The sequence below is a fragment of the Paroedura picta genome, chromosome 9 (genome assembly GCF_049243985.1).
Source record: "Paroedura picta isolate Pp20150507F chromosome 9, Ppicta_v3.0, whole genome shotgun sequence".
Taxonomy (NCBI): domain Eukaryota; kingdom Metazoa; phylum Chordata; class Lepidosauria; order Squamata; family Gekkonidae; genus Paroedura; species Paroedura picta.
The window spans coordinates 71182887-71392960 of record NC_135377.1 but is presented as its reverse complement, the minus strand read 5'-3'; the positions used below and the strand labels follow the sequence as shown (position 1 = coordinate 71392960).

At 44.6% G+C, this 210074-nt stretch overlaps 3 protein-coding genes across 6 annotated transcripts in view; 2 read left to right on the top strand and 1 right to left on the bottom strand.

Annotated features, from left to right (window-relative positions):
- Positions 1 to 43160, top strand: part of LOC143844165 (uncharacterized) — a 48637-nt gene extending 5477 nt beyond the window's left edge. The window contains exons 6-16 of the mRNA XM_077351162.1: positions 2179 to 2346; positions 3297 to 3549; positions 21494 to 21662; positions 26261 to 26553; positions 27071 to 27093; positions 27463 to 27639; positions 31177 to 31314; positions 31853 to 31970; positions 33072 to 33214; positions 39982 to 40164; positions 41886 to 43160. Coding sequence (XP_077207277.1) covers positions 2179 to 2346; positions 3297 to 3549; positions 21494 to 21662; positions 26261 to 26553; positions 27071 to 27093; positions 27463 to 27639; positions 31177 to 31314; positions 31853 to 31970; positions 33072 to 33214; positions 39982 to 40164; positions 41886 to 42290 — 2070 coding nt within the window. The 3' untranslated portion in view covers positions 42291 to 43160. The remainder of the gene's footprint in view (positions 1 to 2178; positions 2347 to 3296; positions 3550 to 21493; positions 21663 to 26260; positions 26554 to 27070; positions 27094 to 27462; positions 27640 to 31176; positions 31315 to 31852; positions 31971 to 33071; positions 33215 to 39981; positions 40165 to 41885) is intronic.
- Positions 43161 to 53844: 10684 nt separating this feature from the next.
- Positions 53845 to 105780, bottom strand: WRNIP1 (WRN helicase interacting protein 1). Its single transcript, XM_077353310.1, has 7 exons — positions 105189 to 105780; positions 83354 to 83545; positions 81816 to 82060; positions 67231 to 67454; positions 57650 to 57805; positions 57232 to 57311; positions 53845 to 54753 (listed from the first exon to the last, which is right to left on the bottom strand). The coding sequence occupies exons 1-7, from the start codon at positions 105684 to 105686 to the stop codon at positions 54478 to 54480; spliced, it is 1671 nt and encodes a 556-aa protein (XP_077209425.1). The 5' UTR covers positions 105687 to 105780; the 3' UTR covers positions 53845 to 54477.
- Positions 81989 to 187845, top strand: MYLK4 (myosin light chain kinase family member 4). 4 transcript variants are annotated; one of them, XM_077353308.1, is made up of 15 exons: positions 81989 to 82122; positions 107978 to 108194; positions 164297 to 164354; positions 166087 to 166504; positions 168353 to 168615; positions 170055 to 170160; positions 171429 to 171522; positions 172029 to 172138; positions 173266 to 173407; positions 174836 to 174906; positions 175738 to 175866; positions 176256 to 176408; positions 178020 to 178098; positions 179717 to 179783; positions 182766 to 187845. In XM_077353308.1, the coding sequence occupies exons 1-14, from the start codon at positions 82067 to 82069 to the stop codon at positions 179762 to 179764; spliced, it is 1944 nt and encodes a 647-aa protein (XP_077209423.1). In that variant the 5' UTR covers positions 81989 to 82066; the 3' UTR covers positions 179765 to 179783; positions 182766 to 187845. The 4 variants fall into 4 exon arrangements, with proteins under 4 accessions (XP_077209423.1, XP_077209420.1, XP_077209422.1 ...); XM_077353305.1 differs by having other exon boundaries at positions 166084 to 166504; XM_077353307.1 differs by having other exon boundaries at positions 166084 to 166504; positions 181223 to 187845.
- The last annotated feature ends 22229 nt before the right edge of the window (positions 187846 to 210074 follow it).

Sequence of the window (210074 nt, the reverse complement as noted above, 5' to 3'; positions counted from 1 at the left end):
TGGCTAAACAAATCAATGTCCCATATGCCTTAAGAGTTGGGCAGAAAATTAGTCTATTATTTCTTCTGCCTTTTCATTCCAGGTAAAATCTGTGACTTGTTATCTGAAGGCACGATCAGTGAGATTACCACACTCGTTCTGGTGAGTGTCTTCTACTTCAAAGGCAGCTGGGAGGAGCCATTTGAAGTGGGGATGACCAAGGAGATGCCGTTCCGACTCAATAAGGTAACCACAGTGCTTAGTTCCACCTTCCTTCTTTCACCCGTCTGTACAAGATGCATTTAAGGTGACGTCCTCCAACAGGTGCACCAGCTTGCGATTGCATTCCAGGTCAGGTTTAGGGCTCTGGTTTTAAACTTTAAGGCCATATGTAGTCTGGGCCCAGTGTACCTATGGGACCACCTCTCCGAATATGTCCCGGAAAGAGCCTTGCCCTCAGCCGGTACAAACAGACTAGTAGTCCCTGACCACAAAGAAATCTGGCTGGCCTTGACCACACCTTCTTGGCCTTCGCTGGTGCTTGGTGGAATGAGCTCCCAGAAGAAGAAGACGAAGAAGACGAAGACAAAGACAAAGAAGTTGGTTCTTATATGCCGCTTTTCCCTATCCGAAGGAGGCTCAAAGCGGCTTACAGTCGCCTTCCCATTCCTCTCGCCACAACAGACACCCTGTGGGGTGGGTGAGGCTGAGAGAGCCCTGATATCACTGCTCGGTCAGAACAGTTTTATCAGTGCCGTGGCGAGCCCAAGGTCACCTAGCTGGCTGCATGTGGGGGAGCGCAGAATCGAACCTGGCATGCCAGATTAGAAGTCCGCACTCCTAACTACTACACCAAACTGGCATCAGGGCCCAGTCAGATAACAATACATTTTGCAGAGCCTGCAAAACAGAGCTCTTCCAGCAGGCCTGTGGTCAGGGCAAGTAAAACCACCACTAACAACATCTTACTGGCCTTCCTCCTGTACCTATACGCCCAACCTTAGTTCGGGGGTTACATCTCTGGGTGGACTTTGTGCTTTAGAAATTATTTAATAATGCTGAATGGTGATTTCAAGAATACTGTTTTTCTGCATTTTGTTCACTGCTCCGAGTCCACTTCAGCAGAAAGGGCGGTCTAGAAAGTCAAAGAAATAAATAGAAAAATACATTTGTGAATGGAAACCTCCTTTTCTACACAGGTCTCTTGGGCTGGACTGAGGCCACGATTTCGGTATTTTATGCTACTCACCAAATAAGTACCCCTGCTGCTATTTTCAGTCTGGTTATATTTTAACCAAAATGCACAGTATAATACTTTATATGGCTATAAAAACCATCTAAATGTAACACTGAATATTCCTGCATTAGGTTCTTTGGAGCCAGAGTTCAATTTAAATGCTTTTTGACCCAAAGGATGGATGGATTTTGATGAAGCCAATGAATGTATTCATGCCTTGTCAACCTCCTCTCCAAATGGCCAGTGATGGCGTGGAAGGGGTGTCCACAGCTCTGCTTCCCAACCATATTCTGTCCCACTTCTGGGGTTTCTCAAAGCCTGAAGAATGTCTCAGGGTGAAAAAGTTGAGACAGGTTACTAATCTACTTTCATCCACTGGCCCCCCAGGCTGAAAGAGAAAAATCAGGACTCAAAAGCAGCGCTCCAGGCTTGATGTGAGATTTATACATGATTGTCAGGTTTTAAGTTTAGCTTCATTTGACTCTAGCAGGATCTCTGAAAGAGCTTAAGAATTGGTTCAACGAGACGCTGTGTCTTCAGGCAGTCACCCCAACCCTTGGTGTTACGGTTGATTCCTGCGTGCTTTTAAAGGCCTGGATCTGGGATTTTTATACTCAGAGTGGTGTGAGAAGGACAAAACTTTGCTTGATGGCTGAAGGCAAGTGGGAACGCGGAACTGGTTAAAATTCTAGATACCCCTATTTGCTCCCTAAGGTTTGGAGGTGGCCTACTAGGGGGCTGGACAGGAACCCTGAGTATCCTTGGGCTGTGTCTCGTCTTAGGCTGAAGGAACCTTCTGTAACTTCAGTGGTTCTGCCTCTAGAGGAGTACTTAATGGCCACTGGAAGCTACAACACATAACTTGCTTTAATATATTTTGGGCAATATTTTTCCTGTCTATGTCCACTTATCAATTGTGCACCTACAATCTCTCTGCCCCATTTTTTCATTCCTCCCTCCAGAAAGAAAAGAAGACCGTGAAGATGATGTACATGTCCAAGAAGCTTCCTTTTCGGTACATCCCTGAATGCAAATTGAGCGTCCTGGAAGTGCTGTACAAGGGGAAAGAGCTTAGTATGATTGCCCTGCTGCCCGACGACATTGAAGATAACTCCACTGGCATGGAAAAGGTGATCTCCCCCCCCCCCAAAAAAAAAGACATATAAAATATTTTGCCTAAATAGTGATATATCAGATGTATGGAAAAATGCAGAAACAGAGAAGCCGGCAATACAGTATTTTGCTTTTAATTCAGAAATGTAGACAGGAACAAGGGGAGTCTTCACTGGTTCGGAACATTGCTTCATCTGGTCCAGTAATTCATTCCATTCTTCTCATCTTATCAATCAATTCCATTCCATTCCTTCATTCCTTTATTCCTTCATCATTCACTGCTCCTCTATGTATCCTGGCTGAGGGTGGTGTATAACATGTTTGCAACAAAGTTGAAATCAGAATACAAAACTTTACAACAAATAATTAAAACTCAGTCCCAATGCTCTGCCTCCATATATCTGGGTGGTGTGGGTATTTTTTGGGGGGTGGGATTTGTCTCTGCAACCTACTCTCAGCCAAATGCCTGCTGAGAAGAGCTCAGGCCTGCAGGCCCTGCTGAACTTTGACACAGGGCGCGTGTCTCTGCAGACAACATATTCCACCAGGTTGGGCCCAGGGCCAAAAAGGACCTGGTTGAGTCCAGTTGTACTTTGAGAGGGCAGGGACCACCAGCACATTCGCATCTGGAGATCTTAGAGTTGGCCTGGGGATATTTTGGGATAGGAGGTTTCTTAGATATGCGGAGTATTCTAATGGCTTCTGGAGGACTCAGAGAGGACTGTCCAAATTCTTCTGCTCAAGACCCCTTTTCACTAACCTGCCCTGTCTGAAGGAATATGGTCAGCCACTGAGCTGTAGCATCTGTGACAGCCACCCCAGTAGGACCCCACAAGCTCTCCTCCATAAGCATTTTTCAGTTGCACATTAGGGTTTATACTTTTTGCTAACTGAGTGTAAATTTTTGTCTCATGACAATATTTTGAAATGATGTCCTGGTTCTCTCTGTGTCTGTCTCTAATTGTAGCTGGAGAAGGAGCTCACCGTAGAAGAGCTCCAGGAGTGGATAGACCCAAGAAAGATGTCCGTCAGTGATGTTCATGTGTACTTCCCGATACTTAAGCTCCAAGAGACTTACGATCTGAAGCCATATTTATCAGCATTGGGACTGCTGGATGTCTTTGACAGCTCCAAGGCCGATTTGTCAGGGATGTCGAGATGCCGTAAGCTCAACTTGTCCAAAATTACTCACAAGTCATTTATAGAAGTGAACGAAGGAGGTACAGAAGCTGCAGCATCAACTACTAGAATATCAATGGTTTGCAGTCAGCCTAGGGAAATAGTTATCCAATTTGACCGTCCCTTTCTGATTTTAATCATTGTAAAAGAGGAAAAAAATATACTTTTCCTCGGAAAAGTTGCTTCTCCATGAAACAGGAAACAAAAGGCAGAACCATGGAGGAGAAATCACCAAATTAGGTATCCTTACCTTGATTGCAAGAGAATTAAGATCTTTTACTCACTGTACAATCCTGTGCAGTTAGGCCAACTTTAAGCCCTACTGCTTTCGGTGGCTTAGGTGGAAGGAAGCCTGCCTTGGCTTGATTTCAATGCAGCTTGGCTTCCCTTGTGCTTGTTTTGCTGATTATGCTTGCATGTTTTAACACTGTGTCCCACCACTTCTGTGCTGAATGTTGCCTGTAAAATGGAGTGAGGCATTAGTTGCTTGAATTGAAGGGATGTTGCCCCAAAGGTGGACATGAACAAATTTTGGAGCAGTTGTTCCAATTGTGGTCTTTCCTTAAAGCTGATTGTGATTATTTCTTAGGATCAGCTGCTTTTGCTCCCAAAATTCAGTACCGTTGAACCTGAAAACTGGATTTTTTTTGCTCTTCAGAGAGCCAGCGGTCCTTAATCTGGAGAACTGGTTTTGATTCACAGCTCATATACATGAAGCCTGCTGGTTGACCATGAGACAGTCACATTTCTCTCAGAGCCCTCTAAGCCTCACCTATCTCACAAGATGCTTGTTGTGGGGAGAGGAAGGGAAAGACGATTGGTAGCTGCTATGATAACTCCGTAAGGTAGAGAAACATGAAGTATAGAACTCTTCGGAGTCATTTTGAAAGGCAAGAATGAATAATATAACAATTAGGGCCTAAGAAAATGCCTATGAATGGTAGAAGCACATTTGGAAACAGTTCACCATTCAGTGCTGGGAAGGTGGGAGGTGACCCCCTTTGGATAGGGCAACAGTATTTTCTTTGCTATCAACATGAATATGGTATCTAACTCCTTATTTTCACAATGAACTAATCTAATAAAGCTTTTCCATTTGTCACAGTCACTCTGGTCCAGTCTGATTCAGGTACAAACAGGCATTGGAGAAGCCTTGGGGGTCTATTTATTTATTTAATTATTCAATTTATTTCCCGCCACTCCCTAAGCGGCTCATGGCGGGTCGCAATGTCTTAAAAACCTCATTAAAACTCCCATTAAAAGACTTAAAATCCATCACAACATGGCAGCAGCAAAAAAGATCCCCTTCCTACCCCCATTGCTAAGTGGAGGCGGCGAAGAAGGAGGTCAGTGATGTACAAGAAGCCCAGGGGGGGAGCCATCAGTGTACCTCGCCGACCCCAGCCTCAACCATGGACCTGGCGGAAGAGCTCCTTTTTGCAGGCCCTGCGGAACACCGAAAGATCCCACAGGGCCCGCAGCTCACCAGGGAGCTCATTCCACCAGCTGTGGGCCAGGACCGAAAAGGCCCTGGCCCTGGTAGAGGCTAGGCGTGCTTCCCTAGGGCCAGGAACGACCATCAAGTTTGCGCCTGCAGAGCGCAAGGCCCTGCGGGGTGCATAGGGCGATAGGCGGTCCCTCAGGTATGTGGGTCCCAGCCCACGTGAAGCCTTAAAGGTTAAGACCAAAACCTTGAACCGGATCCGGGCAGCAATAGGCAGCCAATGCAGCTGCCTCAGTACAGGCTGGATATGGGCCCTCCAAGGTCCCTAGCAGCTGCATTTTGCACTAGCTGAAGTTTCCGGATCAAGGGCAAGGGTAGGCCCGCATAGAGCGAGTTACAGAAATCTAGTCTGGAGGTGACCGTCGCATGGATCACACTGGCCAAGTGTTCAGGGGACAGGTAGGGTACTGGTAGTCGGGCTTGGCGAAGATGGAAAAACACCTGGCCAGCTACTTTCTTGACCTGTGCCTCCATAGTCAGGGAGGCATCAATAGTCACACCCAAATTCCTGGCCTGGGACGCGATGGTGAGTTGCACCCCTGCCAGGGTGGGTAAGTGTGTTTCCTGGTCCTGCCCCCTACTACCCAGCCACAGGACCTCCGTCTTGGAGGGGTTGAGTTTCAGACGACTCTGCTTGAACCATTCTGTCACCGCTTCCAAACATCTGGCGAATGGTTCTGGAGGAACCAGCTGGGCCAGAGGACGCGTGAAGATATTGAATAATATATTGAATAAGATATTTTGGGCTGTATCAACAGAGGCATCACATCAAAATCACAAGATGTCATAGTCCCATTGTATACGGCACTGGTCAGACCACACCTGGAGTACTGTGTGCAGTTCTGGAGGCCTCACTTCAAGAAGGACGTCGATAAAATTGAAAGGGTACAGAGGAGAGCGATGAAGATGATCTGGGGCCAAGGGACCAAGCCCTATGAAGATAGGTTGAGGGACTTGGGAATGTTCAGCCTGGAGAAAAGGAGGTTGAGAGGGGACATGATAGCCCTCTTTAAGTATTTGAAAGGTTGTCACTTGGAGGAGGGCAGGATGCTGTTTCTGCTGGCTGCAGAGGAGAGGACACGCAGTAATGGGTTTAAACTTCAAGTACAACGATATAGGCTAGATATCAGGAAAAAGTTTTTCACAGTCAGAGTAGTTCAGCAGTGGAATAGGCTGCCTAAGGAGGTGGTGAGCTCCCCCTCACTAGAAGTCTTCAAGCAAAGGTTGGATACACACTTTTCTTGGATGTTTTAGGATGCTTAGGGCTAATCCTGCGTTGAGCAGGGGGTTGGACTAGATGGCCTGTATGGCCCCTTCCAACTCTATGATTCTATGATTCTATGATTCTAATGTGGGGGAAAGAACCGTGCCCTGTGAGACCCCACAAGGGCACGAGAACTCATCCCCCACTGCAACCCTCTGGGTCCGGTTCTGGAGGAAGGAGCATATCCAGCGCAAGGCTATGCCCTGTATCCCGGTGCCGGCGAGGCGGTGGACCAGTAACTCATGGTCCACGATGTCAAAGGCAGCCAACAGATCCAAAAGGACCAGCAGGGCTGACCCGTCTCTATCCAGCTGGCGACTGAGGTTGTCCAGCAGTGTGACCAACACCGTCTCAACCCCATGGCCAAGACAGAAGCCAGACTGATATGGGTTGAGTGCCGAAGTTTTTTCCAAGAATGCTAGGAGCTGGTCTGCCACGGCCCTTTCCACCACCTTGCCCAGGAATGCTAAGTGCGACACCGGGCGGTAGTTGGCAGGGTCTCATGGGTCCAGCGCTGTTTTTTTCAGGAGAGAGCGAACCACCGCCTCCTTCAGCCGCTCAGGGAACTCCCCAGAACTCAGGAAGATGTTGATAATGTCACTAAATTGGCCTCCTATTCCTTCTCCGCCCACCTTGAGGAGCCACGAGGGACAGGGATCGAGGGGGCAGGTGGTTGCCCTGACCGAACCCAGCAACTTGTCCACTTCGGAAGAAGAGAGCCGTCTGAAGCCATTGAACCTCGCTACCAAAGGTGGCCAACAGGCCTCCAGTTCATTTACTGTATTAATTGTGGCGGGAAGGTCACGACGGAGCAACAAGACTTTGTCCGCAAAATAGCTCACTAATGCCTCACAGCCGAGTTCCAATTGGCTAATATTTTGGCATCCCTGAAGGGCGGTGAGGGATCGAACTACCCTAAATAATTGGGCTGGGCGAGAGCTTGCAGACGCGATTTCCATGGTGAAGAACTCCCTCTTTGCCACTTTCACCGCCATCTCATACGCCTTCATAAGCGTGCGATAAGATGTTCTTGCAGCTTCGTCACGAGTCTTCCGCCACACTTGCTCCAGTCGTCTCACCTCCCTTTTCTTCTCCCGGAGCACCCCCGTGTACCAGGGGGCCCGTTTGAGTTGAGGTCAGAGAGGACGCTTAAGAGCGATCTCATTTATAACGGCTGTCAGACTCTAGTTAGTGTTCCTGTATCATTAAGTTCCTGGGAAATGGCAAAACTATTCCTGGTTCTTTTTAGATATGGCCCACAAAGAAAAATTAGACCTCCAATTCATCTTTTTATCAAAATATTTGTTTTCCTCTTTAACCTCAACTGACTTCAATGAATATAGACGATCCTAGTCTCCATAGATAAAATAGAGCAACTACATGAATCCACTTAAATATATGATCCCCAAAGTTAGCAGTTCACATTTGGGAAGCCCCTTGGAAGAAGAAACAGCTCACGGTCAATTCAGACTCTCATATTTAGAGGTCTTCCAAACCTCTTTTCAGCAGCAGCCAGCTGTCCCTCTTGGCAGGGCTCATGATTGGTTTACAGAGTTCAAACCCCAGGCAGAAGTCTCTGTGCACCTGTACCTTCTCATCTGTTCCTCTTCATAATTTGCTAAGGGGTGAGTGGGCAGAGAGTGGGCAAGGCCAGTCCACCACAAGCCAGGGCTCAGGGCCAGCAGCTGGACCGACCACCAAGAGTAGGTGGTAAGCCCGGCTGCTGGCCTTGCCATTGGGGAGGGGGCTGGGGATGGCTTTCCCGGGGCCCTTCAAGCAGGTGCGGTGGGCCTGCTTGGAGGCCCTCCGGGAAGCCGGGGCCTTGGTGGGGATGGGGGCAGGCAGGGGTGGCTTCCTGCTCGGAGGCCTGTGGGGAAGCTCGGGCCTCAGTGGAGAGGGGGGTGGGCGGGGGGAAGCTGGGGCCTTGGCTGGGATGGGGGTGGGGGGTGGCTTTCATTAGGTGGCAGGGGAGCCACCAGGGGTCCCCGTGTCGCCGGCCACAGGGTGTGGGTGGCTCTTTGAAGCTTGTCCTTATGGACAGGCATTGATCTAGTCTTATATAAACTCTCTGTCAATGCATTGTGTGGCACCCCTGGAAATCCCACGGAAGGCTCTCCCTATTTCACAGGGCATGAGGCACACCTGGAGGACCGCATCAAGGGGAGTGAATGGCCACATTGGGGCAATCCTTGCCTTTGACCAGGGGAGGGGGGAGAACTAGGAGAGAACTGTATGCCCCAGGGTGGGGTGGGGGGCCCTGAAGCAAATGGGGTCCTGTTCCATTCTTGGGTGCGGTCAGAGGATGCAAATGTAGCAAGGGTGTGTCCAAAGGAGATCTGGGAGGAGTTTAGCCCCTCAAAAAAGATTAAATAAAAGAACAAACACAAAAGGCTACAATTTGAACCAACCTATTAACAATTATATAAGAGATTCAAGATTCAAGGAAGATTCAAGAGATTCAAATTCAAGGAAAAGTGAAAGACAAAGAATGATGAACTTGCATGAAGGTTCTGGAATGAAAAGTAAACCTCCTTTAAAAACCTGTGCAGGCGCCTGAAATCTCTGGTGTGCATCTTGATTTTTATTTCATTTATTCGATTTGTTACCCGCCACTCTCTGCACACTGGCTCATGGTGTGCTACATGACAATTCACATACAATAAAACCCACCATTAAAACCCCATTAAAAAGCCCAACAACCTTCCAGAAAAATACAGTTCAACTTGGTGGTAAAATAGATATAAGGCCTCCCTACAACAGAAAAAATGGAGCAGTGAGAGCATACGACAGCCACGCCAGTGTGGCATCTTATCTTCCTGGGGGGAGCCCCATCTGACCTTCCTCCAGCACTGGCCTCATCTGTTGACTGGCCTCATCCCGCATAAAGCAAATTCCTGCAGCAGACCAGGAAGGCTGAATGAGACCAGGGTGTAAACTGCACGGAGCTTTTATTCCAACCCCAGATTGATTCAGTCCCTGCCCTCTACACAGAATGCGATTTCCGTTTGGATTTGGGGCAATTTAAATTTTCCTTCTGCAGCAAGAAGGATTGATCCAGAGTGACCCTACCTTTATTATGGGATATCTCAGACTGCTGCTAATCCTGAATATATTCAGAAAATCGCATTGTTTTGAATCTGGGCTCTCCTCCTTGGTAGAGGACCCGTGATTGGCTACAGGTGGTCATGTGACAAGCCTGCCTCAAAGGAGAAGCCCCTAAGTTCTCTCAACTTCTGTCGGCCTTGGATTTTTTTTTTGTGCCTTCTTCGTCCCCCCCCCCTTCAAGAAAAGAAAGGATTTTTTCCTCCCTCCTCTGACTTCTTGGATCCTCTCCCCCCCCCTTCAAGAAAACAAAGAAAGAGTCTCCATTTGCCCCCCCCCCTTCTGAGCCTCCCTAACCACGTGCAGAAGACTTTCCTTTTTCAATGGGGAGGGGGGAGGGAGAGGAAGACCCGAGTTCAAAGCGATCTGAATTCAACAGGATTGACAATGGAATAAAGAAAGTAAGTGCAGACTCTGCCCAGGACTCCCTGTGCCAGAGAGCTATATATAATCCATCCATACACTTTCAGCAACTTTTTTACAGCAATCTTCAATTTTAAAAGGATTTTTAGTCACCAGGCACGTAAAAGTTGTCACAAATATCTTAAATGTCACCCTGTGATGCACATGAAGATCTGGTACACTTCTGCTTCTTCACTGGATTCAAGAAACCAAATAAAAACAAGGTCTGAATGGTGCCCAAAGAAAGGACCTCATAATTTAATTGTCCTTGAAGAATCCTTCATATTTTTTAACTGAATATTTGTTTTATTTTTATAAGGAAAAAAGTAGAAGACACAGAAATAGAATGTCCGTTATGGAAAGGGAAGGTAGATTCATGATTTTTTCCATTTCCTCATCCTTAAGTTACAACACGTTGTTCTTTATTAATGTTAGCACTTTAGTAGACATTCCCAGCATTGCTGAAACTCTTCTGATGACTCTTCATTTAACATGTTCATCGGTTTTGCTGTTGATACCAATGTATTCAGTTTGTCTGTCCATTCTCCTGGTCCCGGTAGGGATGGTTGCCTCCATCTGGTCGTAACTATTAGTCTTGCAGCAGCTGATGCATAAAATAATAATAATAATAATAAGAGTTGGTTCTTATATGCCGCTTTTCCCTACCCGAAGGAGGCTCAGAGCGGCTTACAGTCGCCTTCCCATTCCTCTCCCCACAACAGACACCCTGTGGGGTGGGTGAGGCTGAGAGAGCACTGATATCACTGCCCGGTCAGAACAGCTTTATCAGAGCCGTGGCGAGCCCAAGGTCACCCAGCTGGTTGCATGTGGGGGAGCGCAGAATCGAACCTGGCATGCCGCACTCCTAACCACTACACCAAACTGGCTCTCTAATGCAGTCCTCTGGAGGCCGCACTTCAAGAAGGACGTAGATAAAATTGAAAGGGTACAGAGGAGAGTGACGAGGATGACCTGGGGCCAAGGGACCAAGCCCTATGAAGATAGGTTGAGGGACTTGGGGATGTTCAGCCTGGAGAAAAGGAGGTTGAGAGGGGAAACGATAGCCCTCTTTAAGTATTTGAAAGGTTGTCACTTGGAGGAGGGCAGGATGCTGTTCCCATTGGCTGCAGAGGAAAGGACGTGCAGTAATGAATTTAAACTAGGGTTGTGCAGGAAGGCCCCGATTCGGACCAATTCAGACCTGTCCGAATCGATTCAGGGCCAATACAAGTCAGTGGAGGCCATTAACTTGCATTGGAAAGCCTCCCAAATCGTTTCGGATGATTTGGGGCCAATGCAAGTCAAGGGCTCCATTGACTTGCATTGGAAATCCTTCCCCCGCCTTCCCTGGGGGCTGGGGGGGGAGGGGGTGTAAGTTGCACAAGGAAATTGCCAATTTACCTGCTGAAATCATTGTTTTCTCATGATTTTGGGAGCCCCTAGGATGGGACCCCTTGGTCCAATCTTCTTGAAACTTGCAGGGGAGCTCGGGGGGGGGGGGGGTCTTCCCTGAGTCCCCTGCAAGTTTCAGGAAGATTTCACCAGGGGATCCCATCCTGGGGGCTCCCAAGGAACATTCCCCATAGAAGTCTATGGAGAAACATGTTCAGACTAAAGAACCTGACACTCCATTGTATCCAATGGAGCAGATAGGGGCACCCTCTTTGGGAGCCCCTAGGATTGGACTCCTTGGTCCAATCTTCTTGAAACTTCCAGGGGACTCAGGGAAGACCCTCTCTGAGCTCCCCAAGAAGTTTCATGGGTGCCACTTACACCCCCTCCCCCCAGCCCCCGGGGAAGGTGGGGGAAGGATTTCCAATGCAAGTCAGTGGAGCCATTGACTTGCATTGGCTCCAAACAGAGCAGGCCAGGAGGGGACTTTCTCTCCCAGGTGCAGGGGAACCTGTGGCTGGCAGCCTAAGCAGCCTCCAGGTGAGAACTGCAGAACCAATAAGGTCCACTGAGTTCTCACCTGGGTTCCCCTGCAGAGGAGAGGGCGGCCCTGCACTGGCCTGTGGGGGGGATATCCCTGCACCACTGGGAACACTAGTGGCTCATGGATGTCAACCTCCAGGGGAGACCTGGAGATCCCCCCAGAAACCCCCAGTGAAGCTGTAGAGCTTCACGGCGCCTACACACTAATCCGGGAGAGCCTCAGAAAGCAAATGGAGGAGCTCAGAGGCGAATCTGGATGCTCCATCCATGCTGTGGACTCATCACTGGCTCTCCCATCCAGCCTCCCCCCTCTAACAAATACAGAGCAAGAGGAAGACTTGCTTTTCACAACCCAAATGGGTATCAAAGCAGCTTCCAGTCACCTTTCCCTTCCTACGCTTGGGCCACTGTCCTCAAACACCACAAATCCAACTGAAATCCAACTGCTCTACTCAGGCCACATTATAGGAGAACAGCCCTGGCAGCAGCAAAAAGGCACATTCCCTTCCCCAGATGTCCATACTCGGCGCAGTGGACACTGGTGGGGAATCCAACAACCTAACAGCAATAGGCCACCGCCTCAAACCACCTCTAATCCAACCGCTCTACTCAGGCCACATCCTGAGAGAGCCCTGACAGAGCTGTTCTGGGAGAACAGCCCTGGCAGCAGCAAAAAGACAAATCAGCGCACACACAACAACAAACTCCTCCTGGGCACCCACTGAGAAATGCTCAGTTACTTCTTGGGTTTAACATGAGCTCTAAGGCTCACTTTGGGGCTGGGAAAAGTTTTCCAAATGGGTGGCATGACTGAGGGACCCAGATTTAATCTCTGGCCCTCTGGTGATTGCAGAATTTCTGTGTGTGGGGTGGGGGGGCAATTTAGATTGGCCAGGGCACTGGTCCTGTCTGAATTTTTACCTTGGGCGAGCGTTTTTCATCCCCGCCACCCAGAACAGACTCAGAGAAGATGCAGTCACAGCAATTCTGTGCTCACCTCAGTCCTCCTCCAAGAATAGTTCTGGATGGCCAAGAGCCGGCAAGTTGACCTTGAGGAAGACCAATTGCTGGACTCTTTCGGGTGCCAGGCGGGAGCGATACTCGCAGACGGTGCTGCTCGCATGAGAAAATGCCCGCTCGCTCTGGACGCTCGTTGGCGGGCGCGAAAGGTAGACACGGGCCAGGCGGGAGAGGGCCAGCCAGACCGCCTCCATCCTGGCCCAGTATCTCAAGGGACAGGCGTTCTCGGACTCCTGGGGCTCACCGAGGTAAGCCCTCACCATCCCAGACGCACTGTCCTCCCTCGGGCACCCGCTGCCCTCAAGAGAAGGAGTGGGCTGGAGGAACCCCAGCAAGAAGTTGCCCTGCTCAGCCTTCTCGCTAGGGTGGCCCGCAGTGGCTGATGTGCCAGCAGAGGCTGGGGGCGGGGGAGGAGCAGCGGACGTGCTGGCTCCTTCCTCCCCTGCCTGACCTGACACCTCAGCCTCCCTGGACTTCCACCAGACAAGCCTCTGAATGAGCAGCTCGCACCATTCAGGAAGGCTCCTCTCCCTCTCTGCTAAGCTGCCCTTGATGTGCGGATCACACATGGCGGCAAGCCTGTATGTCACTGACTTGCAGAGGGGCTCAAAGCGGCTGTCAAGCCCTCTCAGAAGCCTCCTTGCAAGCGCGCGCACGGCTGGAACAGTGTCTGCATGTCCTCGAGCCGGGGCCAGGAAGGGGGCCAGCATCACACAGGCCCTGTGGACCATGGGCACGACCAGACCCAAACTTGCCATGTCAGACGAGAGCATCTCCGTGAAAGTCTTGAAGGGCCCAAGAACTTCCACGGTCTGAGAAATGATCTCCCACTCTCGGTGGGTGAGCCACTCCCCAGGCATGAACATCCTCGTCTCCTGGACAAGGGCATCTAAGGCTCTCCTCTGCTCCACCAAGCGCTCAAGCATGGCATGGGTGGAGTTCCAGTGTGTGCTGACGTCTCTGATAAGGCAGTGCTGCGGCACGCCCATCAGGACCTGCTTTCTCTCCAGCCCCGAGACGTCATACGAGCTGTGAGATAAATGCATCATGATCTTCCGGCACTTCTCAATGAGATGCTGGAAGTCAATGGCTTCGGCGGATGAACCGGTTCCCTTGGAGCCGATCCCAAGGGCATCCTTAACCACGAGGTGGAGAAGGTGGGCCGCACAGGAGATGTGCTTCAGACCCATGCCCTTGACCGCCTTGGTCATGTTGAGGGCACCATCTGTCACCAAGAAGCCCTTGGTGACCCCTGTCCCACTACCTACCCACCCATCTACCATTCTACGAATGGTGCCCTCGATGTTGTCTGCCGTGTGCCGCACATCGAAGGGCTCGATGTGCAGCAAGGCATGGTGATAGCCTGCTGGGCAGCCCTCACCCTGCCTAACAAGCTCGACCCCACCCAGCATCTCCCGAACGTCCCACCAATGCGCAGTCAGTGAGATGTACTCATCCTGCGCATGACATGACGTCCATATGTCCGACGTGAAGTGTACGGTGATGCCTGGGGACATGAAGGACAAGCCACTCATGTCCCCAAGGCTCACCCCGAGGGTGAGATCAGGCAACTCCTCCTGACGCCCCAATGCCTCACTAGCAAAAGGAGCGACACAAGGGGCTGCCTGATCAGCAGCCCCCGCAGAAGTGCCAGCAAAGACCCCTGCCTGACGCACCTTAGAAGGGGGCGCCCCGGCAGCCGCCTCAATAAAGAGACCCTTGCGGACACTCTTTATTGCACCACTCCGGCCACAGGTCGGAGTGGTGGAAGGTTGACCCAAGACAGGCCTCTTCTCAGGTGGGGGGAAGGACGCTTCCTTCCCCCTCTCACTCCCCTCCACCCCTCTAGTTTTCTGTTGGGCCTTTCCCCCAGGGCCCCTAGCCTGATCTTCCTTCTTGCCACTCATGTCTGCGTTCCCTTGGACAAACTGTTTCTAATCTAAGAGACAGGGAAATTTGTGGCCCTACCACTAACTGCCCTAACACCTGTTTCTAAAGAAAACTTGAAACTTATAAAACCCTCCCACCAGCTACCCGTTTAGTTTTTCTAGACCCTAAGCTGACCTAACTTCTATGGAATTTTCCTGTTCTCTCTCTCTCTTGTTTTTTTTTTTTTTAATTAAAGGAACCTGTTTGGGCCTAGCTAAGTTTAACTGGCCCTACCTAACCAACAGCAGGGGAAAATTAGGAACAAAAACCCTTTTTACACTTTTAAAGTGTTTTAAGCTACCTGAGTGTTACTAGCTAGAAGGAAGGCTGGAGCAGATTTGTGCACCAAGCCCCCACCTGATCTGCTAAGAAGAACCCCCTAAACCTGTTGGCCTCTTAATCAATTCCTGTCTCTACCAGGAAAGCTGGCCTTCAATAAGGCACAGCCCCTGCTGGTTTAAAGTTTTTTAAACCACTAAGAAAGTCCTTTTAAACAGTCTGGAAGAGATATAAAAACAGGATAGAACCTCATACCCCATTATGGCTCTCTCCAGAAGGAATGTCAAGATTTGGGGATTAAAGCAAACCCCTAATTGGTATACCTATAGGGAATTGATTTATAATGATGGAAACACTGTTAAACTGGAATCAAGAGAAGACCTTTCAGATCATAGGATAGATTGGTTTGTATATTATCAAATGGCAGAATTGTTTAAAATACATAAAGAAAAGGGTTTCAATATACAAAAATCTAGATTTCAGAAAGAAATATTAGAACAGGAGGATAAAGAAATTTCAAAAATCTACAAGCAGCTGTTAGAATGGAATATGGAAGACGAAAAAGTCTTCCATATAATGATTTCTTGGGCTAGGGATTTTGGCAACACGGTGAGTTTGGACACTTGGGGAAGGTTATGGAAGTTTGATATGCGATTCACCCCATGTTACTCTATTATAGAGAATATTTATTAAATGATTTACCGTTGGCATCTTACTCCAGTTAAGTTAGCTAAATGGAATTACAAAATAGGCAACAAATATTGGAAATGTAAACAGGAGAGGGGTGACTTTTTTCACATGTGGTAGGAATGTAAGAAAGCAAGACAGTATTGGGAGAATATAATTGTGGAATTTTAAAAAATGTTAAAATTTAATTTTGAAAAAAAACAGAGTTATTTCTATTGAACCTTTTGGATGGCAGGGTCCACAAAGATCATAGAGTTTTATTTATGTATGCTACTTCTGCAGCCAGAATTGTTTTTGCTTCTAAATGGAAGAGCCCTGATATTCCCTCAACTGAAGAGTGGTTAAGAAAACTGGTGGACTATGCTGAAGTTGCCAAATTGTCTGCCATCTACAAAGATCCCGATCTTGGAAAATATGCAAAGCAATGGACATTGTTTTGGAATTATATGAAAAAAAATTATCCAGACTTTGTGAAGATTTGTAAAATTTAACATAGCAACAGCAGGTTCTAAGCATAGTTATGTCACAGATTTAGGTTTACTATTGCATTTGTTAGGACTAGGAGAGAAGTCTTGAATGTATATTTGTATTTATTTGTGATTGAATGTTAGATTGATGAATTTATGGATTAGTGATGGGTATGGATATTTTGTTTGATATCACAATAAAATATTTGAATTGGGGGGAAAAAGTTCTTTTTAGCCTAGATCCCAAATCACTTTTTTCTTATAAAAATGCAACCCTATCTAGCTACTTAGGAAAGAAACTATCTATTCTAAAAAATTAGTAGCACTTTAAAAATTTTCCTGAAACTATGGATTTTACTGCCTATTTAAAGGGTCACTAATTGGGCACCCCAAGAAGAACGCAGCAATTCCCCCCAGGAAACAATCTCTAAAACACCGACCAGCTGCCAGCCACCCAGGGCACTCCCCCAAAGGTGGCAACTGAGGAAAAGTGGCCCTGCAAGGCCCAAACTGCCAAACAAAGCAAGCCAACTCTACCTAGGCCAACCAAAGAAACAGCTTCTACAAACAAACAACCAGCAGCCATCCAGGGCACTCCCCCAAAGGTGGCTAGCAAGAAAAACTTGCCCTGCAAGACCCTAACAACTAACCAACCAAGCTAACTCTACCTAGGCTAACCAAAGAAACAGCTTCAACAAACAAACAACCTTACCAGCAGCCACCCAGGGCACTCCCCAAAAGGTGGCTGGCAATCAAGATAAACTGGCCCTGCAAGGCCCTAACAGCTAAACCAATCTAAGAACAAACACAACCCCCCCCCCAACTGAAACTAGCCCCCCACCAAAAAACGCCTACAACTGCCAAGCAACCAGCTGCCACCCAGGGCACGAAGCCCAAAGGTGGCAACTGAGAAAACCTGGGGAAAAAAACCCAAAACAATCAAACAACCCCCCAAAAAACAACCAGAAAAAGTACAACTTCAAAATACAAGCCCCAACCCCCACCCCCAAAATTGGTTTTAAAGAAAACCAAACAGCAAACAGTTTAAACACAATAAAAACATCAAATACAATTCCCCAACCCCCCAGGCCCCCACCCACAGAAACCCAAAGGCAAAAAACTTTGGAAAAGAGGAGGGAGAGAGAGGGAGAAGAGGGAGGGAAAAAGAGAAAAATAGGAATGAAGAGAGGAAAAAAACCCTAAAACAAACTATTGGATGTCTTCTCCAGCGATGTCCAGTTGTCCACAGGCGAGGTCCAGGAGTCCAGGAGGCAGGCAGGCAGGCCACTCTACCAAGCAGGGAGCTTGGGAGCAGCACAGCAAGCCAGCCAGCCAGAGAGCTCAAGTGAGCTCCAGCAAGCAGACCCTTGATTTAAGAAGCCTCCTCCTGGGCAGGCTACAAGGGGATTTTAAAAATAAAAAGTCTTCTGTGAGTGGCCAGAATGCCTGAGCTGAAAAGCATTCTGGTTGGCCACTCACTCCCCCCTCCCTCCCGCCACCATTTTCAGCGGGAATAAAAAAAAAGGGGGGGGGCAGCCAGAGGCTACAGGCAATGGCTGCCTGAAGCCTCCGACTCAGCTGAATGGATTTGGGCCCGTTTTTGGCTTGGAAACATCCGAATCGGGTCAAATTTGGGCGATTCGGGCATTTCTGAACCCGAATTGCACATCCCTAGTTTAAACTACAATGATATAGGCTAGATATCAGGAAAAAAAATTCACAGTCAGAGTAGTTCAGCAGTGGAATAGGCTGACTAAGGAGGTGGTGAGCTCCCCCTCACTTGCAGTCTTCAAGCAAAGGTTGGATACACACTTTTCTTGGATGCTTTGGGCTGATCCTGCATTGAGCAGGGGGTTGGACTAGATGGCCTGTATGGCCCCTTCCAACTCTATGATTCTATGATTCTATGATTCTATGATATTTCTTGTAGCTGCTTCGGTAGGTTGGTAGGGAAGAAACATAGCCACATATATTTAGCATTCAATGGAAACATGTATTTCATAATTTTTTTGCATCGTCTGGTGCACCTTCACCAAAATCTTTGAACAACTTCACATCTCCACCACATATGATAGTATGATCCTACTGTCTTTTTGCACCTCCAGCATCCGCTATCTAAATTTGGCTTCATTTTACCCAGCACTTTAGGGGTAATATACCATCTATAAAACAATTTGAACCATCCCTCCCTTAACAATTGACTCTTTGTTATCTTAATGTTTCTCCTCCAGAGTTGTTCCCATTCCTCTAAAGTTATATTTTGTTCTGTATCCGAATTCTTCATATTTTTTGAAAAACGTTGTAGCCCAAAAGATCATCTCTACTCCTAGATGCTTAGGAATGATCCGTTTCTTAAGAAATTTGCGTGTAATATTTTTAAAAGATATTTTTCTGAGTGTTCCTGGATTGATTAGGCAGGGCTAGGTCTCTAGCACAGGGACTTCTGGTCTATTGTCAAAGGTTCCTGCCTTCTCAGCAGCACAGGTGGCCCTTCCTTGCAGTCCTGGGAGTGCTCTTCTGGCAAGTTCTCCTTTGTTTCCCACTTGTAGGTTGGCGACATGGAGCCCCTGTCAAGTGCAAATGGGTCTTTCACTCTCGGTCTCTACCAAAACTTCATGGAAGCCCACCCGACAGGAAACTGCTTTTACTCCCCAGTCAGCATCTCTACCGCCTGGCCATGGTCTTCATAGGGGCCAAAGGGAACACAACCATACAACTCACAAAAGTTAAGCAACCCTCCCCCCCCTCCCACTCCTGTAGTTTTGGTGGTAACTTCTTCTGCTGGTATCGGCCGATTTTGTTACTGGGCACCTGCTGTCAGCTCTAAATAAAATCTTCCATAGCCTGTGAGGATGGAGTAACACCAAGAAGAGAGTCCAGTAGCATCTTTAAGAAACTGGCTGACAATTTCATTTATCAAATGGTAGATGAACCCACAAGACGTTCAGCCATACTGGACTTAATACTGACCAACAGGCAAGAGTTGCTGGATGAGATGAAGGAGGTGGGGGCCCTAGGGGGAAATGACTATGTCCTCATAGAATTCCTTTTGAGATGGGGAGCCGAGGAAGCTTGTAGCCAGATGCGGATGTTGGATTTTTGTAGGACAAACTTTAATAAACTCAGAGACATGATGAGTGTCATACCATGGACGAGAATACTGGAAGGGAAGGGAGCATGTGAAGGGTGGGGCGCTACTCAAACAAGAGCTATTGCATGCTCAATCAATGACTATCCCAGAAAGACGAAAACACTGCAGGAGCTCTAAGAAGCCTATTTGGATGAACAGAGAACTTCAAGAGGAACTAAGAAAGAAAAGGAAAATGTTTAGGAAATGGAGGGAAGGACAGAGCTCTTAAGAAGAGTACCTACAGGTTACTAGGCACTGTAGATCAATCATCAGAGAGGCCAAAGCTGAGAGTGAGCTAAGATTGGCCAGGGAAGCCCATTGTAACAAGAAAAGATTTTTCAGTTATGTGAGGAGCAAATGTAAAGTAAAGGAGGCAATAGGCCCACTGTTGGATGCGGATAGACAAACTCTAATGGAAGATGCAAAGAAAGCAGAAAGGCTTAGTGCCTATTTTACATCTGTTTTTTCCCTTTTCAAAGGGTTTAGGCACATCTAGAGATGGCTGTAGCCAAAGGATAGTGTCTGGGTGGCAGGTTAACATGGATAGAGAGGTTGTCGAGAGGCATTTAGCTGCACTGGATGAGTTCAAATCCCCTCGGCTGGATGAAATGCACCCGAGGGTGCTCAAAGAATTTTCCAAAGAACTTGCAGAACCCTTGTCCATCATCTTCGGGACCTCTTTAAGGACTGCAGATGTCCCAGAGGACTGGAAGAGAGCAAATGTTATTCCTATCTTCAAAAAAGGGAGGAAGGATGACCCGGGAAACTACAGACCAGTGAGTCTGACCTCTGTTATGGGGAAGATAATGGAGCAGATATTAAAGGGAGCAATCTGCAAACATCTGGAGGACAATTTGGTGATCCAAGGAAGTCAGCATGGATTTGTCTCCAACAGGTCCTGTCAGACCAACCTGGTTTCCTTTTTTGACCAAGTAATAGGTTTGCTGGATCATGGAAATTTGGTTGATGTCGTTTACTTGGATTTTAGTAAAGCTTTTGATAAGATCCCCCATGATGTTCTGATAGATAAGTTGAAGGACTGCAATCTGGATTTTCAGATAGTTTAGTGGATAGGGAATTGGTTAGAGAACCGCACTCAAAGAGTTGTTGTCAATGGTGTTTCATCATACTGGAGAGAGTTGAGTAGCAGGGTATCTCAGGGCTCGGTGTTTGGTCCAGTACTTTTTAACATATTTATTAATGATCTAGATGAGGGGGTGGAAGGACTACTCATCAAGTTTGTGGATGACACCAAATTGGGAGGACTGGCAAATACTCCGGAAGATAGAGACAGAGTTCAACGAGATCTGAACACAATGGAAAAATGGGCAAATGAGAACAAGATGCAATTTAATAAAGATAAGTGTAAAGTTCTGCATCTGGGTCAGAAAAATGAAAAGCATACCTACTGGATGGGGGATACGCTTCTAGGTAGCACTGTGTGTGAACGGGACCTTGGGGGTACTTGTGGATAAACTAAACATGAGCAGGCAGTGTGATGCAGCGGTTAAAAAGGCGAATGCCATTTTCGGCTGTATCAACAGAGGCATCACATCAAAATCACAAGATGTCATAGTCCCATTGTATATGGCACTGATCAGACCACACCTGGAGTACTGTGTGCAGTTCTGGAGGCCGCACTTCAAGGACGTAGATAAAATTGAAAGGGTACAGAGGAGAGCGACGAAGATGATCTGGGGCCAAGGGACCAAGCCCTATGAAGATAGGTTGAGGGACTTGGGAATGTTCAGCCTGGAAAAAAGGTGGTTGAGAGGGGACATGATAGCCCTCATTAAGTATTTGAAAGGTTGTCACTTGGAGGAGGGCAGGGTGCTGTTTCTGTTGGCTGCAGAGGAAAGGACATGCAGTAATGGGTTTAAACTACAAGTACAACGATATAGGCTAGATATCAGGAAAAAAATTTCACAGTCAGAGTAGTTCAGCAGTGGAATAGGCTGCCTAAGGAGGTGGTGAACTCCCCCTCACTGGCAGTCTTCAAGCAAAGGTTGGATACACACTGTTCTTGGATGCTTTAGGATGCTTAGGGCTGATCCTGCGTTAAGCAGGGGGTTGAACTAGATGGCCTGTATGGCCCCTTCCAACTCTATGATTCTATGATTCTATGATTCTAAGACCAATAAAGATTTATTCAGGGCGTTAGGCTTCAAGTCCAAGCACTCTTCCTCAGGCAACAAGAGTGGCTTTCTTTGGGTTTAGCTGGGAACCTGGATTTTCATGGGAATTCCTTTTCGTACTCTCATTTTAGTATTAACAGACAAGGGCAGTGGAGTTGTTTCTCCCTCAAAAGGCTTAGACGTTACACAGAAATGGTCTATGTGCCAGAAGGTATTCATAGTGCTGAAGTTCTGGACCTGGCTTCGGAGGGAGCACCTTGTGTATTCTTGCATCAAAATGGCAATACTCCAGCTAACAGAGTGAGTTCTCCTTGTGTCTGGGTTGAAAGGGCATCTGCCCTTTAAATTAAATTAAATTAAATTAAAAGCAAACCTAGAAGAAACTTCAACCCCGGATCCATTCGAGTCCAGCTTCTGACCTGGCCATGGGGCGCAGATGACACCCAGCTCTATCTGTCAATGAGTGACCGGCTGAATACCCCACGTGAACCCTTGAGCTTCAGGAGCCGTGACGGAATGGCTCCAGCAGTGTTGTCTGGAACTGAATCCCACTGAGAGGGAGGTCCCCTGGAAGAATGTATGACTAGCCACCCTGGACGGGGTACAGATGATAGTTGCACCTGCTGTCAGGAATTTGGGGATGATCCTCAGCTCCTCCGTTACGATGGAGACTCAGCTCACTAGAGTAGCACAGCAGGCAATTTCCCACCTACACCAAGCAAGGCTACTAGCACCCTATGGGGCCCTGGAGCACCTGTCCCCAGTGATCCGCATGACAGTCACCTCCAGGCTGGATGGCTGTACGTGGGTCTTCCCCTGATGCTGCTCTGGAAATTACAGCTGGAGCAGGATGTGGCTCCTCAGGTCCTTACGAGGACCACGTGGAGGGCCCATAATCAACCTGCCCTCCAGGAGCTGCAATGGCTCCAGTTTAGTTCTGGGTCAGGTTCTAAAATTTGATAAACAATTCATGAATGATATAACCATATATGTTTATGTCAACCTCCTCCCCCTCCCCAAATGACCAGTCATTGTCCTGGAGGGGGTGGGAAGGGGAGAGGCCCCCTGTAGGCATGTCCACATCTATGTTTCCCAACCATATTCTGCATGGTGGCACTACTTCTGGGGTTTCTCAGCTGAGGTAGGTTGATAACCCATTTTCATCAACTGTCCTCCCAAGGAGCAAGTAAAAAATGGACTCCAAACTTGATGTCGGATGTATTCATGATAGTCAGGTTTTAAGTTTAGCTTCATTTGAATCTAGTGGCACCCTCTGAAAGAGCTAAGAATTGCTTCAACAAGACGCTGTGTCATATGGCTGTCACCCCAACCCTTGGTCTTCTGGTTGATACCCATGTGCTTTTTAGTGGCCTGGATCTGGGATTTTTATACTGTACGAGGATAAAACTTAGGTTGCTGACCAAAGGCCTCTGCAAATGAGAAGGCGGAACTGGTTAAGATTCCAGATATGCCCATTTGTCCCCCAAATTATGAATGTTCCATGAGATTTGGAGGTGGCCCAATAGGGGTCTATACAGGAACCCTGAGTATCCCTGGCTGTGTCTCATCTTAGGCTGGAGGAACCTTCTCTCATTTAAGTGGCTCTGCCTCTAGAGCAGGAGTTAATGGCCACTGGAAGCTACAAAACATAACTTGTGTTAACGTAATTCAAACAATATAGTTCCTGTCTGTGGGCACTCATCAATGTTCAGCCAATGGTGGACATACAATCCCCATCCCCCATTTTTTGTTCCTCCATCCAGAAGGAAAAGAAGACCATGAAGATGATGTGCATGTCCAAGAAGCTTCTTTTTCTGTACATCCCTGAACACAAATGACACATCCTGGAACTGCCATACGAAGGGATAAAGCTCAGTATGATCGTCCTGTTTCTTGATTACATTGAAGATAATTCCACTGGCCTGGAACAGGTGATCTCCCAACCCCCAAATATAAGATATTCTGCCTAAATAGTGATATATCATAGATACGGGGAATTGCAGAAACAGAAAAGTAGTCAATAGTTTTGTTTTGTTTTTAATTCAGAAATGTAGGCAGAAAGTAGAGACTCTTCCATGAATCAGAAGAATGCTTCATCTGGCCCTATACTCTGTCATTGATTGATTGATTCATTGATTCATTGATTCATTGATTCATTCATTGATTCATTCATTCAGTTTATTGCCCCTCTATGTATCCAAGCTCGGAACAGTTTACAGCACATTCCACAACAAATTTAAAATCAGAATATGAAAACTATACAATAAACAATTAAAACTCAGTCCCGATGCTCTGCCTCAATATATCGGAGTGTTATAGGCATTCTTGGGGGGGGGGGATGATTTGCCTCTGTGACCTAGTGTCAGCCAAATGCTTGTTCAGAAGATCACTGGTTTGCAGGCCCTCCTAGACTCTGACAGCTGCGTCAGGGTGTGTGTCTCTGCGGGCAACGTAATCCATCATGCTGGGGCCAGGGCCAAAATGGACCTTGTTGAGGCCATTTGCACTTTGAGAGGGCAGGGACCACCAGCATATGCCCATCTGGAGATCTTAGAGTTGGTCTGGGGATATATCGGGACAGGAGGTTTCTTAGATGTGCAGTGTACTCTGATGGCTTGTGGAGGACTCAGAGATGGCTCTCCAAATTCTGCTGCTCGAGGCCCCTATTCACTAAGCTATCCTGTCTGAAGGAATATGGTCAGCCACTGAGCTGTAGTCCCTGTGACAACAACCCCTTTCTGTAGTAGGAACCCAAAAGCTAACTGAATTTGATGGTTTCCCTCATGACAGTACTGTTACGTACCAGGGTTCTTGCACAAGTGAGACCCTCTCTCAGATGAAAATCCAACACAACTCCATAGAGCAGAAAATGCCAACAGTCTTTATTGATAAGATCCACTAAGCACAACAAAATATAGAATGATAAGAATAGGAATCATCGGCAGACACAGAATGATGATCTCCCTGACATTTTATAGGTTAGGGGTTTAAGCGGGAATATCAGTTCACATAGAGAGGCCTTTGATCTTTAGGCGCGAAACACAGGAGACATCCCACTTCCTAAGCGCTGAATAGACCACAGCTGGCCTCTAGCCACTCTCTTGTGAACCAAGGACACTAGGAGATAAGGCAGAGTTCTCAGTGGGGGGGGGGGGAATGAAACAACCGGATGGCTGGTTGTAACCGCGGGATGAAAGAGAAACCAGGAATTCCAGAGGAAGGACGGCAAGTTAGGCTATTGGCCTAAAAAACAAAACAGATAGGGGGGGGGGCAAGTACTTGGTAATGATTTCCTGGTTCTCTCTCTGTCCCTAATTTTAGCTGGAGAACAGGCTCACTTTAGCAGGGCTCCAAGAATAGACAGAGCCAAAAAAGATTTCTTACTTCATTGATGTTCATGAGCACTTCCCAAAATTGAAGCTGGAAGAGATCTATACTCTACAGTCCAGTTTTTCAGCTTTGGATCTACTGGAAGCCTTTGACAGCTACAAAACCAACTTGTCTGAGAAGTCGGGATCCCATATCATTTCATGCCCAAAATTCCTGGAATAATATCTTGCTGATGGAAGTAGATTTCCATGCTGATCTTCACTTTCTGTTTTTCACCCATCACAAACCGACAAAAATATATTTTCTTCATAAGAGTTGTTTCTCCATGAAACACAAATCAAAGGTCAGAACCATAGAGCAGACCTCCCCAAACCAGATTTCCTTACCTGGACTGATCATCTCACTGAGTGAGCCTTCAGGTAACAAGTCAAGGAATTTACCTTCAATGAAAAGGTAGAAGAAACACTCGACTAATTTCTACCCAATTCTAGGCACAGGGAACATTTATTTGTTTGGCCATTTATAATCCACTCTTCCTGCAAAGGAGCAATGATGCCCCAAAGGATTACATCAAAGAAGTTTGGAGCAGTTCTTCCAGTGCTGGTCTTTCCTTAGACCTGATTATTATTATTGCTCAGGATCAGCTGGTTCTGCCCCTGACATTCAGTAACATCAAACTTGAAAATTCATGCTGGGAGGGCAGGGATTCCCAACCAGGGGTCTGTGGGAGCTGGGATCTGTGACATTTCCCTCCTGCCCTAATGGACTTGGCCACGAACTAGGGAGCTGACCATTTTGCTGGCCAGTTTTCTTGTGGTTTCTGTGCCAGGCAGGGGGCGGAGCCTGTACACCTATTCCCACCTTAAACCTGTCCTATGCCCTCCCTGCTCAGACCTCCTTGAGACTGTCTGTTAACACAGGCCATGATGTCAGTTCCAGTGACATGCAATTTGTGGGTTCTTGGCACGGAGATGTGTCCAGCTGACATCCATTCCGAAGTTCCTTGAAACCTCCTGGGTCAAAAGGCTGAAAAAGGCTGGTCTGGGATCTGCAGAGAGCCAGCAGGCTTTTCTCTGGAGTTCCAGGTTTGATTCCCAACTGCTCCACAGGAAGCATGCTGGATGACCTTTGGATGTTCACAGTTCTCTCAGGGCTCTCTCGGCCTCACCTACCTGACAAGATGCCTGTTGTGGGGAGAGGAAGGGAGAGGGGATAGTAAGCCGCTTGGACGCTGCTCATGGTAGAGAAATATGAAGTATAGAAACCTTCTCTTCAGAGACATTTTGAAAGACAGAAAAGAATCACATGCAGGAGGGAATACCTGTAAAAGAGTTAGAAGCACCTTTGGACACAACAAAGCAAAATCAGAGTCCGGTGGCACTTTTAAGACCAACAAAGATTTATTCCAGGCATGAGATTTCGCGTGCAAGCACTCTTCCTCAGACTAAGTAGTTCTTAGTCTTGAATCTAACCTTTGGACACACTTCCCCATTCCGTGCTGGGAAGGTGGGAGGCGACCCTCTTTGACAGGGCAGAAGTTCTCTTTTTTTGTTTATTTGTTTCAACAGAACTTTGGTGTTTAACTCCCAGGTCTTTCCCAACCCAGAGTTGGCACCTCGACTAGGAGAGGGGATTCTTCCTGGAGCCAAGCCCCGGAGGCGCCTCCTAGGCACGGCCCCCCCTGGCCGACCCCGAGCGAGGAGGGGACGAGCTTTCCCTGGAGCTTTGCCCGCTCTAATCCCTCCCTCCTTCCCGCCCGCGGCTGCCCGGCCCCCGAGACGCGCTGTGCGGGGAGGCGCCTCCGCCTTGACCTCGCTGCACCTGCTCGGAGACCCGCACACCGGCGCCGCCGTCCGGACAGGTAAGTCCGTCGCCTGCTGCTGCGCCCTGCAGTCCCGCCGAGGGGCTCCCTGCTTCGCGCCCACGTGGGCTGGCCTGGCCTGGCCTGGAGTGGGGCTCACCTGGGTGGCTGCAGCGAGGGGGGCGCAGGGCCACGTCGGGGGCGCTCTCGACTTGGAGGGGGGATGGAGGACCCGGGAACCAGAGGGCTTTGTGGGGGTGGGGGTGGGGGTGGGGGGTGCAGTCAGTCGTTGGAGAAAACGCAGGAAATCGATTCACAATGGTGGGAGATAGAGAAAAAATAATGCAAAAAGTGTTTGACCATTCAAGGAAAAGTGAGAAAGAAGGAATCATCTTCCTTCCTTCCTTTGGAGGAAGGGTTGTTTTTCCATCTCTTTCATCTGCATCCCATCAAACTTGCTAGCTTTTCCGAGGTGACGGCGTTGCTCTGAGGACAGCCTCACCGGTCCCACCGTCTTCCTTTCTTTCCAGTGTGTCATCCGCAAAATCACCCCCAAAGCAAGAGACGCCATAAGAAGAGCCAGCTGTGCTTGTGGATCCGGTAACTCTGTCCTCCTCCTCCTCCTCCTCCTTCTCCTTTTGCCATTTTCCATTTCCTTTTCTTGGCAGGGTAGGGACTCCACCACAGGTGCGGGGGGAGGGGGGTGCCTGCTTTTTGCCAAGAACCACAAAGGGAGAGGTATCCTCCAACAGGGTCCATTCTTCTTCCAGTGAAAACTGGCCACCCAAGCCAGGCCCTCACTTGGCGGAAGAGAACCTTTGCAATGCTGTGTAGCTAAAGTTGTAACCCATCTCAGCCAAGTCCTTCCCCTCTGACTTCCTCCTACGTGATCCCTTAGAATGGGCAGGGGCATTTCGGATTGTGTGTTGGAGACCCACAGATGGAGCATTCTCTGTTTCCCGCTTGCAGGTTGGCAACATGGAAGAGCTGGCAAAGGAAATTGAGCGTTTTGCCATCGATCTGTTCCGCAGGTTTGTGGAAGCCAACCCAATAGGCAACTTCATTTATTGCTCGCTCAGCATCTCCATCGCCTTGGCCATACTCCTCTTAGGGGCCAGAGGGAACACAGCCGCAGAACTCGCCAAGGTAAGCAACCCCTCCCCTGCTCTCCCTTCCGTATTTCTGGTGACATCTTCTTCTGCTGCTATCTGGCTGTTTTGTTACTGGGCACCGGCTGCTCGCCCTAAGCAAAACCTTCCATGGCCTGTGGGGATGCTTTGAACTGTCACATCCACAAGAGAGGCTTCCCTTGCACTGGGTCCAGGTGTAGGTAGCTCTCAGCTAGGGATGCCAGCCCCGGAATGCCACTTATCAGGAAAGCAGATGCTGACCTTACTATCCTGTCTAGCCCGCATTCTTGCTGCCCCCTAGTGGGGAAGTTACATTTTCACAGGGTTCAGCCAAAGAGGTCCAGCTAAGCAAGCAACTCACCAGTAGAAGCAAGTTCTTCAGTCATTAAGTGCTCATGATCAAGGGATGTCACTATCTCTGCAAAAGTTCCGGATGCAAACGCTGTGGCTTTGTTCTTCCTGGCTCCTTATAGCAAAGGTTGCATCAAAAGACTGCAGTCAACACATAGCCAGTCCAGGCAGGCCTCCTCAAAACTGCACCAGACGGAGCAAATGGAAAAGCAGCCTTAACAGGCTTTTAACATTACTGCTACCTTTTTTATCTCGGTCTACAAGCATCAGGCTGTGATGTTGAAGGAGGGATATGGGTTAACAGTTACTTTTGTTATGATGCAAAAATGCAGACTTCTGGAGACTCCGCTAAAAGTACAAATGGAATGGGCTTTTCAGAGTTTGTTTGTTTTTTGCAGCTGGAGTGTCCTGTGTGAAATAGGGAAATCAGCTTCTAAAGTGCTTTAAAAGTGTGGAATGGGCCTCGGTCCAACATTTCCTTCAGTTCTCTATTTGGCCTTCACAGACATGGCTGCCCTGTAATTTATTCACCTTTCCCCTCTTCACCCCTAAAGAGTTGGCTTCTCTTCTTTTTATTTTCATTTATTTATTGATATATTTATATCCCCCAACACTCCAACTAATGTGTCTCATGGCAGAACAGTTATTGACTGACATTAAAATCCCTCTAAAATAATAATAAAATCTCTGTAAGCCACCCCTTGGTGGCTGAAATTCCCACCTCCCCCTGGTACCACAGACCCTGTGATAACAGTACCTCAGGGGGTAAATCTAGGGGCGTCTGATGACAAGGCTAGCCAGCAAGAGGCTCAGATTTAGCCCACACTGGCCTCAACCAAAGAACTGGCCGAAGTACTATGTCTTGCAGCCCCTGTGGAACTGAGGAAGTACAATCAGGGCCCTCAGCTCTCTTGGGAGTTCATTCCAGTCGGGGGCAGGACCAAGAGGCCCTGGCCCTGGTCGAGGCCAAGCAAACCTCCCTTGGACCGGGGACCTCCAACAGATTCATACCCGCAGAGCTTAATGCCCTGCGGCAGGCATAAGGAGACACGCGGTCCTGGAGTTATGAGGGACCAGACCAAGGATGGTCTTAAAGGTGAAAATAAAATCATGATCCAGGTCACGACTGGCAACCCCTGCAGCAGCCTCTTCTTCGGCTGGAATGGGCCTTCCAAATGTACCTGTGAAGACCCTAGCGGCTGCATTTTGTATCAGCTACAAATTCCGGGTTGGCCAGCATAGAACAAGTTACAAAAGTCTATTCTGGAGGTGACCGTATACCAGACCTTGCATTCTCTGACACAGGATCACACAGCTGGCTACTGACCTTGCATTCTCTGACACAGGTTCACACAGCTGGCTACTTCCTACTTGAGATTATTCCCATGAGGAAAAGGAAAGGAAGTAGGATGTAAACTGGACACAGTGGCTCTTGCATAATGGCTATTTCTGTGAGGGTTGAAAGTCAAATGTGGAACTGATGGCCTAGCGTTTAATTCATGAACAGTGTGATGCAATCCTAAGAACACTGGAGCAAACCCCATGGAGTAGAACTTCGTAGGGTTGCTCTGTAAAGTATCTTAATAAAATAATACGAATCATATCAAGGTCTAAAATTACCCTATATACTCGCATATAAGCCTGAAAAAGCCCTCCTTGGCTTATACCCGAGTATATACGGTAACTTGAAATAAAAGCCTGCTCCTAGCCAGTCAGTCATAGCATCGCCTTCTGCAGACGTTTTGAAAGCTGAGCTTGCTCTGGCAGCTTGTAGGACACCAGCGGTTTGACTGAGGGACTCTGATCTTTTTTCCCCTTTTGCCTTCACTTCTTCCTCTTCTTAATCACTTCTTCCAAACTATTCTTTTGGTTCCTGTGGGTGAAAAGTGGGGTACAAAAACCAGCTGCTATTCATCCTTTTGACTTTTCTGTATTTGTTGGGGGGGGGAGGCTGGATGGGAGAGCCTGTGATGATGGAGCATTTCCCACCCTCGGCTTATATGCAAGTCAATAAATTTGCCCAGATTTTGTGGTAATATTAGATGCCTCGGCTTATATGTATATATGGTAAATGCCCTTTATTTCAGAGTCCTATCAGCCCCCGTTCAACTTATTGGCCAGAATGGCGAAATCTAGAGGGAAAACTTCTTACAGAGCAGTTTATAAGGCAATGTATCTTGCACATTTTTGACATTTGGGCACACAGATTCCTCTATCCCCCAGATTGGTGGAAGTAACAGTATGCTGCTTTCTTAATATTCCTGATTCCGGAAAGTGAGACTGAAAAAGTAAAGGTCTTGTGCTACTGCAGAAGACTTCTGGCCTGTTCAGGAATCTCCGTCTTGCCCTTGGTGTGTTTGCAAAGAAAAGGATTAGAGCCTCAATTTTGAAAAAGGAGAATTGACCATTTGGCACTGGGCCAAAACTGCAAACCAATTGTGCCACATGTCTGTACATCTGGAGACCAGAACTTGCCCGAATTGTTGTGCAATGGCCTACTGGCGGATTCTGATCTGGAGAACCAGGTTTTATTCCTCACTCCTCCATAGGCAGCCAGCTGGGTGACCTTGGGCCAACCACAGTCCAGTCAGAGCTGTTCTCACAGAACCAGATCTCTCAGCCCCACCTACCTCACAAGGTGTCTGTTGTGGGAAGAGAAAGGGAAGGCGATGATAAAAACCAACTCCTTTTTTCATATGTGGTGGAAAAGTTTATGTTCTGGGCAAAAAATACACACCATTGTGCAGAAAATGAGGGGTCTTAGATTTCCTATGAAAGCTGAATCTATGTTATTAAGTATACCTCTGCAATGCCTCCCAGCCCAAACTCAAAGTCTATTATTCTATGTGACGACGGCAGCAAGACTAGTTCTGGCCAAGAAATGGAAAACACAAGAACTACCTTCGATAGAAGACTGGTTGAACAAACTAGCAAACTTTGCAAAGATGGCCAAACTGACACTGATAGTTAATGGAAAAACAGAAGAGGCGTTCCAGGAACAATGGGGCCTTTATCTGAATTATTTAAGAAAATAAACTAAAAGGGGACACGAAAAGAGTACTTAAGTGTAACAAATGAAGAGCATAATCTATCTTTCTTTGTATTAACAACTTATATTATCTTTTCTGTTTCTATATTTTTATCTTTATGAAAATAAAAATATATATTTAAAAAAACAACTCTTCTTCCTCCCCCCTTGCAGATGCTTCATTTTGATGGAGTCAAGGACCTTCATTCACATCTCCAAAAGCTCAATGCTGAGTTGAACAAGAGTGACGCCCCCAATACATTGAAGGTTGCCAATCGGCTCTACGGGGAGAAGAGCTGCAGCTTTCTGCAGGTAAGTTGATGCTGAGGGCATAAAACAACTTTGGCTTTTGACTGGCCCGCAAGCAGCATCTGGGATAGTTTTTTGCAGTGAGAATCTGGGATTGAAAATTGTTTGATCCTCAACCAAGCTTTGCTGTTCGGCCAAAGAAGAATGAACAGAAAATGCAGATTGTTAAGAAAGCTTCAGAGGACGTTGGGTTTTTGGTGTTAAGGAGGCAGTGTCTTTTAGGATGTTGGGATTTTGGTGCCAGTTGCCAATCAGAGGATGCCCAAAGGTTTGCAGTAACACAGATCGCAGTGAAAGGAGAGGAATTGTCCTTTACGGGGAGACTTGGGGGGGGTCACATCCTGTGAAATGCTGATATTGTTTCAGTGCTTATTATCCCTGATGAGAACTTCCCTGCAATGTGAGTTATTTTGGCCATTGAGGATGAATGCAAAGGAATGCAATTCCTGCTGGCATCCAGAAATGTGATTAATTCAGTCTGCAGTTCCTAGGGGCGAGGGTCACTGACACTGTTGAAACAGATCCTTCATGATTTCTCCAGGACTTTTTGATGAACATTCAGAATCTATATGGCACTGAGTTATCTGCCGTGGATTTTCAAAATGCTGCATCTGAAACCCGCAAGCACATTAACCAGTGGGTTGAAGAGCAAACTGAAGGTGAGACGGTCATAGACTTCCTGTCCTAACCTCTTGTCTTTCTGAGGGATCTCAGGTGAGTCTGTTCCTGGTTAGCATCATGTGCCATTCTGTCCACTGTCCTTCATCATTCTTAGGGAGAGGCAGAACCCAACCTCTCCCATGACAATTACTTACTATGGCAGAACCATTAGATAAGAACCAAGTTCCCCTTCCCATGGACATGGCGTAATTCTTCAGAGGATTTGTCACTCCGCTAGGCTAGTAGTTGTTGGCCCTTTACCATGCTTCAGGCAAGCTGTCTGCCTTGTTGTTATTGTTATTCAATTTATTCCCTACCACTCCTGTAGACCGGCTTATAGTGGGTGACAATGGTCCTGTGATAAAAACCCCAAATAAAAAACCCATTAAAACAGGACACAGAGAGAGAGAGCAGACTGCATGAATATTTGTGGGGCTACTGTTTAGTTTAGTTTATTCTTTTAAAACTTGTTTAGTTTATTGTTTTAAAAGTTTACTTAAAGAATCGCAGAGCAGTTCTTGGGGGAGGAACGAGGTTTCCTGGTGACAACCTGGGAGTTAGCAGCAGTAAGACAAATAACTACGTACCTAGCTGTCTACGTAGCTGTCGTCTGTAGTCATTCTTCTGCTGTCCAACAGTCATTCTGAACGCAACCAGGAGGGGGCAGTGTACTCAAGAAGCAGGAAGCCTCCTGTTCAGCCAAACAGGGCACTGGAGGAGATAATCTGAAAACCATCAGGAAGTTCCCATCTGATCAATGGTAAATCTGCAATCCTCCAGTGCCCACTGCAGGACACTGGTTTCTGCCTTATCATGCTCACTGCAGATCTTTTATATGGTGACCGATTAGGCTGAACACTGTAAGCCAAGTGGACGGCACAGTGACAATAGCCAGCCCTGCCATTAAGCCACCAGCCCACACTCAATTCTTATGCACTAATTTTCGTTTTACTTGTTTCGTCATTGGTTTCCTTGTAAGCTAACTTGGGCCTCCTTTGCAGGAAACGTGGATTATAAATGGCCAAACAAATCAATGTTCCAGATGCCTTATGTGTTGGGTAGAAAATTACTCCATTATTTCTTCTGCCTTTTCATTCCAGGTAAAATCCTTGACTTGTTATCTGAAGTCATGGTCAGCGAGATGACCAGACTCGTTCTGGTGAATGCCGTCTACTTCAAAGGCAGCTGGGAGGAACCATTTGAAGTGGGGATGACCAAGGAGATGCCGTTCCGACTCAATGAGGTAACCACAGTGCTTAGTTCCATCTTCCTTCTTTCACCCGTCTGTACAAGATGCATTTAAGGTGACGTCCTCCAGCAGGTGCACCAGCTTGCGATTGCATTCCAGGTCAGGTTAAGGGTTCTGGTTTTAGCCTTTAAGGCCATATGTAGTATGTGCCCAGTGTACCTATGGGACCACCTCTCAAAATATGTCCCCGGAAGATCCTTTTGCTCAGTGCGTACAAACAGGCTAGTAGTCTCTCACCACAAAGAAATCTGGCTGACCTTGACCAGACCTTCTTGGCCTTGGCTGGTGCTTGGTGGAATGGGCTCCCAGAAGGCATCAGGGCCCAGTCAGAGCACAGTACATTTTGCAGGGCCTGCAAAACAGAGTACTTCCACCAGGCCTGTGGTTGGGGCAAGTAAAACCACCACTAACAGCATCGTACTGGCCTCCCTCATGTATCTGCACGCCCATCCTCAATTTGGGTATTACATCTCTGGGTGGACTTTGTGCTTTAGAAAACCTTATACATCCATTGTTCCTCTTAATATTTGTGAAACAGTCCTGGGGGTGGAGAGTGTCCTGGCTGTCTGAGTTGGAACAGGGCCCTACATCAACAGCTCCCGCCCTCCCTCCCTAGATGCTAGCTATTTTGCTCTCAGACGCTGCAGGAGCCAGTGAGCAAGAAAGAGAGACAGACAAAGAGAGCCCTGCCAAACTGCAAACCAGCCCTGATTACCTGCTATGGCTCTTGCTGTGTGAGAGAGAGAGAGAGAGAGAGAGAGAGACAGACAGACAGAGCCGCCCAAAGGAGCCCTCATTCCCTGCTACAAACAGCCCTGATTATCTCCTATGGCTCCTGTTGTGACAGAGAGAGAGAGAGAGAGAGAGAGAGAGAGAGAGAGAGATCTGCGTCTGCCGTGTCCCTTGGGTCCTAGTGCCCATTGCATTCCTGGTTGCAATGGGCTTTCTTGCTAGTCTTTTTTTTTTTAATTATCAATTTTTTATTATTATTTGTTCTTATAAAAAGCATTTAGAGAAAAAAAAACAAAAAAGCGACCAGCTGATAAGTATCGTCAATACACGTATATCATACTTAATGTAGTCTGATATTATCTCAAGAGATATATAGTCAGTTCCCATTACATATTGGTCCTAATCTAACAGTTACTGCTGTCTTTCTTAAGAACGTCCAAATAATCACTCCACTGTTCATCATATTCTTCCGGAGATCTCTTCTTAACCATGTTAGTGAGTCTTGCCATTTTTGCTAAGTCCGCTAATTTATCAAGCCATGTAGAAATAGTTGGAGTCTCAGTCGCCTTCCAGTGCTTCGCCCACACCAACCGTGCCGCCGTAGTTGCATGGAAGAAGAGGATTCTAGAGGAAGTTGGTAAAGCACTTGGGTGGAAGCTTAGCAACATAGATTCAGGCTTCATTGGGTATCGCATTTTAAGTATTTCCTGTAACACCATATGTATTTTAGCCCAATACTTTTTGGCTTTCTCACAATTCCACCACATGTGATAAAAATAACCTACTGCTTTATGACATTTCCAACATTTATTATCAAACCTATCTGAGATTTTTGCAATGACCTTTGGAGTAATATACCATCTATAAAACATCTTATACCAGTTTTCCCTTAAAATTTGGCTGTTGGTTTGTTTAGGAATTTTGGTCCAAACTCGTTCCCATTCCTCCATATCAATTATGGAGCCCAGGTTTTGCATCCATTTAATCATACAATTCTTTACTTGTTCTGACTCAGTCTCGTATTTCAAAAGAAGTTTATAGATCTGGCCCTGTAGGTGTGGTTTTTTGAGCAATAACATGTTTTCAAAATCACTAAGAGGCGAGTTTTTGTCCACTCGAATCTCAAAGTCTGTTTTTAGTCTAACTTTCAGTTGGTTATACTCCATCCATCGTAGCTCATATCCTTCTTTGTTTAATTCTTGTAGACTCTTGAGCTCACCTGTTCTCGCTAGCAAGTCCTTGTACATTGGGCATGTTATTCTTTTTTGCTGCTGTCTGGAAAAATACGCCTCTATTGGCGATTTCAGTAAATATGATGAGGAGCAAAGTCTTGTTTTGTATTTATTCCAGATCTTTAGAAGGGATCTTGTCCAAAAGTTGACCTTAGGTTTTTCCTTTCCTTTTGTTTTCAAAGAGGGCCAGAGCATTTCATGGAGGCTTTGCTTACTATCTACCTTTTCCAGCACCAAATCTCTTGTCATTGGATCAATTATCCAGTCTGCCACTGCTGTCAGTGTTGCCGCATGTAGGTATAATTTTAGATTTGGGACGCCCTGTCCCCCTCTCTTCTTGTCATCTTGTAGAATTTTAAAGGCAATTCTTGGCCTCTTATAGTTCCAGATGAACTTATTTATTTCAGACTGCCATTTATTTACCACAGAGTCGTTAATATCTATTGGCAGGGTTTGAAAGAGGAAGTTAAATTTTGGTAATATTGACATTTTTACTGTGGCCATTCTTGCTGACCACGAAAGGTTCAAGCTGTTCCACTTCTTAATGTCCTGTTGGATTTGTGACCAGAGCTCCCAGTAGTTGTTAGCAAACAAGGTATCAGAGCGGTTTCCAATTTGGACTCCTAGATATTTGACCTTTTTAGGGTTAATCTCACACCTTAGTGCCCTTTTGGTTATCTCTATATTCAAGTCTGACATGCCAAATAGCATAACCTTGGTTTTAGAGAGATTTATCTTGTATCCAGAGTGTTTCCCAAAAGTGTTTATCTCTTCAAACAACAATTCTAAGGTGGTGCTTGGATTAGTTAATACACCGACAACATCATCAGCATAGCTTTTAAGTTTAAATTCTTCTCCAGCAATCGTAAGTCCCGAGAGCTTTGCGTTTGCTCGAATGTTACGAGCTAGTGACTCCAATACCAGGTTAAATAGTAGGGGGGATAGCGGAAATCCTTGTCTGGTTCCCTTCCCAATTTGGATAGGGTCTTTAGTTAACATTCCATTAACCAAGATTCTTGCCTCTTGCTTTGAGTATACATGCTTAATTAGGTTCCAAAAATTGTCCCCACATTTTAGTTGGGTAAGCGTGGCCAATAGGAACTTCCATTGCACCTTGTCAAAAGCCTTTTCAGCGTCCAAAAACACAAAAGCCGCTTGGATTCCTTTAGTGCGGACCACCTCCATTGCATTAAGGACAAATCTGACGTTGTTTTTCATGTACCTTTTGGGCATGAATCCTGTTTGATCTGGATGGATGATTTCATTAAGGCATTTCTTCAGTCTTTCTGCTAAGGCCTTTGCAAAAATTTTATAATCCACGTTAAGTAGTGATATTGGTCTGTAAGCATTTGGCGATAATGAGTCCATGCCTTCTTTGTGTATGAGTGTTATCGACGCTTGCTGCCACGATTTGGGGAGTGATTTTCCAGAATTGTCCACTACCTCATTCACCATCTGTGTCAGGACTGGTAGTAATGTATGATTTAATTTCTTATAATAAGTTGCGGAGAGGCCATCTGGGCCTGGGGCCTTGTTTAATTTCATAGCTGTTACCGCTTCGGCCAATTCCTGAGCTGAGAATCTCTGATTTAATATCTTTCGTTGCTCGTCTGTAAAGGTTAAGGATGGAGTACCTCCAAGATATTCCATGCTATCAGGTACAGTTTCTTCGTCTGTTTGGTATAAATTTTGGAAAAAGTTTGAGAGACATTGTTGTATTTCCGGATCTGTACGGAAGTGGTTGTCTCCATATTTAAGGCTGGATATAACACTTTTGTTATGATTTCCTTTTAATTTATATGCCAGCCATCTTCCAGGTTTGTCGACATGTTCAAAATTCTTTTGTTTTATCCAATCCAGTTTTTTCCTCATATCTTCGGTTTCCAATGCATCTCTTTTTAGTCTTAAGAGTGTTATTTGTTTGGCTGTCTTCTTAGACAGATGGGCTTGGTGCTGAATTTCTAATTGTCGAATTGACCAGACAATTTCATTCAGTTCTTTTTCTTTCTTTTTCTTTTGGCGGTGTTCAGGCTTATCAATCTTCCTCTTATATACGCTTTACTCGCATCCCAGACCGTAGATAATGGAATCTCTTTTGTGCAGTTGAGTTTGAAAAATTCTTTTAAGTCCGCTTTGCACAGATTCAGATTCTCTTTGTCTTCTAGAATATATTCATTCATTCTCCATCTTCGCATACCAGCTCTGCAGAAGGAAAATTCTGCCCATATTGGGTTGTGATCTGCAAAGGTGTTGGGGAGAATTTCCATATTTGCCACTTTTGGTAATAACAATTTTGAGCACCAGCATTGGTCTATTCTGGAGTATGAGGAGTGTCGAGAAGAATAAAAGGTGTACTGTTTGCTTTTGGGATGGAGTTCTCTCCAGAGATCTATTAATGAATTGAGGTGGATGTTGCGCTTGGCCGATTTCGGAAAATATGCTCCCTGTCGGTTATGTGATTTGTCCAGCGATGGGTTCATTACTGCATTGAAGTCTCCGATTATGATCCACTGTTCGGTAATAGTTTCTGTGTGCTTCTAAAAGAATTCTTCGAAAAACTTGTCCTTCGCATTGTTGGGAGCATATATGTTTGTCAATGTATATTTCTGACCATCTGGTAGTTGTATTTCAAGTGTTAAAAATCGGCCATCGTTATCTTGGATTTTCTGCTCAACCTTAATGTTGGGGTTCGCAATGTAAATTGTCACCCCTCTTTTTTTCACTGTGGCAGAAGCTGCAAATTCTCTTCCTAGTTTTCTTGTTGATAATATATTTAGATTTTTTTTTCTCACATGTGTTTCCTGTATACAGTAAATATCTGCTCTCAATTTTTTCAGTTGATTGAAAAATTTGGTGCGTTTGGCCGGTGAATTCAGGCCATTAGCGTTTAAGGATAGCACCTTTAGCTTCTCCATTCTTTCGTGTTGGAGCAGTTGCTCCTTGTTCTGCTTGAGGAGGGGTGGCTTGTGTTCCCGTTGCTTGTGTTAGGTAGGATGATCTATTGTCGCAGAGTTGAACTAATCGACGCGTAGTTTCCGCTCTTGTTGGGGAAGTCTTAGGTGATCCTGCCCCTGAGGTGCCTTGAGATAAGTTGTCGGCAAGCTCTTGAGCCTGTTGGAGCGTTCGGATAGTTTTTCTTCCCGATGGTAATATCACTTCCAGGGCGAATGGGATTCTCCAAAAGTATCTTATCTCTTTGGCAATTAGGATCTGTCACAAAAAATGAAATTGTGCTCTTTTCCGTAGTGTGTCTGCTGGCAAATCTTGAAAGATTTGTATTTCTTGGTCTGCCAATTTCAACGGCGTCTCCCGATGCTTTTGGAGCAAGTTATTTCTTACTACTTTGCTATCAAAACTTACAAGAATATCTCTTGGTTGTTTCGGGCGGGCTCTGTCCGGGATAAAAACTCAGAGGGCCCAATCTGGAACCGTGATGCGTGAAGCGACTCCTGATTGGGCCCTCTGAGTGTCCATCCAGGGCCAAGCCGCCAATGGGGAGCCGCACGGCTTGGCCCGGCCTCACAAGTCCTCCGGCCCTGCCACTCCTCTAAGCCAGACTTCAATTTAAATGCTTTTTGACCCAAAGGATGAATGAATTTTGATGAAGCCAATGAATGTATTCATGCCGATGCAGGCTGGCAGCCGAAATGTCTCTCTTGTTAAACACCGAGAGTTCCGTTTTTTGATTCTTCAAGCAATAAATCCACAACCCAAATTGCTTTTGTATTAATAATGATGAGCTTATTTATACCCAACACATTTTCTGTTGTATTTAGCTTCGAACTCTGTAGACCATGTTCCTTTTATATTTTTAATCGACCAAACCGATATTTTGGTGGCTGAAAAATATTATGCTGCCCTAGATTTCTGATAGTCCGCACAGGATGCATGCAAGAGAATAAAGTGAAAAGGTTAAATCAGAATTGCTTTTGCTACTCAGATAACAAAATGCAGCTTCACATAAGCTATCAATTATGCCTATATGCTCTAAATCAGTGTTATTTACCTTTTATCCCCGGCTTTCCCAGCCAGGGTTTGTGAACAGCCCTAAAAGGGGGTTCCCAAATGGGTGGGAGTTAATTTTTAAAGGCCTGGATCTGGGATTTTTATACTCAGAGTGGTGCGAGAAGGATAAAACTGTGGTTGTTCACCATAGGCCACTGCAAGTGAGAAGGTGGAACAGGTTAAAATTCCCAATGCCCCCATTTGTCTCCCAAATCATGAGTGCCCCCTGAGGTTTGGAGGTGGCCCACTAGGGAGCTGTGCAGGAACCCTGAGTATCCCTGGGCTGTGTCGCATTTTAGGCAGGAGGAACTTTCTCTAATTTAAGGGGCTCTGCCTCTAGAGGAGGAGTTCGTAGCCGCTGAAAGCTACACCAAATAGCTTGTTTTAACATATTTGGGCAATATTGTTCCTGTTTGTGTCCTCTCATGATTGTTCAGCCAATGGTGCACATATGTCCCCCTCATTTTTTCATTTCTCCATCCAGAAGGAAAGGAAGACGGTGAAGATGAAGTATAAAACTTTGCTTGCTGACCAAAGGTCACTGCAAGTGAGAAGGTGGAACTCAGGGACTCTGAATATCCCTGGGCTGTATCTCACCTTACGCTGGTGGAACCTGCTCTAACTTAAGTGGCTCTGCCTCTAGAGCAGGACTTAATGGCCATTGGAAGATCCAAAGCATAACTTGTTTTAGCATAATTCAGACAATATTGTTCCTGTACCTATACAATCATCATTGTTCAGCCAATGATGAACATAATATCCCCCCTCCCATTTTTTCATTCCCTCATCCAGAAGGAAAAGAAGACCGTGAAGATGATGTACATGTTCAAGAAGCTTCCTTTTCGGTACATCCCTGAGCGCAAATTGAGCGTCTTGAAACTGCCATTCAAGAGGAATGAGTTTAGTATGATTGTCCTGCTGCCTGAAGCCTTAGAAGATAGATGCAGTGGCCTGCTCTGCATTGGCCTGCAACAGGTGACCTATCCCCCCACCCCCCAAAAAAAATCTGTAACAGCTTGCGCTGTATAAATAAAAGGGTAAGGGGTAGGGGGGCGGAGAGTGGGCGCACGTCCCGATTGGCCCGAAGTCCAGACAGGCGAAGGGAAAAAAGGTGTTTGTAAACCGCTTTGAGACTCCTTTGTGTAGTAAACAGCAGGGTACAAAAATACCTCTTCTTCTGAGCAACTGTGAAAGAAGCATGTGGGCACATAACATTTTATCAACATCGAAAAAATGGAGACAGAAGGAGCAGGGTGGACACCTGTGTACTGTGACTACCCCATGTGTATTAGGGCAGGGGGACATTTTGGTGTCTGTGCCCTAATTCACACAAGAAGGAAAATGATGTTGAATGCAGAACGGGGAGGATTTGGCTGCCATGTAATCTCCTCCTAAGAAGAGTCTCCAGTCTGATTTTCCCTTCACTTATCTAAAGACATGGCTAGTGAAAGCTCACCTGTAACCACTATGCGACAATTCCCAAAGGTCAGTCCTCTTCCACACTCTACAAACATTCCAAACCAAAGGTTTTTGATACCCATCTCTCTACACCGATGCCCTCATTTATCACCATGCCACCACAACCTGCCGCACAACACACACATTCAACCCCATGCCCTTACAGACTGAACAACTCCTCAGCTTCCTCTTCCCCCCACCAAGCTCTAACGTCCATTGTATTCCTGGATACAACGGGCTTTGCCCCTAGTATAAAATATTCTGCCTACCTAAATAGTGATAGAGATATGGATAAATGTAGAAACAGAGAAGTAGGCAATAAAGTGTTGTGTTTAATTCTGAATTGTAGGCAGGAACAAGGGGAGTCTTCAATGGTTCAGAACATTGCTTCATCTGGCCCAGTATTTCATTCCATTCTATTCATTCATTCATTCATTCATTCATTCATTCATTCATTCATTCATTCATTCATTGCCCCTCTCTGTATCTTAGCTGTATCCAGTATTTCATTCCATTCCATTCTATTCATTCATTCTTTCCATTTCATTCATTCATTCACTGCCCCTCTCTGTATCCTGGCTGAGGGCGGTGTATAACATGTTTACAACAAAGTTAAAATCAGAATACAAAACTATACAATAAATAATTAAGAGACTCTGCCTCACTATGTCTGGGTGGTATGGGTATTCTTGGGGGGGGGGGGGGGTTCATCTCTGTGATCCAGCCTCAGCCAAAAGCTTGCTCAGAAGAGCTCTGGCATGCAGATCCTATTGAACTTAGATAGTTACGTCAGGGCCTGTGTCTCTGCAGGCGAGGAATTCCACCAGGCTGGGGCAGGGCCAAAAAGGACCTGGTTGAGTCCAGTTGTACTTTGAGAGGGCAGGGACCACCAGCACATTCGCATCTGGAGATCTTGTCTGGGGGTATATTGCAAGAGACAGTCCCTTAGATACGCTGTGTACTCTGATAGTTTCTGGAGGACTCAGAGAGGACTCTCCAAATTCTTCTGCTCAAGGCCCCTTTTCACTAACCTGTCCTGTCTGAAGCAATATGGTTGGCCACTGAGCTGTAGCATCTGTGACAGCCACCCCAGTAGGACCCCATGAGCTCTTCTCCATAAGCTCTTTTCAGGTGCACATTAGGACTTAGGTTTTTTGCTAACTGAGTGTAAATGTATGTCTCATGGCAATACTTTGGAATGATTTCCTGGTTCTCTCTGTGTCTGTCTCTAATTGTAGCTGGAGAAGGATCTCACTGTAGAAAACCTCCAAGAGTGGACAGATCCAAGAAAGATGTCCGTCAGTGATGTTCACGTGTACTTCCCGAAACTTAAGCTCCAAGGGACTTACGATCTGAAGCCATATTTATCAGCCTTAGGAGTGCTGGATGTCTTTGACAGCTCCAAGGCCGACTTGTCAGGGATGTCAAGATATCCTAAGCTCCACTTGTCCAAAATTGTTCACACATCACTTATAGAAGTGAACGAAGGAGGTACAGAAGCTGCAGGAACAACTGATACCATACCAATGCTTTCCAGTCTGTCTAGGGAAACGGTTTTGATATTTGACCATCCCTTTCTGCTTTTTCTCTGTAATAACGAGACAGAAAATATACTTTTCATCGCAAGAGTTGCTTCTCCATGAAACATGAAACAAAAGGCAGGACCATAGAGCAGAACTCCCCAATTACCCTGTTTGAGAAAGGATGAAGATCTTTTACTCACTGTACAATCCTATGCAGTTAGCCCAAGTTTAATTCCTACTGCTTTCGGTGGCTTAGGTGGAAGGAAGCTTGCCTTGGCTTCATTTCAATGCCGCTTGGCTTCCCTTGTGCTTGTTTTGCTGATTCTGCACGGATGTTTTAACACTGTGTCCTACCACTTCTGCACTGAATGCTTCCTGGAATATGGAGTGAGGCATTCGTTGCTTGAAATGAAGGGATGTTGCCCCAGAGGTGGACATGAACATATTTAGGAGCAGTTGTTCCATTGGTGTTTTCCCTTAAGGCTGATTGTGAGTATTTCTCAGGATCAGCTGCTTTTGCTCCCATAATTCAGTACCATTAAACTGGAAAACTGGTGCTGCTAAGCTCTTCAGTGGCCTCTAACCCAGAGAACTGGGTTTGATTCACGATTTGTCCACGTGAAGGCTGCTGGGTGACCTTGAGCCAGTCACATTTCTCTCAGAGCTCTCTAAGCCCCACATATCCTACAAGATGCCTGTTGCAGGAAGAGGAAAGGAAAGATGATTGGTAGCTGCCATGATACTGCTTAAAGTAGAAAAATGTAAAGTATAGAATATTCTCCAGAGTCATTTTGAAAGACAAGTATGAATAATGTAACCATTTGTGCCTAAGAAAATACCTAGAGCTTTTGGCATTTTAGGACACATGTCACCATTCAGTGCTGGGTAGGCAGGAGGCTACCATCTTTGAATAGGGCAGCAGTACTTCTTTCTTTGATATCAATAGGACTTTGATATTTAACATCATATTTTCACAATGAACTAATCTAATAAAGCTTTTCCATTTGTCACATTGACTTTGGTCTGGTCCCATTCAGGTACAAGCAGGCGTCGGAGAATCCTTGGGGGTCTATTTAGTTATCCTGTATCATTAAGTTCCTGGGTAGAGGTACACGGCAAAACTACTCCTGGTTCATTTTAGATATATGGCACACAAAGAAAGAGATTAGAAAGTCCTAACCTCCATATTATCTTTTTATTAAAGATACCCATTTTCATCTTTAAGCTCAACTGACTTAAAAGAATATAGGAAATCCCAATCTCCGTAGGTAAAGGACAGCTATTACAGGAATCCACTTAAATATATTATCCATAAGCAAGTAGGGCACAGTCAGGAAGCCCCTTGGAAGAAGCAGCTCAGGCACGGGCGTGGGGTACACCTGGAGGACCACATCAAGGGGAGCAAATGGCCACATCAGGGCCATCCTTGCCTTTGACGGGGGGGGGGGGGGCGGGGGGGACTGGGAGAGAACTGTGGAGTGTATGCCCCAGGGTGGGGTGGAGGACCCTAGCAGCAAATGGGGCCCTATTCCATTCCTGGGTGCGGTCAGTGGATGCAGATGTAGCAAGGGTGTGTCCAAAGAGCATTTGGTTAGAGTTTAACCCCTCAAAAAAGATTAAATAAAAGAAAAAACACAAAAGGCTACAATTTGAATCAACCTATGAACAATGATATGAGAGAGAAAAAGAGTTTGAAAATTCAAGGAAAAGTGAAAGACAACGAAGGACGCGCTTTCATTGGGGCTTAAGTCCGCCCTGTTCCCTCCCTCCCTGCCGCCCGCCCGCGGCTACCCGGCCCCCGAGACGCGCTCTGCGGGGAGGCGCCTCCGCCTTGACCTCGCTGCACCTGCTCGGAGCCCGCACACCGGCGCCGCCGTCCGGACAGGTAAGTCCATCGCCTGCTGCTGCGCCCTGCAGTCCCGCCGAGGGGCTCCCTGCTTCGCGCCCGCGTGAGTTGGCCTGGCCTGGCCTGGCGTGGGGCTCACCTGGGTGGCCGCAGCGAGGGGGGCGTAGGGCCACGTCGGGGGCGCTCTCGACTTGGGGGGGGGGAGGACCCGATAGAGAGGGCTTTGTGGGGCGGGGGTGGGGCGGGGGTGGGGTGCAGTCTGTCGATGGAGACGTAGCAAGGCCGGGCACAAGTTAGGGGCGGTTTGGGGCAGGCTTTAACCCCCCCCCCCACAAAAATAGATTAATAAAAGAAGCAATAAAAAAAAGCTGCTCGTTGAATCGCTGGAAACCGATTCACAATGGTGCGAGATAGAAAAAATAATGCAAAAAGCGTTTAAACATTCAAGGAAAAGCGAGAAAGAACGAATGTTCTTTCTTTCTTTCTTTCTTTCTTTCTTTCTTTCTTTCTTTCTTTCTTTCTTTCTTTCTTTCTTTCCTTGCTCCAGCGCCCTGCCTGTCTCAAGGGACTCCGGAGTTTCACAAAGGCTCTGTAATGTACTGTGCTTGTGGATCTGGTGCTTGTGGATCCTCCTCCTCCTCCTCCTTTTGCCATTTTTCGTTTCCTTTTGTTAGCAGGGCACTTCAGAGGATTCTTCAGAGGATTCATCACTTGGCTAGGCTAGCAGTTGTTGGCCCTTCACCATGCTTCAGGCCAGCTGTCTGATTTGGGATAGAGAGAGCAGACTGCATGAATATTTTTGGGGCCATTGCTTGGATAATTGTTTTAAAAGATTCTCTTGAGGAAAACAAGCTCCTGCAACACGCCGGGCGAGCCCATGTTCTGCATGAGAAATGGCCAGCTGATTCTGCAGAAAGCCACAAGGAGAAGGGTGCCGGGTTGGCATCGAAATCAACAGAAACATTCATTTAATTGTTATCGAAGAGTTTTCTTAACAAATCACACCAGGTTGTGGCCAAAACCGGTTCCAATACTTAGTTGCCCGCTTTCAAGCCCAGAAAGTTTCATTAGAGGCTCAGTCGTGTACTGGTGGCATAAACATCAGTGGTTACCCTGCAGCCCATAGTTCCAATTTCCAATTGAAACCAAATCTCACTTAATAACCTCTTGATGTGTGATGTTCTTTCACCATTTGTTCAGTCAACCTTCCTTGAGCAATTCTGCCGCCTCAGGCATGGGGTGAAGGACACCCCCCCCCTTCAGCATTTAGAGGAGAAAGGACAGAAGCCGACGGAGTTGCGTTTCTTCGGCATTGGACAGATGCACACCCACCGACATCACCATCATAGAATCATAGAATCATAGAGTTGGAAGGGGCCATTCAGGCCATCTAGTCCAACCCCCTGCTCAACGCAGGATCAGCCCAAAGCATCCTAAGGCATCCAAGAAAAGTGTGCATCCAACCTTTGCTTGAACACTGCCAGTGAGGGGGCAGTATACAAGCAGTATAAAGTGCTATACTTTGTGAAGAATTCCAAAGACACAGAATAGAGGCAGAAGTTCCAAACCTCAAGAAAATCTAACTCCAGAGGGAAAGTTTCTGCATTTTCAATCTGGGAACATTGGGTGTGAAGGGCTTCAATTCACCTTAGGGCCTTTCATCTTCCCCTTGAACTGCGCCTTTAATGCACCTGTGATCGCGCCGAAAAGTGCTGATTCAGCGTTTTGAGGATCCTGCACGAAGCGCCCGTGCCTTTTGCCTCCTTCATTTCGAGCCTCTTGAGGTATCACAGTTGGCTGATGAGCAATTTCTCAATGCCTCCGGGCTCGTCTAATTATGTTGTTACGGGTAGCTTGACATTTAAGACTTGAATTCTGGAACTCTTGCTCCTGTGCAGATGAGCGTTAGAAACCACTAGGAAGGCTGGTTGAACGAGTGGTGGAAAGAACATCATACATCAAGAGGTGGAGATCAATTTTGGACTGATCATTGCATTGATACGTTTTGAAATTGGGAATAGGGAATGCAGGAGATTCATAGGGTTGGGCCACTGACGAAAGACTTTTGTGCTTGAAAGCGGGTAACTATCCAGACCCCGTTTTTGCCATGCCAATATTAGTTAGGAATACTCTTAGGCAATGATTAAATGAATATATCTGTTCATTCCAATGCCCACTCAGCAATTCCTCTACTTCTTGTTCTGCATAAAGTCAGATCCTGCAATAAACCAGGTGCGCACATGTGCTGGCATAAAGTCTGTTCCTGCAAGAAGCCTGGCCCTGGCCCGATGACTGCGGCCAATCTGGGGAGCGCTTTGGCCCTTGCCCGACACCATTGGGTGGATTCTCCCCAAATACCCCCGTCCTGCCCGGCCGCTGTCCCCCACCGCACCCCGAACACGAGCAAGAGGGAGCGGAGTTCCCCACTGCGCTTCTCCCGCGCTCGCCACTCTCTCCCTCCCCTCCGGGCTCCCGGGGCTGGATGGCCGGAGACGCGCTCTGCGGGGAGGGTCCCTGAGCCGCACCCAAGTCCGCCGCCCGGAGAGGTAAGACCCCGACGCCCGGGAGCCTCCGCCGCTGCTGCGCCCCTGCGGATCCCGCGCAGGGTCTCCCTCAACAGAAACATTCATTGAATTGTTATGTACAAATATTCTTAACAAATCACACCAGGTCCTGTGTGGTCCGGATTCTGTTACCCGCTTTCAAGCCCAAGATACTCTAAATACACAACATAAGAAGACGAGCCCTAAGCCATTCCGAAATCTGCTATACCTCAAATGCATGGTCGCTTTGGTCGCTTCATTCCCCGATTGTCAAAACGACATCCCAGTAGACAAGTCATGACAAGTAATGTCATCTAGCCAGGGGTAGTCACCCTGTGGTCCTCCAGATGTCCATGGACTACAATTCCCATGGGCCCCTGTATGTGTCAGGGGCTCATGGGAATTATAGTCCATGGACATCTGGAGGACCACAGGTTGACTACCCCTGCACTTCTGCCTCCTCAGCCATGGGATGAAGGACACCCCCCCCCACACACACACAGCATTGAAGCAGAAATGTGAGATGCACCTGCAGTTTAGTGCTGATTCACAGTTTTGAGGATTGTGAATAAATCAACCATGCCTTTTGCCTCCTCTACGTACATTTTGAGACCCTTGAGGTATAACAGTTGACTGATGAGCATTTTCTGAATGTCTTAGGGAATGGGTAGTCAACCTGTGGTCCTCCAGATGTCCATGAACATCTCCAGATGTCCCTGCCAGTGTCAGGGGCTCATGGGAACTGTAGTCCATGGACATCTGGAGAACCACAGGTTGACTACCCCTGCCTTAGGGCTCCTGTAATTATGTTGTATGGTTAACTTGACATTTAAGACATTAATTTTGGAACACTTGCTCCTGTGCAGATGAATGTTACCAACCCCTAGGAAGGCGGAGTGAGCGAATGGTGGAAAGGACATTATACATCAAGAGGTGCTAATCACTTTTGGATTGATGATTGCGTTGATATGTTTTGAAATTGGGAATAGGGAATGCAGGGGATTCAGGGGGTTGGACCACTGACAAAAGTCTTTTCTGCTTGAAAGTGGGTACTAAGTGTCCAGACCCCATTTTCGCCATGCCAAGGTCTTATTTGTTAGGAATACTCTTAGACAATAATTAAATATTTCAGTTTATTTCAGTGCCAACCCAGTAATTCTTCTTTTTCATGTTGAGAATAAAGCAAGTCCATGCAATAAGCCAGGTCTGCACATCTGCTGCACTAAATCACATTCCTGCAATAAGCCAGGTGCGCAAGTTTTGCATATAGCATATTCCTGCAGTAAAGGAGGTGTGCACAGGTTCTGCATAAGGCAAGTTCCTGCAATAAACCAGTGGGTTCCATTAGACCAGGAATCAATGTGCTAGAGAGTCCTGTATAATCACTTCATGGGATGTACTTTAAAAAATGACAAGAATGCTCTTTGGAAACCATGGGAGACATTGGAAGACCCATTGAAAATAAGGGGAGGAAAGAATGACCGTTGACTTGTATGGGCTCCATTGCAATACATTACAGTAGGCAAACAGTGGCCAAGAAAACATGGAATGGATTTTCGATTACACTCGGAAAGACTATCCTGAGCCTTTGGATACTCCCAGAGGCTGTCAATCCACTGTGGGGCCTGCCATTCCAGATCAAGAACCCTTGTGGTACTCCCAGGGGGGTGTCATTCCATCTTGGGACCTGTTATTCCAAGCCCACATCCCTGTGGTTCTCCCAGTGGCTGTCATGCTACTATGTGCCCTGCCATTCCAGGCCCGGAGTAGTTTGAGTGGAATGGATAATTCATTCCATGTTTTCTTTGAAAATGTTTTCCAACTATAATGAATTTCAATGGCACCCATGCAAGTCAATTGGCATTCTTGCATCCCATTATTTCCAATAGGTTTCCAGGTGTCTCCCATAGTTCCCAATGGTTCTGAGGGGTCTGGGGGTAGCCTGGGTGGTTGCGGTTGGGGGGTCCTTGCTCGTACTGGAGGGGTGGGGGCAAAGAGGAGCCTTGCACAAGAGTTGGGGATCTGCACTGAGGACGGCCACTGGCCCTCCTGTGTGCGGGGGAAGCCAGCAACTGGTCCACTCATGGGGGCAGTCTTAGATGTAGCAAGGCCGTGTGCAAGGGGGGATTAGGTGGGGTGCTAACCCCCCCAAATTAAATTAGAGAAATAATACAGAAACCTACTAATTGAATCGATTCATTAACAATGGTATGAGATAGAAAAATCATGGGGGGGGAAAGTTTCAAAATTGAAGGAAAATTGACAGAGAATGAACGAATGAAGAGTTTTCACGAAGGTTCTGGAATGTATTGTAACCCCCCTCCCTTAAAAATCCTGCATAAAACAGCTTCCAGGAGTAAACCAGGTGTACAGATGTTCTGCCTAAAGCAAGTGCCTGCAGTAAGCCAGATGTGCACATGTTCTGCATAAAGCAAGTTCCTGCAATAAGCCAGGGGGTTTCATTAGACCAGGAATCACTGTGCTAGAGGGCTCTGTATAATCAATCCATGGGATGTACACTAAAAGAAATGACAAGAATGCCCCTTGGAAACCATGGGAGATACTGGAAATGATGGGTGGGAAAATCCCAATTGATTTGCATGGACTCCACTGAATTACATTAAAATAGGAAAACAGCTGCAAAGAAAATGTGGAATGGATTTTCCATTACAGTCAGATCGAGTACTCTGGGCCTGGAATAACAGCCCCCACAGTCCAATGATGGTCCCTGGGAATAGGGGAACATATTTGGGGCTGGAATGACAGGCTCCAGAGTAGAATGATGCCCCATGGGAGTGCCACAGGGTTTCTGGGTGTGCAACGGCAGGCTCTACATTGGAATGTGAGGTCCTGAGAGTATCAGGCTGACATACTGGAGCGAAGTCAATGCTCTACATCTTTCATCATAAACCTGGAAGGCATGTAAAAGGTAAAGGTAAAGGTATCCCCTGTGGAAGCACCGAGTCATGTCTGACCCTTGGGGTCATCTAAAGTCTTGACCAGTAAGCCCAAGTGGGAAGCCTTCAAAGGAAGTGCAATCCCACCCAGGAAAGATTGATTCTGCAGTCCATGAATGGGTGCAGCAGAGGTTCTTTCATCAGGAGTCTTCCAGTTGAAGTGGATAAGAGTGGCGGCCTCTAATCGGGAGTGCCGGGTTTGATTCCCCGCTTCTCCTCCACATTCCCCGCTTCTCCTCCAAGCTGGATGACCTTGGACCAGTCATGATTTTCTCAGCACTCCCTCAGCCCCACCTACCTCACAGGGCGTCTGTTGTGGGGAGAGGAAAGGAAGGTGATTGTAAGCTTCTTTGAGACTCCCTCGGATAGCGAAAAGCACAGTATAAAAACCAACTCTTATTCTTCTAAAATCCAAACTGGAGAACAACCGCCATGGGACGGCCATGGAGAGCAGTGGGTAAAAGGTAAAGGTATGGTCTCATGGCCAGAGCCTCAGACAGCATGTCGGCTGCTTTACCACCCTGTGCCACAAGACGCTATTGCCAAATGAACTTTCCTTCATTAATTAGCCTTCCAGATCCTCTTTCTCCTCACAAATCTATGAGGCTGATGTGAGCCACCTCCTCTATTGTGCCCATCATGTGTCACATCAGGCCTGAGTTCCTTGTCAAATTTTACCCCCTCTGTTGAACACTGACCCAGAGCACCCCCTCCATAATGTCTTTGTATACATTCCCATCTCGTAGTTTAGGTTAGGGTTCCCCAGTCTTTTAGAGTTTGTGGCACAGCATGTGGGATGAAGACACAAAATGACCACTGCAGCAGGAAGAGCCAGCCAGGGAAGCATGGCTACAGCATACCTCTAGTCGCATAGTGAAGATCTTTAGAGCATGGGGGCAGCTGCTGCCAGAGGAATGTTTGCAAATGTCTGGACAGCCTATCAGATCTCAAAGGGACAATCGGAAGACCTGCCAAAATGTATGTATGTATGTATGTATGTATGTATGTATGTATGTATGTATGTATGTATGTATGTATGTATGTATGTATGTATGTATGTATGTATGTATGTATGTTTCTACTTATATACCACCACTCACTACTGGTCACCTCGTGGCGGTTTACAGGAAACGTTAAAATTGCAATATAAAACCCCATATAAAAAGATATGCAAGTAACTCTTGGCTTAATTCCATACATTCCTCAGGGGGTGTCATTCTACCACTGGGAATGTCATTCCAGGCCCAGAACCCTCATGTTATCCCCAGAGGGCTTCATTTCACTGGGTGGGGGACCCGTCATTCCAGGCCCAGATCCCCCCATGGTATTTAGTGGCCGTCATTCTACTCTGTGCTCTACCATTCCAGACCAAGAGTATTCTATCTGACTGTATTGGAAACTCCATTCCACGTTTTCTTTGCAACTCTTTTCCTACCGTAATGTATTTCAAGGGAGCCCATTCAAGTCAATTGGCATTCTTACCTCCCGTTATTTCCGGGGGGGGGGGGGGGCTTGCAGTTCCTCCCACAGTTTCCAATGGACATTCTTGTCATTGCTTTCAGTACACCACTCCATCGATATACATTCAGCAAAAATGATTTTACCAAAATATTAGTCCTTTTTTGAAACAATTTTTAGTCTAATACGATACGATAACATTTATTGTATGTAGCCAAAGGCCATTACAAAACACAATTAAAACAATATGGCACAAATATAAATAAATAAAACAATATTTCCTGCATTGTGCCGAGGGTTGGACTAGATGACCCAGGCGATCCCTTCCAGCTCTATGATTCTATTCAACACTTAAGGCATACAGAAGAGTTTTGTTTGGCCATTTATAATCCAGGTTGCCTGCAAAGGAGACCCAAGGCAGCTTACAAGGAAACCACTGTTGAAACAAAATGAAAATCAATGCAAAGGCCTTGAGTGTGGGTTGGTGGTTTAATGAAATGCAGAGCTGGATGTCATCACTGTGCAGTACGGGTGGCTTACTGTGTTCAGCCCAAACTGTTAAAATACACAAGATCTGCAGTGTGCCCGAAAGAAAATTAGTTTATTATTTCTTCTGCCTTTTTATTCCAAGTAAAATCCTTGACTTGTTACCTGAAGGCTCCCTCATGAGATGACCAAACTTGTTCTGGTGAATGTCGCCTACTTCAGGGCCCGCTGGGAAGAACAGTTTCTGGATGAATTTACAAAGGAGATCCCTTTCCAACTCAATAAGGTAACCAGAGCACGGAGTTCTACCTTACCTTTTTCAACCACGTGTACAAGATGCATTTTGAGGTAGTATAAGTGGAACCAGCTTGGTGTAGTGGTGAGGAGTGCCGACTTCTAATCTGGTGAGCCAGGTTTGCATCCCTGCTCCTCCACATGCAGCCAGCTGGGTGACCTTGGGCTGGCCACAGCACTGATCAAGCTGTCCTGACCGAGCAGTAATATCAGGGCTCTCTCAGCCTCACCCACCCCACAGGGGGTCTGTTGTGGGGAGAGGAATGGGAAGGTGAGTGTAAGCTGCTTTGAGCCTCCTTCGGGTAGGGAAAAGCAGCATATAAGAACCAACTCTTCTTCTTCTTCTCCTTCTCCTCCTCCTCCTCCTCCTCCTTCTATATCTTGGTTGGTAAAATATATCATGCTGCCCTCGATTTCTGAGTCTACTCACACAGTGCATGGAAGAGAATACTTAGGTGAAAAGGTTAAATCAAAATTGATTTAATTATTACCTTTCACCACTCATCTCCACATCTTATCCACGGTTCCTCTTAATATTTGTGAAACCAGCCAGGTGGTGCAGCGAGTCCGGGGTGTCCAAGTTGGAATAGGGCTAATCAGGGTGCGACCTGCGATGACCCACCTGCCCAAGCACCGCTTTCCACGTGGCCGTGCCACCGTCAACATGTCTGGACTCGAATCCGGCCTGCTTTGCCTCGGCGCCTGCTTGCCTCTCTGGCAGCCGGGCTGCAGACGAGCCTGGCTGCCAGGGGCAGCACCTCTCCACTGCACCACACGGCTCCTGGTGCCACAGAGCAGGCAGCCATAGCGTCAAATGTGAGCCGCCACGAGGAGCAGGTGACGAACCCAAGGAGGGCAAGGCACCACCGGCCCTGCCCACCAGAAAGCTCACCTGGCCTTGAGGACATGCTGCTGGCCACCAGCAGGCCATGCCGCTGCCTCCAAATTTGTAGCAGCAGCCATGGAATCTAGGCCAGCTCTTTAATCTTCTGCCTGCTCCGCAAAGCTGCTGCCATCCGTATTAGAGGGCCCACCCACACCAAGACGGCTGTGCCCCACTTTGGGAGCCTGCTGCCCACAAAGTGCCTAGCTGCCAACAGACAGCCCTTAGCCCGTGCCAGCTCCTGAGCTGAGACCCAGCCTCCTTGCACCTGCCCCACGGGAGGGCTTCCATGCCCAACAGTGAGTGCTGGGGGGGGGGCAGCTGCTCTCCCCCTGGGCTAACCCCTTCATCTGCATCCGCTGCAGTGGCCTGCATGGAAATCAGTCGATCCTTTTGATGAAATTTGCCCTTTTACTTCCTCATCTACCGACAGGTAAAATTTTCTGAAACTGAGATTACTCAGTCTTTGCAATAACACTTACTAGTGTTCAAAGGAGAAGCAAGCAGAGGCTACTCTGATAAGACACCAGTGGTGATATTTATAGGGATTCTATGTTTCCAGGTGAAACTTGGAATAACACAAGAGATTTTGAAGAGTCTTAATTTCAGGCCACCAGCATACAATGCTGCTATATACCTCCTGGTGGCAGCAGAGAGTAGTTTCTAGTTTATACTAATAGCTTGAATATACTAAAGAGGTTAAATCCTCAGGGCTATGAACCCTGGGGCACCTAAATAAATTCCTAGAGGGTCTATTTAGTTGTAGGTACTACATCCACCTAACCAGAAAAGCAGAAATTATGTCAGTATATGACAGTTTACCCCCCTCCCTCCCATTGTACGTTATTTAGCCAAGATTGAAATTGTCCAAAGCATCCTTTACTTTAAAAAATGTCAATGAAAAATCAAGATAGATTCAAGTGGGTAGCCGTGTTCGTCTGAAGTTGCACAACAAAATCAGAGTCCAGTAGCACCTTTAAGACCAACAAAGATTTATTCAGACTGGGGAAGAGTGCAAGCACTCAAAAGCTCACACCTTGAATAAATCTTTGTTGGTCTTAAAGGTACTGTTGGACTCTGATTTTTGTAATGAAAAATCAAACTATTTTCAAAGTGAGCCATAAATATGTTGGGCGACAGAAAGGGCAAACAGGACAGCCCGTGGCAGCGTCTTAATTCTGTAAGTAAAACTGATCAGACACACTAATAATTTTTAAATCATTTTTATTTATAAATTCATATCAAAAATAATTTGACGTTTAAATTTTAGTTACACTGGCTTTTTTTTTCACCCTTTTTTCTTTCTCAGCCTTTCACAACTTAAAAGTAATTTTTTAAAAAGTGCATGATCCAGAGGAAATAATTACTCTATTTAGGCCCACCTCATTTCAATGAGAGTGCTGTTCACAGTTTTTAATCAGTCTGTTCATACAGATGGAACTTAACAGTGCCTAACTTGAAGCATAAAGGTTTTAACTTTAAATTAAATGACTACTACCTAAACAATATATGCCGGTTTATGATCCCACCATGCCTAGATATTCTTGATTTTAAAATTGCAGGGCAGGTGCAGCCAACACAAATCCATGTAGCCTTCAAAGTTTCCTTTATATTTTTTTCCTGCTAGGACAAAATAGCTCTGCCTCAGCCAAACTGCCTTTTGCCATGTTACCAAATCACCAGTCCTTATATTTTTTAAAGGAGCATGTTATTATGCGCAAACTGATTCAATACAATCAGCTCAGGAGATGCAGGGAGAACTAAAATGGTAAGAAATTGCAGAATTAGTATTGTCTGAGCATGTGAGTGCAGCGCTGGGGGAAGACAATCAGTGGTAACATTACATTCTTCTCTCCTTAAAAAAATCCGCCCCTTTTAGTTCTTTAGGCAGGTATTCCTGATCAACCGGCTCCTTGTACCTGGGGTTATATTTATAACCTTTGCTGTACCCAAGGTCCTTCATAAGCTTGGTTGGCGCGTTCCTTAAATGCAACGGAACGGGTGGAAGCGGTCCTTCGTGGTTCCTTAGGCATGCCTTGACGTTGTTGTATGCGCTGTACACTTCTATAGACTTTGGCGCTCTGGCAAAGTAGACCACGCATTGGGCAAGGAGGACCTGTAAGACACAATCACCAAAGGTCTGGAGTTGGTCAGAAGGCAGGCGGCTGAGACTCCCAGCTCAGCTGAACCCGGGGAACTGAATCTCGGCCTCAGCCTATTTAAGGTTCTTGCAACTCGCAAGCCATCTGATTTATACACCGCCCCTCCCGGCAAGCTGGCTTGGGGTGGTTTCCATCATTTAAAGAATTCCTATAACACAGAGATAATAAATACAATTTATTGCAGATACAAACATTAAAATCAACCATATCGGGTGGTCATGGGGGGGGGCTGTTCACATAGAGGGGGCCCAATCGATATTTTGTCCAATGTCATCATGTCCCCAATCAAATGCCTGGTGGAAGAGCTCAGTCATACCGGCCTTGTGGAGTTGATTCATTTCTTTCTGTTGTTCCAAGAGCTCATCCTACCAGGTGGGGGCCAGGACTGAAAAGGCCCTGCCCCTGGCTGAGGCCAAACATACCTGTTCTGGGCCGGGGACCACCAGTTTATTTGAGTTGGACAATCTTAATTATTCCACAAAGGATGAAGAGTAGTGTGCTACCAAGTGATGGCAGCATACAATCAGTATCTTTCGTTTACTGTTTCACCCTGGGGCTGTCAGTGAGGTTTTGCGAAAACAGATAAAAGATTAGAAACTAACTGTCCACTCAAAATGGCAGTAAGTACAAGCTCAGATCTAAAACATGGCAGCAGAAAGGCCATATGGGGGAGATGGCCTGCTGCCAATGTATATAAAATACAATCCAGCAATCTGAAGTGGTACAGCTGTACTCTGTGCATACTGGGATCACGCGTTTCTCTTTTCCGTTCCTAATACAAACTACACCAGACCTAGAACGTGGCCCTTGGGTTATTAATAAGGAGGCTGAGATGCCTGATACCAACCCAGTCCTTCACTAGTTCTCGGTTGCTTAAGCCCAATTCAAAGGAACAATTTTGACCTTTCAAGCCATAAATGGCCTTACAGAAAGAGGACCTTCAAGATTACCTTCTGTCAATGCAGCTACACACTGAGGTCAGTCAGCAGGCTTCCTACCCCATGATCCCCTGGTGTCAAATTCATGCACCCCAATTACAAGGACTGAGCACTGTTTGATGGCGACACCAAAGCACAACAGCCTCCTACCCCTATCTGAGTTTGACCTATAAAGCCCTAAATGGTCTGGCCCCAGGTGTGGGACTGCCTCTCCCAGTATGCCCCCCTCCCTTGCCTCCTTAGGGCAACCTTGCAAAGCTTTCTACAAGTGTCTGGCCTACAGGTAGCCTGTTTGTTAACCACCAGGGCAAAGGTGCTCCTTCTCTCAGCAATCAGTTCCCAGGGAATGTCTGGGCCCTGCAGGGTCTCCCAGCATTCCATAGGGCATATAAGGCGGCTTTGTTTCTTGCCACCTTTGGGTAGCATTACAAACCAGGGAGCTGGCCAGCTGTTTTAATTTCTCCAAGCAATTTGTTGTTCAGGTGATGTCTAATTGTGGGGGGTTTTTTTGCTCCATTTATTGCGTTTATTTATTTGTATTATATTTGAGTTTATTGTACTTTACAGGTTGTAAATCACCTCTAGTTCTCTGCAGGGAGAGGATGCAGGGTATAAATTAAATAAATAAGTAAAATAAATAATAATAAGACCTTTCCTAACCTTTGGGCACCTCTATCAGGCTATCCTTCTCCAACAGGCTTCTGGTACAAATTCACTTTTGCTTTCTTTCTGTGCAGTCCTGAGGACAGTTAAGCCTTTCCAAATCCATTGATTTCAGCAGGCGTAGAAGTGTGTAATTCTGCTCATAGTTGCCCAATTGTTGTCCTCTGCTTGTTATCTTTTGTACCATATGGGATGCCTTACTCACCTTCTCCACCAGCTCCTGAAACATGCTTGGTGGGTTTAAATTGATGATGATTATAGACTATTACTTTACACCGGGTTTATGCTTTACTGTTGTGAGCTTCTTTGGGGATCAGTAAACAAAAAAAAAATGTGATACCCATTTTTAAAAAATAAAAAAATATAATTACACCAGAAATAAAAGTCTTGCTTGAGGTCAAGAAAAGATGGGAGGATTCAACAGGAAGAACTGACCCTATAAGGCAGCCTTTCTCAACTTTTTAACCATTGAGAGCTCCCTGAAACATTCTTCAGGCTTCGAGAAACCCCAGAAGTGGGGTGATCATGAAGAATATGGTTGGGAGGCATAGCTGTGGACATGCCCACCTGGGGCCCCTCCCCTTCCCACCCCCTCCAAGCCCATTACTGGCCATTTTGGGAGGAGGGGCAGGTTAACATGACCATATAAGGTCATATCACCAAATACATTCAGGAAACCCTTCCAGGGCTTCCAAGAAACCCCAGGGTTTCACGAAACCTTGGTTGAGAATGCCTGCCACAAGGTAAAGTAGAAGGAAGCAAGACCAACAAGGGGAAAGTAAAATGAAGCTGTTAAAATGTAGATAATGACATAAATGGATCTATAGCTACCTCACATTCTGGCATCCCAATGAAGTGGCAGCCTTGATACGCAGCCACTGCTTGTGTCAATGCCAAGGGATCAGCCAGTCCTACAACAGAAGAGTAAAAGGACACACTGAAATGGGGAATGAATACTCCAAGCATACCTGGAAGTGTACCTGTTTGGGATTGCAATCAAAATCTATCACACTATTCAAGCACAAAGTAAACTGCTTGAATTGGTAACTGCTAGTTACCAGTGCTCTACTGAAGTGGGGTGTCCAAAATCTTTCCCAATTACAGAGGTGTGATTAACATACAACCAGGAGAGGAGCAGCATAATTTTGAGGGCAGTGCTTTGTCAAGCGCAAATCAATAGACAGTGTCTAAGACAGAAATATCTGAAGAAACACATGTGTATATAGCACAGATCACTTGAGTTACTCACCTATATCTTCACTAGCAAACCTCACCAATCTTCTTGCCACATACAGAGGATCCTCCCCACCTTCAAGCATTCGGGCAAGCCAGTAAAGAGAAGCGTTTTCATCTGAGCCTCGCATGGATTTATGGAGGGCGGAAATGCAGTTATAATGCTCTTCACCTATTTAGCAACAGAGGGAAAAGAAGCAAAATGTCAGAATTCATTGCTGGAACTTTAAAAGGGGTGTATAGTTCTGAGAGTAATCTCCACATTCAGAGACATTCTCAGAGCTAGGAGGAAACATCAGAGGAAGGCCTCAGCCTCTCTGCCATGTTCATGGCCCTTCAGACGAACTGGCTGGCCTCTGTGCAAGACAGGATGCTGAACTAGATGAACTGTTGGTCTGACCTAGCAGGACTCTTCCAACGTACTTATGAAGGCTTCATCCTGTGCCTTGCTATTGACCCTCTAGAGCAGCGGTTCTCAACATGACCTTTCCGGCAACCCCAACTTTGATAGTGGCTGTGGCGGTGGCACTTGTGGGTGGTACACGCACGTGCACACAAAAATCAAGGCGTGTGGAGGCGGCCATTGCCGTGGCTCCACCGCCTCCGCCACCACCCACCTTTGCATGCCACCGCAAGCTGCTGCCAGGCAGCCAGCAACCTGGCAACCCCAGGGAAGGGGCCAAGCAACCCCAAATGGGGTCGCAACCCCTATGTTGCGGAGACCGGTGCCGGTCCGTGGATCAGTCGGTACCGGGCTACGGCTCCCCCCCAGCTGTTGCCTTGGGGGCTGCCCTGCCACTCCGCCGCCGGCTCACCTTTGGTGCTCTTCAGCAGCCGCCATGGCTGGGGCTCCCCCTCGGCATGGCACTGCGCAGCTGCTGCTGGCAGCGCCCCCCAGCCGGCGGTGGGAAGGCAAGAGCACCGGCGAAAAAGCAAGCGGGGCAGGGGCTCAGGTGGCAGCGGCGACGTCCCTTGGCAAAAGTCTATTCCCTCCCCCCAGGCCTCAGTAAAATTGTCAAGCATTGACCGGTCCTCAGTGATAAAAAGGTCGGAGACCACTGCTCTAGAGGAACTGGTTGGCCATACTGAGACAGTATGCTGGACTAGATGGGCCACTAGTCTGCCAACAGGGATCTTCTTGTGTTCTTGTAAGGCCTCAGCCTCGATGCCCTGTTGTTATCCCCTGAAACATTCTTCAGGCTTGGAGAAACCTCAGAAGTGCTGTCAGCATAACAGGTCAACATCACGATAAATAGTTTGATTAAAATATATATATTATTATAATATATATATATAATATATTAAAAATTATAAACTCCCACTCAGTCAGTGAAACCCTTGTGGGGTGAAATCCTGGTTGAGAAAGCCTGCTCTACAGTGTGGTGGTGGGCACTCTGCATTCAAAGGCAGGACACCTCTAGCACTATACCTATCCATATGTTGTCTCACTACGGGGAAAGGGAGAGTGGGTATGTGCATACTGCCCTGCCACCCATATGACAACCAGGTCATCGGCATATGTAAGAACATGGAGTAACTGCTCATATTTATGTCCCCTCCTTGTGATTAATAATGCTGTTTTCTGAGGGTGGCTCATCATGGGAAGGGTGAGTATGCACAGTACAGCACAACAATGTATCTCAGCAACAGAAGGGCCTATGAGAACATAGCCCTGAATCCCACAAGATAAGCTAGATGATGAATATAACCATCATCATCATAATAACAAGAAGAAGATGAATTGGTTCTTATATGCCACTTTTCTCTACCAGAATAACAACCAGCCAATAAGAAAAGAGTTCAGATTGCACAGGAAAGAGGTTTAGCCAGAGACTGGAATTTGGGAGTGTGAAAGAAATGCTTTATAACAAAAAGTGTGAAATAAAGTTCTGTAGGGGTATCAGGTCCTTGTTTAAGTTACCTTGTTTGGGTAACTGTCTAAAAAAAGCTAATAAATATTTCAGCAGGGTTCTTTCGATGCAAAACTAAGTAGCAAAAGAGTATGTATTTCATATTCATTCATTCGATTTATATACTGCCCCTTACTGTGATGTCTTGGGGCAGTGTACATAGAACCAATGGGGAGCGGAAAGGGACATTGTAACATTTGGAATGTTGAGCAACATAACAATAATAACTGTAGTAATGATTGTGTATGTACAACAGTTAACGACTGAACAACTGGGTGTCAGGAGTTGCCTGGTAAAGGACCAGGTTGAGAGTAGGTCCTCGTTGCTGGCCTTCACCTGAAAGCCCAGCAGAAGAGCTCCATTTTGCAGGCCCTACAGAATTGTTCAAGTTTTTGGTATGTAATATGTTATAAGCTTGGGTAGGGGTTCTTTTCCTGGGCATGTACTACTTGAAAATTAATATCTAAAACTCCTGGACTCCTCTGTTTCTTTCTGAATAAACTTTCCAAAGCAATCTGTCTTTAGACCATCCGTTTTTTTCCTGGTTATCCCTCAGTTATCAACCCAGCTAGTCATGTGAACTTGTTAGATCCTGGGAGCCAAAAAAGGGCTGGCCACGGGTTAGTACGTGGGATGGGAGACTACCAAGAGAGTCCCAAGTTGCTACAGAGAGGAAGGCAACAGCTGACCTCCTCTCCTCTGCTCACCATGAGAAAGTTGCAACTTGATAGCATGTCCTGTTCTTGCCAAGCCAGGCTTGGGCAGGTCTATCCCAAGGTCCAAATTCTATCACCTCAAACCTTCTAAATTGGCTTCTGGTAACCGCAGTGCAGTGTGGTAGGTGGGAAACGATGACAGGAAGAATCCTGTGGGATGGTATGTCTAATAAGCAATAATGAATGGTCACCACTTTATGCCCTGCTTGTGGTTTTTGGAAGGCATCGGGTTGACTATTCTTAGATACAAAATTCGAGACAAGATAGATTTTCAGTCTGATCCTGCAAGCATCTCACGAGCTGAAGAGCCACAATTCCTTAAAAGGGGATCTGTTGTCCCCGTTTGCTTGCTCAGTCCGAAACGGCTTCCTGTTGTAGAACGCCCCAGCGCATGCAAGGACAGCGCGGCCATCTCTACGGGAAGGAGCCACGTGAATTCGGCTCCTAAGATTAAAAGGTAACGTTTGATCTCGACTCTCAAAAGGTGCAAACCTCTTTCGCTCTGATTTCCTACAGCTGTCCCATCCAAATCTCTCCTCCTGGAAACACACCAGGCCTGCAGACAGCTATTTTTAATAGTCTTCCACACAAAGAACACCCTGGTATGCTGTCGTCATCATCAGGCCAATATAAACAGCGTGTCTGTGGCCTGCCACAACAGCTTTCAACTTGAGCCGGCGGCAATAAACCAAGCAGCTGGGAGTCTCGTCGCACTCTTGGGAATGGCGTCGCCTGGTCTCCGGGAACACTCACACAGCCTTTAAATACGTTAAAAGGCAAGGGTGGCCTATATCGTTCATTTAGCATCTTCCTTTTTGCGGCATTTAAAAGCACGAGGATTTATTTTTTTAAGCATTAGGGTAAAACGGGAGGGGGGGGATCGAAGATTTACAGCAGGGGTAGTCAAACTGCGGCCCTACAGATGTCCATGGACTCCAATTCCCATGAGCCCCTGCCAGCGAATGCTGGCAGGGGCTCATGGGAATTGTAGTCCATGGACATCTGGAGGGCCGCAGTTTGACTACCCCGGATCTACAGAAATATCAATAAATGTTTCTCAAACAGCCGAGCAGTAAGAAAACATTCTTCTTTTCCGATTTATCCCCCGGTGAGGGGACTGGAATGCTGAGAGCTCTGGGAGTTAATAACCTCAGAAGCCTTTTAAAAATGCTCACCTGTTAACAGTTCCAAATTGTGTAGCCCAGGGGTAGTCAAACTGCGGCCCTCCAGATGTCCATGGACTACAATTCCCAGGAATTCACTGGCAGGGGGCTCCTGGGAATTGTAGTCCATGGACATCTGGAGGGCTGCAGTTTGACTACCCCTGGTGTAGCCAATCAAATGGAGAAGTGGATAAAAACAAGCGCTCCCAAAGATCCAGAAGTCTTTGCACCAGACTTAAAGAGCCAGCCTAAGCAGAGTTACCTTCTATGCCCATTAACTTCCACGGACTTTGAAGGATGAAATCCATGCTTTGGATTTCACTCTTCAGGGTCTTTTTTTCTCAGCAAAAAGAGGCAAACGTGATTTAAAAAATGTTCCTCATAACGCCCAACAAAACGGCAGAACTTAATTTAGATGAACATCTGAAGAAAGAAATAGTTAAGTTCTCTGGCAGTATGAGAATATAATAAGGTGTGGTGAACTGTTCTTCATCTAGATACTTTAGTATCCAGAGAGGCCTGCAAGTTCTGTCTGTCAGTATGGGATATTACACTAATTTTTGCAAGATTCTTCTTAGAATTCTTATTTTCCATCGATGCTGACCTGGCTGGAACAGTTCTGCCTGGCTGGAGAAAGTCTGCCGCCGCTTGTGTTTTGGCTTCTTTTTTAGCTATTGTATTTTTAAGAGGATTTTATGGGTTTTATGCTGTATTTTATTGGTTTTATGTGGTGAACCTCCCTGAGACTTTTGACCACCACCACTTGTGTCTCCAATATCTTTGGTGTTGGAACTGAAGCTCTTCAACAAATGATTTTCAAGTTAATTTTTAATTAGATATTTCCCATTGAAATGTAACTTATTTGGAACACACCACACCCAACTATTTTATTAATACAGTAGATTGCTTGAGATACGATCGATTGAGATTGCTTGAAATAAGATGGAAGCGCTAAGCTTGACCTTTATTTCTACTGGAGGCATAGTTGATATCAAGCTTAGTTAACAGCAGCCTACAAATTATCACAAACTATCTCTGAACTGTTAAACGATAATCTGACGTATTTTACCTATTAATAACGGGTAGGAAAAAAATCCTGGCAAGAGAATAAAGCTTACTATCATACAAACACAAAAATGCATTTGTTCGGAGGTTATTTGAACACCAGCAGCTAAGAAGTTAAACCCAAGACGACAAATTTAATCCTAAATGTGCAGTCTCCCATTCCAATTGCCACCACAAAGACAGAGACGTCTGGCGTTTGTGACCCAGGAGGGTGCCAAGTCACGAATTGAGCAAGAGCGGGTATCAAATGAAGAAGCTTTATATGCAAGCGGCCCGACATCAGCAAATTTAAGAATTCATTTCCCAAAAAAAGAACACCAAAAATAAAACGATAAACTAAAATACCGGTTCAGACTACAACCCTGGGGGAGGGGTGTGTGGGGTTGGTTGAAAGTAATATCGTTAAATACATCAAAACAAACGAATCCTGAAAATATATATCTTTCAGGATATTCTGTAAGTATTTAATATCTAGCAGAAATCTGAGTAACAATTGGGCACCAAGCCACAAATCACTGCCGTATGGTCCTCCAAGAGCCACGTTAGAGATTTGATAATTGCCCTAAGGACTACATAAATGATGGAGGAATGGAAGGTCCATTTTTAACATCAGATTGCCCTGATCTTGTGTCAAGCTCCTTGCTGGTTCTCAAAGAAATAATGGAGTAGAACAAAGTTTAATTCCAGTGGCACCTTTAAGAGCAATAACGTTTAATAATAATGATGATTATGATGTTTTTAGTTCTTGGCCACCCCTTTCTAACAATAGTCTGGGGGCAGCTTCTGATGACTAGAACAAGCGGGGAAAGTGGGGAAAGTTATAGAATAGAATGCCATCTTTTTATTGTAATAATGGGGTATTTATGGGATTTTATGTGATTTTACTTTGATTTTATATTTTATTGTGAACCGCCGTGAGACCTTTTGGCGAACAGCGGTATATAAATCCAATTATAAATAAATAAATAAATAAATTTCAAATACAGACATAACCACATACAATTTAAACCTATTAATTTTTAAAATGTTAAACAATTCTGAGGATAAGCTTTTGTCTGCAGGAACGCATTGTGTGCAAGTATCTGAAGAAGTGCGCTTATATGTAGAATTAAACTTTGCTGGTCTTAAAGGTGACGCTGGACTCAAACTTTGTCTACTGCTTCTGACCCACCTGAATCTAAATAATGGAACAATAACCGTAATGTGATCTCCAGGTCCTACATCTATGTAGTTACCTTGTCATGTGTCATGTCAATTTTTTCTGCTTTCTCCCAGATTGGAAGTGGTAGCCTCCAATTCATCCCTCCCAGTCCCCTGGTGCTGTTCCAGCGAATCCTGTGAAATGCAAATCACTATCTCTCTGTACTTGCTTTGAGGTGTAAACATCTGAGCTAGCTGCTAGAGGCAGCTGGGGCAATCTGGCTTTGCTCGTCTCCAACCTTTACACATTTGTTGACCTGCCTTCAACAATCCCTGGTTCTGTGAGTTTCATCCTCAGAATGCAGAGTGTGGTTCTGGGTGTCCCGAAAAGCTTCCGTGCCCTTCTCAACCTTTTAACCCTTGAGAACCTCCTGAAACATTCTTCAGGCTTTGAGAAACCGGGGAAGAGATGTCAGCAGGCCACACCTTCCTGCCATACCCCCAGAAGTCACATGTCACTAGAACTGACATCACACCAAATGTGACATCAGAACTGACTTCCACAACAGAACTGATTTCCACCAAATGTGACGTCACCAGGCTACTCTCACAGCAGAGGAATATTTTCAGATGATTTGTGAACAGATTCGTACCTGTACTCTGGGCTGGCTACCAGTTTCCTCTTCTTCACCAAAGAAAGCATGCAGAAACAGGGCCGGGGAAGGACTATGCCTCTCCCTCGTCTCCACCCCCTTCAATGCCAGAAACAGGGCCGGGGCATGCTGTTGCCTCCACCACCCAACTCTAGAAACAGGGTCAGAGCAGGCCTAGGCCACTCTGTCCGCCACTCCCACAACGTTAAATTAAAATGAGAGTACTTACCTCTTATTCTAATTCTAATCACTGCCTCTTGCAATGAGCCTTGGCCAGCAAGGATTTGTATGGCCAGGGCCCCTCCCTTTCCCACCCCCTTCAGGTCATTTTGGGAGAGGAAGGGCGTGTCAACATGACCATATATGGTCACGTCACCCAATAATTGTTTAATTTAAAATATATATATGGTCTTCCCAGTTGCAATGTATGGCTGCGAAAGTTGGACCATAAGGAAGGCCGAGCGTCAAAGAATTGAGGCTTTTGAACTCTGGTGCTGGAGAAGACTCTTGCGAGTCCCTTGGACTGCAAGGCGAACAAACCGGTCAGTCCTAGAGGAGATCAGCCCTGATTGCTCTTTAGAAGGCCAGATCCTGAAGATGAAACTCAAATATTTTGGCCACCTCATGAGAAGGAAGGACTCCCTGGAGAAGAGCCTAATGCTGGGAGCGATCGAGGGCAAAAGAAGAAGGGGACGACAGAGAATGAGGTGGCTGGATGGAGTCACTGAAGCAGTAGGTGCAAACTTAAATGGACTCCGGGGAATGGTAGAGGACAGGAAGGCCTGGAGGATCATTGTCCATGGGGTCGCGATGGGTCGGACACGACTTCGCACATAACAACAACAATATATATATTAAAATTAATTAACTCCCATCCAATTGGAGAAACCCTTCTAGGGCCATTGTGAAGCCACAGGGTTTCATGAAACCCTGATCTGAGAGAGCCTGTTCCATGGCCATACAAGATTTGAATCCAGTTCTCCCAGATCTTAGTCCAAGATCTTAACCACTATACCACAGCAGCTCTATACCAGATTGTTAAGATAAGACACCAACAAATTAAGCTTCATCATGCAAGATGAGTTCCAGTAAGATGGCACCCCAAAAGTCACAGTCGTATTCTGGGGTGTGGGTAGGGAGAAAAGACAACAGGGTTTTCTATATTTGAACGTGCGTCCATATATTCGTCCGTAGAAAAACTAGTGCGTCTGGCAAAAGTGTTTGTACAGCCTTCTGATTCACGCACTGTTGCCTTATGTAGAGGTGAAATTTTTACAGGAAACCGTATAACATGCAACTTGTCCCCCTGCCACTTCCTGATGCGGGTCAGCCCAGGAAAAACCCAGTCACTTGCTACTGTTCATCACCATGCAAGCTGAGAAACCAACATGCTATTTTGCATGGAAAATCTCAACCCAAGAGCAAACAAAGAGCAAAAATAGAGGAAAATCTCAACAAAACGGCAAATGTGCATAAATGCAGGCACTCTTTGGAAGATTACAACAATGATTTTTAAAAATGGGGCACGCTTGCCACAGCGTATCACTGAACACACCCTAGGGAAACACAAAAACCGTCACCAGCTATTATTAGAGAAGAACAAAGCCATTTCATTCAATTGCCATGCTGTCCATGCTACCCTGCCCGTCTTGAGCTAGTAGTACAGAACTCACAGTACATTCTGTCTGCCAATCTCCTCTCATCTGGCAGCCCTGCCTCAGCTCATTCAACACACTCATTGTTGAGACAGGTGCAGAAAGCGGTTCACTGGGCAGCTGGCCCTGGTGGGTTCTCTCTCAAGCAATGGCTATCTAGGGCACCTGTCTGTCTAATGCAGTCTTTCTTAACTTTCTTACCGTTGAGAAACCCCTGAAACAGTGTCCAGGCTTTGAGAAATCCCGGAAGTGGTACGATTGTGCAGAAAATGATTGGGAAGCATAGCTGTGTACATGCCCACCCAAGGCCCCTCCCTTTCCCACCTCCTCCAGACCCATCATTGGCTATTAGGGGGGCAGGTCAATGTAACCATATATGGCCATATCGCCAATATTTCCTCTATATATTTGTGAAACAGCCTTGTGGGAGGAGTGTGTCCCGTGTGTCTGCGAGGGAATACGGGCCACAGCTGGCCACACCCTGATTGGGCCCACCTCCTTCACAGTGTGCCTATTATGGGGAGAGGAAGGGAAAGCAATTGTAAACTGCTGAGAGACACCTGAGGCCTGCTGGGTGCCTATGGGCCATTCCCAGGTCTAACAAAGCTCTCAGCTCCACTTCCCTGACAGGGTGACTGTTATGGGGAGAGAAAGGGAAGATTCTTCACACCCATCTCTCCACACCCACACCCACATTTGTCACTATGCCACCACAACCCCCCCCCCAACACACATATTCAACCTCATTCCCTTACAGACTAGACAACCCCTCCCCTTACTCTTCCCGATGGCAAGCTCTCTCTATCGTAATCACTCTCTTCCTTTTTACCTCCCTCTCTCTTTGCTATTTCCCCCCTCTCCCCTTGCTAGCACCCATTGTGTCTGCTACAACAGGCTTTAATTCTAGTATATATATATAGAGAGAGAATGAATTAACTCCCATCCATTTGGGAAACCTTATCAGGGTTGTCAAGAAACCCCAGTGTTTTATGAGGCCCTGGTTGAGAAAGCCTATCTATCTGAACCATTATTGGAAAGCAATAATCTGGGAGGTCGTCAGAAGCAATGCCGATCAAATCTCCAGTAGCCAACCAGAAATCTTGCTGAGCAAAAGCCCTTCTTGGCCTCACCCACCTCTCTGACACATTTGGTGAACACCAGAAAAGATGTCACCAGGTAACATGGTGCCCATGGAGACCACATTAGGGGCCTCCTGATATAATATTTATACTTGGCCAAAAGTCTAGGTTTATTCAAAGAATTGCCTTTAATGGGCTGCTATTTCTGTTACTCACCTGCTCGGTCATACAGAATGTGAGACCGCTGGAGTCCTTCCTTGACATGATCTTCTGTTATGACAATTCTATTAGCAGAAGAACTGAGCGCGTTACTCTGATGGGGCGGTTGAGTTAGCTGGGCCTGGACAGCCATCTGGAGCCCATTCAGTCCAGTTCTTGCATCACCATCGCAGAGGTAGGCAAGCGTGCTTACAGCTGTCTTCTCAATACACATGCCCGATCTGGAATGAAAATTATGCCAAACTGCTATTCATTGGTACATGAGCTCCAAGTACTTTACGCATTGTTCACAAGGCTACATTGCTTTTGCACTGACTACACGGAGCCAACTAGATCTCAGCTTCATCCTTATGAAACGCTATAGTGGTCAAATGTTACAAGGATTCTGCAGCTGGCATGTAATCTATGCACCATGCCCTAAGCACTGTTAAAATAGCCGGGCCCATTTTATCATCCCAAACCTGGGCATACTTGCGGCTGCACAATGAACAAAGAGACCAAAGTGAACAGTCGTTTATAGACATGATAAAAAAATACAGTCAGAATGGAGAGAGAAATAAGAACCTGGGCCAGCCAAAGCAAAATGTGATTTTGGGGGGACCTGAAGCATACTTGAACTATTATCTGAAAGCTTCCATTGCATCTTGTCAGACTTCAAAAAATACGGTACCTTCTCCTCTTCTGCTTCAAACCCTACGCCCAACCCTAAGATGGTACCAGTAAGAAATGTACATTACTTTCCCCCTTTGTGAAAGTAATGTACTTTAGAGAGAAAGGTTTAGAGAGAAAGTTCCCAGAGGAAATTAGGTCCCTGTTGGAGCTGGCACAGTTCCACAGTTCCTGTAAGATGGAGCTCTTCCACCAAGCTTTTGGTTGGGACCAATGATCTGGCAAAATCCATGGCCCTCCCTGACAAAAACAAACACCCCTTTAATAATATCAGGCTTGGGATAAACCTAATGGCAATGATAAATTTTTCGGCTGGTAATGATATAGTTGTTTTATTGCTATTTTAATTATTAATCGGTTTTAATTGTTAATGTACTATAAATGTTTAATGTTCTATTGCTTTAACTGGATTTATAATAATGCATGTACGTTGCACCGAGCCAGCCTTAGAAGGGCGGTTTAGAAATGTAAATAATAATAATGATAATAATAAGTAAATAATAATAATATGCGCAGAAGCTAACATCTGGGAAATGGCTCTACACGTTCTATATTTCTTTGGGCTTCTGTCCTCTTTGATAACTGCAGCTCAGCTGTCAGGATAAAGGCCTGCTATTTGCAGCACCCTCCTAAGCAAAGTCACACCCTTCTAAGCCTTTTCACTTCAAAGGTCTTCAAAATACCCCTCTGCTCATGATGGCCCTAACCTACTCCATAACCTACTCCAATTAAAGGAAAGCCATAACCTACTACAATTAAACGGTACAGCATTGTGGAGAATCTCATGGGATGATATTCCATCATATATTTTGTTTTATTAGCAAGAAAGGAGAAGCCACAAGCCAGACACCTGTGTAAGAAAAGGGGAGGCATAAAGGTGTGTTTGAAGATACCTGTAGGTCACATATTAAATATCGACATAGTATTTTGTTTGTTTAATAGGCATAAAATACAATAAAATCCCCACCAGTATTCATAACTCCCACAGACAAATAGTCCTACCCTCCCCCAACAGACTCAATGGTGCCTTCAACCCAGTGCCTTAGGGAGGGTATTCGGAGGAGGGACCCAGCAGATCTTCCTCGCTCTGGTCTCAACCAAACGCCTGGTGGAAGAGCTCCGTCTTGCAGGTCCTACAGGACTGTGATTGCTCTGACAGGGCCCTAAGCTCTTCTGGGACCTCATCCCACCAGGTAGGGGCCAGGGCCAAAAAAGGCCCTAGTCCCGGTCAAGGCCAGGCGCACTTCCCCTAGGCCAGGGATCACCAACCTATTCAGATTCGCAAAGCGAAGAGCTCTGTGAAGGGGCATAAGGAGGTAGACAGTCCCTCAGATCGAAGCTGTGTTTGACAAATTCTCTGCAAAAGACCCATTAAAAAGGAATACAAGACAGAATAAAAGAGAAAACTAATAATGAGGTGGGTTTCCAAATCCACAAGACTGTGATGGCCCTGAGATTTAATGTAGTCTATTAGGAAATGCTGCTTTTTGCTTTTGAAATTTGCTTCCACTTTGCAAATACACTGGAAAGCATATGCCGGGGCATCTGTCTTTCCATTTTTAGTTATGATGCACTGACTGTGAAGACGTTAAGGAAGCTCGTCAGACAAATCCCCTCAAATTATTTTTACGGGAAGAAGCAACCATGCTTTGGAACACCAAGTTCCCCAACAGGAGCTCTTGACTCACGGCGTTCCTCTAACAGGGATTAGGCCAAGGAGCCTGGGATAAGTAGCCATTCCTTACCAAGTACATTGGCACTGCAATAAACCCCTGGTGGCCAGAAGCTCTTGAACTCTGTTCAATGGAAGATGTATGAAATTGTCTAGAAACAACGAAGGGGTGGGGGGAGCCTAAGTTGATGCCATCTAAACTTTGACTGATCAAGTTTCAACAAGAGTGCATATGGCCCAAGCCTGAAGAAATGTGCTTTGTAACATAATGAAGAAAGTGTGACTTAAGGCATAAGGAAAAGCATTCAAGCAGCCTTTCTATCTATCCAGAGGTCCTTTGCTTCCTCGCAAGACTGCCATGTTTCTATCCCGCTCTTTCTCCAAGGAATTCAGGGCAAAATCCATTAACTTTCCCTTCCCATTTTAACATCTCAACAATGACACAACTTATGTTAGGATGATAACGAGGCTCACGATCATCCAGTGAGCTTCGTGGCAAACTGGGGATTTGAACTGGGGTCTTCCATATCTAGTCCAGTACCCTAACCACTACAGTTCATTTCCCTCCAAGCTTCTTGATTAAATATGAGCCATCACCTATGACTGGATATTAACTTTTTTTTTTAAAGTGTTGACATTAGGCAAGGATTCCCGATCAGGAGTGCATGAACCCCTGGGGTCTGCAGGAGCTGCAGAGGGGGTCGGTGGTCTTTCCCCTTTTGCCTTAATTGATTTGGGGGGGGGGTCTGGGCTGTCTTCTTAGCTCCTACTACAGAACCACCGTAGTAGTAGTAAAGGGGAGGGAATGAAAAGAGGACGAAGACTACGGGTGATTATGTAACTTCTGGGGGTGTGGCAGGGAGGTGGGACTAGGTGACATCACTTCCAGGAGTCCTCGAAGCCTCAAAATTTATTGCAGGGGGTCCTCTATGGCCAAAAGGTTGAAGAAGGCTGCCATAAGGTAACAATAACAAGGAAAGAAGGCAGCACAGTATAGTGTGATCTCGGATGCTAAGCATGGTTGGTACTTGGAAGGGAAACCTTCAAGGGATACTCTGCAGAGGAGGGCAATGGCCAACTACCTCTGCTTCTCACTTGCCCTGAAAGCCCCTTTCTGATGTTTGTTTATTTATTTATTAATTTTCTTAGCTTTTTATACCACCCTTTGCAGATGGTTGCCATAAGTTGGCGGCAACTTGATGGCATTTCACACTCTTGCATGACAGTAACAATGATGACCAGTTGACAGAGGCTAACATGTTTACATCACCATTGGAAATCCCCTTCAGTGACTATCAGAGGAAAATAGAGAGGTACATATAACGAAATATTGGGCTAGTCACACTCTTCCGTGACCCTGAAGGCGTTCTCTGCCTGCCATGTTGTACAAGCCCATAGATCAGGGAAGGGTGTGACCTTCAGGTGACTTGAGAAACCAGGTAAGTTTTAAGTCACCCATACAAACTATGGATTCTAAGCATTCCCCCTGCAACAGTTAACATTTGGCAACAACTCTTCTCTGTCTATCAGCCCAGCATTCACCCAAACCAAGAGACTATTACATCGTAATCACTTACAATTATCTCCTAAGCTTACTGAAGCAGCTGGACTATTTCCAGTTACCTTCCCCCAAATTTGGGAGGAAGTATAGCAAATCCCATATTGCTAACTTCAGTCACACTTCCCGAGAGTGGATATTTACATTTGTGGTTTTGTGGAAGGCCAGGATGTAATACCTTGGCTGATTCTCAAAGATGCTGCAGAGATTGGTTAGACGAGGCTGACCAAAGGGTTGTTTTCAATACCGAAGAGGGCTGCAAAGGTACCACCAGGCCCCAAATATTTGCATGAAATGAAGACGAACTTCAAAAATAAAGTATGATGGCATGAGCTTGCTGGAGAACCGGTGGACTCTCAACTAGATAAATGAGCAATCTGCTGGCTACTTCCAACAGATTAAGCTGCACTTTGCCCTGTTGATCTTAACTCCCCAAACTACCTAGTCTTTTTCTTAATTCAAATTATACAATTAATTCTTAATTATACAACACTGGCCGTTATCCTACTGGCAGCAAGTTGCATAGCTTAGCTATGAGCCATATAAAAACAGAGCACATTTTTTTTCCTTTTAATATCGTGATGCACATTAATGTTGTGCTCAGGTCCCTCCCGAGTAAAAATTACATAAAAGGGCAATCGACTATTCTCTGCTGTCTTATCTCAGCCCCTTGAAAAACAGCAGCAGGGATATTAAACTGTGACTTGAGAATGCCTTTTGGGTGACAACAATCTGTCATGCCCATAAACTTGCCATGCCATAAAAACGCTGTGGCTTTAAGAGGCTACCTTAGCTATTAATCATACTCATTCCCTTCCTTCATTCCCCCATTAGCTCATCCACTTAGGTCCCCCTGACCACAGCGTTTGGCAAGAATGTTCTCATATATGGATTTATAGCCATCACCACCACCCCGCCCCCGGAATACCAGCTCAGGGCACTTCACAACATAATATATTAAAACACACCATAAAATAATAAAACAATACAATGTAAACCTATGTATTGTTAGCAGGGTAAATAAGTCATAGATATGCACACACAGTATTTTAGGATAAAGGAGATAAAAGGATTTATTTATGGAGCGACCTACTGTGATAGTGCAGAGGAGAGATAGGGACAGGCGTCTGCCTACATGGCTACCTAAGGAGGGAGAGACCGAAGAAGCTTCTGAGAAGAAGGAGGATATTGCCCTAAGAGTAGCAATCTAGGGACAGACAAGAAAGCACACTTAATAGGAGGGAAAGGTCCTGAACTCTCTGACCTATCTAACAGTCTTCTTGATGCCCCCTTCAGGGTCTTCTTCTCTTCTCTTTGTACACCAGACATTGTCTATTCCAACATGCATAAGACAACTAGAATTCCAATTCAGGACACCATACCTACTGATATTAGATCCCTCAGATCTTATTTATTCCAGCAGGAGTTCTTCTGGGGTTTTATGGGAGGAAGCCAGTAAGATGTTATACTGCAGATCATTCATTGGCCCCCAACCAAATGCCTTGTTGGTACAGTGAAAAGTATTTTGTGTAACACCTGCCGCAGTGAGAGACTATTAGATTTCTCCCCATGGGCAACTGTAATTTACAACAATGCCCAGGGAGAACCATGGGCTTCAACTGTCAGAGCCTTCTTTGCCTTCTTCTTCCCACCCCTCCACCCCTCCAGTCCTATGCATGATCCAGCCACTTCACAGTGATCGTGAGTGAGCCAGAAATAATGAACTAAGGAGAGTCATTTTCTACAACTACTTCTAGGAAAAGACAAGATGGGCAGCAGCTGGCTGGAGAAAGCATCTCTATTCCCTACATCAGGGGTAGTCAACCTGTGGTCCTCCAGATGTCCATGGACTACAATTCCCATGAGCCCCTGCCAGCGTTTGCTGGCAGGGGCTCATGGGAATTGTAGTCCATGGACATCTGGAGGACCACAGGTTGACTACCCCTGTCCTACATGGTTCTGATAAAAGACAGGTCTGATCCCAACAGCCCTTCCCCCAAGTTACAGAGTAAAATTACACAGTCTTACCAGCACTGAGTTAACGTTAACAAAATTCCTGTGTCCTGCATACATACAATCAGTGGTTCTCAGTGTCTACCGGGTCTCAACCCTAACCTTGTGCATAGTTTACCTTACAACGAAATAAGATTCTTTGAAAAAAATGCTTGACATGTTCGGTGTCTTGAACCTTGAGCAGTCTTCATGATCACATTCGCAATACAATTTAGAACTATTCTGGGCAATGAAAAATACAAGTGAAACACCCCCTCCCAGTAATCAAAAGTGCTGTTCTCCATTATTTGGCAAAGTGCTATTCGTACTGATGAACTTTCACTTACCATTGCCTACAAATGCCCCGAATTCCGGGCTGTTGTACGTTGAAGGAAAAGGTTAGTAGTGGTGGACCAGCTAAACATCAGTCCCCTTTGCCAGTATAGCCTTCTCTATCCTGACCTGCAGCAGCTCTCAAAGATCTCAGCAGGGGTCCTTCCTGCCCCATGCTGTCGGCCAGCCTTTGAACCAGAGATGCAAGCATTCAAAACCTGGGATGCTCTTCATGCCAAATGTCAACTCTAGCACTGTGCTAGGCCTCCCTCATCTTACTTGACATTACCAAGGAATCCCTGAGAAGCTTCCAAGTGCTTTCCAGAAAACCACTTGCATGCCAAACAAAAACAGAACAAGACTAAGGCAACGGTTTGATCTGAACAGTCTAATATAGGCTTTCTCAACCAGGGTTTTGTGAAACCTCGGAGTTTCTTGACAACCCTGGAAGCGTTCCCTGAATTGGTGGGAGTTAATTCATCTTTATATATTTTTAAAATGTGTTGAACATTTATCAGGTGATATAATCATTTATAGCAGGGGTAGTCACATTGCAGCCCCCCCGATGTCCATGGACTACAATTCCCAGGGGCCCCTGCCAGCGTTGGCTGGCAGGGGCTCATGGGAATTGTAGTCTATGGATATCTGGAGGGCTGCAGTTTGACTACCCCTGATTTATAGCCATGCTGACCTGCCCCCCCCCCATGGCCATGGCTCGAAGGGGTGGGAAGGGGAGGGGCCTCGGGTGGGCGTGTACACAGCTCTGCTTCCCAACCATATTCTGCATAATTAGACCACTTCTGGGGCTTCTTCAAGCCTGAAGACTATTTCGGAGGTTTCCCAGTGGTAAAAAAACAGTTGAGAAAGGCTGGCCTAATAAAATCCTTTGCAGAGTTTGCCAAGTGTCATGCTGTCCGTTTGACACAAAGGATAGGGGGACAAAATGATTCCTAAGCAAATTGCTGGAGGCCAGATGGAAGTCAGCAGAACAACAGGCAATCAGTCTGCAGAGATAAGGCAAAACATAAATTTAGAGAACAACAAGAAAAGAGAATGTTCTTTAGCTGAACAGGAAAAAAAATGTAAATGCTAATTGCATGATAAAGCATTTGAGATCTGGGTACTGAAAACTGAATTACTCAAGAGGACTTTTGTGGACAACAGGATGGCACGGTACAAAATGACTCACAAAGATATTTGGACAAATTTATAGGGATTGGGGCAGCTGGCAGGGGCTCATGGGAATTGTAGTCCATGGACATCTGGAGGACCACAGGTTGACTACCCCTGGTATACAGCAGTCTTTCTCAGCTTCTTTACCATTGAGAAATCTTTGAAATGTTCTTCAGGCTTCGAGAAACCCCAGAAGGGGCATGATCGTGCAGAATATGGTTGGGAAGCAGAGCTGTGTACATGCCCACCTGGGGCTGCTCCCTTCCCACCCCCTCCAGGCCCATCATGTGAGGGCGGCGGAGGCACCTGCGGGCCCGGCCAGCCTGCCTGCCTGCCTGCCTGCCTGGCTGCACGACGGCGATGTGAGTGGCGCCCGGCCCCAGCTGACGATGGCGGTGGGGCCTGCGGTGGTGGCGGTGGCCGGGCGGCTGTGGCAGGTGGAGGCCCCCCTGGGCCACGGCTCGTCGGCCGCCGTCTTCCGGGCACGCTGCCTCGGCCATCCCCCCATTCCCATGAGAGTGGGGGGAGGTCAACATGATCATGGTCATATTACCCAATAGGCTCGAGAAGTGGGCTAAACTGAATAAAATGAAGTTCAATAAAATGAAGCACAAATGTAAAGTTCTGCATTTAGGTAGGAAAAGCCAAATACACCAATATAAGATGGGGGAGACTTGTTTTGGCAGTAGCATGTGCGAAAAGGATCTAGGAGTCTTAGTAGACCATACATTGAGTCAGCAGTGCGATTTGATGGCTAAAAAGGCAAATGGAATTTTGGGCTGGATCAAACGGAGTATTGTGTGCAGATCACAGGAGGAGATGGCACCACTTTACTCTGCTCTGGTTCGGTCTCACTTGGAGTACTGTATTCAGTTTTGGGCACCCCAGTTGAAGAGGGAAGTAGACAAACTGGAGCGTGTCCAGAGGAGGGCAACAAAGATGGTGAGGGGTTTGGAGACCAAGACGTATGAAGAAAGGTTGGGGGAGCTTGGTCTGTTTAGCCTGTAGAGGAGACGACTGAGAGGGGATTTGTTAACCATCTTCAAGTTTTTAAAAGGGTGCCATATGGAGGATGGAGCAGAATTGCTCTCTCTTGCCCCAGAGGGACAGACCAGAACGACTGGGATGAAATTAATTTAAACGAAATTCTATCTAAACATCCGGAAGAAGTTCCTGACAATTAGAGCGGTTTCTCAGTGGAACAGGCTTCCTCGGGAGGTGGTGAGTTCTCCATCTTTGGAAATTTTTAAACAGAGGCTAGATAGCCATCTGACGGTGAGGCTGATTCTGTGAAGGCAAAGGGGTGGCAGGTTACAGTAGATGAGCGATAGGGATGTGAGTGTCCTGCACAGTGCAGGGGGTTGAACTAGATGACCCATGAGGTCCCTTCCAACTCTATAATTCTATGATTCTAAATGTTTAACTAATTTAAAAAATGTATTAAGAATGAATTAACTCCCACCCATTCCGGAAACCCTTCCAGAGCCAATCAAGAAACCTCAGGGTTTTATATACTTTTACAATTGCCCATATCCTAGTGTCACGAGCACCTGACACCTAGAACAGAAGCAGAATATCAACTAAATTGAACTGCGTGTGATTCAGAAGCGTCCATTAAAAAAGGAAAGACAGAAAGCAACTATTCTCCTTTATTCCCTAGTTCTCCACAGGAATTTCCCAATAAGTAAAACATATTTCAGCCTTGTGGATTCACGGGGGAATATTACATTGTTCCCCCTTCCTTTCCTCCTGCTCTGTATTCAAATTCAGCCCTTCCAACCCCGCATCTATGCAGGCAGGCAGCCCTTTATCCCACATGAGGTAACAATTATGAGACAAGACGCAACCTCCTTGTGACCTCTGGAGGGATCTATACTCTCATCTTACACTTGCAGTATTTAGTATTTTTGCCAGTCTCCAAAATTAAACGCAGGACATATCAGACACCGGGCCTTCATGTTCGCATTTTGTAACCAGTGATACTAAGAGACAAAAATATAAACAAACAGGCCAGGAGGACACCCCAGGACTCAGCACTGGCTGACCTCAAGATTGGGTATCATCTCAAAAGGTGAAGGAAAACTACAGCTCGTGTATGACCCATGGTGGTCCACGGGGCCAGCAGTAGGATTAACCAAATGGCTGAATCTTTCAGTGACTAGAACAGACGCAAACTAAAAGCCTACCATGAAATCGATGGTTGTTTATTCCTGTCTTCGGGCACAGACCTACTGTTGAGAGGTTCAAGTGATGATCTTCAAACATGTGCCAGATATCCTTATGAGGCAATGAACATGCTGGCTTCGAATCGTGGCGACTTCAGGGGGAAAAGTAACTCCCCTCCCCCACACCCCAAAATCGCACCCTTCATTTACTCTGCAGCAATCTTATTACCGCATGGGATTCATATTATGTCTCCTAGGAGCATTATACCTGAGGTTTGCTTTATTCTCAGCTTATCACGTCATTAGTCAGTGGGTCACATGTGCAAAAAGAAAGAAGAAGGTGCAGAATAAGACCACCCTCTGTCATGAACAGCCTCACACCTTTGTAGCTGCACTGCCATTATTGGTCTTCTACACCGCCCTCCCCACATACAGTCTTGGGGCGGTTCACAATGTATTTCCACACATAGCACCATAAAAATCACAATTAAAACCACATAATGCCCTGCTTCTCATCTATTTATCAATCCATCCGCTACTTTCCACATTGCGTCTTCATATTCAGTTTAGCGGTGGGAACAGCCTAGAGGTGAACCGGGAGAAGCCTGTTGTTTTTATTGGCTGTGTAGTGAAATACAACTAAAGTTTCTTTTAATCATTCAAACAACCGCATGGAAAATGTTTCATTCGTGGCGCTCTTTCACCATTTACGGACCTGGTGTGAACATGTGCAGCTGGTCTTAACAATCCTTTCCATGCAATCATGGCTCAGGAACAATCAAATTGGTAAGGAGGGTTCAGATTGGTAAGGAACAGGCTGGCAATCGCTGACCCTCAAGGTGTACATTTGACCTTGACAAGGCCCAGGACTGTTTCAGTCCTGGCCCCTACCTGGTGGAACAAGCTCCCAGAAGAGCTGCGGATCCTTCAAGAATTAACTCAATTTCAAACGGCCTGCAAGATGGAGCTCTTCCACCAGGCATTTGTTTGGGACCAATAATTAATAACAATTTGAGTTGGCCCCCTCCTGTGACGGACCCCCCCCCCCCCCCGGTAATGAAGGTAATCACTGGTAAATGTTTGATACTGCTGTGCAATGGAATTTTAAGGAATATATAACTGGTTTTAGCTGATTTTAATTAATATTAATGGCAGTAGTGTTGATGACTGGGGAAGGCACTGGCAAACCACCCCGTATTGAGTCTGCCATGAAAACGCTAGAGGGCATCACCCCAAGGGTCAGACATGACCCGGTGCTTGCACAGGGGATACCTTTACCTTTAGTGTTGATTTTATGTAACTATTACTTTGTGGTAATCCACCCCGAGCCGGCTTGCCAGGAGGGGCAGCGTATAAATCGAAAAATAGGCAAACATACAAACAAACATGCTGTGCCACCCCTTGAAATGCCAGAAGCTACAGAAAGGTGAATCCTTTTTTCTAAAGGATCCCCGCAAGCAGCCCTGTTATTTTGTGGCTCACTCATTCCTTGCTTAGTAAGTGACCTTGAGCAATCCCTGTTAAGGATTCTGTGCTGCTGTTTATAACATGTTTACCCAGCTCACAGAGCTGAGAGGATAAAATAGAAATGGAAGCAAAGCATGTTGATTTCCTCAAGACAGGTGACATTACGCAACTAGCAATTTAACTCATGCTTCACAAGAAATACTAGGGCTGCCTCACGTCTTGTGAAAAGCCATTGCAGAAATTCTCATCTGTCGTGTTTCATGTTTGGCATGCACAACTGGGCATGGGCTACCGGCATAGGTACTTACAAAGAAGCAACTGTATTTGTGTTATTATATACAGTCATGCATAGAGACGTTTCCTGTATTGTCTGAACTGCCCCCAAATGGTTTGTGATAGTCAGTATCACAAACTATGTTCTGAGGCAGGCATACCAAACCATGGTTAGCGATAAATATGGTTTGCTGTTATAGCTGAACCGCGTTAGGGCTCATTGCTCTACTTCCTCAGCTGAGCAGCAGGCACAAGAACCATTTTATCAGCTTATGAAGCCGAACCCTGAAGACAGAAAACAAAAGCAGAGAAGCAACTCCAAACCACGGTTTGTTTGCCATTTGGAAGCTCAAACCAATTTTCAGTGACTTAGGAAAGCCCGTGCCCTGCCACAAATTTTCACTAGTCTTTCAGGTGCTCCTGGACTCTTTTCTATGACTTTGGATCAGTTATTGTTTTGTCCACCAACCTCCAAGCAGAAACTGAGACAAACAAGGCTTGGGTTTGAGGAAGGAGCTCATCTCTTGCATCTGTCATTTGATGATGTTTACGAGGTAATAATATTTCCAGCGTGCACTTATGATGAAACATAAAACCCTGCACAAGTGCAGCTGCAAGGGCAATTTCCCTTTGCCTACATTCTCTCTGGAAACGTGAGCCTCCAAACCACAGCCAGGGAGTCACTGCTGCCCCAGCTGCGCCATTCTTCTAAGCCTGACATGCAGCATCCTTCTGCTCTGCTTCTCCTGCGCACAGCTTTTATCCTGGGGCAATAAAAACCACAAATGGCCACACAATGATAGACAAGACAGTCCCTAAATAAAGATAGCCTTCCTTTGTTCATTTACCCATGCAATTGAGTTAGGAACTGAAATGTCTCTACTTTATTACACCTGAAAGAATAAAACCATATGCTTCCTTTAAAAAATAACAAGGAAAAATCTACACCAGCATTTCTCAACTTTTTTACCATTGAGAAACTCCTGAAACATTCTTCAGGCTTCAAGAAACCGCAGAAGTGGTGTGGTTGTACAGAGTATGTATAAGCTGTATATACACCCTTCTCTAAACTGTACATTATCCCTGGAGAAGAGCCTAATGCTGGGAGCGATCGAGGGCAAAAGAAGAAGGGGGCGACAGAGAATGAGGTGGCTGGATGGAGCCACTGATGCAGTCGGTGCAAATTTAAATGGACTCTGGGGAATGGTAGAGGACAGGAAGGCCTGGAGGATCATTGTCCATGGGGTCGTGATGGGTCGGACACGACTTCGCACCTAACAACAACAACACCCTTCTCAGGGCACCTCCCCCTCCCTCCAAGCCCATCATTGGCCATTTTGGGAGTGGGAGAGCGATTAACAGATTAAAAATATATATTAAAATTAATTAACTCTCATGCATTCAGAAAACCCTTCCAGGGCCATCAAGAAAATCTTTATTGAGAAAGCCTGATCTATACATTATGCCATTTCAAATATGATTAATTGCACTTTAGAGCTCCCTTCAATCTGTTTTAAAGGCAGCTTTTCCAGGCATTTTACTCTTTTCTGGTCACTGAATGGCAAAATTCATATGGTCTTTAAAATCAGGCTGTCACTATCAAAGAGAAGCTCCAGTCCTGAAAAAGAAAATGCTTTAAAGGCCCATGAAATCCATGGGCATCCAATTAATCCAATGCAGCTTTTTCTGGTCTGGCCAGTTTCTAAATCTGGAAATCTCTCTCAAATCTTTTATTACATACAGTGATGGTACAATGTTGAATTCTGTCTGAAAAATATGAAGGAACCTAACAGAGGCAGATTGCAAGACATAATCGTTACAGTGCTGGACTAGGATCTGGGGAACCAGGTTCGAATCCTTACTCTCCCTCAGAAAGGTAATGCTGGACCAACCACTCAGTATTTGAGGCTGACTCATCTGCCTTATAACCCCCCCCCCCCCCAAGTATTAAGTTCAGGCAATCGAATTCTGCTCAGGGTCCCCGCCCCCAGGGAGATAAACTGGCTTCAAGCAGGGCCAGGGCTTTCTATGTATTTATGTGTTTATGTATTTGTATTTCTTCAATTTGTATCCCGCCACTCCCCAATGGGCTCGTGGCGGATAACATAGTCTTAAAACCCCATTAAAACACCCCCATTAAAAGATTTAAAAATCCATAATATGACGGATAATCTCCCAACCTACTTCCCCCATCCCAACTAGGGGCAGCCGATCTCCTCCACTGGTCCCAGCCTCAACCATAGGTCTTGGCCCCGGCCTGATGGAATGCTCTGCCTGAGGAAATCAGGGCCCTTTGGGGTCTCACACAATTCCAGAGGGCCATCAAAATCAAGCTGTTCTGCCAGGCAATGGCAAGAAATATTGGCCTCCCCACATGAAACATCTGCCAGTGGAGACCCCTTCAAACTCTGAGGGACAATTTGGGAAATTCAAAACCAGGAGGTGGGTTTTGATGGTAAGATTGAATTTTACAGGGTGGAGTGGAATAGAAATAAAATACATATTTATCTACTCTTTTAGGATTGTTGTGCAGCTAAAATGGAAGAGGGAAGAAAAGTGAGTGAGATAAAAATGTACTTTATTAATGAAACATGGCCATGTTTTCCAAAGTCTGTCTTTCCAGACTGAACTAAACTGATCTTTCCTCAGATTTTTAAACTCTCAAACCTTCTGGGTGAGTTTGGAAGCGAACAGGGGAGCCTGGCATCTTAACTGAAAACTCTTTGGGATACTAGTTCTTACTGTCCTGAAATGCTTGGGTCAACATTTAAAAAATGGACCCCCGATCCATTCTCAACTGCCTCTCTATGATGTGGACACGATTGTTCCTTTGCTCGTAGTCGCACAAGGCCCCTAGCACATGCCCCTGTTTTGACTGACAGGATCCAGACAAGTTAACACAACGAAGGCCTGGCTAAAGGTTTGTTGTAATATGAGACGCCTGCCATCCACAACGAGGACTGCAGCATACAGAGAGAGGAACCTGACAATTCTCAACTGCAGAACAAATTGAAAGATCCTACGGGCAGCTCCAAAGTTACCCTCCAGGCAGCCAAGAAATTTTAAAAAGCAAAACAGCCTTTGCATTATTTTTTTTTACCACTTAGATTCAGCACACGCACACGTTTTGGGGAGAAGGGGTCTCTTTACTAAGATTTAAAGAAAAATTCCCTCCGACTCAAGTGCTGCTCTACAACCTCTTGTTCGCTTCTGCTCTGGCAGGATGTCAAAGGATTCTTTGGGTGGTGTGTATTAACAGAGTGCCGCGCATGAAACATACTCAGAGGTCTTGCTGTCGCTGCCATTCACTGAGCCAGCGCCTCGCTCATCTGGGCTTAAAATCCGGATCCCCAAGGACTTGAGAGCTCTCGTCAGAATCGCCTCCATCGCCTCCACTGAGAGCTTCTGCAGGACAATAACGCGGCAACGGCTCAGAAGGGCAGAATTGACCTGGAAAGACGGATTTTCGGTGGTTGCTCCAATCAAAGTCACCGTCCCGCACTCGACGTGAGGAAGGAAAGTGTCCTGGCCATGGGAGGGAAGCAGAAGAAATTGGTCCCCATCAGTGACAGCATGAGGCATCCAATGTAAGTGTGTTCTTTCGTAACGGCAACTGTATTTCTCTTGGTTTTTGCTGGCTCACAAATTTGACAGATGTGCTTTTGACAATTCAGCCTGCTTAGCCGAGTAAGAGCTCCATTCATTCCATTTTACTAGCGTATGTTTCAGGAAACTCCTCGGGTATCCCCATCAAGTACCCAAAAACAGTGCTGATATGAAGCAATCATTTTGAGGAGGCACCATTCATTTCTGTCCTTTGTTGTTTCTTTGTTTGGAACACAATCAATCGCCCTATATGCAAAACTACTGAAATCTTAGATTCAAGTGGGTAGCTGTGTGGGTCTGAAGTAGCACAACAAAGTCCAGAGTCCAGTAGCACCTTTAAGACCAACAAAGATTTATTCAAGGCGTGAGCTTTCTTTGTTGGTCTTAAAGGGGCTACTGGACTCTGATTTTGTTGTACTGAAATGTTAAACAGAGAAAGGGAACATTGATGGCTCATCTTCTGCCTCCAACCCCCCCCCCCAAAAAAAAGGATGACTCTATGTTAGGTACTATATAATTCTAATACTGCGTTTGAAACAACAGTTTTTCTTTAGAATTCATGGTCACAAACTTTGGAATATATCTTGTAGATCAATTTGTCATTCCATATCTATTTTATAGTTTCCCATCCTGGCCGTTGCTTTTAGGTTCACTTGCAGTTACCAAATTTCTTAAGGATCCAACTGCAACATATGTAAAATAGCGCTTCCTTTATGTCCTCAAAGCTTCTCCCCAGAAGATGGGGAAATAAGCTTTTGCTGGGTTGACTGGGGAAGGGGGACACGTTAAAAGATTGCAGTGCTTGCCAGATTTCCAAGCTTGTGATTTGTACTACAATGTTGTTAGGATTGCAAACCAAATGATAAGGTGTCAAACTAGAGGAATGCATTATCAATACCGAGCAAAAAAAAAAAGTTTCTAGCTTTAATATTTTGCATTAGGTCCATGCGGTCTTCTAGATCCAAGAATTGGAATTTGATCCGAGGGACCCAGAATTAGGTCCCACTCTCTCTAAACTTAACCTGCTTCCCCAAGACAGGGATACAATGGAACTGCTGCTGATCACCAATGTATACAATTCTGTCCTTTATCCCAGGGCAGCACGATAGGAGACAAATCTGAATCCAAAGAGCACACCTAAGCACACCTAATAAGCAACACATACACAGAAGGAAGCATTCCAAGCACATCTTACAGAAGTTGAGCAAATACCTGCTGAGCCTTATTGAAACGGTGTATTTCATCTATGAAAAGGATGGTTTTCCTCTTGAAGAGCCTCTTTTCGTTCTGGGCTTGGGAGATGACTTCACGGACCTCGTTGGTTTTGGCACTTGTGGCTGATAACGTCACAAACCTGGTCCCTTTCTTCTTGCTACCTTTTGCTATAATATGGGCCAGGGTGGTCTGAAAGAAAGGAAGGTCAGCAGATTGATTTTACTTGGGGAACAGATAGCCCTGGGCTCAAGGTTGTCTGGAGGTAGAACGCGCACTGAAGAGAACCCAATCTTTATCCAATGTATAACCCAAGTAATCGTGCTAAGGAGTTCTTCCAGTTATTATTCGTTTTATTAATGATTGCACACTTCCAGTAGCTGGTGCCTTAGGAATACATTCGGGAGGCACCGTTTGTTTTAATCTTATTGTGAAACATCAAAGGCCTAACTCAGAGCTTGATATGAAGACTTAAGAACATAAAAGGAGCCATGATGGATCAGACCAGTGGTCTATCCAGTCTAGCCTTCTGTCTCACACAGTGGCCAACCAGTTCCTCTGGAAAGCCAACAACAGGGCAGAGAGGCTGAGGCTTTCCCCTCATAAGAACATCAGAAGAATCTTGCTGGATCAGACCTGTGGTCCATCCAGTCCAGCTTCCTTTCTCACACAGTGGCCAACTAGTTCCACTGTAGTGCCAACAAGTGGTTACATGTCACTTCCTGGTATTGGGATTCAGAAGTTGACTGTTTTTGATTGTGGAAGTTCTCATCAGTCAAGGAGAAAAAATCCTCTTTGTCTACTCTCTTCGACTCAGGCAAAACCCCTTTCATGTTCCCTTGGTAGCCTCTTTTCTAAACTAAAAAATCCCAGATTCTTCAGCCTTCCTCATAGACAAGGTGCTCCAATCCCCTAATCACTTTGGTGACCCTCCTCTCGACTTTTTCCAGCTCTGCAATGTCTTTTTTGCAATTCAGTGACCAGAACTAGATGCAGTATTTCAGATGAGGCTGCACCACAGATCTATACAGGGGTATTATCATATCAGATAATTTATGTTCAACCCGTTTCCTAATAATCCCTAACACAGTTTGCCTTTTTCATTGTTGTATCACACTGGGTTGACCTTTTCATTAAACTGTCCACTATTTCTCTCTCAGCCTCAGCAAGTTCAGACTTCATTCGTGTATACTTGAATGTTTTTGTCCCAATGTACATCATCTTACAGCTACTTAGCTTGTGTATGTTTGCAACATCTAGCCATATAAGCATTACACGTATCAGTAGTATATTGTGTAGACATAATTCTAATAGACATGCATCCTAAATGTATATGTACGTTCTGTTAAATGATTTCCTGGTTGCTTAACGCTTGGCCTACACAAATGAAATCTAATGCCTACACTTTATTGGCTGCCGGACAAACTGTTGATTTATCTTAAAGGGTGGTTATTTTGGTTTCCTCTCTTTGCCCTCTTGATTGGACACCTTATTTATATGTCAGATATTATTTATGGACGGTTTGGGGGTAGGTCTTATTGCAGGTCTCAACAGTCCGGGTTTTGTCAAGCCAAACGTAGCCACCAGCCACCAACTGTGGTCTGCCATTACTTTCCACCACCAAATTTTGTGATTTCACCTTCCCAAAGCGTGATAGAGTCCCAGCAGGCCACTACACAAGGATGGTGAGCTGCATCTTAGACAGCTGGCTATATGTTGTGCATACCCTCCCGTGTTATAGGAAACTCATTTTAGGTAAAATATGGTGCTTACGGGAAAATTTAACCTCAGAGTGCTGAAGAAGAATGGATAATATCAAAGGGGTACCTATCAAAGGGAAGTCCTGCCTTAAGAACCTTTGGAATTTCTCAGAGAAAGCAAACAAATATTTAAATAATGCGAACTGGTAGATATTGGTATACTCGGGACGTTCAAAAGGCTTGTGACAAGGTTCCTCAACAAAGACTCCTGAGTAAGCCTTGTGGACATGGAATAAAAGGAGAGCTCCCAGAAGAGCTACGGATCCTTCAAGAGTTGGAATCCCTGCCCACCTGCCTATCTACCTATGTAAAAGATTCATTGTTCCATACAGTCACCAACCGACCCTCTAAATCAGGGAGAATGGGAGCTCATACTTAAAAGTTTCACATTACCTTTGGGCTATAAAAGTATCACTGTCAACAAGGAGAAATAAAGAAACAGGCCAACAACACAGACCATATGGCAATCTACCCAATTTGTATCCTGCCCTTCATCAAACCAGCTCAGAACAGCATTCAGCATTCATTCAGGAAGAACACTAGTCAGATTCTGTGGAATAAAATGAGTGGGTGACCAAAGTGGAGGAAAAAGGCAGCTAGAGAATCCCCCCAAAGCCCTTCCATTATCCAGCCAAACTCGTCTCTATTTGTTCAAGGAACTACAGCCAGATAAATGTGAGTGAGGCTATGGGGAGGGGGAGCGGGGAGACATTCTTCAGCCAAGTAGGAGAAATTTCCAGAGCAACAGGTGTCGAAGAAACAGCCGTTAGGATAATAAATGCTTCAGCAGTGCTCAAGGAAGTAGCAAGAAGTCTTTTAGAATGTGTGGAGATGGTAGCGAGGGGAGATATGCAATATTTTAGAGTTTGACTCAAACACCATGAGTTGGTCCACCCTGCAGCCTGCAAGACCCAGGTCTACAAACCAGATAATGCTTTCAGGTTTCAGTTTTGTAAAGTACGACTTGGGAGAAATCTGTTCCACTTAATACTTCTGGTAAGGCCTTGGAGGAGGAGCGTGTCTCTTGGCTTAAGTGGCACTTAGCACTTAACACCCATTCAGGTTACTTGTCCCGCCCCTGAGTACCTCCTCCTCCAACTGGCTTGACTATCCAGCAGCCGGCCAATCGCCTTCCGTCCCCCACCCGACCACCCCCTCCTCCTTCCACATCTCTCTGAGGTTTGGAGGCTGCAGATCTCTGCTGCACGAGAGTTGCACCTGCCGGGTGAGTTCCCTAAAAGCTGCCTGCAGCCTTTCCAGGTCCTGGGGGGAGGCAGTCCACAGAGCTCTTCCACTCCAGCCCCCTACTCTAGCGCCCGTTGTATTCCTGAATGCAATTCCTGAGCTTCCAGGGAGGGCGGCATATAAATAAATAAATAAATAAATAAATAAATAAATAAATAAATAAATAAATAAATAAATAAATAAATAAATAAACAAACAAACAAACAAACAAACAAACAAACAAACAAACAAACAAACAAACAAACATGGGGGCTCACACAGACATACTGCAGACCTTTGACTACCAAATCGTATAATCCCTGTATATAGCGAAACCAGCTTGCACACATTAAATAACACAGTACAACTATAGTGTAATCCTAAACAGAGACCACTTTCTAAATCCACTGACTTCAGTGGATTTACAAGGGTATAAATCTGTTTAGGAATGCACTGTTAGTCAAACAAAAAAAGTTTCCTCATAAATCAGGGATGACCAAACTGTGAGTCTTTAGATGCCCTTGCTATATAATTACCACTGGCCCCTGCCAATATACCAGCATGCTAGCATGGAGACCCAAAGTTTGGCCACCCCAACCATAAATAAAAGGAGACAGAAGGTGGAGACAGAAGACAATAAAACTATTGCGTTAAGTTACAAGGTGGCTTTACCTGTCAGTACAACCACAATCAGATATTTGACCGTTATGGGTAAAATGACATTGTCCTACATCTGTAATAATAAAGCAAGGCAACTGTGAGAAAAAACCTGAAATAAAGTTCAAGTTTAATCTGGATTTTGCACAAGGCCAAAGAAATTCTGAACCCATGTAGGTTCAAATCTCACTCACTTTGTACACAATCTAAAATGGACATTACAGAAGCTATGAGGTGAGAGAGAGAACAGGGAAGGCAGAGAGAGAACTGACTTCTAGACCAGGGGTAGTCAACCTGTGGTCCTCCAGATGTTCATGGATTACAATTCCCATGAGCCCCTGCCAGCAAATGCTTTGTAATCCTTGGAATTGTAGTTCATGAACATCTGGAGGACCACAGGTTGACTACTCCTGTTCTAGACTGAAGAATATAAAGTTTTCCATTCTGGCTTCTGGTATAAATTCAGCCACCCACAATCAAATAAGAAGGGGGACGCCAGGATTAAACTGAAGACTGGTAGTGTGTAAACTTTATGCTCCTGCATGGTCTTGTATTGGGAAACCTGCTAGACTAGACTTTCTCAACAAGGGTTTCATGAAACCCTGGAGTTCTTGGCAGCCCTGGAAGGGTTTCCTGAATGGGTAGGAGTTATTTATTAATATATATTTTAAAAATGTTAAACTTTTATTGGGTGATATGACCATGCATTGTCATGTTGACCCGCCCATCCCTTCCAAAATGGCCAATGATGGGCCCGGAGGGGGTGGGAAGGGTAGGGGCCCTGGGTGGACATGTACACAGCTAAGCTTCCCAACCATATTCTGCACAAACATGCCACTTCTGGGATTTCTCAAAGCCTGAAGAATGTTTCAGGGGGTTTTCAATGGTAAAAACTTTAATACAGAATATCCTATAGTCCAGGTTCTTTTTATACAAAAAGAAAGAAAAGAAAGAAAAGAAAGAAATCTTCAAAAAAGAAAAAATTCCCTCCACCCCACCAGCAGTTGGTAGCTTTACAGTACAATATGAACAGAATTGCCCCTTTCCAAGTGCATTAAAGTCAATAGGTTTAGAAGGTAGGATTATACCATTTCTTTATTCAATTAGCAAGAGATTCAAAGAAAAGAAATACCAAGATACAGTTGGGGCAACCAAAACACAACGTGGAGGATTAATAAATTAAAATCCAGATGATTAATCAACTAAATTTTTTCTACTAATAGCTAGAACTAGTAAAACAGGAAAGATGATGGTCCAACTTCTAGGACTAGAAAGTAGAAAAGCAATACTATAAAGTTAGTAATGTACTTTTTGTAGGTAGGCCGACAGGCCAATATGGGGTTACTGCAAAACGACCTCTAAAGGCCCATCACACCTAACATGCAGGAGTGGTTTAAGGACTTGTGGGGCCAGTAGCACCAGAGCCAGTTAAAGGATTTGCGGAGTCCTAGCAGAGAACAACTGCACCGGGAGCAACCAGACTGAGGGTGGAGGGGCCCTCCATAGTGGAAATCGGTGTCACTCCGAGTGTTCTTAAAGAAGGAAAGGGGGAAGGGGAGAGAGGTAACGGCCCTGGTCCATGGGGGGGGGGGGGATATGCACTGCACAGGTCCCTTGGAAGTGCAGGGCCAGTAGCATGTGCTACATGGATAAACCAACCCTGACAACAAGCGAACATCCACTAACACCACCCCAAATGACATCCAGAGAATGGAAAGAAACTCTTCATGTTGTTCTAAACCCATCAGCAGAGAACCAGAAAGCTGCCTCCTCCAACTTCTCCCTCCCTCTGCTGACCCAAAAGCCAGAGATCCTCAGCAGCCAGTGTGGGTAGGTGGTGACAGGCTTAAACACTGCCTGGAAAGATATTCCAAAAGATCAGGATTACCGCAGCAGGTGCTCTGAACATGATCCTCTCCTAGATAGAGATTCTGACTCATTGGGGACTATTCAAAGGAGTAACAGGCTAAATATTTTTTTCCTTTGCTGGCAGCTCTTTCCCTTTCATCGGTCTAGAGGAAAATTTGCTCGAAGTAAGAAAGCAGTGGCTAGCAGGAATCTGGAATAAAAGGCCAATAGAGGTCCCAGGCCAAATTCTTCTCCTCCTAGGGAAGGAAAGCCAAGCCACCCATATAGATTGCTTTGCTTGATGAGCATGGGATAACTCGCCATGTGAATGAGCTACCACACAGAAGACCAAACATCACAGACCGAACTTCGTAGAACACAGGATGCTTTGGAGCACAGTCAGATTACACATTCAGTTGACAATGATCAAAACTCAAAGTGGATGCAATCTGGGGGCGTAACACTTCCAGGAGAAACGGAATTCTCCCAACACATTTATTTATTGGCTTTATTACCCACTGCTAAGAGCCTCTTGTGGCGCAAAGGGGTAAGGCAGCAGACATGCAGTCTGAAAGCTCTGCCCATGAGGCTGGGAGTTCGATCCCAGCAGCCGGCTCAAGGTTGACTCAGCCTTCCATCCTTCCGAGGTTGGTAAAATGAGTACCCAGCTTGCTGCTGGGGGGTAAACGGTAATGACTGGGGAAGGCACTGGCAAACCACCCCGTATTGAGTCTGCCATGAAAACGCTGGAGGCCGTCACCCCAAGAGTCAGACATGACCCGGTGCTTGCACAGGGGATACCTTTACCTTTTACCACTGCTCTCCATAAACGTCCCATGGCGGTTGTTCTCCAGTTTGGATTTTAGATGCAGGCACAGTTCTCCTTGTTGCTCACATTATCAGCTGACTGTTCCTAGAGAGGCAGGATTTTGCCCACAGCCCTTTGTGCACTGATCACATCCACATTCGATCACTCAGTGCTGCCCTTCATTCAACTGGTGAAGAACACAACACAGGTTACTAGCTGGAGCATCCCACAATGCTGAACCAATGGCATGGGCTTCCCATCCCGGTCCCAAGGGCTGGTTACTATTCTTCAAACCCTAAACTACATGGGATCTGGATACCTGAAGGAATAACATGTTGTTAAATGTAGTTGTTGTCAGTGGAGATCTTCTCTAGTGGTCCTGCTCTGTCTACCCTAGTTTTTGGAGACAAGGGTGGTTGGTATCAGTAACAAGCCCTTCTAAGTCATGGCACCGCAAATGAGGAATGTCTTGCCCTCAGACATCCGCCTGGTACTATGTGTTCTGAGCTTTTGCCCCCAGGTATAGTCCAGGGATGGCCAAACTGTGGCGCTCCAATGTCCATGGACTACAATCTCCATAAGCCCCTGTCAGCACATGAGAACTGTAGTCCATGGACATCTGGAGAGCCACAATTTGGCCATCCCTGGTATAGTTATTTGCCTGGGCCTTTGGCTGCATTTTTTTCAAGACTTAGTATTTCTCTCATTTGTAAATTACACGTGGGCTTATATAGCCCACTGGTTTTTAGATCTGTTTTTATTTGGTGCACCATATAGTTAGCTACTAGGCGCTATGTATAGATATAGGCCTGTATGCTGTGTTTTATTTATGATACTGCCTTGCTGTTCATGCTGATCTGAGCTTATGGTGTCTTTGGGGCAGAGGGACGGATGCAGCTGCAGCCTGTCAAATCAGACCTCAAGCCGAATAGTAAGAGACCTCCCTTAACCCGTAGGGTGATGTAATATCTGAACTGAATCTGAACTGAATCTGAACTGAAACTTCTGAATCTTTATCTGTCCAGAATTCAAAGTCAATTTAATTTTAAAACACAAAGTAGAATTATATTATGGAGATAGGCTGACAGCACAAATTAGAAGCTATGACGGATGAGTAGCTACGATGACTAGCTATATTGGGTCAACCTACTTTCTTTTTACATGACGGCCAACTAGATATCTCTCCCATCCAAGAAGACAGGACATGGAAGTATATAATGCTACTAGAACTGACATCTGTCATAAGGTGACCAGATTGTCCCACTTTTGGGGGGACATCTGGGGGTACCTGGCAAATTGTAATTATGTTGAAATTAAAAATATATAGATTACAATACTATTTTTGTGTTCTATGCATTCTATGAAGCTTTTTGTTGCTCCATATAGACCAAATTTTTAATCAAGACCCCCCCTCCCCGGTCAGTGGTGTCCTGCTTTACCAATGTTAAAATCTGTTCACCTTAATCTGTCTGTATTATAAGGAATATTATTTCTTTTAGATTTATTGTTGGCTGAAGTTTTATTTTTTCATGGTTTGCTTCCCATGCTTCAATGTGCAATCCATTCCTAAAGCATATTTGCACACAAGAGCATTCCACGACAAACACAGGTTCTTACTGTAAGGTATCAATGTAAATAGACTGCAGTCTTAATTACATACAACAGGTGTAAGGCACACTTGAGGCTTTATAAACCAAATGCATAAATAGATTGTAAATGGAGAGGATTTTTTTTTTAACCATATGATATACAGCAGTGAGCATTCTCCATTCTGCCACCTTCACTCTTAGAAATAAACTGTTGGACTTTTCCCCCTGGTTATCCAACATGCTTCTCCCTGTCTAGTTTTCTGTCATCTCTAAAGCATTTTATGGAATCCATCTTTCTTCCTTATCCGGCATGTAAGGGTTAAAAGAATCCCAAGTTAAAAAGAAGGCTGTATACTTGGAGTTGTCATCCAGCTGGCTCCTGGGAAGGAACGCTATGGCAAATCTAGACAGCATCCTAAAAAGCAGAGACATCACCCTGCCAACTAAAGTGCATCTAGCTATGGTCTTCCCAGTTGCAATGTATGGCTGCGAAAGTTGGACCATAAAGAAGGCCGAGCATCAAAGAATTGAGGGTTTTGAACTCTGGTGCTGGAGAAGATTCTTGCGAGTCCCTTGGACTTGCGATCCCCAACCTGTGGGGATCTCCCAACCTCATGGACAAACAGCTTCATACAGCATGCCGCTGCCTTACCAGTCTGCGCCACAAGAGGCTCTTAAAAACAATATAACGAACCCCAAATCTCTGCCCCTTCCCCCTTGAAAACAGCAACCTTTCAAACCTCTGAAAAGCCTGGACAAAGGGGCCCACCTTGCAGCATCTCTTGAAGGAGGGGCCCCTCATCTCTTTGGGGAGCCCATTCCACAGTGATAGAGCCACAAGGGGAAAGGCTTGGGTTCTGGTCAATGTCAGAAGGACCACCCCAAGTGGTTGGATAGCCAACAGATGTCTGCCTCATTACTTGGCACCATAGTAATTGGCACACCATCGTGTGCCATAATAATTGGCACACAGGGACATGTGGAACAAGACTCTCCAGAGGTCCGTGGACTACAATTACCATAAGCCACTGCTAGCATGCTTGCCCAGTGCTGGCAGGGACACATGTTAATTGTCAGCCAATGATAGTAATCATGAGACAAATACTCCATGTCCTTTGGGGCTGTAATGGTTCTTTGCCACCCACAGACCTTCAGAGCCCTGAAGGAATAGGCTACCATAGGGATTCCCATCCAAGACTCCCTGAAACACTGGTGCTCTGTGAGAGCTCCCCGGGTCTTTCTCCTATATCTTGCTTGAATGGATTTAGCCACAAGTTATTCCTGGCATTGCCACAATAGCAGGGAACTAGTCACTTCCATTGACCTAGAGCTGGTGTTCTTGTGTGGTTATCATGCCTGAGAAAGGGGGAGAAGGCTGGATTCCTACTTCTGCTTCAAACCACATATTTTCTCTTCTCCCTTCAGTCCTCCTCGCGCATGACAGGGAGGGGTGGACAGCTGACCACTTCTGGCCCAGGTCTGGGGCTTCTCGAAGACTGAAAAATATTTCCGGGGCTCCTACATGATCAAAAGGCTGGAAAAGGGTGGGTTAGGAGAACTGCATTTATTACAGTGGGATTTTGCCAGCTGGGAAGGAGTTGGGGTTGCTAAATCACCAAGAAGCTAGCTGCTGCATGCATTTTGCTACCCCTACTCCCAAGGGCAATGTGCATATTTAAAAATATTTGAGTCGGTATGCCATTAGATCAGGAGTAGTCAAACTGCGGCCCTCCAGATGTCCATGGACTACAATTCCCAGGAGCCCCCTGCCAGCGAATGCTGGCAGGGGGCTCCTGGGAATTGTAGTCCATGGACATCTGGAGGGCTGCAGTTTGACTACCCCTGCATTAGATGAATTTGTACAGTGGGTCAGTATCAATACTCCCATATTCCCGTATTTAAATTGGGAGGTGAGGTTGCACAGACTCGAAACTGGAAGATGCTAGCAATCGATCACAATCAGTCAATTGTTGGCTTATAGACATGACCCCACCCTGCATACCATATAAGATGGGATATGGCAAAATTAAAGATGTCATATGAGTATAGGCCTAAATGCCACAATTCTCTTAATTCAAACAAAATAGCAGAAATGTGGAGCATCACCTTGCTCCATTTCTGCACAGTGGGCAAAGTACATAGCTCGCCTGCCTGCATCTCCTTGTACATTTCCATTTTTGAGATTGTGCGAACTGGCCCCAAGAGTCCCTTTCTGAGATGAGATTTCATCTGGGGATTTGCCGGCACATAGTTCATGTTCCGCTATACCAACTGGTGATTGAGATTGCTGCAAAAAAACAAATCCATTAAAGAGTAACCGACACCTTCACATGCTATCCTATTACCAGCGCTCAAGTTGAACTGGCTCAATAACGATGGTACCGATAGCTATGAAAAAGGGGGCATCATCATTTGATTGACAGATGGGCAGAAATTCCACTAGATTAACTTGGGGATAAGGTCACTTAATTTTAAAGGAACCAGAACCTTCAGAGCAGTGTCTTATCACAAAGAACACTTTCCTGGAAGCAAGTTCCACTGAATAAAATGGGACTTGCTTCTGGACTTAATCTACTAAGGATTGCTCCTAAAGGTCTCTGTCATGTGCTAAGGCCCTGGTCAGCAACTATTTTTTTTACTGAGACATGCACTGGAAGTAGGCTGAAGTTCGTTGTTAACCCTGCCCCCCTCCAAAAACGCATGCTATTATTTACATCACTCTTCATCTTCCAGATCCCCCAGAAAGTTTCTCCTCAAGCACAAATTTGAACCTGGGTATGTCTAGGCCAGGCTTTCTCAACCAGGGTTTCGTAAAACCCTGAGGTTTCTTGACAGCCCTGGAAGGGTCTCTGAATGTGCGGGAATTAATTGGTTAATTGGTTATATATTAATTGGTATATATATTGGTATATATTTAAATTTGTTAAACGTTTATCAGGTGATATGAACATATATGGTCATGTCGACCACCCCCAAAAGGCCAATGATGGGCTTGGAGGGGGTGGGAAGGGGAGGGTCCCTGCGTGGATGTGTACACAAGTATGCTTCCCAACTATATTTTGCACGATCGTGCCACTTCTGGGGTTTCTCAAAGCCTGAAGACAGTTTCAGGGGTTTCTCAATGGGAATAAAAGTTGAGAAAGGCTACACTAAGCCTAGATCAACCCTCTTACCACCGTACCACACAGAACCCCCATAAACAATTTATGACTTCTTGAAATGCTGCTTTCCGGTTTGCGGTTCGACTGAGTGACTAATATCATCCTTGCAGGTATTTCGGGAACAAAGGCATACTCTTGTGGTCATGCTGTCACCAAATGGCATTGCCACGGTGCTGCTGCCCAGAGCTGTACGTGTGTGGCAGGAAGTCCCATGAAATTACAGTTATATAAAAAAAGGAATAGCCAAAGTCTCTAAATTTACCTGTGCTAATCTCCGTGACTGAGTGACCTCACCTTATCATCCTGCTACCCCTCTGAACATGCATACAAAGAACAGCTGGACATATGGTATATGCACTCTTTACAAATGCCCACTAGCAGCATGTCCACCCCAAAACTAGCAAAATAAACAGCTCTGCAGGAGCTCACAAATCCATGGGGGGGGGGGCTTCATAACCCCATGTGATTGACCCAATACACAAGTTAAAGACCACTGGTATAAAGAGTTGGAACCATGTGCTAACACATAAACATTCGTGTGAACTCTACACAAATCATTCTAGTGTGTTTTCCGTGGTGATATATATTCTGGAGTATTGTCATCATAAAGGAAGCACAATTGGGGGGGGGGGCGGTTTCCATTCTAGGATCAATTGAGTTGGTAGCTGGCCTCAGAGAACGGCTCCTTCTTATATTTTAACCAGCTATATTACACAACTCTTATTGTTGACTGGCACCCAGGAATAGAAGCTGTTCCTTCCAGCGACGCACACGTGGAAGATCAAGTTCCATTCAGTCCCATGTCAGTATTCCAGAATTAATTCCTTTGATTATCCTCTTCCATTACTCCATGGAACTTGTACCTGATCACACTCTATCCACTTGCTTCCTGCATTGGAAGCAGTGACATCCTGTTTCATTCATGCAGACCAAGAGAAAGATAAGAATGACACACAGTCTGAACTACCGGTACTAAACTGAAATTCAACCTTCCAGTCAACCTTAGCCTTGGTTCTCGATACATACAGATAGGGCCATCATCATATTCTTTCATCTCTTAAAGATGTCACTGACAACCACAGTGGCAAGCCAGAAGGGTCAATAAATACTACAGTGAAACCGCATCTCCATCTGTGAGAGGCTACGGGCTAGAGCATGCTGGTCCTTTTGTGATGAACAAGCAATCCGAATAAAGCAGGGGTCCCCAATATGGTCCCACCAAGTGGATGGGGCCAGGTGGGGATTTTACCAACTTACTGAAGATGTGATTGGATTTGCAGATTTTTACAATGTTGCCTTCAGAGCACAAGCATGTATACTGAAGTTAAGGCATGGCAACCATTTTGTGGTTGGCTCCGCCCCTTTCAGCAGCCATTTTGTTGCTACATCTGTCATGCCATTCCCGAATTATAAATGGACCTGCAGGTTCAAAAAGGTTTGGGACCCCTGCAATAAGAGATTATTAAGAAAGGACTCCAGACACATTTAAATTGTTTAAAAAGTTCAAAACAATGGCCTGGTATGTCTGCCCAAGGTCTGAACTTCAAATACCTTTCCTTTTGGCATAAGGCGATTTAGTCTAAAACACAAAGAAAACCAAAAGATAAAAATACTCCAAGCGAAACACAATACAAATAACAAGGGGATACATGTTGCTTTGAAATTCACACATTCCCACCAACTCTTATTCATACTAATCTAGCATAAATAAATCTGTGGTTTGCTGTCTTCTAGAGTCTAGACCAGGGGTAGTCAACCTGTGGTCCTCCAGATGTCCATGGACTGCAATTCCCCTAAGCCCCTGCCAGTGGACATCTGGAGGAGCACAGATTGACTACCCCTGTTCTACACCAGACGTTCTAGACCCACCTAACTCTATCTAAGATCTACAGCAGGGTAGTCAAACTGTGGCCCTCCAGATGTCCATGGACTACAATTCCCAATTTCAGTGAGCTCAGTTCCCTAGCATTTTTTTTCAAATGGATAACTATATATAGACAATAATTATCTGTTCCACTTAATATTTCTAGTAAGGCCTTGGAGGAGGAGCCTGTCTCATGGCTTAAGTGCCACTCAGTGCTTAACACCCACTCAAGGCAGCTGTCCCACCCCTGAGTGCCTCCTCCTCCAACCAGCTTTCCTGTCTGTTCAGTGGCCAGCCAACCGCCTTCCATCCCCCACCCCTGGCCACTCCCTCCTCTTTCCACTTCCCTCCGAGGCTGCAGATCCCTGCTGCATGAAAGCTGCCCCTGCTAATGAGTTCCATAACAGCTGCCTGCAGCCTTTCCAGGTCCTGGGGGGAGGGGGAGGCCATCCACAGAGTTCTTCCACCCCACCCCCTAATCTAGCACCCGTTGTATTCCTGAATGCAATGGGCGTGACCCCTAGTATATATATATATAAAACTTATCCATGTGAAAATACCCACCTTGGCTTTAGCAACCCCAAAGTTCAGTCGCAACACTGAAGTTATTCTCTGCTTGGGTTACAGCAGCAGACCTTCCTCGGCTGTCTCGCAACTAAAATTGGGCACCTCGTGGCAGACAAGCAAAAATCTTAATCTCGAACATTAAAGGGTCATAAATCACAGCACCGCTTACTCGGAATGCAAGCTTGTGTTTAAGCAGCTGGGCTATTAGAGACAGCCATGAAAGATTTTTTTTTAATTAAGTTGCAGTCAAAGCCAACAAACAAAACTCACTAGTTTGTAAGGCATGTCCTTGGATACATCCATAGCACTGGGTTCAGGTGTAAACAGCAAATCAGAACTTTTCTCCAACTCCTAGACCAGCCTTTCTCAACTTCTTTACCACTGAGAAATCCCTGAAGCATTTTCCAGGCTTTGAGAAACCCCAGATCTGGTTTCATGCAGAATATGGTTGGGACGTATAGCCGTGTACATGCTCACCTGGGATCCCTCCCCCTTCCCACCCCATCTAGGCCCATCATTGGCCATTTTGGGAGGGTGGGGCAGTCAACATGACCATATGTGGTCATATCACCAGATAAATGTCTAACAAGTTTAAAATAAATTTAAAAAATGGATTAACTCCCACCCATTCAGAAAACCCTTCCAGAGCCAATCAAGAAACCCCAGGGTTTTATGAAACCCTGGTTGAGAAAGCCTGCCCTATACTGTTCTCATGTATCATCATCACTTGTAACCTGCAAGGCTGATGATCAGCCCAGGCATTTTTAGCTAACTTCCCAGGCATCCTAGAAGAAACCCTTCTTGGGTGCTGCTTTAGGAGTCACAGCACCAAAACACAGGGTGCTGCATCCGGATGTGTCCATTTTGCGATATTGCTTTATATCCTAATTTTCTCACCACTAGACTCAAAATAGCTATCCTCATACCTGATGGGCATTGAGTGGCAATGAGCAGACTGATAGTGTGTGCAGCATGGTGTTGGTAGCTACTGAGCACATGTAAGTCAACAAACAACCACAAAGAAAGCACAGACTCTGGCTGTGCTATTAAACTAATATATCAACTATTTATAACAGAACTGCATTCTAGACAGGAGAGGTAAGGAGATAGTCCCTAATCTAATGGAGCTAGTTGGATGGGGAGAAATGCAGGAGGCATCTCTCCACCCACCATACTGCAGGCAGGCAGGAGAACGAGATTTCTGAAGAAGTTCCTGACAGAGTGGGTTCTCAGTGGAACAGGCTTCCTCGGGAGGTGGTGGGTTCTCCCATCTTTGGAAATTTTTAAACAGAGGCTGGATAGCCATCTGACGGAGAGGCTGGTTCTGTGAATGCAAAGGGGTGGCAGGTTACAGTGGATGAGCGATAGGGATATGAGTGTCCTGCAGAGTGCAGGGGGTTGGACTAGATGACCCATGAGGTCCTTTCCAACTCTATTATTCTATGATTCTATGAATAACTGAAATAATTAAAACAATAATAAGATTGTTCTGATGATTTTGAAGAGAGTGGGTGCAAATAGAATGAAGAAAATTAATGCAAAATTTGGGACAGATGGACATTGCAGCAAAAATTCTACATTTAGCTTGGATTTGGGAGAAGCTTGGTGTAGTGGTTAAGAGCAGCAGACTCTAATCCGGAGAACTGGGTTTAATTTCCTGCTCCTTCTCCACATGCAGCCAGCTGGATAACCTTGGGCCAGTCACAGTTCTCCCAGAGCTCACAGGGTATCTGCTGTGGGGTGAAAAGCAGGGTATAAAAAACAGCTCTTCTTTCTTCTTCTCTACTCTGTATCTGTGGGTACTTGTCAATCAAATGTGACAGAAGCATTAGAAATCAGAATCAACCACCTTAATGTCTTCGACCTCAATTCCTCTCTTCATGTCTCCTTAATGTGAACCTGGTCTACCTAACTTCTCCCATACAATGTAAATGTCATAGCACTTGTGGGCCAAGTTACCCAAAAGCTGTGTGTTATTGCAACCCATTTAAGGGAGCTGAGTGGTTAGAGAATGGAAGCTGGCAACGTTGCAACTTGATACCCCAGACAGATTTCTCCTCATCATGCAGAAGGGTCCACTTACTCCAGGGGTAGTCAAACTGCGGCCCTCCAGATGTCCATGGACTACAATTCCCAGGAGCCCCTGCCAGCGAATGCTGGCAGGGGCTCCTGGGAATTGTAGTCCACGGACATCTGGAGGGCCACAGTTTGACTACCCCTGCCTTACTCTAATCCGCCAGGAGGCAGCAGCTGTTGACTTTGCATGCGTCTGAAAATGGAATCAGTGCCAGAGTCAACTTTGGAGCAAGCAGGCCAGCAGTGCAGTTCTTTCCTGGGAGAAAGGCCCACGGAACAGACCTGAGTAGAGTTGGGGGGTAACTTGTTTAGGACGGTACTTCAAGGAACTGGGAGCTCGTGTTTACTCAGAAGTCCCATTCTGAATGGATTTGCCATTCTGTAAAACCCAATGCCAAGTCATCAACAAAAATCTTTGAGTAAAACGCTGATTTTAATCACTAAGTTGACTGGCCTTAGGTCTCAGAGAAGACAGACAAGATCCAAGATTGATTCAGGCAGGTCTGAAGCAGCAGAACAAAGTCTGAGTCCGGGGGTACCTTTTAAGACCAACCAAGTCCAATTCTGGGTGTACGCGTCTATGTGCATGAACACTTCGCCAGATACATGGAAACAAAAGTTACTAACCATCCTAACCCCGCCCGCGGCGCCACGGGTGCCGCAAACTAAATAAAGTCGTAAGTGCTTAGGGGGAGGAGTTAGGGTGGGCTCTGTCCAGGATGAGGAAGGGTGCCGATTGGCCCCTTCCTCCGGACAGACCATCGGCGGGGCCAATCGGCAGGCGCGAAGCTCCTGCCGATTGGCCTCTCCGATTCCCACCCTGCCAAAAAGGGAGCAACTGCGAGCCGAGCTGTGCGCGGCTGCCGGGGGCTCCCTTGCCTAGCGCCTGCTGTATTGTGATTACAGCGGGCTTGATTACTAGTTACATATAGGCAGAGGGTGAATTCAAGCCAAGTAACTGAACAATATAGGTAGCTCAGACTGTATGAAGCCAATTGGTAAAACCTGTGAATAGCAGCAAATTAGCATACAAATAACAGGCTGAACAAACAGATGTGAGAACTAAGTTTCAGTCCTAAGACCAGTGATATAAAAACCCTTTATATGCCATTAAAGTTTTTTTTTAAATTTTTGAATAAGAACCCAATATCTCTGTTAAGTCCTGGGGGTTCCTCAGTATTATAATAACCTTTAATTCAGCACTTTCTTGTTCCAACCTGTTTACATTACATGAACTGTGTACATTACAGCAGAAAATATACATGCACTGACTTAGCCCCCACTGAATTCACTAAGTCTAAAAAATGACTAAACGGGCATATAAGACTGCCAAAAGTAAACACTTCATAAAAAGAACTATAGATGATTTTTCCTTTTGTGCTGAAGAACTTTTTTCTCTATATCCTCATGTCAAAATACCCTCTCTTGCCCATCAGGTATTAGTTAGTCTCTGTCCACCAAAGATATTCATTCCTGATTGTTAGGTACTGTTTTATAGGCTGAGTAATTCTAAATTGGAAATGTTCCGAATGGTAGGCCCCGATCACTCTTCTGCACATTCTACAGAGATCACCTAACAAATTATTCAACGCTTTCTTCACTCCACAAGCTTAGCACCCTTTATTTAGATTTCTTGCTTGCGTCACTTGGAGAGATGACAACTGTCAGCAAACAAGCCAAACAAGAGCAAGAAGAAAGCCTCGCTGAAATGTAATATATTGTATTCTATGCACTGAAAATGTACCCGTTATCAACTTAACCCCAGATATAAAAAGGTGACCCAAAGAAGAAAGATTTACACCACAAGAGAAATATTCAGAGCTGCTTCACACATTCTGGAAGTCAACAGATATACTTGCTAATATTTTCATAGGGTAGCCATGTTGGTCTCCAGTAGAATGGTCAGATTTGAATCCATTAGCACCTCAGAGCAGGGATTCCCAACCAGGGGTCCGTAGACCCCTAGGGGTAGGTAGGGGGTCCATAGCCTTGCCCCTCCTACCTTAATGGACTCAGCCACAAGCTGAGGAATTGGCTAGTTCCATTGTCGTCCCCCCCTCAAGCATGTTTCTCTTGTGGTTTCTGTAGCTGGGAGGGGATGGAGCCTGCATGCCTATTCCAGCCTTAAATCACCTCCTGCTTCTCCCCCCTCAAACCTGCCTGTTAGTGCAGGTGGTGATGTTACTTCCAGGGCTTTAGCAGGGAGTCATAGCTAGCTGATATCACCTCTGGGGCTCCTTGAAGCCTGAAAAATGATCTCAGGGGATCCACCATGACCAAAAAGTTGGAAAAGGCCGCCATAGAGACTAGCAAGAATTTCAGGGTATGTGCTTTTGAGAGTCAAAGCTCCCTTCATCGGACACAGCAGAGTAGAAGTAGAGTCAGTAGGTGGGAGGGGAGGGGAGGTGTTGGAAAGAATGCTTGCAAAGCATACAGAAGTACAGTGCATGTTGTATTCAACTTGAGGGGAAATCTTAGGGACTGCCTCTTTAATTATACCCCCCAAAAAGCGCTTTGCTCCACTAGCGCCAACTTGATCCCCAGCCCCAGAGAAGTACCCTTGCCCTGGCTCCAGCCTGGTGAAATGAGTTGCTAGCCAAGATCTGTAAAATGGGACTCTTCCACCAGGCATATGGTTGAGGCCAAAGATAACACTCACTGACATTTGGATGGGCCTCCCTGCCACCCCGTCTCTTCTCCATCTAGGCGTGGGTTGAAATGTTGATCCATCTATCCCCAGGATTTAGTGATGGAACATGTTTTTGCTTTGTTTTAATTGACTGTTTTAAATGTATATGGTTTTAGCTTCTGTATGAATTTTTAACTGTTGTTAGCTGCCCTGAGACTGTTGCTAAAGAGGGGCAGCCTAGAAATAAAAATATCATAATGCCTGGGGACATCTGTAGTGAGATAAAAATCCCATGCCATGTTCAGATATATGACAGTATACTCTGTGGTCCATTCTGCATGACTTTAATGTAGGAGAAGGCTTGCAAATTGTAAACGCTACTAATTTGCAGTTCCGCAAGACGTCGCACACAATCTGCAACACTCCTGAAACGGTCCCGCGAAAAGTGATTCGTTGTAGCACTTCTAGGGAAATCGGGAAAAGTGGATTCTCTCCAAGAAGCGCTACACTCTTGCGAACAATCTGCAACACTAGCAAAAAAGACCTCTGTGTTTCCATTGTTGTGGTTCCAACAAAGTCCCTCCCCCTGGCTCTCTCCTCCAAACATCCGGCCAAGCGATCGCCATTTTTTTTTTCTCGGAGCGAGCAGAAAGCAACAAACCAGCGAGGCTTCATTCACCCAGCGAGGCTTCTCCGGCTACAGTCCCTCCACAGAAGTGCTTTAAAGCTCCCCTAAGTCCCCTAGCACAACACAGCCCCCTGGTTGCCAGTTGCCTTTATTTTCGGCCGAAAATCGCGCCCGTGCAGTGGGGGGGATTTTTTTTCCACTTGGGGGAGCGTGGTAACGATAAATCGCCAGCTCACATGACAGCTAGATGGGTCTCTACGTTAGGAAGAATCAAGGCATATTCGTTGCAACGTGTGTTTTTCTTTTTTCTTTTTTAACTGCTTAAAGGGAAAGGGGCTTTTCGGGAGCATGATAACAACCGCCCATTGGCTGTCCGTTTGATTGACGGCCAGGGGCGGCACCAAGCACAGAAAAAATCGCTTCCTTTCTAGCGATTTTTGCAAGACCGGAAACCTGTGGGAAATGATTGAAACGCTACTGGATTCCACTACAAAGGCAGGTATGCAGAACGCCGAGATTGCACTTTTAAAAATAGCATTTCCGCTTTGTGGGACCAATTGGCAACATTGGTCCAGTGTGTTCCTAATGTGCTGTTCCACCTGAGAGACAAACAACCACATTTTGGCTACCTGCACACTGTGAGTACAAGCTATAAGAAGCCTTATAGGATCCCTCCAGTCAAAAAAGTGTGACTCCCACACAATAATGCTGAATGCATGATAACATCTTGTCCTCTACACTGATTAGTATTAGTTGCTACTTGGAGGGTTGTTCTTGCCAAATTTAATCTGCTGTTCTATCGTCTCTTTCTTTGATTTATTACTGTTGATTAGAAATGTTCTCGTTTTCATTTGAAAGGTGTCTTGGGCATATTTATTAATGGAAAGGACAGCTTGAACATATCAGCATCTTCTACAAAGAAATAAATAGTGAGGCTGCACCAGAAATGCACACCACGGAAAAGAATAATTCTGTTGTTTTCCCCCCAGGTCTGTGCAGCATATAAGCCTAAATGCACAGAAGATTCTCTTAGCAAGTCTCTTCAAGAAATGTACAGTAACAGGACAGCCTCTCAGATCACTTTATATGCTTCTTAACAGATATTTTTCTACCCTTTAACTGTTTATGTTGAACTTTTGATCCATGCAATGATTCATGTCTAGAACTGTATTTACAAGAACACCCGTGAATAGCTTTACCTACTTCCCCAGGTAAGCTTTATCTACTTTGACAAATAGCCATGCATAATGTTTCTCCCCTCCCTCCCCCCCCCCCCAAAGACATGGAATATCCAAAAATTATTCACAGTCATAAGGTGCAAAGAGTAGGCAAACAAAAACTTTCCCTCCTCCCCCAAAATACAAGAACTTGAGGCCATCCAATGACAAACAAAAGGAAAGGCTATTTTACGTAGAGAGCAATTAAAATGTGGAATTTGCAGCAAGATGTAGTGATGGCCACAGGAATAAACAGCTTTAAAAGCGGATTAGATAAATTCATGGAGGATAAATCTGATCAGTGGCTACTAGCCGTGGAGACTGAGGGGAACCTCCACATTTAGAAGCACTTAAACCCTCGAATCCCAGAGGCAGGAGGCAGCATTAGGAGAAGGCTTCAGCCTCTCTGCTCTGTTGTCTGTCATCCAGAGGAATTGGCTGGCAAATGTGTGAGACAGGATGCTGGACCAGATGGACCACAGCAGGGCTCCTCTTTTGTTATCTGCTCCCTACTTTAGAAATAGTATTGTATAGGATCCCTATTTTTGTGATGTTTGGATGAACCAGGATTACAGTTCAGGGACAGCCTTTGCAAAGCGACAGAAAAAGAACCTTCCCTCGCCTTCCTCCTCTCCAATCACAAATATCTCCCTCAGATACCGTGTCATGGAATGGATCAGTTCATACTTATAGGCAAATTCATGGAGTTGTCTCTGAGGAAGGGTGCATGCACGTGAAAGCTCATCCCTTGAATGAAGCTGATTTTTCACCTTAAAAGTGCCACTGGATTTAAAATCTGTTCTACTACAGAGGTGAGCACAGGCGGAGAGTTCTGGAGATCAAATATTAGATCTTATTGGGCCTTGGGAACAGCTCTCCCGTACAAGGCCTGTGGAAATCTTATTGAGATTTCTTTAAGACCATCCCTTGTTTGGACTTAAAGGTGCCGCAGGACTCTAAATTTGTTCTGCTGCTTCGGACCCACATCGCTACCCACTTGAATCACACCTGTACCAGTTAGCAGACTGGCCTGCTAATCTACACCATGCTCTCGCAAACTAATATTTTAAGAGCAACACTAGTATGAACCGTTAAAAGGTGAACTAGGTTTCAAATTTAATTTATATTGTATGGAATTCTAAATATACTGTGACGCGCCCTGAGTCGCTCAAGACAGGGAAGGACAGAAAGAAATAAAAATAAACTCGAGAACTCACAGTGTGTCTGTTTAGAGGACAGCTTTGCACAAAACCAGGAACCCTTTGCTTATCTGGCTCCGCAGCAGGGCAGCTTGACAACTGGTACAACTAGGAGCCAATTTGGTGTCGTGGTTGAAAGTGGGGGGCTTCTAATCTGGAGAGCTGGATTTGGATCCCTACTCCTCCCCCCACATGAGGCCTGCTGAATGATCTTGGGTCAGTCCCGGTAGAGCTGTTCTCAGAGACCAGTTCCAACAGAGCTCTCTCAGCCTCACCTACCTCACAGGATGTCTGTTGTGGGGAGACGAAGGGTCAGAGACCATAGGCCGCTTTGAGACTCCCTCGGGTAGTGCAAAGTGGGGTATAAAAAACCAACTCTTCATCTTCATCATCCTGTGCTCTGGACTGATCCCCGCCCCTAAATGGGACAAGTGCGTATAAGAAGTGGCTACCTCAACAGCCCTGAGAAGGAACTCTGCATACACTCAGAGGCACTCCCATCCAATTATTATTACACCTGAAAAGGTCCTGGCTTGGCAGGTGAACTGAGACTGTGTCAAGAGGCAAGGCAGCAGGGACGGGGGGCAGCAGACGAGGGGGACACTCACCTTGCCACAGCCGGGTGGTCCCCAGAGAATGAGGGAGGGGATCTCGTGGGCTTCCAGCAGGGACCGCAGGAGGGTCTGTTCTCCCACCACCTGCTCCTGACCCACGTAGTCCCCCAGCGTGTCCGGCCGCAGCTTGTCCGCCAGGGGCTTCCCTTCCAACTTGGGCGCCAGACTCTCCCGGTTCACGTCGGGAGCCGAGGCATCCGGGGGGCCGGCGCCAGGTTCCCCCTCCTCTCCATCCTCCTCTCCCCCCTTGCCCCGCACTGCGGAGCACCTTCCCTTCTGGAAAAGGGCGAAGGGGGTCGGGGGGCTCTTGCCCGGCTCCTCTGCTCGGCGGCTGCCCTCCGGGGACTCGCAGAGGCGCATCTTCTTGCAGGGCTGCTGCCCCTGCAGACACCTGTCCAGGTGGGCGTTGATGCTGGCGGCGGGGAGCTCCCGGGAGCACACGGGGCAGCTCACCAGCAGGGGCGCCTCCTGCCCGCCGTCCGCCCCGTCCATGCTGATCGGCAGAGCGAGAAGCGCAGGCAGGGAGCGCGAGCAAAACCCGCGCGAGGCTACCTGGAGCGAGGCGCGCAAAGGGATTTGCCCGGGCAGGAAGCGCAGAGGAGGAAGGACCGCCTCGGCCCGGGGCGCCTGCGTCCTGCAGCCTGTTGGGAGTTGTAGTTCTTTGGGACGGGAGGGGGAGGGGGAGGGGCTCTGGGTGTTTTTTTTGGGGGGGGGGGACGGGAGAGTGGAATTAAGCGAGGCTGCAGCTGCAAGTCCCCTCGGGTCCCAGCCGCGCTGGCCTTTGAAAGAGGAGTGCGGGAATTCAGGATTCTGCACGATTTGTGAAAGAAACAGGGCTGTGGCTCGGGGTGCCAGCCTCCAGGGTGGCCCTGGGGATCCCCTGGAATTAGGGACCTCCTCCAGGGGACGGAGGCCAGTTCCCCTGGGGGACAGGGATGCTTCGAGGGTGGTTGTGTTGGTGGTTCTGCCGAGGAGGCAGGATCAAAGCGGGCGATGAAATTGACCAATGCACGGCTAGATCTCCACTGCAGGATCCGGTCAGTTCAAACTGAAACTGACCAATAGTGCGCATGGTGGGAAAATCCTATGTTTGCCACTGTATGTAAGTTGGGCTTGTTCCGGGTCTTCTCAGTTCAGTTTTGCCTCTTGTAACATGATGCTGAGATCACGATAAAGAGCTGACCGAAATCTCAGCGTCCCTCATTTCCTTCAAACCCACGGATTTAACCAGGGTGAGCTAGGGATGCCAGCCCCCAGGTGGGACTTGGGGATCCCCTGGAATTATAATTCATCCCCAGACTAAGATCTGTTCCTGTGAAGAAGCTGGCTGCTTTGGAGGGTCTTTCAGGAGTTCTGGGATGCTTGCTCTTTTCTACTGCAACAGAACAATGTTTGAGTCCGGAGACATCTTGAAGACCAACAAAGTTTAAGTCTCATGTAAACGTTACTGTGCTTATACCCAGAATTAAATTTGGTTGATCTTAAAGGTGCCACTGGACTAAAACCTTTGTTCTTTTGCTTCAGAGCAACACAACTACCCACCTGAATCTATTTTTATAGGAGATAATCAGTTTGTGTAGCTAAAGTCATAATCAGTTCCTGTCATAATCAGATATCACAATTTTTTTTTTTTACATTAGAAGTTCAGTTCCCATGCCAGGAACCCCAGTAGGCTGAATTTCTGACAGAGGAGGTGAATAAACTGGCTGTGCAGTATGCAAGTTACTCAGAAGAACCTGAATATGGTTCTATGAGATTCCTGCCCGGACGGTCCGGAGACCGGTACCAGTCCGTTGATCAGTCGGTACCGGGCCACAACTCCTCCTCGTCCTCCTCCCCAGCTGCTGCCTCGGGGGCTGCCCTGCCACCCTGCTGCCAGCTTACCTTTGGTACTCTCCGGCAGCCACCATGGCTGGGGCTCCCCCTCGGCATAGCAGAGCCCCCCAGTGGGTAGTGGGAAGTCAGGGGCGGCTGCGGGAAAGCAAGCAGAGCAGGGGCTCAGGCGTTGGCGGCGATGTCCCTTGGCAAAAGACTATCCCCCCCCGGCCTCAGTAAAATTGTCAAGCGTTTAGTTGTTTCCAGTGATAAAAAAGTTGGGGACCATTGCTTTATACTAGTAGTGAAGCCCATTTTTAAAATGGTGGCCCCCCAGCTCTCCTGATGACTAGGAGGCTGGCAAGAGTGGCACAGCGGATATGGAGAACACCCACTTGGCCTTCCACTTGTTCCCCTGTTAGCCAGGAGGGTGGCGAGAGCAGTGGGGCCAGCACAGATCACACCTGCTCAGCTTTCCCTGTTCTCCCCCAGCAGCAAGGAGGCTGGTGAGAGTGGGGTGTTGCAGGAGGGCCTTTCCTGGCCTCAGGTAGGAAAGCAAGACTACGCCAGGGCAGAGGGCACATGGACCTACAGTCCTGCAGCTTACCTCCTGCTGGTTCTTCATCCTCATGGAAAGTGCCAGGGGGAGGATGAGGGCAAGGAAGAGCCTCTGATTGGCCCTTTGTGGGGGAGAGCTCTCATCCTATTGGGTCCAATGATTGGGGGAATGCTCCCCCCGAGAGGGCCAGTTAGAAGCATACATCAAAAGGACCCAATGCTGTTTATGTAACATGGTATTAATTGTTCTTTGTTTTGTTATATTTTGATTTTGTCAGGTATTTTATACATTATAACCATAATACATTGTGCGTGTGTGTGTGTGTGTGTGCCCCCTTCCATCTATTGTTTTTCTGAGGGCTAAAGTCACATTCATACCAGTGTTTTCTGTTTGTTTCCTTTTGTTGCAGACAACAGAAAGTCGAAATCAGGCCTCATTCCTATTCATTGTTCTATGGAGCCAAGATGGAGAAGTGTCAAGACGGCAATGTGATGGGCTGTGCTACAAAGTTCTATAACATCAACCGCCTGGAAGAAATTAGTACACGGTACTATAATAGCAGACAGGACAGAATGGCCTTCTTCCATGGCTTGGAAACAGTGAAAAGTCACACTGAGGATGAAGAGGTATGAGTTACGAGCTGGCTATGCTAACTGTTGTGTTCCTTTTTGAGGCTGTCTTCGTATCACCTGCTTGTTTTCCAAGGAGTTCTTCCTAGACCGTTGACTTGGTGTGATGTTGTAGAATGTTCACCAACAGCCTGGCCGCTTAAGAAGATGAAAGGTTCCAAAACATGATACTACTGATCTAAAAGTGGCCATTCTCCCTCTTTTTAAAACAACTTCAGAGTGCAGTGTGAAATTGCAAGGTTAATATTGTTTTTCCCTCAGACCATAACAAGGATTTGGTTTCCCACTCACTATAAGGGACAGTATATTGGCATATTCCACCTTTACAGATGTTGATTGATTCAACTCTGCCATTATACTTTTCTAAGTGGATCTTATCATGTTTCATCTTGCACTTCCCTAGATGGAACCTGTTTTTATGTTAATCCTACTGCACCCATCTGTCCACAGTTGGGAGTGGTCATCTGAGTGCAGTGATTACTCTTTTGATGTATATCTCTTTAAACTGGCCTTTCCTTGTCACATCTCTGACCTCAAGGGCTGCTAGATCCGGATTGGAGAATACCTGGAGATGTGGGGGGTGGAGCCTGGGGAGGGCGGGGCTTGGGGAAGGACTTCAGTGGGGAATAATGCCACAGAGTCCACTTTCCAAAGCAGACATGTTCTCCAGATGAATTGACCTCTGTCACCTGGAGATCAGACATAATCCCCAGTGATCTCCAGCTACCCCCTGGAGGTTGGGAACTTTACCCCTCACATTTGTCTGTCTACAGTTTTCAGTGTAAATGGATCTGCCAGACAGATAAACATATTAACTCTGACTCATGGAAGGTTAAACTGGAATCAGTGTGGCCTTTAGGGTGCCACTGGAACTTTGTTTTCACTGCTGAAGCAGAGTTCACGCTACTAGATCTCTGTTGATGGACTGTTATTACGGATTTATTATCTGGTTAGCATCCTGGGGTAATTTATAGCTCCCCATAATGTTGCTGCTGCCAGTGGCAGCCCAGATGCTGAGGCTCTATTGTAAGAATGTTAAAATATTTTAGTATCTTGGCGAGAACGAGAGGCTTAAGCCTCAGAATGCTTAATTTTGAAAAGGATCACGTCGAAAATGCTTAATTTTGAAAAGGATCACGTAGAAAATGCTTAATTTTGAAAAGGATCACGCAGAAGAGCGTTGGGGTTCTTGTTTGCTTATGTCTGTGCCAACCCGTTTCTGCTTAAGAATTTTAGGCTGACGATTAATATGGAACGTGTAATACGGAACACAGAATTGGCATCTAAAGGCTTTCTTTTTTATTATATAGAGCGCCCTGAGCTGGTCTCAGAAGGGCGGTCTAGAAATCTAATAAATAATAATAACTGGAACACACAGAAACGATGAAATAGAACGCATGGGATTGATGGGTTTGGCTTAAGTGGAGGCATAAGTGTAGAACCTAAATTGGTTTTACAAGAAGGGCGCTCTGAGAGGGTGGCTGAAGGTAGGCAGGGGTCTCACCTGCAGCCTATAAAGTGTACTATCATCAACAAGTGCTGTTGCAATATCTAGGGTAATTTGTATTGGAATCGTTATGATATTCTGGTGGGTTGACAGAGAGTACAACTCTGCAGAGTTACAGGGAACTCCATTCTAGAGAGAGAGAGAGAGAGAGTTCAAATCTAATCTAATTTCGACAGATGGAGATGCAGGAAGCCATGTCCTTCTCTCATGATGCATCGTCCCCAGAAGAATGGAGAACAGGCACAGCATGGAGAGAAGGGGTCAGAAGTGGAAGGAAGGCTATTTCCCTGTGAATACCAATCCAAGGGATAACCACAGAGCAGAGACTCAAAGGATATTCTCTGTGTGAGCCTATCTATCTCAGCTCTTATAGTCCCCCTCTGAAATCCAAAGCTAAGAGACAGCATAAAGTCCTTCACTCCCAACACTCTTTCCATAATACTTCTTCATTAAGGTTTACAACTGGAGCCACTACTTTACAGCATCAAGTTTACTAGAGCAGGGGTAGTCAACCTGTGGTCCTCCAGATGTCCATGGACTACAATTCTCATGAGCTCCTGCCAGCATTTGCTGACAGGGGCTCATGGGAAATGTAGTCCATGAACATCTGGAGGACCACAGGTTGACTACCCCTGCACTAGAGGATATATGCTTGGGAGAGGGAACAGCGGGCTGGAGAAGACAGTGAGGTGGCAATGGAGTGGAAGGTGGTTCAAAGCATGGGGTTAATCACGACAGAAAGGACCAAAGTGAGAATAGGGCAAGTGAAGACAGAAGCCAGGGCTCTCCTCAACGTAAGATGCAATTCAGAAGATGAGACAAGAGCTTGGTTGCCAACTCTGGGTTGGGAAATTCCTGGAGATTTGAGGAGCAGAGAGTTTTGGGAGGGGGGGATATCAGCAAGGTTATAATGCCATGGTCTACTCTTCAAAGTTTTCATTTTCTCCAGGAGAACTGACCTCTGTCAGTTCTGGGAGATCACCAAGTTCCACCTGCAGGCTGACAGCCCTACATTGGTATATCATAACGTTTTTTGTACCAAGTTAGCCGTACGATTACAGTCACTTTAGACCAGCAGGACTACTGGCTTGAGAGCCAGTGTGGTGTAGTGTTAAAGAGCGTCGGACTCTAATCTGGAGAACTGGGTTGGATTCCCCACTCCTCCTCCACATGCTGGGTGACCTTGGGCCAATCACAGTTCTCTCAGCCCCACCTACCTCACTGGGTGTCTGTTGTGAGGAGAGGAAGGGAAGGTGATTGTAAGCTGCTTTGGAACTCCTTCCTGTAGATAAAGCAGGGTACAACAAAATCCAGTTCTTCTTTTGTTTGACTGGCTTATACGTAAAGATCTTAAATTAGGAATGGAATCCTACCAAGTTCAGAGTTACAAACTGTAAAGTATCCCTTTCCCTTCCCCAAATATCCCACTTCTCTGCCCCTTCTGTTCCTCCCTTCTGATCACCGCTTAGGTGCTATAATAATGCCTTCCTTGTGTTTGTAGGGTAAAGTTCCCATTCATTTTGGCCCTTATCAGTATAATAGAAACGCAGTAGAGTGGGTGAACAGATATCTGCTCTTGCTGCTAAACTGGCTGCAGGAAAGTTGCACAATCTGGCAGGGTTATTCTGGAGACATTGCTGCATGTGTACCTTTTACATTTTGGGCAAAAGAATGTTTGAAAGCAGATCTAGTTCAGCTGTCAAGAACAGCTGTAAGATTTCAGTGACATCTAGGTGGCGCTGCCCACTGCGTCAGAATCTTTGAACGCAAGGATTTGTTGTAGAAAGTGGGGAACAAATTACACCTAAAACGCCACTACACTATTAAAGTCAGCTACGGAGGGAAAGCGGGCAGTGAATTTCACGTTAAGTTAGTTCATGCCATTAAAATGTACATGGCAATAAAAAGTATCCAAATTGGACTTATATAGAGTCGTCTCTCTTCAGTTTCAGTAATTCTAGTATTCTTATTTCACACAAGTCCCGACGTGTTTCGCCTACAGCTTTTTCAAGGGATGTTTTTTATATTCAAGGACCAACTTCAACTTATTACAAAATGCCACAAGCTACGTTTAGCTATTGTACGACCTTATACTCTGTCAAGAGATTTCTTAATTATTAAAATGTACATGGCTTACTTACGGCTAGTGCCAAGAGTGGCGGTCTAAAAATCAGATAAATAAATGAATGAATAAACAAATAAATAAATGCCGATACTTCAAATGATTGCCAACTTTTAAATAATCATGTATAGATCCTTTTCTTCTCTATGCAGCACCGAGTTCCTAACATATGGTTATTTTTTGAAAAGTATGAGGAGTTTCAGCAGAGATTACATAAAAAGAAGCAATAGAATCATTTGAATACTCAGAGTATTCATCAGCCTACAAAATGGCATTGCTTTTCAAATATTGCCACCCTGTTACTGCTATTGAGGTTGCTGTGTATAACGTGGACTGTGGGCATGTCTTAGATATTGCCAATGACATCCTGAATTTTTAAGATGTACTTTATTCAACTTCTTTATGTATATGCATAGCAGTACTCTGTATTCATAGCATACTGGATTCCCATTAGACAAGTCTCCCATTTGTTCTGCCTAGAGCTAAACGATACACTCCTTACAGAGATACCAAATAAGGCATTCATTAGAAGTTCCCACAGTTTCTTTCTTTCTTTCTTTCTTTCTTTCTTTCTTTCTTTCTTTCTTTCTTTCTTTCTTTCTTTCTTTCTTTCTTTCTTTCTCTCTCTCTCTCTCTCTCTCTCTCTCTCTCTCTCTCTCTCTCTCTCTCTCTCTTTCCTGCCACTCTCAAACGGCTCGTGGTGGGTCACAATAACATAATAAAATCCCCAATAAAACCCGTCATTAAAACCCAATATAACTCAATAATAACCCAACAGTGGTGATAAAAACCTCTTTCTCCACCCTCATCCCAGCCCCAAGATATTAATGTTCCGGACATATAGGGATGGACCAGAAGTTAAAGATCAGCCTGTGGGGGAGGGGGTCTCAAGATCTTCCTGGCCCTGGCCTAAACCGAAGACCTGGTGGAAGAGCTCTGTTTTACAGGCCCTGTGGAACTGCAAAAGCTCCATCAGGGCCTGCAGCTCTCCCAGGAGCTCATTCCACCAGATTGGGGCCAGGACCGAAAAGGCCCTAGCCCTGGTCGAGGCCAGGTGCACTTCACTTGGGCCAGGGATCTCCAACAAATCTGCAACACCATGCAGGGGGCATAAGGATGCAAGCAGTCTCTCAGGTATGTGGGAACCAGGCTGCATATAGCCTTAAAGGTTAATACCAAAACCTTGAATCTGGTCCGGACTGCAACTGGTAACCTGTGTAGCTGCCTCAGCCCCGGTTGGATATGGGTCCTCCAAGATGTATCTGCAAGGACTCTAGCTGCTGCATTTTGCACCAGCTGCAGTCTCCAGGTCAGGGACAAGGGTAGGTTCGCATAGAGTAAGTTACAGAAGTCCAGTCTAGAGGTGACCGTTGCATGGATCACTGTGGCTAGGCAGTCCTGCAGCAGGTAGAGTCCTAGCAGCCAAGCTTGGTGGAGATGGAAAAGCGCCATGCAGGGTGCTCCAGTTCCCTGGGCCTCCAGCAATAATGAGATGCCCAAGGTCATGTCCAGATTCCTGGCCAAGGATGAAAAGTTAAGCTACACCCCGGCCATGGTGGGTGGGTGCATTTCCTGTCCTGCCGCCCCTTTACCCATCCACAGGACCTCCAGCTTAGAGGGGTTGAGTTCCAAAGGGCTCTGTTCTAACCATCCAGCTACACTGGGGGAGCGGTGTCTAGCTGTTCATCCATGAGGAGATAGAGCTGGGTGTAGGAGGAGATAGAGTTGCAAGAGGCGATAGAGCTGCATATTTTTAAAATAATCTTTATAAATGGGATGATGCTACCTATTCAGTAAGAATCATTTGGATTTAGAGGATTCAGTGTTGGTAAAACAGTGTCAAGTACCATCAGGTTGCTTCTAACTTATGACAACTCTATGAATTAATGATTTCCAAAACGTTCTTTCATTAACAGCCTTGCTCAGGTCTTGCAAACTGATGGTCGTGGCTTCTTTGATTGAGTCAGTCCATCTCTGTCCCTTTAATGTATTTGATGCAGTATATTACTGCTTATGAAAGATCCTGCTTGTTCAAGGGTAACCTTGTGCAAGGGGGGGCTAGTGAGGGGAGAATGGGAGAAAATGGGATTTTCCTATCCTCATGAGTCCATATGGGACCCCATAAGCAGGTTATAAAAACAGAGTAACGTATTTTACAAAAGATACCTCATAAATACACTTATTTTACCTATTTTTCATACAAAACTGAAAATGTATGTTATTTCATGCATTGAGAGCCAACTTGCTATAGTCTGTAAGAGCACTGGAGAATCAGGTTTGATTCCTCACTCCTCCACCTGCAGCCAGCTTGGTGACCTTGGACCAGTCCCAGTTTTCTCATAATTTTCTACCTCACAGGGTGTCTGTTTGGGGGAGAGGAAGGGTAGGCTGCCTCCTCTTTTACCAGCAAACTTCTGAAACCAACAGGAAGTTGGAGAAAGAGACTTGAGGCACAGAAAAAATCTCTTCTTCTCTTCATCAGGCCTCCTATCGATTTCCTGAGTTCTTCCCTTTTGTTCTCCCTATTTTTCCTTGCCCTAGCTTCACTCTTGACAGAAAATCCCGTTCAGCAGCACTAATGTTTTAGTCGCAACGGTATTCAGCAGACTTCAACGCTTAAACCTAATACTTGTCCCAGTCCATTTGTTCCAGTCTGAAACTTAAGGTCTGAAAATGTAACCTTCTTTCTTTGCATAACAGCCCCCTCCCTCCCTTATTCCTTTCACCTCTAGCTCTTTGTGACAATTAAAAGGAGCAAGTAGATGAGTTGGCGCAGGAGCTGTTAACGCCCTTAGCTCTGGCCCATTTGAGAAGTGCTAGAGTGTCAAGAGGAATTATCTGCCCGGCAGTGCTCTGCACATCATATCAGGAGTCCACAGCACCTGTTTTGGACTTGTCACTGGCCCATCACATCGCTTCCCTTATAGGTACAAGGGAGAGTGTTGATTGCTGTGACGGGGTCCCTTCAGCCGGCTGCATATCCATGTCTTCTGCAGTTAGGTAGTGCTGGCTGGCCCAGGGGAAAGGCCCAGCAAGGGATTTCTAGTAATGCCAAGATTCCAAAGCTAAAATATCCAAAAATGGATTTCCTTTGGAGTGGAAAAGCTGTCCGGATTGCTGATAGCTTCTGCTTCCTAGCTTTGTTCCTTTGGTACCTGCTGTGGACTGTACTGATACCTGGGAGAAGGAGAAAGCCTGGCTCATCGGAGGATCCCCAGGTAGTAGATATACTATTAAAGCTGCAGGATTCCTTTCCCAAAGTAAGATGGATACAGATCCAAATGTTGATTATGGGGTTAAGACAACATTGTCTTTTTGTATCCTATAGCTTTTCTTACATACTTTCTTTGAATCTAGTGCTAATTTGTTTAAAGTTTTTAAAAAGACAGAGAAAAGGATAAAGGTCAACATGCAACAAGATGTCATTAATGTGTTTGAATAGCCTTTGTACCATTCTAGCCCGACCAGCATCATGTTACTTCACTTTTTTTGATGGTTGCATCCTTTCATTGGTCTGTCCTATAGCCCTGGGGACAATTACTTTTAAACTTAAATTCTATTTGTTTAAATTTTATATACAACTTTGTATGCCACCCTGAGCCGGCTCACCAGGAGAGCGGTCTAAAAATCTAATAAATAAATGAGAAATAAATAAATTCGTATATTCATTTTTTTCTTATAGTGTAGAATTGAAGGTATTCTGGGGATGCAAATATCAGACTGAGATGTATTCATTAAGAATTGTAAGAATTTTTTTTCCTTCTGAGAAATCAAAGTCAGGAAATGGTATGCTGAATAACTGATTTTCCGTAGTGATCCACCACCAGATCAATACTGTTGCAGAAGGTTCGGAAACGAAAGCTAATATTTCAGCACTTACAAGCGGGACCTGAGCATCCTTTGAAACACCACTAACCCTCCCTGTCAAGAAGATGCTTAATGCCAGTAGGATTTCTTAAGGCAAGGGTAGTCAACCTGTAGTCCTCCAGATATCCATGGACTACAATTCCCATGAGCTCCTGCCAGCAAATGCTGAAATCCCTGAACAAGCTGGCTATCCCACAAGAAAGATTTGAGTTCTGCTATGAGCACACGTAGAACATGCTACAGGCCCCACGGTTCCAGAGGTCCCACAATGCTGTATAGTTAGGCAGCCTTCACCCTGTGATTGTTAAGAGGGTTTTCATACTTTTGTGACTTGGGAACTGCAAGAACTAAAAAAGGGCGATGCACACGCTCTGTTAGTAAGTGAGCATGCGCATAGCTCATTGAGCATACATGCGGAGCACAAGCCGCAGAAACATGAAGGTCTCCTTAGCTATTGGGGCATTGCGCCTGCGCATTCTTCCAAGGTTCAAGAAATGTTTTCAGCAAAGTGAAGAAGCTGTCAGTTGCTTCCCAAGTTTCACCCATCCTGGGAGGAGGTCCCTGCAGTGACTTGTGCAGCACAAGGAACAGCACCAGTTGTGCTCTGATAAGGCCCCAAGGCAGGGGTAGTCAAACTGCGGTTCTCCAGATGTCCATGGACTACAATTCCCATGAGCCCCTGCCAGCAAATGCTGGCAGGGGCTCATGGGATTTGTAGTCCATGGACATCTGGAGGACCGCAATTTGACTACCCCTGCGCCACGGATTCTTTAACTAGCTCTGGTGGTACAGGCCCCGCAAATCCTTAAAACAGGCCTGGCTATGAGAACAGTGTTTTCATGTATGCACAGACCTACAATGCTGCCCACAACATATCTTTGACCGATTATGCACTGGAGGTTTCATGCTGGGCTGCAGGCTGGAGTTTTAGTTGTGGCAGGTTGCCCCACCTCTTCCTCCACCCACATGGGGGAGCATTTGGCCTGGTGCACCTCATCCGCCCCCGATTTGGCCTCCTGTGCAAGAGCTGGGGCAGTGAAGTTCCCAGTGCATAAACGGTCTTTGTGAAGAAAGCTAGCAATTTGCAGATCCCTCAAATTATGGTTCTCATATCTGCTTCCTTGCCTCCTAGGCCACATCCCTAATGCCTTCCAAACGCACACGTACAAACACATACCTCTTTCCTGGTGTTAGTTCCACTGCAAATTCAAAACACTACATTGCCTACAGTTTTAAGGAGTTTTATACAGTGGCCATAGAATCATAGAGTTGGAACATACCTCCTGGGTCATCTAGTCCACTCCCTGCACTACACAGGACATTCACAACCCCATATTTTAGTCTGGAAAAAATATATATAAGTTCTTTGCAAAAGTCCTTTGTAAAAGCCACTTTGGATCCTCATTGGGGATACAGAGAGACAGCCAGACAGATGGGGGGGGGGGAGAGAAGAAAGTAATGCAAAATCCCATGGCCAGGAGCAAGTAGAAGGAGGCTTTCCCAGCCTCACAAAGATGAAGACTTTTGGGGAAGGGTTTCTGAGATCTGAGATGGAGATCTGAGATGGAGCCTGGCAAGGGGAAGGAGCTCAGCAGGAATATGATCCCATCCAGCTCACCTTCTGAAGCTGTTGTTTTCTTCAGGAAGCTAAGCAGGGTTGGTCCTGGTCAACACCAGGATGGGAGACCACTAAGGAAGTCCAGAGGCAGGCAATGGCAAGCCACCTGGAAATGTCTCTTGCTAGGAAAAGACAGCTGTATTAGGAAGAGTCAGACTGCTGCCCCTCTACTGCCCTAAAATTCCTCGTCAGCGCCCTACTGCCCCCAGATTTCTCACTACCCCCTGGATCCTTCCAATGCCCCTGGGGGGGGGGAGGTAAGCTGCCCTAGTCTAAAACTTCATCTCTCATCACCTCAATTTGACTCAGTTCCTCAGACTCCCCTCCTGAAAATAATGACTGTGTACATGCTCCACATTTTACATGCCTAACTATTGACTTACATTTCTATTGGCCAGCACCTGTAGTCCTTTCGGGCATAATCTTCTATTTTAAAAACAAGTTTATTTACTTTCTATAACTTCCTTGGCTTGTATCGCTAACCACACGGGTATTCTTTTAGACTTGGCAGTCCCTTTTCCAACCTGTGACATATGGTCTATCTGGACTTCAATTAATGAGGTTTTAAATAGCTTCCAGGCATCCTCTAGGGTAGGACTGGTCAAACTACAATGAGCTGGCAGGGGTTCTTGGGAATTGTAGTCCACAGACATCTGGAGAGCCACAGTTTGACCACCCTACGGATTTGAGTCTTTTGGGTTTCCCTTTCAGTTTCTTCTTCATTCCTCCCATTTTTGTAAAGTTGCCTCTTTTGAAATCCTGTAACAGTCTTGGACTTTTATGGGTAACTTTCCATAGACATGAATACCGAACTTAATAGCATTGTGGTCACAATTGGCTCAATAATCTCTACATCTCTCATCAGGTCTCTCACCAGCCCCACTCAGAACCAAGTCCCTCCTCTTTGCTCTATGACCAGTTGTTCCTGTTCACAATCATTTATGAAGTCTAGGAATCTTATTTCTACAGCATGACTCAAGTGCATCTTGGCATATAGGCATTGCAATGTGTTTCCCTATCCAGCAACCCTCACCTACCATGGCCCTTAGTTGCCATATATGACCCTCTTTTGCCATTGTACCCTCATTCACAAGTCCTATTATGCTCCTGTCAATGTTTCTTTGTGTGTTTCCACAACTGTCCCTTTAGTCTGCCTTGTTCTGAACTGGAGGCTCCTTAGCTGCTGTTGGCTTTTCCCTGGGATCAGGTTAAAACAGCATTTTCCAACTTTTTGACCCTTCAGAGAATTTGGCATGGAGGTAAGATGGAGGAGCCAGCCAGCCAATCAATCAATCAATCAATCAATCAATCAATCAATCAATCAATCAATCAATCAATCAATCAATCATTTACCATTTCCACTGTGGAGAAAGACTAAATCTGTACCGCAACAGGGAAAGTGGGCTCCAGTGATGTCTAGTGATGTCAGGGGCCATCCAAACTTCTGGGAAAGACCATGTAACCTCTGGGGAGCTCTTGAATGACCCCGGGGCTCACTGGAACCCTAGTTTAAAAGCTTGATTCATAGACCTGACTAATATTGAATTCCTAAAGAGCAGCTTTTCCCAACTTTTTTTTACCATTGAGAGATCCCTGAAACATTCTTCAGGCTTTGAGAAACCCCAGAAGTGGTGCGATCATGCAGAATATGGCTGGGAAGCATTGCTGTGTACATGCCCACTCAGGGCCCCTCCCCTTCCCACCCCCTCTATCATTGGCCATTTTAAGAGTTGTGGGCTGACAGAACTATATACAGTGAATATCACCCAATAGAATACATTAAAGATTAATTCCCACCCAATCGGGAAACCCAGGAACATCAAAGAACCTCAGGGTTCCACAAAACCCTGGTTGAGAAATCCTGCTAATGAGGAACCCATTCCTCTTTTGGCAGTCTTGAGGAGAAGAAAATGGGCATGCTTCTCCTTACTCTTCTCAACTGCAGGCAACAGCAGCTGATGTCAGAGAGAACGGGGAAGGAACAGTCGGCAAGAAGAAATGAGGATGACAGCTGTTCAGCAGCTGTACTCCCTTTTCATTCATTCATTCATTCATTCATTCATTCATTCATTCTCATCAAAAATAATTTATTGTCCCTTAGTTCAAGTCGTCCCTGTGAAATGGTCTACAAAATAAAAGGTCACAGTTGGGCCCGAAACGGGGTGCCCAGTCACAGCTACGAATGGTGCGTGATGCTAGTGCTGGGGTCAGTGGAATGTTCGGAGTGGGAGGAAGGGGGTCAGGTGGGATGAGGGATTATTGCTAATGCAAGAGGCTGGTTATTGCTCGGTGCAGGAGGTGGGGAACCACCGGCTGACTCTCCCGCTGCACGTCTGCCGAACCGACTGGTTCGAGAGGTCACTCCTAACCGGCGCTGTCTCGTCCACTTCCTGACTCCCTTGCGGTAGACACAGGAGTACAGACTGTTTCCCAGATCGAAGTGAGAAGGCAGCTGTGGTGCAGTCCGGAGAATTCATAAGTCGCCTCCTGGTGGGTGACGAGGCTGCTCTGGCTTCTCTGGTCTGTGAGGTTTCCCCTGCCTGTTGGACTCAAGAAGGACAGCAGGGGGAGGAGAGAGGGACACAGGAGGTGAAAAGATAAGATATTTATTTATTTAATTTATATACCGCCCTCCCCGGGGGCTCAGGGTGGTTTACATGGAACATATGAACAATACATAAAACAATGTATAAAATATGAATAACCATACAATAATATCAATAACTTAATAATAATAATTTATTAATTATTAATAATTTATTAATAATTAGTAACAATAAAACAGTGTAAACAGTGCTGCAGTGCAACAGTGCAAACAGGTCCATAGCACTCTGGTGGAGTTCTGAGAGGGAGGGGAGCAGGGGCCCTTCATTCGCTGTTGGTTATGCCTGGTCTCAACCAAATGCCTGGCGGAAGAGCTCCCTTTTGCAGACCTTGCGGAACTGTTTAAGCTCCATCAGGGCCCTGATCTCCTCCGGGAGCTCATTCCACCAGGTGAGGGCCAGGACAGAGAATGTTCTGGCCCTGGTCGAGGCCAGGTGGACTTCTTTTGGGCCAGGAACCATTAGCTGGTTGGTGGCGGTGGAACATATGGCTCTTTGGGGGGGGGCATAGGCAGAGAGGCGGTCCCTCAGGTACACTTGGCCCTGATCCCGTATGGCCTTGAAGGTAATTACCAGCATGCAAAGTGAGGACGAGATGGAGCTTCTTCAGCTATGAGTGCCTGTCATGGCTTTCACATTCTGCAAAGGTTCTATATGCTCAAGGCATCATTAAAGCCTTATGCAGAAGAGTGCTAAAGGAGGTGCCTTTCCAATACTACTGGTTATAGACGTCAAAATTTGTTCAGCGGCTGTTGTTGCAAATCAAATTCTTGCCCACTTTGGTCTTTATTGCATTTTTGCATTCCTGTCCCAAATTCCTAGGAAAGGATCTCCTCCATCAACGACTGGTATGGCTTCTATGCTATACAGAAGGACAGGGCAGCATAAAAAACGTTTGCGTTGACCCAACTGAATGTAATTGTGTTTTTAAAAAAATCTCTATACCATAATGAAAAATAGAATAATAGAATATTGGTGCCAATGATACTTTAAAAGGAATGGAACTTGCAGAGAAGAAGGGTAAGAATTTTGTATTAGACACTGTTTTCTCAATAGAGGATTATTAGAGGAGATTCTCCATATGTGCTTGTCAATCAGAAGGAAGGTATATTCCTTGCATTGCTCAGAACGTGGCACCGGTTTCCTGTTACATATCATGCTTGCTGTGAGTTAGGCACTTGTCTGCTGAATAAAAATGAGATGTAAGAATTTGTTAATTAGTCCCACCAGATGTGGGTGTTGGCGTACGGTTGCTTGATCACTTCATTACTTTTCATTCTCTTCTCACACCAAAACATTGGCTACTCTTGAATTACAGACCGTGACCCTGAAGCAGACTTGGCTCCATACAGACGGCAGCAACAAATGTACGTCATTCTGATGTATAGAGAGCAGGCTGTTAAGTCTGTGGGTTTGGGAGAGACAGATTCAGTAGTTCTTCGAAAACAGCTCTCTTTATTAGATGTAATAATCACTCTCAACTCCAACAATACTGAATGAAAAACAAGGGAATGCATCCCAATGTATATGTTTTTAGACAGCTCGCCAAGATCCCCACTGAGGGGTTCATATGTTCTCAGGAATTCCTTTTGTCCATTGGGTGGTTTCTCAAGCCCTGTTTTACATATTTTATTTATTTATTTATTTATTTATTTATTTATTTATTTATTTATTTATTTATTTATTTATTTATTTATTTATTTCCCGCCACTCCCCGAAGGCTCGTGGCGGGTTACAAGTGTGAGATAAAAACCCAAAAGATCCCCATTGAAACCCCTGACATAAAACCGGACAATACACAATATCAGCTATGCAATAAAAACATCTTTCCCATTCCTAACAATCCTCAGAAATACCTCTAAGGGGGCCAGGAGGGTGAGGAGGGCGCAGATGGAACTTGCAAGCCACCACTCCTATGGGGGGCCATGATCTTCCTTGCGTGCCCAACCTCAACCATAGACCTGGCGGAAGAGCTCCATTTTGCAGGCCCTGTAGAACGCTGAAAACAATAAGTATTGCAATAAATATACTACAGCAGTGGTCCCCAGCCTTTTTCAGGCCGGGGACTGGGTGGGGGATATGGAGGCCCAGGGACCAGGGGGGGGGGAGGGAGGTGCAGGCTCCAGCGCACTGGCAGGTGCAAATGCAAACGGGGGAGGTACAGACGCAAACGTGCAGGTGCGGAGCTGCTGCGCCTGCACATTTGTGCCTGTGCTTCCCCACTGCAGTGCGGGCCACACCATGGAGGGGAGGGAGGCCATGCCTCCCTCCCCCCCACTACGGCCTGGTATCGGGCCTTGGACCGGGCCTGGTATCGGGCCTTGGACCGGGCGTTGGAGAACACAGGACTACAGTGTCTACATACATTACACAAACCATTTGTAACTATTATTCACATAGTAAGGAGAGTTATAATTATCATACAGATATGAAAATAAATTGCCTTCACATAAGAATGTCAAATACCACATTGAAAACGTTTCACAGCCAATCGGATCAGTGCATTGACGAGAAACAGTTTAATGAATTTGTAGATTTAGTTCTAAAGTGCATACATTACAATAGAAGAAGAAATGGTTTTATGCTCCATTTTTCACTACCCGAAGGAGTCTCAAAGGAGCTTACAATCGCCTTCCCTTCCTCTCCCCAGTCTCCTGTGAGGTAGGCGGGGCTGAGAGAGGCCTGTCAGGGGCTGAGAGAGGCCTGCTCTGTGAGAGTAGCACTATCTGGATTGTGAGGAGCCCAAGGTCACCCAGCTGACTGCATCAGGAGGAGCAGGGAATCAAACCTGGCTCCCCAGATTAAAAGCCACAACTCTTCACCACCACACCATGCTGGCTCTTGTAAATTTGCTTTTAAAATAGTTTCCATAAAATGCACCATATTAAAGCCGCATTTTGTGTTGCTTGGAGATTCATGGTCTCCAGAACATTTTGGGCCTGAAAAAGGAGCTACGTTGCTGTAACCCAATAAAGCAAATATGGGGTTCCTCCAACACTCAGCAGGGGAGGGTTAACAATTTTTTTCTCCAGTTGGGTAGCTGTTCTGTAGTAGAAGAGCAATAGGCATGTCCAGCAAAGACCATCAGTATTTCTAGAGAGGTTGAAGCATTGAACCACACATTTTTCTGCATAGACAACAGGGAAATTTTAAAATAATGAAGCCACTTTATCACTGAGTGTATAAGCCTTAAATACAATTCTGCAAGAAAGCAGAGACTTTGGGCTTATTGTTATGGAGAAATCAGGTATAAATACCTTAAATGAATGTTTAAAAACTCTGTGGGAGACAGAAATCAGCTTGAGGAGGGAAACGCAAGTTTAAAAGTCTTTCATGTGACCCACTGCTAAGGCAGAGGAATGTTTGTCTGTTTCTGAACATTTTAAATGTAGTAAATCTATACAGGGATAAGGCAATATAGAACACTCATTGTTAAGTTTCCCATCTTGGCAAAGGCTACAAGACAAAGGATTTATGGGCTGCCTGAATCCAAGCAGCCGCAAACACAGCCAGGAACCTGGGAAGGAAAACAGTAAATTTAGATTACAGTGTCCTCTAGTGGTGGAAGAAAATGCAAAGAAAAATTCAGAGGGTAGCTATATTATGCAGTACATTTGATTAATGAAGTGGATTCTAATCTGTGGAAGCTTTTCACCTGCCACAAGGCAAAGTAAAATACAGGAAACCATGTTATTTACCCAGGGAATTAGCACAGAGGGGGGAAAAAGCAAAGGAGTCAGTACCTTCTCTGTACATTTTTCTCAGGTATTCTCAAAATAAAGTAAATGTTAGAAGATGAAGAGTTGGGTTTTATACCCTGATTTTGCTACCCATGGTAGTCTCAAAGCAGCTTACAATCACCTTCCCTTCCTCTCCCTATAACAGACCCCCTGTAAGGTAGGTGGGGCTGAGAGAGTTCTGACAGAGCTGTTCTTACTTACAGGACTGTGACTAGCCCAAGGTCACCCAGCTGGTTGCAAGTGGAGGAGCAGGGAATCAAACCTGGTTCTCCAGATTACAGCCGCCTTTTTTAACCACCACACCAAGCTGGCTCCCTTCATACTTTCTGATGATTCAGCCTATTTTTACAGTTTCTGAAGTGCAAAGTTTTATTATCATCGGTCTTTCTGAAGGGTTAAATATGGGACAGTGAATACTTGTTTAAGTGATTGCTGTTTCTGAACAAGAAAAGATCTCCATCGGAGAGGCTAGAAAGCCCAGTTTCTCTCCCATTCCGTCACTGGGGCCTTCCCACCTTATCTTGGCAAGTCAGGCTGTGAGTGAGAGTCAACATAGCCCCTTCCTTTTCCTGTCTCCTTCCTTTTCTCATATTGTGATGACGCAGTCTCTGAGATTGTGGGACTGCCCACCCAGAAATCAAAGCACGGACAGGCCCTTGAGGTGGACTCTGAGGGCATCCCTCTCTGAGGTCTGGTTTTCAGCCTCCATAGCCTTAAATGGGCAGCTCAGGCCTTTCCCAGATTTGCTGAGCAGGACTCCAACAGACCTGTTATTGGCATTGGTATTGTTATTAACCACTGCCATCACTTCTACGACGTTATTTGTATAGCCTGCTCTTCCCAGCTGCCTCAGGGTCGGTAACAACAAGGCTCAAATGCTCTAAAAACTGCTACCGCTGTTGCTGTATTCTGGAGGCGACCGTCACATGGATCACCGCGGCCAGGTGTTTGGAGGACAGGTAGGGTGCTAGTAGCCATGCCTGGTGAAGGTGGCTAGCTACCCTCTTGACCTGTGCCTCCAAAGTTAGAGAGGCATCAGCGGTCACCCCCAAGTTTCTGGCCTAGGATGCAGTCATAAGTTGCATCCCTACCACGGTGGGTAAGCTCGCTTCTTGGTTCACAAAGTGATTTCATGACGCTTGTGGCCAATTGCACACAGGGTTGCCAAACTGCAGTTGGTAGCTGGAGATGTCCTGGAATGACAACTGACTTCCAAGAGACAGGGATCGGTTCCCTTGGAGAAAATAGCTGATTGGAAGGTGGTCTCTATGGCCCCATTGAAGTCCCTCCCCTTCCCAAACCCAACCTTCTTCAGGCTCCACCCTGCAAATCTCTAGGTGTTTCCCAGCCCGCAGTTAGCAATATGAATTGTACACCGTGTGAACATTGCATGAGTAATACCTAATGGAAATTACAAGGCATTTGAGATGATACTGTTGTGTGTTATTAATGCTATGCATCCAGATTAGAAAACAACCAGAAGAAGTTCTGTGTGGAACCACTGGAATGACTATCTCATTTCTCCCTGGCCCACACCAAATCCTAGAGGGGACTGTAGTAGCCTAAATTACAGGGAGAATCAACCTGTGGTCCTCCAGATGTTCATGGACTACAATTCCCATGAGCCCCTGCCAGCGTTTGCTGGCAGGGGCTCATGGGAATTGAAGTCCATGAACATCTGGAGGACCACAGGTTGACTATCCGTGGCCAAAAACACCAACCTGGATTAAATGAACAGGAATTGTCAAAACACCGCAGATGCTTCCCAGATTGTGGACTGCATTTGGAGCAGCAAACTATCTAAATAGTACAGATGGTTTTCCCCACATGCGGGGCAGCAAAGAGACGCTAATCGCTTCATGCACTGGTATGCTGATAGTACAAAATAACTCAACAGGGGCGACAAAGGGCTTTTTTGCCTGGCGTGAAAAGTATTTCCTCTTGATTGCAGATTTCTGCGGGGTTAGGAGAAACCTGGGATTTGCATTCCCCGGCAAGTTAGGGAGAAAGTGAGATGGAAGAGAGCTAAACTGGAGACAATCCCAGATAATCTAGAGCATTTTGCTCTAAACGGCATCATCTTTACACCTTGGGGATTTGTGGGATTCAAAATTGCTTCTGGCAAGATAAGTGGAGACATCAGTGCTGTTTTGTAAGGTGGTTAAAATACCCCAAGCTTTGATGGGGGGGGGGGGGTTTAACCTATTGAAATCATGCCAATAACTTTCAATGACTGGTCATTGCAAAAGGTATCCCCTGTTCAAGCACGGAGTCATGTCTGACAATTGGGGTGACGCCCTCTAGCGTTTTCCTGGCAGACTCAACACAGACTGGTTTGCCATTCCCTTCCCAGTCATTACCCTTTTACCCTCCAGCAAGCTGGGCACTCATTTTACTGACCTCGGAAGGATAGAAGGCTGAATCAACCTTGAGCCGGCTGCTGGGATCGAACTCCCAGCCTCATAGTCAGAGCTTCAGACAGCATGTCGGCTGCCTTACCACCCTGCAGCACAAAAGGCTTGTTATTTGTAAGGCTACTGGGCCATAAATAAATGATGTTGTTGCCTCAGTGCTGACTAAAAATTTCCTGGCTAGTCATACAGCATTTTCTTCCTTTCTTAGTAACTTAATATCCGGGAGCTCCTAGACCATGTTTTCGTGCAGAATTGAAGGATGAAGCTTTGGTGCCCACTTAACCGGTTCTAGAAATAACCTGTATTTTACCGGAATGTGAAGCAGAGAAAGATATGACTCATCTGAGTACTAGAATGAAAAGGCAGCCAATGAAACCCAGCCTTCGTTCAATCCCAGATGAAAATTCTGTGCTTCTTGCTCTGTGAGGTTCCTACAGCTGTAACGTGGATGTTGGATTCCATGTCCACGTGAGAGATTATGGATCTCTGAAGAGTTGCTGACAGTTTTCGTGCATCATGGAAATTTACAAACCTGGAGCTGTCAACAGGACAGCAGGTGCTGCCGTAGGAAAGGTCCTAACCTGTGACTTAGAGGTGATGTAGCCTTGTAGTTAACTCCCATACTATGGCATTCCAGTGAAGTAGTTTTCAAACAGCAATGGAACAGAATGGTTTGGGGGTGGTTATTTCCATTCTGGCTCTCACTAGGATTTGCATTCCTGAGTATTGCAGGTGAGCATATGTCACTGCATGTTCTGACTATCTCCATCCAATGCTAATACAGATAACTCCCTGATCTTTGATGGGTTGTTAATCACTCATTAAATGTTTTTCTGGCACCTAATGCTGAAAAATGCTCAGTGACTTAGTGATTAAGAGTGGGGGCCTCTAATCTGGAGAGCTTGGTTTGATTTACCACTCTTCCCCCATATGCAGCCAGCTGAGTGAGCTTGGGCTAGTCACTGTCCTGTTAGAGCAGTTCCCACGGAGCAGTTCTGTCAGAGGTCTGTCAGCTCCACTTTCTTCACAGGGTTTCTGTTGTGGGCAGAGGAAGGGAAGGCAATTGTAAGCCACTTTGATCCTACGTAGTAAGCGGGGTATAAAACTTACTCTAATAACAAAGATGCATTCACTGCTCTGTGCATCATTAAGTAAGTTAATTAAATTAATTAATGTAACCTCCTGGAGCTACAAGGGAGGGAGGTATTAAAAAGTAGTTAATTAAATTAATTAATTAAATTAATTACTTTTTATACCGCCCTCCCTTTTGGCTCCACGTGGTTCACAACATAGCAAATATACATACTGCCAAGAATAAAGTTGGGATGCATCAATATTGCATCATTACATCAATATTATTAAACATTTAAATCACTGCAACATTTAAACCGTTACAACCAATACTGCAAAATTACATCAATATTATTAAGCATCTAAACCATTACCGCCATTTAACCATTATTCAACATTTAAACGATATCAACATTTTAATCATTGCAATCAATATTTCAGAATTGCATCCATATTGTTAAACATTGAACGCATTATAAACATTTAAAAGGTAAGAGTCATGGAGCTGTAGCAGTGCATGCAGCTAGCTTAGCTCAGCTCAAGAATCCTCATGGAACCCACTGAGACCCAGAACTATTACAAAGACTAGAAACTATGGGGGGAAAGGCTGTAATGAACACCATGTTCAAATATCAATTCATTGCAAATTAACTCAGTAAGGAAAGGCTTTAAATGGAGTGAGAGACAGAACAAACAGAAGCTTCATGCTTTCACTTTCTGGTACATTGTGGGAAGGGGCTGTGGCTCAGTGGTAGAGCATCACCTTCCAAAGCAGCCATCTTCTCCAGGGGAACCGAGTCTTGGTTGACTGGAGGTCAACTATAATAGCGGGTGCTCTCCAGATGCCACCTGGAGATTGGCAAGCCAACTGATCACCTTCAGAAATGTATATCCCCATGCATTTTTGTAGATCACGCTATTTCCAAGCTAATGTATTCTGTTTGTATCTCAGTAATAATTGACTTTACTATTTGTTTCTTAACGGATGCTTCATGCTCTTGGAGGTAAAAGTCCAGATCCCTCACACAACTGTTTTTTTAGCCAGACAGGAGACCTGATATTTGAGGCCACATCCAGGACATTCCATTCTTTATCCCTGACAGAATTCTGATCCCTGATACTTGATCTCTGACAGCAGACATCCCGAAATGTGATCTTTTGATGCTTGGTCCTCACCAGTTGATCTTTTTCAGGGAAATCACTTAAATTTGATCCTTAAAAAAAAAACCCAACAACTACAGAATGTGACATGGATAATATTTCCTCATGGGTGCCGTGCTACCAAAAAAAGAGATGCAAATGTATATTCAGTTAAATCTGGAACATATTGCATAAATAGGGGAAGAGCATCCAACAAGTTTAAAGATAAAAATTACAGGAAAAAGCTGTGGGAACAGGGGGGGAAAAGAGCAAACGTCACAAAGAATTGGATCAAGTCAATGATTAAGCCATCCTTTCTTAACCTTTTTTAACATTAAGAAACCCCTGAAACATTCTTCAAGCTTCCAGAAACCCCAGAAGTGACACAATTGTTCAGAATATGGCTGGGAAGTATAGCTGTGTACATGCCTGCCAAGGGGCCTCTCCCCTTCCTACCCACTCAATGCCCATCATTGGTCATTGAGGGGGGGGGCAGGTTGCCATGACTATAGATGGGCATCTCACACAATAAATATACAACAGTTTCTTAAAATATATTAATAAACTCCCACCCATTTGGGAAACCCTTCCAGGGCATTCAAGAAACCCCGGGGTTTCACCAAACTCTGGTTGAGAAAGCCTGGGTTAAGCCCAGAAGTCCAAATTTTGTTGTTCAAGTACCAGGATGCTCTGCCAGTTCCATCTATCCTGCCTGTGCCTGTGTCCCTTTTGAATTATGCACATGACTCCCAACTGCTGTCCTACATGGGTCCTCATATGGTTCCTATCTTCTGTGGCAGTTTATGCAATCGGGGGGAGGGGGTTTGCGGTAGGGAAGAGTGACTATCTAAAGGTATAACTGTTCTCTCTCGCTCTCTGTGCCCAGAATTAGCACAGAATCATGTGTAACAAACAGATGTCACTCAAGTCCTTAGCAAGAGTGAAACCGTAGCCACTGGAGTAAGTGGATACCAGGTCCCACTAAGTGACATGACTACAATCTTTTGTAAGACTGTCCCCCTCCAGAGGTCAAGGAATAAAAATAACTGCTTGGCCACCACTTCCTCATGCTGCGTTTGCACGTGACCCAGGAGACAATAAGGAGCCCAGCAGCTAAATCCCAGATAAAGGCACACCCCTACAAGCCCATTGGACTTCAATAAACTTAGAACGGTCCCTAGGATGGTTCTGTGAAGCACCTGTAATCCTGTTTGGTCTGGAAACCAAACAGAAAGCTGCAGGATGGCTTCCACATTCGTGATATGCAAGCTGTAAAGAAAACAGCAAAATGGAAAATCATCTGGAATATTGATTGAGTGATGAAAAGTACATCAGTATTGTAGTCATTTAGGGTTGCTAAATCTAGGTTGGGAAATTACTGGAGATTTCCCATGAGCAGGTGCCTAGGGAGCACACAGGGAGTCAAGAAGGGGAGGGACTTCATCTGAGTTGGATGCCATAGAGTTCACCTTCCAAAGCAGCAGCATCTCCAGCGGAACTAATCTCTTTGAGCTGGAGATTAGTTGTAATTCCAGGAGATCACCAGGTCCAACCGGAAGCTGACAATCCTATGGAGTCTGAAAAGGAAATGAAGGAACTGGAGTTGAAGATACTCAGCAGGAGCACCTAGAACAGGGGTAGTCAAACTGCAGCCCTTCAGATGTCCATGGACTACAATAGAATCAAGGAGTCTCTTCATTGGCGAACCATTCAATGACACAATGTGGTGGAAAGAATAGGAACATAGCGGGGTAATCTTGAGAAGCCTGAAATGAAGTTTCAAAGCACACTGATTGGGTGAGGAGAGAAAACTATTGAACATTTTAGTGGCCCTTATTGCCAGTTTGGTGTAGTGGTTAGGAGTGCGGACTTCTAATCTGGCATGCTGGGTTCAATTCTGCACTCCCCCACATGTAGCCAGCTGGGTGGCCTTGGGCTCACCACAGCACTGAGAAAGCTGTTCTGTTGTGTCCGTTGTGGGGAAAGGAAAGGGAAGGTAACTGTCAGCCACTTTGAGTAGAGAAAAGCGGCATATAAAAACCAACTCTTCTTCTTCTTCTTCTTCTCCATATATGCAGTGCAAACCGGGGCCATTCTGCTGAATTGAGGGTGGTGGGATGTATAGTTTAGCAAGAGAATAGGATCCAGTCATACCGTGACACACAAATACTTCTGTCGTGACATCTCAGATCGTATGGGGCTATGAAACCAAACACTGTTTGCCAGTCTTCCTGTTTCCCAGACTAGAGGAAAGAGTTACAAAAGTCAACTGTGTCTGCAACACCAACAAAAAAAAGTATATTATTCATCCATTTATTACTTAGTCCAGGAGTCAAGTGAAGAAGGGAATGAAAGAGTAAAATTTGAATTTAATCCTCTCGTAATTGTTTCAAGGCCACAAGGGACAATTACGCTAATCCAGGGTGCTCTTCTTCACAGATCACACAAGCCCATGGAATTTTCCCTGTGACTTCTCTGTATCAACAACTTGTGGCTGAAGTAGTTTGAGTGCATCATTTTAATGCTAGAAATAGAATGAGACAGGGAGAGAGAGCAGATGAGGCCAGATTAGGGGAAGGAGAATAGGGCTTCTGAGGTAAGTGGAGAGTCGGTTTCATAACAAGAGTCAGCTTGTCTCAAGTTTCTCCATTCCAAGAGAGGGACCTTTTGACACAGCCACAAACTCATACCCACTCACCAACAAAAAATAGATTTTGAAAATAATGATTCTGGCTTTTTTCTTGCTGCCCGTCAGTTCTTGTGCCTTGTGAGCCAACGAACCTGGTTCTCCTCTTGAGTTGGGGAGAACGCTTTCTTGGGAGTAAGCCTCACAGAACAGGCTAGAATACGATTCTGAGCAGTCACCACTAGAATTGTTCTCTAATGCCTAAAAAATGGATGTCTTTTTCACTGATAGAAAAAAGGCTGCACACCCAAATTCTGTGCTGGACCCCATAACAGCCTTGCCCTGACACAGCTAGGTTTATTCTTCCTCCTTACTTAATGGAAGAAGGCATATGTCATTGAATCTCATCATCTTGTCTATGTATGTGTGTGAACTGCCATCAACTGCCGAATTATGGAGACCCTATGAATGAATGAATGAATGAATGAATGAATGAATGAATGAATGAATGAATGAATGTCCTTCAGAATGCTATCAGCCTTGCTCTGGTCTTGCAATGTTAGGGCCATGGCTTCCTTTATCAAGTCCATCCATCTCTTGTTGGGTCTTCCTCTATCTTTGATGGTTTCAGCTTTTCCTAGCATGATTCTCTTCTTCGGTGACTCTTGTCTTCTCACCATGTGGCCAAAGTACAATAACTTCAGTTTAGTCATTTTAGCTTCTAAGGAGAGTTCAGGTTAGATTTGATCTAGAACCCACTCTTCTCCAACACCACATTTCCAAATAATCGACTTTTTTCCGGTCAGTTTTCTTCATTGTGCAACTTTCACCCCAATACACAGTAATAGGGAATAATGTGACATGAGTTAACTTGATTTTGGGCATGTGAAGATCTAATGCCATGTTATCCTCATCCAATTTGTGTATGTGTTGCTTCCTCATGCTGCCTCATACCATCCATTCATTGTTATTTGTTCCCTTAAATTAGCGAGAACATTCTGTTCTCTCTGAAGATAAGGATGCAGTCTTTCCCCCTATTTAGTTCTGTAGCCACTATATTCCAGCATGGTTTTAGCAGTTCACAAAATGCCTAAATGGGTATAGGTGTCTTACAGACTACGGATAAACTGTGTTGATGTATACATGTATGTCCAAGGAGTATAACAAAGCAGCAGAATGAAATGGGATGTAGAGTTGGTTTCACCAGGTTTCGGGATGCTGGACTTGTATTGCTTGTGCATTACCACAGTCTGTGTGTGTGCTTGCTTTTGCACCCCTATCATAGCTGTTGAAGAAGATGACGAGTTGGTTCTTATATGCCACTTTTCTCTACCAGAAGGAGTCTCAAAAGAGGCTTACAATTGCCTTCCCTTCCTCTCGCCACAACAGACACCCTGTGAGGTAGGTGGGGCTGAGAAAGCCCTGATATTACTGAAGAAGAGTTGGTTCTTATATGCCACTTTTCTCTACCCAAAGGAGTCTCAAAGCGACTTACATTCACCTTCCCTTCCTCTCCCCACAACAGACACCCTGTGAATTGAGGCTGAGAGAGCCCTGCTATTACTGCTCGGTCAGAACAGATTTACTGATCTATTGGTCAGTTTACTGTTGATATATTGAATAACGAGGACCATGGTTAATAATAAAACTTTTGAGAAGATACTACAATTTGCCATTTGATTTCACTTCTTGATTAGACTTCATTTACAAGGAATCTATAGTGTTTTTTCTGCAGGTTTTAATATAACCAGGAGATTCTAGGATTGTCTGGCTGCCAGGTCAGAGATGTTTGGAGGCAATTTGCCATTGTCTGCCCCTGCGTCACGACTCCGGTATCCCTTGGAGGTTGCCCTTCTAAGTGCCAGCCAGGGACCCCCTTGCTTAGCTTACAAGATCTGATGGGATGGCTTGCCTGGACTATCCAGGGTTGGGTAGAAACAGGCTAAACTTCCAATTCAAATGGATTCAAATTCAAATTAAAATTCCTGGATTAGACTTCTGCGTGAGGGGTAGAGATTCTGGCCTGCAGGTGGGACCTGGGGATCCCCTGTGATTACAGCTCATCTTCAGATTACAGAGATCAGTCCCTCTGGAGAAAATTGATACTTTGGTGGGTGGACTTTGAGGCATTATTCCTCACCGAGATCCCTGTACTCCCATCCCATATCCCCAGGAGCTTCCTAACCTGCATCTGGAAATCCTAACCACTCCCCCCCCCCGGTGGCTGTGGGGAGGGACCTGATATCCCTAGTGAGGGGAGAAGACTAAAGCTATAATTGCATAATCTATCAACCCGTCTTTTAAAGAGAAATGATCGGCTGCAGAAGCAAATTTATTTAATTGATATTTCTGGCTTTCCCTTCGCTTGATTCATAATTTTAAAACTTTAGTTTATTTTAAACTCTTTTTATTTTGCCCTAAAATCACTGACGTCCTATTTAAACATCTAAGACACAGACATATCTGAGACCTGCATTCATTCAGCATGGTCTTTCCTTGCTTTTTAAAAGTTAAATCTCTCCCCTTGGTTTAATATGTTCACATTTAAATATGAATGTGAGATATATTTTTCCTATTGAGGGGTCTTTGTTTACCCAGGCATAGAAGCCAGTCTGAAATGTCCCTCCAGGTGCAGTACACAAATATCTTCTAATGTTCCGCAGTACTTTAACTATGCTTCCATTGTTTTACAACATGATAGCTCTGTAGCATAGCTGATTAATATGAACTTTGTTATGTATATTTGTTATGCAAACACTGAAAGACGGATGTTTTTCTTATCCCGAATACTTCTATTCCTTTTTTGAGTCCATAATTCATATACATCCTCCTCACCCCATCAACACTTCCCAGATTCACACATGAAGTTGGCATAAGAGAGCCAGCTTGGCATAGTGGTTAGGAGTGGCAGCTTCTAATCTGGCAAGGTGGGTTTGATTCCCTGCTCCTCCACATTGCAGCCAGCTGACTGACCTTGGGCTTGTCACTGCCCTGATAGTGCTGTTCTCACACAACAGTCCTATCAGAGCTCCCTCAGACTCAACTACCTCACAGGGTGTCTGTTGTAGGGAGAGGAAAGGGAGGCAATTGTAAGCTGTTTTGAGATTCTTTTGGACAGTGAAAAGTGAGGGTATAAAAACCAACTCTTCTTCCTCCTCTTCTTGTTCTGGATTAGACAGTTGGTTTATTAGCTGCTCAGACTGGCAGTGACTTTTCAGAATCTCAGAGGCCGTTCATAGCATCTACCACCTGATAACTTTTTTACCTGGAGATGCTGGGAATTGAACCTGAGACCTTCTGCATGTCAAGCAGATGCTCTACCATGGAAAGATTGAAGGCTATTAATAGGAAAGACTTTGTGGTAAAGTCTTACTATCCTGTAAGTGCAGATGCAGCTGAGTGCATAGGGTCAGAAAACAACAAAGAAAAAACACATTCAGCTTGGTTGTACTTAACTAATATCAGAACTATTTATCAGTAGATTTAATACTACACAAAAAGAGGTAAACAGAAGATTCCTATTCTAGTATAAATACCTGGATGGTAAGAGATAACCACTAGTTGATGTCCTGTCTGAAAAATCACTTGCCCAATCAGTGTCAGTAAAATCTTAAGTCTGGGATACCAACTAACTGGCAGTTCAAGCTTAAGATCTGCAGTACCTTTCCAATATTTGACAACTTTCTTAAGAGGATTCCAGTCTTTAACAGTGGGTTTCTCTGTCTTTCTGCACAAGTGGACTACTGCAGTGGAAATGCCTGATCTAGACAATGTGGATATGTATAGGAGCTTACCTGAGGCTTGACAATATCTAATGTTGTCTGTTAAGAGTTTACTCACTTCTGATTGCTGTGTATAGTTCACATTCATAGGCATTGGTGCATGAGAAGAATCTCAGAGATTTAGAAGTGTCACTAAGTATCTAATTTTCTGCCCTTGGTGGATGAAGAAACTTCCGTTTTCATTGCTTTGTACATGAATTCCTAAGTAGTGGCTTATTGGTCCAGGATTCTTTATCTCCACTTCTTTTCTTAGATGATGCATAATTTGCTTGCTGTCGTCTGGATTTTTATTAGCCAAAACCAGATCGTAGAATCAGAGAATCAGAGAATAATAGAGTTGGAAGGGTCCTCATGGGATGTAGACATGACCACAGCTTGAGGTACACATAGAATCACCATAGAATCATAAAATCATAGAATCATAGAGTTGGAAGGGACCTTATGGGTCATCTAATCAAACCCCTTGCACTATGCAGGACACCCTATCGCTCATCCACTGTAAACGCACATCCCCTTGACCTTTCAGAGAATCAGCCTCTCCCTCAGATGGCTATCCAGCCTCTGTTTAAAAATTTCCAAAGATGGAGAACCCACCACCTCCCAAGGAAGCCTGTTCCACTGAGAAACCACTCTGACTGTCAGGAACTTCTTCCGGATGTTTAGATGGAATTTCTTTTGAATTAATTTCATCCCGTTCGTTCTGGTCTGTCCCTCTGGGGCAAGAGAGAACAATTCTGCGCCATCCTCTATCTACATAAACCAAGATATAAGTCCATTTGACCTCATTGTACTTGGTGTACAGGCATGCATCAGCTTCGTTTCTTTTAAAGTGAGCTTATAACAACAAGTCATTTAGTTTCATATTCCAGGCTCTGGCAGACTGCTTGAGCTCAGAGATGCTCTTCCACAGTTTACAGACGAGATCTGCTTTGTCTCTATCTATAAAGCCTGGTGACTGCTGAATTTAGATTTCTTCTTTTAAATTACCATGCAAGAAAGCAGTTTTGACATCTAGGCAGTCAACTTGCATGTTCTTGCTAGTTGTCACGATTAAGAGTATCCTTACTATGGTGTGTTTTACAACTGGAGCAAAAGTTTCGTCAAAGTCAACACCATATATTTTTTGAGTATCCCTGCACAACAAGTCCGGCTTTGTAGCACTGAATCTCACCTTCTGCATCATGTTTCAGTTTAAAAACCCATTTACGAACGATAGCTTTCCTCCCTGGAGGTAGCTCCGTAAGTGTCCATGTGTTATTTTTGTGGAGTGAGCATATTTCCTTACGAGCTTCTTCCTTCCATTCCTGTGCTTCTGCCAATGGAGGTAGTGATACTGCATTCCATGATGCTGGTGTAGTCGGTTCTGCCACTTTTGCAAGGTAGGAAGTTCATCTGATGGAACATTCTTGTTGGAGTGTTGGGATGGTCTCAGCTGAGTTTCTGTGCTTGGTTGCATGTCGGTAGGTGTTTCACCCTGGTGTTTCACCCAAGGCCCCCTCTGCTTCTTGCACAACACTGGAATCTCCCTCTGCTGGATTGGGATCCCCCTCTACAACAGGTGCAATGTCTGGAACATCTGCAGGCATCTCTGCTGGATGTGGAGTCCTCTGTGTCTGTCTGTATTTGGGCTAGATTTCCAGTATCTTCCTCTGCACTGTAGCTGTCATCTGGGTATACCATCAGGTCTTCTGCTTCAATGGCTGCCCCCTCTGACACTTGGAGTTGCTGACTTTCCTCTTTAGTGATAGGGTCAAGGATTCTATGAGCCTTAGATTGATCTGCATAGCCCACCATAATGCGCCCTTTGGCCCTAGCATGTAGTTTGTGCCTTTCCTGTACTGGTATGTTTGCAAAGGCTGTGCACCAAAGGTATATAAGTGTTCTACAGACAGCTTGCACCCGTGCCATAGTTCATAAGGTGTTTTCCCAGTGGCTTTTGTGTATGGTCTTTTTTGTGTGTATGCAGCATTCTGATGGTGAAGCATCAGAGCTCTCTAACTCCTGAAAAAAGTCTTTTCATCTCCAACATATGCTGATCAAAAGATTCTGCTTCTAAGCAATGCATGCTATATAGCCTTTTACTTAATTCAGAGGAGTAGGGCCATGCCTTTCTAACAAGGACTGAGTTCGGAAACTGTAACATGTCATGGGCACAGTTTTGCATTAATAGATCAGGAAATTCAATTGTATTCATGCAAGAGACGATGATGGCATCTTTTTCTTTGGCTTTGGCATCTTTTTCTTGCCAATTTTCAAAGTTGTCCTTGAGCTGCTGCAAGGCATCTGCGTTTGGAGCAATGGGAAGGGTTTCTTCCACAATCTTGATTAATTTCTCTGCTCTCAACACCAATTTCAGGCATCTCAACCAGTCTAAGAAACTGTCCTTCTTCAAGCGGATGAGTCCTGCTTTTAACTCTGATCTGCCTGTTTCATTCATGGCTGCACAAAATAGAGATCAATCTGTGTTCTCCAAAAAAAAAGAAACGGAGAAAGCATATTGATTTCTTTCTCTGATGACTTCTGTCAACCATGCTTCTTATTACTAGACTGTTAAGCATTCACCACGTGCCAAAAACTTTACTGTAGCAAATATCCTCACTTTTTGCAAAAAATCATAAATTCATAATATTTTTAAAAGAGCCTGGGCCCATAACCTGAAGGATATTAATAGGATAGACTTTGTAGTAAAGTCTTAATATTCTGAAAGTTAGCAGGATGTCTGGTTTGGCTGGTAACTGCAGATACAGCCGAGTCATATAGTCAGAGAACAACAAAGAAAAAACACTTGTTTGTTCTTAACTCATATAAGAACTATTTATTAGTATACTTAATACTACACAAAAAGAGGTAAATAGAGGAGTCCTATTCTAGTCTAAATACCTGGATGGCAAGAGATGCAGGATGCACTTCTGCACCTTCCATATTGCAAGCTTGGAGGAGAAAAAGAAGTGAAGAGAGAAGACTCAGGAACAGAAAATTACCCTTGAGGAACAGGTCAATGAGATGAGAAAGGTAGGCGAGGTCAGTGTTCCTATCTGTCTCATTAACTCCGTGAGAGTTTCCTGTCAGAGCCTTATCAGGAGACAATGCACAGAGAGCTGTTTCCAACAGTTCTCTGATTACCTAATTGCTTGAAATGCTTGAAATGTTAGACAGAAGCTGTATATTGGGCTGGCAATATTTTTTTTTACTAAAAACAGATGCAGACCACTGTAGTATCTTCAGTCAACTTGATTATATAGGATACATTTTGGTCAAAGGTACACTTTTTAACTGAAAATGAAACTCAAAAACTCAAATACTTTGGCCACCTCATGAGAAGGAAGGACTCCCTGGAGAAGAGCCTAATGCTGGGAGCGATCGAGGGCAAAAGAAGAAGGGGACGACAGAGAATGAGGTGGCTGGATGGAGTCACTGAAGCAGTAGGTGCAAACCTAAATGGACTCCGGGGAATGGTAGAGGACAGGAAGGCCTGGAGGATCATTGTCCATGGGGTCGCGATGGGTCGGACACGACTTCGCACATAACAACAACAACACTTTTTAAAGACCTGTTGAGTACACTTGGAGGATTAACGGTTGTGTAGAATTTCCAACAAAATTATTACTGGATCTTAGCTTGATCGTGCTCATTTTTGGAGATTGCTTTAGACTCTTTCAGCAAGGTCATTATTAAAATTCAACAACTAGGAGTATTAAATCTTTCTAAGTAGTTGGTTATTTCTTGCATCCCATGAAATGATGAAACATCTGTAGTTTTCATGATATTTTCCCCAGTGTGAATGAGAGTTGAATTCAACATAATTAATTTAGGGCTCCCCCAATTCAGTTGGGATACAATTTCATCTTCACAATAATATCTTGATCAAATCTTCCATTTCTACTGCTATGCAGTGCATAAATCGAATGAAAATATCTATAGGATTATCCATCAACAATGATTTATTTGTGTACTTAGACTACTTCTATTCCATTACAAAGGTGAAGTGCCGCCATAGAAAATGCCCTGTCATTGGTCTTAACAGAGGCACCCTTCAAGTACTGAACTTTTCGGAATACATTGCCCCCAAGTGATGGGGCTGTTTCAGAGCAAATCAAAATATTTCTACAGAAAGTTTCATCCGCGTAGCTTCCCTTCTCATGGAAATCACATTTGCTGTATTTTTAGTCGATCCCAACAGAGCGAGAAGCCATAACTTGCCTCCAGTTTTCCACATAACGACTTCTGACTGCTCTGCCTTTTAAAGTCTTTTCAGGCTATCCATCCAGAATTAACTTTCTTTTAAGTAAAGGCCTTTGGTGGTTTATAAATTTTTAATACAGGATGCAAGCTGCCAGAATGACTTTGGATGGCAACCAAAGATTTGAAGCCGTCTCCCGAACATGAAATGAGGTACGGCCCTCGGTGCACCTGGACACAGTGCCTCTTTTCATTCCCCTCCCTCAGAATTATGACACCTCTGGCTTTCACCTCAGAACATCAGGAATTTTCCTTCAAACTGGCTTCTTGGAACTAGGGTTGTGCACTATTAGAGGATAATTTATCACATCATTTCTCTACCTTGAGAAATTCAGCCCCCCCCCTTTTTTTTTGCAACTGGATGATTTCTTTAAAAAGGGAAAGAAACATGACTACAGGAACTGCAAGATTCATGGAGACAACGTCAGCTGGGACCAGATATAAGGGGCAACTGGGAGTAAGTTAGAGCTAACTGGCAGCAAAGGAATACGAGTCCTCATCCATTATACTCTTAGACATCTGATTATTTCTGTGCATAAAACTTCTCATTAAAGTTCTGATCCCCCACTTTTGGCCTGTAACTCACAAAAGTGTTTCGTTGGTATTATTTAGATTGGTTTGAGAGGACTTTTGTCCTGAGTGAGTTACCCCTTGAAGGACCATGCTGATTTTCTTTCGTTAACGGTAAGAAACAAGTCAGTGTTCCTACAGAAAAGTGGACAGAATCTTAAACAAAACTTCTCCTCTGCTCAAAATCTCCCTACCTTACTGGCCTTCCTTGCCCTGTTTTTGGTCCTTACGAATTTGTTTCTAAGGCACTTAAAATTCATTGAGTACTTGAGAAGCTTTCTTATAATCAAATTCAATACCCTTAAGCAGGAGTGGCCAAATTGTGGCTCTCCAGATGTCCATGGACTACAATACCCAGCTGGCAGGGGCTCATGGGAACTTGTAGCCCATGGATATCTGGGGAGCCACAGTTTGGCCACCCCTGCTTTAACCTAATTTTTTATTTCTTCCCCTTTCAGCTAGGAAAGCAGATGATTACTATCGAACCTAGACAAAATTTCCAGGACGCTAAATTTTGAAGGTTAACATTCCTTAGTCTTTTTTTGGGGGGTGGGGGGTATTTCCAATGGGACTTCAGGATCTATTATGTAGTTTAATGTCATGTTAGCATTCAAGCTATGCTTCTGTTTCTTTTTGGAGATCCAAACTTCAAATATCCTAATGCATGTGTTACTGAATGTCCTTTTTTGCTGAGTGTCCTATAATCTGGCTTGAATTCCTGTGAGAAAAGAGAACTTTATATAATGTAAATAAAATAAATCACATGTTTAAATGTCCTTACTTAAGTATGTTTGGAGCCCAAAATGCACATACATGTATACCCTGCTTTAGTTCATGTCATTTGCATTTACCACTTATGGTTTTCCCCACTATAAATCTAACGAAGGGACCTTTGCATTTTCAAAGTCTATACCCCAGAAATCTTGTTGGAATCTAGATCTTCCACTATAAATGTCACCTTAATTCATACAGATAGATTCAGGTGGATAGCTGTGTTGTTCTGAAGTAGCAGAACAAAATGTGAGTCCAAAGGCATCTTTAGGACCAACAAAGTTTTATTAAAGGTGTGAGCTTTCGTGTGGAACAAAAATCATAACAGTACAGATACATGGCAAGAGTAAATTAGTAGTAAATTAATAAACAGCATCACAACAAATATGTAGCATGATAATGAAGATTGGATAGTTCCTTGGGTTCATTTGTCGTTTACAAAAACATGGGGGAAATAAAAATGTTAAGGATAGCAATAAATGATAGATGCTTTCCCAGTTGTGGAAAGAAGTAATTAAAAGAGACTTGTTGTTAGTCCCATCCATCTCCATCCAAGCTTGTCCCATCTGTTTCTACCTTAATTTGTACAGCGACTGCAGGAAAAGTCACTCATTCTTCTGCCTAGCATAGATAATATTCCATACTATTATGACTAGCCTTCTGATGCAGTCCCAACAAGGAAAACAACAACCTTCTAGAAGAGTAACACTCCACTTAGAATGCCAGGTGCAGTCTTATGGAGATTCTTCTAGCCATCCCCAGTGCCATGTCATTCAGTGCCCCTGTATTCTGATCTCTGACAAATCTTACACAGCAAGATTATCTATCTATCTATCTATCTATCTATCTATCTATCTATCTATCTATCTATCTATCTATCTATCTATCTATCTATCTATCTATCTATCTATCTATCTATCTATCTATCTATCTATCTATCTATCTATCTATCTATCTATCTATCTATCTATCTATCTATCTATCTATCTATCAGTAATACCATCTTGGGACAGTTTACACAATTTAAGTTCAATAAAACTAATATAAGATTAAGATAATTGTCACTGTTGCATCAGCAGAAGCAATAAGTTGTTCGTGGCCAGCTAGATATTAGAATTGGAGGAATTCGCCGGGGGGGGGGGGGCACAGAGGATGAAAAATGTACTTCAGATAGAACATGCCTGTTTACAGGTGACCCAACACAAACCTAGGAACTTTCACTCTATTACATTAAAAAGGTAAAGGTAAAGGTATCCCCTGTGCAAGCACCGAGTCATGTCTGACCCTTGGGGTGACGCCCTCTAGCATTTTCATGGCAGACTCAATACGGGGTGGTTTGCCAGTGCCTTCCCCATTCATTACCGTTTACCCCCCAGCAAGCTGGGTACTCATTTTACCGACCTCGGAAGGATGGAAGGCTGAGTCAACCTTGAGCCGGCTGCTGGGATCAAACTCCCAGCCTCATGAGCAGAGCTTCAGACTGCATGTCTGCTGCCTTACCACTCTGTGCCACAAGAGGCTCTTTCTATTACATTGCCAATCATTATTTGAAAACCTAACTGCTTACAAGGACATTTCTGTCTTTCACATATGTACTACAACTGAAAAAGAAAGGCCCAAAAGTGTAGTGAAATCTACCTCAGGAATGATTCTTTCAGAGGAGTAGCTGGTTATCAGTGATGATGCCTAATTTTCTTGCCCCAAGAACCTAATAATCCAAACTTTGATAGTGAACAGAGATCACGGGGGAAGATAAGAGGAAGAGAAGATAAAAGAGGAGAGGAGAGGAAGAGGAAGAGGAAGAGGAAGATAAGGACCAGGAGAGGATTTGAGCAGATGCAGTAATTTCATTTGGGGATGGAGGACTATGGAAGCATCATGCTTCTGGATCCCAATACTTGTGATGTTTTCAGTAAATCACCATGTGTTGAAGGACATTTTAAAGAACAGAGAAACTGACCCCTGGAACAACGGAATTGCTTTTACGGAGGAGTTGCCTCACATTTTTAACTGGCGTTGTGTTTGCTGTTGGAAGAAAATCTGAGCTGAAGTAGATCTCAAAGATGTTGGGGAGAAAACACGCTCCTTGTCGTTCACGTCACTGTAGTAGCAAATTCTTTTTTTGCCATCGCCTCACAAAGAAGACTGGAACAAAAGATCCCACAAAATAGTAATTGAACCTTAGATGTCCTACAATGATTGATCACCAGAGGGATTAGAAGAACACCCATATTGCCAGTTAGTGTTTTTGAAGGGAGGTCAGGATTTGTAATTGATTAACAGGTGGTAGAACCATTGTGAACTGAACCCACACCGATGCTGTAAATCCCCTATCTCTGCCTCATTTAACTTTGGGCCTGAACAGCCTCTCTCACCGTGCTGTAAACCTCTGTCATATCCTTTGGGCAGAGAAGGAGGAGGCTAAATGGAGTTCCAGACAACCTTTTGGGATAGCTCTATGGACACTACGGTCATATATCACATCAGACACAGCATGTCACTTACTTTCAGCTATTATGCAATAATTTTAACTGTCACAGTGAGAGATTCCAAAATGCCTTTGCAGTAAACGGATTTAGGCAAAGGTGTTGATGTCTGCTGCAGTTCGGCAGCAGTTCGCTTTTGACTGCAAAGGTGCCTTTCTAATTTTGCCACCCACCACCTGTGTTTTCCCTTGAGTCTCATGGGCTATTTTCAGAGAACATCTTTCCTTTGACACAGTGCGCTTCAAGCCGTGTTCTAGCCAGGGGGACTCTTGAATGTCCTGGAAGCTTATCAAGAGTTTCTTAATTGTAATTGTTAAGTCTGTGGATTCAGTTCTTTTATTCAATCCAACACCAACCCCAAACTTATATACACTTTGGCTTGCCCACCAAAGAACCTGATTGGTCGATTCTTGATTGGCTGCAGTCGTGAAGCCTTCATTTACATAATGCCTTGTAGCATAGAATGGCAACATAACACTAACATCAGTAATAGCCAACCAGTGTTCCGGAAAGGCAGGTTGCTCACTGCTTTATCAGCCATACACAGGGACAGAAGAGGAGTTTAATTTTTTTTAAATGTACTCTATTCAGGCCTAATGTACTCTATTCAGCAGTCATCATTGTGGCACATCTGGTTTAGTCTTGTGGACATGCTCCAACATTCCTCCAAGAGTAGAGGATGCCTTCTGGTCATCATCTGTCCACTCCCTTGCTGCCTTGACCAGCCCTTCACAGTGGCCTAAATCAGGGGTAGTCAACCTGTGGTCCTCCAAATATTCATGGACTACATTTCCCATGAGCCCCTGCCAGCAAACGCTGGCAGGGGCTCATGGGAATTGTAGTCCATGAACATCTGGAGGACCATAGGTTGACTACCCCTGGCCTAAATAGTATTTTGGCTGACGTCAGATCTGAACTAGTATTGCTCAACTGAAAGCCAGTTATGAATGAGGGTTGCATAATTTCTTCTCTGTGTGTGTATGTGTGAAGTGCAATCAAGCGGCTTCTGCCTTAAGATGAATTAATGTCCTCCCAAACATGATACCGTTAATAGGTTTTAATGTAATATTATTGTGCAAGGTTGTTTTATTGCTTTTATGAATGAGATGCTGTTCCATTGAAATGTAAATAGTGAATGACAGTGTGTACCAATACAAAGTTTGGGTCCAGAGGCACCCTTAAGACCAACAAAGGTTTATTCAAGGTGTGAGATTTCATGTGCATGTAGACTTCCTCAGACAATGAAATAGAAATCATCCGAGAACATATATAAGAAGAGAGTAAATTAGCAGGAAATTAGTAAACAGCATCATGAAGATCTCTGACAATGAAGATATGTAGCACAATCAGATGCCTTGCTACATAAGAGTTCATCAGTCCCTTGGGTTGAATTCCTGTTGGGGGAATAAAAATGTTAAGGTTAGTGATTAATGGCAGACACTTTCTTAGTTGTGAAACAAAGTTGTTAAAAGAGACCTGTTGCTAGCCCCATCCATCTCCACCCAAGCATGGAAGCATCCCCACAAGTGGCAAACCATGCTGAGTTCGAATTCCTGTCCTAAGACCAGAGAGTTAGAGTTTAAATTACATTGCATACAACTATTCATTGGTGTGTACCAATGTGTGGCTTGTAGCCAGAACAAGCTAGGACTGGATTCTGCTACGCAAATATTTCTCCTTGAATTCCCGTTTGTCATGTTTGATGCCAGTGGCCATAAATAATGAGATGGTTGGTCTAGCCTTCATCAAATAAGCACTCTGAAGTAACAGGTCAGAAGTGCTGAGTCAACACATACAGGCACGATTGTGTGAGAGGGATCTCCATGCTATGCTTCCTCCAAATACTGACTCTAGGCCACGAACAATGGAATTAATAATCTGGACAATTACAGTGACAAATCTAAAGGTTGTTCAGCATGAGATGTTAGGCACCTGTGAAATTCTTTACAGTGAGATGCTGAGGCAATCAAAAGTTATTACTGTGGTTTCAGGATGTATCATTGAATTCATGATATGTTTTCTAATAAGCAGTAGCTAATAAGCAGTAGTGAGTGCCTCTTGTGGCACAGGGTGGTAAAGCAGCTGACATGCTTTCTGAAGCTCTGACCATGAGGCTGGGAGTTCGATCCCAGCAGCCGGCTCAAGGTTGACTCAGCCTTCCATCCTTCCGAGGTCGGTAAAATGATTACCCAGCTTGCTGCTGGGGGGTAAACGGTAATGATTGGGGAAGGCACTGGCAAACCACCCCGTATTGAGTCTGCCATGAAAACGCTAGAGGGCATCACCCCAAGGGTCACACATGACCTGGTGCTTGCACGGGGGATACCTTTACCTTTACCTTAGGGTGGTGACTGGCCGTTTCTCATGCTAAACAGGGGCATACCTGGTGAGTTGCAGGAGCTTGCTTTCTGCCAAAAATATGCACCCCGGACATTTGGGGCCTGTGCGAAGGATTTTTTTAAATGGTTTACAGTACCTTCCAAAACCTTTGTGCAACTTCTTCATTAGTTCTCACTTTTCCTTGAATGTTGCAACTCTTTTTTCTATGATTTCTTTCTCATACCATTGTTGATAAGTCGATTCCTGTATTATTTCCTTTCTTTCATCTTTTTAGGGTGGTGAGCCCCCCATCTCCGCTTGCGGCCTCGCTCCAACTGAAACCACTGACCCAAAGAGTGGAGCAGGACCGCATTTTCTGGCTCCCCCACCCTCCTGAAGACCCCCCCCCCGCCATCCTCAGAGCAGAGCCCCGACTCTCCTGCACGGCTCCTCTTCAGCCCCAGCCCCCTCATGCGACCCCTAGGCCAGCCCACGCTCGGGGACTGAGGGAGACCCTGCATGGTAATAAGCAGTAGCATCTTCAGCCCATAGCAGAGTATACTGACCAGCTTTTACAAATTCTTATTCAGGACTTGATGACAGAATCTCAGAACATTAGACTAGAGTATACAAAAGCTCCATGGTGCTACATTTTATTATTGACAGAGATCCCTCTAAAGCCGCCTTTCTCAACTTTTTTACCATCGAGAAACCCCTGAAACATTTTTCAGGATTTGAGCAATGACAGAAGTGGCGTGACCTTGCAGAATATGGTTGGGAAGCAGAGCTGTGTCCACCACCCTACTGAGGCCCCTCCCTACCCCCTTCAAGCCCATCATTGGGCAATGGTCTTATCGCCCAATACATGTTTAGCAAATGTTAAAAATATATTTAAAAACCATTCACTCTCACCCATTCAGGAAACCTGTCCAGGGCCGTCAAGAAAACCCAGGTTTTCAGAAAAACGTGGTTGAGAAAGCCTGCTCTAAAGGATGGCTGGAATTGCAGAAAGAATGGTTAGAATTGCAGAACTGTTGGGATTTCAGGTGAGGGCAGGAGGGTGGGTATTGGAGCTTCATGTATGTCTTGTACAACGCATTTTGCAATTGTCCCAACCTAGAAGCATGGAGCAGGAAAGTTGCCTGCAAACTCCTCATCCTTGAGGGCTCTCCAGTGGGACTTCTCCCCATGCTGAGCAGTCCACCACAGTAGCTGTCTTCCTTCATGGTCGTTGACATAGGACTGACCTTTGGCCTCGAAAAGTGAGGGAGAAAATACGATGTTGGAACTGTACATGACCCTTTGGCCCTGGTGTCATTTGTGAATCACCCAGATCCCTCAGAGATGGATGTTTCTGTGAACTGGGTTGTTTTACAGATGGTGCAAACACCTCTCCTGGAGCTTTGTGGCTGGTGAACAGGGTCTTTTGCAGATGTCCGAGTGTCAGGAGGATTTAGCTATCCTTTTAGCAGACATACTCTGAAAATCCCTAAACATTTTAAACATAACTCTTTTTTGTTGGAATTTGCCTGCTTCTGGCTTTCACGGTCTTCTCAGGGATGCCTTAAGTATTATTCTTTCCATGAAATAGGGATCCCTAAACTCTGGGTTGTTCCCTCGTCCAATTTCCTGCTTTTAAATCAAAACCGTTTAAATCAATGTAGGAAATGCCCTGCTAGCTGTGTTTGCGTGTTAAATCTTACAGCTGTCTGCTCTGAACAAGAGGAGGTCTTAATGCGGGGTCACGGTTGGGCAGAGATGGCCACAGAGAAAGGAGACTTTTCATTCTCGGTTTTCCTGTCAACCCAAGATTCTAATTTGGACAAAAGTGAATGCAGCTGAGGTCCAAGGAATTCGTCTTTGGGACGGCATTAATGGCCTGCTCAATGCATGCTGCGTAATTAAGTTGTTTGGGGGGTGATTATAGCACTTTGGGTTGCCTGCAGAAGGTAACTTTTTGAATATTACTCCCAGCAAGTAAAGAAAATAAAGAAACTAACAAGATTCCAGCACATTAAGGGAGAAGGTTCTAAATCCAAATACTAACAAGCTAGCTAACTAACTAAACTAATATATAACATAACATCTGTAAATCGCTTGGGGAGCGGTATAAATAATTTGCTAAGGAAGGTGGGCCAAGTCCGCGATACACTAACGGGACAATCAGAAGGCGTGCTGTGCCTTCCGATTGGCCCCTCACCCGGACTGACAAGAATTCCGGCCAGTCAGATGACCTGATTCCCTGGAGTTTGCCGCGGCCCCGGGGAGTTGTCAGGTAGGCGGCCGGCCAGGGGAGGCTTCCGTGTGGGCCTCAGAGCAGCCCCCCCTGCAAACCCCAGATCATTTTTTAATTGCTGCCCGTGAAGCCCGGTACCCATACAACTACTTATGAGGTAGCTAGGAGCAGCAGTTTCAGTAGTTAAAACCACTCAATATCTGATCATTCAAACTTGGTAAAGTTAACACAGAGCTCAACATTTCCTTTGGAACCATCGTTCAAGTTTTACACTTAACAAAAGATGCTGATGAGAAAGAAATTGAAAGCTTTTACACTTCTGTCCAGGAAGAAATTGATCACACACCCAGACAAGACTGATAATCAGAAGGGACCAGACTGCAAAAGGAAACAAAACAGAATAAAATATTGTTGGCAAATTTGGGCTTGGAGCTTGAAACGGAGCAAAAGAACAACTCCTAGAATTCTGTGAAGACAACAATTTACTCATTGCAAACACATGTTTTGGGTAGCCAAACTGACATCACCAGACAGCCAGTTAATAGACTGCAGAATCAGATAGTGGAAAAGCTCTATTCTCTCGTCTAAAACAAGACCAGGAACCCATTGTGGTGTAGAATATAGACCATGAATCAGTAATATCAAAAATTAGAACAAAGCTGAAGAAGAATACCTAAACACAGATGCACACATGCACATACTCATCTGCTTATTTATTTGGTCTGTCTTATGACCATCATCATTCTATGACCTGTGGTTTTGCAGGTAAAATTCCACCACCTCAACTTCCTGTCAATACCATGTTAACTGCACATATGTGTACATGACTACCAGATGAGAAATCTGTAGCCTGTGAGTCTACCACACTGAAACGGTTGATGCTGTGTACAGAGACATCAGATGGTGACCCAGTTTTAACATGGTAGCTGCTAATTATCTGGCACTTTTAAATTATCTGGGAAAACATTTCAATCTGGCTTCATGGCCATCATTTTGCAACTTCAGTCATCAAATGCTTCCTACTTGCCTATTTGAAGGCCCATCTCTGTGAACAGGAACCAATATGGTGCCTTTGATTTTCCAATCAGATTCTTCTTTCTAGCAGGCTTTTTCCATGGGCCGCTGCTCATTCTGGATCTTTCTCTGCAGTGATGGGTGTGAATTTTCTTGAATGCGTCAGGAAAGCCCCCCCCCCAGTCATTTAAGTTTTAGGAAACATTTGGCAGAACTGTTGGAGAGCATTTAGCAAGTACAGCTTTTTTGAGCTCGAGGACACCTTTGGAATTCTAGCACAGGGTGGTGGGAAAAACAAAATGGCTGCCATGGGAGGCAGAGCCAACCACAGTGAGCTTATGCATAACTCTCATGGTCATTCTATAACATGTAAGGCAGAAGCTCTGCTTGACAGGATGCTTTCAATATGCACAGCCAATGTGAAGCCCTGCTTGTCACAAATTCCACTTGCCCCTGCTCTTTTTCTAAAAATTCTTGGTGGGTTTCAGAGATATGTCAACAGGCTCTATGTCACTCACAGAAACCATGTTGGGGACCACTGACCTTGTAGAGTTATTGTGTATGTGGATTTGTATTAAGGTTTTTAAGCTCTTGTTGTTGGCTGCTTTGAGTCCTTCATGGGGGACAGGTGGGCAAAAAAAAAACACCCAAAAAACAAATTACCCACCCACTTCCTCAGGTACCATTCATGTAGCTGAATATGTGTGTGAGAGTGCTCCATTACACATATGGAGCTCCTGATCATGTGGTGGGTTCTCCATTTAATTCAAGGTCAGGAGCATCTACCTGGCTGCCTCTCTTTTCATACTGACATCTCATTCTAAAGTATACAGGGGCTTTCACATTCACCTCCATAGGAGAATTATCTGCATGTCAGAGACAAGACCGAGAGCCAAGCCAAGCTGATTTCTATGTTTCTATACATATTCAATGGTTTAAAAGGCAACAAAATATTATTATTATTTTATACATACGAGCTAGAAGCAATCTAGCTTCTTCTTTTTAATCAGCCATCTGCAGCAAACCATATACATGTGTTCCAATGTTCATTTCCAACCGATGCCGTTGCTCCACAAAAGCCATTAATTGTGAGCAGCGGGGAACCAAGCCAGCAGGTTTTAACAGAGGATCATTTTGCGTGATGCAATTCTATGGCTATTCGACTATATCATCCCATTTGGTATTGGTTCGAAACGACTGTTTGGCACAGCTGTTGTTTTGAGCAGGACTCTGGAAAGGAATGACAGACACAAAACGAAACATTTTTTTACTGTGTTCACTGGTGGTGGTAGTTCGTCAGAAAGCAGAAGTTCAGAAAAGGTATTGTGTATTTGTAAGCTCTAAGCAACGGGATTTTTAAATGTTGTGAATAACTGACATGGTACACGCCTGGGGGGGGGGGGCAGCAAGAAGTTTCTTGAAGGACCCAGCACATTAATCTGAACCGTTTCCATGAAGTGAGAAGAATCCCAAGCAGCCAAAATTAGCTTCTCCTTTATGGGTTCTTCATTTATTCAGATGATACCCGAGGCATATTTCTGACAATCAGCAGAGCAGCTGCCAAACTGTCTCTGGCTCCGAGGGGTTCTCAAATGTCCTGTAGCCTTTCTGCTGTCAAATTCCACTTGGGTGCAAATAGTCCTACCCTCCCCCGAGGCCCGACGTCACCAACTGCGAGCGCATTTAGGATGCTCAGCCTATGTCTGCTCGGACCCTCGTTTTGTTTTATATGTGCTTTTTTAGCAAGAAGAAAGTTGGTGGTTTTCTTTCCTAGCGACTTCTCGCTCACATCTCTCTGACTTATGGAATTGGTGCTGCAACACCTGAGGAAGCGGAAATGAGGGGGGAAAAAGAACCTTTTGAAGATGTTCTTTTCCTGTGGCCTCTGTGTATCTAGGTAAACTGGCATCATGACTACCTCCAGCAAAAAGACTTCATCGGTGGTCAACTCTTTGGCCAAAATATTTGACCCGAATGCTTTACAAAACCAGCAGCCTTTGACAGAAGAAGAGAGCTTACTGGCTTCCCATTCTTCAGGCAACAATATTAGCTGTCCCGAACATGTGAGCGGGTCAGATCTGAAGTTTGTTTCCTTGGGTCAGAAAATAGACAAGATTCTGACTGTGCAAGACTGTGTTCTCCAGAAGTTAGACTGTGTCTCTCAGGAAATCTTCTGCATGGAAAAGGAGATGGAGAAGTTGAAAGGGGAAAAAAGAGACTCTGAGGGACCACGCTTTATCACATCCCCCAATCCCAGTCCTTCCGACGTGACAATGTTGTGCATAGAGATCAACAATAAACTGGAAGATATGACCAAGAATGCCGAACAGCAAGCGGAAAAGTTAGACGGGCTGGAACAAGTTGTCCTGGGAGTGCAGCATCTTGTTGGCTGTTTGCTGGAGAAGCTGAAGACCTCGAAATTCAGCAGTCTCATGCGTAGAGACGAAATTCCTCGTAAGCTCCTTAGAGTGGGTGGCTACTTGAGAAAAGATAAATCAAGCAATCTTTTCAGGATGCAGACATTTTCAGACAAGAAAGACATTTTGTTCAGGAAAAAAAATGAAAAGGTAAGCCCAAAGGTGCCTTTAAAAAAAAATCCTGACTTTCCCGCCTCCCGGCGCTGCGCTGAGTTAAATTTATTTTGTTGTTAGCAGCAGCAAATCATGTAGCTTTGCCCTTAAAATTTATTGTACTGAATTAGAAGTAACACAAGCCAAGATTCACCGATATTTAAACATAAACAAAGATGTTTTTTTTAAAGAATAAGAAGCAATGAAGGGAACATTTCGTGAAAAAAAAAACCCTGCAGTCTGCTGATGATAAATGCAGATTCTTTTTAATGCTGAGCTGACATAATAGAAATCATAATGTGTGTGTGTTTGGGGGGGGGGCTATCTCTATCTGCTTCAGTGTCAAAATACTTCCAAACATTAATGCAATTGGGTCCTTCCAGTTGGTGTCTGCCTGATTTTATTGTTTAAGTCTAGGATATAGGATTGCTGGATCTCATTTGGAAAAGTCCTGGAGATTTAGGGATGGAGTCTGGAGAGGACAGAGACCTCAGTGGGGTACAATGCCATAGAATCTACCCTCCAGGGGAACTGATCCCTGAAGTCTAGACATGAGCTGGAAGTCCAGAAGATCCCCAAATCCCACTCTACAACATATGCTTATAAACATCTCTTTAGGCATTTTATCATAGGAGCTAGCAACCTTCATCTGAATGTCCAGAAGTCTCTTTTTGCCTTAGATTGTTTATCATCTATGGGGGGACCCTTCCTATTTGTCAGTTGCCCCAGATCATCTTCTAACTCTGGAAAAACTGAATATGCTCTATGACTAGGACTGTTGGTTGTAGATATTCTTGCTCAATTTGTTTTAATTGTTTTAAATGTTTGGCTTAATTTCAACTTTAAACCTCAGTTAATCGTTTAAGCTTATTATATGTCACGGAAAACGGACGCGACCCTGAGCTAGCTTGCTGGGAGGGCAGCATGGAGATTAAATTAATAAATAAATAACGAATACCTAAACAAATGAAATAATTTTATTTGTTAAACTAGAGAAGGAACACTGTTCGTTGAAGAAGATATTTCAGGTCGGACACAGGTACAAATTAGTTAGTGGTGGATGGATTCCTTTCCCGATCTACATTAGTGAGGTCATTGGGAATATGCTTTCGTATGTTTTTGGACAATTTTGATAGGCACACAGATAAACTGGCATGGGAGGGAGAAAATGGTAACTGACCTATCACTGATATTAACTAAAATGAAATGGGTTGATTGAGAAGCAGTCCTATAATAACACTTATGATCTCCGAAGTTCAAGGTGCTTTCTGTGCCTTCTCTCTGGAATCCTTACAGAAGATGCAAGCAAGCACTGTCCTGTCCATTCTCTGTAGGAAAACCAGGGCTTGTTAAAGTTAACTTGTGGCTGACAGGAGGTTTGAATGGGGGGTTTCCTGTCTCCTGCTCTTCTTGTTACCTGACTCCCTCATTGTCCTTTAAAGTGCTCCACATGAATGGAGAGCTTCTCACTGTTGAGTTGAGGTTCTTTTGGAAATCAGTGTCCTTAAAAAGCCTCATTTCCTTGTTAGGAAAGGAAAAAAAAAAGGCACGCTGGAGTAAACATATGTAATTCAATATAGGCCATGGGGATGGGGGTGGGCGGTGGGGGAAGCAGCAGGACAAGATGTGGCATTGCAAAGTGATTCCTTTCAGAAATTCGGGCCAAGGATTCCCCATGTAAGCTAGACAATTCTGCAGGGACGACTTTAAAATAGTGATAACCAAGTGGAAAAGCAACATGCTGTGTCAAAGAAGGAAACCATGGAATGTTACAAGCGGTTTGAGGGTCTTCAAGAGGCTTTGCCTCCTTTTGTAAATAATCATTTGTGCTGTGTGTGACTTTTATCAAATGCACGTTAGTATTTCACTGGAAAAGCAGAGGCTTTCGGGTGGCCAAAGAGGGTGCTCTCCTCCCTTTTTCTCCACAGAACAGCTGGTTGGGTCCAACCCAATGTTTTGTACCTTGCAAGTTTTAAAATGCATTTTAAAAAACTCAGGCACACTTACACAATAGGTCAGGGGTGGCCAAATTGTGACTCTCCAAAAGATCATGGACCACAATTACCATGAGCCCTTGCCAGCATCAGGCAATGGCTCATGGTAATTGTAGTCCATGGGCATCTGGAGAGTCACAGATTGGCCACCCCTGCAATAGGTTAAAGACCATCTATTAACAGAATCCAGGGTCAGTCTAACTATCCTTAAAAACCCTCTGCCTCCGTTTGGTAAACCACAGCCGGATTTACTAAGCATGCATCTGTATTCTGTTAAGCAAAACCAGGCTGTAACTCAAGTTCTTTTCAACAAGGGCTGAACGGAACTCCCTGTAATACCTTACAGCTGGGCTCTCTGTTTCTTTTGCTGGAACTGCCTGTCATGTTAGGCTTGGTATTTACTGTTGTTCTGAGTACAATTGGGCAATTAGAATCTCATCATCCACTCCATTGGGAGAAAAAAACAGTGGTTTTCGGAGAAAACTACTGGAAAACGACGAGGCCGGTGCCAAACTAAATTGTCGTTAGGATCGTGCAATATGTCACCACTGCTTATTTCTGTGCTTACCATCTATACTCTTTGGAGGCACACAAACACTTCCATGCTGATCTCAGTGGGACATGAAAATGCAAAGCAGATAATTGATATAAGCTCAGGTATGGTCTGTTCGAATGTCCATGATATAAGGAGACTAGAGAGTAATGGATTGTGCCACTTCTGTGCCAGCGAAATGAGCTTCCCCAAGATGTTTTAGTTACTATTTTAAATGGATTCTAGGCCAGCAAATATGGGTTTTTAAAGCTTCAGTCCTTGTTTAGACCACCAAAATTCAGGCAGCTCGTGCCAAGACATCTTCTCTAATATGGTATAGCCATTCTCTTTGGCTTGAATCCTTCCTTCCTTCCTTCCTTCCTTCCTTCCTTCCTTCCTTCCTTCCTTCCTTCCTTCCTTCCTTCCTTCCTTCCTATTTGGGATAGTTTGATACTAGGTCAGAGGAAGGAAGGAAAGAACAATCCTTTTGCTCAACTGTCACCCCTTCTTTTAGTATTGTATAATGTCCTTTTCAGTGTCCATATAGATCATATCTAATCACTACATTGTCACCCTCACTTGCTTTAAAGTGAGGACTTCCAGTCCTGGCATAATCGTTTTCTCAATTGAGTTGGATTGCATGATATGGCCAAAGTAAGTGAGCTGGAGTTTCATGAGTTTGCCTGCTAGCACTGGAGTTCAAATGAATTGATTCTGCTCTTGTCCAGTTTTTTCCTCCACAACCACAAGTGTCTATTGGAAATATGGTAGATCGAACTAATTTCCACTTGGTAATCAAGCTTATGTTCTTGTTTTTCCATGTTCAGTTCAAGCTCATTATTGTTGAAAGACCCAAAGGAATACACGCATGCATGCATGCATGGTGACCTCCCAAACATCCTATTCTTAACAGCTTTGTTCAGGTCCTGCAAACTGAAGACCTTGACTTGAGTCAATTTGTCTAATGTTGGGTCTTTCTCTTTTCCTGTAGTCTTCAATTATTCCTAACATTAATGTCTTCTCCACTGACTCTTGCCTTCTCATAATGTGACCAAAGAACCATAGCCTCAGTTTTGTCATTTCTGTGACTATGGAGAGTTTAGGCTTACTTCGATCTAGAACTGCCTTATTGGTCTTTTTGGCAGTCCACATCATCCATAAAACTCTCCTCCAGCACTGCATTTCCAGTGAATCAACTTTCTTCCTGTCAGCTTTCTTCATAGTTCAACTTTCACATCCAGACATAGCAATAAATTAACTTGATCTTGGTCATCAGCAACACATGCTTATACTTAAGGATATTTTCCCGCTTCCTTATGGCTGCCCCTTCCAATCTCCTTCTGATTTTATGGGTATAGACTCCCTTTTGGTTTATGATGGAGCAAAGGAAGAGAAAAATCTGGAACAATGTATACAAATACCCAGTTGTTTCTGTGCATTTTTTCATAGTCATTTGTGCATTAGGACTAAGGAAAGGGACATGAATCTGCATGCCACCTTTCTTCCTCAAGGTGCCAAATATTTCCTTCAGCCCCTTTTATAACTTGGCCTTCTTTTCATGAGATGTCAAATACCTCTCTGTAGTACTGCCTGCCTTCTGGAATGCCAAATAGCTGTCTTTGCCTGCTTTTAAAGTGAGAAACTTAATTTCCTAGAACATTTGTACTCATTCTTCTATTTCTGCGTATGTTAGCAACCATAATCCTTTGCATGAAAGTTGAAATTCCCAGAAAATGTCAGCCATCTGAATAAAGACCTGACCATCTGAAATATATGTTTCCTACTGGAACCAATGAAAAACAAAATCAAATTCATGTAAAAACAAATGAAATCAAAATGAATGAAACTCATACAACAAAAATTGTAAATCCCTCACTTGGAGACCTTCCTGTGAAATTTCCATTTATTCTTGGTGAGATGAAGTTTCCATGTTTTGTGCACTCTGAAAGGGATATCACATATCCTGGAATCAACACCTCAAGCACAAGAAGATAATCGTGATTTGAAGAGTTGCCAACAGGTTTGGAAACAACAAAGAGAAATGGGCAGCTTGTTCTATCGGATTACCTTTTTTATACACTATTTGGCTGGTCTCCATTTCCTTCCAAAGATCATTACTTTGGCTTTTTTTCTCACAGTAGTCTAAAAACCAATATAACAGACATTTTATTCCTATTTGTGTACTCGATGACAGTACTGCATCATCCACATACAATAATATAGGAATGTGGACTGGATCAAATTTAGGGCTATGGATGTCCACTAATTAAAAAAAACTGATTAAATCGAAAGGGCATTGATATGCACCCGTTTTTTCCTTTGCTAATTGGTATTTCTGGGGTTAGATCACCAGACAAGGTACCTTTGACCTGGCAGGTAGTAGAAAGATGAAGCTTCCTAATAAGGTATAGCAATCTCCTATCTACCTCTGTTTTCATAAGTTTTTTTCTACAAAAGCTCCCTTGATATAGAATCAAAAGCTGTTTGCAAATCTAAAAAGACTACATATAATTTCATCTGTTTGCCATTATAGGTCTTATTAACAAGTTGAGAGAGGATGGAACATTGATCATGTATAGATTTCCCTTTACAAAACCCAGTTTGTTCATGGCCTAAGACCCAGTTTGTTCATGGCCTTGTTCATGTTCTGCCATCCAAGAAGTAAATTAGTTTGTTAAGAATCTGGCACTTATCTTCCCCATTATTGAAAGCAAACTAATGGGACGATGAAATGCACAGCTAAAGCTTCCATGATCTGAAATTCAATAATATCCTATTAAGCCTCTATGAAAGGAACAGAACATTTATTTCTCCAGGTAACTGGCAAGCATATCTCATCTTACTGAATTCTCAAACACCTTAGAAAGCTACAGATCTCATGGTTGCTTGCTCACCTGCACATGCTTGAATCTGACTGAAATTTCAATGCATAAATCTAAATAAATTTTCAATCAGCAAAAATAAACCTCCCCATATTCCCTCCCTCTTGCTGATACCCACTGATCAACACTGCTCACCCTGGGGGATGAGGAATGACATGAGGGAGGTTTGCAGCAGAAGGGGAAATCACTGGGAATTGCCTGTTTCGCCTGGATCCAACTCCTAGTTAACATTTGGAAACTTCCTGGAGGAATTGCGCTTGTTCTGAAATGCATCCAAGCATTATTGGCTGGAGAAATGTATTTTCCAGACCAAGTAATACCAAACTTTGGCCACATCAGTAGTTAGAATCATCTGTAATTCACACATTTTCCTACCCACCTCATTTTTTCCATCTTAGGGCCTATAAATCACCTGCCACTGTGTATGCGATTCCATTTAATGTCAGTGGACAAAATCAACAACCAGAAATACTCCAGATGAACAGATAATTTATATAGATTATCCCATGGGTATAATTTTGACATGGGCATAATGGTGTATTCATATTCATGATTTAATTACTGTGCTGCTGTTTAAATATAACTCCACTTTTCTTCTCTTATATATTGTAATGCTATAGAATGCAAATAAAGGGAATGAATGAATGAATGAATGAATGAATGAATGAATGAATGAATGAATGAATGAATGAAATTAATCTGCCATACACATTGTTTCCATTGAAAGCATTGAATTTTGGTTGAAAATAAAGAACTTGCCATTGTGGTCATAAATGGTAATGGTTTACACACGTTCATAAAAGTTGTGTCTTGATGCTACAGTTAATGGATGACTGGGAAATCAGAGGCAGTTTTGAGCTAATGTGTATGTAGAAAGTTTTTGTATTTGATTATTGTTTTTGTACATGCTGTTAGCCACCCTTTGAGGAAAGGCAGGATAGAAATAAACATTTTATTGATTACTAAGTCAACATCAAATTTTATTGACAGTCGTTCAGACCACAGTTCAAATATACCATTAAAATATCAAATAAATACAAAAATGAATATTTGAATACAAAAGGGGTGTTTAAAATCACAAATATAAAGTGTGTCAGGATAAAAACCTCACCACTGAAACAGCATTCGCTAAGTAACAATCCAGTATGTCATTCAGTTGAATAGGAAACTTTCTGACTTACATAAATACCATGTAATTTAATGGCAGCTGCACAAAATGTTGAAGTGTATAAAGTTATTTGACGGTTTTCTTCAATGAGAAATATTTAAACTATATCTTTTGAAGGTAAACTTTGATATTAGTCTAAAGTTAGCTGGATTGGGTTGGTTCTTATAACATTATAGATGGGACAATGTAGCAAAATGTGTTTGAATATTTATTACTATTAATAAAAATGTATGAGGATTCTGATGGAAGTTGTGCCTTGCTAAAGCAGCCAAATAAAGATAGGGGATGGAAAAGTGGAGTGTGACTTAGTTGTGGACGTGTCACCCACCTTTGCGTAATGCCCGGTTCAGGAGTATGGCTTCCTTGTGAACAGTTATCTACTCAACTGCCAGCTTTGTGTTGTGGTTAATCTAGTGAACCAGTTTTGATTCCCCTCCAAACGCAGCCAGCTGGGTGACCATGGGCTAGTCACAGTCCTGTTATACCTGTTCTCAAACAGCAGTTCTATCAGAGCTCTCTCAGCACTCACCTGCATTGGGTATCTGTTGTGGGGAGAGGAAGGACAGGCAATTGTAAGCCATTCTGAGAATCTTTCAAGTTGTGAAAATTGGGGCATTAAAAAGCTCTTCTTCTTGAGTAGGTAGGGTGGGACTGGGAAGCCTTAGGTAACAGGTAGAGGAAGATAATGGAGAGCTCTGAAAGGAGAATATATGGGGTGCACATAACCCCCTTTTCTATGGTTGAGGGCAAAAGGATCCAATTCCTCACATGTCTCTTAGCATTTAATCAATTATATCCTATGGTATATTTTCAGTAAATATTTCAGATTCTTACTGATAGATCCAAGAAGCTCTGGCAAAAATTAGCTTTGTCTCTGCAAGTTCCCATTTGATGCTAGCTGTGGAAAGTGGTGACTTGGGTGCATGAAGGAGCCACTGTAAAACTCAAGCAAAACTTTCATATCTCCTGAGGTCATCATCTCAATTACAACGGTGTGCTGAATGATCAAACTGCAAAATCAAGCCGTAGCTTTGTAGGAGTGGTGTAATCAACTTTTAGGATCATTGTTTTCATCCAGGCAACTCAGTAAATACTGACGATTCATAAATTATGTGCAGAGCTTATAAGACTGTTTAAATATTGGAATCAAGTGTTACTAGAGTTGTTCCAAAGTCGGTGTTATATCTATTGTTTTCGTGCGATGCCTCGTTTTGCTCTTGCCCATTCTTGAGGCACGGAACTGCAGAAATGATCATTTAAAACTTTATCCAATAGTATAGGAAGGCTGATACAAGCTGCATCATTTCCATCAAATCTTGTCAGACATTCATAACACATTTTCAGGGGGGGGGTTGTTTAAAAGGTGGCTATTTTATGACCATTTGTAACGTTTATACATTTTACATGTTCAGAAAATATCCATCTGTTAAGCAGGAAATTGAAAATGGCTTATGAACCCCTACTGTTTTAGCTGGGGTTTACTGATTGATATCCTCAATGCATGCATAGATATAAATGGAATCTTACTGCATGAGGAGAGCGAAATGTCAACCTCCCCTTTTTAAAAAAAGGATCGAACTTGAAAGAGAAGACTGTATTTATGCAGTCCTTAAATTTTTGACTCAAGTTCTTTCTGGTATCAAAAATGATAAAAATCAGTGTTATCGGTGCTTCAGTACAGTTGCCTCTGGCTTGGCTCCAGGAAAGCATGCATGTGCAAAGTCTATGTACACTCTGTGTTGACGCTTATATATCAAAAATCCAAGATGTTGCTTTGGCTGGGAATGACACACTGCAGTTCTTGGTATCATCATCCAGATCAGGTAACTCAACCACAACTATTAATGGGACTGACACAGAAGTGAGATATCTGAGCCTAATAAATCACAGAGCGCATTTTTAGGCAACCTCGGTAGGAAGACTCATGTGCAGGCAATGTGGTATTTACAGATGCAAATTTCTATATATTATGACTTGTTAAGTGCAATTGAATTGAAGCCACAGAACAATTCAATTTGGCACCCGATTCAACCAGATGGGATGATAAAGGGGGCAGAAACCTGGAATCGTTTCATGAAAATGCTCATTCCAGAATTCGAGCAGTCACATGAAAATCAAAAAAGTTTTATTAGGTGATTTTTTAAAAGTGAAAGTTGGATATTGGAGACTTTGCCAGGCTAGTTCTAGTGGGGCATAAAGAAGGAATTCAATGACTCTTCTTTTCTTTTTTTTCTCAACAAGGAGTCAGATGTTCATAAAATGACTAAGTTAATTTTGGACTCAATTTCAAATTATGACTTAAAATATGATATTTATGTCTATGGACGCCTTAATGTCTAATTCCTTTTTTTTTCATCACATATTCCTTCAAATAATCTCATCCAAGCATCAGATCAGAACAAGGCAGTTGGAAAAGGAAATTGTATGGGCAGAATTAAAGGCGACTCTTTAGCCTTGGCTGCTCAGAGAACACATTTCCTTAGCAAGAATTTAGGCAAATATTATGCTCTGGAAGGACCAGCCAGAGACCTCAAAGAAAGAAGACCCTGTTCAGTACAGCACAACACTCACTCCCTTTTGAATACCACCTGCTCCAAAGCTGCCAAATTTGGCAGACCTGGATGCTTGAGAGAAAGTGGCAGATAGAAGAAAACATTTAATTCTATTGGATTGTGGCCAACTTCTCACAACGGCAGAAGAGGTTGTGTCAGGGCTGTACCCCTTCAGACTGCAGGTGACAGCCATGTTTATTAACGTTCCTCCATTTTTTTAAAAAAGCCTCAGTTCACAAGATGTTAGGGCCCTAGTCTAACCCATCCCCTTTAAGTCAGAATGTTTTTTGTAGGGCAGTATCCAATGACTGGGGAAAGAAATGAAGGCTGGATTGTAGAGTGGAGAGGTAGTTAGTTAATTCACTTTATTAGCTGTTAGGCAGAAAGCTGGTCAAATTTTAGTATAATTTAATTTTATAATTTTTATTTGTAATTAATGAAGCATATTGCCTATCTATTTTAACTATGTTGTAAACTGCTTCAAACTCATTGGGAGAGAGACAGTCTAGAGCCAGCTTGGTGTAGTGGTTAGGAGTGTGGACTTCTAATCTGGCATGCTGGGTTCGATTCTGCACTCCCTCACATGTAGCCAGCTGGGTGACCTTGGGCTCACCACGGCACTGATAAAGCTGTTTTGACCGAACAGTAATATCAGGGCTCTGTTGTGGGGAGAGGAAAGGGAAGGCAAATGTAAGCCGCTTTGAGCCTCCTTTGGGTAGAGAAAAGGAGCATATAAAAACCAACTCTTCTTCTTCTTCTTCTTGAAACTGAATAACAACAGGAGCAACAACACTAATAAATGAGCCCCCCATCCCTGTCCCCGCCACAGCCTCACGTCTTACCTTTCACCTCCCATGTTTCCAAAATCATGCCTGGGATTTCACTGTCAAATATAGCCTTCCTCAACTTTTTTACTATTGAGAAACCCCAGAACGGATGCGATCATGCAGCCTATGGTTGGGAAGCATAGCAGTCCCTCTGGAACACTGAAAGCACTTTCTTGCCATAGTTAAAGAAATGGCTATTCGTTGGTATAAGAAGTTACTCAAGCTACATTCTTTTGGAGAAGAGTGATCGAAAGCGTCGTTTCAGCTATTCTGACTTAGAGGTAGATCCTACCAGTCTGAATACAGTTTTTTTCCAGAATGTGAATGCAGTGTGTGTGTGTGTGTTCTTTTTTTCTTTTAATGATGTGTGTACTCACACCCAAAATTGAATGCTGGCTGCTTCTGCCTCGGATTCATGTTTTCACCATTTCCCCTGCAGTCCTGTAGATGTCACTCTAACATTGCAGACTGTGGGAAAAGATGTGCTAGGCTTGGCTTCCTCTAAGCACAGAACCCTGATAAATGTGTCATCAGTCCACGATGGTAAATTATATTGGTTCAGCTTTAAAGCATCTAATGCAGTTTCTCTGTCAAAAGCATGCATCTGATTGGAATGTGAATGTAGGGCTCAAATACTTAGCTGATTAAAAAGGCTATAATTTCCGAGCTTACTTCACTCCCAGTCATTAATTGAACGGATGACATGTGCAGAATGTTCATAAATATTCCAGTTGCTGAGGAGCGTATGAATACACCCAGCGATCGGTAAATCCATAGTCTGGATTATATTCATATTGAAAAAATACATGTGTGGTCTTATTTTTATTTTTATTTTTATTTTTATTTTTATTTTTATTTTTATTTTTATTTTTATTTTTATTTTTATTTTTATTTTTATTTTTATTTTTATTTTTATTTTTATTTTTATTTTTATTTTTATTTTTATTTTTATTTTTATTTTTATTTTTATTTTTATTTTTATTTTTATTTTTATTTTTATTTTTATTATATCGATAGGCTGTCGTTTCTGACCTGTTGGCTCATAACAACAGATAAAATATGATACAATAAAATGCATTAAAACCTTACAACTCCCAAATCTTTACAATTCCCAAATCCCACAACCCCAGCCTGCCTCCTGCCATCTGCCAAGTCTCCAGGGAAGGTGCTGCAGTGGGAGACAGGAGAGTACCTCAGTCATGAGAATACCTCGTCAGGGATGTGTGCTCGGAGATACCTGAGCTAAACATATATTTGAAAAATGCCTCATTAGTATCTTTTAAATATAATGTAGTCTCCCAAATCCATCCAAGATTTTTCAGGATACATAAAAATGGTCCTTAAAAATAGGTCCTGAAATGTTCGAAAATATTCAGGGCTAACTGGGAATACTGGGAGCCAGCATTTGCAGACTCCTTGGACTGCCCCCTCCCGGCCACCCTTTCTGTGTCTCCTGAGACTTGGTATTGGCTTGCTGGCTGATTTAGGTATGATTCTCTCAGTCTCAAGTGTTTTTGTTGTTTTTTAAGAAGGTCATTCTTTGCTGGAGTTGGTTTTTGTAAGGTTTGCGGAGGTTTTATTTATTTGGAGTAGTAGTTAAGAGTGACGGCCTTTCATCTGGAGAGCCTTGATACCCCATTCCTCCATATGCAGCCAGCTGGGTGACCTTGAGCTAATCACAGTCCTGTTAGAGCTGTTCTGACTGATCAGTTCTGTCAGGGCTCTCTCAGCTCCACTGACCTCACAGGTTGTCTGTTGTGGGAAGAGGAAGGGGATTGTAAGCCACTTTGAGACTCCTTGGGTAGTAAAAAGCAATGTATAAGAACCAGCTCTGTATTTATTTATTCTTTTGGTGAATACTCACATTTAACAACAAGAGTCTTGTGTACCAAAAAAGTAAAATAGATTTATATGTTGTTCATAAGGTCATTTGCCTAAAAGGGGGTAGGGGAGAATCCTATGACAGGGATTGGAAACATTTAAAGATTCCACTTAAAGCTCAATAAAATCAGAGTCCACTGGCAACAAAGATTTATTCCAGGCGTGAGCTTTCAATCGCAAGCATTCTTCCTCAGACTATGAACTGACCATCATGGCAGTCAGTTCATAGTCTAAGAAGGAGTGCTTGCACTTGAAAGCTCACACCTTGAATAAATCTTTGTGGGTCTTAAAGGTGCCACTGGACTGGATTTTATTGTGCTACTTCAGACCAACATGGCTACTCTTTTGAATCAATCCCGCTTAAAGATGTAAGTGGATTGGAAGAACAAAGGCAAGGACATGTGAAAGAAGAAGAAGAAAAGCAGAGCTGATATTTATATCCCACTTTTCACTACCCAAAGGAGTTGCAAAGCAGCTTACAAACACCTTTCCCTCCCTTTCCCCATGACAGACAGCCTTGTGAGGGAGGTGGTTCTGAGAGAACCTTAAGAGAAATGGTCTTTGAGAACAGCCTTAAGAGAACTGTGACTAGCCCAAGGTCACCCAGCTGGCTGCAAATGGAGGAGTGGGGAATCAAACCTGGTTCTCCAGATTAGGGTCCACCACTCTCCACCACTTCACCACTCAGGTGTATTAAGAGGTCTAACCACACATTTGAAAAAATAAGTGAGATCTGGTTACAGATCCCTAATAAGACTTATTAGAATAGTACAGAGTTTTATTAGCTGTGCATGTAGACAACTCATTCTTTGTATTTTGCTCCACTGAAATGTCGTTTTTCAGTGGTGGTGCTTTTACAGAGCTTTATAGCGCTCCTACTCTTACAGGGATGGTGGTCATTAAAGCGTACGTAGAATTCAATTCCATTTCATCTGCATTTGTTTCCTTGCGAGACTTGGCCATCACCAAATGAAACCATACAAAGTATAAAGTTAACACACATGGCAAAGCCTGCAGCCAGTGAGTTAAAATGACTTTTGCAGCAAAACGGTCCCCTTGACAGTAACATTTTAGACGTCTAATTTATTTCTGGTTTGGTGCTGCTTGAACAGAACAGCAATTTAACATGGTGCAATGGCCAAATAAGACTGGAAGAGAATTCAGATTCCCCCCCCCACCTCCCCACCCCCAGACCTCCCTAACAGACATTCCAGTGGCATTTCAGATTCTGCTTTGGTTTTGGTGAGACACACAGTGGGCAATATATAACACTGAGTAAGGTCCTCAAACACATTTAGACCACAAAAACATAGACAGCAGTTCGTGAGTGTTCTTGCGTGCCTTCGCTTAAAAAAAACTCGAGTCCTTTTTTGGGGGGTTGGTGTTTTGCGAGGGTAGCGTTCAGATAATGGCCGTGAAAGTCAAAATGGACTACAGCTGCTGTTAGAGCTGGATTTTGATTGGACAAAACCTGTGACTTTCTCCCAGAAAAATTTGCAAAGCTAACAGGTAATTAAATATGGATTAAGGGTTAAACTTTAGTGTGTTTTCTTGCTTTTCCCATACAGGAGAAGTCCCATTTAACTACAAAAATGATTAAAAAGAAGAAGCCACCCGATTCTTCAGGTTAGAAGTTTTATTCTTTTTTGAGATCTCATGTCAAGACATTGTCAATGCAGATTTCTTAACCTTGGCATTTTGCTCATGGGGATCTGTGCCAGGCTTACACCTCTGCATGGTGGGATTGTCAGCTGGCTCTCTCGCCGGCATTAATGATGTTTCCTCCTGTAATCAGATCACTCATTAATTAAAATATCACCCTAGTGTTTAAATAGATGAGGCAGAATTATACTTCAGCCAGCTGGTTATCGGTTGCCTTAGCCTATATGTGATTTCAGTCTTTCAGAGTAAAGTTCAAAGTAACTTTAGATTAACTTTGTCACTGGGATATGACAAAATGAGGCAAAAAATGTACTGATGCTGAAATCACCACTATATTCTAGTTCCTGGGAGACTGACATGATAACAGGACTGAAATCCAGAAGGATCTTTTTAAACACCTCTTTTGATGGACCAGAGAACATTGTAGGGGTTGTTAAAATATTACATTTGACAAAAGTGAATACTACTGGAACAGGCTTGCCAGATTCTGTAATCTTCAGGACCTGAACCTACATACTGTAGCTCATGATCAAGATCTAACTGGAATGTTGATGAAAGAAGCCCTTCTTTGTAGGTTTAATGGTCTGTTTTCAATAATCACTTAGGGCAAGCTTTTTCAAGTGGTTTTGTGATACCCAGGGGTTTCTCAACAACCCTGGAAGGGTTTTGCTGGTTGGGTGGGAGTTAATTAATTTTAAATTACTTTTTAAATTTAAAAAATTGTGATATGAACATATATGATTATGTCAACCTGCCCCCCCTTCCCGCTGCCCCAAATGGCCAATGATGGGCCTGGAGGGGGTGGAAAGGGGAGGGCCCCTGATCAATCTGAGGCTTGTCATACTTGGTAGCGACTGGAATCCAGAGAGGTAAGTAATTTCATTCTAACTTAACTGCATGGGGGTTGGGGGGAGGGCAAGGAGCAATGGAACGATGAATGCCTGCCCCAGCCCTGTTCCCAGTCCAGCAAAGTAGGCTGCTTGGCCCTTTCTGGCATTGGAGGATGGGGATGTCACTTCTGGCCACTTATGACTGTGATGTCACTTCTGGTGACTTATGACTTACAGAGGTTTGATAAGGAAGCTGGAGGGGGATGCGGTGAGGGGCAGGACACCTTCCTGATTGACCATTCATTGGATGACCAGCCAATCAGGGATGGGTCAGCTGGGACAGTGTACCTGATTGTTTGGCAATGAGTGCCAACTCCTCCCAGCACCCTCTTGCCACTTTATTTATATGGAAAGATATTACCTGTGTTGAGCCTCACGATGGCTTAGAAAAATAACATCTATTATTATTATTATTATTACGACTCTCAGGTTCCACAATTAGGAATGCATCTGTCCATTAATCTTTAATTGTGATATTTTAATTTACTATACTATGTTACCCCACAGAGTTTAAACCAAACAAACTTTGTTTTGATGATTTCATATCACTCATTGACTATGGGAGAAGATGGAGTTGTTGTCATCACACATCTCATCTAGCCAAGTATTCGGCCCTCACGGAATAAAATATTTTATTGACTAGATGATATATCTCAGTGGTTAAAAAGTTGGGGATTCTGATAAGCATTCCATGCCTTTTTTTTTTTTGTGGGAAATCCAATTGCTTCCAAAAGATACATGACCTGTAAGCAAGTGAAAGTATACCAGACATGTAACAGTTGGTATTTTCTGCTTGGTTCCAGAAGAATCTGATGAGAAAACTCACACAGAAAAAGTTCATAAACTCAACAAGGAGAATACAACCACCATTTTTGCTCAAAAAAGTTCCTCCATCTCTTATAATCATGGATTAATGCAGAAGACAGAAGAAATCAATAGCAATGGCTGGAAAAGCTCTCTTCAGAAGACAACAGAAAAAAGCCAGGGAAAAGCAATGGGGGACGCTACTCAAAAAACCTGTGGTCGGGATCTTAAGGGGGGCTCACTCAGATTTGTAATGAAGCAGGAAGTGCCTGAAGCAAGTCAGAAGAAAGCAACGGAAGAGGCTGAAGGAAGAGATTCTAAGAGTGCTGACGAAAGGAAAGTCCCAGAAGCCACATCCTATAGTGAAGATACAGCAGAAGATCTTGAGGACCCATCAAAACCCCAGGGTCAATGTGTCAAGTATGTTGTAAACATTCATGCAGTAATAACAGAAATTATATATGCCTTCATAGGATACAGGTGGAAACAACATTCACGGGCAATAGATTCAGAAAGGAGGAAAGGATGTATTTCTTTAGTTAATGAGTAATTAAATTCTTGGTATTTTGGGTAACATAAAAATTCCAGTTTGTGTCAGCACTCTCTCACAGGTGGACTACAAGGCTCAAACTCTGAGCTGGGAAAGATGGCTATGAGAAATCTATGGAAGCCACAACCCCCACCCATCACCCTTCCATGGCAGACGTGCTTTTCATAATTCAAGGGCACCTTTGAACGTAACCTAGTTTCTGAATCCACATACTGAATGCTTTTAAAAGTTTGGATGATGGTACAGTATATTACATGGTACAGTCTGGATGATGGTACAGTCCAGCACACTGGCTTGCCCCACCCCTCCCACTGGATCTATCCGAATACCCCAAATTGCCAACAGTGACAGAAAAAAACACATATCAATGCTTGGACAAAATCCATAACCCAACCATAACAAATTCATTCCCTAACATGGAAACAGAGGGTGGGCAGCTCTTTGGATGAGACCAGAAGAGGCTACAGAGTGGCATTCAGGTCCTTGCCCTGCTGCCTCCCACACATCATGGCCATGTTGAGACAGCGTGGTGGGAATGCTAAGAGCCCAGCCACACTCGGCTCCTCCCCCTCCATATCTCATGGCCCTGAATGCCACTATGTTCCCTCTCCCCATCCCAACCCCATCTCCTGACCCACAAACAGCAGCCTTCATTGAGGTCGTGGCTGCACTTATTTTCAGAATGGGCTTGGGACCATTCACAATGGAGAAGTCATACCTCTCTCCAAGGTCTGCCCCAGACAATATGCGTGGGCTTTTGTAATTAGCTGGTGCTGGACGTAGCAGCATCCCTGGTTGGAATATTCCTGCCACATCACCCAATCATCATCATAATTCCTAACTTTTTTCCATTATAAAGTGCTTTTCATGGAGTATTCATTTTCACTGTCTGTGAGGTTCATAATGCTAGTTAACATTCTCTAGGACAGAAGTCAAGAGCCTCTTGTGGCGCAGAGTGGTAAGGCAGTGACATGCTGTCTGAAGCTATCTGCCCATGAGGTTGGGAGTTCGATCCCAGCAGCCGGCTCAAGGTCGACTCAGCCTTCCATCCTTCCAAGGTTGGTAAAATGAGTACCCAGCTTGCTGGGGGGTGAACGGTAATGACTGGGGAAGGCACTGGCAAACCACCCCGTATTGAGTCTGCCATGAAAACGCTAGAGGGCATCACCCCAAGGGTCAGACATGACCCGGTGCTTGCACAGGGGGTACCTTTACCTTTAGGACAGAAGTCTCCAATGTGATGTCCACGGGAGCCATGGTACCCACCAACACATTTCCTGGTGCCCACCAAGGGTTCTTAGAAAGAGTGTGGCCAAGAGGGGCTTTTGCCCAGCAAGGTTTCTGATTGGCTGCTGGAGATTTGATTGGCTGACATTTTTTTAATGTTGAATCAGCTGCCGTCACTACACAAGGCTCTTCACTGTGAGACGGAAGGTAGCAGCAATGTTGTGGCCAGCTCCAGCTCCCACTGCAGCCATGTTATGGATGCAATCACCACAATGTATCAGAACTCTAGAAGTGCCCAAAGCTCAAAAAAGATTGGGGACCCTTGCTGCTGGAAAGCGGTCCAATTGTTTAAAGAAATGTTACTATTCCTATTGTTTATTCGGATCCAGAGATGCTAAAACGCCAGATGTTTTGTTGCAGATTTCTCTCCTGCTGCTGCTTCCCCACCCCCATTGTAAAGATATTGAAGCAATCTATACTTTTTCTTATAGGCATAAAGAGCATGAGAAATCGCCATTGTCATCTCCGAAAGATGACCAGAATGCCAGCAGCAAGCGCCGAGTGAACGATGAAGGGCTTACGAAAGATGACAACAAAAAGAGCAGGGTGGATCCAGCCAATGCGGGTGGAGAGCAGCGTTCGGAAGGTTTGGCTAAGCTGGATGACACAGGAAAAGTGGAAGAACCGGACTCTGCTGTGGATGGGAGTGAAAATAACCACGAACCTTCTATAGGAGACCCTGATGCCACCTTTGGTAAAAATGAATAAATAAATACAGTGTTGTAAAAAAAAACCCAACAACTTGTGAGAATTGGATTGTCGTATAAGATGTATTTGAAAATATCAAAAATTAACACTCTGTGGTTTTTGAATTTTTGCTTTTTTAAAAAAGTTCTATTTTTTCTGTCCAGTTAAAGATCTGACAAGTCAAAACTGTTGGTTTTTTAAGTTTTGAAACCATCTAAAAGCAATGGAGAATTACACTTGTGGCCAAGTGGTGGCCTTCCAGATGTTCATGGACTAAAATTCCCATGAGCCCCTGCCAATTGGTGATGCTGGCAGAGGCTCATGGGAATTGTAGTCCATGAACCTCTGGAGAGCCACCGTTTGGCCACCTCTACCACACAGAGTGTGGCTTACTAGTGAAGTGTGACCTTGTGGCCAGCCTCCTGAATGTTTACAGCTCGTGTCGCCGTGTCCTTTAAATTTTGCCAGTCGGTGATTACTGATGCAATGAATTTTCGTTGCATTTTTCATTACACATCTTAAAAGATTTTTTGATCTTTTCACATTGAAAAAAAATCAACATGCCATCTAAACTAAGTAAACATAATCTTAAACACGACTGCATTCTTCATTGACAGAAGTGAATAGAGATACTCAAACTTCTTGGGCATGGGGAACTTTGTTAAGCAGTTGAGAACATACAAGTTTAAAGTTTTCTGTAGAAACAAGTTTGAAATCCCCTTGCAGTGCTATGGATAGTGATTTCACGCCTTCGAAAAGATTCTGTCTTTTGCAAAACATGTAAAAGGGAAACTATATTTTACTTTTACCTCTCTGTTAAATAAAAAAGGAAAGCCACAATCCTGAGAAAGCTGTTTTTAAGTGTGAGTTTATGCAAGCATTTTCACTGGCAAAATCTCCCCACAGGGTATTTGTATATGTTTGTGTGCACACCATACCCAGTTACTTGCTCCTACCAGTCATGAAATAGTAATACATTCATGGGAAAAGTGCAAGAGATTTTTCTCAAAATTTTATTTCTATGCACCTGGATTGTTTTTTGCTGCAGAACTTGCTCCAAGTTGGTCCCGTGAGCTGGCTCTTCTTTGAGCAAGCTCAGTGAATTGTGCTCTCTGAAAAAATCTTTCAAAATGATCTCATGGATACTTACTGTTTTGAAGATGCTTCCGGGGCCCTCCCAGGAGTTCACACAGCTTTAAATAACATTTTTTTATAATTAAAAGTGGATCGGAGATGGAATAGATTGGCAAAGATCCAGATGAGAAAATACAGGTCTACTGAATATCTCTGGAATGAACAAATATTTAAAAGCACTTGGGCCTTTCTCTAGAAAGAATGGTTAATGTGTAATGCTGTATTTTCCTTGGGAACAGTTCATAATTGGCATGCAACATTTTAGTTGTACATCAAGTCAAAGTAACTGCCTCTCTTCTCTGTCATTTGTAGATGATTGCCCACCTCCTCCAGCTCCTTTTGATCATCGGATCGTCTCAACCAAAAGAGCAGGAATTGGTAGCTTTTATCATGTAGACAAGGGTGAACTTTTGGGAGGGTAAGTGCAATTAAACCCACTTGGTAGCAGAAAACGCTATTCCTTTGAGTGACTGGAAAGTAAAACAAGCTAGAAGAACAGTTGATTTTTATACTCTGCTTTTCACTACCCGAAGGAGTCTCAAAGTGGCATTCTCTTTCCTTCCTCTCCTGACAACATACACCCTGTGAGGTACTTCAACCCCCCTGCTCAATGCAGGATCAGCCTAAATTATCCAGGATAAGTATCTGTCCAGCTGCTGCTTAAAGACCACCAGTGAGGGGGAGCTCACCACCTCCTTAGGTAGCCTATTCCACTGCTGAACTACCTTGTGAATTCCTCTCCCCCCTCCTGTTATCTAGCCAGTACCACTGTAAAGGTAAAGGTATCCCCTGTGCAAGCACCGAGTCATGTCTGACCCTTGGGGTGATGCCCTCTAGCGTTTTCATGGCAGACTCAATACAGGGTGGTTTGCCAGTGCCTTCCCCAGTCATTACCGTTTACCCTCCAGCAAGCTGGGTACTCATTTTACCAACCTTGGAAGGATGGAAGGCTGAGTCAACTTTGAGCCAGCTGCTGGGATTGAACTCCCAGCCTCATGGGCAGACAGCTTCAGACAGCATGTTTTCTGCCTTACCACTCTGCACCACAAGAACATAGTTTAAACCCATTATTACAGGTCCTATCCCCTGTTGCAAACAGGAACCACTCCCTGCCCTCCTCCAAGGGACAACCTCTTCTCCAGGCTGAACATTCCCATGTCCCTCAGCCATTCCTCATAGGGCTTGGTTCCCAGGCCCCGGATCACCCTCTTCACCCTCTCCATTTTGTCCACATCCTTTTTTGAAGTGAGGGCTCCAGAACTGCAAACAGTACTCTGAGTGCGGTCTGAGTGAACGCTATGTAACCCTTTCCTCCCAGGACAGGAAATTTTCAATGACCTGAGAACCAAGTAGGGAGAAACCAGCTGATGTTATGACTCTGATGTTGTTGGCTTTAACTTGGCAGCTGCTCTGATAGCATGTTCATCTCTTTGTTCTTGTCAGGACAAGAGATCTATCCCCAGTGGCATTAGGCTGGCCACTGTAGGAGAGAGGATACTGGATAAAGACTTGGGCTGATCCGGCAGGGCTCTTTTGTACGTTCTTGTATTTTGATTTGACTCAGAGAATGGCATCCTAATGGAACATCGATTTAAGATTTGCCTGCCCCATAAGAAAGAGAACTTAAAGCCTAACAAATTTTAATCTAGTTCTAGACAAATCACTATTTCCCTCTTCTTTCTCCAGTGGACGGTTCGGCCAGGTGCACAGATGTGAAGAAAAAACGACGGGTCTCAAATTAGCTGCCAAAATTATAAAAGTCAGAGGTATGAAGGAAAAGGTAAGGGTGAACGGCATTTTTCATTGCAGAAGAAGATTCTTACACGTGTGCAAGCTCTTAAAATAGGAAGTGCTCTGCTGCTTTAGGTTTTTGTTGGGGGGGGAGGGGTTGCCATTGCATGCATGTTTGTGCAGAGAACTGTATCCATACTTGCTTTTATCCCTCTGGCAGTTCTCTGAATCCACAATAGATTATAAATCTTATTTCATTCTTTATTCAATATCCTTCTCTGGTTTTATTTTATTCATTGTCAAAAAGGCTTTTTTTTTTCAAAGACATAGGCCGCAGTTTATCTGGCTCTTCTCAAGTGAATCTCCGCATTCCATGCCTTGGTTGTAACATGCCCACCACATGGCCCTCACTTCGACTTCATGTCACCTCAAAGAGCTTGCTCTGCATAACACAGAGTCACTCTTACAAGGAGATACACAAGCCCATTATTTTGCATGGAACCGGGAGGGCAGAGCAATGCGACCAATCGGCTTTCTTGCTTGCTTTCTCCACAGGATGAAGTCAAGAATGAAATCAATGTCATGAACCAGTTGAACCACGTGAACCTCATTCAGCTTTACGATGCGTTTGAATCCAAAAACGATATTGTTCTCGTCATGGAATAGTATGCATCCACTTGCTTATAGTTGCTTCCACTTCCGTGTTTTGAAACTATAAAATCTTATGTTTTTGTCTGCCCACTTTATGTTAAACCTAGGAATCAGGTCTTGATGATGTTCCCATATCCTTGCTATGTCGGAGTACAATAAATTGATTTTCCTGCTTTCTGACATTGATCTTTATGTGTCTAACAGAATAGCTCTCTATGCACTGGCTGCCAGGAAGACCAGAGCAAAAACAGTAACCAGAAAATCCCTAATCTGTGTGTCCAAATGTGGGAAACACAGATCAGTTTCTAATGGTTTTAACATATATGCTTCTTATTTGTGGTACTTTTTCCCCCTTTTATTGTTTGAATATTTATTTGTTTGTTTGTTGGATTGATTTGTAGACCACTGCTTTTTAGTAGCAATCTTGGGGAGGTTAACATACAAACCCCCGTACAAATGTAGTTAAAATCATAATCAGTTAAAGAATAGCTTCTACTTTAAAAATAATAAAATGCCCCAGTAGGGGTTTATACAGCCCGGATTTAAATCTCATGTCCTAGATTCTGATGGTGGGAAGGTAGAGAGGAGGGAGAGCCCTTCCGATGTTGCTGTGTGTTTATGAGGGCCTTTGGCCAGTGGTAATAAAATTTACTACTACTAAACAAAATACTTTCTATCCACAATAAGGGATTCAGTGTAACCCAACAGAAAACAAGTAGTTTCAGAATTGCAGTCATAACCCTCAAAGCCATGTGAAGTTTCAAAAAAGATACTTAACTTTCCAGAAGTCAATGTATTGACTTAGATCTCTGGATGTTATTTCCTGCTGTTTTCTACCATGAACTTCTGTTCATCCTTCACCTAGCTATGCATATATGCCTCTTCTCCCTCCTTACCCTCTGCTCCTTAGGACAGGGGAACCATAAATCATGTAAAGATCCTGGATCCCGAAATATGAATATATGTTCGTAATTTTGCAGATTTGCACTCATAAATTATTCAGATCAGCCAATACCAGTGGAGTGGATGGGTATTTTCTCTCTTTTTTGTCTGCATGGAAGGCACACACCTTCAACAAAACAAGTATAGGATAAATAAATTTAAATCTCTCTCTTTCTCTCACTCTCTCCCTTTTCTTCAGTGTGGAGGGAGGAGAATTATTTGACCGAATTATTGATGAGACCTACAGCTTGTCAGAAATGGATACCATCTTGTTCATAAAGCAGATTTGTGAAGGGATTCAGTACATGCATCAGATGTATATTCTTCATTTAGATCTGAAGGTAACGTAAAGGGGTTACATCATCCATACAAGTAAAGCAACGTGTGGCATCTTTGTTGACATACACTCAACAGGCCAAAGACCCCCGAATTACACCATATTATGAATCACCATTCCAGTTCAGGTTTATCCCATCAGGCATGCATTTCTTATAATATTTGTGCAGCCAACTCTCGCCCCTCCCAAAAAAAAAAAAAAAAACTGCTTCACCAACTGATTCATTTTTGTCTGGGAACTGTCTGACCCACAAACCTTTTAAGCTAAATCTGATAGCCCAGATGTAGAATAGAAAGCTAAGAGCTTTATAACATCAGACACAAACATGTGTTACAAAAGCTTTGTGGCAGCTTTTCGTACGGGAAAAGCAACTTTGGGAGGGATGAAGAGTTCACACTCCAAATGTAGATCTGGAGCCCGAATGCAGATCCTTGTTCTCTTTGCTGTATCCATGTGCATCAGCCATTGGTTGTAACTACTGTGGGTGACCCATCACCAATCTCAGCATTGGGACCAGAGCTACTAAATATTAAGTACTAAACCCAGCAACAAGAATCCTAGTCTGCTCTACATTGGTGAGGCCAGGGGGTATTGTGAAGGTTCAACGCATGCACCCTTTTAACAAATTCATAACTGCTCTAAATTGAGAATGTGATGTGGATGTTTGTGAGTCAACCATACAAAGTACAGAATCTGAATGATTCCAGCAACCTCCTGATAACCCAGAGTCTCAAAGCTATTTACAATTGCCTACCTTTCCTCTCTCCACAACAGTCACCTTGTGAAGTAGGTGAGGCTGAGAGAGCTCTGACAAAACGGCTCTGAGAGAACAGGTCTATCAGGACCGTGACTAGCCCAAGGTCAACCAGCTGGTTTCCTGTGAAGGGGTTAGGAATCAAGCCTAGCTCTCCAAATTAAAAGCCACCACTCGTAACGACTACACCAAGCTGGCACTCCGATTAAGACTGTAAAAGTGTAGAGTTGTCTGACAGCAACAAATCAGTGTGGAGAAGAACAGCGGACTTAAGATGTACCAAACTGGAAGATAAATTTCAAAGAATGATGCAAACCTTTTTAAACGTCCCAATGTCAGCTCATTAAGAGCTGCCAAATCACAACACTGACTTCCTGAAGTCCAGTCACAAAGCGTGCATTCCCTTTCTGGGAGCTCACTAATGCATTTTTTATCTTAAGTTGCTGCATTATGTCAAACTAAAATGCCAGAGCAGGGAAAAGCTGTACTGGCAGAGTATTCCCAGCCTCAAATACCACATGATTATAGTCCAAGATATCCTCAGACCCCAGCTAGCTTCAAGACGCCAGGACTGTGGTGCATATTTTTATATTGTGCAATGTTTTTAAATGTTGATTCCAGTGCAGTTCACTTACATTTCTCATAAATGCGTGATTTTTTTTTCTTTCTTTCTGGCAGCCTGAAAATATCCTCTGTGTGAATCGAGAGGCTAATAAAATAAAGATTATTGACTTTGGGCTGGCAAGGAGGTATGTTGTTTTAATCAAATTATCAGCACCTGTAATTTCCTAAATCCAAAGCTCACTTTGATTTGATGAAATATTAAGAGAAGTGGTGAAGCAGTTAGGAAAACAAGCCCGCCGGGATACTTGGACATATTTGGCCATCTAAGCATAAAAACTGGAGAATGTTTGAATCCAGCGGTATTCCTTTCTTTTTTTGCCAAACAATTTTTATTAATAATTTCAATGCAAATAAAAAAGCAAAATGAAAAAGAAGAAACAGCATAATAGGATAGAGAAATAATGTAAAAGCACAGATTTATCAGACCCATTACAGTAAATTTTGAATTTACAACCTTCCATATCTGGGGCCTTCCACCTTTGGCCCCTCCCTTTCTAATCCCCTCCAGGCCCATCATTAGTCATTTTGGGGTGGGTTAGTCCTTTGGCCCCTCCCCTTCTCATCCCCTCCAGGCCCATAATTGGTCATTTGGGGGCGGGTTAGTCCTTTGGCCCCTCCCCTTCTCATCCCCTCAAGGCCCATCATTGGTCATTTTGGGGCGGGTTAGTCGATATGATCATATATGGTCATATCTCACAATAAATGTTTAACAAATTAAAAAATATATATATAAAGAATTAATTATTCAGGAAACCCTTCCAGCACTGTCAGGAAGCCCCAGGGTTTCATGAAACCGTGCTTGAGAAAGCCTGTGGTAGAGTGACCCACTTAAAAAAAATTCCTAGAGGACAAAGTAATAAAGCTGCAGTAAATCTGCGACCTCTTTGCATGGCCTTCTCCTTCCATGGTTGGTTTTGGTAGGAAAATGCTTATCTGTTGTTATTGTTTCATGTTAGATACAAACCAAGGGAGAAGCTTAAGGTCAACTTTGGCACCCCAGAATTCCTTGCTCCCGAAGTGGTTAACTACGACTTTGTCTCCTTTCCGACTGACATGTGGAGCATAGGAGTCATTGCCTACATGTTGTAAGTAAAGCAAAGGCCTTTGCCATTAATCTGGTCCTTCATTTATAGCGGCCATCAGTTTAATGAAGGCCTGCTAACCAGTTTTCCCTTCAAGCTAAGGTGACAATATTTTTTTACATTGGTAAAGCGGGACACCATTGACCGGGGGGGTTCTTGATTTAAAATTTGGTCCATATGGGGCAACAAAAATGTTCATAGAATGCATAGAATGCAAAAATAGTATTGTAATATATATTTTTAAATTTCAACATAAGTACAATTTGCCAGGTACCCCCAGATGTCCCTCCAAAAGTGGGACAATCCGGTCACCTTAACTTCAAGCCCATCAGTAAAATTTCATATTGGCCTATAATTTACTTCTTGTTCATAGAGTTTTGTCTTCCCCGTAGGCTCAGTGGATTATCTCCTTTCCTGGGGGATGATGATAATGAGACACTAAACAACATCCTGGCTTGTAGATTTGACTTTGAAGATGAAGAGTTTCAGAAGGTGTCAGAGGAAGCCAAAGACTTCATCACTAAGCTTCTCATTAAGGAAAAAGGGTAAATGGACTCCAATGAACCCCAGCCTTTAATACACTGTCCAACTCTGCAGACTTTAATTTTGGGGCAAACAAAGCAGATGATGAAGTGCCGTTGGATAAATGCTTTAGATTCATGCAAATTCCTTTGAATTCCCATAGAGCAAACGAGAGTATGATATGCATGTACAGGTTTTCACTGAAATCAGCACTCTGACCCTTTTTATCATCATTTTTAACACCATCACATTTATGCCCGTGCTCTGATGTTGCATTGTTTTTTTTTTCTGCATGTGATTATGCATTTGAGAAACTTATAATGGCAAATCCTTAAGTGGTGGGAGGCACTTTTTCCATTGTGCTAAATGCTCATTGGCAGGCTGTGGTCAGCTGCAATGTCACCTGACTGCCACTCTGGCACAAACTGCTGGCAAGGCCTTATGGGAATTGAAGTTCATGGACATGGAGACTGCAACAAGAAATTTCCATGGGGGCACACAGCCTTTTTGAATGCCACCACTACAACCTTTCTCCCTCAGAGATATGCTGTTCTTCATAGAGAGTGGCTTGAAATGCCTCTGAGGAAATGAATAAATTAATTTCTGCTGGTGTAATGCTCTAATAGCAGAGGCGGGAGGGTCTGCACCGAACAAGGGGCGTCCCAAGCTCCCATAGTTGGGCAATGGATTAGGGGCTGTGCCTTCACCCAATTGTTGCACGGTGGCACAGGTGAGGAGACCAAAAACACTCTAATGTTTATGCAAGCGAAAACATGCATCTTCAGCACCATTGTAAAAGAAAAGTCATTGTAAAGCTAGTTTCAAATACTGTTCAGAAACCAGTGGAAAAGACACACTTGCTATGATGAGGGGCAAGGACAATGCATAATAAAAAATACTATGATGAGTTTTCTGCAGTAAGAACAGCACCATGTGCAAAATCACAAAAGAAATCATCTTTTTTTCAAGACTTTTTGCGATTATGCCTGCTGTGCATAATCTGCCCAGGTATTATCATAGACAATGATGCCTGGGATGAAAAGTGTGGGAATTATTATATAATCATTATTGTATTGCATCCTACTATTATTTATTGTTAGCTTCCCTCACTGAGTAGTTTAACATTAAATCATTCCATTAATGGATAATTTTCATCTGACTCTGGAGGAGGAGCAGATTAGAAGCTGTCTCTTAACTCTTAACCACTACACCAAGCCGTTGTTTTTGATCCACCCTCATCACTGTGATGTGTTATATTGCAGCGGAATATGTTTAGATAAAGGTGGATAAAAGTATAATCCCAGTTACAGAGATTAAGCCTCATTCAGTCCTGACCTTCTCAATCCCTGCCCACCAGAAGCTTGAAATAATGAAGGCTTTGGCAAGCCTTTAAAGGAAGTAATTCCAGAGCAACAAGCGAGTCTTACAGAATAGCCCCCCTGGTTGCCCTTGTGAGTCTAACTGGGCATATTACTGGTAGCCTTTCAGGACATTTCCATTCAATACTAACATGAGTGCCATAGAGAGAGTTATTGCTTTTAGCGGTCATTGATTTGGGGCCAGTTTCTGAAATGTGAATGCCATGCCTGCGAAAATCACGGCACATTCATCACATTCTATTTTCTGCCTTCCAGCTGGAGGATAAGTGCAACAGCAGCCTTAAAACATCCTTGGCTGTCCGACCAAAGCCTCCATTCCAGACTCCAAGTTCAGGTGTGTAGATTTGTTCTTCCCTGAGTCCCTCTCATTCTTTTTGATGCCGTGTTGCTGTATGTTTATGCCTGGGTTAATATTGTTTTATTAAAACGATGTGTTCTTCGTAACCAAATGTTGGCTAAGCCAGTGGTCCCCAACCTTTTTATCACCGGGGACCACTCAACGCCGGGGACCACTCACCAGGGACCACTCAACGCCTTTTACTGAGGCCCGGTGGGGGGGGGATTGTTTACTCCTCTACTCTCAACCACTGCCCTAGCGCTCTCTGATCGCTATGGTAATGTTTAAACATCCCTTCAAAATAAGATACAGACACACCACAACAATGAACATAAGGAACATTTTATTTTCATGGAAATTTTAACTCATGACAATGACAAATCAATGGGAACCCTGAGCTTGTTTCTCTGCAACGAGATAGTCCCATCTGGGAGTGATGGGAGACAATGACACCCGAAGTGTGTTGTAAAGGGCCGGGGGGGGGGGAGAAGGCGTCCTTCATGGCCCACCTCCAATTAGTCGAAGGACCACATGTGGTCCGCAGCCCACAGGTTGGGGATCGCTAGTCTAAGCCGTATCTTTAATGAACTGAGTCTTTTGAAGATGTTGGCTCTATCTAGGGTTGTCAACTTTTTGGTGGTGTCTGGATACCTCCCACTATTATAACTGATTTCCAGGTGTTCTCCTGATGACAGGGATCAATTCCTCTGGAGAAAATGGCCGCTTGGATGGTTGGCTCTATGGCATTACACCCCACTGAAGTCCCTCCCCTCTAAACCCCTCCCTCATCAGTCTCCACCCCCAAAATCTCCAGGTATATCTCAACCCAGAGCTGGCAGTCTTGATCTAAGTCCAGTTGTTTTTCATGATAGAAGTTCAAGATTTATGTGTCTCCCAAAGGGTTTGAATGGGAAATTTGTGTTAGTTGTCTTATTTACCCTATGAATGATCTGTACCAGTAGATCTTTCCTCCGTTCCATCAAGCAGGTAACCACTGTGCCACTCTAAGTAGAATCATAACCTAAGCTTATTGACTTCATTACACATTGAAGGATGTAACTCTGCTTTGGACAGCACTGAACATAAATGATAAAGGTGATCCATATGGTAGCTCAGTCATGGAAATGTTCCCCAAGGTTTGAGTATTCCCATATCATATCTGCTTACACCTTGGGGGAGACACCCCCATCATAGAAAGGACTGGATTAATCCTCATGACCCCATACATTTTGTCATGCTGTGTCCCTGCATTTTCACTATCTCAGTATTATCATTATCATTATCATTATTCAATGTATTGCCTGCCACTCCTGAAACCGGCTCATGGCGGGCTACAGATGTCCACTAAATACCTCAATAAAAACCCATTAAAACAGACAATAAAAACGCAATAGAAAACAGCAACAACATGGTGAAATTACCTCCTCAATCTCCCCCCCCCAATCCCTACCACAATGGGGAAGAAAAGAGGGTCAAGATTACACTGACCACTTCAGGTGGGGGTGCCATCCTGTACTCATAGAGTGGTGATGCCATAGCAATTTGCTACTTTATTAGATGTCAAAAATGTTGCGATCCTCACCAGTTCTTTTGATACCTTTTGTCTCTCCTGCAGAAGAAAGCTAAAGGTGCCTCTACATCTCAAGAACCTGTGACTCCATAACCTCTCTGAAAAATCAAAGGTTGGTATTTGTTGGCTGGATACTTATGTCCCTGAGCTTGGGAAATAGGGGTAGAGGACAGAACCCACAGTAATGGGTTTAAACTATGTGCAGAAGGGTACTGGCTAGATAACAGGAAAAAATTCATAGAGTAATTCAGCAATGGAATAGGCTGCCTACGGCAGGGGTAGTCAACCTGTGGTCCTCTAGATGTCCATGGACTACAATTCCCATGAGCCCCTGCCAGCAAACGCTGGCAGGGGCTCATGGAAATAGTAGTCCATGGACATCTGGAGGACCACAGGTTGACTGCCCCTGGCCTACGGAGGTAGTGAGCTCCCCCTCACTGGCGGTCTTCCAGCAGTGGCTGGACAGATGTTGTCCTGGGGGCTTTAGGCTGATCCTGCATTGAGCAAGGGACTGGACTAGATGGCCTGTGTGCCCCCTTCTCACGCTATGCTGCAAGAAGAAAGTGACCGATTCCAAAAACACAACAAAGGAAAAAAGAATCTGTCCAATGCCTGAATCAAAATGTAAGAGTCTCTGTTATCTATTATTATAATTTCCACCTGAACTCCACCAAAATGGTCTCTAGATAACTTTTCCGTTTTCAATCCTTTCGTCAGTGGCAAAAATGAGTCCTCCACAAAGTGGTATTATTAAATTCAATATATTCACTCAATGTGCTCTGTAATATTGTTAATCTACTTGAAATATAATTAGGCGAAAAACGCTCTTATGGTGTGGATATTCAAGGCTGTAAGCTCTTTTCACTCTATGGCAGTTTGATTTCTATGAACGGGGAATTAATATATTGTGAATGGAAATGAAGGAGAAAGAAATGGTTAACATGTTTTTTAAATGGTGCAAGCTGCTTTGGACAGTAGAATATAAACCAACAAATGACACATCTTCTCCTATCGGGATTTCCCGCATTTCTTGTCATTAGGGACCAGCTCCTAGGATTCTATGGTCCTAGATTCGCAAAGGCTGAAAATTCTTCTGTTACGATATAATCACTTTTTTACAAACTCTGTCAAACATTAAATCTGAGGCCAGCTAGACAGAGTATGCCACTTTTCGTTCCGAGTTCGCATTCTATCTGGTGGCTCCCGCCCTATTGGTCACGTGCCGTCTGCCTGGTGGGGTTACAAATATAATTAGGTGGTTTGTAGTTAAGGCGTTGGTTTTAGGAAGGACTGTCTGCAGAACTGTGAACGTTCCTGGCTCATCATGAGTTCCTGTAAGCTGCATTACAGGTCTAGCTTTCTAAGCCACCAAAACCACATGATTTCCAAGTCCCTCAATATACTGAGTCAAACTCGTGGGAAGAGACTGGCTGTGTCATCTACAGAAGGGCAGGGCAACATTTCTTCCTTTGCCTTACATATTGCCTCTGTGGCATAACTGGGTACACATGCTTATTACTTTCTCCATTATGCTGTCTGCTCATTTTGTAGAGCAGGGGTAGTCCAAATGCAGCCCTCCAGATGGCCCTGGGCTACAACTCCCATGAGCCCCTGCCAGCAACATTTCAAAAGATCGCACAGCCCTTTCATCCAGCAGACGTTTACTTGAGATAAGTACCGAATGATAAGTACCAAATCATTCTACCCCTGGTTAATCAATTCATTTGTTTTTACATTTGTATGTTTCTGTTCTGCCCTTCCCAAAGGCTCATGGCAGATCACATCAAGCAGAAATACAAAGCCAGTTAACATAATAAAGTTATTAGGCATTGTAAAATTCTAAATTTGTAACAGTTCAAAATGATTTGCATAGAAGTGTACTAGTGTGCTCTATCATGGATTTCATTGCCCCTGTTATAAATTAAACTTGGATTGGTTGATCCATTCTCAAAATTTGCTGTTTCCATTTCAATAAATAACGGAATAAATAATTCACTCATAATCCACATTGTTATTTGCACTGAACACATAAAGCTGCTTTATTGGCCTGTCAAGGACAGTATTTTTTTTATGTTTTATTTACTTTATCTATACCCCACTTTTTACCCCATAGGGGACCCAAAGCAGCTTTCATTATTGTCCTCTCCTCCATTTTATCCTCACAACAACCCTGTGAGGTAGACTATGAGAGTGTATGACTGGCCCAAGGTCTCTCAGCAAGCCTCAAAATGGCTACCCTTCCTCTCCTCTCCTCTCCTCTCAACAGACACCAAGTGAGTTACAGTAGGTGGGGCTGAGAGAGCTCTGAGACTGGCCCAAGGTCTCCCAGCAGGCCTTACATGTCTCAAAATGACTTACAATTCCCTATCCTTCCTCATCCCACAACAGACGCCCTGTGCGGTAGGTGGGGCTGAGTGAGAGAACCATGACAGGCCCAGGTTCTCCCAGCAGGCCTCACGTGTCTCAAAAACGTGTCTCCCTCAACAGACTCCTGTGAGGTAGGTGGGACTGAGAGAACTCTGACAGAACTGTGACTGGCCTAAGGTCTCCAGGTTTCATGTGTGTCAAAATTGGTACTCCCCTCTCCCCACAACTGTGAGACAGAAGCGGTTGAGAGAGCTCTAAGAGAACTGTGGATGCTCCCCCAGCTGGTTGCACGGGGAGAAGAAGTAGGGAAATCAAACCCAGTTCTCCACTCTTAACCCCTTAGACACCTCTCTTAACCACTACACCAACCTGGCTCTGTATACAAATCTGGCAGTGGAAATTAGACATTAAAAGAGTAGCAGAGAACCTCGATATAGAAAAAGACCCAGCCAAGATAAAAGGGGCTCCCTCTCTGCAAGCCCCCTGGGGTTTTGGGATCATTTCCCCTCCCCCCCAGCTTTCTCCATACTAAGGTTGTTAAGGGAAAAGACTTGTTAAAGACTTTCTAAGGCTGTTTGCCCTGTTGTCCAAAGCCTCCTTGGGCAATGGAATGAATTGAATAGCTCCAGCGACTCTGACATCACTCTGACTTCCATGGGAAATCCAACCCAATTGCTTTCCTATAAATTATACTGCCAATCTAGCAAGATTCTTGTTTCTTTTCTAGAAAACCCCTGCATGGAGGCTGCTGCCGTGGTGGTTATAAATTGAAAACCAGCAGCTCCGGTTCTTTGACCGCCCCCCTGCATGGCGACTGGAGGTTTTTGCGAAATGGACCAACACCTCTTTGGCTGCAGGACTCTGTTCCGGCTGTCTCAAGCTGCTTTCCGACCCTGCTTGTTTTTCTGCTTTCAGCAGCTGCTGAAGTTTCCAAGATGGTGCTGCTGTTGGGAGGCGATGTAAATTTGGGGTTCTGATTTTTGCTCATGTTCAGTGTCATGTCTCTGGCTTTCCTGGCTCAGCCGTCTTTCTGTGGACGAACTCTCTTGATATTCAGCCAACGGAGGCTGCGCTTCTTCTGCTTTGAAGAATGTGGCAAATTGAAGTATCGGGTTCAAAGTTCGACCGACCTCTTATGCTGAATGGATATAATATGAATCAGAAAAGGATTTTTGGGGCACCCTGAAATATCATTTTGAATGTCTTTAACATACTATGCTGTTCCAGTTCAGCTGGTGAGCTTGGGCCAGTAGCGATTTGCACGGAAGCCTTCTAATCACAATTTGCTCTCTTTGTGCCTCTGAATCTTTTCATATGACTCTTTACCGCTAAGATTAATTTAAGGCATCCTAGTATAGATATAGAGCCTCTTGTGGCGCAGAGTGGTAAGGCAACAGACATGCAGTCTGAAGCTCTGCCCATGAGGCTGGGAGTTCAATCCCAGCAGCCGGCTCAAGGTTGACTCAGCCTTCCATCCTTCCGAGGTCGGTAAAATGAGTACCCAGCTTGCTGGGGGGTAAACGGTAATGACTGGGGAAGGCACTGGCAAACCACTCCATATTGAGACTGCCATGAAAACGCTAGAGGGCATCACCCCAAGGGTCAGACATGACCCGGTGCTTGCACAGGGGATACCTTTACCTTTACCTTAGTATAGATATGTGTGTTTGCCTAGCTAGAGAGAGAGAGAGAGAGAGAGAGAGAGAGAATGAAGTAAATAATGAAAAAGAACTGTTTCTGTTTAAAAATTTAAGAGGTATAATACAATCCGGATGTTTAGAGAATTGAAGCCACATCATAGCTGAGCTTCATGCAGGTGTCATGATTAACCAGGATTTTGGTGAAAACCTCAGTTTATTGAATTAACCATGGTGCAGTTTGCTTGAAGAATCTTTAGGAATGCCAAACCACTGGCCCCATCTTGAGGATTTATCTTGGCAGGGCCTGAGCTGGATATGATGCAAAATCATATCCACCTGGATGTGGTGTAAATGCATTAGAAGACAATCCGGTCAGAGCATCACATTTTTGGACTGATGTGAAATCCAGTATCAACAGGCATCATTGATGGCCTAGACCTTTCCCCCCACTGCTCAGATGTCCAAAAGCAAAAGGAAGGGCCCAACCAACACGAAGTGTCAAATTCAGTTTTGGAGATTTCCCTCATCGCAAAGCAAATCTGGCCAAAAATCAGGCCAGCCTCTGAATAGCCTCAGCAGCACTAAAACTCAAGAGCAACAAGAGGCTGTACAGGGGAAAACTCCTCATGCGGAAACGGTCCCTAAAATTTCAGTATAAATTCTAGTTGCTATTTCTCCATATGGGAAAAATACCTCATGTGCCATCGCAGGATAGTTATGCAATTTTATCTATACCGCAACTTTTCAGCTGTATGTTTCACTGTGAAGAACTCATCCATCTCAACAAATACTATGGAACACCAGTGAAAGGAATTAAAATAAGCTAGATTAGTAAGGTTCTCAATTAATGCAGCAATATATCGTCACCATGAGATACAAGGAAGTCTCCACGAGGGGGGGGGGGTTGAAAGCAGAAAGCTTTGTTTTCTAGCATTAAATCTTAAGACGCATTCTTCCTTTTATCCAGCATCTCCAAGTTCCAGTTCCATTGACTTTGGAAATGAGACTGTTTCTGTACTGGGAACTTTGCTGTCCTGGCTCCCGTGAGGGAGCACAAATCCGGGGCAGACGAGGTACACCAGGCCAAATGCTCCCCAATGCGGGGACAAACAGAGGTGGGGCAAGCCTCCAGTGTGGAAACGGACTTGGGGAATATGTTAATCAAAGTAAATTATTGCCAACAAAGCTTTTCTTAATCATCTTTGCCCTACCTCTGGTGATTTCTACTCACTCTGTAAAGTTAGAAATGATGTGTTACGCTGTTGTTAAGATGACAAGCATTTTGTGTGATATTCAGTCCAGCGATCTAAAGAATACTGCAGGCTGAGCGAATGAAACCGCAGTATGAACTTTAGTGACAGTACTGAAGACTTCTTCATAATATGCATAAATCACACGAAATTTTAGTAAATATCGAAATAGTTGTCAATGTCATCATCTGGCTCGTCCTGGAAAATTAGAATGACGTACACACTCAAATATCAATACTAATTTGCAAATTTCTGCCCTGATTGTGCAGAACCAATTTTAGTATGTTTCTTGACCATGGAAGGTGGTAAGGAACTGTTCTTCAGCTTGGTGTAGTGGTTAAGAGTGGCGGCCTCTGATTTGGACAGCCAGGTTTTATTCGCTGTTCCTCCTCCACATGCAGCCAGCTGGATGACCTTGGGCCAGTCACGGAGGTCTCTCAGCCCCACCTACCTCACAGAGTGACTGTTGTGGGAGGAAAGGAAGGTGACTGTAAGCCGCTTTGAGACTCCTCCAGGAAGTAAAAAGCAGCATACAAAGACACCCCCAGCTCTTCTTCTCTTAATTCTAGCTGAGGTGTTGGGTGCTTTAAAAAAAAAACTTTTTAAAATGATATAACCACAGGATAATGTATTTAACAGAATCACTTCTTTAGTTTTGATTAAATAGGAGATTGGTCCCATAGCGTTTTGGGGACTGAGTGAGTGTATAGGATTTTGGGTGGTTTTGCTTACCGGCATTTTTAATGGTGTTTTGCTTTGAGGGTTTTTTGGAAACTGAACAGCCGTGGCCGAGAGAGCAGGTTGAGTGTGATGGGTACTTTACAAGCCATGGGCAATTGCAGGCAGACTTTATCCTGAAGACATTTGCTGATGTGTCACGTCTCAGATTTCCACAAGTTGTAAACAGCTGTGCTTCGTGTGTGTTTTAATCACTACCCAATCGCCTGTGGCTTCCTTTGCTGTCCCGTTCCCTTCTGCAGCGATCCAATGAGAATGCCGAGTCCTTTCCCAAAGATACAGCTTTCCTATACAGGTTGCCTTTGAGCCACTGCTTCCCTGCGGCTCAGTGCCAGACTCCTCTGGGTTTTGTGCAAATGCTCCTACTTCAAAACAGGAAGCACTGGGACAGATGCATGCAAAGTGCCTGTTTCTCACCCCTAACCACAGCACTTCTGCACACTGCTGGAATGGGAGGGAAGGTTCTTCCAAGCCAAAAGGTTCTATTTCCAGGTAGGCGTGAGATCCAGCACCTCTTATTTTATTAGCCCCAGCCCTTCCCAGCAAAGCAATGAAAGCACACACAGGAAACACTTTGTGCTGTGTACTTTGAGTTTCAATGCTAAATGGGAGGAAGCAAGACCCATGCTGCGTTGTGCCAAATGCCGACCACAATGAGTCCATGTTTACGCCTGCATTTTTGGTGGGTTGCCAGGAATGGAGCTTTGAAAGGTAAGTGCTGTTGTGTAGCCTGTGGCTAGTGGAGATGCTGAATCGCAGCCAAAATACCCATCAGTGTGGCCTCTGATAGACGAGGAAGAACTAATGTACTTGGGAGAGCAATTCATGAGTACTCGTAGTTTTCTATTTATTTATTTAATCTGCTGAATTTAATTAGACTGAGGTAAAATACATGCCATCTGTTCCACATAATATATTTCTGGTAAGGTCTTGGAGGAGGAGCTTGTCTCATGGCTTAAGTGCCACTCAGCACTTAACACCCACTCAGGGCAGCTGTCCCGCCCCTGAGTACCTCCTCCTCCAACCGGCTTGCTTGTCTGTCCAGTGGCCAGCCAATAGCCTTCTATCCCTCACCCCTGACCACCCCCTCCTCCGTCCACTTCACTCCGAGGCCCAGAGGGTGCAGATCCCTGCTGCGTGAGAGTTCCCTTCCCAGGGGCCTCCAGCCTGCAGCCTTTCAAGCTCCTGGGGGAGTTCTTCCACCCACAGAGTTCTTCCACCCAAACCCCCAATCTAGTGCCTGTTGGATTCCTGAATGCAACAGGCTTTGCCCCTAGTAGGAACATGATTTTGCAAACACAGTAGAAATTGCACGCTGCATTTTGAATCCCCTTTCTCCTGATTGATTCTGTATTACAAATGAAAGACTGGTCAGCAAACCGGTACTACCACTAATCACTGGGGGCAGGGGGAGGGAAACATGTCACCGGTCAGTTCGTAGCAACTGTCCAATAGCAATAACGATCAAGATGTTAGTATGCTTCTGGCCCTAAAGACATTTTCAGTAGATTATAGGAACATCTCTGCATTATCTGTTACAATCTACCTTATCTGTTGCAATTACCCTTGGCAATAAGGTCATAACAGCATTGCAAATGCTTCTTACAAGTCTTTGTCCTCCGAAAGGAAGGCTTCTGTATAGTCACGATTCCTTTCCATCAGCAAAGTCCAAACGCCATCTAGCTTAAGTAATGCTTAAAACTGCATGAATTCATAGTAGGGACATTTAAACCAGAGGGTCTCGAAGTGTGTGTTAGTGTGTGTGTGTTTTTGCTAGGACCGGCCTGATAGCAACTCACGTAAGCAACTATTCACACCTCCCCAAAGAGGCCCATTCCCCACTGAGAATCATGGATTTAGGCTGACAATTTCACCTTCCATGAAGGCTTATAGCTAACTAACTCTATAAATATTACTAGAAATACGCATAGAGGTAACTGTAAATATGCTACTCCGGTTTAAAGTCAAAACAGTCACCAAAACGACGTAACAATACTTGCACTTCATAAGGATGTTTTCTTGAAGGCAGAGAATGGCTTGTTTAGACTTAGGACTATAAAGTTACGCAAATGTTTGTGTAATATATGCCTTTTTGGAATACTTTTTTTGTAGATTAAAACTCCCTCTGGTATTCTTAAGCATTGCGACTAAGCACATGAAGTGTAGAATAAATTATTCCTTTGTTTACTCTGGAGCTTTGAAGTGATTGTCTTTATATTCCTATTTTAGCCTTCAAATTTAATTTGTAGAATTTGGGCGAAATGTTATCGAAAAATTCGTGCACTTTATTCTGGCTATCATCTCTTGATTACTTTGGGGAATATCAACTATGAACTCTCCTCAGCTGTTAATTAAGGAATTCAATATTATTAGTATTAGTATTAGTATTAGTATTAGTATTAGTATTAGTATTAGTATTAGTATTAGTATTAGTATTAGTATTATTTGCCCACCACTCTCAGCAGAGCCAGCTCGGGGGGGGGGGGGGTGTTTACAAGATAAAAATAGATAAATACAATCCCCTAAAAAACTCCATAAAACACAGTAGTTAATAAAATAAAAACTGATAAAAATATGACAGCAAACCAGCCCACCAACTCCATTGGGGACCAGGGGAAAACATCTGGCCACCATAGATAGAACATGGTAGAGTAACCTCCTCCTCCTTATTCCTTCTTTGGGGGGCCCACAGATATTCTCTTCACCCTGGCCTCAACCATAGACCTGGTGGAAGAGCTCCATTTTGCAGGCCCTGCAAAAAGCCAGAAGCTCCCGCATCTCTTAATCACAACTATGAAATACTGAAATCAAATATCAAGATACAACGCTATGGAATGCCAAGTGCTACTGAGGCCCCAATAAGATGTCATCGCTGTTGATACTAATCATAAGCTTGGTGGAAGACCTCTTTTTTGCACACGCTGTGGAACTGCTCAAGTTCCAGCAGGTCCCTGATCTCGCCAAGAAGCTAATTCCACCAAGCAGGAGCCAGGTCCAAGAAGGCCCTGGCTCTTGTTGAAGCCAACCATATTTCAGTATGACCGGGGACAACCAGCCAGTTTGCATTTGCTGATTGTAAGGCCCTCCAAAGGTTGTAATCAGTCTCTTACATATGTAGGGCCCTGACCATGGTTAATGGTTAAGACCAGGACCTTGAACCAGATCCAGAATTCAACTGGGAGCTAGTGCAGCTGCTGGAGGACTGGTCGAATATGGGCCCTCCAGGGTGTGACTAGGACCTGGACAAAGATCTGGATTCAAACTCTCATTGGACTATAAAGCTTGCTGGATTATCTTAGACCAGTTGCTCCCTCTCAGCCTATCATGCCACACATTGCTATTGAAAGGATAAAATGGATGAGGGAGGGCCAACGTATGCCCCTCCGGACTCCTTAAGTGAAGGGCATGATAAAAATGTAAGCTCAGTAAAACAGTTTGATGACAAAGCAACTTACCAGTACTGTTCTTGGCCTGTTTCTCACCCTTTGAACCTCAATTCCTGCTTCCACAAGACTTTCCTAAACCCTACGGCCTCATGGCTATACGTTTGTCTTACTTTTCCGCACGTTCTTCTGGGAACTTGCCTTTCCAACTTAAAAGTTTGCCTCACTTTGGGTTAGATCTTTCTTCCTCTGAGAGAGACCCTGCTGAGGCGATGTGGAGGGTTGACCACAGATCACACATGCTCAACCACTGGAAAAATAAAGCATCTGAACAGAAATATACTTGGTTTTAAAAAAATCTTTAAAACCAGCTGTTATTGCAGGTCTAAATAGATTGCCTAGATCAGAAAAAGTATTCTAAAAAAGAGCATTCACAATCTCACCAGAGTTCACTGTTAAACCTCCTATTTGCCTCCATGCCCCAATTATTTCAAACACCTGTTCCCAGTCCATGTTCTTTGCATTTCTTTGCCCGGCTCTGTTAATATTTTTGAAGTACTGGAAACACACTCAGTATGTCTTTCTTTTTAATTATTTTCAAATTAATTTTAATTTTCTGAATTATTCAAACCTGCCCATTTGTTCAATAAAACTGAACTTTAATTAATACTTTTCAGTTTAAAGACTCCTAAAGTTTCTGCCCGGTGCTTTATGGGCTGTTTTAATGAAATGCTTTGAAATAGTCTAGAGAGTTCCCAATTTCTCAGTTAATGGCACCTTTTCCCACAAGCAAAATAATAATGTTTAAAATGTTCTACTTCCATCTACGGTGACTCACCACGGTATCCCAGTAGTGCAATGGTTCGTTTGGGAGTTATGCCAAATAATGCATGGGGAAGTTAATTGTCATCCGAATTTGGAAGTTTCTGAAAACAACCTGTTCTATATTCAAAGAAAGAGTCTCTCTCCCTCTCAGCCTGAAGTTGGACAGTAGGGAATATCTATTGCCATTTTAAGGTGTTGAGAACCTGGAAGATCTTTAAGATATGAGTCGTTACCTGCTCACCTGTATCACCAAGAAAAGACTCTAGCTTCAGGTGGGTCGCCATGTTGGTCTGAAGCAACAGAACGAAGTTTGAGTCCATTGGTACTGTGAAGACCAACCAAGTTTAATTCTCGGTATAAGCTTTCTTGATCATCATGTGGGAGGTCAAACTGGCCTTTAGGCTTTGACCCTGGCCTGGTGTAATGCTCTGCCAGGGGGGTCCTGAGGGACCAGTTCCACAGAACCACCAAGACAGGCTGATGGTCAAGGCCCCAAGAGATGATCAAGAAATGCTGGCCTCACTACTGGAAACTTAGAGAAGTCCTGCTCCAAGAACTCTGACCTCCCCACCTCAAAATTATCTGGGGGTAATTGGGATCATTAACCATTTTATCATTTTATCTGATTATCGTTGTGTAACCGTGTTGTCCCCGCCCCAAGCTATGCAGGAAGGCCATGTTATAAATATAAATATTTATTTGTATATTCCTCATGGTGTGCATGCACACATGAAAGCTTCTACCCATAATTATACTTTGTTGGTCTTCGTGCCGCCCTTGGACTCAAAGGGAATAGTATCTTTATACTATCTCTGCTGCCACATGCTTTATGAAGCCTTAAACCAGGACTGTATGGAAGGAAAAATAATAGCCTTATTAGCTTATTTTTCTAGGTCTAAATCATTGCTTATTCTTCATAGACATAGACTAGGAGAGAGCAAAGGGAAAAGACATTTCTCCCCGAACTCCACCCCTCTGGGTATCTGCAGAATAACATGTCCTGATCTCCAACATATTGATTAGCCAATAGTCAATCTTAAACTCTCCTCATTAGGAACAGAATCTCCCCTTCCTGGTAGGAAACCAGCCACTTGTTGCCTAATTGGCCCCATGCTAACTAACAAACTAGGTTTACAAAAACTTCAGTCTATTCTTTTCATAGCTGAAGAGGTGACACTTGCAAAACCGAACAGGTTTCCATTGGACAGAACTTGGGAAGAGGTTTTGGGACGATCACTGCTTCATACCCTCTCCCATGGCAAGTACAACATATGCCGTAAAATGTGCACAGGCGTCTGCCAAAGTTCTTTCATTGGCAAGGTTTTGACATAGAGTGCTTTTAATGGCGCAAGATTGATGGAGCTCCAATGGCAAGTTTTAATATATTTTCATTACATGCTACGTGTAATGTAATCTATTGCTACATGAAAACACTCTAGGAGTTCAGTCTGAGACTCTCTACAAAGCCCTCTCCACACATTTCTCACTGCAGAAGAAGAAGAAGAAGAAGAAGAAGAAGAAGAAGAAGAAGAAGAAGAAGAAGAAGAAGAAGAAGAAGAAGAAGAAGAAGAAGAAGAAGAAGAAGAAGAGTTGGTTTTTTTGCACCATGAATTTTACTACCGGAAGGAGTCTCAAAGTGGCTTCTATCCTTCCTCTTCCCACTACAGACACCCTGTGAGGTAGGCTGAGAGAGCTCTGATGGAACTGGGACTGGCCCATCACCCAGCTGGCTGCATGGGGAGAGTGAGGAATCAAACCCATATAACTTTTGTGTTTGGTGACCTCTAGCTACTATACCAAAATCTGTATTGGTGACCAAGCTCACTGACTGCGTACACTACAGGCTTACAGTGCTCTCCAGGGGGCAGGGATATACAAGATGAAGAAGAGTTGGGTTTCATACCCTGCTTTTCACTACCAGAAGGAGTCCCTAACCAGCTTACAATTGCCTTCCTTTCCTCTCTCCCCAGCAGACACTCTGTGAGGTAGGTGGGGCTGAGAGAGCACTGATAGAACTGATCTGTGAGAGCAGTTCTAACAGGACTATGACTGGCCCAAGGTCACCTCTCTGGTTGCCTGTGGAGGACTGGGGAATCAAACCCAGCTCTCCAGATTAACCACTGCTCTTAACCACCACACTACGATGGCCGCCTTTGTGCTTGGGCAGCAGGATGAAGCCTCTGGGTTGGTAAGACACAAATAATTGAATCCTGGTTATCTGCCTCTATCTGACAAGAGATGCCTGCCTTTTTATTTTTGCCAGCTGGTATTCCAGCTAAACTATTGCCAATAGGGCCCTTGAGATGAATTCTACAATCGTCATGTGTAGATCCCTATATACCACCCACATTAGGGAGTTAGCCCTGGTATTTGAGGGCCACCCATTGGACAAGAGAGAGGGACTCTGTCTCCATCAGGCATCCCTCCCCCCATTCCCCATGGCAAACACTGCAGACCCTGAGCAGAGTATAAAGATTTCCACCGTTTGAGGACCTCCTCCCACTACATTAATGAAAGGTTCACCTGGGCATCGTGAGTGACAGTTTTGGCTTTGACTTCAGTGAGGACTCAGCCTTGCCAAAAGCGATGGAACTAATTAGAGCAGGAGAAGGAGGAGGTGCTTTGCCGTTTATTCAGTGACTCACTGTTTTTCACAGTTTCTGGACGTGACAATCCCACCTTTCTGAATGGTGCTTCTGTTGTGCCGAATTTAGTGATCCTTTTATTGGACAGCATGGCAGGGCTGGATTTGCAGAGAAGATTTCTGTCTCCTGAATGTTACTAGTAGCTTTCTAGAGGGCTTAAAAATGGACTAGTGTGATGCCTACGGACCAAGTTGCAGGCCTACTCAACCCAACACCATTGAAACAGACGTCCCGTTGATTTCAGTCACATGACATCCAACTCAATCTGTTTTACTAGGATTCGAGATCCGGTAGGCTATTTCTATCTTGTGAGTGCCTTTGCTTAGCTGTACAAGAAAAATGTCCCTGTCACATCAGTCCAACTACATTTCCAAGACCTTGTTCAATGGGATTCTGTTTTACTTTGCTTTAGGATGCTTTGGGCTGATCCTGTGTTGAGCAGGGGATTGGACTAGATGGCCTGTATGGCCCCTTCCAACTGTATGATTCTATGATTCAATGAAGAAGAAGAAGAATTGGGTATTTTTTGTACCCTGCTATTTACTATCTGAAATAGAGCCTCTTGTGGCGCAGAGTGGTAAGGCAGAAGACATGCAGTCTGAAAGTTCTGCCAATGAGGCTGGGAGTTCGATCCCAGCAGCCGGCTCAAGGTTGACTCAGCCTTCCATCCTTCCGAGGTCGGTAAAATGAATACCCAGCTTGCTGGAGGGTAAACGGTAATGACTGGGGAAGGCACTGGCAAACCACCCCGTATTGCATCTGCCATGAAAACGCTAGAGGGCGTCACCCCAAGGGTCAGACATGACCCGGTGCTTGCACAGGGGATACCTTTACCTTTTCCTTTATTTACTATCTGACGGAGTCTCAATGCAGCATACAATCGCCTTCCCATCCTCCCTCCACAACAGACATCCTGTAAGGTAGGTGGGGCTGAGAGAGCTCTGAGAGAACTGGGCTCTTAAGGATGTCAAAAACCACCCAAGTTGAACTGTTGGCCAAGTCAGCTAACGTGGCATGAGTCAGTCGCTTTGCAGGACAATTTCCGACTCTCCATTTCTAGTGCCATCTGCATTCTTCCTTTTCTCAGGCTGGTTTAAAAAATTAAAAACCCGACAAGGTTACATCTGGTCATCGCTCCAGTGGGTTCTGTGGGCAGCATCCAAATGTGACAAATGACCACAGTGCTGAAATACAATAATTTCAAAGGGTAACATGATTCCTATAGGAAATTTGGGTTCGGGGGCGGGGGGGAAATGGCTTGGATCATTTTCCCATCCTTTTTTTGATGGTTCAGTAAAAAAGGACGGGGGAAAAAAAGAGAGCTTAAACGTTTGTGGAGATGCTTAGGTCACAGAGTAGCCAAGGGCATCATCAGAACTGTCTAATCGGTTACTGGGTTTTTGTTTTCTTTTGTTTTTGGCCATCTCGATGCCGTCGCACCATTTTCTCTGTTTTATTTGCTGACGCTCAGCACAGAAACAATTTTGTTTCACTCAACGTGAGCCTGGATGTCCTCACAGCTCATTAAGCATCTGTTCTTGTGTCTAAGTCGTTCCATGCTTTTCCCCCTTCTGGAAGCACTAACAGTACATTTATCAGCAAGGATCAGGGAGTCGCATGGATGCCAGCTCTTCTGAATGTATTTGAGTCAGAAACAGTAGCTCACAGTGGGATTTGTGTGTGCCCATCCACTAAAGCCCAAGACAGCCAAAGATAATTCAGTACAAGTTGGAAGATGCGCTATCAATGCAGGTTAGAAGTGAATTTTTCAATTCTGCCCAGGAAAACCCAGCCTGTAGCCTCAGGATTCTGCACTAACTGTAGCTCCTACGCATTCTTCAAGGGGAGCCCCAAGTGCATTACGTTAGCCTAGTCCAGGTGTAGGAGAGGGCACAGTTGATACACCAGCTGGACTTGGGCAAATGGTCACCGACCCTCATCTTCTAAGGTGACTGCTGGGTCCAGCAGCACATCGAAGCTGCAAACTTGACTTTTCAACAGGAGCATAACCCCATGCAAGCCCAAAGAGATCTCAAGTCCCTGGTCTGCCTTTCTACTAATGCAAAAATGTGAAACTACTGTGCATAGGTTACAAACAAATAATTAATATTGCTTTTTTGCAAACACTATAATCTTTCATATGACAATCATGAAACCAATCCAAAGGGATACAGTGCAATATAATCGATCTGGCTGGAACTGCAGCCCAGTAACGGTTTTAAATTACTAAGCACAAAACTCCAGCTTCATCTCCAGGGCTGGCGTGGAGATATAATGTATCCTCAGTGTTGCAACTTCAGTAGCAATCCTCAGCCTTTCTCAAATTTTTTACCGTTGAAACATTCCTCAGTATTCAAGAGATGCCAGAAGTGGCTCGATCATGCAGAATATGGTTGGGAAGCAGAGCTGTGGACACGCCCACCTGGGCCCCCTCGCCTTACCACCCCTACCAGGCCCTTCATTGTCTACTTGGGTGGTGATGGGGGTCAACATAACCACTTATGGTCATATCACCCAATAAATGTTTAACTGTATGTATGTATGTATGTATGTGTGTGTGTATATATGTGTGTGTGTGTGTGTGTATGTTTATGTATATGCATACGTGTGTGTGTGTGTGTGTATAAAGGTAAAGGTATCCCCTGTGCAAGCACCAGGTCATGTCTGACCCTTGGAGTGACGCCCTCTAGCATTTTCATGGCAGACTCAATACGGGGTGGTTTGCCAGTGCCTTCCCTAGTCATGTATATGTGTGTGTGTATGTACATGTATATGTTTGTGTGTCTATCTATCTATCTATCTATCTATCTATCTATCTATCTATCTATCTATCTATCTATCTATCTATCTATCTATCTATCTATCTATCTATCTATCTATCTATCTATCTATCTATCTATAAATTCCCACCTATTTGGGCAACCCTTCCAGGGTAATCAAGAAACCCCAGGGTTCCATGAAACCCTGGTTGAGAAGGTCTGGATTCATATGTAGTAAGCACAACAGGTAACCTAGATATATATTCCCCTGACAGACCCGTCTTCATCGAGTGCTACATAAAACGAGATATAGTCCCAAAAATCTCAAGGGCTTCTCCCATTGTGATACTCAAAACAGTAGAGATTATGCAGATGATGGATCACTTGTCTTCCCGGCCTATAATGGCTCAAGCCGTAATGCTGGGTGCCAGCCTTTGGACACCAAAGAATCATTCATTTCACTCTGCTGTTTCTCTTCTCTTTACTGCAAAATGACATTCCTCCTTGACTGGGGATTAAGAAAGACACTAATCTTGCTGCCTGCTATTTGTGACTGCCTTCCTACTAACCCAAAGAACCCCTGTCTGGTCAGATTTCAGTTTCAGCTTCTTCATCCTCACCTAGCCCATTATGGACTCCAAGCACCAGTCTAGAATGTCAACAGCATCCTTGGAATTAGGTGGAAAAGAAAGATAGAGTTGGGCATCCTCAGCAGGTTGGTAATGCCTCGGTCCATCACTCCTGATGACCTTCCAGTGGCTCCATGTAGATATTAAATAATGTGGGGGGATTAACTGGAACTCTGTGGCACCCCACAAGCCAATGGCTATTGAACAGGGCAACATGGCCTTCTAAGACTTGTCCCCCCATCCATTGGATTCAAACCTTCGTAACATGGCTCTCTTTTGTCCAGTACTGAGAGGCAGCTAAGAAAGATACTGTGCCTACGTCCTGAAGCCCCTCTTTATGTCCCTTGCAGAACTCTTTGCTCTGTGAATCTGAATAGGTTGGTGAGCCCTGGCTCATGGGAAGGGCCTTTTTGGTCCTGGTCCCTACCTGGTGGAAAGGGCCCTGTTGGAGCTATAAGAATTCCACAGGGCCTGCAAGACGGAGCTCTTCTACTAGGCATTTGGTTGAGGCCAGAGCAAGCAAGATCTACTGGGTCCTTCCTCTGAATACACTCCCTGAGGCATTGGGTAGAGGGATCCATCGAGTCTGTTGGGGGGAGACTATGGGTTTGTGGGAATTTTATGGGAACTTGGGGATTTTATTGTATTTCATGCTTACTGTTGTAAACCACTGCAAGCCAGCTAGACCGAGACCGGCAGTCAATAAATCTAATAAATAATAAATAAATATATAAATATATAATAAATAATATCAAAGGCCACTGAGAAATACTGCAGAAGTAGCAGAGATACATTCCTGCGGTCCAGTTTTTGATAGAGGTCATTGATCAAGGCAGCCAAAGCAGTTTCTCTTCCAAATCCTGGCCTAAAGTCAGATTGAAATTGGACCCAAAAATGAGTCTTTTCCAAGAAAAGCACTGAGAAGCAGCAATCTTGTCCAAGAAAGGAATACTGGATACTAGCAAAAAAACCTCCAACACATTAGGGCTCAGGAGGGTTTTTTTCCTCCCAAAGCTGGCCTAATCGCTGCCTCCTTGAGCCCAAATTGTACATCTCCTACTGTCAAGGAAGGATTTACCACCACCCCTTAGCCAGTCCCTTTCTGGCAGCTTTTATTAGCCAGGAAGAGCAAGTATTGAGGACACAGGTGGTATGTCTCACCTGTCCAAGAACCTTGTTCATATCCTCTGGATCCACAAGATGAAAAGTATCCATATATATCAGACAAAGGTACATCAACTGAACACCAACGGTGACCTCTCTTGGGAAGTGGGATCTAGCCACAGTTAATGCATGCATGAACCAACTGGACTAGGATCAGGGAGCTCAAAGTCTGAATTCCCTCACTGCCACAAAATTGGCTTTAGACACGTTATTCCACCTCATAAAGTGGTTGTGAGCCTAAAATGGAGGAGGGGGGAAGCACGAGGAGGAATGGGAACCCACCAGTTCATGAATGTAAGTCTCCATATATTCAACAAGCCCATCTCTATCCTGCATCACCAGGCCCCACCCACCTACCTACCCCAGGCACCAGATAGGCTAGGTGCACTCCTGCTACTTCTTGCTGACCACTGATCTACTGGGGACTGTGATCTGTTGATGGTGTTTTAGTGTTGAGTTGAGTTGAGTTGACTTTAAGCCATGTGGGTCACACTGTGGAGTGGTAAGACATCAATGAAGCCCAACATTACTCAACTGAGGCTATCATACTTTGGTCAGATAATGAGAAGACAAGAGTTACTGGAAAAGACAATAATGCTAGGATAAATTGGAGGCAGCAGGAAAAGGGGATGATCCAGCAGGAGAGGAACGGTCTCAACCAAGGAAGTCAAAGGTTTCCTTTTGCAAGGCCTGAGCATCATAGAATCACCATAGACTTGATGGCACTTGGTGTGCATGCACAATCGAACACATATACACACACAAGTTGTCAATATTTTAAATAAAATAAAATAAATGATTCATATCTGTCTACTCCCCCAGCTCGAATAGGAGATATCTCCATTTTAAGCCTCAATATCCCCATTTTGTAACTACTGATGTCTTAACAAGTCTGGACTTCCACAAATGATCAAGAGGTCCAAGCACCAACCAGGCTCATGATCTTTGAGACTAGACTGAATTAGTGGAGAAAGAACGGTGACTGATACAACAAGGACCCCTCTGTTTCAAGAGCAGATGTCATTGGTGCCAGAGGAATTATGATCTTGAAGGTTCACAAGCATCTAGGGAAAGCATCATGACAACTTCAATGGGTTTTCATTTTGATCAACCATCACCATGAACTGACAGAGAGCACCTCATAAACACACCAATGATAGAACATGCACTGTTAGTTTTCTTGCATATGAAGAACATCTTCAGATGGTACCTGTGGGAAGAGATAAATTCTATGAGTGGAATGGGACTACTGCATGTGGACCTCTGAAATCTGGACAACGTGGCTATTGATTCAATCCAATATATTGATGATGAAGTTAGCCATTCAGCCATGTCTGACCCTTGGCGATCCTATAGCTCAGTTGTCTCCATGTCTTCTTATCTTGCACCACTTCTTTTAGTTGTATAAGACTCCTGCCAGTGTCCATTTTGATCATATCTAACCATCGTGCCCTTTGTCGGCCCATATAAGATTCTCCAATCATGTCTGTATGTTTTTCAGCCTGATGTAGGTGGTTTGTAATCCACAGGAGTACAGCTTGCACTAAAGGTTAAATATATCTTGCCATTCAGCAGTCATCTGTATGGTAGCTGACTTTGGTGAGAGACTGCTTATTTTTGTTAGGAAGGGATTGCGTATTTGTGTTAGCTACTCAAAGTATTTCATTCTTAAATCCTTTGAGTGATGTATCTGAAAGCAAAAAAAAAGAGAGAGGCTTCGCTCCTTAAAAAGAATGATTCTAAAAGCTTCTCAGAGCCTTGGAATGTTATAAATACTAATAGGGGGAAAGGTCAGAGGTACACACTGAAACAGATTGCTTAGCCAGCCAGAAAACTGTTATTTTTCCACAGGAAAATATCTATTTTAATAGAAATTTCCAACTAAATGCTCCTTCCAAAAGGAAAAAAAAATCAAGACTGCCAAAAATAAAGCATCATGGAGCCGGGCATGCTGTTTTGCCTTGAATTATTCTTCACTGTGGTTTTTCAAACATGGAGGAAACAGATTTTTTTTCCCCTGTAATAATCTATTTTATTTATTTATTACAATTGTATAACGCCCTCCCCTGAGGCTCAGGGCGGTTCATATGGAAGGGAAAGAACAATACATTGAACTATTTTTGTGTCAAATAGAATACAATAAGGGTAACGATAACAACAACAATGAATATAACAGTTTAAACAGGATAGCAATAAAAGAGGTCCATGGTTCAGTTCAGGTAAATGGATTCCTAGGTTCAGGGGCCCAGCAGGTGTCGCTGGTTCTGGTCGACCTCAACCAAATGCCTGGTGGAAGAGCTCCTTTTTGCAGGACATCAGGGCCCTGATCTCCTCCGGGAGCTCATTCCACCAGGTGGGGGCCAGGACAGAGAAGGTTCTGGCCCTGGTTGACGTCAAGCAGGCTTCTTTTAGGGCCAGGGATCACTAGCTGGTTGGAGGTGGCAGAGTGCAAAGATCTTTGATGGGCTTCGGCAGAATGGTGGCCCCTCATGTCCTGACTGCGTATGGCCTTGAGATGGCCATGGGGCCTCTAGTTCACTGGGTGAACTAAGGTTGGAGGGAGGTCATGGTGGAGTGTTGAGATCATGTCTGCAAAATGACTCTCAAATGCCTATTGTTTTGGTGCCCTTCTGCTAGGGCAGTGAGAGATTTAACTATCCTAAACAATTGTGTCAGGTGTGAGTTGGCAGACACGATGGTAGTTGGGTAAAAATTGCATTTTACTGACTTCACTGCCATCTCATAGGCTCTCAACTGCATTCTAGAAGATGTTCTCGAAGCTTCATCATGAGTCTTCCTCCAAACTCACTTCAGTCATCTCAGTTCCCATTTCTTGCCACGAAGCCCCTCGGTGTTCTAAGGGGCTTGCTTGAGATGGGGTGCAAAGTCAAAGAGTTATCTCATCAATGCCGGCCAGCATTCTTTCATGCCAGTTGCTGACCAGACCACTTAGAGAAGTGCCGGGAGGTATTAGTTCCCACAGAGCATTCAGGTGGATCCATAAGTCTCCGCGGGAAAGCTAAATTTTGCTCAGTTTTTCCTGTTAGTCCCTTTCTATTTTTTACTTTTCCTTCTCATTGGGTTTGTTGGGGTTGGTTTCCTTTGTGTCGTCTAGGTTAGTGCTTTGTCATTATCCTTTTGCTTCAATTTCCGATCTGTTAGATTTTTTCCTTTCTTTGGAGGGTTTTTTTCATAGTTCAAGTTGGGTCGATATTTAATTTATCATTTTTTATTGATTTTGGCCAGATTTTTATCTTTTTATGGTGGCTTTCCCTGTCTGCTTGCTTGACTGCTCCGGCTGCCATCTTGGAAAGCAATTATGCTTGTGATGCCTGAGTTAGAAATGTGCTAATCCTGGCTGCCTGTAAAACCATTAGCGTCAATAACCTTAACTCTGCATAAGATTCATCCTTATTTTATAATGAGAGGTCAATTGTATGCTATCCAGTATCAACTCAGGCAAAGTGCTTCATGGCATTCAACTGGCTAAAATGTCTCAAGCAGTCTGAGGATAAGGCTCTTTCTGACCATTTCCTCATTAGGAGACATATCTTGTTTTAGCTTGCTTTGGGTTTCCTTTGGATGCTATAAGTCGACTCTATTGTTTCAGCATTTGGGCTTTCCTCCCCTCATTTCCCAGGCTCAAAGTCGTGACTTGCTTTCTACGCTGAGACTGGTGGAGGCAGCCTCCCATCATGCTTTGCTCCCCCACAAACCTGATTGAGTTGGGTCTAGGACTGAAGCTTCTGCCAGGAATGCTGTCAGTTGGTCTGCAGCAGCTGTTTTCACCACCTAGCTTAGAAACGCTAAGTGTGAGACAGGGCGGTAGTTGGCGAGCTCCCGCAGACCCAGAGATGGTTTCTTCAGTAGAGGCTGGACTATTGCCTCTTTCAGACCATCTGGGAATTTTCCAATTGAAAGGGAAGAGTTGATTATCTCCCAGAGGGGGGGGGGTATCCTTGCGCCCATACTTTTGATGAGCCACGTGGGCCAGGGGTCTAGGGGGCAAGTGGTGCACCCCTTAATCCCACTATTCTGCATTGTTGATCACCGCTCTCCTTTCCCCTAAAGTGTCCTGAATGAACATTGTGTAACATTGTGTAACAAAGAAGATGCAGGAGTCTGTGTTACAAGAATGCATACTGGGGAGTCCCTGTCACACACATTTTAGTCACAGAACAGCAAGCAAGTGTAATTAGCCCCACCCCCAGCCCAGCTCCAGAAGAACCTTCACAGTATTTCTGTGAGAAAGACTTATGGGAACATAAAATGGAGCCCTGCTCTTGCTATCCAGCACCCGCAGAGGTGTTCTAAGTACCTCACAATGATTAATAGAAATGGGACGTATGTAAACCTATCAACATAATGCTGTTTGGGGCAACACTGATATCCACTGCTGGTTGGTTAACATCCATCTCTGTCATTTGCATTTTCTAACTAGCACATTTTCTGCCACCAAAGACTTCCATCAGCGACTTGCAGATGTCATTACATTTCCAATCCAACAACTACCTGGAAGAACAGACTATGTATTTAGTTCACTTTTGGATTAGGCACAATCTGACAGCACATCTGGGGAGCCTTTCCTTGAATTTGGTCGGACTGGGCACTAGGGGTCACTATTTTGCTGTTCAGTGAAAGTATCTCAACAATTTAGGAAAGCCGGTCTGTTCCACATTGTCTTTATTTGTTTTGAAGTCACCGGTGATCGAAGACTTCTGTCAGGATCAGAATAAATAAATACTTCTTCCTTTGGAATGTTTTAGCTCCATAATTTCCCTTATCTGTGTGCAGGCATTGTACAAAAACATGTAGGGGAAAAAGACACCTGAATTACTGTAGGCCAGTGGTCCCCAACCTTTCCGAGGCTGGGGACCGGCAGGGCATCGGGCCGCGCCCCCGCGGACCGCGCCCGTGCGGGCCACGCCCGCGGATCGGGCCGCGCCCGCGGGCCGCACCCACGGATCGGGCCGCGCCCACGCCGCGCCCGCGGGCCGCGCCCACGCCGCGCCCGCGGGCCGCGCCTACGCCGCGCCCGCGGATTGGGCCGCGCCCGCGGATCGGGCCGAGCGGGCGTGGCCCGCACAGGCGCGGCCCGGCCCTGATTCCCTCTCCCCGCCTCCCGCAGTAAGAAGCTTCCCGGGCCGCAAGCTTGCGGCCTGGGAAGTTTTTTACTGCGGGGGCGGGGCGGGGAGAGGGAGCCGCGGCCCGGTGCCATGGCCTTTGCGGCCCGGCACCGGGCCGCGGCCCGCAGGTTGGGGACCACTGCTGTAGGCTACTCTTTATAGAATAGAAACAAAAACTAATTTCCAATAATAAAACTCGGGTAGAATTCATTAGGAAGGATTTCAGAAATGGATCTACAGGGCAGGGGGTCAATTTATAGGCTCCTTGGGTGGCCCTGGGCAACCCACCATACATGGAAGTGTCCTACACATACACAAATGCACACACACACACACACACACACACACAGAGTTTTGTTTCAAAAAAAGTCAGAATAGACCTAACCAGAATCTGCCAGCAGGCAACAAAAGGAGGAGGAAATAATGCAACATTTTAAATACATGACTTAAAAAAATAATAATTTGGCATCCATGTGACAATGTTCAGCAGAACAGAGAATCCCAGTTTTGTGCAAGTGGGTGGCCAGAGTGGCACCAACGCATTCTTTACCTTGAGTCTTTTTCAGAAAGGGCAAAATAAAAACTGAAACATAAATACAGGGATGAGAAAAACTGTCTCTGCTGTGCAAAGTTAAAAGAAAAGGTCCCGCAATGTACCCACCGAACACAGAAATTGCAACTGTTAATCTTTATCTAAAAGGAAAATTGCAAAACTTAATCGTTGGGGAGAATATTCACTGCATATTCCGGACACTTTCAAGAGCAGTTATGCATTCTCCAAAAGGCAACTCTGTGTATGATACAGACCTTGAAACTGTCGCTAAAGACAATTTTGGCCACCGGCATAGGTCAGAAGCAATTCTAGATAGGTACAGAACAATTTCAATTCTAGATTGGTATACAACAGTTTCAAAGGAACAATTCTATATGTTGAGGGAACATAGGTGAGGGAACATAGGAACATCAACAGTAAAGAGTTGGCAACCAGCGGGGCAGGCTGTGCAAGCAGGATGTCAGTGCATGAGGATGCGCTCATATGCCCTAGCCCCAAATAAAGTGGGGACAGTTGCATGCCACCCAGGAGAAAATTCACAGGTAGAATCAGTGCATGTCAGGCAACATGCCAGAAACTAGTGAATTACCCATCGTCTGAATAAACAGTGTCTCTGTACATGGTGGAAGGGCGCACAAAGGTCCCTCTATCTTTACGTACTCTGTACCCAAAGATGTATCATACCCTCCAGAGAGCTGCCCCTCCAGAAACATAATTCCAGCCCAGGGAAAGACAGAGAGCTTCTGCTTCACAGCAAACTGTTCTGCCACAGCTATGAAAAATGGGTAGAAGATTCAGTACTCTAGATAGTAAGGGGAAACTTGCCCCTCTATACCAGATACTGATGATTCTAATAAAGGGGGATTTTTGAGGAAGGAAATGTGTCACGGTATAGCCCAATCTTGTCAGGTATGGAAGGGAGACCACAAAAGAAGGTTCTGCAGAGGACAGCAATGGCCAACCACCACTGCTTCTCCCTTGCTTTGAAAGCCCCTAGCTGGGGTCACCATAAGTTGGAAGTGGAGACGAACAATGGCTTACGAAATGCAAACATACAAGTGAAATAAAAAGGCATGTTCAGACAGTACAAGACATCCTGTGATTCATTCATGGCCTCGGGTAACAAGCCAGGAGTCAAGAGTCCTTTGGTTCTCACCCTTTGGCTTGCCCCTCTGGGCACACCAGCCTTAAGAACGTGCAACAGGAAAAGAATAGAAGCCTAGATGTTATGCAGCAGGTGGTGATGTTCCCAAGATTCCTTTCCCCTTCTGGTAGTGATGGAGTTCTTCACCTACAAAGAGATTCTCCATCACCAGGAATTCCAGGTGATCCATTCTTGGTTCAACCACTCCAGGCATGGAGATCCTATTGCTCACTTTTGCCAGGGGAACGGCACCCACATTTCAGCTCTGTCGTTCTCGGCAACACGCACCAGCTGGCCTCCACACTTAAGTGAGACCTCATCGATTCTCCAAAATATGTCATGAATCCCAGATTCCTTTTCTTCACTCAAGGAAAGGCATCTTGCAGGACATGGTGGTTCACGAGAAGAGGCCCTGTGACCCAGGTGTCTGACTCCCCTTGGCATTTTCTCCCCAGCATCTTTTAAACAAGCATTCCGACTGTCTCAGAGCAGAATGAAGCACTTTGATAGCAGAGACGGGAAAGACATTGTGGGATTTAAAGTGACAGATGGAAAAAAAGAAGAAGAAGAAGAGGCATGAAGAGGTGGGAAGGAGGCAGCCAGGCAGGCTGCATTCCTTCCTGGAAGGACGTAGGTGAAGGTTGACTGCCTTTGCTGCCTCCTCTGCAAAGGATTTACCGGTGAGAGGTATTAATGATCTGCCAGCAGATTTCAAGCCCTCCAGGAAACAAAGAGCTGGAAAAAAAAAGAGAGAAAGACAGAAGAGAGAGCTAGTCACAGAGATTTGGACTTGGGTTAATGTGTCAGCCTTTGGAGATGGATGGAGCTCGGGGTTCGTGGGAGAAGGGAGGGAAAAAAGAACTGGCAAGACAATTCATGCTGTTGCAGCATGGAGCACAGGTCATTCAAAGAGACGGTTTCTCCAAGTGCAGGACTTGAGCTAAGGATGCCAGCCTCCAGGGAACTGATCTCCATAGTCTAGAGCTGCCTTTCTCAACTTTTTTTTTACCTTTGAGAAACCCCTGAGTGGCTATTGTAGTCTGCAATGAGGAGCTCCTCTGGAATCATATTACTCCAACAAGAAGATAGATGCATTAATGCTTTATTTTCACAGATTACCCTGCTTTTCTCAACTTACTTACCATTGAGAACCCCCTGAAGCATCCTTCAGGCTTCAAGAAACCCCAGAAGTGGCACGATCGTGCAGAATATGGTTGGGAAGCATCGCTGTGGACACACCCACCTGGGGCTCCTCCCTTTTCCACCCCTCCATGCCTATCATTGGCCACTTTGGGAGGAGGGGAGGGTCAAAATAAACATATGCGGTCATATCACCCGATAATTAAAATAATAATTAAAAATTATAATAAAAAAAGAATATTACAAATTATTAACGCCCCTCCCCAGGAAACTTTTCCAGGCCCATCAAGAAACAAAGTCCAGGTTGGGAAAGCCTGCTGTACAACATTTCTCTGTTCACATGGAACAAGGAGAAGTGTTGAGCTGCAATTTCTCTTGAGAAGACCTAGCTCCCAAGGCCTTGCTAACATTGCTTGCACGCTGTTAGCTGGGTCAGTACTAAATATACACCGAAATGACCTACTTCTCTGTCTGTCTTGTTTATTGGTATAACGGGAACAAAATTCACAGCTGAAATCTACACCACGTAAGAATTTCCTGGAAAATTCTCTTTAAGAAGTGTGTATGCAAAAAAGATGGAAAAGCTTCTTATAACATTCCCTTCAGGGGCATTGCTTAATGGTTAAGGGTTCATTAAAGACAGGGTTTTTAAAATAACTATTAGGGATGTGCAACTGGAACTTCACTAATGAAGCACCAGTCTGAATAATGCCACATCGTGAATTAACAGTATCAGAAAATAATTATTTATGACATGTATTTATTTATTATTTATTTATTATATTTATATACCGCCCTCCCCGGAGGCTCAGGGCGGTTTACATAAGGACAAAGAACAATACATGAAACAGTCTATAACATGTGAATAACCTTACAATAATAATAACTAATAGTTGTAACCCTATAACAATATAACAGTATAAACAATATATGGGGGAACGTTCTAAGACAGTTCTGATTTGGTTTCATTTTCCTGAGATGTGGGGGGCAGGGGGGGGGGTTAAGAGAAAAAAATGACTCAGGAAACAAGACTTACCTGATCACTGAAAGATGCAAGAACTGCAGTTTGCATGATTGCACAGGGTATGAAGAGTGTCCCGCAGGGGTCATTGGAAGAAACATGTATTTGGCCTGCAGAAGGGCACCTTGGGCTTAAGGAAGATGCGTGCACATTTTTGTTGGCTTAAACAAAGCCACAGTTTTATTATCAACTCCACAAGAGCATTGGTACAGCATGGGAGAGGGAGCCTGACTTGCAGTCAGCCGGCCACAAGAACACGGACCCCAGTGGTGTGCTGGGGCCCACCCGGTTCCCCCTCTGGGAACGCGGGTCCCCTTGCCACTGGATTCCCACTGTCAACGTCGGGTGCCACGAAGAAGCTCACACTTACTTGGTCCCACCTCAGGCCACCTGGGGTGCCAAGGATAGGCACCCACCTCCCTTGGTCCCACACTGGGGTACCTGGTAGTGCGATCCCCATGCCTCCCCTGCCGCATTGGCCCTGCTCACAAACCTGCTGCCTCCTAAGGAGGCTCCTAACCTGGGGAGTCAGATGCACAGGCTGAACTCCCCCCAAACACCGTCCCATGCTAAACCACCAGCTGTGACAAAATCCAGATCAAATACATCTGACAGTGGCCCCTTCAGAACCATAAACAGGATTGGCCAACATAAGATGGATGGGAGGGAAATGTCCTGGTGATGGCTCGGGAATAGAGGCCGGGCCCCTCACATCTGGCACCTTTTAAGGCGCCCCCTGCCTACGCCTCCCCGTCCTGCCCTGGACATGACACTACCACGTTGCATGTGCCGCCCTGCCCCTCTGCTATGTCAATGGGCAGCCAGAAATAAGGTCTCAGCTGCATTTAGGATTGTTTGAATAAGAACTTCCTGATATTTTTAAATAATCCCTTCCAGCGTCCTGATTGGTTCAATTGCAGACTTCCTGCTCCTTTGAGCAGACTTCTTCCCTGCTTGCCTCCCAAACAGATCGAATTAACAACAGGGCAGTTAGCAATCTCTCTCTTTCTACGCAAAGTTCCTTTCTCTTCTTTATAAAACTATTGTATTCTTTTAAGCATCCTGGTATGGCGCCTCTCTTTGCATATCTAAATTCTGCTGAAATGTGTCACATTATCTTAAGAATTAAAGCCCTAGAAATTGTTCAGCCTTGCCCAAGCAAGAGTGAGCCACTGACTGTGAGGAAAGGGTTAATTGTTAACATTTGGTATTGCTAGTGGGACAAGCAGAGTGCATCATGTGATTTGTTTTGAAGGAAGGACTCCCTGGAGAAGAGCCTAATGCTGGGAGCGATCGAGGGCAAAAGAAGAAGGGGGCGACAGAGAATAAGGTGGCTGGATGGAGTCACTGAAGCAGTCGGTGCAAACTTAAATGGACTCCGGGGAATGGTAGAGGACAGGAAGGCCTGGAGGATCATTGTCCATGGGGTCGCGATGGGTGGGACACGGCTTCACACCTAACAACAACAAAAATAATGTTTCTCCATTGACTACATGGCTAGTCTCACATAAGCAACCATAACTGGAAGAGAAAGTAATTCTCCTTCCTCCTTTTGTTTCAAAACTGCTGTGGGCAAATCCATGTTAGACCCTTATATAGGAAGATATGCATTTTCTTGTTTTGTACCCCAGTTCCCCTACCCTGGTAGTTCTGGTAAAATACTTGGCTATCCTTTAACACTGCCATGCCTGGTTCATCATTTATTAACTGTTACTTTTATACACAAAATACCCAACAGAAATACTGTTCATGAAGACTACCTTGTTGGCACTGCAGGTGTTAACTGGTGTAAGGTGACCAGATTGTCCCACTTTTGGAGGGACATTTGGGGGCACCTGGCACATTGTACTTATGTTGAAAATTTTTGTTGCTCCATATAGATCAAATTTTTAATCAAGAATCCCCCCGGTCAATGGTGTCCCACTTTATCAATGTTAAAATCTGGTCACCTTAAATTGGTGGCCTCCACAATCCTGTGTTGATGCAATGAGAGTATCTTGCTTTTTCTCTGCTTCACAGCAGTCAGACCTGGGATTGCCAGCTCCAGACTGGGAAATGCTGGAGGGTGGGGAGGGACCTCATTGGTATAAATCTCCATAGAGTCCACCTCCCAAGGCTGCCATTTTCACCAGGGGAATTTATCTCTGTTGCCTGGAGAACATTTGTAACCAGCAACCCTCATAAGACCTCATCAGCATTACTGGGTCTAGCTCTAAGCATCACTTTCTCAAAAAGATGGAGACAAATTTGGAATGAGTCCAGAGGACAGCAGTGAAGATGGCTATGTTCTGGGAAAATGTTATACAAAGACATGTTGACCTAACAGGGGTTGCTGAGCCTGGGAAAGAGCAGATTGAAGGAAAATAAGATCACTGTCTTCAGATACCGGAAAGGAAAATAAGGATGCCAGTTCCCAGGTGGGTCGTGGAGATCCCCTGAAATTACAGGTTCTCTCCAGACTAAAGAGATCAACCCCCCTGGAGAACACATGGGTGGACTCCATGGCATTATCCTCCACTGAGGTCCCTCCCTGCCCCCAAATCCCACCCACTCCTGGCTCCACCCCCACAGTCTCCAGGTATTTCCTGACCCAGAGCTGGCAACCTTAAAGGAGAATGGTAAACATTTATTATTTCCTGCTCCGGAAGGCCAGGCTAGATCTGATGTGCTTCAATTACAAGGGTGAAATGTCAGTTGAATGTCTGGAGAAACTTCTTAACTGTGAGGGCAACTTGAGAGTGGGACCAACTACCAGTATGAGTGAGATACACCCTCACAGGCCAGTCATGACCAAGCAGAGGTTAGACTGCCATCTTTGGGACATGCCCTAGCTTTGAATTAACTGCACTGAGTGAGGTTTGGGTGATAAGGCCCCTTTCCAAACGACCACAAGTTACAGTATTAATCTCTCTTTCTGCCAGCTGGCTCCATGGCTCCGAGAAGATCATATCTGTAGATGTTACATCAGTCTCCACCTTTGAAAGGGCAATTTCACTCCATTTCTCCTCGATCCTAATAAGGAGAACTGTGAAGGGACCAAGGCGAGACTCCTCCACCCCATGATTTATGCAGGGACAGGGAATTCCGAAAGGTTGGATTCCTTAACAGGTTATTAAACATTTTTTGTGTGTGACAGCTGGTGGCTTTGGGGTTTCATTCAGGCTGCTGTGGAAACATGACGACGTAAATGAGTCAAGCAAAAACCCAGCATGGGAAGGTTTCCTTTGAGAACCACTTCCTAAGGATGCCATTCCGTTTCAGAAACATCCGCCCACATTTTCATTCCACTCTTACCTAAATTGTGACGTTTCCTCAGGACCAACATACCGTGGTGTACCATAAGGATGGGGGTCAGGGTGGTGAGGGAACTCGTGGCCCTCTAGATCAGCCCTGCCCTCTAGGAAACCATTAGTGTTTTGCTAGCAATGAGAAGATCGACAGGCCTACTGGAGGAGCAGCAAAAATAAAATAACTAGGTTTTTGTTTCTAGCAGCTGTCTGTTTCTAATCCAATATATCCAAGAATGTATGAAGAAGACCACTCTGTCTCCAGTAATTTAATTACGAGACTTCAGGCTTCCACTGTGGACAAAGAGAAGGCATTTTAGGAAGTTTTTCTCTAGGGAGGTGGAATATGATTCAGATAAGCCATCAGTGCTGTTTGGGGTATTTTGGGGGCTTATCCAAGCCAAATTGCACATCCCATTAGCTTACACGAACCAAATCAGAGAAGCCAAAATTGATTCAGGCTTGATTCTGATAAAGTTGACTGAGGGTCAGCTATTTGGCGGGGTCATTTAATGTCTCCTCAGCAGACTCATCTGAAGCAACAGGATCTAGATTAGAGGATTCCACTCTCAACCACGACACCAAGCTGGCTCTCTAGTAATACCCCCAAACTTTCAAAATACGTTGCTCTGTTGTAGCTGAATACCGATTATGTCTAAGAGCAAACCTTTGACACTTGCTGGAATTTTTTCCTCTTGCAGCAAAATCTCTTTGCCCTTTTTTTTTTCTGAA

Excerpts from the sequence above, each read along its gene's own strand:
- WRNIP1 (XM_077353310.1), bottom strand. The coding sequence starts at position 105,686 with ATGGACGGGGCGGACGGCGGGCAGGAGGCGCCCCTGCTGGTGAGCTGC. Across the intron at positions 57,806-67,230 it reads CATTCTGTATGACCGAGCAG|GTGAAGAGCATTATAACTGC; the intron begins GTGAGTAACAGA and ends GTTGCTAAATAG. Across the intron at positions 54,754-57,231 it reads TTGGGATGCCAGAATGTGAG|GTCCTCCTTGCCCAATGCGT; the intron begins GTAGCTATAGAT and ends TGTGTCTTACAG.
- MYLK4 (XM_077353309.1), top strand. The coding sequence starts at position 150,233 with ATGACTACCTCCAGCAAAAAGACTTCATCGGTGGTCAACTCTTTGGCC. Across the intron at positions 170,161-171,428 it reads AAGGGTGAACTTTTGGGAGG|TGGACGGTTCGGCCAGGTGC; the intron begins GTAAGTGCAATT and ends TTCTTTCTCCAG. Across the intron at positions 171,523-172,028 it reads TCAGAGGTATGAAGGAAAAG|GATGAAGTCAAGAATGAAAT; the intron begins GTAAGGGTGAAC and ends CTTTCTCCACAG.